Source organism: Lissotriton vulgaris, chromosome 1_1 (genome assembly GCF_964263255.1).
Source record: "Lissotriton vulgaris chromosome 1_1, aLisVul1.2, whole genome shotgun sequence".
Lineage (NCBI taxonomy): Eukaryota > Metazoa > Chordata > Amphibia > Caudata > Salamandridae > Lissotriton > Lissotriton vulgaris.
The window spans coordinates 1663842655-1664131012 of NC_141685.1; the positions used below are offsets into that span (position 1 = coordinate 1663842655).

Below are 288358 nucleotides of genomic sequence, written 5' to 3' on the forward strand. Positions count from 1 at the left end.
TCACAAACAAATGCTTAACATGTGTTCCATTACTCATCTTCAAGATATTTGGCGTCTTCATAATCCCACTGGTAGTGATTTTTCTTTCTTCTCTTCGCCTCACTCTTCCTTCTCTTGTATTGACTATCTCCTGGTTCATTCTTCTCTTGTTTCATCTTCTTCTTCTCCGCTTATACATCCTAATTTGATTTCTGATCACGCTGCGGTCACTTTTACGCTGTCATCCTTTGCCCCTAAGTCACGTGCTCGTTCATGGAGATTGAATACCGAAGTTTTGCATGACCCTTCTCAGGTTGATGAATTTTCTAAAGCTATAGATACTTTTTTCCATGAAAACGAAGGCTCTGTCTCTTCCCCAATCGTTCTATGGGACTCCTTTAAATGCACTTTCCGTGGTCAAGTCATTAAATGTATGTCCAAACGAAATTCCGAAATTAAAAAGGAACTTACAGATTTGTCATCTGAAATAAAAACTCTGGAAGCTTCCTTTAGGCACTCTAAGGACCCAACTTGTTTACAACAAATAAAACTACTAAAATACAAATATAATACTATTGTTACTAAAAGAGCTCATATTGGTGTACAAGCACAGAAATCCAAGAAGTTGTCGCTAAAAAATAGAGCTGGGAAGATTTTAGCTGCTACATTAAAATTTCAAGATTTCTCTTTCAAGTCCTCGCAGATCTCTTCTATTACTGACCACACGGGGTCTAAAAAATTCCAAACAGGGGAAATACTTGAAGTTTTTCGTGACTTTTATAATAAATTGTATACTCCTTCTAATCAATCTTCTTTTGACCAATGTCAGGATTTTTTAAAATCTGTTCCGATCCAGTTGGTCTCTGAAGATGATCGTACTTTCTTAAATAAGCCTATTTCCCCTGAGGAAATCGTTTCTGCAATTAAAGCTACTCGTTCTGGCAAGGCTCCGGGCCCTGATGGTTATCCAATTTTATTTTATAAAACTTTTCTTCCTACGCTTGTCCCCAAATTACAATCTGTACAGCTGCTGAAGCTACCATGGTAGTGATCCCGAAAGAAGGGAAAGACCATTCGGATCCCAAAAACTTCCGTCCTATTTCTCTCCTTAACATGGAAGCTAAGATTTTTGCTAAAATCCTGGCCAAAAGATTAGAATCCTTTATCCCTCATCTTGTTCATCCTTCTCAAACTGGTTTTGTGAAGGGTCGTCTTGCGCGAGACAATATACGCACTTTCTGTCATATTCTCGGTGCTGCTAAACCGTCTCAACTTCCTGCCGCGGCCTTGGCCCTTGATGCGGAAAAAGCCTTCGACAAGGTCTCTTGGCCATTTCTTCGTGCTGTTTTATGCGCGCACAACCTTGGTGACTCCTTCATTAATATGATAATGTCCTTATATTCTCAACCTAAAGCTAACATTAGAGTTAATGGCGCTACGTCATCTTTTTTCAATCTTCGTCAGGGCACTAGACAGGGGTGTCCTTTATCCCCACTTTTGTTTTTATTATCTATTGATCCTCTTCTTCGATTGATTGAGTTACATCCTGATATTAAAGGTTTTTCTTTCGGGCCTCACTGTATTAAAACTGCTGCATACGCAGATGATGTTCTTATTTTTTCGGATGATATTGCCTCGGCAATCCCTGCTATCTCAAATACCATTTCCCTCTTCTCATCGGTTTCAGGTTATACCCTAAATAAAGATAAGACGGAAATGTTCCCTTTGAATGCCTATTGTTTTCCTTCTCATATGGGCTCAGCGGGCTTTAAGTGGCAGTCTACACACCTGAAATACTTAGGGATTTATTTTTGCTTTACTCTCTTTGCCACCACTACCTATAATGAATCCCAGACTCTCCTTAAAGTGCGTCGTCTTTTGGATACTTAGTCTCCAAAACATATTTCATGGTGGGGTCGCCTCCAGACTCTCAAAATGATGATCACGCCGATTATTAATTTTGTTTCATCTATGCTTCCGGTAAAATTATCGGACTCCTTTTTTCGCGAAATCGATGTTCTGACATCAAAATTTTTATGGAATGACAAACTTGCTAGACTTGCATACAAATTTTTGCGTCGTCCTTGCGATATGGGAGGGTGTAATTTTCCTGATTGGGAAAAATACCAAACTGCCTTTTTGGCCTCTCAAGGTGCTTTATGGTTCTCTCCTCCATCTCTTCATGTTCCCTCTTGGTTGCTCATAGAACAAGAATTAGCATCCCCCTTGCCTACTGCCTCTTTTTGCACTGCCTCTACTTTACATATCCTGTTCTCTCGGTCTATCATTATTGATACTATTGATGCGGTCAGGAAGATAGACAGGAAGGTGGCAATCCCTTTACATAAAACTAGGTGGTCATCTATCTGGCGGAATTCCAAAATTAAACTCAACATTACTCCTAGCCTCATGTCCTATTGGGCAGATAAAGGGGTCTCTCTTGTTAAACATTTATATGGTGCTTCTGATGAGCCATTACCTTTTTCCACCTTGGCTCACAAACATTCTTTAACAAATCTTGATTTCTATACTTTTCTTAAAATTAAAGTAGCCCTTTCTAAAGTTCGTCTTCATCCTACCTCTTCTACTATCTCACTTTTTCATATCACTACCTGCACAAACGGTTGCTCAACAAAAATGGTTACATCATTTTGATCATGCCATTACAGATCATATTTCCTCGGACACTTGGCAATTAATTGGTAAATTTTCTCTTCGTAATAAAATTGCACCATCTTTAATGCAGTCTAAGTTTTTCTCTATCAATCTCCTCCATTGGACGCCTGTGCGTCTTCATTCGCTTAATCTTAAAGATGACAACTTATGCTGGAGTTGTGGTTTGTTGACCGGCGATTTTCAGCATATGTTTTTTGGTTGCTCCTTGCTTCAACCTTTTTGGAACCTCGTCCATGAACATCTCTCTCTTATTTTTGATATTGAGTTCCAACTTTCTTTCCCTTTAATTTTATTGGGTCCACTGGCAGCCCCCACTCCTCTCCCATTAGATCCATTGGAATTACAATTGTTGGATCTTCTCCTAACTGTTGCGGTGAAATTATTCTTATGGAGTGGAAATCCTTCTCTTCGGTCTCCTATCACACATGGTGGGCTTGGGTCTCCTTTTTACGCAGTGCTCACACTTCGGTGGATCAAGCTCACCTCTCTCCATCTATTTCTAGTGGGGTTTGGAAAGCTTTGGATGATTATATGGAGTTATCCTCAAAAGGGTTGGTTCCTCAGTTTCCTTTTGATCTGTCTGTCTAATTGTTGTCTTATAATTTCTAGGTTGGGTTAGTCCTGTGGGAATCCTCCTTCTTTTTCTCCTTTTTTTCTTCTTCTCTTTTCTCTTTCCTGTCCTCTACTCTTTTTCATCTTCTCTATTGCTTTCCCTCTTCTTTCCTTTTTCCTTTTCTTTTATTCTTTTTCCTCCCCTGCCCCCATCTCCAGATTTGATAGTGATACGTTTGTTTTAGTGCTTTGATAGTAGCTTTCACCTAATCGAATTATATACTCTATAACAGGCTACTTTTTACTTTTATATGCATTTATTTTGCTTAATACTCAAGTTAGGTCCCTGATTGTATATTTTCTCTTGATTAAATTGTATCACTTGTATTGTATTTTGATCCATCTATTCTTTATCACTTCTTTATCAATAAAATTTTCTTGAAATCAAAAAAAGAATATGATACAGTGACTTCAAGATTAGATGAGAGTATTTCTTTAACATTTCGAAGCATTTCACCTTAGTATATTGGCTTATATCTCTGCATTGAGATGTATTTATTAAAAGTGACAGTTTTTAAACTTACACTGAGAACCATTCCTGCCCCTGCCCAGATGACAATGCACTTAGTAAACTAAGAGGCATCATTTGTTATGTTTCCAGTATATGTGGCTTACATTCTCATTATAGATAGAGTGACTTTATAGGCTATCAACACAAACACAAGATAGGTTTTTGTAGTACAGCACTCATCCTGAACTCATTTTAAAGGTGCTAATTTTCGGCAGTTTTACATATTGCGAACCTTGCCCAAGGTCATAAGACCGCTTCACAACATACACAGGCTATGTTACATATATTTTTTTTGGTATGTGGTGTTTTGCCAGGATGGGCACCGCACTGACGTGAAGCCGAGATTTGAACCTGGTTCTCCATGTCAAATGCATGACAGCTGTAGCCATTAGGCCACTTTGCTTCCAGTGAAAACTTGACTCTTTTTTAACTCAAGGTTCCAGGAGCCAGGCATCTGGCTCGAGCCTGTCCTGATCTTTTTGAGGCTTGCCCATCTCTACTATTAAGAGAGGGGCTTTAGCTCTGCTCACAAGTTAATGCTACTCCCTACAGAACATAATCGGACAGACGTTTTGTGTGCTTCGCTGAGAAAGAGTGCTTGCATTGGCCAGATTACGCTCAGTAAGATAGGCCTCATGCGGAGCCTTTTAAAAGCATCTAATTGAAGTGGCATCCATTCAGGATGAATTAGTGGACTTTTGAACCCTGAAGGCGACATGCAATAATGAATGAGCAGCCCACTTGGGCAAATGATAACGCCGAACTACGGAACACAAAAGACCACAATGCACCTTCTTGACTTGACAAGCCCATGAAGAAGTTAATAAACAAAATGTGTCGGTACGAGTCACGTTTTTATAATTGTCTCTGACTGCGCATGCCTGTACCATTAAATGCCAATAGGCTACTTGCTCTAGAGTGCTACTCATGTTCTGGACACTTCCCCACGGAGCTTGATATGTATGTGTGTGTGTGTGTATATAGATAGATATATATATATATATATATATATATATATATATATATATATATATATATATACACTTGGGAACAAACATTTTTTAATAATTACGAACAATTTCCCAGCACCCGATGTGGTACGAGGAACCTCAAGGACCAGGAGGCATTGCGACTGCGGTCCTAGTATTGAAATATGGTTCCCCCACAGTTGTTGGGACTTATGCTCAAACCAGCGAACAAGGGCAGAGAGCTGCCCGAAACGCGTTTGACCGTTAATGATGACTGAAGGAGTGCACATGAATCTGCTGCTGTTCCACAATAAAGTATGGTGTAAACCCTCCGACGGGCTGGCGTTTCCTTCAAGGGCAACCTTCTTACGATTGGATATATATTATATATTATATATATATATATATATATATATATATATATATATATATATATATATATATATATATATATATATATATATATATATATATATATATAGTTTCCAATCCTGGATCTCCTCATTCGAAATCAGGCGCTGACACCGTGGGATCAGTTTATCAAGAAAAATGTAATACGGCCTGCCAGGTCGGGGATAGCACCTTTGTGCAGTTATACTATGCAAATCCAGTGACATTCTGTGTGAGTGCCGCCTTGGAGCTACAAGTGGCGCTTTGAGTTTGGGACAATCTTTTGATGTTTGTGCAAGCAATGCTAACAAAAGGAAAATATGTACTTTATATTTTACAGGTTCTGTGTCCGGACCCACTTCGGATTTAAACTTGACTCCAACTCCCGTGATTCTTTGCTTCAGGCCCAGCTGGGCAGGAGATTAATTAGAGGGAATTTGTTAGTTGGAGTTTTCACGGAACGAACTTTGTTTTACATGCTGCCTCTGAAGAAAGTGTGTTTACTCTGAAACGCGTCAGGCAAGGCGTGTGTTGATTAAATAACTTGTGCTGCACGAAGACTGTCCCAGTGCATTTGAAAACCTTGTGGGGAGTGCTTTCCAAATTGGCAACTTGTAGAACTCAATATATATATATATATATATATATATATATATATATATATATATATATATATATATATATATATATATATATATATATATATATATATATATATATATATATATATATATATATATATATATATATATATATATATATATATATATATATATATATATATATATATATGGATATCCTCATTCGAAATCAGGCGCTGACACCGTGGGATCAGTTTATCAAGAAAAATGTTCTTTATTCCATAAGGATGGCTTGACGCGTTTCGGAGTCGCCAGTAGGTAGTTATAGTTAGGACCCATTATCCATAGGGAAATCGCAACATTCTATTTCCAATAACTTTGTGCCGGTTGATGAATCTTCGCGAAATTTTCAAAACCTGTGGGGCGCTTCGGTCCGCTCCTATCTTGAAAGTTTCAGGGTGATGCGGCAAGCAGGGGCCGAGAAAAAAGGGGTCCCAAAATGTGTTTTCCCCATGCAATTTCCCATAGGAAACTTTAGCCGCGGCTACAGCATGAACTGTTGAACGGAATTACACCACATTCGGCAAATATATATATATATATATATTCCTCATAAACTGATCTCTACATCACACCGCTCTCACAGCCAGTGCAGGCACTTGGGGCGGAATAATGCCCCTATAATTATTAGCCATCCACAAAGCATTGTGCTGCACTCCAGGAGTTTCTTCTTTAACGCTTTTTAATCACACCACAAAGCACCTGTGGTGTGATTAAAAAGCTTTGAAGAGAAACTCCTGGAGTGCTGCACAATTCTTTGTTGATGGTTAATATATATATACATACATATATATATATAGATAGATATATATATATATTTCAAACAAACTCCTGGTGGTTTCAGAGCTAATAAATCAGCATGACACCAGAGCCGGGGCCCAAATGTTCGTTCTTAGTGCAAATATTTATTGGCACACGGAAAACCCAACGCGTTTCAAAGCTTTCGCCTCTTGCTCACGGGTAATGTGTAGTAGTCTACTGTGAGCAAGAGGCGAAAGCTTTGAAACGCGTTGGGTTTTCCGTGTGCCAATAAATATTTGCACTAAGAACGAACATTTGGGCCCCGGCTCTGGTGTCATGCTGATTTATTAGCTCTGAAACCACCAGGAGTTTGTTTGAACTATTTCGGGAAGTGGCGATCCCGCCGGGAGCCTGCTGTGGAGAGAGGTGGGAGTCAAACGCTAAAAACGAGTGTGTCAGATATATATATATATATATATATATATATATATATATATATATATATATATATATATATATATATATATATATATATATATCTTGCACAACGCTGAAACCCCCAGATCACGGGTTTACAAATGAGAGCACTCCAAGCCAATACGGCGTAGGTTCGCCAAGTCTTTTATTAATCAATACCTCCTCAGCAATCAGTCTACAAACGCGTTTCGGCGTTGCCGCCTTCGTCAGTGTAAACTGACACTGTTTTCAAAATACATTTAAAACAGAAGCCGTGATTGTCATCAGTCACGTGTTCTCAACCAAAATGAACGTAAACATAGAAAACGGTACTCAAGATAATTAATTCATTACTTTTGCGGCGGCCATCTTTTAACGGATAGTCTACTCATTCTAATATGTACATTTATAAGCAAAATAGGAGAACCAATTTATAATTCAACACAATTCATACATGAAATCACATTTCATCAAATTTTTTGTCCCCTATACTTATTTTCACATGCATAGTTGGCATCTATGCCGCAAGTACCTAGGTGTGTGATTTTCATACCCAACTCTTGGTGAAAATCACATTAAGTTCACAGAATTGTGGGTCACCAAAGAACATGACACAGTTAATGAAATATTTACAATCTGGCCCTGAATGGGCATAGAGATGTGCTTATGAACATATAAACAATTATTGTTTTCAATTTGTCACTGTGCTTCATCAAAAAGAATAACATGATAATAAATGATACAAGTTGCAATTCGGGTGACGGGTCACACTACTCTGTATATTAAGGGAGCTATATACATGTCTATTTTCCAGATTTTTAAGAAAGAAGATAAGGAAACACGAAGGGATTATTTAGATGTGAGTCCACATCTCTTCTTCATTATTCATCCCTCCCGGGGTTTTGGTCTGTAGCTGGATAATGAATCTTGACTCTAGTGTTCTTAGTTTTTTTATCCAGTTTCCCCCTCTTTCTGTTCTGACTAGTTGGTCCAAGATGAAATAAGTCAGTAAATTGCTATTGCTGTCATGTACCTGCTCGAAATGGCGGGCTACTGGGTAGTTTGGATCCTTTGATGAGATAGCCCTCATATGTTCTAGGACCCTGAGTTTAGTGGGTTTCACTGTACTCCCTATGTACCTCTTCCCACAGGGACATGTCAGACAATAGACCGTGTAGTCAGAGTTGCAATCAACCAATTTGGTTATTTTGCCTTTCTTCTTCCTTCCTGGAATGTAGTATTCCTTGAGCTTTTGGGAATTTTTACAGGCCTTGCACTTCATACAAGGAAAGAAGCCTGAAACAGTTATTTTTCTCTTTCTTCTTTTTTCATAGTGGCTATTTACAAGATGGTCTTTGAAAGAGTTCCCCTTTCTGTAAGTGATCAGAGGATAATCAGATAGTGACTTTCCGATTACGGAATCTGATTTCAGAATCTTCCAGTTCTTACGCATTATATTGAAGACTTCTGGAGATTTTTCCGAAAAATCGTTGATTAGTCTAATCTTAGTATCTGAGGGCCTAGGTTTAAAAAAATATATATATATTACCTACTGGCGGTCGCCAGTAGGTATATATAGTTAGGACCTAGTTACCATAGGAAATGCCGAACATTCTATTGGGAATAACTTTGGCGCCGATTGAGGGATCTGCCTGTAATTTTCCTCAAATTTGCCTCGCTGCGCCCCGCTCCTTCCCTGAAAGTTTTGGGGGGGATTCGTCAAGCGGGGGCCGAGAAAAAAGGGGGGTCCCAAAACATGTTTTTCCCATGTTAATTTCTATAGGGACATTCTGACAAGGCTACAGCTCGAAACGCTGAAGGAATTACACCAGATTTGGCAAAATGGTAGGGACTGGTATGGAGCAGTGCCTTTTGTATGTTTGGTGTAAATCCCTCCAGTAGTTTATGAGAAAATTGAATGTGAAATTGAGTCCAATGCAATTTTCCATTGGACCTTTAGACACAGCTACAGCCCGAACGTCTGAATGGAATTACTGCAGATTTGGCAAAATTGTAGAGCTTGGTATGCAGAAGTGCCTTTTGTACAGTTGGTGAAAATCCCTCCAGTAATTGTTGAGAAAATCGACCTTTTTCAAATTATATATCTATGGGCGGGACACGGTGCGCGCACGGGCATGCTCCGCCCTTGCACTGTCCTTGCACGTGCGCGGACCTTTGCGTGCGGAATTCTGATTGGCTGTTGGACGTCTGTCAACATTCCAGTCAGTCGAAATGAGGAAGTGTTGTCCGCCATCTTGTTTTTGTGGCAGATGAGAGTGGTTGTAAACAGAAGTGTAATAGTTGACAAGGAGGCAGGGTAGAGATTCCTGAGCCCCCAAGGTTTTGTCATGGGGTCTGTAAAGGACCCCGAAGGTTGGAAAAAAAAAAAATTTAAAAATCGCGGGGTCCGAGCACCGTGCGCGGACCGCGGCTCAAAAAGACAAAAAAGAAATACATTAAAATAACAAGTTTCAGTGTTTAGATGTTGGTTGAGTGCAACATTGAGTGATGACTCTTTCACCTTTGGGTTTTGGTAGGTGTTTTGTGGAGAATTAGTATGGTAATTGGTAGAGAGCATTGGGGGTAGGTTGAAGATTATGTGAGTTTGAATGTGTTGATAATTTGAACCAATTAAAATTTTACTTTGGTTTTGATTTTGTGTGTGATGATTTGTGATTGGCTGGGTATTTGAATATGTATGAAAAATGAGAGGGAAACACAGCCATTTTGAGATTTTAGTGCTTGAGGTATACTTCTGAGGTGTGAAATTGAGACAGATTTTACTGTACAACAGTTTTCTAGAAGGTGAGTTGTTAATTTGTAAGGAGAACTCTGTTGTTCACTTTAAGTTGATAGGAAAATGTTTTCTGTTAGTTATTTAATGTTTTTCTGTTATACTTATGGATTGAGTAGGGCAACATTCAGATGCAGTGCTTTATATTTCTAATTCTTGCTTGATACTATACACTGTCCAGGGAAATACGGCCATTTTGTGACTATAGTTTCTGAGGTACTTTTGTGTGGAATTTTTGGTGTTCAATTTCTGGTGTGTGTTTTACACAGTAGTAACTCTTCTTATAGAATTTAATAGTTTTTCTCTGCCCTATGTCACTCTTACCCTGCAACATCTCACTGTCTTTCTCTTTCTTTTAATAGTACACTAACTTCAATAATGGCTGAAAATGAAGTGTCATTTGACATCGAAATCACAGCAACGTTTATTGATTGTATATGAACCAAATCATGAAGAACATGAAGGAGAATTTTTGGATGAAACACTGGACATGGAATTAATGGAGTGTGTAGACATTGTTGAGTTGGATGAATCATTTCAAGACACTTTGATGGATGAAATTTCTGATGAAGAAATGCTCCAAGTTCTTTTAGATTTTGAAAATTCAGAAAAATAATTTTTAATTTATTAATGAAACATTTGTTTTAATTTTTATACTTATTTAAATGTAATTTATGAGGTAGTAGTAAAGTGATACAATTTTGTGTTCTTCATGTCCTGCATCCTTTCTTTTACTGACTGTCTCTGATTCACTATTTTACAACGTGAGTAAGTACATAGAATAGCAAGTGTGTTTCACCAGAGTAGGAACTCATGACCTCCTACGCCAATTCTGACCACACATTGAGAAAGGAAGGAATCATGTGAACAAATCTGTTTCTGCTTTCCTGAAAGACTACAGTATAGATTCAATATACCATAATAAATTGCACCACAACCTTCAAGGTATCTACAGAGGAGACGATGTCCATTTTTAATTTGTTTTTGTTTTTTTAAAATAAATTCCAATATGTCCGCGCACCGTGAGTGCTCGGTGCATGTACGGTGCGCGAACCCTTTCGCCGCCATTTTGTGGTTTCAGAAGAGAGTGAAAAATATAACTTAAAAACGTGGGAAGGGGGTAGGGTAGACTGTCCCTGACCCCTTTGGTCTTCTCAGGGGGTTCTTCAAGGACTCCTAAGGTTAAAAATAATGTTTATTTTTTTAAAAATACCAGAAAACACGATAGGTCCGCGCATGGGGAGTGCTCAGTGGGTGCTTGTGCGCGGACCTCAGTAAAAATTAATTAAAAAAATTACTTTAAAAATCATATTTGAGTGTTTACATGTTAGTTGACTCTAAAAAGAGCCGTTGTGTTCATTGTGTTTTTTTTGGTACCTACAAGTAAGTACCAATGCAGAGTCTGATGTTACAGTGAAAGACTTTGTTTCCTTCATCGGTGAAATGTACACCATCTGTCCTTTAGATGCCTTGCATGTTGTAACGCAAGTTGTTGTGGTATATACAACCCATTCCATAGTCTCTCATGTATGCAGAAACAGATTTATTTAGATGTTTCTTGCTTTCTCAATCTGCGGACAAAATTGATTGGACCAATTCCATTTTGGCCTTTGGCATATATTGGAATCGACAAAGGCAGTTTGAGGAAAAAGTGACATCAGTTGTCCAAAGATGTCCTTCAATAGCATTTCCAGACCAACCCCAGTCAAAGTGCATAAGTCATTTCCACCACAGTGCACAATTATGAGGTCAGGATGTGGGAGATGCATGAAGGATTTCACCAATGGTATCAATTGGTGACATCTCAATCCTCTCTGGCCAATCCATAAAATATCCACATTTGGTAAATCAAGGTTTAAAATTCCTCGGTTTATTGCATACCTTTTAGACCAGAATACAAAGCTGTGTCCTACAAACCATACTGAAAGCATGTTCAAGGCAGGTCTTGTTGTACTCAGATGAGGGCTGTAAATGAAATGGCAGTTGGAAAGCTTGCAGTTTAGAAAAAAAGAGGATATTCACTGCACTTGAAGCTTAAGAAATGATTGGTGCTTTCTGAAAATGCAAAAGAGCATATTAGGGTGCATAGTTTTGTTTTTTAAAAGAAGCAATTCTAATGGTTCAGAAAAGGTCATTGAAAGAAACATTGCACATGATTAGCTGTTATATTGAAAGCTCTAACAACCTTGATGGATTCATTTGCAACATAGTATGATGAACTTTTAAACTCTGTTCTTCCTTAGGTGGGAGTTACCATGGTAACTGGTTGAATGAACAGTAGGGGGATGGATGAATATTATGTGAGTTTGAAAGTGCGGAAATGTAGAACCAATTGAAATGTTAGTTTAGTTTTGAAACAGTGTGGGAAGACATGTAATTGGTTATGAGCAGAAATAAGTGAGAAGAATGAGCGGGAAACTGCCATTTCTGTTTCCAGTGTCTGATCTGCAGTTCAGGGATTGTGCTTCAGAAAATTTGGTGTGTGTTTCACACTGTTCTACATTTTCAAAAGCGATTTTAAAGGTGAGTAATATAGAGAGAGTGCTGTTTGCAGTATTTGGAAGCATAACAAGCATATTGGGCTTCATTACTGTTGCATTTTAAAAATGAGTCAGGTTTCTGCATTGTAGTGAAGTGCTCATTTAAATGGGTTGTGTTCTGTGTGTAAAATGATTTTCCATGCTAAATGTTTTTTGATAAAATGTGTGGCTTAAAGATTTTTGACAAGGATCACACTGTGTGTGTATGTGAATTAAGGAATTATATTTTCATCTTTTTCCATAATGTTAGCTGTGTGTGCTAACAATTAGTATCTTTTAGTTTACAGGGTAGACTTCTTTTTAAAGTGTTTATCATGCTTGGATTCAATGCTGGTATAGAGATAGTGTAATGGTTTCATTGGACTTGTAAATATGCTCTTTTTTTACTAGCGCGTTGTGCAACCTTTAATATGGGTGAAAGCAGTGAATGTATGGAGAGGGATAGGAATAGCAGATAGAAAACCTTATGAAATGGTGTGGGAGATGCATAAAGGATTTCATTAATGGCATCATTTGAGATGGAATATAAGATAAAGAGGGGCATATTTACAAGCCCCTTGCGCAATGTTTGGCATGGGTGCAAGTAGAAAATGCATGCAGAGTAATAAAATTGCCACACAGACAAGAATATGAAATGTCTTGAGAGATGCTTAAAGGGTTTTTCTAATGGCATAAATTGAGATAGAATATAAAAAAAGAGAGGCATATTTACAAGGCCCTTGCGCAATGTTTGACATTAATGCTGGTATAGAGATAGTGTAATAGTTTCATTGGTATTTTTACAAGCCATTTGCGCAGTGTTTGACATTAATGCTGGTATACAGATAGTTTAATGGTTTCATTGGCATTTTTACAAGCCCCTTGTGCAATGTTTGACATTCATGCTGGTATACAGATAGTGTAATGGTTTCATTGGCATATTTACAAGCCCCTTGCGCAATGTTTTCCGTTAATGCTGGTATAGAGATAGTGTAATGGTTTCATTGGCATATTTACAAGCCCCTTGTGCAATGTTTGACATTAATGCTGGTATAGAGATAGTGTAAAGGTTTCATTGGCATATTTACAAGCCCCTTGCGCAATGTTTGACATTAATGCTGGTATAGAGATAGTGTAATGGTTTCATTGGCATATTTACAAGCCCCTTGCACAATGTTTGACATTAATGCTGGTATAGAGATAGTGTAAAGGTTTAATTGGCATATTTACAAGCCCCTTGCGCAATGTTTGACATTAATGCTGGTGTAGAGTAAGTGTAATTATTTCATTGGCATATTTACAAACCCCTTGCGTAATGTGTATTCTTGTCTGTGTGCCTGTTTTATTACTCTGCATGCATTTTCTGCTTGCATCCATGTTAAACACTGCGCAAGAGGCTTGAAAATATGCCTCTCTTTTTTGTATATTGTATCTCAATTGATGCCATTAGTAAAATCCTTTACACATCTCTCACACCATTTCATATGGGTTTCTATCTGCCTTTCCTATCCCTCTCCATACATTCACTGCTTCCACCCATGTAAAAAATTGCACAAGGCACTTTTAAAAAAGGAGCATATTTACAAGCCAAATTAAACTATTAGCACTTCTCTGTACCAGCATTGAATTTAAGTATGCTAAACACTTGAAAAAGAAGTCTACCCTGTAAGCTAAAAGATACAAATTGTTAGCACACATAGCTAACATTATGGAAAAAGATGAACATATAATTCCTTAATTCACATACACACTCAGTGTGTTCCTTGTCAAAAAACTTAAAGCCAGACATTTCAACAAAAAACATTTAGTATGGTAAATCGTTTGAGACACAGAAAGTGAGATGAGGCACACACACAAACAGACAGATGGTGTAGGCAGAGATTGAGATAACACACACATACAAACAGAGAGATGGTGGAAGGAGAGAGTGAGATGAAGCATGGACATACGGAGATGGTGCAGGCAGAGAGTGATATGAGACACACAAAGAGAGATGTGAACTAGTGTTTATATTGTATAGTTAATGTAATTGCTATGTGCTATGTTGGTAGTGGTCTATAATATGTCATATTTTTCTTTTCAACAGATTGTAAATATCTACAGAGTCATAATAGATTATGCCTGCCAAGAACCGCAAACAAAGACTTTATAAGCAAGTTTTATCAATCAAGAGGACTCAATTAGAAGATTCATCCAGAAGACAATCTTCAGAGAAAAGAAAAAATGTTCCTGGTAATGCACCTGTGCTTCCTGTTTTTTTGCAGGATAACTTGAATGGACTCTTGTGCAAAGGTTATTAGTTTCTGGCAACAAATGCATTACATCATCAAATTTTTAAGTTCAGGTGGGATATTTGCAACCATTGATGCTTGCATTGGTGGTGCTGTTGCTTCAGAAGAAGTGCTGGGAGTAGAGCCTGCTCCTCTGATGATCTTTTTATTACAGCTTTACTCCAATTGTTTGGGTGTATATTCTGGACATGGCATTCCATGCTATAAGTTCCAAAGCTGTACTGTTTCTGTGGATTCCCTCTTGAAAGAACTGTCTGATAGATTTTACATGTGACAAAAGGCGCATTTACCTTTTTCTCTCTTTCTGTTTTTATTTTAAATTTCCGTACTATGGAATCTCTCTGTGTTCTAGGGGTTTCAGGAAGAAACTCTTCTGAAGAAGAAGTAGAAGAATGAACTTTTTACACAAAATAATTGTTGCATCTGTGGTTCCTGTTCTTCTGCAAAATTACATTGGACTGTTGTCCGAAGACTACCAATTTATTGCAATGTATGCATTGCATCATTACATTTTTCAGTTCTGGCTGAATGTTCGCCACCATTGAAGATGGCATTGGTGGTACTCCGGTTGTTGCTGAAGATGTACTAGGAGAAGAGTCCTCCTCCTGAGATCTTGCCACCACAGCTCTACTCCAATTGTTGGGGTGTATATTTTTTACATGGTGTTCCATGCTGTGGGTTCCAAATGAATATTTCTTATTTGAATTTCCTCTTGATAACACTGTGTCACAGATCTTGCTGGTGACCAGTGGTGCATTTACCTTCTTTTGATGTTATGGTATGCTGAAAAATGTCCAGACTATGGACTCCTTCTTCTTACTTGGGTGAGGGTCCTCTTCAACAAAATCATCATTAGAAGAATGGTCAGACTCTGGATGTTCAGCCATTTGGAAGTATTTTTCTGTAGCTAGGAGCTGTAGAAAAAAGGTTTTGCTTCTCTGAAAGCCAAAGAAGAATGATGAACATGGGAGGGGTCTTTAACATTTGGAGTAGGAAGTATTATAAACCAATTAAATCTTTTCTTTTGAGGTCACATGGTTGGACGTAAGCTTACGGAGCGCTTAAATTGCGTTCACGGAGCGCTTACGTAAGCTTACTGTGCGTTTACGCTCTATTTACGGAGCAATGACGTCATCTTACGATGCGTTTATGTATTACGCACCCTCGCGAGATTTATAATTGCCTAAAGTTATATATGGTCTTTAAAATTTTAAACTAACATGTTCTTTATTATCCCAGATAATGTGTACCTTTATATTGTGCAATGAATACGTAAATATAACGATTTAAAGTTTATAAAACTTTTGTGGGTAAGAGCTCGAAGCTTTCACGGTGCGCGGACGGAGCTCTTACGTTGCGTGCACGTGTGACCTACCCTTGCGAGATTTGTTACTACTTTAAAAAGTAATATACTGTTGTTAAAAGTTTTAAAAAACCATTTTCTACATTAAAGCAGATATTGTCTACCTTTAAAATCTACGTTAAAAACGTAGATATTATGTTTTAGAAACTTAAAAAATTTGTCAGGGTAAGAGCTCAGAGCGTTTACGGTGCGCGGACCCTGTAATCATATTAAAAAAAAACTTGAAAATAAAAATGATATATATATTATATTAAATATATATATTCACTGAATAAACCATAGGTTTCAAGCCTTACATAGTTAGGCATTAGCATTAAAAAAACTTGCAAATTCACTAAAAAAAACATAGGTTTCAGGTCATATATAGTTAGGAATTAGCATTTAAAAAACCTTGCAAATTCATTGAAAAAAAACATAGGTTTCAGGTCATATATAGTTAGGTATTAGCATTTAAAAAACCTTGCAAATCCACTGAAAAAAAACATAGGTTTCGGGTCATAAACAGTTAGGAATTAGCATTTAAAAAACCTTGCAAATTCATTGGAAAAACCATAAGTTTCAGGTCATATATAGTTAGGAATTAGCATATAAAAAACCTTTGAAATTCATTGAAAAAACCATAGGTTTCAGACCTTATATAGTTAGGAATTAGCATTTAAAAAAACCATTGAAATTGCTCCTATATCATTCATGACATGGTCAGTGACATCACTGATGCCATCACTGATGATATCTCAAATGACATCACTGATGACATCACTGATCACATCACTGATGATATCATTCATGTGATAATACGATGCACCTCTTCACACTCTAATATAACCTTTGAAACACCCAGTGTTAAACACAGACTACCATTCTTGAAACCATTGACACACCAATACCAGTTACTACATACACACACACTGATTGCTAGGTCTATACACACATCCAATCATTTACCCATAGAATCACTCATACATACAGTCACTCATCAATACAACATTATCATCTGCACTCAAACACCACTGCAGACACTCACACTCTGCCACTCATCCATGGAGTTACTCACACATCTAGTCAGTCATGCAAAGAATCAATCACACTTTCATTTCTTCAACTATACAATTATACACACATCACCTTACTTATTGAAACATATACTAACACATATTTACTCTTATGTATAGTCATTTATATATGCCAGCCACCCACACACACACTCAGTCTCCCATACAAATACTCGGGCAACCAATCAATAACACATATAGCCACTCATATAGCTACTGATCAACACATGCAGTAGCTTACACAACAACAGACATACTGATGCACACATTCAGACAGTTTAGTCACTAACCTATGCATTCAGTAAGACACATTTAATCACTCACTCATACATTCAGTCATGTACCTACTAAATCTTTCATCCAGACACTTATACATCCACTCATTCTTCAATATGTAAAACATAATCAAACTTTACAGAAACACACAGTCACTGGATGATGTCATTTCAATGGTGATGTCATCAGTGATGTCACTGACCATGTCATGAATGATGTAATATGTGACATCATCAGCAGTGGATTGCGGGTGCGCGAAATATAGTTAGTACAACTAACTATATAGGAGCAATTTCAATGGTTTGGGGTTTCTAAATGCTAATTCCTAACTATATAAGGCCTGAAACCTATGGTTTTTTCAGTGAATATATATATATATATATATATATATATATATATATATATATATATATATATATATATATATATATAGACACACACACACAATTATATATATATGTATATATATATATATATATATATATATATATAAATATATATATATATATATATATATATATATATATATATATATATTACCTACTGGCGGTCGCCAGTAGGTAGTTATAGTTAGGATTATTTTCAATAGAAAATCTCAACATTCTATTTTGAATAACTTTGGCGCTGGTTGAGGAATCTGCCTGAAAATTTTCTCAAATTTGCCTCGCGGCGCTCTGGTCCTTCCCTGAAAATTTGGGGGGGATTCGTCAAGCGGGGGCCGAGAAAAATGGGGGTCCCAAAACGTGTTTTCCCCATGTTAATTTCCATAGGGCGGTCGACCTCACTTTTAGCCCGAACGGCTGAATGGATTTCCAACAAACTTGCTAAATTGTAGGGACTGGTAGCCCGATGTGCCTTTGCTATGTCTCATGATATGTGCTCCAGTGGATTTTGAGTAATTTAGGTTAAAAAAAATATATATATCTATAAGCGCGCCCCGGTACGAGAGTTCGCGCGCGGAAAGCTGATTGGCTCTCGGGTGTCTGTAAACATTCCAAACAGTCCGGAGCGGCCGCCATCTTGTGTCTCGGTAGGATCGAGACACAAGAGGTGGCAAAAACAAAGAGGGGAATGACCAAAAGGGGGAAGGATGTACCCCCCCGACACCCTAGGTTTGAAATAGATTTTCGCGGGGGGAGCGCCCGGTATGCGCACCGGGGAGCGTACCATGGGGAAAAAGAATGACAGTTTTAAAAAAAAGTAGCTCTTTTTAAAAAATGTTCTTTTTGTTGTTTTTTTTTTTATTTAAGTACCTACATGTAGGTACCAATGTAGAGACTAAAATGTAATGTACACCGTCTTCTCTGTAGATATCTTGCATGTTGTTACAGAAGTTATTGTGGTATATGGAATCCATACCATAGTCTGTCAGGAAAGCAGAAACAGATACTTTAAGCACTCCCTGAGAAGTCCTAGGGGATCATGGGTAGTCTATCCTGCTCCCTTATGATGAAAAAGAGATGTAAAACACACATTGGAGATAATATTGTGGGAGAAAAGTAGTAACTGTGAGCAAACTTACTATGTAACACAAAAAAGTTGCACAGTATACTATAAGTCTCAGTTTATATTATAATCATTTTGGTACTATTTCATGAATTACATATAATAATGAATAATGTCTCAAATAATTTTTAATAATTAAATATAAATTTATTTTTGTGATTTTTCAAAATTTAAAAGAACTTCTAACCTTAGATCATCTGGAATGTCCTCATTTTGATTCAATGATTCTATTGTTTCAACAATGTCAAGTAATTGTTGGTCCAGAGACTGATCCATAAAGTCCAAGTCATCCATATCTTCCTCAGGATTGTTCTCAACAACAACTTCGAAAGAAATATTCATTTTGTCTTGTTTTCCTTCCATTTTCTTGCTGTAAATTGCATAAAAAATAACTATATGAGTAGAGTTAGGGTACAGTTGGGTTTAAGTTCAGACAGGTACTTCTGAGTTTTTAACAGTGAAGTAATTTTTGGGCAGTGTATGGTTTCAGGCAGGAAGTAGAACTATTAAAAAGTGCATGTGATGAAGCCTAAGAAAATTCATAATTATACCATAGAAGCCTAACTCAATCCATAATTATAACAGAGAAGTCTATCTGAATCTCTAACTCTTACAGAGGGACAGTATATAACTATCAGAAAACGTTTTCCCAAATTAACTTAAAGTGCACAACATAGTTCCCCTTCCAAATTAACAACTTACCTTTTTCAAAGTAGTTGAAGTTTTCTGTGAAAATTCTTTCAAAATGTACCTCAGGTAGTATAAGTCAAAATGGCTATGTTTCCCTCTCATTTTTCATATATATTCATGTACTTAACCAATCAAATGTCAGCACATAAAAGTACAAAATGTAAGTAACATTTTAATTGGTTGTAAATTCCAACACTTTCATATGTGTTTTTGTCATCTAATTTACCTCAGGATATTTAGACAGGTCTACAGCCTAAATGGCTTAATGGAATACCACCAAATTTGGAAAAATGGTAGGGACTGCTATGTAGTAGGGCCTATTCTATATTTGGTGAAAGTGTCTCCAGTGGTTTTTTAGGTCTCGCCTGTCGATGCGCATGCGCATCGAGCTTGCGAGACTATGGGGGCTTAAACACTCTTTAACCAACTTGCAAGGAATCGTGGCGATTCTTTGCAGTGCCCGTGAAATTTAAGCTCAATGCGCATACGCATTGAGCTTAAAAGCGCGTGCACATGCCCCCAGCCGCCTGCCTTGCCCACTCTCTCTCTCACAGCCTCCCCTACTCTCCTCCCCCTCCTCCTCCTACTCTCCTCCCCCCTCCTCCTCCTACTCTCCTCCCCTGCCTGTAGTGTCGCACCTCTCCCCGCTCCGCCCCCTCCCCTGCCCGCCGCAAAGGCCTAGGTGCTGTTATGGTCACGTGGGCAGGGAGTAAACTTTTTTTTACCCCTTTAAGCTTTTTTGACAACATAGCGTTTTTTCTATCAACATGAAGTAAGGCTGCAAAATTTACAAATACAGCCTCAAACATTTTCAAAAGAATGCACCTAGAAAGCGTTAACACACAGACACGTACGGTGAGTCTATAACGACAACATCCACGAAATTCGGTGTTTAACGATCCCTGAAGGTTTAAGAAGCAGTTTCCGTGCCGGATTTTTTACTGGTGAGAAGGAGCTTCTGGAGAGACCAGATCCTCCCCGGGAACTGTTTGTTAACTCTTTTATTAGCGCGGGGAAAAGAACGGCACCCTAACTGGCGCTTGAGTGACATTGAATATAATCTCTCCCCCCTCCTCCTCCTACTCTCCTCCCCCCTCCTCCTCCTACTCTCCTCCCCTGCCTGCCGTGTCGCACCTCTCCCCGCTCCGCCCCCTCCCCTGCCCGCCGCAAAGGCCTAGGTGCTGTTATGGTCACGTGGGCAGGGCGCAAACTTTTTTTTCCCCCTTTAAGCTTTTTTGACAACATAGCGTTTTTTCTATCAACATGAAGTAAGGCTGCAAAATTTACAAATACAGCCTCAAACATTTTCAAAAGAATGCACCTAGAAAGCGGTAACACACAGACACGTACGGTGAGTCTATAACGACAACATCCACGAAATTCGGTGTTTAACGATCCCTGAAGGTTTAAGAAGCAGTTTCCGTGCCGGATTTTTTACTGGTGAGAAGGAGCTTCTGCAGAGACCAGATCCTCCCCGGGAACTGTTTGTTAACTCTTTTATTAGCGCGGGGAAAAGAACGGCACCCTAACTGGCGCTTGAGTGACATTGAATATAATCTCACGGCGGCGCTGTTATCAGTCGTGTAAACAAACACCTTTTTTTCACGAGTTTTCCCTTGCTTTGACGGGCACGTGCAGCGTCCACTAGGGGGCGCGCGTGCGCTCCCCTACTGGAGCCAGTCTGGCGGGCGGGAAACTTTCTTAATGAGACCAAATAAGGGCTGGAATAAAACCGGCCCCTTTGAAAATAATCCAGTCCCGGCCCATGTGCACTGGGGGAGGAAAACAAAAACAGAGGTCGCATGTCTCGTGCATCCCGTAGATTCTTTACTTCTGCTTGCTTTTTTTTTGTGAAATCTGGTTTATCCAGGGAGTTACTGGGTATTTTAAAAGTTCTGCTTTCATCTCTGCGCTTTTGCTACTCGGAATCTCATGGATGTTCCAATTTAAGAGGCACTGAGGCACATCAGAGAGTCTCCTTCAAATACCGTGAATTTGACCAGGCTGGCCCACCGCATCCACCACCACCACATCCACCACCACCACTACATCCACCACCACATCCACTACAACCACCACCCCATCCACCACATCCACCACCACCGCATCCACCACCACATCCACCATCAACACCACATCCACCATCACATCCACCACCACCACATCCACCAACACATCCACCATCAACACCACATCCCCCATCACATCCACCACCACCACCACCACATCCACCAACACATCCACCATCACCTCCACATCCACCATGACATCCACCGCCACAGCCACCACCACATCCACCACCAACACATCCACCACCACATCCACTACAACCACCACCCCATCCACCACATCCACCACCACCGCATCCACCACCACATCCACCATCAACACCACATCCACCATCACATCCACCACCACCACATCCACCAACACATCCACCATCAACACCACATCCACCATCACATCCACCACCACCACCACATCCACCAACACATCCACCATCACCTCCACATCCACCATGACATCCACCGCCACAGCCACCACCACATCCACCACCAACACATCCACCACCACCGCATCCACCACCACCGCATCCACCACCACCACCACCACACCCACCACCACCACACCCACCACCACCACACCCACCACCACACCCACCACCACCACACCCACCACCACATCCACTACAACCACCGCCGCATCCACCACATCCACCACCACCACATCCACCACCACATCCACCATCACCACCACATCCACCATCACATCCACCATCAAATCCACCACCACCACCGCATCCACCATCACATCCACCGCCACATCCACCACCACCACATCCACCAGCACTTCACCACCGCATCCACCACCACCACATCCACCACCACCACCACCACATCCACCACCACATCCACCACCGCATCCACCACCACCGCATCCACCACCACCACATCCACCACCTCATCCACCACCTCATCCACCACCTCATCCACCACCTCATCCACCACCTCATCCACCAACGCATCCACCACAACCACCACATCCACAACAACCACATCCACCACCACCACATCCACCACAACACCACCATATCCACCATCACCACCACATCCACCATCACATCCACCACCACATCCACCACATCCACCATCACCTTCACATCCACCATGACATCCACCACCACATACACCACTTTCACCGCATCCACCACCACCGCATCCACCACCACCACCACATCCACCACCACCACCACCACATCCACCACCACCACCACATCCACCACCACCACATCCACCACCACCACCACATCCATCACCGCATCCACCAACACCACATCCACCACCTCATCCACCACAGCATCCACCACCACCACATCCACCACCGCATCCACCACCGCATCCACCACACCCACCACCATCACTTCCACCACCACATCCACCACCACTTTCACCACATCCACAACCACCACATCCACCACCACCACATCCACCACATCAACACCACATCGACCACCTCTACCACCACCACCACATCCACCACCACCACCACCTCCACCACCACCACCACCACCTCCACCACATCCACCACCACCCCCACATCCACCACCACATCCACCCCCACATCCACCACCATCACCACCACATCCACCACCACCACCACCACATCCACCACCACATCCACCACCACCACATCCACCACCACATCCACCACCACCATATCCCCCAGATCCACCACCACCACATCTACATGTGTGTGGCTCTGTGTGTGTGTGTGTAGGTGCAAATGCAATGTTCTTGGATTGTCGTCACAATAAAATACACTGAACATAATCTTCACAAAAGTTATTTACAAACGTTTAAGCTATTGCCATTATAAATTACAATAACTTTTATTTAAGTATTAATTATTTACAAAATTAAAAGCCATTGTTATTTGTAATATCAATACATCTAAGTCACGTAAATACGACATACATTGCATTACAAATTCTATAGGTGTCACATTTGCAAAAGTTAAAACTATTGACATTGTAACTGACAAAGCTATTAATTTTGCTACTTTCAAAACCAACACATAAATAAAAAAAGTGTCATTTACAATACCAATAGCTCAAACTTTCCTAATGCGAGACCTATTGCATTTCCAATGCTTGTATTTAAATGAACTTCCCACATTTTTTAGGGAGCGCTTACCGGTGCGCACTCCGGTACGCGCACCGGGAGCGCAACGGGAGTCCGCCATCTTGTGTTTCGGCACAATTGAGACACAAGATGGAGGACAAACAACGTTGGCAATGGGTAAAAGGGGGCACGGTAGACCACAGGTGATGGACAGAATGCAGAACAATGTCATACCTTCACCCCAGTACAGAGATCTGGGCCCAAATCCATCGTTTTTTTTGCAGTCCACACCACCCCAGTTCAGACATGGCCATATGCAAATCAGTCTGACCCTGTGCCTCATGGGAACAGTCCAGCCCGAACTGCCAAGCCATGCCTTCCCTGGACTGGAAACAAGCTTCCGAGGACCGGTTTCTGGCATTCCAGCCGTCTTCAGCCCGGCTTGCTTGAATCCAGTGGTGTGGAGTGCATGGGACTCACGTCTGAGCATACCCATCCCACTCGGGGTGACAAATGCAAAAACCACAGGTGATGGACAGAATGCAGAACAATGTCATACATTCACCCCAGTACAGAGATCTGGGCTCAAATCCCTCTAGCTCTCTTTCTCTTAACACCACTCTCTCTGTCCCTTTTCTTCATGCTCACTCCTTCATTATTATTTTTTTTTTTTGGGTGCGCTAACGGAACGCGCCCCGGTACGCGCACTGGGGCGCGCCGGAATACTGCGCTTACTGGTGAGCGCCCCGGTACGCGCACCGGGAGCGCTCCAGGGCAAAAAAATAAAACAAAAACAAAAAATAAGAATATACATAAAAAAATAGTATTACATAAATATAGAATATAGGATTCATTTTATAAAATATTACATTTCATAGCTATAGAAATTTGCTATTAAAAAACCTTTGAAATTCACTGAAAAAATCATAGGTTTCACTCCAGTTATAGTTAGGAATTAGCATTTAAAAAACCTATGAAATTCACTGAAAAAACCATAGGTTTCACACCAGTTATAGTTAGGAATTAGCATTTAAAAAACCTATGAAATTCACTGAAAAAAACCATAGGTTTCACACCAGTTATAGTTAGCTGGAAATTTTACTGACATAAAACCATTGAAATTCCACGTCATAGTTAGTTGGACTCACTATAACTTGCGCGCCTGCAATGCACTGCTGATGACGTCACATATTACATCACTCATGACATGGTCAGTGACATCACTCATGACATCACTGATGACACCATCCAGTGAATGTGTGTCTTTCTGTAAAATAAATATGTTTTATATATGTATTTGTAAAGGTCGATGGAAGAATACATTTTAAATAAGTGTCTAAATGGATGTTTTTTAAAAAAAATTGATTGGTTAACTGGCTTATTAAGTGTATCTTAGTGAATACATATATTAGCGAGTAATGTTTAAATATTTAAATATATGTATCAGTGTTTCACTTTGTGTATAAGTGGCTGCATGGGTTGGTGATTAGCTACATGTGTGTGTGTATGGGTTATTAGATTTTTTTAGTATCAGTATGAGTGTCTGTAGGGTTTGGTGGGGGTATTACTTAGCACATAGATGCATCAATGATTGACTCACTGTTTGTATGTGTTTTGAAGACAGCATATGTGCAGGACTGTATGGGTGGATGAGTAAGAAGTATTGTACACTTTGTGGAGTTCTTTAACATATTTAACCCATTTGGTTGCTTCAATTCATTCGTTTGGCATTATTTTTCTTAACTACACTTTTGCTCCCCATGCTGCAATATGTAGGTGGGTGGAGGGCCAGGCATAGCAACTGGCATATAAGCTCTGCAGAAAGCTGCAGTGTTTCTGGGCCCAGAAACCCCAGAAAGACATGGGGACACCACTCCTGGCAACTCCTAATGGAATCCACTACATGGTGCTTTCTTGATTCACACTCCCAAAAACTACTCTCCCACACGGTGGCTCAAACACAACGAAGCAATGAATATTACATAACACTCCCTGGAAAGGGAATTCACTTTATAAAATTAGGCACATCAAAGACTCTCTTTTCAGAATAAGGCTTGGGGTTTTATTTATGCAATGGTTTCTAACAGAAAGGCTTTCCCAGGTGTGGAATGAACAACATTCAAATATGTATATATAGTAGGGTGTCCATCACACACAGTAGGGCCCATTCTATGAGGGATGCATTGGTTAACACTAGTCCGGAAATAATTGACAAGACAAATTGGTTACAGACTAACAAAGGGTTTTTTAAATGTAAAACCTGTAAGGCTTGCATCCATGGGGTCAACACTAAAATGTACAAAACCCCCTTCAGTGACGAAGAATATAAGATCCCAAAACTCCTAACGTGCAAAACGGAATACGCAATATACGTACTGAAGTAGCCATGTGATCTTCAGTACAAAGTTATCCGTACTTAAACGTATTTTGCAACATCTTTGAGCTATATCCAATCAAGACAATACATATCTGGTTGCACAACACTTTAGAGGGGTAGACAACAGCAACAATGCAGGTCTTAAATACTTTGTGGTAGATTCAATTCCACCCAGCAGGAGGGGGGGGGGGGAGACAGGGAATCTAAACTGTGCAGATTAGAGACAAGATACATTTTACTGTTTGATTCCAAAAGCCCAGGAGGATTGAATGCAACAGAAGATTTACACACATGCTTAGGCTGAAAGATTACGCCAGTCTTTTAATATATACCAGGGTTCCTTTTAATCCTCTATCTCTAACCTCTTGACCATCTTTTTGATTGTGTATAAGAAGTTATCAAAACATAGTGGTAAGATACCATATACCTGGTTTTTATTCATGTGTATATTTATATATGTATTAATATATTTATACATATTTATGTAGTTATGTTTTTATATATTTATGTAGATGTATTGTAATACCTGTATATATATTTATGTATTTGTATGCCAAGAACACACATTCCATTAGGAAGGAAAATATAGGCATTAGTTAGTAGGTATGAGGGGCTAAATATGTTGTACATTAGTAGCATGGTTATAAGTCAACCTCATATACATTGGTGAGTGTTAGATAAAACATTTCATCTCTCCATGTAAACTCGTTTTATGGTCAATATTCAAAGCAACTGCCACGAGTCGCTGTGTCACTGCAATAGGATTAATTGCTTATGAAACTATTATTGAGCAAACATTACATTTTTTTTAACAGATTCACTCATTAGGTCAAGTACATCACAGTTGAACGTTTTCACACTCACATGTAGTAGCACTACAGACATTTAAGAAGGATATAATATATATGTAGTATAGGATAGGGGATTTAACCCTGACATTGCAACACTTTATTTCAAAAAGTGCTATCTCACATACATGCAAGATCTAGGAAACAGGAAAGATTACACGTGAGTCAAACGGGGTTCAATGTCTGTAACATTCAGATTCAATAATCGGTGAACAGGCAAATACATGTGCTTAAGAAAGTGGTTTGGTACACAAGTATTGAGCAATCTTAGCAAAAACCATAACATTCAATGCCAGCATTAGGCACATAAGTTTTTACAAAATTTGAACCTCTGTTTTTACTTTTTTGTTAACCTGTATTTATATGTGGAATTTAATGCAAGTATGAACTATCATTATTTATTAGTTTTACAATATTTTATATTATGTGGATGAACTACAAACTCTAGTATGTCCATATGTGCAACACTCACGTGATCTAATGATATCAGCACTTGCCACTTTAAATTCTGAAGTTCAACACAAGTACTATGTCATGTGAACAAGGCTCGGACGAGCCGAAAAATGTTATGGCGACATTGCGAAATAAATAATTAATTGCACTAACTTCATGGTCCGTGTCAATTGTTGGAGGAGAGATTCTCGCTGGATAACCGGAAAGAAGTGATATATATATGTATATATATATATATATATATATATATATATATATATATATATATATATATATATATATATATATATATATATATATATATATATATATATATAACCATGTCATGAATGATGTAAGATGTCACATATTACATCATTCATGACATGGTCAGTGACATCACTGGTTTTTGAATGGTTTTGTACGAGTGAAATGTCCAGCTAACTATAACACCCTTGAAACCTATGGTTTTTTCAGTGAATTTCTAAGGTTTTTTAAATGCTAATTCCTAACCATAACCTGCTTGAAACCTCTGTTTTTTTCAGTGAATTTCGAAGGTTTTTTAAATGCTAATTCCTAACTATAACCTGCTTGAAACCTATCTTTTTTTCATTGAATTTCAAAGGTTTTTTAAATGACAATTCCTACTTATAATGTTGACCACTTTCCCATATTTTCAACAAGTAACCAAATCTGCAATGCTACCTAAAAATCTGGCAATAGTTCCACTTACCACTAACAAATTAACATCAACATTTAAGTACTGTAAGACCGTCGAATATGTACTGCATGAATTACATTTAACTCACACCCATGTTTAAAGACCAATATGTGATAGAGTTTCTAACTATACACTTCCCTCACCCAACAAAATCAAAATATCCAGTGCCCTGATCACCACAACAATACCCAAGGACCCTCCCCCCCCTACTACCTCAGAGGAAGCGCAAAACAGTACTAAGGACCTTTCCAAAATAATATATCTCCTCAACAGTATACTAGCTCAATCTACAGAGATGTGGCAACCAAGTATGCATAAGGGAAAGAACTCGAACATCAACAATAATGTACACAACGCTAAGACTACGGGTGAAATACTTAACACAATTCACTATAGAAATCAAAACTTTTCAGTGTGTACATATACCATTGATACGTGTAGTGTACTGAATAGTGGACGCAACCATATTATCTCAGACACTGGGGAATATTACGGTCATGTACCTGTGTTCACCCCCCTCCTTTTAAACAGAAGCGGAGTGGGCTAGTCCAAAGTAAACAACGTCAATGTAAGACTATAAATAATTAGGCTACGCATTGAGCGTGGTTCACTTCTGCAAAGAGACTGTGCCGCAGCGAAGGTCCCCACCCTGCCACGTGGCTGCCGCCATGACCGAGTGCTTCCTCGATACAGGCCGTTTGCGAACTCAGCTCCACACCACCGCAGACTTATGTCTGCATCGACTAGTGGTTTCCATCGACACTGCGGACAGCAGGGTTCACAACTTGAATTCAACTTCGGATCTAATTTTGTCTTTAGTATCTGTGCTGAGAACTGCCTTTAATCTATTCTGCGGTCAGTAGAGTTGACGACTTGATACCAGTTGCGCATCAGCACTACAGAAAACATTGAATTCAGTCTTGAATTATTTAACACCTTAGATGCGGCGCAAATATCCCTCCCCAGTGCTGCGCTGTCCATTGGAACTAGTGCTGAATGGACGTCCAATGGACGTGCGCAGCACTGGGGAGGTAGTGCTGCGTCGGCCAACGCCCCGACGCAGCACTTAAGAGGTTAAAACAGAGACAATTGCACTATGTCCTCAGATTTTGTTAAAGTTTGAACAGTAGGAAATCCAGCCTTCATTGATTTAATACAGAGACAATTACGGACAGCATGCAAGTTAGCCTTGATTTATGACAGGAAGAGTCAATTTTATTAATGGATGCCACAAGAAACGTTCATCTATGTCTGTACTAAGTACTACCTTCAAGTGTACACTGCGATCAACAGAGTTCACCACTTGATACCAGAAGCGGTGAAGCACTACAATCAACATTGAATTCATTCTCAATTAATTGAAGACAGAGACAATTCTACTGTGTCGTCAGATTTTGTTAACGTATGTGTCAAAAAAGCATTCGTCGATGTTTCTGTGGACTCTTGCCAAAATTTACTCTGCCGACAGCAGGGTTCACAACTTGAATTCAGCTTTCCACCAGAAATCATCGCCACGTGACCGTATTGAATGAGATGACTTATTTAGAAGAAAATAAATCATAGTTTTTGGAGATATACTTCAACTTACTTCTGCGAATGGACAACCAATATTTATTATAAAACTTGATTTTAAAGACTTTGCTACCAGTACGTCCTGCTTGAACCACGCATCATCGCAGACTCCACAGAACTTTGTTGCTTCAGGTGCCACTAACTCTTTCCACCACTTATCATCGCTGCGTGCACACACACTAAATTACCAATACTGTCCATCTCTAATCAATGTCACGTAGTCGTGGGCTCTTGCTAACTGCTGCCTCCTGCCTACACTGCGGTCATCAGAGCTTACAATTAATTACACTGTTGATTTATTATTTGCAGACTACAATACCGAACTAAGTATAACATTTATCAAAACCTATACAATATCCCTTTATTATGCTTCCTTTAAGAACTTTTTTTATATCACATATAGATTTTCTTGAATAATAAATTTCACGCTGCAAGTGCAAAGGTACACTTAACGATAGTCTACACTGTGGATAGCATAGGTCACAATTTGAACCTCACTTTTTCTTCATTGAAAACCTGAATTTCTTTTTGGGAGACAAAAATGGCTACACCACTGGAAGAATCATCTGATTCTGATAATTTTGTTGCTGAAGAATTCATAACCATTGATAGCACTTTTTTTCCCCCCCTCAAAATACATACAATCCAGTATGCAACATTCTATTCTTTGAGTGCAGCCCGTTCAGACCACGCATCATCGCAGGATGAGCACACGCTAAACACCAGACATACCACTAACTCAGTACACCATAAATAAACACCACAAGCCTTTCTTAACGCACAATTCTGTAGTAAAAAAAAATTATCCCCAGTGCGGCCTATCCGGACCACACATCATCGCAGGATACGTATACGCTCAGTCCCAAAGGTACTACTAACTCAGTGCACCATAATTCAACACCACATGGCCATATTCAGGCAGAATTTAACTGATTCTTCATTCATTATGTATAAAGGGCAGTACCAAATAAAGTAACCTCCCTCAAACCTACAAAAAATCGCCACTTGCCCATAATAAGCCAGAGTTCACAAGACAAACAACATTACTATCAGTTCATCCTGCCCAGTTCACACATCATCACAGGCTCCACAGAACCTTGTTATTTCAGGTACCACTAACTCTGTGGAAACCAAAATAAGTATAACACCTATCAAAACCGAGACAATATCCCTTTAGTATGCTTCCTTCAATTTTTTTAAAATCACATAGATTTAGTTGAATAATCAAATGCACGCTGCATACATGTTCGATCTTCCACTTCCACTATGATTGCTGATGATGCACTCCACCCTAAGATGTACACTGCGGACAGCAGGGTTTACAACTTCAATTCACCTTTGCATCTACACTATAGACAGTACGAAATTCAACCTTGATTTATTTAATGCAGAGACAATTATACTGTATGTATTCAGATTTTGTGAAAACAAGTGAAAAAAAGCATTGTTCTATAACTGTTCTGACTACTAGCTTCCATATACACTGTACAAAGTAGGGTTCACAACTTGAATTTACCTTTTCATCTACACTACAGACAGAATTAAATTCAGCCTCGAATAATTTAAAGCAGAGAAAGAAATAGTGCTGTTGCACTGCTAGTATGTGCAAGCTCCTTCAATCATTGCATTCTGTGAACTATGATTACAAAGAATGTAGAAAATTGTGGCAAAATGTACCTCCACCACTGGCAAAACCAAGTACCTCTGGGACATCACCTTCAACATTGCCACCAGACATATGTCCAAATTTTGAGAAAGTTAGAATGCACTACCTGAAATACAATCGTTTAATTTGTTATGGGGGGCAATCAGTATACCTAGTTTACAGAGCAATTAATAACCATCAATGCTAGTTCCCCCCCCTCAAAGTTCATAAAGTCCAGTATGCAACAGTGAATGGTTTGAGTGCAACCCGCTCAGACCACGCATCATCGCAGGGTGAGCACACGATAAACACCACACGTACCACTAACTCAGTACACCGTAAATAATCGCCACTTGACCTTGTTAAGGCAAAATTCAATAGTCAAAATACATTTTTACCAGTACGGTCTGCCTGAACCATGCATCATCGCAGGTTCCACACAAAACGCACCTACTTCAGTGCGCCACAACTCATGAACCCTTTACGATAGAATGTTCTGTACATTATTTCACATACAATATTCCTACCTTTGTACAACAGAAGTCATAAACCGTTATGATTAAATATCTGTATGTGATATCATGATTACTATTCTACTTGTTACCAACAACAACATAATAAAATGGAGTCGAGCACACGTGCCTGTACCCACTTTATCTATTTGTCTCTGTGTATTCATTGTGTTTGTAAAATGCTGCTCCTCCGCCCTACCACTTTATATTGTGCTATAAATAGCGTATGCAACCAACTTACCTGTGACAGTCAGTGTGGGCTATTCCTCTTTTTTTTTAAATATATATATTTATATAGCGCAAAATCAACCCAAAACTATACCAGCTATTTACATGAGCACCATATTTACAATACATTTTCAGGCACGCGTACATTACGTCATTACTCTCCAATAGCAGGATGTGCATGCAACTCCGAGACTCGAACACTGATTTTCAGCATCAAGTTGTACAGTGTACCAGAATGACCACATACATATATAAATTAGCTGCCCTTCATGTGCCAAAAACTACAACTTAAACCTTTCACTGCCCTGTATTACTACAGCTACAACACTCCACTGAATGTACAACAAACATTCATAATCACAGAAATGCGTCATGTCCACCATCTTTTATGTATGCAACTATGAACAAATATAGAGTCAGTGATACCTTCCATGTTGGCCAAGTTGTGGAACTTTACAGATATAATGACACATTTGTTTTTAAGACCCGGGTGAAGTCAGCACTACAAAACGGACACACGAATAACTTAATTTCTCATATAGCTCATGACGGGACCAAGCCCATAGCTCCGGAGTCATGGTTCAGAGCCTCATGCAGCACTGGCATATATCAGGCCAGCCCACTGCACTTACGCTTCCCTTCCAGGAAAACACAACAACGCTACATGGCCCAGATTTCCATTTTAGTGATTTCTTAGTTCCAGGTCTAGTTGTCAGAACAGCACACACACTCCCTAAAGGCTGGTATACACCCACACCACACCCATCCAACACATCCGTCACTACACATGTGACCCTACCTATAAAATAGACGGGGCGCACGTGCTCTACGCCATTTTAGAGTTGCTCCCATCGCAAGCGCTGTGATGGCCCGTCCTGGTGGTTCGGACGACTCATGAAGGCCCGAACCACCAAACAGTGGGCCCACCACTACGTGCGTGGCCTTTTTGGTCACTGACTTAGTGGTACCGAAAGGACTGAGCGGGTAAAGAACCTGCAATGATGATGATGGGAGCACGAATATGTCATTAGCCATACCGATATCAAGAATCTGCACCATATGTGAGACTTCTTTGTGACAGATCGGGACTATATGATGTAAAAGGTGTCCTATCCACAAAAAGGTGAGCAATGAAGCCTGGGTGCGCATCGGAGGGAGTCGATGGGGTGCAGAAGGCTAGATACTAAAAAGCGACGCAGCGATTTAGACAAACGCAGTCCTATATAGTGTATCAAATTACATTTATATATTTTTTTTCCAATAGCAGGAATGTTTTTATAATCGCTCAAACGTCCGAAATATAAACTATACAAATAGTTCTTTTAAATATGAGAGGGATCGTGTGTGAAAGGGCGATGTTATTCAACTCCACATTAAGATACTAACAATTACCAACCATAACATCTTTCTTTTACTATCTTTTAGATGTAGAGCTTCAGGGTGCATTATGTCCCAGCACGTGGTGAAAAACACACTGGTGACAGAAAGTTGAGCTGTGAATATTATTTGCAGTCACTCTCTCACTTCCTCTCTCCTTTGATAAAAAAATTACACACAATGTTTATCTTACAGGTTGTGTTTCACAAATTGGGGTCCCCCCAACACCTCTAAAACCCAACGTACGAGGATTCTGAGATGATGCGTGGCCATCATAACAACTTCTGAGAAAGCTGCTTTGACATGTAGTGCACCCTCTTTGAATCAGGCCAATGGCACAAGGTGAGCAAAAAAGCTTGTTTCCGAAACAACCACAAGTCATCATTAAAAGGAGAAAGTGGGTAGAGTGCAGCAGCTTCACTGTGTAGCAATGTACAATTACCTCCGATTAGTGAGAATAGATAGGTTACAACAGTCTGAGGGACAGATTTACAAGCCCCTTGCGTCACTTTTGTGTCACTTTTAACATGGGAAAAGTGGCGCAAGGAGCTTCTAAATCTGCCTCTGACTTCCCAAGAAAAACACTCACCTCCGGACTCTGCGAGTCAATGGAGTGCAAAAGTCTAGATATCCAATATTGAGAACTCACCGCTATGCAGTGGGAGTGGATGGGATATAGTACTTTGGCAAAAAACAGCTCACAGACACCTCCTTACAGTGGAACTTGTTGTAATATAATATCCTGAGTGTACAAACAAATAAACCAAAAATATACATGTGCATTTGCATGTACTATGCTAGTGCTAACTCTATATACTATCTTTCAGATCACTAAACTGGAGGGTGCACTATGAAGCAGCATGTCCTTGGACACACAACGGAGGCAAAAGGTGAGCTATGAGTATTTTCTCCAGTATTAACTGCTCCATCTATAACTTTCTCTCTCTCACACTTTTAATGTCGTTTTTTCTCTCTTTCTCTCGCTCACTTTCTCTCAGATTGTTTCTCTCTCTATGGATGCTTCTGTCCACTCTGACGTGTAGAACCAAAGCTGAGTCCAAGTTGTGAACTTTGTTGGTCACAGTGTTTATACAAGAGAAGCAGAGCGGCCTACATATACAATCCCTCCGATTAAATGCATTAGAATCAAAAGACCTTATTTACAAGCCCCTTGCTCTACTTTTGCGTCTCTTTCAACATGAGAAAAGTAACACAAAAGTGGCGCAACAGTATTGTAAATCAGCCCTAAAGAATTTTATCCTGCATAATGACTTGATCTCTCACCTAATTCTGTCTCATCTCTGAATCATTTTAAAAACCTGTTGATCTGTAATGTAAATCTGACGCAGTAGGCACTTCCATACAAACACCCCTTGAACGCGGGCCTATAAGACAAGTGAAATGTATCAGGCACACTGCACACGTAAAAATAAGGAAATATCGTCATGTGTTACTTTGACTTGTAATGTTTGACCTCATTTAGTCACATCGATGTAATTTTAAACACTAATTTTCTTTTTTGTTTTGCCGATTACCTACCGTACTTCTATTGGAGTCCATATCACATTTTGTTTATTATATTGTTTTGTTAAAGTTATGTTTCTAGTTATGTATTATATTGTTATCTTTAAGTTACATTTCCAATTATTTATTGTTTTAATAAAAGTTAATTTTAAAAAAGTATATACGTCTTTTTTTGGGTGGGGGTAGAGGTCCCCAATCGAAATTATATTTATAATTTGAAGTAACGGTTCCTATGGAAAAGTTTTAAAACTCCAACATAGTAACTTTTTCCATTAGCAACATAGCGTGGTGAACTTCTAACCTCTGTGCTCATGTAAGTGTTCCATGAACTGTTACTATGGTAACAGGCAGAAAGCCGTTTAGGGGTAGCGTTCATAGGTACTGGCTGTACAAAAACCGTTATATTAACCCTGGATCCTCTACAAGACAAACAAAAACCGGTATATTAACCCTGGATCCTCTACAAGACCAAAAAGAAAGCAAAGTAAAACAAAACACTGTGTACCAGATTTACAACCCCCTTGCACCACTTTCGCGTCCAAGACCCCCCCTAAAAAATTTGAAGTGTGTGGGCCTCAACGACGCCCCTCAAGCCCTGGGAACAACCACCCCCCAGGGATTTGTGTATTGTGGGAGGCAGGCTACGTGGCACTTCGCCTGGTGCCCTCAAGGGCCCTGGGGACCGCCACGCCCGAGGGCCGGCTCCTGCAGTGTCCTTGGGTGCCTACCCCATGGACACTGCTGTTTGCTTTGACAGGACGAGACTCTCATGGCTCCCGCCCTCCCATAGCAAACTTAGTTTACATTTTGAAAGACAGAGCAGTGAAATCTGTTCTCACTTTCAAAATCCAAACCAGATTGCTTTTCCACATGCAAGTTAGCATATCCCCTTGCGGAAAAGTAATGCCGGCTCCCGAAGAACGTGAGAAGCCGGCGGGACCGTGGGGGCATAGTGGCTCCCCTCACGGTCCCCAACATTTTTTATAAGACGCGGGGGATACGATCCACATGAATATTAGATAGTACCGATGGGGCTATTTTTTAACTAAAAAAATAAAAGCTGCGCACCCAGCGCAGCGCTCAGTGCGGCCCCCTGGTGTGCACGCCCTGGATGCACAACTCATAATCTGTAGGGTGCGCAACTCCAACGCCTTTGATGCACAGCTTCTACACGTTTGGGAACCGGCATTACTTTTCCACATCACGCGTACTAACATGCAGCTCCCCATGTGGAAAAGCAATTTGATTTAGATTTTGAAACAGAGAACAGATTTCCTTGCTATGAGAGGGCGGGATGGGCACCCCGGGACACTGCAAAAGCCAGCCCTCCCACAATACATAAATCCATGGGTAGTGGTGGTCACCGGGGCTTTGGAGACCTTACAGCCCCCCTCCCCAGCGATGATTTTTTTTGTAGCCCCTGGAGGTAACGGGACCCTTGAGTGCTCCAGGAGAGGAGCCACGTAGTACCCCTACCACAATACATAAACCCCTGAGGGGTGATGGTCCCTGTGGCTTTGAGGACCTTCGACCCCTTCCTACACCATTTTTTTCTTTTTAGCCCAGGGGCTGACGACCCCCGAGGCTGGGGGGCCCCTCTGGGCCCCACATAAAATTTAATAATTTTGCCCCCGGTATTTAACCCCCCAGAGACAAATTATTTGAAAAAATCAGTTTTATTTTATTTATTTTACGGCACAGTGCACGCAACCTACACGCACCTGCCGGTTTTAAAAAATAGATAAAAATGTGAGCCCTGAGGGTCCTTCTGGGACCCCCTAAGCAGGTCTAGAGAGTAAAATAATTTCTACCCTGCCCCCTTTCTCCGTTTTGAACACATATATTCCTCAGCCTCGCTTCAACCGATACAAAAGGGAATGATGGACGGAGTGTTTGAGCAAATCAAACACTCACCCCCAGTCAACTGATCTGGGTTTAATCCATCACCATTCTTTAGCTCACTCCGCCACCCCAGTTCAGACATGGCCATATGCAAATCAGTCTGACCCTGTGCCTCATGGGAACAGTCCAGCCCGAACTGCCAAGCCGTGTTTTTCCTGGACCGGAAACAAGCATCCTGGGACCGGTTTCGGATTCATAATCCTCATCAGCCAGGCTATCTTGAATCCAGTGGCAAAGTGAGCAAGAGACTCACGTCAGAGCATGCCCTGCCAATTTAGGGCGAACAAAGCGATACAAAAGGGGATGATGGACGGAGCGTTTGAGCAAATCAAACACTCACCCCAGTCAACTGATCTGGGTTTAATCCATCACCATTCTTTAGCTCACTCCGCCACCCCAGTTCAGACATGGCCATATGCAAATCAGTCTGACCCTGTGCCGCATGGGAACAGTCCAGCCCGAACTGCCAAGCCATGTCTTCCCTGGACCAGAAACAAGCATCCTGGGACCGGTTTCAGATTCATAATCCTCATCAGCCGAAAGCTATCTTGAATCCAGTGGCAAAGTGAGCAAGGGACTCACGTCTGAGCATACCCTGCCAACTTAGGGCGAACAAAGCGATACAATAGGGGATGATGGACGGAGCGTTTGAGCAAATCAAACACTCACCCCCAGTCAACTGATCTGGGTTTAATCCATCATCATTCTTTAGCTCACTCCTCCACCCCAGTTCAGACATGGCCATATGCAAATCAGTCTTTATAAAAAAAAAACCTTTTTGTGTTGCATGTCTTTGTTCTTTTAGCTAGTGTGGTAGCTATATACATGGACTTTTAATTACTGAATATCTTGAAACCTATACGGCTACCGATGGTCACAGTGTGAATCTTGAATTTTAAGTATAGATTTCACATGCTGTACAAATAATCTCCAAACAAAACCCTTGCTGGCAACTTTTATTTTGCATACAAATCTGCCCAAGCCCGCAAGGGTATATTGGGTTACTCACCCCCTTTTTAGGTCTTGTAGAGAGAGACCTAATGCCGTCCATCCACAAAGCTGACTTTTACGATCCGGATTTGGCCTCAGGCATTCACCCCAGCAGCATTTCTCCTCCCCTTACCATTTGCTCCTGCCTCCGAGAGCTTCAAAGGGATCTGCTTCACACTTCATGGCCGCCGTGACTCACATTTCTCCTTCCTTCGTGCCCAGCCCCCCTCCCAGCGCTGCCTTGTTTTCCATAAAGAAGGAAGGGACAAGGGAGAGACGTGAGTAGGAGAAAAGATGACAGAAATTAAGACTTAGTTCAAGCATCCGACTAGCTACTAAAATTCCATTGTTGTAACAGCCATGTACAGAAATTATTTAAAAACCATTTAAACGGGAATATTTATCCCGGAGAAGGCGCATATCTGGTATTTGATCACATCGTGATTTCTTGTGAGAATAACCGAAAACCATTCTACTTTGAATTGTCGGCCTTAGTTAAGATAACAAAATAAATAAATAACTAACAAAAAAAAACGTGCGACTCGCCAACACTGTGACTGTGTCCATGTTGACATGACACCATTCCACTTCCAGGGGCCTCGCCTGTATTACCCCATCTAATTGTATTCTTTTTCTTTGGTTTGTTCTGACATTAAGTGAGCGGCAGTGCCTTATACATTTCTTCAAAAACAGAACGTCCAAAATGGACGTGTACACCGCGAGCGATCTGCGGGAAAGCAATGCCCGGCTCCATAGCAGTGAGTGCTGCATTTACTACCGCATTTCTGCAATAGCTGAAGGTCTGGCTACTCCTCGCAGGGAGGGGCTATCAGCCCATCAGTCACTCCCTCCACCCTACAATATGTCCTGCTTTTTGTACCAAGAAAAGCAATTTCGTGAAAAGCGGCAGGCCAGCGTGTAGGTGCAAACGTGATGTGCGCTTCAGTGGCCATTTGTAAATCAAATGTCTGCAGTTAATACTAAAGCTGGTTCGGGTGGTGTGGTTATTTTTTATGTGTGGGAGAGCAACCTTTATCTAAACTGTTATTTAGAAATGGTACGTTTTGTAGGTATTTGCTGTTTCTTTGCAGACTCACCATCACACCCCCTCATACACCCTCTCACCTCACACACCCTTTCACCCTCACACACCCTCACTCACCCTCACACCCTCACTCACCCTCACACCCTCACTCACCTTCACCCCTCACACACCTTCACCCTCACACACCCTCACTCACCCTCACCCATCCTCACTCACCCTCACACACCCTCACTCACCCTCACTCACCCTCTCACCCTCACACATCCTCACACCCTCTCACCCTCACACACCCTCACCCACCCTAACACACCCTCACTCCCCTCACTCACCCTCACACCTCCTCACCATCACACACCCTCACACCCTCACTCACACCCTCACACACCCTCACTCAACCTCACACCCTCACCCTCACACCCCCTCTCACACCCTCACACACCCTTACCCTCACACCCTCACCCCCCTCACCCTCACACACCCTCACCCTCACACACCCTTACCCTCACACTCTCACCCCCCTCACCCTCACACACCCTCACCCGCACACACCCTCACCCTCACACACCCCTCACTCACCCTCGCCCCCCCTCACCTGCACACACCCTCACCCTCACACACCCTCACTCACCCTCACACCCTCACCCTCACACCCCCTCACCCTCCCAACCCTCTCACCCTCACACACATCACACCCTCGCCCTCACCCTCACACCCCCTCGCACACCCTCACTCACCCTTACTCACTGACCCTCATACACCCTCATCAGCATAGTATAACAAAACATAGCATGGCATAACAAAAAAAGCATAGGTTACACAACTTCACAACCCTCTCACCCTCTCACCCTCACCCTCGCTCTAACACACTCACCCACCCACCCTCACTCACCCACCCACCCTCACTCACTCACTCACCCACCCTCACTCACTCACCCACCCTCACCCACTCACCCACCCTCACCCACCCACGCTCACTCATCCTCACCAGCATAGCATAACAAAACATAGCATAGCATAACAAAACAAAGCATAGGATAGGAAAACATAGCATAGCATAACAAAGCATAGCATAACAAAACACAACAAAACATACCATAGTATAACAAAACATAGCATAACAAAACAAAGAATAGCAAAACAAAACATAGAACAGTATAACAAAGCATAGCATTGCAAAACAAAACATAGCAAAACACAACAAAGCATAGCATAACAAAGCATAGCATAACAAAGCATAGCATAACAAAACATAGCAAAACAAAACATAGCAAAACACAACAAACCATAGCATACATAACAAAACATAGCATAGCATAGCAAAACAAAACACAACAAAGCATAGCATAGCATAACAAAACACAACATAGCATAGCATAACAAAACAAAGCTTAGCATAGCATAACAAAACATAGCATAACAAAGCATAGCATTACAAAGCATAGCATAACAAAACATCTCATAACAAAGCATAGCCTAGCAAAACACAACAAAACATAGCATAGCATAACAAAACACAACAAAACATAGCATGGCCTAACAAAACATAACAAAACATATAATAGCATAGCAAAACACAGCATAGCATACCAAACACAGCGAAACATAGCATAGCATAACAAATCATAGCATAGCAAAACAAAGCATAGCATAATAAAACACAACAAAACATAGCATAGCATAACAAAGCATAGCAGAGCAAAACATAGCATAGCATAACAAAGCATAGCATAGCATAACAAAACATAGCATAGCATAACATAGCATAGCATAGCAAAACATAGCATAGCATAGCATAACAAAACATAGCATAGCATAACAAAACAGTATAGCATAGCATAACAAAACAAAACATAGGATAGCAAAACAAAACATAGCATAGCATACAGCATCACTCAGCACCACCACAGCATCACTCTGTGGCACCACAACATCACTGTGCTCCACCACAGCATCAATCTGTGCAACCATTCAACAACAACTGGTTCAAATATGTTATCTCAATGTTTCAAGCTTTATTACAAATGTAAGAAAAAGATGTTAATATTTGACATATGTTCTTGGATTTTCGTCACAATAAAATACACTGAACATAATCTTAACAAATGTTATTTACAAAAGTTTAAGCTATTGCCATTATAAATTACAATAACTTTTATTTACGTATTAATTATTTAAAAAAATTATAAACCATTGTTATTTGTAATATCAATACATGTAAGTCACGTAAATACAACACATATTGCATTACAAATGCTATAGGTGTCACATTTGCGAAAGTTATAACTATTGGCATGGTAAATGACAAAGCTATTAATTTCGCTATTTTCAAAAACAAAACCTAAATAAAAAATGTGTCATTTATAATACCAATAGCTCAAACTTTCCTAATACGAGATCTATTGCATTGCAAATGCTTGTTTTTCATTGTGTGTATGTGCGACACTGTGTGTGTGAGACACTGTGTGTAAGACACTGTCACTCTCTACTATTCTCTACTACTCTACTCACTCTCTACTACTCTCTACTCACACTCTACTAATCTCTACTACTCACTCTCTATTGCACACTCTCTACTACACTCTCTACTCACTACTCACTCTCTACTACTCTCTACTACACTCTACTATACCCTACTCATTCTACTACTCTCTACTACTCACTCTCTACTACTCTCTACTACTCACTCTCTACTACTCTCTACTACTCGCTACTACTCACAACTACTTTCTACTACTTACTCTCTACTCACTCTAGTCACTACTACTCACGCTCTACTACTCTCAAATACTCACTCTCTAATCATTCTCTACTAGTCTCTACTACTCACTCTCTACTACTCTCTACTACTCATGATTCTACTCTCTACTACTCTACTCTCTACTCATTCTCTACTACTCGCTCTCTACTACTCTCTGCTACTCACTCTCTACTACTCATTCTCTATTACTCTCTACTACTCACTCTACTACTCTACTCTCTACTCATTCTCTACTACTCTCTACTACTCACTCTCTACTACTCACTCTCTACTACTGTACTCTTGGCTCATTCTCTACTGCTCTACTACTCACTCTCTACTACTCACTCTCTACTACTCACTCTACTACTCACTTTCTACTACTCTACTCACTCTCTACTACTCACACTCTTTACTACTCACTCTCTGCTACTTTCTACTCACTCTCTACTACTCACTCCTACTCACTCTCTACTACTCACTCACTCCTACTCACTCTCTACTACTCACTCTCTACTACTCACTCTCTACTACTCACTCTACTCTACTCACTCTCTACTACTCACTCTATACTACTCACTCTCTACTACTCTCTACTACTCACTCTCTATCTACTACTCAATCTACTCTCTACTACTCACTCTCTACTCTCTACTGCTCACTCTCTACTCTCTACTACTCACTCTCTACTCCCTACCTCTTGCTTCTCTACCTCTCGCGCTACCTCTCGCTCTACCTCTCTCTCTGCCTCTCTCACTACTACTCTCTTCTCTCTGCCTCTTTACCTCTACCTCTACCTCTCTACGTGCACACATATGCACATATATATGTACATATTTATGCATATGCATTTATATATATGTATGTGTATGCATACATACATATATATAAATATATATATACATCTGCATATCTATATGAATACAAATATAAATGTATACATATACATATACATATATGCATACATATGCATGTTATGAACATGAAATTTGAAAGACACTAATAAAAGCAAAGCTAAAAAGCCACCTATTACAAACAGAATTGCTTTAACTTAAACGAGGGCAAGAACTATTGCATTTTCAATGCTTGTTACATGTTCCAGCCTTTGTCTTAAAGAAGCTTATGAAAGTCTCCAGCTGTGCATTCAACAATCTCCTCTACAAAAACAAAGCAACCTTGAACTTGAATAACCCAAACAACTTGATGTAAGCTGGGGGCCTGCCTGTGTGTGTAAAAAGCTCAAGCAAGACAGAGTAAGAATTCAAGATGACATGAAGGCATGTCAAAGCCAATAGTAAGAACATCATAACCCTTCCCAATGTACAACACAATGCACATTTGTGCACCACTGTCTATAGCACTACTTACTTCATTTCTCAACTGCACTTCGGAACTAAAAAGTACATTCCACATATCTCTCTCTCTCGTTCTGTTCTTGGCAAGCTGTTTTACTCTGTGACAGCTCTCACTTAAAACTATGAGAGATATGAAAGAAATATTCAAGGGAAAAAAGGCATATTCTGGATGTATATTCAGGCTAGGGTAAAGTCAAAGCAACAAAATGCAATTGAAATGATGGTAGTCAAAGGTTATCAAGTGGTTTCAAACCATAAGAGTGCCTCTAGCACTACAGGTGCACAAGGAAATTGCTGGCACTTGTCCTGGGTATGTCAACTCTTAGTTTCAGCGCTATGTGCTGCTGTTCTATCACACCAGAGCAGGCAGACATTCTTTATTATGCCTCCTATTCCCATTCCTCTGGTGGTAAAAAAACCCTATAATTACAGGCATCAACTTTCTTGTTTTATTGAAGCCTTTTTAAATGTGTGACCCTTCTATATGGTGAGGGTGAGTGAGGGTGTGTGAGGGTGAGAGCGTGTCTGAGGGTGGGTGAGCGTGAGAGGGTGTGTGAGGGTGGTTGAGGGTGAGAGGGTGAGTGAGGGTGTGAGAGGGTGTGTGCGGATGAGTGAGGGTGTGTAAGGCTGAGAGGGTGTATGAGGGTGAGAGGGTGAGTGAGGGTAAGTGAGGGTGTGTGAGGGTAAGTGAGGGTGTGTGAGGGTGTGAGGGTGAGAGGGTGTGTGAGGGGAAACAACCTTTACAACGCAACTTTTACAACGCACTACCATTACAACAAATCTTTTACAACGCAACATTCATTACATCGCATGCCATTGCAATGCAACCATTACAACGCATGACACTACAACGCATACCACTACAACGCATGTCATTACAACGCAGTCATTACAACGCATACCATTGCAATGCATACCATCACAACGCATAGTACCCTTACACTATCCAACACTTATCCTACTGTTGCACCCCCTGGAGTTAGAATAGTAATTTTTACCCCTACACTATCCAACACTTACCCTACTGTTGCACCCCCTGGAGTTAAAATAGTAATTTTTACCCCTACACTATCCAACACTTACCCTACTGTTGCACCCCCCTGGAGTTAGAATAGTAATTTTTACCCCTACACTATCCAATACTTACCAAACATGCAATGTAATGGTATGCGTTGTAATGGTATGCTTTGTAAAGTTAGTATGCGTTGTAATGGAATGCGTTGTAAAGGTAGTTTTTAAAAATTTGTTGTAATGGCATGCGCTGTAATGGAATGAGTTGTAATGGATGTTGCGTTGTAAAAAATGTGTTGTAAAGGTATGCGTTCTAAAAGTATGCGTTGTAACGTCATACATTCATGTGTGAGGGTGAGAGGGTGTGTGAGGGTGAGGGTCTGAGGGTGAGGGGTGTGAAGGTGTGTGAGGTTGACGGTGAGGTGTTGAGAGGGTGTGTGAGGGTGAGGGTGTGTGGGGGTGTGAAGGTGAGAGGGTGTGCGAGGGTTAGGGTGAGGGGGTGTGAGGGTGAGGGGGTGTGAGGGGGTCTGAGGGTGAGGGAGTGTGAGGGTGAGAGGGTGGGTGAGGGTTAGGGTGAGGGGGTGTGAGGGTGAGGGTGAGGGGGTGTGAGGGTGAGGGAGGGTGAGGGGTGTGAAGGTGAGGGAGGGTGTGGGGGTGTGAGGGTGAGGGGGTGTGAGGGTGAGGGGGTGTCAGGCTGAGGGGATGTGGGGTTGAGGGTGTGAGAGTGTGTGAGGGTGAGGGGGTGTGAGGGTGAGGGGGTGTAAGTGTGAGGGAGTGTGGGGGTGAGAGGGTGGGGGTTGAGGGTGAGGGAGTGTGAGGTGGGAGGGTGAGAGGGTGTGAGGGTGAGTGAGTGAGGGTGTGAGTTTTAGGGGGTGTGCGGTTGAGGGTATGTGGGGGTAATGGGGGGTGAGGGTGAGGGGGTGTGAGGGTAAGGGGGTGTGAGGGTAAGGGGGTGTAAGGGTGAGGGGTGTGAGGGCGAGGGGATGTGAGGGTGTGTGGGTGAGAGGGTGGGTGAAGGCGAGGGGTGAGAGGGTGTGTGAGGGTGAGGGGGTGAGGGGGTGTGAGGGGGTTTGAGTGTGAGAGGGTGTGAGGGTGAGGGAGTGTGAGGGTGAAGGGGTGTGAGGGTGAAGGTGAGGAGGTGTGAGGGGGTGTGAGGGTGAGGGTGAGTGAGCATGAGTGAGGTTGTGTGAGGGTGAGTGAGGGTGTGCGAGGGTGTGTGAGGGTGAGTGAATGTGTGTGAGGGTGAGTGAGGGTGAGTGAGGGTGTGTGAGGGTGTGTGAGGCTGAGGGTGAGAGGGTGTGTGAGGGTGAGGGGGTGAGTGGGTGAGAGGCAGGGTTGGATTGGGATCAAAAATCGGCCCAGGCACGCAAAAAAGTGGCCCACTTTGCATATTTCTTTTCCGCAAAACTCTGCTTCGGCGAAATGTTATTTTTAAAAAAGGGAGGGGGTAAAAAAATGCACAGTTTCTTTTACACTGGTGACAATTGAGGTCACTTCTGCTCAGGCCCCCTGTCCCCGCTCAATATGCATACATTAATGGGCCGGCCCAGAGAGAGAAAGGGAGTGACACCTCTGCCCGTTGATAAAAGGGAGGTAATGGACGCCCATCTGCCTCCAGAGAGGCCACTAAGGCACCCACTGGGCCGCTGGTGGCATCGATCAATGCAGAAACCACCAAAATCGGCCCCCCAAGCTGCTCAAAAAAGCAGCCCACAGCTTGAAATCGGATCCTGGCCCTCGGGCATTGCCCGAGTGCCTGCGTTACCAATCCGATGCTGGTGTGAGGGTGAGTAAGAGTGAGAGGGTTTTGATGGTGAGGGGGTGTGAGGGTAAGGGGTCGAGGGTGTTTGAGGTTGAGGGGGGAGAGGGGGGTGAGGGTTGGTGAGGGGGTGTGAGGGTGTGTGAGGGTGAGGGGTGTGAGGGTGTGTGAGGGGGTGTGAGGGGGTGTGGATGTGTGAGGGTGTGTGAGGGTGAGGGGGAGTGAGGGTGTGTGAGGGTGAGGGTGTGTGAGGGTGAGGGGGTGTTAGGGTGAGGGGGTGTTAGGGTGAGGGTGAGTATGTGAGGGTGAGGGGGTGTGAGTGTGAGGGGATGTAAGAGGGTGAGGGTGAGGAGGTGTGAGGGTGACAGGGTGAGGGTGAGGGGGTGTGAGGGTGAGTGGGTGAGGGTGTGAGGTTAAGGGGGTGTGAGGGTGAGGGGGTGTGAGGGTGAGGGGATGTGAGGATGTGTGGGTGAGAGGGTGTGTGAGGGTGAGGGGTGTGAGGGTGAGAGGGTGAGGGGGTGCGGGTGAGGGGGTGAGGGTGAGTGGGTGTGAGGGTGAGGGGGTGAGGGTGTGTGAGGGTGAGAGGGTGTGTGATGGTGAGGGGGTGTGAGGGGGTGTGAGGGTGAGGTGTGTGTGAGGGTGTGTGACGGTGAGGGTGTGTGAGGGTGAGGGGGTGTGAAGGTGAGGGACTGTGAGGATGTGTGAGGGTGTGTGAGGGTGAGGGGGTGGGAGGGTTTGAGAGGGTGAGGGGTGAGGGTGTGTGAGGGTGAGGGGATGTGAGGGTGAGAGGATGAGGGGAGGGAAGGGTGGCGGGGTGAGGGTGAGGGGTGTGAAGGTGAGGATGTTAGGGTGTGTGTGAGGGTGAGGGGGTGTGAGGGTAAGGGGTGTGAGGGTGAGGGGATGTGAGGGTGTATGAGTGAGAGGGTGTGTGAGTGGGAGGGGGTGTGGGGGTGAGGGTGTGGGGGGGTGTGAGGGGGAAGGTGAGTGAGGGTGAGAGGGTGAGTGAGGGTGAGTGGGTGTGAGGGTGATGGGGTGTGTGGGGGTGAAGGGGTGTGAGGGTGATGGTGAGAGGGTGAGAGAGGGTGAGGGTTTGTGAGGGTGAGGGTGTGTGAGGGTTAGTGTGAGAGGGTGTGTGAGGGTGTGTGTGGGTGAGGGAGTGTGAGGGTGAGGGTGTGTGAGGCTCCCTTGGGAAGGCCTCGTGTTTCTTTCCCCAGTTTACAGTAAAGTCCGCGCTGGGGGGTATCCAGTGGTTTTAAATTAATTGTTCATTCCGATTTTTCATAGGTACAGGAGCGTAGGGTTGTAGGGCTCGTGTGCGCTAAGCTGCCGCCTGCCTTCCGTGATGTCCGAGCAGAAACAGGCCCAAAGGAAACACACCGGGTGTGTTTGATGCGAAGGGGCAGAGATAAGGACACATCTAGGTGCAGAAAGACAAGAGAGGCAGCACTCTGTGTGAGTAGAGCCAGCACCCACAGGAAAGGGGAAACTGGACTGCAGAAACTGTGCAACGATGGAAGGGGGGGAAGGCGAGAAGACGGAGGGGGAGAGGGAAGAGGATGGCGGAGAGAGGGAAAGCGCTGCCTTTAATCTTTTAGCCCCGTCCCTTTCAAACTGGACGCCCGACTTCCTGCTGGCATAAAAGGTTCTTTATCTTCTTTATGGGGCCATCTGGACCCATAAAGAAGATAAGAAACCTTTTACGCCAGCAGTAAGTCGAGGAAGTCAATCTGAAAAAGACGGGGCTTAAAGAGAAGGGAGAACGTCACTAGGACCTCTTCTCTAATGGCTGGCCACCGTTTAGGAGGCCAGCCAATGGGGAAGAAGGGCGGTGCTTAACCTCGCTCCTGATGTTCTCTCTATCTCATTAAGTCTCACCAGCGAGACTGCGCAAACGCAGCCATCTCAGGCTGAGACCTAAAAAGGCTAAAACAGAAAGACATACATTGGGAAGCTGGAGCTGAAGGTTTACACCTGCCATTATAATCCCTCAACCACTTCATTGTTTTCAACGGAACTCACTACATTCCAGTCCATCTTTTTAATACTGATCACACAGTTCCATGCCTCAAATTGATACTGATGTGTACCAACCTCACCCAGTATTCCGACCACATATACAGTCCTTAATTACCATGTAAAAAAATATAGCATCAATTTCCTTACCTTAAACACTGGGTTTGTTATATTATGGGGGTGCAAGAGCAGCAAAGTAGGTTGGGTTCTGTACAGGACCCTTTTGTTGTTTGCCCAAAAATTATATAGAGTGCGTCGCCCTTTACCAGGATGGTGAAAAGAAAAATATAACATAATTAATAGTGGCAACGAAACACATAAATTATAAACACTTATTTGTTATCATTTTCACAATCCCTATGGTTTCAGTCAGTCATGCAACATTGACACCAGCACCTCCACTCTTAAAATTGTTCCAGCAGCACTCCAGCCTTCAAACATGGCAGACCGCACCAAAGACCTTCATTCAATGGCTGCGCACTCACTTTCACATTGCAGAACCTGGCCTAGGGTACTGATGGTAAGTGCCAGTTTAAGCAACTTAACTGCTCAGACCCAGAATAGAAGCTGTTCATAGAATGTTTATTGTTGTAACTGTGATGTGACCACCGTCTTTACCCCGCCGTTACCAGTACCCGAAGATGTAGTAGTGGAACACCTGTGGTATATGTAGGGCGGGAAGGTTAATTGGTTTATTGGGGGTTGGGTTTTGCACTGAATAAAAAGATCCTGGTGTGGACAGGATAACGAACAGTCTTACCTGCGTGTGGTGTGTTTACTTCAGATGCGACATAACATAGTTGGCGACGAAGGTGAGATCCCGTGGCTGTTCTCTCCTGCTCTTATCCTGATTCTTCGTGGAGACGTGCAGTGTTCTTTTGGCAGTGTCTTTGTGCCGGTAGGGCCCCTGGACGCTTTGCTGTATCCCGGGAGTGCTCGGCTGTGATCTTGGAGGCGTTGCTGTGTCCCGAGAGTCGTGTTCCCGGTATTTCCATTTGCCCCTATCTGGCTGTGTTTGAGGGCGTGCTGCTGTGGACCAGATGGTTTGCGGCGGTGAAAGCGCTCAGCTGTGCTGCCCAAGTGAGGCCAGAGCACAGAGGAAAGCGCTGTCAGTGCAGTGCCGCAGGACAGCCGTGAGAGCGGTTTGTGAGCGTCTTGTGGCAGGAGAGCTCTGTGAGCCATTTTTTGATCATTGTGTTCTACCCAGTATAGCTGGCATTGGCAAGGAGGCACTATGATTACTGGGATTGCTGCCAGTTGGCTATTAAAGTGACTAGTGATTGCAGCATCTAATTTGAGTCTAACGTACTGGCGCCTTGACCTGTCTTCAAGGGAGTTATCATGTCATCCATTCCCCCAGTAGAGCCTTTTCTGATGGATGGTCCACCGTCTGCACAGGCGGCCCGGTGGAAAGAGTGGGTGGACCGCTTGGAAACTTATTTTGATGCTATTGACTTGGTGGAGGAGAGGAAGTGCCCAATGTTGCTAACTCTGGGAGGGGCGGCAAGTCATCGTTTGGGACAGTCAGTGGTGGAAGGTACACCACATACTTATGACACCTTGAAACAAGCTCTTACTGCCCATTTTGAGCCCTTGGCAAATCCTGATTAGGAACGGTTCTTGTTACGTCAGGCTAGGCAGTTGCTAGATGAATCTGTGGACATTTTTTATGCCCATTTGCGTACTTTGGCCAGCACCTGTCGATTGCCTGATGTCACGGATATAATTAAGGCCCACTTCATACAAGGTTGTTTTTCTAGTAAGCTATGTGAAGCAATCTTGCAGGTGCCAGACATGCCTATGGCTGACATGTTGACTCGTGGCAGATCCAAAGAACTTTCAAAGGTCAGAGCGGCTCATATGCATGCTGCCCTTCAACATGCAGTAAAGGTGGAGCCTGTGAATGCTATTTCAGCCAGAGTCCCTGATAGACAAAGGATGCCGAACCGGGGTAAGGTGGAACGACCCCGAACTTGTTATGGCTGTGGGGGCTCCTTTCCTCATAAGGGGATATGTCCTGCGGTTGGCAAGCGGTGCTCTAATTGCAATAAAGTGAATCATTATGCGAAGGTGTGCCGTTCTGCCACTGCACGAAGTTCCGTTCCCATGTCATCTGCCCAGGTGTATACGGCTGCTCCGTTGTTAGCAGAGGGGGATATGGATGATGATGAAGAGACTGTACACGTTCTACATGCTTGCAACCTGGAGGTGCTGTACGGAGAGGTCTTCCCAAATGTTGTGTGCTGGTGGATGGTCATCCGGTGCCTGCTTTGATACAGGGGCTTCAATAAATGTGATGGCCGAATCAATGATGAGGACACTGCCAACTGTCCCTGTTTTGAGTGCAACTTCTACTAAAGTTTTTGCTTATGGAGCTCGTGAACCCCTTCCGTTGGCTGGTGTTTTCACTGCTGAGGTTGCACATGATTCTCATGCTGTGAAGACGTGGATATACGTCACAAAGGGTTGGTCAAGGAATGTTGCTGAGTTGCCGGACAGCAGAAGGACTGCAGTTGGTTGTTTTTGCTTTGGCCGTGCACCAACGGACTGTGGATGATTTGCTGGTCCAGTTTTCCCTGTTATTTGACGGCATTGGCTGTTTGAAAAAATCGTATGATTAAACTCCATATTGATGACACTGTTCAGCCTGTGCATTACGCCATAGGAGGGTGGCATTTCATCTTCGGCCGAAAGTGGAAGTGTAACTAGTGAAATTGGAAGAGGCAGATATCATTGAACGGGTGGATGGTCCGGCTCCCTGGGTATTTCCCATTGTAGTTGCCCGTAAGCCTAAACAACCTGGTGAGTTCCGTATTTGCTTGGATATGCGTTTGCCTAACTTAGCGATCAAGCGTGAACGGCACCTCACCCCTACTGTGGATGATATTGTGGTGGAGGTGAGCGGGTCTCGATGGTTTTCCAAAATGGACCTTCGTGCTGGTTACCACCAGTTAATGCTTGACCCTGCTTCCCGTGCGATAACCACGTTCTCCACACGTGGGTTTACGGAGATATAAAAACTTGAGTTTTGGCCTTTCCAGTGCTGCGGAGGTTTTCCAGGATACGATCCACGGGGTTCTGTCTGGATTGGATGGTGTAATTAATGTCAGTGATGACATTTTGGTGCATGCCCCTACTTTGGATGGACATTTCAGCCGTCTTAAGGGTGTGTTTCAGAGGCTGTTGGATCATGGACTTACCCTACATAAGGAGAAATGTGAATTCTTAAAAACTGACATCTCGTTTTTTGGATATCGTTTTTCACAGGATGGTGTGTCCCCTGACCCTTTGAAGGTGTGTGACATTCAGACCGCTCCTGCTCCTGTCAATGTGTCTGGTGTACGGAGCTTCATGGGAATGGTCAATTATTGTGGCCGTTTTATCCGTAACCTGTCGGACTTAACTGCTCCATTGCGAGAACTCACCAAATCCAAGGTTACCTGGGATTGGGGTCCGAAGCAGGAATCTGCTTTTCAAGCCACCAAGCGGGCCCTCTCTTCTGATACCACTCTGGTGTATTTTAATCCGTTGCTGGACTCTGAATTATCTGTAGATGCCAGCCCCGGCGGCCTGGGGGCTGTACTTTCTCAGCGGCAGAGTAATGATGAACTGGCTCCGGTGGCGTATGCTAGTCTTGCATTGACAGCAACTGAACAACGATATTCTCATATTGAGAAGGAGGCTATTGCTATACACTGGGGATGTCGTCATTTTCATTTGCATTTATATGGACAGCCTTTTGTTGTGCACACTGACCATCAGCCGCTTTTTCCCTTGTTTATGGGATCATTCTCTAATCCTCCTCCTCGCATTGAGAAATGGATCCTGCAGTTGCAGGATTATTGTTTTACGGTGGTGTTTCGTCCTGGAGCTTTGAATCCTGCTGAATATCTTTCTCGGTCACTTCCGTCCTGCTACTCTTGCTGAGGAAACTGATGCTGAGGACACTGAAGAGTATGTGCGTCTGGTGGTGGAGCGTTCCAGGTCTCTCCCTATTTCTATGGATGGGATTGTGTTGTCCACGAGTCAGGATGGGTGTCTTCAACTTTGTCTTTCTGCTGTGGGTATCGGGAAGTGGAATGGTCTCCTGGATTCTGCCAAATGTCGTACTGAGGGTGCAAGATCAACCTTGGCATCTCTCTTTCATGTACGGGAAGAACTGGCACGCTCCCCGGAGGGGTGTCTAAAGAGAGGTCCACGGTTGGTTATTCCTGCTTGTCTCCAGCAGAGAGCAGTGGATTTGGCTCCACCAAGGAGTTGTGAAAAACAAGTCCAGGTTGAAATCTAAAGTATGGTTTCCCGGATTGGATGCTCTAGTGGAGAGTACTGTGTTGGGTTGTGCGCTGTGTCAGGCTGCTGGGGGTGGGGATGCTACGGCTCCCATCCTTACTGAAGACATCCCCTTGTTCCCTTGGCAGAGGGCAAGTGCTGACTTTGGGTGTTTACATGATGGGCGACATATGCTGGTAGTAATCAATGACTTTTCTACATATCCTGAAGTTGAGCTTATGGATACTACAACAGCATGTCGCACTATTCCGCTGTTTGATAAGATCATGGTGACACATGGTTTGATTTCGGAGTTACGCACTGATAACGGTCCCCCTTTCTCCAGCCATGATTTTGCGATCTATCTGCAATCCAGGGGTATTTGCCATCGTAGAGTCACCCCTTTATGGCCGCAGGCCAATGGAGAGGCTGAACGTTAAGGCTATTAGGATTGCCGTTACTGACCGTCAAGATCTGGACTGTGCCATATTCATGTTTTTGAAGGAATATCGGATGACTCCTCATTCGACTACAAAAGTCAATCCAATGTCTTTGTGCATGAATCGTCCTATGGGTGACTTTGTTCCTCAGATGGAGGCAGTTCCTGCAAAGTATGCTGTTGTGGATGGGGAACTGCGGAATCGAAAAGCGAAAAATTATAAAGTTGCATTCAGACGTGGTGCTAAGCCCAGAACTTTTAATGTTGGTGATGCTGTAATGGTGAAGAATCGGCACCTTAGAGGGAAGTTTAGTCTACCTTTTGAGCCTGAGTCATGGATTGTGCAGTCCGTTCATGGGACAAAAGTCACTGCCGTAAGGGGTGGGTTGAGTATCTCCCAGAACATGTCTTTCTTTAAATCATACCGGGCTCCTATTGATGTTCAGGGGTATGAGCATATGATGCTATCCGATGTTGAATCTATGGGTTCAGATGATGAGTTCACGGATGTGGATCCGTTGCCTGCTCCTGTTCCACTGACGGAGTCTGTGGTGCCCGGACAAAGTGGCGTGTCTCCATCTGTTATATCTTCAGGAGTGGTTTCTGAGCCTGCCCTTTTGTTTCCCTCTGGTGGATGTCAGGTACCTGAGTCTGACTCCCAGTGACGGGGTGCGGGGAGATATCAATTGCGGCCATGTCCTGCTAGATCACAGCTTTCCAAACTGTGTGGCGCGACACGTTACTGTGTCGCGCCCCGTACATAGGTGTGTGTCGCGCCAGTCAGGCCCCCCAGTCAGGCCCCCTCGAGGCGTGCGTTGGGGCGCGTCTCGCGGATCCGTGACTAATCTCTGGTGCTGCAGTCCACTTGCGGCGATTTCCAAAGGGGAGGCAATGGAGCTCGTCACCAGGACCCAGCGTGAGCTGCTTTGTAAATCAGAGCAGGGGTCTGTCTGCTGAGTCATTTGCTTATCCAAAGATCTTTCACAGTGGGCGCTAAGAAGGGGCTGTAAAATCTAATGGGTGGCGGTGGAAGGCACTATTCAGGACAAAACAAAAGAACGTATGGGAAGGCTTTTACAGTCGCCACGCATCTGAATTGCTTTCTTGCACACTTCCACTTCTACACTCGATGATTCCTATTTCATCGACCTTGGACAGACCTTAAGACCAATCAAAAATGTGGAGATTGGCACCTGGTTCCCCAGTACAGACGTTGTCAGCTCTGGCCCTAACTCCGGTTCACAAATGTTCCAGGAGAGACTTGTTTATTTATTTTATGCGTTTTTATATAGCGCAGACTTTACCCGAAGGCGTCGGAGCGCTTCACAATAGGAACAGTAATGATACATGAGGAGAAAATGACAAGTGAACAAATTACAAAAGCACACGTTAAGATACATGAGGCAATAGTGACAATTGTGAGCAAAATACAAGAGGTAGCAAACGATACACCAAAGGAGGAAAAAGTGACATCTGTGCAGGTTACAAAAGCGTACAAATTACAAGTAGAGGTATAATACTGCAATAAATGGAGGGCATCAAACACAAGAACAAACGTTACATGAGGCAATGGTGGCACTTGCGCAAGTATCGAGAGCAAACAAAATGTAAGAGGTAGCAAACAGTATGTTACAAGAGAAAAGTGATGTGTGCATGTTACAAAAGAGTACCAGTACTGGACAGATGCGTCAGTGGGCTGTAGGCCACCGGTTCGATTTAAGGCAGGTTGAAGCACAATGTAATCCTTAGGCGGGTGATAAAATGCATGCAGATTTCGTGCATACAACCTTGGCACGGTCATGTCCCTTGTGCCGCCAGTGCATCAATTTAACCATGCAAAACCAACCCCTTTAGGTGGTTTGGGCTCGCTCGCGTTACTGTGTCCCTGAATTTTTTTCGCAAAAAGGTGTGTAACCAACATGCAAAGTTTGGAAAGCTGTGTGCTAGATCCACATGTTTAAAGAACTATGTAACATATTGATTTGGATTTGTGTTTTGTTTTTCATTTTTTTGATTTTGTGGAGGAGTGTGATGTGGCCACCGTCTTTACCTCGCCGTTACCAGTACCCGAAGGGGTAGTAGTGGAACACCTGTGGTATATGTAGGGCAGGAAGGTTAATTGGTTTATTGGGGGTGGGGTTTTGCACTGAATAAAAAGATCCTGGTGTGGACAGGATAACAAACAGTCTTACCTACGTGTGGTGTGTTTACTTCTGATGCGACATAACAGTAACCAGCAAAGGAATGAGCAGCAGTTGTCAGTGGCACCATGTGTTGCTGCAATATTTAAAGCCTAAGGCTTCAGATAGTGCTGCAACTATTATTTAAGTGGAACACATAAAACGCAATCACTGCAGACCTATTGGCTTTGCCTATGCTTGTTTTCTGTTGCTCATTTAAGGAATAGCGACAACTGGGCTGCGAAGACAAACATAAAAATATTAACATTAACTTTTTTGTATGGCTTAATTCGTATTGCTCTTATTTTTTCGCCATTGGCATTGGTTCGCGGTAAATACCATATTTAAGAACGCCGAGTACCCTTCAGTACAAGTAATGACCACTGCTCGTGATAATTATACGCAGTCGGGAGCGAGGGAGGCCAATATGGCCGCACCGTTCTCGATTCTGTTTTAGCACGTTCCCACCGACTGTTTAAAGAATCACAGCTTGACAGGGGGTGGCTATGCCGTACGCCGTCTCCATGGTAACGGACACACATAGTTGTCAGCATTGTCCTGTTCTGTTGGCAGGGAAGTCGCTGGCGCGTACAGCCCGAAGACTCTGCTCGCATGCCAGGAGACGACGCTCACAGCTGGGGCACAGCAGGTACCTGCTAGGACGTCTGAAGGGGATAAGAGCGGTGGAGTGTGACTTTAAAGTGCAGGTGAATGTACATACAAGATATGACAGGCACTTAGGAGAAGGGCAGGATGGGACTATTTTACGCAATGAACCTCAGTAGTTTGAAGACCATTTTATGGTGGATTGTCGCATCGTTTTGGAAACGGTGACTAGTAACGTTACATATCCCCCAGGTTTTGTCACTCAAACCAAGTTCGGATCCCGTTCAGCAGAAAGTTTCACGTCTTTTCTTTCAAATCTCTTGGTAACAAACGGTTGTTTGTTAGGTTTGTTGTACCTCGATCCTAGCTGACAGTTTCCATGGAAGGCTGTGTACTGTCTGAACGCTCTGGTGAGGTAATAATGTTAATTGATAGTAGCCCCATCCTTTGAACTTTCATCTCCTTCACGTTGAATTTATTGGGATTGCTTATTAAAGTGTCACTTTTTTAGGGACATGACATTGTTCTGAGTTTAGAATACAAAATCATGACGTGGGTGCACCGTAGCTAAATAAATGTCCATGTTTTGGTTCTGAGGATGGATCCATTAGCGGCTGCGAATTTTTGAGCGTGGTTGGGGGAGGTACTTAGCCTGAATTGCGCATACTTCCCAAGCTTATTGAGAAAATGGGGCTAAATGGCGCGTTTACCAGCTTTAATTTTTTTTTTTTTTTTTAAGAATTCACTATTAGGTCGTTGGTTTTCTAGACATGCAGTTTCCAACTGTTCAACTGTGAGTCCTTGTTTTTAGGGCTAGCTCAAACATCCCTGGGGATATTTTGGGGGAGGGCATTGGGGTGTCCTCTGCCCAGAACAATTAGAAATTGTTGGACCAAGCCATGCTTTTGATAGCAAAGTTCCCCAAAGAAATTGGTGCTAGAGAAGTAGGTTTTAAAGGCAGCTCAAATACCCCGGAAATGGAGTTTGATACAGTCTTTTGTTATTTTTCAAAAAAGATAAAAGTATGTTCTTACAGGTCCACGTTCCATTTCAGAACTGTGCAGTGAGAATAAGACATGCTGTTAAAAAGGATTAGAAATCTCTCCCGCCCATTGCAGTCATGAAGTACCCAGTAAAGCAAGGTAATGCCATATGCACTAAAGAAAATCACTAATAAGTGCCAAGAAATTTGCATTCATTAGAACTAAAAAAGTAGTTTTAAATATTTTGTAAAGGCACTGAATATGTCCCAGAATGTCAGCTTGTTAGCATCCAGAAATAACTTAATTTCATCGGCCAAAACATCATCTCATTTTTTAAAAACACATGCAAAGTCCTCAAATAGCTTTTTTAATTTTTAGTTACAAAATTAATGTTAAGCCATTTAAAGAAATGCACACATGATGTCTTCAAATACCACTTTTTAGGTCTCGCCTAGGCAGTGCGCATGCACTGCTCTAGGGGGGCCTTTAGCCATCGGTCTTCACATTTCAAGCACTGCACTCTTGCTTGTGGCGGTATCCACCTTGCGGGAGCGACCATCGGCGCCCCACAAGCACAAGTGCAGTGCTTAAAAAGTGAAGACTGCTCTGCCAAGCACGAGCGCTCTGCTCTCCAAAGCGTGTGCGCGCTGCTCTCCCAAGCACGCGCACGCACCACTCGCGGGCTCACATCCTGCTCCCCCTCTCTCTCACAAGTCCAGTCCCACCACAGTTTCCATTAACTCAGCCTGTGTCAGGCACCACAAAGGGACTACTAACCCAGGATGGCTGGTCCCTGCCTCCTCACAGCTCTAAGAGGCCGATGTCTAGGCACTATTCCATCACAGCTTTTGCATGGTGGGTCATCGGTCATCACTCCTAAAGACACCCTTGTGTATATATGTAATATATTCATTAAACATAGGGTCTCTTTACTCCTCAAATACACACATCATGTGTCAACTTTCAAAAGGCTTTTAAGTGCTTTAATCCTCAGCAATTGACAATGTATCTACAACGTTTTTAAAGGCTGCACTTCTCCGATATATGCACACTGTATTTTTTTGTCAAATCTGTTTATTAACATTTTTTATTTTCCAAAGTACAGTATAAAGATCGGTCAGAGTAACATTACAATCCGGTCACGCCGGTTCAACATTCAAGTATCACAATTCAGGACAGAGTATAATCGTGAAGCCGCGCTGACAATGTCTCATAAGTAAAAAGCATGTGCTCAGATCTGGCTAGTACGTGGAGGGCCTAGTCTGGCGCCCTCTAGATCAGTTCATGACTGTCTGTTAGTTCAGTCTTGCAAAGTAGCATGCTTGTGGGGTGGATCTCTTTGCTATGGATTTGCACATAGAAATGACATTTATCCAACAGTTATACAAAAACGTAAACAATAGCGGCAAAAACAGACACATGTGCGAGCTGATCCCCCTCCCCCTTCGGCTCCCCACGCACGCGCATCTTCATCTCTGAGCGGGCATGCACCGCAGGCCTACGTGCCCAGAGGCTGGAAGACTGCATGACAGACTATCCGGACAGGAAAACAGTACACTCCAACCCCTCAGACCATCCATCTAGGTTGCTTCAGTATCCGAATCGCTAGTCCCCCCTGGCAGTTGTAGGGCGTTGAGCATGTGTTCCCACTGTTCCGCCATAGGCTCTTTTCGGAGCCCCATTGTTTCCTCCCTCCGTATGGCTATCCATTCTGCCCTGGCCCACGCCTGAAGGGAAGAGACCCACGTCTGCGCAGTGGGTGGTTCGCGCTGAAGAGATTGCCCAGTGTCTGGATATCGGCCTCTCTCCACTGCTCCAGCATGGGGTGCGTAATAGCCCCCCGCCCCCTGGAGAGCCCTCCAAGGGTATAGCAGGTACGTACGGGAGCACCTTTTGTGTGAGGAACGGGGCTCTGCGAAAGCATTTGTATGCCACCGCCAGCAGCGGCGAGGCGGGCTTCTCAGGCGCCTTCAACGGGTGGAAGAGCTAGGTGACACGGGACAAAGAGTACGGTGGCTCGACCGTAGCAGTGTCTTCCCTACCCGCCAACCATCGGGCAATCCATTATATGCACACTGTATTCACAAATCTTCCAGCTACTATACTCTGCTCCCTATGTGTACAGCTTGTATATGCAAGGCTTCCAAGCACTATACTCTTCAAATATATCTATAATATATTAACGAGACTTTCAAGCGATATATTCCTTGGCTGTGCGTTTACTGTGTTGCCTTGCTTCTAGGCACTATTCTCGTCTTTATTCTCATAACGTATTCACCAGTCAAAATATCCAGGATTTATACTCCAAAGGTGTGAATATTCTGTATTCATACGGTTTCGAAGCGCTCAATGTCTTGAGTACAGTGTTCACAAGACTCCTAAGCGCCACACTTCTCTGTTATGCACAAAAAATGTTATCAACATGTTTTCAAGTGTTGTATACTTTTAGGATTTAAACACATATGTTTCTAGGACCTTTAAACTAGGTTCCAGAGAAAAGTTATTCTCAAGGCTTTTAAGCGCTACACTTCCTGGTATGTACAAAAATGTAATCAATATGTTTTCAAGTGTTTTATACTTTAGGATTTAAACACATATGTTTCTAGGACCTTTAAACTAGGCTCTAGAGAATAATTATTCACAAGGCTTCTAAGTGCTACACTTCCCGGTATACACAAAAATGTATTCAACATGTTTTCAAGTGTTGTATACTTTTAGGATTTAAACATTTGTGTAGGACCTTTAAACTAGGTTCTAGAGAATAATTATTCGCAAGGCTTCTAAGCGCTATGTGACCCTTTCACAGACATATTACAATCATACCTTTCTAAATGCCACATGAACATGGAATAGATATAATGTATTTATAAGATTCAAAGGACTACTCATCTTGGGGTTTTCTCAATTTAGGAGTAGTAAAGTTAGGACTCCTAACTTTAGGACTCCCAAACTCAGAAAAATCCAAACTTTAAGATTTTCGGTATTCACAGAAGGAATTTAGGAGTCCTAAAGTTAGGACTCCTTAGTTTACTACTCCTAAACTGAGAAAAATACTAACTTTAAGACTTTCGGTATTCACAGAAGGCATTTAGGAGTCCTAAAGTTGGGACTCCTAACTTCTGTGAATACCGAAATGAGTAAGTGCCTTCTGTGAATACCAAAATGGTAGTAAGTTTAGGATTTTGTCTTAAGTTAGTTCTGTGAATCGGGCCCATAGAGAGGAACAAGGCCCAAGGTAGAGTTCCTTTGTAAGTCCATGGAACTCCGAGGTGATTTGCAGTATCCTTTTTTTGTAAATAAAGGATATATTATTTCATACAATACGATGGTCACACCAATGGCCTTCCAAAAACAATTAAATCCATGATGTCATGCTCTTTTATGTTCATTGCAGATCAGAAGACCAAAAGCTGAGTCTGAACGGTGGAATTAAACACACCCAAAAACACTAAGTAATTTTTGCAAAAACAATTAGAATCAGTTTAATGTATGCAGGTTAAAAGCAGCATTGGCAAAGCCAATAGGTCTCGCCTATGTGATAGCTACTGGCTTTGGCAATGTGTTTAGCCAAGTTGCACACCAGTGTGGCTGCTGTTCAGCATGGCTAAAAGTTAGTGGGATGGGATTGAGCAGGGTAGATTTGAGTTGGGTATATTGGAATGGGTAGATTGGGGTAGAGCAGGGTCAGATTGGTAAGGCGGGCACTCTGGAAATGGCTGAATGACTGGTAGCCAAGTTCCAGCTGTGGGCTGCTTTTTTGGGCAGCCTGGGGGCTGTCTTTCCTGTTTGATTTTCTAGAGCCAGATGGGCGGAGGTATCACTCCCTTTTTCTCGCTGGGCCGGCCCATTAATGTATGCTGATTGAGCTCGGGTAGGGGGCTTGAGCAGAAGTGGTCTTACTTGCATTCATGTGGTGCTCAGCAGTGTGAACTAATCTGTGCATATTTTTTATCTAAGCGAAGTTAATAAAACATGTCCCCCACCCCCTTTCTTTTCATGAAACTTCACTGAAGCAGTGTTTCAATACGCACATGTGGGCCACTTTTTTTTGGTATGTCCGGGCCCGATTTTAGATCCCAATCCAACCCTGGGGGAGAGTGGAGTGGGAAGAAAGAAGTAGAGTGAAGTAGAGTATATTGGGGTAGATGGAGAGAAAAGGGACACTTTTGCCCGGTGGTAGTCAGGAAATCCAAGGAGGAGGTCACGGGGTGTCAAAACTGATTGGTGCACTTGCCGCCACCAGTGCTTAAGCCAGCCCTGCGAGGAGTAGAGTACTGTATCTTAGAGTGGAGGGTCGAAGAATGGAGTGTCGTAGAGTGCAATGGCTTGTTGTAGAGTAGAGTGGAGTGGAGTGGAGTGTCGTAGAATGGAGTTATGGAGAGTGGAGGGGAAAAGAGTGGAGTAGAGTGGAGTTGTGAGTATGGAGTATGCATGGTGTGGTAGTACACTGCCATTCCAGACAACACATTTTCATTTGAAATGACCAGTGCATATACACAGACATTTATTTTATTTATTTATGAAAAACAGTTACAGATAGATGGTATGCACCTGTTACAACGCATTCGTTACTCCGCACTACCATTACAACGCGACTTTTACAACGCATACCATTACAACGCATTGCGCTGGGGGGCGCTATAGGATAGGTAATAAGTATAATTTACTATCCAACACCTTCCCTAGGGTCCACGGGGACTGGAGTTAGAATAGTAAATTATACTTACCACTATCCAGCACCCCAAAGCGCTATGCGTTGTAATGGTATGCGTTGTAATGGTCGCGTTGTAATGGTAGGTAGTTGTAACGGTATGCGTTGTAACATGGTACATCCCAGATAGATACATCTGCCGTGTGGATTCCTCACCTTGTGAATATCCCCTTGCGTCAGCAACATTCGGAAATTCTTTTTTGAAGCTTCGCGCCGACGTGGATCCGGACGTCACAGAGGCACGGCACCGCTCGCGACTCCGCTGACGTCACCGACGCCTATAACAGGCCCACGCCGGCGTGATGACATCAGTTCCCTTTTTTCCGCGTCGTCGACGCTAACGGTTTTCAGGGATCGTACTGTAGCTTTCTTTACAATAACTTTGTTACTATTATCCTTTTATTGTGTCTATCTTTATATTCTTCGAAATGTCGTCGAAGAAAACTGGATTTAAGGCTTGCGGCAAATGTGGCAAGACTATGTCTATCACCGATCCTCATGAATGCTGTGTTTGGTGTTTAAGTTCCGACCATGACGTCGAGGACTGTCCTTGCTGCAAGAAGATGACTCCGAAGGCGTTAAGAGAAAGAGAGACGAAACTCCTTGTGGCAAAACTTAAAAATAAGAAAGTTAAAAAGTCTTCGAAGTCTCAAACTCGTCGGTCGAGGTCGAGATCGAGGTCTAGGTCTCGTTCGAGGTCACGCTCGGAGTCGTCTTCAGCTCACGCTTCGAAGTCTTCGAGGAAGAAACATAAGAAGAGGAGCCATGAGTCACGTCATCACTCCGGAAAGGACTCTAGTTCAAGACCGAAGTCCCAGGTCAAACTTCTGAGTAAGGAAGTGGAGGTTTCGGAGTCGGAACATAACTCTGTTGGTGAGGCTTCACATCCGGATTCACCCGAATCTCAGAAGCAGGTCCATTCTCCGGTTCATCCAATCCTTCTGGTCAGGAGGATGAAGGTGAGGAGCAGGGGGCTGGTGAAGTCGAAGTTCCGATGCCTGCGGGTTTGTCGACCCCGGTTCCTGGACTAGGTGAAGAGGTCGACGTCGTTTCGACTCCACCTCCTCAGGAACGACCTAGAGATCCATATCCTGAATTTCCAACTCCAGGTCAGGATCCTTCTCAGTTCCTGAACGCCATGTTTGGTGTCTATTCCAGGGCAATGTTCCCATCTGGTGCACCTGTTGGTCCCACGGGTCCAATGGCCTTTAACTTGGGTATTACCCAGGCTTACGCCCCTGCGCCCTTCATGCCTTTTATGCCGGCTATACCACCGCATTGGCATTTTCCGACACCACCGGTGTCGTCGACGCCGAAGCGCACGACGCCGACTCCGTCGACGCCAGTCTCATCGACGCCGATGCCTACGACTCCGAGGCAGGATTCTGCCCGACCTCGTTTTGAAAAACCTCATCCGACTTCGGGTTCGACGCCGGCACCGACCCCGTCGGAGTCGATTTCCGAATCCGTTGACTTCTGCTGTGAAGGAAAGATCTCGGAGAAAGACCCAGAGACTTCTGGAAGAGGAAAGATATCAATATTCAGATACTGAAGAAGGGGAGTTACAGGATTCTGAGGATCCTTTTGAAGACTTGTGTGAGGCCAGTGGGCTTGAACTGTCGCCTGAGTGGGAATTGGCTTCAGTGTCAAATGTACCATCGAAGGATGTGGTGCCTTATCACACCGTTATAAAAAAAGCAGCGAGTTTATTGAATATTACTCTGCCCACTGCTGATTATAAACCTAATATTTTAACTGAGGTTCTTCATTCACCCTCGTCAGTTATTGAACCTATGTTACCCTTCAACGAGGCCTTATCTGAGCCCATCTATGAGGTTTGGAAGAAACCTTTATCTGCTCCTGCAGTTTCTAGAAGAGTGGCGAGGAGATACAGAGTTGCACCTGAGGACCCTGCGTTTTTATCAACTCATCCCTTGCCTGAGAGTTTGGTGGTGCAAGCTGCCTGCTCAAAGAAATCTGCTGGTGCTTTTCCACAGGTTCCTGGGGATAAAGAATCCAGAAAGCAAGATCAGAGTGCCAAGAAGGTTTTCTCATCAGCCAGTATGGCGTTAAAGTCAACCAACGCAATGTGTCTGATGGGAAGGTATATCCATGCCTTGATGGATTCTGTCAAGCAGCTGATTCCGAAAATTCCTGAGGATGACAGGAAGGATTTTCAGGAAGTGATATCAGACACTCAAGCAGCTGCGAGACAGGTGATTCAGAGTGGTCTGGACACTGCTGATTCGGTGGCAAGGGTCATGGGCTCCTCCATGGCCACTAGGAGGGCTGCCTGGCTTAAATCATCGGAGTTCTCTGCAGACGTCCAGTCTGTTTTGATGGACTTGCCTTTTGATGGCTCAGGATTGTTTGGCAAGAAGGCTGATGCTGCTTTGGAACGTTTTAAGGACAGTAGGGCCACTGCAAAATCTTTGGGTCTTCAGTCCAGAGGTACTACTGGTAGACGCCTCAGGGGGTTTGGAAGATCTTCGTTTCGTTCTTACAGACCATCCCAGCAGCAGCCTCAACAGCAGCAGAATACGCTGTACAAGTCATACAGGGGCAGGCAAAGATCCCGCCCTAGAGGTCGTCAAACTTCCTCCTCCTCCTCCTCCTCTCCTTCCCAACCCCCGGCCAACGCAGCAAAGCAGCCCTAGATCCGCCATTCCGGATCATGTGGGCCCAGTGGGGGGTCGGCTTACTCATTTTCTACAAGATTGGGAATTAATAACATCGGATCTTTGGGTTCTCAATCTTGTAGAGAATGGGTATGCACTTCCTTTCCAGGAATTCCCTCCCAATTACCCTCCTTGCCAGGGTTATTGTTCGGAGGACCACCTGCTTCTCCTGCAGGAAGAAGTCCTGGCTCTGTTCTGAAAAGGTGCGATAGAGGTGGTTCCAGAGCAGGAAAGGGGTCAGGGGTGCTACTCTCGGTATTTCCTGATCCCCAAGAAAGATGGCAGGCTTCGGCCAATCCTGGATCTCAGGATCTTGAACCTTTACCTGAAACAGGAAAAGTTCAAGATGCTCACTCTTGCGCAGGTTCTTCAAGCGCTGCTGGAAGAAGACTGGATGGTGTCGATCAACTTGCAGGTTGCGTATTTTCATATTCCCATCTTGAAGTCGCACAGAAAGTATCTCCGTTTTACGGTTGGGTCACAACACTACCAGTTTGTGGTCCTTCCGTTTGGTCTTACTACTGCGCCTTGAGTCTTCACCAAGGTGATGGCAGTGGTGGCGGCTCATCTCAGGAGAACGGGGATACATGTGTTTCCGTATATAGACGACTGGCTGATCAAAGCAGAGTCGCCGGAGAAGGTGCTCCATCATCTGCAAGAGACAACTCAGTTGTTGCACAGGTTGGGTTTTTCGATAAATGTACCCAAGTCTCACCTGGTGCCCTCACAGCGCAACCTGTTCATAGGTGCGGTACTGGACACTACTGTATGTCGTGCATTCCCTCCTCCTCAAAGGATTCGCGACATACAGGAGATGATTCCTTTGTTTTACAATGGAGCGGTCGTTCCAGTCCTGAAGGACCTTCGCCTGCTCGGTCTGATGGCTTCATGCATTCTGTTGGTCAACCATGCACGCTGGCATATGAGGGCGCTCCAGTGGTGCCTCCGCAGGCAGTGGTATCAGCACAGTGGGGATCTCAGGGAGTCGGTGAAGATCTCCGGAGAAACTGCAGCGGATCTGTCTTGGTGGAGCGTGGAAGGCAATCTGTCTCAAGGGAAGCCTTTTCAGATTCCTCCATCGGTTGCCACAGTAATATCGGATGCGTCCACTCTCGGGTGGGGTGCTCATCTGGGGGACCTGGAGGTCAAAGGTCTTTGGTCTCCAGAGGAAAGGTTGCTTCATATCAACCTTCTAGAGTTGCGGGCGATACGTCTGGCGCTCAAGGCCTTCCTCCCTTCCCTTCGCGGTCAGTCTGTTCAGGTCCTGACGGACAACACAACCGCGATGTGGTACATCAACAAGCAGGGAGGAGTAGGGTCGCAGTGTCTCTGCAGAGAGGCTCTGCGTCTCTGGTCCTGGGTTCAGGACCATCAGATTTTTCTGATGGCAAATCATCTGGTTGTGGTCGCGGTGAGTGTGTTGGCTCCTAAGGCAAGCGGCGGACTCTTGGTACCCCCCCCCTGTGGGCAGTAGACGGCTCGGTGGTCACCTTCGATGTCCAGCAGAGTAGCCATGGGAAAGAACGACAGGACACAGGCGAAACTCTCCTTTGACCAGTGTCGGACCAAGGGGACAGAGGCGCCGGCGGCAGATGCGTCCCCGAAGGGGGCCACCCTGGATGGATCGGCGGGCACTGAACTCCGAGACCTGCTGGTTTCCATGGAAAAGGGAATACAGGCCAGTATAGCGTCCATTGGAACCAAAATCGACGCCTTGTCATACCGCATGGACCGCATGTCGGAACGCGTTGACAAGCATGCTGAACGTCTCGACATGGCGGAAAGACGGCTCACAGAGGCGGAGGAGGCGCAGACAGAATGGGACAAAGACAGAAAGCAGTTTGGCAGACTCCTGCAGGTGATACAAGATAAGTCAGAAGATTTGGAGGCGAGGTCACGAAGATCTAACATTCGTATCACAGGGGTGGCGGAGACCACTCAGACCGGCAAAATGGAGCTCTTCGTAGAGAAACTCCTGAAGGTGCTGCTGGGAGAGGAAGCTTTTTCGCCCATGTTCATTGTGGAGAGGGCCCATCGTACCCTGGGTCCTAAGCCAAAGCCCGGTGCGCCCCCCCGCCCCATAATAGCGAAGCTGTTGAACTATCGAGATAGGGACACGGCGCTGCGGTTGGCCAGGGAAAAAGGCACGCTGCAGTACGAGGGCATGGACGTCTCTCTTTACCCAGATTTCACCGCCAAGGTACAGGAGGAAAGGAGACAGTTTGCCCCCTACAAAAAGCAGTTGCGTGATCTGGGCTTAGACTATGCCATGTTGTATCCCGCAAAGCTCCGGATCAACAAGCAGGGTCATTCTCACTTCTTCACGGACCCCAGGGAGCTCCAGAAATCCCTAAAGGAGTGGTCCAGAGAGCACAGAGACGCTCAGAGAAACCGCCGTGACGACACTACTGTTGCCTCGCAAATGGACGAGCAGGACTGAGCAAGCAGTGACTTTGCCCCACGGGCGGATCTCAGTTCGGACTGAATCATTCCCGCCCTGGGGCCCTGTGCGGAGCGGGGGGATGTGAGGGGCAGCTTTGACCTGTTTTGGCGACACCCACTGGACCACGAGCTGAAGAAGCCCAGCGAGCACACTGGTGGGTGAAACTCCGCTTTTTTCTCACTGTGATGGGTTAGATAGGAGGACTCCTGGCCCTGGGCAGACACTTCGTGTCGGGGTCCGCACTACCAGTGAGGGTGGATGGATTGATGGAGGACCCCGGGGAGCCCTGTGACACTGGAGGGCGAGATGGTCAACGACCCCAGTCTTGTCTCACTGGGCCTTGCTGATGGCGCTGGACTACCGGCTGGGGCTAGGCAAAGGGGTGCGCTAGCTTTGTGGTGTTGTACAGTTGGGGAACTGATACTGACTGGCAACTTCTGCCCCTGCGCTTTTGGCTGATAGGCTTCACTGTGAGCCAGTTAAAGGGCTGATTAGAGACTGTTTCTTTTGGGATGAAGGGGGGAGGTTTTGGGCTCTGTCTGACCTGGTTGGGGGTGGTCGGCTGTGGGTGGGTTGAGGAGTGGTTGGCCGGGTTGGGGGAGGCCTTCCGTGTACAGGGAGGGTACTGTGCCGGGGAACGTACTTACTGTTCAGTTTGTGGGGTTCTGAAATTACAGCCATGCAATGTGTTGCCTGAAGGAATGATGAGATTGAGAATATGCAATGACAGATTTGCTACCCGCTGCCTATGGTGTTCACTGTTGGGATGGCTAGCGCTAATGTAGGGAGAACTGCACACACCCCGCAGGAATTAAGGATGTTGACATGGAATGTGCGGGGCCTTAATGATCACCGTAAACTACGTAAGGTCCTCAGCTATTTGCACAGACACCATGTAGACCTGGCTCTCCTCCAGGAGACTCACCTCCCGCTCACTAGCAGGATGCTGCAGGCCTGGGGACTTGTGGGACATAATACGGCGGCGGGGTTCACGACACACTCCAGGGGGGTACTTACCTGGGTTAGTCCTACCTCCCAGCTACAGCTATTTCCACTGGTTTCTGACCCTGAGGGCAGGTTTGTAATTGCTAGATGTGTGGGTAGAGGGCTGGACTTGTTGGTGGTTAATGTCTACGGTCCAAATTACGACAACCCTGACTTTTACACAAAACTGTCAGCACTGTGTAGGACACACGCTACCACTAGTGTTATATGGGGGGGTGACTTCAACTTTGTTTTTGATCCCGCCCTGGATAGATCTGCGGGCCCTGTTCGAAGGCCAGTCGCCTCGGCCGCACACATGAAGGCGGAATTAATCAAAATGGACCTGGTGGATGTGTGGAGGAGTAAGCACCCCACGAAAGGTGGTTTCACTCACTATTCTGCCTTTCACAATATTCATACCAGAATTGATTACTGGCTGGTATCCCGGGCTATGATAGACAGCGTTCGGGGATGCGAGGTGCTCCCCCGCACCCTCTCGGACCACTCCCCCATACTGCTGCACCTGGCTTCCCCAAAGAGAACTATCCCCCCCTTTACCTGGAGGTTCCCCCCTTACTCCCTGCTGGATGACGCCTTTCGGGGCGAACTGGCGGGCGACATCGACACATTCTTCTAAACTAACCTAGGTACGGTTGACAGCTTCCAGACTATATGGGACGCGTTTAAGGCCTACATTCGGGGCATGGCGATGTCCAAACACTCAAGTGTGCTCCGGTCTATTAGACGTGATTTGACCACACTTGAATCCCAACTGTCGGACTTAGAGAGGCAGCAGCTAGGTGACTCGGAGCCCAGCACTGACTCCCGACTTAAACACCTACTGGCGGAATTTCAGGAACTAGCCGACAGGGAGGTTCTACACATGGGCAAATATGCGACAGCCCTCACCTACGGGGAAGGGGAAAGGCCTGGGGCGCTACTGGCCAGAATGGTACGTGGTACCAGAAGGCCTCTTGTGGTTGATGAACTTCACACACCAGAGGGAGAGGTAATCTCGGACGAGGAGGAGATCCTCCTAACCTTTCGGCGGTATTACGCCGAGCTATACAAGTCCAGATCGCTGCGTGTAGAGGAAGAGATAGATGAGTACCTCGATCATATCGCCATGCCATTTCTACCGAATTCAGACAGAGAATTCTTGATGTCTCCCATACAGGAGGACGAGATACTGGAGGCACTGTCGAGCATGCGCTCGGGTAGTGCACCGGGCTCTGATGGTTTGACAGTGGGCTTTTATAAGTCGTTCAAAGACAAGCTGGTCCCACACCTGATTACCCTCTTTGATGACATCTGCGAGGAGGGCGCTATGCCCCTCACTATGAGGGAGGCCTTGCTCGTCACCATACTAAAGCCAGGGAAACCCCCGGAGTACTGCAGCTCATACAGACCCCTCAGCCTATTAAATGTTGACGCAAAGCTCTTTGCTAAAGTGCTGGCCAACCGCTTGGCACTCTTGGTGCCGGACCTGGTCGCTCCCGAGCAGTCAGGCTTTGTTCCCAATCGAAACCTGACATATAATATTTGCACAGTACTAGAGACGATGCAGCACGTGCGTCAGGAAAACACCGCCCTAACTGTCTTCCTCGATGTTAGACGGGACCTGGAGGGTCGGCCGAGGACAAGGGGAGAGGTCTCCGGGGAGAGCCGTCTCCAGCGATCGTACAGACAAGTAACTTCCCCCCCCACAGATGGACACCACACAAGGATAAGATTTAACGTTCTCTATAAGCAATCTTGAGGTACGGTAGAATGGTACAAGGAGGTCTGGACTCAGGGTCCCCTCGATTCTAGTCTCTTGGATGGGAAAGGGGGTAGCGGGACAGTCTTATTACCAATGTGGTAGTTGCGATGAGATGATGGATAGCTCACAATCCTCGAGCTCGGCGTTCTTGGAGGACGGGCCGCGGCAGCGCCAGCAGGTCCCGGGTAGATCGAAGGTGGTAACGGTCCGCGGCTGCGCCAGCAGGTCCCGACGAAGATGGTAGTTACAACGGGCCGCGGCAGCGCCAGCAGGTCCCGACGAGGATGAAGGTTGCAGAGGGCCGCGGCAGCGCCAGCGGGCAGGACGATAGTTCACAAGGCAGGGCTGCGGCAGCGCCAGCAGTCCGTCAAGGATGAGTTCTTCTCGGTGTCTCTCGACTCCAGGATACAACTGCCTTCCTGCTCTGGAGCTGCCCCAGTTATAGGTCTGGCGGCCTTTGATGTCCGGACCCTCGCACTTGGAGGTCGGGAGGTCCGGGATGAGGGAGTCCAGACACCCAGCTGGGGGGTGGAGCCAGCGCCCGGGGAGGCTGGGGGCGATCGGCACCTGGCGGGGGAGAGCCATCGATACTTCTTCTCTCCCATTGACCTGCCAAGTGGGCCGTTCACCTCCTGGGTGGATGGTGGTGCCGGGATGTCGGGGCCTGGCCAGGCCCAGGGTTGGGGTCGAGCTGGGGCCACGCGGCCTCGTGGTGCAGTATCCAAGATGGCGGCCGGGCAATGGTGCTGATGGTGGCCCGGGCCCGGGACACAGAGATGTCCGGGGGTAGGAGTCCCGTAGGGGACGGAGTGTGGATTGCTTCTGTGGGTAGCACCTGGGGAGCCAGGTCCTGGCTCTGTCATGCGGGGAGGGAGCGAGCCCTTCATGTGGCCTGTCCAACATGCGTCCCCCCCAGCTGAAGGCGGGGAGAGTCACCCATCCTCTTGGGGACTCTCTTCGTCGAGGCGGAAAAAGCGTGACAGGCCATCCGCGTTGGCGTGATCCTGGCCAGGGCGGTGCTCCACAGTGAAGTCCATCCCCTGCAGGGAGATGGACCATCGCAAGAGCTTGGGATTTTCCCCCCGCATCTGCATTAGCCATTGCAGGGGGCGATGATCTGTTTGCACCCGAAAGTGGGTACCGAAGAGGTAGGGCCGGAGCTTCTTGAGGGCCCACACTACTGCGAAGGCCTCCCTCTCGATGGTGCTCCAGCGCTGTTCCCGGGCCAGTAGGCGTCTGCTGATGAAGGCCACTGGTTGGTCGACTCCCTCGGGGTTCAGCTGGGAGAGGACGGCCCCAATGCCGTGGTCGGAGGCATCAGTCTGGACGATGAACTCCCGGCTGTAGTCGGGAGCCTGGAGCACAGGGGCGGTGCACATGGCGGCCTTCAACTTCTCGAAGGCCGCTTGACAGTCGGGAGTCCAGTCGACTCTTTTTGGCTGGTTCTTGGATGTAAGTGCCGTGAGGGGCCCCACAATGCTGCCATAGTCCTTCACAAACCGTCGGTAGTATCCGGTGAGCCCCAAGAAGGCCCGGACCTCGGTTTGTGTTACGGGTGGCTGCCAGGACTGGATAGCAGCGATCTTGAGTTGGAGGGGGGCCACCAGACCGCTCCCCACTTGGTGTCCGAGGTAGGTCACGGACCCCTGGCCAATTTGGCATTTGCTGGCCTTGATTGTGAGGCCGGCCTGTTGGAGGGCCTGCAGGACCTTTCGGAGGTGGCGGAGGTGGTCTGACCAGTGGCGGCTGTATAACGCGATATCGTCCAGGTAGGCGGCGCTGAACTCTTCGAGGCCCGCCAATACCTGGTTCACAAGGCGTTGAAAGGTTGCTGGAGCGTTTTTCATGCCGAATGGCATCACTTTGAAATGGTAGTGACCATCCGGGGTGGAGAAAGCTGACCGTTCTTGCGCCCTGGGGGTGAGGCCGATCTGCCAGTAGCCCGCCGTCAGGTCGAAGATGCTGAGGTAGCGGGCAGCCCCCATGCGGTCGACCAGCTCATCGGCTCGGGGAATGGGGTGAGCGTCGGTCTGGGTGACAGCGTTCAGACCCCGATAGTCAACGCAGAATCGGAGCTCAGGGGTGGTGCCGGGGGCAGCAGCTTTGGGGACCAGCACGACTGGGCTGGCCCAGGGGCTGTCCGAGGGTTCGATGACTCCGAGTGTGAGCATTTTTGATACTTCTTCTTGGATGCAGGCACGTACCCGATCTGGCACACGGTACGCCCGATGTCTGATGGGGGGACTGTCCCCAGTGTCCACATCGTGCAAGCACCAGGGGGTGACCCCTGGGGTGAGGGAAAATAGGGCTGCGAATTGCAGCAGGAGAGCCCGACAGTCTTGGCGCTGCTCCGAGGTTAGTGCATCTGACAGTCGGACCCCGTCTACTGAACCATCTTTTTCCCGGGTCCTCAGTAGGTCAGGGAGGGGCTCGGAGTCTTCTTCCGCTCCACTGTCTGTAGCCATCAGTAGGCTGAGCTCCGAGCGCACAAAGTGGGGTTTGAGTCTGTTGGCGTGGAGGACCCGGAGGGGGTTCCGGGGAGATTCCATGTCGATGCGATAGGTGACGGGGCTCTTGCGCTCGATCACCTTGAAGGGCCCCGTCCACTTATCCTGCAAGGCACAAGGTTCGGTGGGGGACATCACCCATACTTGCTGGCCAGGTACGAACTCTATGGAGGAGGCGTTCTGATCGTACCATTTCTTCATGTCCTCCTGACTGGCTTCAAGATTGGCTTTGGCGATTTCTCGGAATCGTCTGGTCTGATTGCGGAGGGTCAGGAGATACTTGTAGACGTCCGGAGGTGTTTTCAGGGGGGCCATCTCCCAACCTTCCTTCACTAGGCTGAGGGGCCCTCGAACAGGGTGTCCGTACAAGAGTTCAAAGGGGCTGAAGCCGAGGGACTTCTGAGGGACTTCTCGGTAGGCGAAGAGGAGGCACGGGAGTAGCACATCCCACTGGCGGCGGAGGGGCTCTTCCAACCCCATAATCATTCCCTTGAGTGTGCGGTTGAACTGCTCAACCAGTCCGTTTCCTTGCGGGTGATAGGGGGTTGTGAATCGGTAGGTGACCCCGCACTGCTGCCAGAGGGATTTCATGTATTTTGAAATAAAGTTTGTGCCTCGGTCGCTGACGACTTCCCGGGGGAAGCCCACCCGGGAGAAGATCCCCATTAAGGCTCGGCCGACCACCGGTGCTGTTACAGTTCGAAGGGGGATGGCCTCGGGATAGCGGGTGGCGTGGTCCACCAGTACCAGGATCAATCGATGCCCTTGCGCTGTTCGGGGGTCCAGGGGCCCCACAATGTCTATTCCCACCTTTTCGAACGGGGTGGTAACCACCGGGAAGGGCTGCAGGGGTGCCTTGAGTTTGCGGCCGCTCTTCCCGCTGGCCTGACAAGTGGGGCAGGACCGGCAGTGGTTGAGTACGTCATTTCTCATTTTGGGCCATTAAAAGTGGGTCACTAGGCGGTTGTAGGTTTTGTCCTGACCCAAGTGTCCGGCCAGGGGGACGTCGTGGGCCAAGTTCAACAGGAAGTCTCTAAAACGGAGGGGCACCACCAACACTCGACTGGCCCCCAACTCGGCGATTCTTTGTTCGCTGTACAATAGATCATTGTCCCAATAGATCCAGTGGGCCCCGGTGGTATCTCCCGCGCTCTGGGCGAGTGCTTGCTGTCGTAGTCCCTCGAGGGAGGGACATGTCTTTTGCTCCTGACGGAATTGTTCTGGGGTGGGTCCCCCTTCTTGACGCCACTGAGCCAGGTCTGGGAGGTCCTGGGGCTGAGCGAGTTCTTCTTGGGTTTGTTCCGGGGGGTCAGCGGGGTCGGCGTCTCCCACTGGAGCGATCGGGGGAGGAGGTGCTGGCCATTCTGGTTCTTCTGGTCGGGGGATGGCGCAGGCCGCCATGGACCGGGTGGTTACGCACGCCCAGTCCGGGAGGCCCAACATCCCCAGGTGCTTTTTTCTTTCCACGGCGGCCCACGGGGAACTCTCGAGATCGTTCCCCAGGAGACAGTCCACGGGGGCATCATCGCGGACCGTCACCCTCAGCATGCCGGATACTCCTCCCCACTCGAAGGGGACGCAGGCCATCCGACACATGCTCTCCGAATTGTCGGCTGAACGGACGGGGCAGAGAACGTTCGGTATTATTTGATCTGGGGTCACCAGGTGACAGCGGACAGCCGTCACACTGGCCCCCGTGTCAAGTAGGGCTTCAGCTTTGCGCCCATTTATGTTCACCCACTGACTGTATTTTCTGGTGTTGGCGGGTAGGTGAGCCCGCGGGATCATGTCTCTTCCCCCTAGGCACGCCAGGACCATGGCGGCCGGTTCCCACTCTTGTTGCTCTTGTTCGTATTCCTCCTGTTCTTCGGAGACTTGCTCTTCTCCTAGGGCGGCGGCAGCTACTTGGCGGGGCCTTGGAGTCTGGTTCTGTGGGCAGTTCGGGTCATTGGCGTAGTGACCGACTCGCTGGCACCGATGACACGTGACGTTGGCTCTGAACCCCGGGCGCATCGGGGGGTTGCCCCGGCCGGCCGGGGGCGGGGTGCTGGTAGCGGGAGCGGCCGGGACGGTGTCTTTCCCCCGGCCCTGGCCTCCTCCTCCTCCTCGGGGACGGTGATGGCCTTGGTTGTTCCTGTTCTGCTCGTTCGGGCCACCCCGGCCCACTCGGGTGCTTTCCCATCGGTCAGCCTCGGCGGCGAGCTGCTGTGGATCAGTCAATTTACTGTCGAGGAGGTGCTGCCTGAGCTCGACGAAGCAGTTGTTGGAGAGGTGCTCCCACACAACGAGGTTAAAAAGCTGCTCGTAGGTCGTTACGTTGCTCCCCTTGATCCATCCCTCAAGGGCTCTGCTGAAATAGTTCACATATTCCACCCAAGTTGTACCCGGGATTCGGGTGCAGTCGCGGAACCTCTGGTGGTACATTTCGGGTGTTAGCCCATATCGAGTGAGGAGGGCGGCCTTCATGTGATCATAGGACGTCATTTGATGATCCGGGAGCTGTAACAGGGCATCACGGCCTTCATTGACGAACCTCCCCCATAGACCGGCTCCCCAGTCACTTCGATCGATCCGGTGAGAGGACATGTCGATCTCGTAGGCCTTGAACCACTGCTGTATGTCGTCGTTTCGGTAGTACTCTCGGACGACATCTTTGGGAATGTGGACCTTTGGTTCTGTAGCTCCTGGGGTGCGCGGTTGCTCGGGCACCCCCAGGTCCTTGCCTTGCTTACGTAGTTCTATTTCTGCTAGTTTGCGCTCGTGTTCGTATGCCAGTCTTTTTTCTTCGAGCTCTCTTTGTCTTTGTTTTTCTTCCCGCTCTTCTCGGAGCCGTAAGTGTTCTAGGTTCAATTTTTGTTCCGCTAGTTTTAGTTCTCCATCCATTTTGAGCCGTGCCAACTCTAATTCATGCAGTCTGCTTTTTTCTCGCTCTTGGATCTCTTCCCGGGAGAGACCCGTTCTCCTTTCTTCGGAAGGAGCGGTGCTAGTCTCTGGTGCTTCGATGCGTTGGTCCCGGGGACCAGCGGTATTTGCTTCTGCCCACGATTCTAGGGCGTGTTTAAAGTCATCTTTTGTGCTCAGACCGGTGGTAGCAATGCCCAGTTCCATACAAAATTGTTTTAATTCTCGATGGTTGTACTCCTCCAGTTTGTCCATTTGGAATTTCTCCGTAGACCCGCTCTCTTGGGTCGACATTGTGGTTTAGTCGTGGGGTGAGTTGCTTTCTGTACGATTACGCGTTGGTTCGGATCGCGCCGCTGGCCACTAATGTTAGACGGGACCTGGAGGGTCGGCCGAGGACAAGGGGAGAGGTCTCCGGGGAGAGCCGTCTCCAGCGATCGTACAGACAAGTAACTTCCCCCCCACAGATGGACACCACACAAGGATAAGATTTAACGTTCTCTATAAGCAATCTTGAGGTACGGTAGAATGGTACAAGGAGGTCTGGACTCAGGGGTCCCCTTGATTCTAGTCTCTTGGATGGGAAAGGGGGTAGCGGGACAGTCTTATTACCAATGTGGTAGTTGCGATGAGATGATGGATAGCTCACAATCCTCGAGCTTGGCGTTCTTGGAGGACGGGCCGCGGCAGCGCCAGCAGGTCCCGGGTAGATCGAAGGTGGTAACGGTCCGCGGCAGCGCCAGCAGGTCCCGACGAAGATGGTAGTTACAACGGGCCGCGGCAGCGCCAGCAGGTCCCGACGAGGATGAAGGTTGCAGAGGGTTTGCGGCAGCGCCAGCGGGCAGGACGATAGTTCACAAGGCAGGGCTGCGGCAGCGCCAGCAGTCCGTCAAGGATGAGTTCTTCTCGGTGTCTCTCGACTCCAGGATACAACTGCCTTCCTGCTCTGGAGCTGCCCCAGTTATAGGTCTGGCGGCCTTTGATGTCCGGACCCTCGCACTTGGAGGTCGGGAGGTCCAGGATGAGGGAGTCCAGACACCCAGCAGGGGGGTGGAGCCAGCGCCCGGGGAGGCTGGGGGCGATCGGCACCTGGCGGGGGAGAGCCATCGATACTTCTTCTCTCCCATTGACCTGCCAAGTGGGCCATTCACCTCCTGGGTGGATGGTGGTGCCGGGATGTCGGGGCCTGGCCAGGCCCAGGGTTGGGGTCGAGCTGAGGCCATGCGGCCTCGTGGTGCAGTATCCAAGATGGCGGCCGGGCTGGGCAATGGTGCTGACGGTGGCCCGGGCCCGGGACACAGAGATGTCCGGGGGTAGGAGTCCCGTAGGGGACGGAGTGTGGGTTGCTTCTGTGGGTAGCACCTGGGGAGCCGGGTCCTGGCTCTGTCATGCGGGGAGGGAGCGAGCCCTTCATGTGGCCTGTCCAACACTCGATATGGAGTGGCCTTTCATGATCAGAGTTCTTAGAAAACTGGGCCTGGGAGAGCCGTTCTTGAAGATGCTAGGAGCCCTGTACTACCAACCCACGGCGAGGCTGAAGATAGGGAACAGAGTGGCCGACCCGTTTGATATCAGCAGGGGCACTAGGCAGGGATGCCCCCTCTCGCCCCTGCTGTACGCCCTTGTTGAGGAGCCGCTGGCCTGTGCTATTAGGGAGTATCACAGCCTGGAGGGTATCAGCTTTCCTACGTATAAAATAGGCATCTCAACGTATGCTGATGATACCCTTCTGTATGTCCGCGACCCTGAGTCCAACCTCTCGGCCGTTTTTCGTGAGGTCGTCCGCTTTGGCGCTCTCTCCGGACTGCAGGTGCACTGGGACAAATCGATTGCCTTCCCGCTGACCCCTGCGACGCGGCCATTTGACATGGAGTACCCCCTGAAATGGACCTCCGACTCAGTCCGATACCTAGGCATACAACTGCACACGGACCCGGATGTCTTAGTTAGAGACAATTATGGCGTAGCATACACTAAACTTGTGGAGGACGTTGATGCATGGTGTAAACTTCCTCTATCCCTAATGGGTGGAATAGCTGTCATGAAAATGATAGTGCTGCCTAGGTTTCTGTTCCTATTTAACAATATCCCGGTGGTTCTGTCGAAGGCATTCTTCAAACAACTTACCCAAGTGCTTATCAGATTGGCGTGGGGGGGCAAACAGCCCAGAGTCAAGTGGTCGACCCTAATGCTCCCCTGTGAAATGGGGGGACTGGGGGCTCCTGATCTGGAGAGGTACTACCGCATTGCGCAGGCGTCGCATTTGCACTCGTGGATCCATGGGGACCCACGCATCCCCCATGTGATCCTGGAGCGCCTGTTTGCGCACCCTCTTCCCCTCCCGGCCACTGTCTGTCTTCCGGAAGATCGCACCATTGGCCAACTGGACTCCCTTAAGTCTACCAATCATGCATGGCACGCTTTAACTTGCGCGCACGACTGTCAATTCTTGTATTCACCGCAAATGCAGACTGACTGGGTGTTGTGGTTGGACCCACTAGGGGAGAGGGGTCTCCTACGTACTTAAAAACAAGTCCTCTAGCAAATTGATCTCTAACCTAAATAAGCTGGGTGTTGCTCACCAGCAGCTCCAGTTCTCCAAGGCCAGAGAGGCGTGGCAGAGTGATTTGCAGTCCCCAATAGACAATGATATGTAGAAGTATTGCTGCTCCAGCACGCGCAGACTTTCCCTCAACGGAAGACACAGGCTGGTGCACTTTAAGTTTCTCCAGCGGGTATACTACACCCCGGAAAGACTCCACCGGTACGGGCTGAGACAGTCAGCGGAGTGTGAACGATGCCACTCCCCGGTCGCAGACTTTATTCACATGGCATGGTACTGTCCAGGTATCCAGAAATTCTGGGCGGAGATCTTCTCGGAGATCCCTGAGATCCTGGGCTCGGAGTTGACTAGCAGCCCAGAGCTGGCCCTGCTGGGATACTCTAAACCGCTCCCTGCGTCCCAGCATCGATTAGTTGATATGGCCTTGCTGACTGCTAGGAGGGTGGTGGCCCAGTGCTGGATGAGGGGGCCTCTCCCCACCAAGAAGAGATGGTCGTGTGACCTACTCCACTTCTGCACTCAATCCGAACTTTATAGTGAACTACTCCCCCCTAGAAGTAGGCCTAAAACTTTTGGAGTCTCTACCAGGAATACGTGCAGCGGGGCGCGGGGGAGGACTCGGAGGATGCCGAGGTGGTGGACCTTCCGGATACCACGGAGGACTAGGTGGATCAGCGGATATAGTGGACCTCAGGGGAGGCACACGAGGGAGGGGTGGCGGGGATTAACATTAGTACGAGTAGGGCACAGCCCAGGGAGATTGGTGCAGGGGAGGGAGCCCCAGGGGTGTAGACGGTAGGTAGAGTAATATTAGTACACTGACACATCTGATTGGAGGTAGCCATCAGGGGCACTATTGCAGGCACACAGGGAGGGGTGGGGGGCTGTTGGGTTAGTTAGTCTGTTTCTGTTTTTTCTTTGTTTCCCCAAGACCTTAGACACGAGCGAACTTCAGTTGCTTGCCAGCGCTTATGGTCCTATTTACTCTGCTGACGGGTTGTGCCTGAACTATGTTAGCATTGACGTATTGTTGCTTTGTACGCCGCCGGGCCCCCGGGATGCCGGCTAAATGGCTGTGTTCAACATTATTGAGTTCAGCAATCTAGACGTACTATTAAGTCTGTACAGGTTAACATAAGTGTGGTGCAACGCACTCTGTGATGCATGAGAATAAAGGTCTTTCAATAAAAAAATTAAAAAAAGACATGACCCTCTTGATGATGTATGACATTTTTTTTCATGTCACCATTACCTCTATGTTCGCGCTGTACAAAGAACAATATATACCAATACATTGATACAAGTTCAGTTAAATATAGCAAGTCACACACCCGTGGGTCTGTTCTCCTATTTTCCACCCTTCTTTCTCCTTTCCTTCTCGAACCCATAGCCTGTTGATGCATATTCTGTTCACAGCGTGCAAACCAGTCCATGCTCTCTGCATCTCATCTGCGTGCAGTTGGCCTGGTGAGCTTCTGCTCTGTTTCTTCTTCGGTTCACCAAGCAATGGTTACTAAATGCAAGGGAGTTTGGATAGGTATAACTTTACTATTCACCTTCTAATTCCCACATTCCTGCCGGAGGTGATTGGAATTGTCAAATCCAAACCAGAGACCCCCTTGATAAGTACAACATTCTTGGAAAACTGATGGGCACTTGGGTGCTAGCCATACAGACCTTTCATGAAACCCGGACCTGAACATTTTTATCCTTTGCTGCAAAACATCCAGCCTCAAGTCACCTCTTTCAGATTGGGATGTTGACCAGTGGTTCCTTCTTATCAGTCACTTTTATAAATGCAGTATTTAGTACCCTTAGTTGCAATTACCAAGACATGGTCTTTTGTGCATTGAATTTTGGTGCAGAGATGATCAAGTGAATAAGGGTCTTGTGTACAGATCCAATGACCAGAGTCTGAACAATGACGATGATCTCGAGGCAGTGGCACATTGAACAAGGTACCAGGCAGAGCGTCCCAATGTTGTCTCTGCTGTTTGCCCTAACAGTGGATCCACTGGGCTGCTATGTGAAACGACAAGGCATCTGTTAGGTTTGTAGCTCAATGAGTGATCAGAGACATATCCCTAAAAGGTATCATCTAGAAAATGGCACCAAACCCAGAACCCATTTAACAGCACTGTTTGGTGATGGCGATCCCAACTGCCCTCTCTCCAAATTGATGGAAGTGCTGCCACTGTTGGCAGAAGAGTTTGATAGGGGACAAAGCTACGTTTACCTCCTCTTCAGTGATCCAGTTGTTGAGCACACCTTACTTTGCCACTGATCTAAGATGGCATGCAGGACGAATTTGGGAGATTTACATATGGTGCTGACATCTTTGGCTCAGGTAGGTTGATCTGGCTAAACCGAGGTCGGACTTTCTCAACCACTCAGTTACTGGAGAATGCCATGTGGAGCTTTCTGATTGGATGTCAGTGCACAGCAAGCAGCCACTCTTGGTTTAGTGGAGACCGTGCATGACTTGGGTAATGGGAACATTACACTCAAACACCTATAACAATCTCTTTAAGCATTACTTGGCCTCAAACTGGATCATGTGTGAAATAAGTGGTTGAGGATATGTATAGGGACCTCATAACCGAGGAACAGGGGAAAATGTTCCGTAATGCAGCCCTTCCAGGCACAGGTTGTGAATAAGGTGACCACTGACAATTAGAACTCCCTGCTAGTCATATGTCGGGGCACTCTTCCCTTGACTAGTATTTATATTTTATATTCAAGTCTTTTTTATTTCACCCCCGAAACAGGGAGTACGCAGGAGAGTGACTGGTACACAGCGTTAAGCCTACAACCCATTCAGGGCCGGCCGCGTCAAGGCAATATGCAATAAATAACATTGACAGTTCTCAAATATAACAACATTGTACACAGCGTTCCGCCTACAACCCAGCAGAGCCGGCCGCGTCACATGTTTCCCAGTGTATACCGTGCAGTCACTGCCTAAGATAGCCCGGTCCCTAGCACCAGATGTAACCAGTAACCCAGAACGGTTATAACTATGAGACCAAAGAGGTCTGAACTTCAACAGAACATCAGAAGGGATGATAGCAGATCATAGAAGACAGTAGGAATAAGTAAAGGGATAAGACTAGGAAAGAGGAAGGGCCCAGGGTGCATCAAAGAAGGCGGGGGAAAAGAGCGCCGCATCGGACAGCTGCACCGTCCATAGCATCTACAGCGTTCTAGGCCTTGCGCACTGGGGTGTCTATGATAGCAGCCTGTCCGGACAGGAGGGGCCAGGGCGTCCTCCATGAGGCGCAGCGCCCGGAGTTTAGGGGGCATGTGTCGCGCATGTTCTACTGTGCATAAATATTTCACTAGGGGTTGCCATACCGCCCTAAAGCGTGTGTCGTGTGCCTGCAGTCTAGCTGTGAGGAGTTCCATTGATATGCCGTGCCAGAGTCGCACAAACCACGCAGCAATGGGCGGCGCTTCCGTTTTTTTCCAATATAGAGCAATGAGCTGCCTAGCTGCTCCCAGCATTTGAAGCGCCAATGCCCAGTCGCTCCGGGTCAGTGCCTTCAGGCCTGCAGGTTTGATACCCAGCAGTATCGTGCTAGTGGCTTCAGGCAGAGGAAATCCCAGAACCCCCCTGATGTGGCTCAAGACCTCCTTTCAGAAGAGGGTGAGCGAAGAGCAGGTCCACCATATATGCAGAAAATCTCTGGTCACCGACAAACACCTCCAGCACTCAGAGGAAGTGGCCGGAAACATATTATGCAGTAGCTGTGGCGTGTAGTACCACTGGGTCATCATTTTATAGGCATTCTCTTGTTGAGGTATGCTATGATATACTTTGGGTATGTCGCGCCACAGACGGAGCCACTGTGCCGGAGCGTTGTCTGTGCCCGGGATAGAGTGCCAGCGTTGCTGGTACGGATGAGAGGGCGGCGTGTGAGGATGCTGCAGAATCTGATACATTTTTGAGATCAGGCCCCTCGACTCAGTAAAGGAGCGAGCCAGCCGCTCAAAAGGAGTGAAAGCGCGTGTAGCCGCCTGGTACGTTTCATCTGTCATTACCTAGTGCCTCAGTTGAGTATATTGCATCCTAGCCTGGTAGTTGGAATTGCTCCCTGTAGTGAGCGAAGGTCTTAAGAGAGCCCCCATCAAACAGATCTGTAAGGACTCTACGACTGCCTTGAGGCCACTTATCGAAAGCTCTGGTGCGATGGGCCGGGGAAAGCTCGGGTTCCCCTCAAGTGGGGTGTGTGGCGAGGGAAAGGTCGTGAGGCCCCTGCGTACCGCAATCCTGTCCCAGATCTCCAGCACCGTTTTCATGGGCACTGCCAGGAATGCACTCGGGGACCGCCCCGCCTTGGGTTGCTATGCTACATCCTAGATGGTGCGCCCAGTCACGGCTCTGTCCATGTGTAGCCACCCCTTTTCGCTCTCAGTCACGCCCCATTCTATTATAAAACGAAGGTGCGCAGCCCAATAGTACTCCACCAGATTAGGGCAGGCCAGTCCCCCCTGATCTCGCGGTGCCAAGAGAAGCGCTTGTGAGAAGCGAGGCCTCTTCCCCCCCCCCCCCCCCCCCCCCCCCCCCCCCAGATGAAGTTGGTCAGGTCTCTCTGCAAATTTCTTATGTTATGCAGAGGTATGGGAGTGGGGAGACACTGAAATAAATATAGGATTTTAGGTAAAATGGACATCTTAATCGCATTGAGTCTGCCCAGCCATGACGGCACAAGCAGCTTCCACCGCTGCAAGTCTTCGAGGACCGATCGTCGGCACTCCCGCCAGTTGACTTGCGTCCAACCATCCTGCGAGGGGGTCAACTGTAAGCCAAGATAGCGGATATGCTGTGCCATCCATCAATAGAGGGCTAACTGTTCCAGATGGGGGATTTCTGCCTGCGGGATGGTAAGGTTGAGCGCCCAGGACTTGCTGTGGTTGATTTTCAGGCCAGAGACACTTTCAAAGAGGCACAGCGCTGAGTGCACTGCCGGCAAGGACTCTCGGGGTTTAGTAAGTGTAAGGATGAGGTTGCCCGCTGATTTAACAGAGTCACTCATAAGAGACCAGTTGGTGAGGTGTACCAACAATAAGAAAATTCAGGAGAAGCTGTTGGTAGGCAATCCAGATTTTAGAAAAGCTATAGATATAGCCAAGAGTGTGGAGCACACAGCGGAATGTGTGAAGGAAATGAATATAAATGAGGGGAGCAAGGTGAATTAAATTGGTGACAGTAGGGAGAATTACAGAGAAGTGTACGCTGTAAAGAATGTAAAAGGAAAAGAATTAGATAAGGAACAAATGGAAGAGAGATACAAGGAGGAAAATAGACTTAAATGTCTTAGATGCGGCAGTACAAAACATTTAGCGAACAGTATAAAATGCTTGGCAAGAACAGCTACTTGCAGAAATTGTAACAGGAAAGGGCATTTTGAAAGAGCATGCAAAGATAATCCTAAAAAATCTGTGAATCTATTAAGCAGTGGTGATGAATGTGATGGAGGGTATGTGTTATGCATAAACAGCAAAGATGCAGACACTGTCAAGAAAATAGAATTACCTAAATGCATGATTGATCTAAATGGCGATGCAATAGAAGTGTATACAGATTCTTGTTCACAATTCACTTTCATCAATGTTATGACATACAAGGAGAAATCGAAGAAAAGAGGTATAAGGTTGGAGAAACCAGATGCATGCCCGATTGGTTACAGTAATAAAAGAATACCGTTAGAGGGTATGTTCACAGGGAGAATATCTTTTAAGGGAAGAAGTACCTTGGGAAAAGTATATGTGGCAACGGACAGTTTAAACATACTTGGATGGGCTCAATAAAAAGACTTATGGATGATATTAGACCCTACAGCGGAAGAGCCAGTTTTATCAGTAGGTAGAAGGGTGAGTGATGAAGAGGTGGAAGATGAGCAAAGAAGTATTGGCAAGGAGGAATTATTTGGGGAAAGGAAAACCACAAATGACGTTCAAAAAAAGTATGTAAAGCAGGAGGGGATAGAACCTGCAGAGATTTCTAAAGGAGTTGCACCCATAGTAATACAAATGGAAGGGAGCACTAACAAAAAGGGACAAGATTGTGAGGGAAGCGAGTGTAAGCTAATGAATGTTCCTTTTCTGGGCCAGTTAGACACAGGAAGGGACACGGAAATAATTATAGATATAAACACTAAGGGAATAGGGGTCATCCTTAGCCAAGGTGTAGAAGAGGAAGAAGAGAAAATTCTTGATCTAGAAGAGCAGGAGAAGGAATTGAAGGAGGACAGAAACAAGCTAATCTTCAAAGGAAAGAATGTGTACAAGGAGAAGGGAATAGCACCACAGGAGGTCATGAGAGGAGGCATTGTAATGGTGACCCACGGTGGACATTTAAGATGCAACTTGAAGGCAAACAAAGTCGGAGCACATGACTGGTGGCTCGCAGTGGAAACCAAGGTAGGGGGATATTCCGGACAGTGCAGGAGTTGTTTCGGTAGTGATAAGACTACAGTGAGTAGGAAAGACTGCATATGAGCACTTGAGGTACCAACCACCCTAGGGGAGGAATCAGCAGTGGGACCCGGGAGGCAAAGGAAAGGGAGGCTATAAACACAAAATCCCTGCTTGACCACCGCTCCAGCGGAGTGGGAATAAAGATTGTAGAAAATGTGACTGTTAGTTCAATATTGGTGTGTTGCCCAGAAATGTTAAGGATGGAAGGAGCGTCTCAAACATTGGGGTTGGGAAATGAGGCCCAGATTGTTCGACCTCAGATGAGTGAGGAATTAATTAGTTTGGCCACATCTCATCAAAATACAACACTGTACCGTCCTAGAGGGGATGTAATGTTCAAGAGAGGAAATCCGATGATCCAAGAGATTATACAATGGTATAGCAAGAGTAGGGCTAATGTGAGAAAAGCTCTTGAGGAAATGATTTGGTCGTACCTAGTCATGCCATCCGGCATGACGAGGTCATCTCCAAGTGAATCAGAAAAAGTAAGAGAACCAGGCACCCTTATGGGTCCATTAAGGCTTGAGGGGAAGGAGGAGGAGATGGAGGTCAATGGATAGAAGCAGGAAGGAACAGGAAATATCAGGATTGGTATTCTAGATGTACTCACAGACCTAAGTGAACTGGAAAGGGACCTGTAAGGGTGCAGACGAGGTAAAGCCTTAGTTCCTCAGATCAGTCCACTCGGGATGTTTTAGATTTCTGGGAGACTGAAAATCTACATCTCGTGCAGATACCCTGGTTTATGTACTGCTATGGGGTAGGAGATGTGTTGTAATTACCTAAAATGTAAGTTGGTATATTCTGCCCCCCCCCCCCTCTGTCCTGCCCTGGTTGGGCTGACCCTTGTCCTGTCAACATTCCAAGACGCACTCCCTGTCAGTACCTGACTGGCAGGCTATGGTTGTTGTCCTGTTTTCAATACTTGAATAAAGTGTTCTACCTACAGTGGTGTGTGTGGTCACTTTCTACAGAGCCCTCACTCTGATCCATCTCAGGGCCCCAGACCAGGTTACGGTCCCCCCCTAGAATGAGCGAGGGCCCGCCCTGCGGCACATGTTCCCTCAAAAGGTCTCGAAGGTAGCGGTCCTGCGCCTGGTTAGGGGCATATATATTACACAGTGTTAAGCAGCGGCGCCCCACCTCCACCCCCACTCTAAGGAAGCGCCCATCACCACCTCGAAAGGGCCTGTCGCCTCCCCGCCTGATACCAGCCCTGCACAGTATCGCCACTCCTGCTGTCTTCGTGTCTGCTGCAGCCCAGAACTGAAGAGGGTACCTAGGGTGTGCCATGCGCGCGGTATCAGCTTGCAAAAGGTGTGTCTCCTGCAGGAATATGATGTCTGGGTTCTGACGAGTGAGATAGTGCCAAACCTGCTTACGCTTGTTGGGCGAATTAAGGCCCTTTACGTTGAGTGTCAGGACCTTTAAAGGACTAGGTGTATTCACAGCCATGCTAGGTTGCATCATAAGCCATCCACGCCGCTACAGCAGTCAACCTGCCCACTCCACACACACTAGAGACCTGCACCCTCAGACTCCCATACCGAACCATTGCCCAGCGGCCCCTCCCCGCACCCCTCTGAGAAGAGAAGGAAGAGGGAAAGAAGAAAGGCAAGAGGCAAGAGAAGGAAGAGAATAGAGAGATAATGAGCGGCCAGAAGGGCCACCCAGTTTTACTTAACAATCGCGGCCAACAGGGCCGAATTACACTGCCCCCGTTACAGGGCATCCTGCACCCGTAGGTTTGGACGCACTCTGGGATGTCACTCCCTCAGGGGCAGACCGATGGGGGTTGTGGCGGTCTGAAAGGTCTGACAGTCGAGGAGCTCCCTCCGTCCCCCAAACCCTCACACCGGGAGTCGGGGTAGCGAGTGAGGAGCCGCAATGCGTCTCCACCCACCAGTTCGTGCGGGCTTAGGTGTGAAACCTCCCCACTAGGAGGGAAGAAGTAAACGTCTTGCCATTCATGGCGTCGGGGGCACCCGTCCGGCTCTTCTTTATCCCCCTCAAGGGACCGGATGTGAGCTATGATGTCCTGTTTGAGCTGGGAGGGTAAGCGCTTAGCATTGGGGGAGACACAATCGTGTCGGTGCACTCTGGTCCAGGATGGCCCAGCCGGTGTTCTTTTCTGTCTACGGGGATGAGATGGGCTCGCCGGCGGTGACGTTGGCAAGCGGATGAGTTGCGCCGCTTCCGTGTAGGATTGTATGATTCTGCGCTTGGATTCCCACTGGAATATGAGTGCAAATGGATGGCCCCATTGGTAGGCAATGCCCATACTGCGCAGTTTTTCTGTCACAGGTCGAAACGCACGCCTCCTCTTCAGAGTGTTGGGTGCCAAATCTTGGAAGATCTGGATCCTGTGTCCTTTGTATCGCAGGTCTGGATTATCTCGCGCAATTTTCCAGATATCCTCCTTTTCGGTGAAGAAATGGACCCTAGTCTGAATGTCCGGTAAGAGCCCCGGCCTACCCGCAGGGTCAGTCACACGGTGCGCCCGATCCAAAGCCGGAGGGGAAGCATTATCGTCCCCCCAGATCTCATGTAGAAGCTGCGCCACGTATCCCATGATGTCCTCCCCTTCTTCTCCAAGCAGAATCCCCCGGATAAGGAGGTTGTTGCGACGGCTCCTGTTCTCCAAGTCCTCCTGCTTTACTTGGAGCTCAATGTTCTGCTCTTCGTGGGCCGCCAGGCGCTGCCAAAGGTGTTCCTGATCTTCCATGCTCGTGTCCATCGTCCTTTCCAGTCCGTCCACTCGGTCCCCAAGGTCCGTCACCTCCTTCCGTAGTTCCTTCACACAAGTGTGCATCTCAGACCGCAGGGACCCTATCTCCATTTTCAACTCTGACATAAAGGTGGACATAAACGCCTGAGTAACCAGCGGGGAGTCTCTAGCAGTCTGAGATGAGCCTTCACCATCAGCAGGCGCCCCCGCTTTCCCCCACATGGCTACGACAGTGTTGTCCTTGGGAGCCGCAGTCGGGTCGGCTTTGTTTCCTTTGTTGGAGCGCGTCATTGTCCAAGTTACACCCTCCCAGCCAGAAGGTACAGATGAACCCCTCAGATCTTGGGGAGTGAACCAGTCAGAGAACAAAGCAAGGGCGTAGAAACACTCCTAAACTCTTCTACTGTACAGTGCCCAGACAGCCCCCCCCCCCCACCGGCGAAGTATAAGTCAATGCACAGAGAAATCAACACAATGGGGGCAGGGGCAGATGAGGGGCCCAGCCGATCGCCACACAGCCTAGGGCTTCACAAAAAAAGGCCTCCTGCATGGGCACCCAGGCGGCAGTTTTGCACTCCAACGTCCAGGCTGCGGTCCCTGCCTCTATCTCCCCAGGTCACCGCACCAAGCACCACTAGTGACTCGCAAAGTGACAATGGCGGGAGTGGCGGATTCGTTCTACTCAGCTGTCCAGCCCCCCACAACAAGCCCCTATGGCACGCCAAGCACCACACTGTACAGAGCGCAGGGGAACCAAATTGAGGGCGGAAAGCTGCCTATACCTCCCCCCCCACCCAAAGGACCGTTGCTCACAGCACCAGGCCTCCCAAGGCGACCCCACAGTCAAGCAGATAATGGCGGGCTGTGTCTTCCACCACTGCCCCGCTCGCCGGACCAGTGCCGCTCACCTTGGTGTCCGAAGCTGTCTAAAGATTACGCCCACCTTCAGCGACTCGCCAATGAGCTGGTCCTTGCCCACAGCAAGTGTCCGCCGCTTCAGATCTCAGGTCCAGGCAGGCCCAGGCCGCGTCATCGTTTCTGCCGTCCGGATGCAGCCCGCAGCTCGTCGATGGCCGTCAATATTCCAGGGCCAGGCCAGTCCCTTTCCGCCCAAGAAGAGCTCCGGTAGGCCGCACCCGCAGTCCCTCCAGGGCCTGCCGCGTCCACCGCTGTCCGCCGAGGAGGGGGAGACAAAAGGTCGCCTACCAAGACGTCGCCAACCGCAGGCCTCAGATGCCACACTGTGCTGTCTCCAGGGGGAAGCGCCAGTCAGACCGCCTAGTTCATCCAGCTGGGGTCCTCCAACACCGGGGCCTCCACCGCTCCAAGCCTCAGGTGCACCGCCTTCACGGGGCTCGACTCCTCCGGGCCTGGGCAAGGTTCAGGCAGGTGAAAATGGCAGCACCCGACCAAGGCCCCACAACAGCCCCGGCCGATCGTCCTCTGGGCAACAGGGGGGGAGGGCAAGGCCCTCCACCCCCCACAACAAAGCCTCCGCGGCGGGCAAGCACCCTCTGGACCTCAAGCAGGCCTCCAGCGGCTCCTTTCCTCCGGAGTAGCCTCAGCACACAGGGCCCAAAATGGCGGCCGCAGTCTCCGGCCCACCGCACCATCCCCGACCGCTTCCTGCTGCTGCACCCCGGCGGCTGGGACACCTCTCCGCTCGCATCCCCGGCACCAACAGGGCACAGGCACCCAGTCCACGAATCGGCGCCCAGCAACTCCTCTCTTCGGTCCCCGCTCGCCTGCGCAGACCGCGGACTGCAGGGCTCAAAATGGCGGACGCAGCCTCAAGGCTCCAGTACCGTCCTCGTCTGCCGACCTCTGCTGCACCCCGGGAGCTGGACCTCCGTGTCGCCTGCGTCCCGGATGGCCACATGACTCAGGCACCCCCCGGATGGCAGGTAGGGTCCCCGGAACTCCGCAATAACAGCTTATAATAGTGGCAGGCAGCGGGAGCTCCTCCAGAGCACGTCTCACTGCATCGCTGGTCAAGCCACGCCCCTGGTATTTATATTTTAATTACATATGGGATGTTGTATATGACGAAATACAAGCCCCATTCAGAGATTTTGACAGTCAGATGACTACCAGGGATTTTCTATAGAGCCTTTTGTCAATGTTAACATAGTTTATATATTTTGACTTGAGCACTGCGTCGTCTGCACTATCACTATTTTGTATATCCTGTGTAAGGATCCATGTTCAAGTGTAAAGAAGGACTAGAGAAGGATCTAACCAAGAGAAAGTATTATGTCTTTAATTGTATTTATACATGTGCATCATGATATGAGGAACTGACACTTGCAAGTATACCTCTGAATGATAGAAGAGGGGTTGCAGATAAGAGAGTCAGCCCCACGTGACTATTGTTGTAATCGAATACATTCACCCTGGCCCCGTGGGTTCACAGGTCGTCTTTGTGATACATGCAAAGGATGACAAGCATTTGCAATGCAATAGGTCTCGCTTTGCGAGTGTCTGAGCTATTAGCATTGTAAATGACAATGCCTTTTATTTATGTATTTTGAAAGCCCGCAAGCGGTGCGTAAACACGCACTTTGTACTTACAGTTGTTGGTTATGAGAAGCATTTCTAGCAGTAACTACACCTCTTTTCCTGCCAGCCTTGATTTTCGTCAGCAAAAAATATAAGCATAGCTGCCAAGGTTTCAGCTTGCTTATCGGTGACATTTTCATTTTTTCAGTGTACTTATGAGTGACATTCAACAACTATGAGTGACACTTTCTTGCGAGAAAAATAAAGCAATGAAGACCAGGGAAACATATAAATATCAGAAATTACACCCAGTCGGTGGAAAATTAGAAAAAGAAAATCACAAAACGCCGGTATTTTCTCCATCATTAGTTCATACTACAAGCAGCAGGTATAATATAGAAATCACTTTAAACGTGATTTAGAGATGCACGTAATGATCCCTGACTGATACGTAAAATAAACAAAAACAGAAAAGTCATGTTAAAAGTGAATACAAATGGCTTAATGTGTACATGAACAAATGTTAATATCCGGTATATTTTTCCAATGCTCGCAATCCTAACTACCTTGAAAAGTGAGGACCGGACTAACCTGAGAGGCACCAGCGGCTGCATTCTGGCACCGTAGATAGAAAAGCACTGTGTGAGCTAGACAACGGCTGGTGAAGTAAGGGCTGTTCTAAAGACTTTCCTTTCTGCCTAGGCTGGGAGACCTGCCCACACAGAACTGGATGGGCACTGGGCACTGTGGAAGGGCCTAATCAGTGCATCCATTACTACTAAGAAAGTCAAACAGTGAACACAGCTGAACAGGCTCAGCTCAGTGACGGTGACGCTTTAAAACAAGCTTTTAAATAATTGTAAGCACATACATTGCCCTTTTAATATTAGGATGAATTTGGCTGTTAAGCAAGGTAAAATGTAACCTCATTTAGCAATGTAATACCAAACTGGACGTGGTAGACTCTCGGCGAACGGTGCAGCCACGCAATCTTATATTCAGAGGTCTTCAATCTGTGGGGCGCGACCCCCAGGGGGGTCGTGGAGTCCTTGGAAGGGGGTCGCAGATTGTGTCAGAGTGCAGTTCCTGGCATGGGCTGATCGAGGGTGCTCACGGCGGAGGCCTAATTCACACCGAGGTGTGAAAAACATCAAAGCCTCATTAACAAGTAAAAGGTCTTTTAAAGACCTGTCAAGTACTCGGGTGTGGCTGTGTGTGTGTGTCCCTGAAGCCGTTTCGAGCTGGGGAGGAGGGGAAGGGGGGGGGCGGAGGGGGGCTGGGGGAGCAGGCTGTAGTGTAGCCCTTTGAGGTCAATGGATATTGCGCGCCTGGAGCTGTGGGTCCCGTGACACGTCCCCTGCCCCCAGCAGGGAGGCACAGAGATGCCCTCCCATGATCGGGAAAGAAGGAAGAAGACGCAGAGAGATATTTATACCCCCCCCCCCCATGAGAGAGGCACAGATAAGGTGGGTGGATGAATGATGGGTGGATGGATGGATGTGTGAAAAGGTGGGTGGATGAATGATGAATGGATGAAAGGGTGGATGGATGGAAAAATGAAAGGGTAGATGGATGAAGGATGTATGGATGGATAAAACGCTGCATGGATGGATGGATGAATGGATGTGTGAAAAGATGGGTGGATGAATGATGGGTGAATGGATGGATGAAAGGGTGGATGGATGAAGGATGGATGTATGGATGTAAGGATGAAAGGGTGGGTGGGTGAAGGATAGATGGATGAAGGATAGATGTATGGATGTAAGGATGAAAGGGTGGACGGATGAAGGATGAATGGATGGATGAATGGATGGATGAATGGATGAAAGGGTGGATGGATGGAAGGATGAAAGGGTGGACTGATGAAGGATGGATGGATGGAAGGGTGGATGGATGTATGGATGGATAAAAGGTTGCATGGATGAATGATGGATGTGTGAAAAGGTGGGGGGATGAATGATGGGTGGATGGATAGATGGATTAAAGGGTGGACGGATAAAGGATGGATGGAAGGATGAAAGGGTGGATGGATGAAGGATGAAGGATGGATGTATGGATGGATAAAAGGTTGCATAGATGAATGATGCATGGATGGATGTGTGAAAAGGTGGGGGGATGAATGATGGGTGGATGGATGAATGAAAGGGTGGGTGGATGGATGTATAGATGAAAAGGTGGATGGATGAAGGATGGATGTATGGATAGGAGGATGGGATGAAGAAAGGGTGGATGGATGTATGGATGGATAAAAGGTTGCATGGATGAATGATGGAAAGATTTGTGAAAAGGTAGGTGGATGAATGATGGGTGGATGGATGGAGAGGTGGATGGGTAAAGGATGGATGTATGGATGGAAAGATGAAAGGGTGGATGGATGAAGGATGGATCGATGGATGGAAGGATGGATTGATGGATGTGTGAAAGGGTGGGTGGATGGATGTATAGATGAAAAGGTGGATGGATGAAGGATGGATTTATGGATAGGAGGATGGGAGGAAGAAAGGGTGGATGGATGTATGGATGGATAAAAGGTTGCATGGATGAATGATGGAAAGATGTGTGAAAAGGTAGGTGGATGAATGATGGGTGGATGGATGGAGAGGTGGATGGGTAAAGGATGGATGTATGGATGGAAAGATGAAAGGGTGGATGAATGATGGATGGATGTGATGAGGTCTAACAGGCGCATTTATGGTTGTCAAAATATGATGATGATGAGTACCAGTTTCTAGAAACTTTTGTTGGAAGGGGGTCCTTACCCCTAAAAAGGTTTTACAAGGGGGTCTCAGCATCAAAAAGTTTGAAGACCTCTGTGTTCATAAAAACAAACCCCAAACGCTATTTTGTAACGGTGAATGTAGATCACACCTCTACACCTAACACGGACACTGACAGCAGAGCACCATTCTGTGAAGTGTGCATTCTACCACCTGTGAAGTTGAACTCACAGTTTCGAGGCTTCCACCAGTGCTGTTCCCCTTAGCAAGCAATGAATAACTTCCAATCTGGCATCTGCCTGCGTAGTGAGTTATTACAGTGTAGCTGGTAATGCACTGGTAACAGGACGTCATCGCGTAACCGGAAACATCACACAGTTTCTTCCTGCCACGTGATCTAGTGTCAGCCAAGGCTGAGTGGAGATGTTAGGAATCGCGCTGTAGCAGAGTGAAAATGCGGTCCTTGGTATCAGGACATTCTCTGCAGCCTGTCACGTCCTCATTCCCAGGGCCCCAGTTAAGTGCAGGTAAAGATCTTTGACCTACCGGAAATGCGTGACTTTGCATTTCTGTGCGGTGATGCGGACCACCACACTGACATGCGACATGCGTTAGAGTCACGCCTGATGTCTGACACTTGGCAGGACTGTGTAAGTACAAAGTGCGTGTTTACGCATAGCTTACAACTTTAAAAAAAAAATAAAGGCACTGTCATTTACAATACCAATAGCTCAAACACTTACAAGTGTGAGACCTATCGCATTGTCTGTTTACTTTATGCTCACAATATGCTTACTGATCTGGCACTTGGAGTAACCAGAATAAACTGATTGGACGAGTGCAAGCTGCACTTTGGGAAGTATCATTAACATGTAGAAGCAACAAGTTTGGACATAAAATGTCTTGAACTGAATTGGTACGTCAATGCAGAGATTTCAACGGCAGGCAAATACGGTCATTCCTAGCTAATCTGGAGCAAAGCTGAGTTGCCATGTTTTTCCCTGTTGAATGTTCTTAATTGGTGACACTCAATATATTTAATTTGGGTAGTCTAATGTTGACTGCATCAATGCATTGATCAAATGAATGCGAGCTGAGACTTGTTAACTTTTTTTTTCTTTCTTAATTTTCACCTGGCTGAAACAGGTTTAAGCCCCTTTCAGCCAGCTGAAAAGTATCTTCTTCACTAATGATCTTCAACTATTGAAAAGAAGGAGCAGACCCCCTGGAAGATGATGGTTCACATCAAACTAATGCGTGGACCAAATTGAGGAATAGAGCCCCTATCCGAAATATATATACATTTGCACGCATGAGACCTATAAGGCCCGTTCTCAAGCTTGGATCATGTATACCATTAGCTCCTTCAAAGAACTGTTTTAAAAATACAATGATCAAGAGCCCTATTAACAAGAACAGGCTATGCAAAGAACTTCGAGAACTGAACCTCTTTGGACTAACATTAAAGCATCTGCAAAAACACAAACCTTCTGGACAACTAGACTGCACCAATCAGCTAATACTCATCAAAAGCTCCAAAACCTCTGAGGAAATCGCCAAGAAAATTTGATCTTTAAACAAAAAAAAACATATCACACATTTGTATGTAATGAAAAGGAAATTTACTTGGGTGTAACTGCAACACCCAAAGATTGGTATGACAAAATGATCACCCTGTTGAAATGTAAATGTAAATGTATTGCGATTTATATAGCGCACGTATCACCCGAAGGCATCAAGGCGCTTGCCTTGGGAACCCGTCCTGGTATTCCCCTGTGAGATAACCCCAGCAGGGTATCCACAAGGTGAAAGCCAGGCATCCCGCCGCGAGGGGCCGTAGTGGAGATTAAGCAAGCTATTGCCCAGAGTCGCAGAGTGTGAACCAGTGAGTCGAGTAGGCACCGGAACGAGAATTATCGAGTCCGTGGAATTTTTGAGCCCATGACCCGCCGAGGCGGGGAATTGAACCCTGGTCCAAGACCGATCTCAGCTTCCGGGTCTGCCGCCTCTAACCCCTGAGCCACACTTCTCCACCAAACGCGCATTAAGGTTTGTCAGTAATCCCAGATTTTAAGTACAGACTCAGGGTCGGCGTTCAGCAGGCGCCATCCGAGCCCACGTTCAGGACACTTACATCCAGAAGGCAGTTCTTTAAACAGTTTTTCTTGAACGCTACTGGTACCCTTGTCTGCTTTTTGTTTGTTTATTTCACAGCGTTAATGTTGCCCCATCACCTCCCTGTTGCTCCTCCCAAATTTGCGACACATAGAAAAGTAAGAAGAATAGGTGGAGGGGGAGGGCCATTTTTGTTTCGCTCAGGGCGCCCTTGATCTCCCAATCCCCTCTCCTGGGATACGACTTACACACATGAAAAACTATGCATGCATTTTTTGGCAGTGTTACCCCCATACTGTAAATAGCAAAAGTCGCTTTACGCCTGTAATAAAGGATATTTGCAGGTGTAAGTTGATCGTACGGGTGCAATGCAAAGAGTTTTTGTCATTCAAGCCAAGAGAGTGTGTCAGATGGACAGAGTGAGACAAAATGGGTTCCGCAATCCTACCGAGCTTCGCAACGCAAAGTACAAACTCCATGGCTGCCATTCTGAGCTGCACGCTTCCCCCAGCTGCAGGCGGCTTCATTTGTCTTACGCCTCAGGTTTGCTACTCAGATTGCAGCAGACTACGAGTTTTAGGTTCTTTTAATTAAAAAAAAAATCTGTCTGCAAACTGTGCAAGGAGACACCCTTTGAACATCAAGGTATGTGTGTAAGGATGTATATTGTCTTTCTGTTGCGCAAACATAGTCAAAAGGCTGAGGAGCGGTTGAGGGCTGAGGTCAGGGTGTGAAGGAAGCGAAAGCTAGAGAGAATGAGGCTAGTCGCTCATCTTCATCAGCACGAGCAAAGAAGGCTGCCATTTATAAGCGGGTCAAGCCGACCCAGGCTTTGAGGAAGTTGGTGAAAGAGTACACTCCAGCGGTCCACAGTCTTTGAGAGTCAAGAAGAAACTGTAACTGAAGACACACAGCCAGCTCCAGGTCAGAGAAAGAAAAAAACTGGCGATTCAGACTGCCCACACATCTCCACACTTCTAAAATGACCCGTCCTGCATCAAAAGACAAACGAGGAGAGGTCGCCATCGTTCCACTCGGGCTCCTGCTTTACGGCGGCCCGGGCCTACGGTGCCGCGCAGCAGCTCGTCAGCCGAGTGGAGAACGTGCTCATGTACAAGTCCGGATAGGCGGGGCCTAAAGGAGATCGGGTGGGAACAAAAAAGCCTCACTTTCAATAGAAAGCGACCCTTTAGCATAAAGTGTGACGTGCGACAATGAAAAGCATGGGCGGAGCTTCCACCCCACTTCCGAAGTCGACTTAAAGATCTCCCAGAGCGAGCAGGGCATGCGCTGCGACGCTAGGCGAGACCTAAAAAACTGGAGCAGGAGGATTTCTGTCTACCTGTGAACACAATCCATGGAAGTCACAGGAAAGTCACTGGCATCCATGTCCAGGTCCCAAAGAATGCAGAGCTCATTTCTGCTTGGTGGATGGACAACCAAAGCACTGGGGCACCATGGGCCTTATGCACCAGATCAAGAGTTCACTGCTCCTTTAGGCAGGATATTAGTGAAAGTGTTCCCGTCAGTGAAACAAGTGCGTTTTAAGCAAAAATGCAATGCTGGGCGGGCTGCCGCGGCATCTTGGTGGCTCAGTGTTGTTTTTGTTTTTCAGATGGTTTGTTCTTGAAATATTATTAAGAAATATTCCTGACATGTAGAGCCGTTCGTACGTGCACATTGGGGGTTGTTTTTCCATATGTTCCTGCTCTGGACAGCCATGCTATGCCAGACAGCTTATAAAAAATTAAAATCAACATTGAAGGCCTGGGCTAAGTACAGTGGATCTGTTGCACATTGGGCACCAGAGAAGGGGTTTCCTACCGGAGCTGGCTGAGAGTCCAACTGTAAAGGCTGTGGCGAACTGTGGGTGTAGCAGAGTGAGACATCCATCATTTTGCAGCAAAGTCCATATACATCACACTCTTAATAACTCCCTATTTGTCACAAACACAACCCCAAAAAATATTTGCTTTGTCACTGATGGTTTTCTTTCTATCCAAACATCATAATGAAGGAAAATAAATATGCATTCTAATTGGTTCTTTTTGGGAATAACTTACTGTGATGCAAATGTTGTTCTGAATATGGTGTTAATCTCTGTTTGTTTTTATTTTAAAAATTTGATTTCATTGTGCTCTTTTAGAATAAAACATTAAATATAAACTTACATGTGGTAATTAATCAAATAGTCAAACCCCTCCCACTGAGCCCGCACATATATCACTCACTGTTTCCATCAGTTCATAGTCGTTTATAAAGGTGTGGATGTGAAGAGCTGCAGAACGTTAGTTCCACTCTGTGTCATTACTACGTTGTGAAAACTCCAGTGGATTTATTCTTTAAATTGGAAAGCAGGAATTGCAGTACCTTAACATTTTATTGATGAGATTGAGGACAAAACTTTTGCACCGTGGTGCAGTGATCTGCAAGGTAATGTGAAGTTAGCTGAATTATCAGAGTTAAGACTTGAAAAAATACCATGGGTATTACTCCTTATTAGAACATTGGAATGTTGGGAGCTCCATTGTAGACAATGGAGTTCTCCCTGCCCCTACGGTCCGGTAAAGGCCCATAGAGCAACATTCCAATGTCACAAAGGCCTTTCAGAGCTCGAGGGGATTTAAATCCCCTCGAGCTTCGAGAAGACTTTGTTTTATTTGTTAGAACATTCTGCCCTCTAGTGGCAGAATGTTCTAATAGCCTTATAGCCCTATTAAAGTTCTGTTCCCTTGTTAAAGTCCCTCGCCTTTGGCTCGGGCCTTTAACACAGTAGCAGGCCTTTAATAGCCGGTATAGCCTGCTACGACGGGCTATAAGGCTATAATACAATAATTGGTCCTGATGTATACTCTTAACCCTCTCCATGCTAAACACTTAGTTGAGATAATAAGACACTAGAATCTTCAAGAACGAGAAGTAATGTAAGAATTTTGATTTGTATCTTTCTGTCAAACCAGGAACATTCCACTCTCATCTTCTGTATTTTAGGGCCTGAGCTAAGAACGCTTATGAAAATAACAAAAAAGTGAAGATGGTAATGTATTTTTCACCTATACTCTGTCCTGGAAAAAGCTTTTTTTATTAATGCCTTTAGTAATAATTTCACCTGTACTCAAATTCTCTGAGAAGGGAATTGGAATAACATTTAGTAAGAGATAATGATGCTAATGTAGTTTATGTTTGAAAGGGAACGGGTAATTAAAATGAAACTGGTGTAGTAATACCTTGTACAGCAGAATGTTTGGCCATTATTTGCCATTCTCAGACACAAAGTACGCTGCACGATATGGTGATAGTAAACATTTGATGCTTAACTATTAGTTCTGACCATACTGTTTTTAGCAACAAGGTGCAAATAAATGCCTGTGCAAAAAAGAACAAAAGCTATCTAACCTAGTTTTGCAGCATGGTGCCTGAGGCAGAAGAGACCTGCAGACAACAACCTTTACAAAAAATAACAATGTACTCCGTCCTTGAAGCTGAGCATATTCAAAGCCACCCTGTCAAAATTATTAGAAGGCAGTAGATCAGGGGTCTCCAACTTTTTCTGTAGTGAGAGCTACATCTGATCAGTGAAATTCATTGTGAGCTACTGAAGGTTAAGCAACTCGCATATTGTTACCATACACCCCCGTTCCCAGCTTCATTGGCTTTAAGCCTAGAGTCCATAGAACAGGATACTATTGTTTGTAAAAACACTTTAACTAAGGACACTATAACAGAACTGTAATGTGTGTCAGTGAGAACATGGTCTATAGGGATGTATTAATGTGTGCATATGAATGGGATATATGTGTATGGGTGACTGACAGCCTGTGTTGTAAGTACTTGGGGCACAGGACATACCTTTCACCATATGGGGCACATTTACATGTATAACCCAAACATACAACCATTTTTTTTTTTAATGGGAGAAATTTAAAGTGCAGAATAATGTTCTGCAAAAATGTTCATAAATGGCAAATTATTCTATAATGTATGTATATTTCAGTTATTAATATGGCACCCTGTCAACCAGTCGCTAGGAGCAAGATGCCTTGATTCCTCAAGTTCTAAGAAAGATTTGCCAAGACGGGGCCCACGTCATTTTAGTAGCTCAGGATTGGCTCCAAAGGGTGTGGTACATGTACCATCTTTACCCCTCATTGTACCCTCAACTCCGTCTCCCGCTCAGGACAGACCTCATCTTGCAATCGCAGGGGCAGGATCTACATCTCCACCTCCACCTTCACGCCTGGAGATTGAACGGGCAACCTGAGCTCTTTTTCTCTCCCACCTGATGTAGTGGACGTTATTTTATCGGCCAGAAGACACTCTACCAAGTCTGTCTATGCTGGTAGGTGGGTGAAATGTTTGAAATTGTGTGGAGAGAAGTCAATTGACCCCTTGAAAGCCCATTTATCTGATGTTTTAAGTGTTGTGCTTTTCCTGGCACATCAGAGTTGTGTTGTGGCTATTGTTAAAGGTTACCTATCTGCTTTGTCGGCTTTTCTTTGTTTGCCTGATTAGCCTTCACTGTTTAAATCCCATATAGTGATAACATTTTTAAGGGTCTAATTAATAGGTTTTCTCCCACCCCGCTTATTATGTCTCAGTGGGATCTTATCTTGTTCTTACCTTTCTGATGGGTTCCCCTTTTGAACCCTTACATAGTTTCCCATTAAGATTTCTTGCATTCAAAACTATATTTTTAGTTGCAATTACATGCGGATAAGGTGGTTCTTTGGACCAGAGCTGTTTTCCAGCCTAAGGTGATCACTCCGTTCGACTTGGGGCAGTCCATTACCTTGCCGACTTTTTACCCTACCCCATCCACCTAAGGAGGAGGAGGGACTTCATTGTTTGGACCCCGAGAGGGCAGTGAGCTTCTACTTGGATAGAACCAGAGAAATCAGACTCTATGACCAGCTTTTTATCAGATATGTGGGCAAGATGAAGGGCAAGGCTCTCCACAAAAGAACTTTGTCCAGGTGGATAATCCTGTGCATCAATATTTGCTACGCCATGGCCAAGAAGAAGCCTCCTGAAGGTATTCTTGCTCATTCAACCAGAGATAAATCTTTTTCATCAGCTTTGGCTAGAAGTGTCGCTGTGATTGGCATCTACAAGGTGACAACTTGGGCTTTCCTCCACACTTTTGCAAAGCATTATTGCTTAGATTCGGAAGTGAGGAGGGACGGCCATTTTGCTTGTTCTGTGTTACAGGATTTTTTGGTTAAGGAAGGCAGGCGCCCTTCTCCGCATGCGGGACTGCTCGAGGATTCTATTCAAAAGGTGAGGATTCCACAGGCAGATGTATCCATATGAAGAACAAGTTAGTTACCTTTGGTATTGCTTTTTCTGGTTGATACAGTATCTGCCTGTGGGTTCCTCACTGACCCATCGGCCTCCCCGTTGCCTGTCTTTTTATACCAAAAACACATTTGTCTATATCTTTCATATAAATGGTTTCTATGAGATTTTCTGCTCAAATCATAAAGATATTTTGTTGTTATTGATATTGTGTTGTTGTTTCCTTATTATGTTGTGTATTGTATACTTGTGGAAATGTTGTTGGTACACCCTTTTGCCTCGTAGGCACGGAAAAAGCGTTACTGAAGGAAAGTAACTTGTTCATCTGCATGACAACCTTGAAATGTCCGCAGTGAAACTCCACCCCCGACCAGGGCAGAGAATGCCTACCAAAGAATGAACCAGTTCCTCCAAATACAGTTTCTGAAGTATTTAGTGGTCCACACTCCAGCCAGATGTTATTTCTCAATAACAGCCCATCAGTGCTCAGAGCTCTTGAGAGTTCCCGGTTTGATTGAAAGTTAACCACAAATTTGCTGTATTACTCACCCATACCCTTATTGTCAGGAACTGGAGCATTTTTATGACATTCACCAAACATTTAAAAAACGCTCTACTTCTCAACAACAACTTTGCAGAGAAGATGGAACAGCTGAGAAACTCAGTCTGAAAAGATGCTGCATTTAAGTGGATGGAAGCTCAACAGGATGCATTTGATTCGACAAAATCACTCAGATCTTGTCAATGCCCCTTCTGTACAGGAAACAGTTTGTCCTAACTGTGGATGCCAGAATGTACGAAGTGGGAGCAGGGTTTTGGAAAACACAAGTGGAATTGTGCTTTTGCCTCAAGAACTCTCAACAGCTCAGTGTTCACAGGAGCATGTAAACTGCACATTCTTTCTAAGTGACAGAACTGAGAGTGTTGTGAAGTTAGCACACCAGTAGTTGGGAGTGGGAGGAGCTAGGGGGCCAGAGGAAGAGGAGGAGTGGACACAGGAAAGGGTTAGTTAGAGTAGGGACAGGGAACAGATAAGAAGTGTTAAATAAAGCTCTAGTTGAAGACCATTACAAGTGTATGTGTTTATTGTAGCTGGATGCTACAACTGGCGACGAGGGTGGGATGTCGTTAACTGCAGCCCACAAGACCACCTAGAGACACCCTGTCCCCTGCACCGTCGAGAGACGAGCTCCGCTGCTAGAAGAAGCTGAGGCCGGCCGAAGAGGGTCAAGAGCAAGTGACCGCGGCCCCAAAGACGCTGGAAAGCCTAAATATATCGTGACCTGGGAGCGCTGAAACGCTCGGTTGAAGAACCGCCTGAGAGCTATTCCCGCCGGGGGTGTGTCACCCAGCCGTTGTAAAACAGGAGTCGGGAGCCCACTTCGACCCTGTCCAGTGCCCCACAGCAAGTCAAGAGATGCCCTGGTGAAAGGGGCGCTGCCCCGAGAAATCGCCGTCCAGCGCGATCAAGCGCGCCAGAACCGGAGCCTGCGCCGGTGAAAGTGCCGACCTCACGCCTGATGCGTGGGTTTTGGCACGCGATCGGCCGAGAAGAGCGGGAAAGTGCTGAGCAAGGCGGGAGTCCACCCCAACCTCACCTGGTCGCTGTGGTGGCCAAAGAAGAGTGATTTCTGGAGCGCGCTGCCCTGCAACTGCCGGCCGGTGAGTCTGGAGTGCCTGAATCCAGAGAGAGTGAAAACCTCGTGTGATTGCAGTGACGGCGGCCATCTTAGAGTCAGGCGCTCGTCAGGACAGGCCCCTTGATTATCATAGAGCGGCCATTTTAGAGTCAGGCACTGGGAAAGAACAAGCATTGGTCAAGTAAACAAGCATTGGCGACTGAAAGAAACAAGCATTGGCAAATAAACAAGCATTGGCGACTGAAAATAAAACAAGCATTGGTCAAGTAAACAAGCATTGGTCAAATAAACAAGCCTTGGCAACTGGAAGAAACAAGCATTGGCAAATAAAACAAGCATTGGCGATTGAAAATAAAACAAACATTGGTCAAGTAAACAAGCATTGGTAAAATAAACAAGCATTGGCGACAGTAGTAAACAAGTGCTAGCAAAGAAACAAGCATTGGCGAAGCCAAGTGAGATTGCTGCACAATGTCCGACAAAGAGAACGCTCAGCCCCCACCAAGTGGGTCGCTCCTGAGGGCACCCGCACCTATCAAGGTGACAACAGGAGGGAGCATGGGTCCCAAATGGCAAGAGAGGTTGGAAGAGTTTGAAGATTACACTGAAGGGTCGGATATTGTAGACGAAAAAAAGAAGTTGATTGCTCTGCGCAATCTGGCAGGGCGAGAGGTAGTCAAAATACTCAAAGACCTTCCTGCTACCGACGTGGATACTTATGCTAAAGCATGTGAGGTCTTGAATAAAAAGTTTCTTCACAAGCGTAATGTAGACTACGAGCGCCACACATTCCACTCCGCTCGGCAAGGGAAGGATGAGCCCATGAGTACCTTCATGATGCGTCTGCGGAGACTAGCCAAATACTGTGAATTTGATAATTTCTCTACGGATGACGCCATCAAATCTCAAATAATAGACGGATGTCATTCGGATCAACTCAGGAGGCGCCTGCTGAGAAAGGCACATGGACTAGATGAAATAGAAGAAATTACACGAGCTTACGATCAGGCGGAGAAGTACGCAGCCGTCATGGAAACGGAACACAAAGGGAGTCATGAACTGGTGCGGCGTGTGCACGCCAAAAGTGACAGTCGGAGAAGCTCCAGAGACAAACAATGGAGGTCGCACACGTCTTCCCGTCAAGAGCAATCAAGATATCAACGACGAGAACCATGGAAGAAGGAGAAAAGATCGGAACGAGTGAGAAAATGCTACCGATGTGGGTATGATTACCCTCATGTAGACAGCTGCCCGGCCATGGGCCAAAGATGTCGGAAGTGTGGTCGAACCAACCACTTCGAAGTAATGTGTGGGGACTACAATAAAGAAAAACGAAGTGGTCCCACAGGGACAACCCGATCTGACACACGAAGCAGAGCCCCAAGAATGTCTCGGTCTGACACTCGAAGACACCACGCGCGAGCTGTCCAAGATCAGACGGAACAGTCCTCTGGATCGTCACATTCTAGCAGAGAGTCACGTCGGTCCAGGTGGGAACGGAGGTCACCTTCCAGAGAATCCAGACCGTCGTCCCGAGACTCGGCATACACCATTGAATATCTGAACTTGGCAGCAGATTCAGACCAGCTTAAGAGATACCCTCGGCTGGATATCAAAGTTGGAAATCACGACACAAAGTTTGTGCTAGACTCTGGTGCATCCTTAAACTACATTCCAGTTACCGAATACGAAAGGATGAGTCCACGACCTCCTCTGACATTCGCACCGGTGAGGGTTTTCACGTGGATGGCCAAGAAGCCACTCCCCTGCCTGGGGAAGTTCTCAACGACCCTGACACATGACAACACAACTATATCAGCGGTCATCCATGTTATCAAGGGCCCTGAAGCAGACTGTCTTTTGAGCCTACCAACCGCTGAACGGCTTCACCTGGTTGAAATCCTTTTCAAGGTCAGCGACAACCAAGATGTGACTCGCCAGTTTCCCGGATTGTTTCAGGGATTGGGCAAATTGAGAGACTGTCAGGTGCGATTGCATATCAATGAACAAGTCAGGCCTGTCGCCCAACACCCTCGACGGGTACCATTTCATCTACAGACTGCTGTTGAGGAAGAACTCCAAGACTTGTTAGCTGCGGACATCATCGAGCGCACTGACGGCCCGACTCCATGGGTATCACCAGTCGTTATAGTCCCAAAGAAGGGCACGGCCGACAAAGTCAGACTCTGTGTGGACATGCACCTGCCCAACACTGCAATAGAAAGAGAACGACACCCGGGGCCACATTTGAGCGACATGATCGCAGCGCTTAATGGAGCCACTGTGTTTTCAAAATTAGATTTGAATAAAGGGTACCATCAATTGGAACTAGAAGTGGGGTCCAGATATATCACCACCTTTGCAACCCACCTGGGGTTGTTTAGATATAAAAGACTGAGCTTCGGAGTCTCCTCAGCAGATTAAATATTTCAAGAAACAATTCGGCAAGTCATTCAAAACATTCCTAACACGCTCAACTATAGCGATGACATCCTTGTCTATGGTTCTGACGTTCGAGAACACGACATCGCACTCAATCGTGTCTGCCATGCCCTACTGGCGGCAAACCTGACTCTGAACAAAGAAAAATGTGAGTTTCACCAGGCCACGCTGAAGTTCTTTGGTCATATCTTTTCTGGAGCCAGCATGAAACCTGACCCTGACAAAATTGTGACCTTAAACAACACCAAGAGTCCCCAAGATGTCAGCGAACTCAGGTCGTTCCTTGGAATGGCCAGCTATTGTGCTCGTTACATTAGGGACTACGCAACGATCAGCCATCCCCTCCGCATGCTGACCAAACAGGGTCAGTCATTTGAATGGACTCCCCAGTGTGAGCAGGCATTCAAAGAAATCAAGAAAGCGGTGGAATCAGCGGACCATTTGTCATATTTCAACCCAAAGCGAAAGACTGAAATAACTGTGGATGCCAGCCCCGTGGGGCTTGGAGCGATCCTGGCCCAGTATGAGAATGATTCGGATCAACGCCGCATCATTGCCTACGCAAGTCGTAGTCTGACTGACCCAGAACGGGCCTACTCCCAGCCCGAAAAGGAGAGCCTAGCCGTAGTATGGGCATGTGAACATTTTCATGTTTTCATTTATGGCAAACATTTCACTTTAATTACAGACCATCAAGCTCTCATCACCATTTATGGAAACCCAAGATCCAAGATGCCCCCGAGGATTGAAAGGTGGGGCCTACGATTACAGGAATATACTTCACCATAATTCACAAACCAGGGAAGTCTGAAAATCCAGCGGACTACATGTCCCGGCACCCCCTTCCATCGTCAGCTTCCAAGTCCTCCATCGCAGAAGAGTACATTCATTTTGTAACAGATCAAGCTCTACCGCCAGCTATCCCTATGGAGACCATTCGAGAAAGTACAGCACAGGACGTCATCCTGCAGAAAGTCCTTCACGGAGTCCGCAACAATCGATGGAGACACGATCCTCAGGATGATACTGCCGACCCCTCGACCCAACGTGAAATGCAAGCCTTCCGTACGTGTGTGGTGAGCTGCGGGTCACAACTGATGGCATACTGTTGCGAGATCAGAGGATTGTAATTCCCACTAAACTGAGACAAGGAGTGGTTGCTCTGGCACATGAAGGGCATCGGGGAATCGTGTCAACCAAAAGAGCACTAAGGGAACGAGTGTGGTTTCCATTCCTCGATCACCTGGTGGAAGCCACCCTAAAGGATTGTCATCTCTGTCAACTCACTAGCAAGAGCGATCCTCCGGCACCATTACATATGACCACCCTGCCCAGTGGTGCGTGGCAAGAAATCGCCATAGATTTTTATGGACCCCTGTCATCGGGCAAATATGTACTGGCCATCATTGATGAGTATTCCAGATACCCCATTGCCTGCTTTGTGCCGTCCACAAACACTGCCAGTACTCTTAAAGTACTCGATGAGGTCTTTGCAACGTGAGGGGTTCCCAAGATAGTTAAATCAGACAATGGGCCCCCTTTCAACGGAAATGGCTTTGCAGCTTTTGCGAAACACCTAGACTTTCACCATCGCAGGATTACACCCCTCTGGCCACAGGCAAATGGGACAATTGAGAGATTCATGGCCACACTCAAAAAGACCTTCCAACATGCTACCGCGGAAGGGAGGGACCTGCAAACAGCACTCAATGAAGTCCTTCGAGCTTATCGTACAACTCCTCACGCAACTACTGGCCAATGCCCGGCGACTCTTATGCTGGGACGTCCCATGAGGAATCGCATTCCAACGTGGGATGGAGCCCTGGAAGCATCATCATCTGTGAAAGACCCGCGTGAAATAAGAGCCACTGATGAACGCAACAAAGGAAAAATGAAGGCCTACGCAGACCACCGGAGAAGAGCGAGGTCATTATCATTACATGAAGGGGATCATGTTATCGTCAAGCAAGAGACGCAGAAAAAGACTGACTGTCCCTTCAAAGACGAACCATTGGTGGTCACAAGAAGGAAAGGAACCATGGTAACCGCGGAGTCCGAGCAGCGGCGAGTCACGAGGAATATCTCGCACTTCAAGAAACTGCCACAAGATACCTCAAGAACCATGATGAGTGAAATGGACAATCCCAGGGTGGAAGAACTGCATTCAAATGATCATGAGAACACTGCTCCGATCATTGAGACACTGAGTATTAATAGTCCGAGAGTTAGGTCGCCACGACCTCATCGTGACGTACGTCCACCCAAGAGACTGATCGAGGAGATGGACTGAGAAGTCAGTATGTTTTGTTGTTTTGTCACAAAGGGGGGAGATGTTGTGAAGTTAGCACACCAGTAGTTGGGAGTGGGAGGAGCTAGGGGGCCAGAGGAAGAGGAGGAGTGGACACAGGAAAGGGTTAGTTAGAGTAGGGACAGGGAACAGATAAGAAGTGTTAAATAAAGCTCTAGTTGAAGACCATTACAAGTGTATGTGTTTATTGTAGCTGGATGCTACAGAGAGGTAGGCGCTGGATCCTGTGACACTAAAACTTTGTGAGAATGTCACAGTAGCCCAGCAGACTGCAGCCTTAACATGTACATAATCCCTCAAGCATGTGCAACCCAGCCTTGACACAAGGGCCAGATAGCAAGGAAGAAGGGCTGGATACCCGAAGAACAATCTAGAAGATGAAGCAAGACATGCGTGCTCCCTACCAAAGCTGCTGTTTTGGTGCAAAGTAACCTAGAACGCAGGACAGTGACTGTGTGCTAAACGTCAGCTGCTTGATTTCTTTGTATACAGCAGCAGTGAGGAAAAGCTGCATCCGCCAATAGCCCTCCTACTAAGGTTAATCACCAGTTAAGTGGTGCACAGCAACAGGACACTGTGCACATTTCACTAGGACATATGACACGCGTAGGTTGCAAAGGTGTTGCAGTGCAGTGTGCCAGATCATACAAGCTATGCATTAGCATAGAAATCCTTATTGTTCTTACAGTGCCTATAAGCAAGAACTAAATATGTTATGGTCAGCCCTAAAAATTACTGCTGCACTACAGTGTGGTCAGATAGTGTTCCTTTAAATAAAGTGCACTGTGGTGGGTTACTATCCCGAGGATGCAGTGAGTTTGGTCTATAGAAAATAATGTAGTGGTGTAGATAGGGTCCAAATCATGTAGGTCACTGGAATGGGGTAGTATCCACTGCTGTGGGCAGTCTTTTTACAGTTCAGTAATTTGCATTATTTTGAGTTAGTGTCCATTGCGTGTCATATGTTAGCATCCATAGGATGGAGTTGGTGAGTTAGACTACCTAGCATGGAGTGTGCTATGAGGAACTGTTTGCCTGTGATCAGGAGTTGTGTGAGGAAGTACCGTCCACAAGAGAAAGTGCTTCGTGATGGGTCACTTTCCACACTATATAGTGTCTTGGCGATGCAGTGGTTCTGGAATATTGTGCATCACATTGGATTTGTGTCCCTAGGATGTAGGGCAACATCAAATGGCAACTGGACAGCATCGAAGAAACACGAATGTTCCAACCAAGCACAACGCCTTAATTCCACTACCAATGCCATGGCGCAACCTATAGAGTCAGTAGTGTCCATACCACACCTTATGGTAAACGTAGCAGCCTGCTGACCATCTCTAATCATATCATAAATCACCGAGCTGAGGTTATGCGAAGAGATGGCAACATGTTCTGTAGAGAATCCCATAAAGCATGGGAATATCACCCCAGCACACAAGCTGTGATTGTGGATCTCAAGGCTGAGCTTGCAGAAGCAAAGATGTGTTTACTACATACATCATGACTCCTAGACACCTTACCCACTGGAGTCTTAGGTATAGAATCTACATCCTGTGAAGAAGTCACAACCTGAGTCACTAAGCTACGTGGAAGTATGTCTATGAAGACAAACCGGGTCCCCAGGCGCAGGAAGGTGTCTACCTGCAATATCCCGGTCCACTGATGCCCCTGACTTAGGCTTGGCCCAAGTACCTAATAAAATATCAAATATCTGTTCCACCAACAACAAAGTATTGAAGCAGGTCAAATAATTGACCCAAGGAACCGCTTCTCTGGATCCGTGTTAGAGCGCAGAAAAGAATAACATTACGTCCGTGTGCTGGAGGGGCCTTATATGGTTCCACAGATGTCCTGACCGGAGTCAACATCATCGGGAAGCCGTACGACGCCGTCCCACGGCATGCTGAGGTACTGCTGAAAAAATTCCAGATCCAGACTGACGCCTTGGCAGAATTCAAAAGTTAAGGAATCTGCGGTTAGATTTCTCTCTCAGATACTACATTCCTTCAGAATGTAATGCCCCTGACGAGATGCCAACGCACAATAGCACAATGGTAGCATGCTACACCATGCGGTTGAAAAAAAGTGTTGCACTGCAGCGTGCCAAACCATAACACCAGAACAACTCTGCTCCAAATATGAGCTATGAATTAGCATGGAAAATCTTGTTGTAAATGGATTGCTCACCAGCAAGAGCCAAAGTTGTCAGTCAGGCCTACAAATGAATGCTGCGCTGCAGTGTGGTGAGTTAAGGTACCTTGAATTATATGAAGTGAGGCGCCTTACTGTCCTGAGAGAATAGTTTAATGTCATATAGTGATATGCATCAAGACTATATGATGCAGATGTCTGTGCTGGTTTAGTATTCCTATGGTGCAGTGCTCTGTAGTGGATAGTTTGTTTACAACTCAGTGCCTTGTGGTAAAATAATGTCTTTGAGGCAAGTGTTTTGTATTCATGTCCAGAGGATGCAGCTCAGTATGGTATGTTAGCATCTATAGGATGAACTGTGGTCAATTAGTGCCCTTAGGATGCAGTGTGCTGTGGTTCGTCGCTTGTCTGGGGTTGAGCATTGGATGGCAAGGTACTGTCCCTAGGACAAGGTGCATTGTGTTGGGTCACTTTCCCCAGAATGCAGTGGAGAGGATGTAGCCTTACAGCTAGAGCTGACGACTTTGGAGCTGGGGAACCAGGTTCGAGGACGGAGCATCTGAATCAATCAAACACTCCCACCCAGTCAAAAGATCTGGGTTTAATCCATCACCGTTCTTTAGCCCACTCTGCCACCCCGGTTCAGACATGGCTATATGCAAATCAGTCTGGCCCTGTGCCTCATGGGAACAGTCCAGCCCGAACTGCCAAGCCATGTCTTCCCTGGACCGGAAACAAGCTTCCGAGGACCGGTTTCTGGCATTCCAGCCGTCTTCAGCCCGGCTTGCTTGAATACAGTTGCAAAGTGAGCAAGGGACTCACGTCTGAGCATTCCCTGCCACACTTATGGCGGCCAAAAAGCGGTACAAAAGGGGGTGGTGATGGACGGAGCATCTGAATCAATCAAACATTCACACCCAGTCAAAAGATCTGGGTATAATCCATCACCGTTCTTTAGCCCACTCTGCCACCCCAGTTCAGACATGGCTATATGCAAATCAGTCTGACCCTGTGCCTCATGGGAACAGTCCATCCCTAACTGCCAAGCCATGTCTTCCCTGGACCGGAAACCAGCTTCCGAGGACCGGTTTCTGGCATTCCAGCCGTCTTCAGCCCGGCTTGCTTGAATCCAGTGGCAGTGAATCCACACTTATGGCGGCCAAAAAGCGGTACAAAAGGGGGTGGTGATGGACAGAACATCTGAATCAATCAAACACTCACACCCAGTCAAAACATCTGGGTTTAATCCATAAATGCCATGGAATGCCAGAAACCGGTCCTCGGAAGCTTGTTTCGGGTCTAGGGAAGACATGGCTTGGCAGTTCGGGCTGGACTGTTCCCTTGAGGCACAGGGTCAGACTGATTTGCATATAGCCATGTCTGAACTGGGGTGGCAGAGTGGGCTAAAGAACGGTGATGGTTTAAACCCAGATCTTTTGACTGGGTGTGAGTGTTTGATTGATTCAGATGCTCCGTCCATCACCACCCCCTTTTGTACCACTTTGTGTCAGCTCAGCATTCTGTGATTCTGGGCAAATCACTTAATCTCCCCACGCCTACCAAATAATGAATGTGTTCTTGTGTAACGTAACTGGTGTTCATGTAAGGCGCTCCAATACCTTCGGGTCGAGTTCACGCTATATAAATGTGCAAAAAAAATTAAAATACTGCTGGGTTGATGCTCCTAGGATTTAGTGCAATGCATTGGATTCATGTCTCTAGGATGCAGTGCAGTATTGTACATAATGGATCCATGACGCAGCACAGTTATGTATATTGTTGTTCCCGAGATGCATTGTATTGTATTGTAACTGCATTTTAATACCACTCCATATCCCCGACGAGATGCCAAAGCATGTTAGCGGATTGGTAGCAAGCTCCATGTGTGGAAGTGCTTGGTCTGAAGAGCACTGCATTGCAGTGGTGTAGCCTGTGTGAGAAGCATTTTAGTGATGTGCCTGAGTGATCAGAAGGGCCGGCTTTAGGGGCTGTGCAACCAGTGCAACAGCCGATGAGAGGGGGGCACTTTGTTTTTAAATATTTTATTTGTGTATAGTTCCTTGAATGTCCAGCAATTTTAAGACAACAATAACATTGTCAAAATAATTCTGGTGATATTGTACCTGCTGGAGAGATGGAAGTTGTCTTGTGGCAGTTTTGGCTCATCATAAAGTAGCACAGAGGGTTAATATGCCTGCTGCAAAGAAAGTGTACCATGCAGACCACGGAATTGTTTTTTATGTGGATAGCTCAGTGGGTTACTGCTTTTGTCGCGGAGATCATTTGTTACTTGCAGTTCCCAAGTTACAATCCTAATATAGCAAAGTGAACTATGAACTTTCATCAAAGAGCTGCATGCAAATTGCAAGGTTGAGACCTAGGATTTCCCCCCAGTTTTTAATTATCCTAATATTGCGAAGGAGGGATCGTTTGAGTAGAAATGCATTCTAATTAACAAAGCCAACCCCCAACCACAGTGATACGTTCGAAATCCGGAGTTTGTGTTTCTCCAGACCAAGCACACTTAAAATATACTCCAAACTAGCATGGGAAGGCGTAATTGCTACCCCTTGTAATCCTCATTGTGTTGTGTAACATTTCCTACACACTGATTTACACACGTATGATTCATTGTCTCTGGAGAATGCTTGTGTGGCGTAAAGTGCTCTAATACCCTACAATGGTATGTGTAGCGCTAGAAAACACATGAAATTCATGTGTGAGTGGTGCTATGGATAAATGAGGGGCACTGTCGGAGGAAGGCGGTGAGGTAATCCATGTAGGAGCTCATTTGGGAGGGGGTAACGAAGATTCTAAATGCTAAAGCCGGCCCTGGCGAACAGAGCACTGCCCTGCATACTTTTGACATTACTTTATTTCTGTACCTGATACAGCAAGTCTTTATAGAATCCAGCCAGGAGATAAGGAGGAGCATGTGGTGCTTTGTACCCCTGCTATGAAATGCAGCGAGTTAAGTGCAACGAGATGGCGTACAGTTTGGCGATGGGTCAAAATACCTGGCATGCCATGTGCAAGGTTAGTATCCCTAGAGGTAAACATTCTCAAAAGAGGAAATGGTAATCACTGCAGCACCAGTGAAAACCAAAACTGCATATTTTAGTAGGGGGACAACCTCACTCTAGGTCATTACTGGGCACTGTGTCCTGCCCTGAACTTTCTTTAGTTTCAGGTGTGTTCATCTAATTATTTCTAACGAAAAAACAAGACTACTACACCCGCAATGCATTTGTTTATCACAAGAAAGTTCGGAACTGAAAAGTGTGCGAAGCTACGTGACGGTCGGTGGAAGCCCTCGGTGTTAGCTATGGTGTTTGCAATTCAAGAGTGAACAGGAATGGCAACAGAACCGCTCTCTGGAGCAGAAATGATGTTAATAATTTGCATAAATTCCCTTCGGTTATACACGCAAACGCAAGATCTAAAGCTCTCTTCAACCATTTCCTGACAGCAAGTGCCAACGCTCTCTTGAGTCAGACCTATCATCAATGAAAAACAAATGTACACTCCTGGCCCCCTTCGGTGCCGTCTGGCTGCACATACATGAACTTGCAGAGCATTTATTTTATAGTAAGTCTTGTGCATATGTATGTCTTTCCTGCAGAGCTGTACTGGAATAAAATTAGAAACAAATCTCAACTTTTCAATTTTTCTGTAATTTAGTAGCGACACGCAGTTTACTTTGCACTTTTAAAACAATGGTGCCCCCTTCCGGAATGTTTCTGTAAGTGCAGGATGTAATTGCTATCTGGAAATACAATCTAATATTATGGTTGGAATTACCTGACCCCACGGGTAGCCATTGTGTTTTTTATGTAAAGTTTTATGTCCTTCTCTATTGTGGCTGGGCTTATGAAAACGTGAAATGAAGTCACATAGGTAATCGAATTTTCTTCGGAATACCTGCTTGAACTGTTAAGTAGTAGAAAGCAAGGTGAGAACGTGCACATTACCTGTCTTATTGCCACCTTATCCTAGAAGACCACAACTGACAGACGCTTATTTGGCGCGAACACGTACAAACATGTTTGTCCAGGGGTTGGTTGTAACTTTCAGCTTGCTGCTGGGGGAGATTGTCCTTCTAGACAGCCTGGTGCCTTCCTATGGGGGCACGCCTCCTGCTGGGAGGGACATTTCAGGCCAGGTTAATCATTACACCCAGGTGAGATCCGCCATGACTGGTGTCCAATGAAGCCTGTTATAGATGATCAGCTGTTAAAAAGTCAGTGGCCCAGTTACTAGGGCTACAGCTCAGTTTACGATAAGCCTTCGGATTGCATTTGAAACGGAATGCTTCCAAAAGTCTCAGCCATTGGCAGTAATCCAGGATCACCATTCCATCGTTTTTTTGCCCGCTTTTCAACTCTAAACAGGCATCAACTTTAAGCAAAGCAAGCACATAACTTTTAGCGTTCTTGATCCTCGCCCGTGAGTCCGTGAGAAACAAATCTCAACTTTTCAATTTTTCTGTAATTTAGTAGCGACACGCATGTTACTTTGCACTTTTAAAACAATGGTGCCCCCTTCCGGAATGTTTCTTTAAATGCAGGATGTAATTGCTATCTGGAAATACAATCTAATATTATGGTTGGAATTACCTGACCCCACTGGTAGCCATTGTGTTTTTTTTATGTAAAGGTTTTTGTCCTTCTCTATTGTGGCTGGGCTTATGAAAACGTGAAATGAAGTCACATAGGTAATCGAATTTTCTTCGGAATACCAGCCCATCATTGTTTGGTCATCAGGGGTGAAACCGGTCGGGGTGACTTGTGTGCCCATTCAGTGAATTTATAAACCTTCTGACGATTGCACGGAGGACTTCTTTGGCCCTCTATGAAGGAATGTGGTTGTTCTTTTATGAAGGAGTTATGTTATTGTTATTATTGACGAATCTGTCTAGTGCACAACCTGTCACAAGTAAGTTATCGCAGTGTCGTAAAAGTCCACCATCCGCTCCTTCCTAGGTGCTGAATTTGAGCCAGTGGGGGACACCCGCACTTATTTTAGGGGTCTAGTACTTATGTTTTTGCAAAAGAGAGCAAGAAACGGAAAAACAAAGCGGAGAGGGAGGAGGAGAAAGACGGAAAGCCGCCCTAAAGCGAGAAAGCAGGACCTCCAAGAGTGAAATAATGGGTCAGCGAGTGTTGGGTAGTGGAGTAGAGGCCCGAGGTGCATACAAGACTACGCAGCCTTGGTATTTGGTACACGCACATTTAATTGCACTATCCGCGAGTTCCAGAGCAGAGCTTTGGGGGCCGGCACTCATTCCGTTACAAATTAAGCACAGTCAGTTACTATTATTTACATACATATATACTTATGTTTCTCCAGCGGTACCAATGACTGTTGAGGAAGGCCATCTAATAAGGTGCTGCTCGAATCTACATTGCACAGTGATGACAGAGACAGTTGCTTTAGCTGTGTGAAAAGGGAAGGTAGCAACAGATTTTGTGAATATTCAGTACTTAATTTATGAAAGCAGTACATACACGTGAATGTGACGAAGAAGGCCCAACTTGTGGCCAGGTTGAATAGTGAACTGAGGTTTCTGAGTGAAGGCCTAACGGGGGACGACATAGGGGCACTAGAATAGGAACTGGAGGTTGCGTGGGCGGTGACGTGGCAAGAAAGTAGAGGATTTTAGTCTTGGAAGAGTTAAGCATAAGAGTGGATTTCTACACGCTGCCAATTCAAGCTGGGAACGAGACCAATATTTGCATGTTTTACTGGTGTTGAGAGGCTAAGGGAAGCCAAAAGGGATGCCTATTTTTTTGTTGCAGATTTATATAGCGTGAGCTCGACCCGAAGGTATTGGAGCGCTTTACATGAGCACTGGTTACTTTTGGCCGCTCGAGAGTGAGACGCTGTCCTTTTGGTGTCTGTCCGTGCTCGCTACAGGAGTAGCTGGGAGCCAACTTCTACATTGCTGGGGATTCTGTAGCTGCCAACGGAGGACTCGGCCGCAGTGGAGGTGAGAGGCGCGGCGAGCGGGACTGCGAGGACCAGCATTCCTGCTTGACACCGCCAGCTGGTTCCTCTTCCCGCCGCGCCGCGCCCCCTCCCAGTGCCACGCCCCCCCGCCTGAGAGCTCATTACCTCTCGCGGCCCCCGCTTCGCGGGAGCTGCTCGAGAGTGAGACGCTGTCCTTTTGGTGTCTGTCCGCGCTCGCTACAGGAGTAGCTGGGAGCCAACTTCTACATTGCTGGGGATTCTGTAGCTGCCAACGGAGGACTCGGCCGCAGTGGAGGTGAGAGGCGCGGCGAGCGGGACTGCGAGGACCAGCATTCCTGCTTGACACCGCCAGCTGGTTCCTCTTCCCGCCGCGCCGCGCCCCCTCCCAGTGCCACGCCCCCCTGTCATACATAGGAGCACCTGGGCACGCGCATCGCGGGACGCGCGCGGGGCGGTCACCGGGGCGAAGACCGGGCAAAGAGCGGGTCGTTCTAGGCCGTTAGAGGCCGGCAGAGACCGGACCGGGCCACCCCTCTGACGCCTCCTGCCCCACAGCCCCTCTCCGCCTAACCCCATAATGGCGACCAGGGTTTCAAGGAGCAAATCTGCTCAACAGTCCTCAAGTACACTGGAAAATTTTTTCCCAAAGGCGAGTGCTCTAGCCAACAAATGTCAGTCAGTCACGGAATCGCACCTGGAGCTGGGTCCTGAAAGCGTGACATTGGACCCCGGGGATACTTTCTCTACTGACGTTAGTACGCCTATACTACTGGATGCCACCCATATGTCACTAATGGACAGTATCGATCAGACCATTGAGTCGGTTCTCCAGCAGCTAAGAACTCCATCATTCCCACAGAGGGATAGTGACTCCCCTCGGCCACCTGGGAACTCTGACCACTCCTCTATTCCGGTCAACACGGGAATAGAGTTGCAGGAAGCGAGACAGGTTGTCCTGCTTACAGAGCCAGCAACTAGTGGAGGGGAACAACCGCCAAAAAGGAAAAGGACGAGGAAACCAAAGAAGGCAAAAAGGGCTAAAGTTGATTCAATTGAGTTAAATCTGGATATCAGCACAGACATCTCGGCCTCCCCTGAACTCAACTCACCAGGGGCCAGGTCGGACCATATAGGCTCCCCAGTAGCCACGGCCTTACCATCGCACACTGGTCCATTTATTTTTGGTGGGGTAACTTCCAGTGGCACTGACATAATAATCAACTCACTCTCAAAGACCTTTAAGAACTTGCTGAGTCCTATCTCGGACAAATTGGATGCTATAGAGGCTAGACTCAAGGCTTTGGAAAATATTCACAAAAGGAACAGTCATGGGTCAGCTACAAATGCTCCTTTAGTCCCCCGGGACTCATCTGGGAACAGACCGTCGTCTGCCGCACTGACCCAGGACCTAAACCTGGTCCCTTGCAGCACAAATGGTGCGCTTGCCCCTCAAACGCACCCTTTGCCATCCCCAACGCCTAGGCCCCCTGTTCCGGCCCCTAGAAGATCTAAGCCACTTCCTGCTCCTCAGTCGAGGGGAGTTGAGAATTCTACTAATGGTCCCACTGGCAACACTAATACCCCCCTTGATAGGCGGAGGGTGGTTAATCTGCCCCCAGAAGCAGTACCATACACGGCAATCATGGTGGGAGTACCGGAGCTAACTGGCGACACAAGGGAGCCCCAGGACTCTCTACGCAACAAGGTCATAAGTTGGCTCAGTATTAACAGGCCTCTGCCCCCAAATCTGAAAGGTGAGGTTCTAATGGTCAGGAGGATCCCATGGATTGGCCATACCCCTAAGAACAGGGCGGGGGATTGCATTATTGTCAGTTTCAAAAGCCCACATGTCGCAAATTACATCTGCAACTGGCTCGTAAGGCCTGATAAGTCCAATATTGAACTAGTACCCCTCTCACACTTCTACCCAAATGTTTGCAATACGGAGGTGGGGAGGGACAAGGGGTGGACTAGAGTAGGCTTTGCCGTAGACGGCTCACGTTATAGACCAAAGCATTACCTACCACCTGTACCGGTCAATATCACACACTACAATAGATTTTCATGCCTAGACCAAGTTGACTGACGACAAACTGGGGAGACTTTCCTCAGCTCTGGAAAGCTGGTGGGTGAGGCGCAAAGTTGGGTGGGATTGAGTGCTGCCCCTGTAACTGAGTGTGGCCCACAGGATACCGTCAAAGAACAAATGGCCACCCAGGATGATACTCTGGGCCAGCAGGGGCCATCACCCAACACTGGGTCTGATCACAGTGTGCAGACCATGGAGGTGGAGGTGGATGGTCCACCCATCACCATGGTCTGTAATACTACTCCGTCAGACTCATATCCCCCCACAGTTACTGCACCACCTCCTACTGGAGGCCAAGGTGCACTACCGCAAGATCCAGGGTTGAGAATTCTCTCCTGGAATGTGGCAGGAATCTCAAACAAGGTAGGCACACCGGAGTGGGATCACTTATTAGGTTCCAGCGATATCCTCCTTCTTCAGGAAACATGGGCGAGGGAACCCCAAATCAGGAGAGGGTTCTAAATATTTGAAATCCCCGCTAAATGGAGTGGGAGGGGGAGGCCGTCAGGAGGCTTGGCAATCTGGATAGCGAGTCACACTGGGTGCCAGGCGGAACAGGTGCACACGTCCTCGCAGGACATCCAGTGTGTATTGCTCACATGGCCTGCCAAACCATTGTGGGCCATTGTCAATGTCTACTCGCGACCAGTTGCTGCGCCAAATGAGTCACCCACTTTAAATGATTTGTCCTCCTTCCTGGGTCAACTGCCGGGAGACTTTAAGGTAGTGCTGGGAGGAGATTTTAACTGCCACTTTAAACCCTTGGAAGGCCTACTGGAGGGTTCCCTCACTGCTGAGAATGACTATTGGGGGGTACCACCCTCGTCCTCACCCCACCCTAAAGCCTGGTCCCCTCTAGCAATACAACTCATGTCCCTCACCTTGAACTTCGCACTGAGGGCTTGTAATGGCCGTACCCCTTCCGACACCCCCTCGGTGTGTACTTTCAATAGAAGGGGCCATGAGTCGAGGCTAGATTACATCATGGTAGATATTACAATTTGGTCAAAAGTCCTCGACTTTAGGGTAATAAATAGGTCAGATAGTGACCATAATGCCCTCTGCTTAAACATTCAGCAGCCCCTGCCCCCAGTGGGCCTTCCCGTAGAAGATGGTGGAGTAGACATGGGAGAGTTGCTCCTTACAACAAATAGGCATCGGGTCAAGTGGGGAAAACTCCTGAGCTCAGAAGATGCTATCAATAAGTTATATGGGTTGGCACTCCCAAGGTTCATGGAGGTGGATGTGCTTTTAAATGAACCACGAACCCCAGAATATAACGAGAAACTGGGTAGCATACACCAGGAATTAGTGAGGGATCTGGCGGAGGTATTTCACCCGGTGGTGCCAATCCGAAAGAAAAAGACCCATGTTCCCACCTGGTACACCTCCTCCTGTAGGGCAGCCAAATCTGAGCTTATTGCCGCAATTAAGGAGGGGTCAAATAAGGCCAAGGTACGTGACCTCAGGAAGGAGTATAAATTAGTGATGGCAAACGCCAGGATCGAGTGGGACTGGAACCACTAGCAGGACCTTCATGATGCCCTAAAAGCCAGGGACTCCAGGAAATTCTGGGCCCTGGTAAACAATGGGATGGGGGAACTCAAGAAAGCAATTGAACCCAACATTGCCCCCGGGGTTTGGGAGGCTCACTTTGGGGCATTATATCAAGACACTAATACTTGCCCAGATAGAGCCCTGTCAGTGTCTATAGGCTCTCTGGACTCAGCCCTGGAACTATCCCTAGGGGAGGTAGAGGCTGCACTGGAGCACTTATCGTTGGGGAAGGCGCCGGGCCTGGATAAGCTACCCGGGGATCTCTTTAGGCATCATCCGGACATATGGGGTCCGTACCTCCTTATTCTTTTTAATGCCATCCTAGGAGGTATGGCGATCCCCTGGTCTTGGCTGGGGGCAGAGATCGTACCGATTCACAAGAAGGGGTCCACTCTGCTCCTGGCCAACTACAGGCCCATTAGCCTAATAGATGTACCCCAAAAGCTCTTTGCGCGCCTCATTCTAAACCATCTGCTGGATTGGGTGGAGGACAATGACATCATGAGCCCCCTCCAGGCTGGCTTCAGAAAGAACACGTCGACCATGGACCAGATCTTCCGCCTCCTCCTCCTCTATTGGAAGACGGTGACGATAGAGGGGGGAAGACTGTACATGGTCTTCGTGGATCTGAGGTCAGCCTTCGATCTAGTCCCTCGAAGGAAATTATGGGAGGTTTTGGAAAAGCTAGGAGTACCCCCTCAGCTACTCAGCATTATCATCAGGTTGCATGAGAACAACTATGCACAAGTGAGGTGCGGGAGGGATGGCAAGCTTTCGCCCAGATTTCCAGTCCTTAGAGGAGTCAGACAGGGCTGTGTCCTGGCGCCGACCCTGTTCTGTCTTTTCATCAATAGCGTTATATCACATCTTGATAACGTTAAGGACAATGATGCCCCGCTCCTGGCAGGCAGGAGGGTCCCGGCAATAATGTTTGCTGATGATACCCTCCTGCTTTCCAAATCCCCCATGGGGATTCAGAGGATCGTGAACGGTTTTGGTCTTTTCTGTCGCCAACACGGGCTGGAGGTGAACACAGAGAAGACCAAGTTCATGATCTTCAATCCCCCCTCTAAAACCAGACCCAATCCCACACTGGGGGAAGTTAGTCTTGAGAGGGTCTCGACCTTCATATATCTGGGGGTAACACTCCAGGAAAACCTCTCTTGGGACAGCCAGATAGCTAGATCCAGGGTAAAACTGTCTCAGCCATCGGGTGCAATGCTGAAGGTGGCTAATAAGTCCACCTTTAAGCCTGTAAGCCCGGCCCTGGAAACATATAGGTCCCAAGCCAAGGCAGCAGCCATGTATGGTAGCGAGTTATGGGGACACAAAGCAGGGAAGGCTTTGGCAGGAGTGGAAAACTGTTTCTTAAGACGCTTACTTGGTCTCCCGAAAGGCACGCCACTCCTTCCCCTAAGACTAGATTTGGGTCTTCCCTCCATTGCTGACGATCTTCTGTCCAAACCCGTGAAGTTCTGGCATCGGATATGGACTACTGATGAACTGCACCATTACAGACAGGACCTTATTCATGTATTGAGCCTGAATAGTAACAACAAAATTCCCTGGCTGGCTTTTATTAAGACGGAATTGCTCAGTTTGAACTTGCCAGATTTATGGGATGATCCAGCCCAAGGCTGTCAAAGGATTACCCGCAAAAACCTGGCCCAGATGTATAAGAATAAGAACTTGTCTCATATGGAAAATGCTTTTAATAGTGGCACCCTGAGGTTCGGTTCACTCCCCACTAAAACATTTACCTCCAAATGGTCAAAAGGGGGTGACAAACTCTGCCCTTGCTGCAATGCCCATGATGAAGATGACCTACATATAATGTTTGTATTCCATGCTTACCATAGACCCAGGAAGCACTGGATAGCACCGCTTTGCCGGAACCTGGGCTTCAGGAAGTACCTACAGGCTTACAGGGTCATGAAAACCAGTACGCTGGGCCACATTGTGTTTGCTGTTTCAAAATTCTTAATGGCAGCGTGGATAATTAGGAAGAAAATGTCCCCCGGAACTGGTACTGCCTTGCACCTTCTATCCCTCGCTGGTCCAGTATAGAGCTTTTATATGTATTTAATACTGTATTTTAAATGTATGTATTGTATTTTACTGCATCTTTTATGGCCTATATGGCCGAAATAAAGAATTTTTGGAATTGGTTACTTTACACAAGGACGCATTCATTATTTGGTAGGCACGGGGAGATTAAGTGATTTGCCCAGAATCACAGGATTTTGAGCCAATGCCGGGGCTCAAACCTGGTTCAAACCTGGTTCCCCAGCTTCACAGTCGGAAGCTCTAGCCTTAAGGCCATATCCTCTCCTCTAAGAGAGAGAGAGAAAACCAAAGCCCTGAGGAACCCCAACGGATACAGAAGTAGAATTTGTGAGTGAAGAGCACGATGAGATGGGGGAGGAGTGATTACACATAGGAAGAAAACTGCGTGAGTGTTCGGTTTTTGATGGCTAGAGTAGTTAGTGTACAAAGGATGGTAGCACGATATGTGGTAATAAATGAAGCAGAGAGACCAAAGCGTATCAGTATAGAAGATATTTGACTGTGATGCGCAGATGTGATGAACTTGGAAATGTGATGTGGTGCAGTTTCAAGGGAGTATAGAGTACGAAAACAAGATTGGAATCAGTTCATTAAAACCTAGGTGGTGAGCAATGATGTAAGATGATGAAAGACAAGACTAGCCAAGATATAAAAAAAGAAGTGAAGTTGTGAGACTGGGAGATAGTTTCAACGGATAAGTAGGCCACCTGTGGGTTTATTGACTAGAGGTAGGATAATAAATCTGAAACATTGAGAGAAAGCGCCAGTCAGTGCAGCAAGAGTAGTTACAAAGTGATGTCAGACAAGACATGAGATGAGAGGGCAAGAGGTTTGAAGATTTATGGACTGCAAGAGTCTGATGTTGAAGGGGGGGTTAACATTCTTAAGTATAGGGATACTTTCTACAGGGTATGAAGAACAGAGGAAACATAGTTTATTTTTATTAGGAAGAATAGAGGGGTTGGATTCTGATGATAATAGGGAGTCTATCATGGTTTTAATATTTGTGATCTTGCCGGAGAAGTACTCTTCAAAATTCAAAGACGAGAGATGAGTTAATGAGTGAGAGGCAAGGTGGGGAAGAGACTATTGTAGATGGTTCAAGCAAAACATGAGTGGGGCAAAGAGAGGCAATCAGATACGGCAAGGATAAAGTGAGCTGAAGGCAGTTCTCTGTATGTTGTAAAGTGCATTAAGGGAAGTTAATTGGAAGAAGAGCTTGAAGATTGTTATGAAGCTGGTCTAAGTATGAGGATAAGATTTTAGAGCTTGTTTTATGTTGGCTATAGTTTGTTTTCCACTGCGCTTCGAGGGAGTGTGGGTGTCAACAGTCAAATGTAGAAGGATGTGCTGAGACGGATGAGTTCATGCAAGGTGGTGTGTGTGTGAGTGAGTGAGCGAGTTAGAGAGGAGGATATTAACAAGTAGCGTTCAATGTGTAGGTATGAAGTGAGAGGGCGTTTGGAAATGAAGGGTTAGAAAGAAATTGACTAAAAAAGGCTTAAGCATGTTAAGATTTTTAAGAGGAAGGTTGGAGTTACCCAGAATTATTTTGCTGGTTTTGAGAGATTGAATTTCTAGAATGGTGTCTAGCTCAACCTAAAAAAGATTCAGTGGCTACACATGAATGGTAGACAGCATGATGTGGGCATCAAAGGGAGTAGTCGTAGTAACTGAGAGGATTTCTGGAGGGCATGGTGAGGAATCTGTTATAAGAGTACGGATGATTGTTGCACATTTGTTCAGGAGGAGTCCTACCCACCACCATTGTTGTTAATGCATGGTATATGATATAAGTGGCAAAGAAACATAGAGGGCAGCTTTAGATTCAATTCTTGTTTCTATATTAGCTCTGTGCTGTAAAGGACGGGTGGAGCTATCAAAATATTCATGGGGTGGTGGTTTGTTTCGTACAGAAGAAGCGCTCCATGAGCAAAAAGGTATAATGGGAGGTAGTGAAGTAGTTCGTCTTGCACCTGCGCATTTGTGGACCACATAAACTTTGGATCAGGTGCCTAGACTGATTCCATGCATCCCTTTAGTATATGTTGGCCTAGAGACCAGCTAGCTCTCAGTGCCACCGTAAGCTCCCCTAACACAAACAGGGAGCAAATGGTGTAGGAGGCTGGCTTAGTATATGGTGCACACTTATTTAAGTGAAGAACCTTGCAATAATCCAGGCAACCCTTATGGTGATTTTAGTGGTCTTAGACAACCATAGAAAACTCTCTAGGTGGTAGAAGTAGAGAGCAGCCTTCAGGCTTATCCTGAAGGAGTGTTAAGCAGTTTGTTTTACCAGATCTAATCATGTAGTGTAGGTTAAACAAAAAAGAACCACACAGTATATATAAAAAATATATTTAAAAATAGTTCTATTTATTACACAACACTAACACATTGATATATCTCCTACTTGGCGATATCAACTCAAATACACAATAATACTTCAATTGGCATAGGTGAGTAAGCACAAACTACAGTTGTCTCCATGGGTAGAAACCATATATTAAGAAAGTGGAATGTGAACTGCGACAAAGTCAGGACTTGAACCAGAAGACCCCGAGGAGCTGGGGACACCAAGAACCAGTTTTTAAGGAGAATGACCTTTCCCAGAGAGTCACCCCACCCATGGATACCCCAGTACAGGATACCTACACCAGGGAAGCCGAATGCATAGGTGCGAAGTGACATTGGAAACCACCGTAGACCACAATGGAGGACTTCAGGAAAGATGCATTTTGAGAAGACTGTGCAGGAGTCGGGTGGAATTTAAGGGTGGATTCTGGAAGTGAAGAACCTGTAAGCAGAGGGGACAGTGTCTATTCCACTCGGAGGTGAACCAGGAAGCACGGAAGAGCAATGCCAACAGATGACGGATGGTTCAAGTGATGTGACAGTGACCATATTGTTGCAGCTGTGAGGACCAGGCGACGCTGAGGAAGACAAGGAGCATGCACGAGATGTCCCACGTTGAAAGTCGAGAACTAGGGGGTCCGTGTCTGACAGAAGCACCAACAAGCCTTGGCACCGGCAAAGGCGTGGAAAGCAAAGAAAGTGCGATGTTTGGACCGGCAAGTTCCAAGGGACTCACCACAAGCAGGCAAGTCAGAGCGGGCCCAAGCAAGCAGGGAAGCCCACTGGAGCAGGAGTAGACCCTCAAGAGGACCTACAGACAGAAGGCACAGGAGTCACAAGAGGACCTCAATCAGGTCACCAAGAAAGAAGGCCCACAGTGCAGAAGATGCAGTGAAGATGCTGTACTTTGGCAGGAAGAGATGCTGGAGGCTGGAGCTTATTGTAGCCCGAAGATCTCTGGAGTGCAGAGCCAACAAGTCTTGGCTACGGCAATTCGAAGCAGTGCACAGGAGTTTGGTACCAGCAGTGTTGATGAGGGATACTGGCCTCAAAATTGCAGAGAAGACAGGCCAGGCCTTGTGGGAGTTGCAGAACCACCACCTGTGTTGCTGAGCCTTTCAAAGTCTGTGGGACGTCAGGAGCAGTAGACTGGTCAGTTTTGTGGCAGTGCCTGCAGATGGAGGGGAGTGACTCCTTCTCTCCAAGGGAGATTACTTTGGGTGTCCTTGATGCCCATATATATGTTGAAGATCCTGGAAGAAGTACAGACCCAGACGACGAAGAAGACTTGCAGAAAAGCAAGACCAGGAGCAGCAGGAGTCTTCCTTGATGCCGTCTCGTTTCCAGGCGATGTGCAGCAAAGTCAAAGTGTCAAGACGGTCGAAGAGTGAAATGGTTTCAGGCTTGAGTCTTGTCCCACGACAAATTTGAGGACCCACCCACAGGTAAGCTCTTAAATACCCTATGAGAGGAGTTAGGGCGATTCACAGGTCCCTCCCAGAGGAGGGGCTGCACAGAGGGGAGTATACTCCCATGTCCTTTGTCCAGTTTCACGCTAGAGCAGGAGACAAGGTCTCCCTGAACTGGCTCAAACTGGAGTATGGAAGGAGGGCACCAAATGTGCCCTTCAAAGCAGTCTGGTGGTTTAATGGATTGATTTGAACAAAGAGCACAAGCCAGTGGCTCTATAAATAGCGCAAACAAAATGGGTAACATCGGGAATCCCTGACGAGTGCCACAACTAATATTTGTGTCTCCCTCAGATATATTAAATATTCACTATGGTTGACTTGGCCCCTGAGTATAACATTCGGAACATTGATAGAAAACTAACTGGAAAGGCAAATTTAGGAGGAATTGCAAAAAGTACTTCCCACTCCACTAAATCAAATGCTTTCCCTCCATCAGGCATAATGGCAGTGGCATTAATATAATATTCTCAATTGTAAAATAATCTATAACTTGTATCAAAAATGTGTATTTGAAGTTCTAAATCTCCCAGGGAGAAAGCCATTTTGATCTCGATGAATAATATTTTGCGCTGCAGCTGTAACGTTTTTTGCCATAATTTTGGTAAACAGCTTATAATCACTATTAAGGAGACTAATGGGACAATATCAATTTGGACCAAGTTCCGATTTCTCCTTCTTTAAAAAATGAATTACTATGAACTCTGTGAACGAACTGGGAACAGTGTGCCCTTGCAAAATCCAATTAAATAAATGAACCAAAAAAGGTGCTAATTGTTGAAAAAAAGCTTTATAAAATTCAGCCAGCAATCTGTCCTTACCACAAGCTTTGCCATTGGGAAGGGATTTAATTGTTTGTTGTACCTCCAATAAACTTATGGCCTATTTGATTGAGTCAGTTTGGACCAAGTTCCGATTTCTCCTTCTTTAAAAAACGAATTACTATGAACTCTGTGAACGAACTGGGAACAGTGTGCCCTTGCAAAATCCAATTAAATATATGAACCAAAAAAGGTGCTAATTGTTGAAAAAAAGCTTTATTAAATTCAGCCAGCAATCTGTCCTTACCACAAGCTTTGCCATTGGGAAGGGATTTAATTGTTTGTTGTACCTCCAATAAAGTGTGGCCTATTTGATTGAGTCAGCTTGGGCTTCTGTTAAGATTGGGACTTCAATGCTCCCCAGCCATCCTTCTATTATCTTCTGGGAACTACCTATCCCCTGGTATACATTTTGACATAATGTTGATAAAAGATCTTGGTTCGTGGGAGTCTCAGTTCCTCTAAGAGAAAAGAAGAGTAGGAGGTGGGAGGATGGAGTCGTTCTCCAATTATAGTGTCTGGGGACAGTGGGGCCTTGTCTTGGTGCTCTCGCACACCCCGAAGGATGTCATGCTTCATCATTGGGCAATGTTCCTCGTCGGGCCGGTGCTGCAATCCCCTACAGGTCCCCAGAAGGGTCACTTTATTGGAGATCTTTTAAGTGATAAAGCTGTAAGGGCGTGTGCAGCTCTGAGTGGCAGTGGTGTCCTAGTGTGAAGTTAAAAAAGGGCTGGAGGGGTGACTAGTAAATTTCATAGGTAATAGCCCCTCTGTCATCAGTAAAAAAACAGAAGGTTGTGCTGCTTGAGGGTGGTAATGGCCCTCGGTAGCTAGACAAGTGTCATACCCATATTGGGCATGTTGAAGGTCGACATGTTTTGCGCAGTTCTTGGACTCAGGAGGAGATCCCTTGCGCTTCTTCAGGACCAATATGTGAGAAGTTAGCCTGGCATATGATGTACACTATTCTAGTGGGAACCTTGTGCCAGTCCAAACGACCCTTATTGATGGTGTTTGTAAAGTCAACCTTATAGACAAGCTATCCTAGTGGTAGCATGGACCAGCAGTCTTAGGCTAAACTCCAAAGAGCATGTGAAGCTGTTTGATTTACCAATTATAATCCCTTGAATACCAAATGAAAGGACAACACACAAGGTATATATCAAATATATATGTATTTATTTCTAACACAACCCCTCTGACTTCTTTATGAGGTCAGAGATCGAATTACATCACAAGTTACTCAATTAGCATGGATAAGTTGCACAAATACAGTTTTGCCCTAAGGGCCTCACAAACCATATACCAAGTAAGTGGTATAAGAACCACTTCAAGAATAGGAAATAGGCCTATGGCCTAGGGAATCGCTGGGGATACTCTAGTGTTAGACGGGAAACCTGAGGGTTGGCCGAGCAAGGGGGAAGATGCCTCCTGGCGAGGGCCCTCTCCTCTGATCGTACGGACGAGCAACCACCCCCCTACAGATAGACGCCACACAAGGATAGGTTCTCAACACTTTTATCGGTATTCTTAGGCAGGTTATTGCAGCAATACAGAAGGACGGGATACTGGGATCCCTCTTAGGCTTAGTCTCTGTGGGAAGGGGGTAGCGGGACAGTCTTAGTACCGGTCTGGCACAGGGACGCCTGACGTACAGCTCTCAATCCTCGAGCTGGAGAGTTCTCTGGTATGGGCGCGGCAGCGCCAGCAGGGCTCCAAGAATGGTTCACGAAGACGAGCCGCGGCAGCGCCAGCAGGACTCCAAGGATGGTTCACGAAGATGAGCCGCGGCAGCGCCAGCAGGACTCCAAGGGTGGTTCACGAAGATGAGCCGCGGCAGCGCCAGCAAGACTCCAAGGATGGTTCACGAAGATGAGCCGCGGCAGCGCCAGCAGGACTCCAGGGATGGTTCACGAAGATGAGCCGCGGCAGCGCCAGCAGGCCTTCAAGGATGGTTCACGAAGAGGAGCCGCGGCAGCGCCAGCAGGCCTCCAAGGATGAGTTCGTCTCGGTGTCTCTCGACTCCAGGATACAACTGCCTTCCTGCTCTGGAGCTGCCCCAGTTATAGGGCTGGTGCCCTTTGATGTCCGGACCCTCGCACTTGGGGGTCGGAGGGTCTGGGATGTGCGAGTCCAGACACCCAGCAGGGGGGTGGAGCCAGCGCCCAGGGAGGCTGGGGGCGATCGAAACCAGGCGGATGGGGGTCCATCGAAACCTCTTCCCCCCATTGACTTGTCAAGTGGTCTCCTTACCCCCTGGTTGGCTTGTGGTGCCTCAATGTCGGGGCTTTGCTGGGCCTGAGGCTGGGGTCAGGCCGAGGCCACGAGGCCTGGTCGTGGAGGGTCCAAGATGGCGGCTGGGCCGGAGACGAGGATCCGGGGCAGGGTCCGGACCAGCCGAGAGGGTTGAGGAGAGGAAGTCGAGTTCCATCGGGGGAGAGCTGGGGGCGGCCCGGAGGGGCGGCCCTCGTGGCAGGTGGAAGGTGTCGCTCTTGGCCGGGGAACAGGGGACGGGGTAGTCCGGGATCCGCCATGCGGGAAGAGTGGGACCACGCCACGAGGCCAGGTCCAACACGCGTCCCCCCCAGCTGAAGGCAGGGAGAGTCACCCATCTTCTTGGGTATTCTCCTGCACGAGGCGGAAGAAGCGGGACAGGCCGTCTGCGTTGGCGTGGTCGTTGCCGGGGCGATGCTCCACAGTGAAGTCCATCCCTTGCAGGGAGAAGGACCAACGCAACAGCTTCGGATTCTCTCCTCGCATCTGCATCAGCCATTGCAGAGGTCGGTGGTCAGTTTGTACCCGGAAGTGGGTGCCGAAGAGGTAGGGTCGGAGCTTCTTGTGGGCCCACACCACGGCGAAGGCCTTTCGCTCAATGGTGCTCCAGCGTTGTTCTCGGGCCAGCAGACGTCGGCTAATGAAGGCCACTGGCTGGTCAACTCCCTCTGCATTGATTTGGGAGAGAACTGCTCCGACGCCGTGATCGGAGGCATCGGTCTGTACTATGAATTCCCTGCTGTAGTCGGGGGCTTGGAGCACGGGGGCTGTGCACATTGCTGTTTTGAGGGTCTCAAAGCCGGCCTGACACTCCGGTGTCCAGTGTACCTTCGGTGGGTGTTTCTTCGACGTGAGTTCTGTGAGGGGGCCCACAATGCTGCCGTAGTCTTTCACGAAGCGCCGGTAATATCCGGTGAGCCCCAGGAAGGCTCGGACCTCTGTTTGGGTGACCGGGGGTTCCCAGGCCCGGATGGCGGCGATCTTGGGTTGGAAGGGGGCCACCTGGCCACTTCCCACCTGGTGCCCTAGGTAGGTCACGGACCCTTGGCCGATTTGGCACTTGCTGGCTTTTATTGTTAGTCCTGCCCGACGGAGGGCGGCCAGGACCTCATGGAGGTGTTGGAGGTGTTCGGCCCAGTGGAGACTGTACACCGCAATATCGTCTAGGTAGGCAGCGCTGAACTCCTCGAGCCCCGCCAGCACCTTATTCACTAGTCTCTGGAACGTGGTGGGGGCGTTTTTCATCCCGAAGGGCATCACCTTGAAGTGGTAGTGGCCGTCCGGGGTGGAGAAGGCAGATCGCTCCTGGGCGCCCGGGGTGAGGCCGATCTGCCAGTAGCCCGCAGTTAGGTCGAAGGTGCTCAGGTAGCGAGGGGCCCCCAGGCGGTCGATCAGCTCATCAGCCCGAGGGATGGGGTGAGCGTCTGTTCGGGTGACGGCGTTCAAGCCCCGGTAGTCCACACAAAATCTGAGTTCGGGGGCGACGCCAGGGGCAGAGGCCTTGGGGACCAGCACGACCGGGCTGGCCCAGGGGCTGTCGGAGGGCTCGATCACTCCCAGAGCCAGCATCTTGGATACTTCCGACTGGATGCAGGCGCGCACCCGATCGGGAACTCGGTAGGCCCGGTGCCGGATAGGGGGGCTATCTCCGGTGTCGACATCGTGGAGGCACCATGGGGTGACCCCGGGGGTGAGAGAGAATAGATCGGCAAATTGCTGTAACAAGTCTTGGCAGCCTTGGCGTTGTGCTGGGGTCAGGGTGGAAGAGAGGTTGACTCCTTCCACGGAGCCGTCTCTTTCGAGGGTCTTCAGGAGGTCGGGGAGGGGCTCGGAGTCCTCTTCAGCCCCACTGTCGGTAGCCATCAGGAGACTAAGTTCTGAGCGAACAAAGTGGGGCTTGAGTCGATTGGCATGGAGGACCCGAAGGGGGTTCCTGGGGGACTCCATGTCCACCAGGTAGGTGACAGGGCCCTTGCGTTCCACCACTTTAAAGGGCCCCGTCCATTTGTCTTGGAGGGCGCATGGTTCGACCGGGGACATGACCCAGACCTGTTGTCCCGGCTCGAACTCGATGGACGAGGCGTTTTGATCATACCACCGTTTCATGTCTTCTTGGCTGGCTTCGAGGTTGGCTTTGGCAAGTTCCCTGAACCGCTGAGACTGGTTCCGGAGGGTCAGGAGGTACCGGTACACATCAGGAGGAGCATTCTGGGGGGTCACCTCCCATTCTTCTTTGACCAGACTTAGGGGACCCCGGACGGGGTGCCCATACAATAGTTCGAAGGGGCTGAATCACAGGGACTTCTGTGGGACTTCCCGGTAGGCAAATAGGAGGCAGGGTAGCAACACGTCCCATTGGCGTCGTAAGGGCTCTTCCAGGCCCATGATCATACCCTTGAGGGTGCGATTGAAGCGTTCCACCAGTCCGTTCCCTTGCGGGTGGTAGGGGGTCGTGAACTTGTATGTGACCCCGCACTGTTGCCAGAGGGACTTCATGTATCGGGAGATGAAGTTGGTGCCCCGATCACTGACGACTTCTCGGGGGAAGCCCACCCACGAGAAGATCCCCATCAGGGCTCGGCCCACCACGGGCGCTGTCACGGTCCGGAGAGGGATGGCTTCGGGATAGCGGGTGGCATGGTCCACCAGGACGAGTATGAACCGGTGACCTTGTGATGTCCGGGGCTCCAGGGGCCCCACAATGTCAATCCCTACCCGCTCAAAGGGAGTGTTGACGACCGGGAAGGGTTGCAGGGGGACTTTCAGTTTTCTGCCGCTCTTCCCGCTGGCCTGGCAGGTGGGACAGGCTCGGCAGTGGTTGATCACATCGTTCCTCATCTTGTTCCAGTAGAAGTGGGTCACCAGGCAGCTGTAAGTTTTGTCCTGCCCCAGGTGCCCGGCTAGAGGCACATCATGAGCCAGGTTCAGGAGGAAGTCTCTGAATCGAAGGGGGACCACTAGTACCCGGCTGTCCCCTAGCTCGGCAATCTTCTGCTCACTGTAGAGGAGCTCATTGTCCCAATAGATCCAGTGAGCCCCCGAGGCGTCCCCTGCGCTCTGGGCTGCGGCTTGCTGCCGGATCCCCTCGAGGGAGGGACACGTTTTTTGCTCTTGGCGAAACTGTTCTTGAGTGGGGCCACCTTCTTGGCGCCACTGGGCCAGCTCCGGGAGGTCGCGGAGTGGGTCAGGTTCTTCGTCATTGGGCCCCTGTGGACCGGGTTCGGGGGTGGTGTCTTCAGTGACTACGGGCGGTGGAGGTTCGGGCCACTCGCGTTCTTCAATGGAGGGGATGGCGCGGACGGCCATGGATCGGGTCGTCGCACAGACCCATTCAGGGAGGCCAAGCATTCCCAGGTGCTCCCTCCGCTCAACGGCAGCCCAAGGGGAGCTCTCGAGGTCGTTCTGACCGGGTACGGGGGTGGTGTCTTCAGTGACTACGGGCGGTGGAGGTTCGGGCCACTCGCGTTCTTCAATGGAGGGGATGGCGCAGGCGGCCATGGATCGGGTCGTCGCACAGACCCATTCAGGGAGGCCAAGCATTCCCAGGTGCTCCCTCCGCTCAACGGCAGCCCAAGGGGAGCTCTCGAGGTCGTTCTCGAGGAGGCAGTCTACGGGGGCATCGTCTCGGACGGTCACCTTCAGCATGCCCGACACTCCCCCCCCCATTCAAAGGGGATGCTGGCCATCTGGCACAGGCTTTCGGAGTTATCCGCAGATCGTACTGGGCATAGCTCATTGGGCAAGATTTGATCCGGGGTCACCAGATGGCAACAGACGGCCGTTACGCTGGCTCCCGTATCGCAGAGGGCTTCGGCCCGGTGTCCATTAATGGTGACCCACTGGCTGTACTTCTGCGTATTGGCCGGGATGGGGGCCCGTGGGATCATGTCTCTCTCGCCCAGACATACCAGGGACATGGCTGCGGGTTCCCACTCGGGCTGGTACTGTTCACAGTCTTCGACTTCGTCTTCGCCTTGTTCCTCCCCTAGGGAGACGGCGTTGATCTGGCGGTTTTGCGGACCCGGGGAGTTGGATGGCTGGTTTCTCGGACAGTTGGGGTCATTGGCGTAATGACCGGGCCGCTGGCATTTGTGGCAGGTAACGTTGGAGCGGAATCCCGGCCGTGCTGGGGGGCTTCCTCTCCCGGCCGGGGATGGGGGAGTGCTGGTGAGAGGCACCGTGGCGGTGTCCCGACCCCTGCCCTGGCCTCCTCCTCCTCCTCGTGGACGGTGGGACCCCTGGGAGCCTCGGCCTTGATCTCCCGCCCCGTTCCGGGGAACCCGGGTGCTCTCCCAGCGATCTGCTTCAATGGCGAGTTTCCGGGGCTCGGTCAGCCTACTGTCGAGGAGATGCTGCCTTAGTTCGACGAAACAGTTATTGGAGAGGTGTTCCCATACGATGAGATCGAACAATTGTTCGTAGGTGGTGACTTGGCTGCCTTTGATCCATCCTTCTAGTGCTCTGCTAAAAAAGTTCACGTACTCTACCCAGGTGGTACTGGGGATCCTTTTACAGTCTCTGAATCGCTGCCGGTACATCTCGGGGGTGAGCCCAAAGCGAGTGAGGAGGGCGGCTTTCATATGCTCGTATGAGGTCATCTCAGGATCGGGGAGCTGTAGCAGGGCATCTCTCCCTTCGTTGACGAATCTCCCCCACAACCCGGCCCCCCAGTCTTTTCGTGGAACCCGGTGGGAGGTCATAGCTACTTTGTAGGCCTTAAACCATTGCTGGATGTCGTCGTTCTTGTAGTACTCTCGGACGACATCTTTGGGGATGTGGACCTTGGTGTCCGCAGAGGGAGTGGAGCTTGGGTTCTCGGAGACGCCGAGGTCCCTGTTTTGTTTCCTAATTTCTAGTTCCTTCAAACCGCGCTCGTGTTCGTACGCGAGTTTCTTCTCCTCCAGCTCCCTCTGGCTTTTTTTCTCTTCCCGTTCTCCCTGTAATCGTAGGTGTTCAAGGGCTATCTTTTTTTCTGCTAGTTTCAGTTCCCCATCTAAGCGGAGTCTAGCCAGTTCCAACTCGTGGAGCCGGCTCCTCTCTCGTTCTCGGGCATCCTCGTGAGAGAGGCCCGTGCTTCTCTCCTCCTCAGGGGTTGCAAGGTTCTCCGTGATTGCACTGTTTTCGTTTTGGGGCGGCGACGCTCCCGTCTCCACCCAAGTCTGCAGGGCCTGCTTGAGGTCGTCCTTGGTGCTTAGTCCTGTGGTAGCGATACCCAAGTCTATGCAGAATTGCTTCAATTCCTTGTGACTGTAATCTTCCAGCCGTTCCATCTGGAATTTCGCGGTTGTTCCGGTTTCATTCGTCGTCATGGTCGCTGTGTGTTTTTCGTTTGTAGTGGGGCGAGCTACTCTCCGTACGATTTGCGTCGGCTCGAATCCCGCCGCTGGCCACCAATGTTAGACGGGAAACCTGAGGGTTGGCCGAGCAAGGGGGAGATGCCTCCTGGCGAGGGCCCTCTCCTCTGATCGTACGGACGAGCAACCACCCCCCTACAGATAGACGCCACACAAGGATAGGTTCTCAACACTTTTATCGGTATTCTTAGGCAGGTTATTGCAGCAATACAGAAGGACGGGATACTGGGATCTCTCTTAGGCTTAGTCTCTGTGGGAAGGGGGTAGCGGGACAGTCTTAGTACCGGTCTGGTACAGGGATGCCTGACGTACAGCTCTCAATCCTCGAGCTGGAGGGTTCTCTGGTATGGGCCGCGGCAGCACCAGCAGGGCTCCAAGAATGGTTCACGAAGACGAGCCGCGGCAGCGCCAGCAGGACTCCAAGGATGGTTCACGAAGATAAGCCGCGGCAGCACCAGCAGGACTCCAAGAGTGGTTCACGAAGATGAGCTGCGGCAGCGCCAGCAGGACTCCAAGGATGGTTCACGAAGATGAGCCGCGGCAGCGCCAGCAGGACTCCAAGGATGGTTCACGAAGATGAGCCGCGGCAGCGCCAGCAGGACTCCAAGGATGGTTCACGAAGATGAGCCGCGGCAGCGCCAGCAGGACTCCAGGGATGGTTCACGAAGATGAGCCGCGGCAGCGCCAGCAGGCCTTCAAGGATGGTTCACGAAGAGAAGCTGCGGCAGCGCCAGCAGGCCTCCAAGGATGAGTTTGTCTCGGTGTCTCTCGACTCCAGGATACAACTGCCTTCCTGCTCTGGAGCTGCCCCAGTTGTAGGGCTGGTGCCCTTTGATGTCCGGACCCTCGCACTTGGGGGTCGGAGGGTCCGGGATGTGCGAGTACAGACACCCAACAGGGGGGTGGAGCCAGCGCCCAGTGAGGCTGGGGGCGATCGAAACCAGGCGGATGGGGGTCCATCGAAACCTCTTCCCCCCATTGACTTGTCAAGTGGTCTCCTTACCCCCTGGTTGGCTTGTGGTGCCTCAATATTGGGGCTTTGCTGGGCCTGAGGCTGGGGTCGGGCCGAGGCCACGAGGCCTGGTCGTGGAGGGTCCAAGATGGCGGCTGGGCCGGAGACGAGGATCCGGGGCAGGGTCCGGACCAGCCGAGAGGGTTGAGGAGAGGAAGTCGAGTTCCATCGGGGGAGAGCTGGGGGCGGCCCTCGTGGCAGGTGGAAGGTGTCGCTCTGGCCGGGCAACAGGGGTCGGGGTAGTCCGGGATCCGCCATGTGGGAGGAGTGGGACCACGCCACGAGGCCAGGTCCAACATTTAGACAACCAAAGTTAGGAAGTAGGAGACCCACGGGAGACGCGTGCAGTGTCTAAACACAGTCGCAAGTTACTATTGACTTATAATGGAGAACAAAGAAGTTACAAAGTTACTGATTAAGGACACTTCCGGGAGGACTACGGTGAAACCCCTTTTAACTAGGACACTTGAAAAGTCAATACCCACGGGAGCTCCAGAGTACTCGAGTTACCTCACCCAGGGAAGCCGGGTGCATAGGTGTCTTTTCGTGTTGGGTTTCGTCTATGCTTTCAATGGAGATCTGCAAAAGAAGTGCTGCAGGCGGCCAGTGGAAGAGTGTCCGGGTGGATCCAAGAGTGGATTGAAGAAGTGAAGAACCTGAAAGCAGAGGGGACAGAGTCTGGGTCACTAGCCAGTGACCAGGAAGAAACCAGGCGATGTTGCGATGATCTCCGGTGAGGAGGTGAAGCTTGTCTCTGCAGCCACGAGGACCAGGAGGCGTCGATGACAACCAGGAGCTGGATTCGAGCTGTACCACAAAGGATCTAGTTGACTGCAGTGTCGGTATCCGGATTGGACCCAACAAGCCTTGGCCAACGCAATCCACGAAGGAAGTGAAGATTGGCTTCAGTTCAAACCAGCAAGGTCTGGGGAGCTTCTCCTTTGCAGGGAAGCTGGAGCACGCCTGGAGCAACCAGCCTAGCAGTGTAAATTCAAAAGGAAGTCTTCGGAAGGCTAACTAGCCAGCGGGTTAGCAACCGGGAAGACGCGTCAAGCTGAAATGCAGGAGCAGGCCCCACGCGGCACTCGTGGAGTGTGGAGGGCTAAGCTTTGGTGCAAATGGCGCTCGGGTCTGGGGCTTCTCATACCCCAATGCACAACTGCAAGGGTACCTCGGGAGTTGAGTAGTTAGCAAAATGCAGGAAGTACAGGGTGTCCGGTCCCACGTCTCTTGTGTCCCCCACGGGTCTCAGCTTTGCTGTGGATGTGGATCTGAGTCAGAGAAGTCTGGAAGTCCAGTTCCTGAGTCGCTGAGTCTTCGGGTTCCGGCAGGAGCTTCAACAAAGCAAACCGGCAAGTTACTGATGGTGCCTGTTTGCACAGGGTGGTCACTCCTTGACCACAAGGTAGATGTCTTCAGTCTTCTAGTCGACATAGAACGTTGAAGGTCCAAGAGTTTTGTTTCAGAATTTCAGTCCAGGATAATCTAAAGTCTCTAGACACAGCTCCTATCTTTATACTGATTTTGGGGGATGGATTACCTGCTAGGTCCCTCCTACGGGTGGACCTGGGAAGGGGGTGGTTGCACCCCTTTCCCTTTGTCCAGTTTTGTGCCAGAGCGGGGCTGGAGTGCCCCAGCAACTGGTTTGAACCGGGCTATGCATGGAGCACCTTGTGTGCCCCAGGCAGTGTCTGGAAAAGCATCTTTCCATTCAACCCACCCTGCCCCAATACACTACGGGCTGTCTGGGGAGGTGCTAGCACCTCCCCTGACAGGAAACCTATTGTCCTGGCCTCCTTTGCCTGAGTTTCGTCCAGCAGCAGGAGGTCAGACTTGTGTCTGTGGCAGCAGCATCCATTTTGGGATGCTGAGGCTCTGTTTAACTTTAACCGGGTAAAGCAGTAACTACATGTCTTCTCTCTCTAGAAGGGTGGAATGCTTCCCCCGCCGACAGAACTGGCGGGGCGGGGGTAGTATTCCAAAGTGTTTGACACCTTACACGACATGTTTTGATAAGGCCAAACCAAAGATAGCATTAACTGTGAGGATTATAATGCACTTAAGAGTATATGGTATGGCTATATCATAGAACAGCTATAAGGAGATGGTTCCGAAAGCTGCAGAGGGGCTCAGCTCATGCTAGGGCACCCTCTCACATAAAACCAAGCACTCTGCCTCCAGGATTGTTAAGGCCTGCCATAGGAGTGACTTATAGGTTACTATGTGTCTATAAACAAGGTAGATATAGATCTACTATATCTAAGTAAGGGGTGATTACATCACCTTACCCAAGCTGAGTGATCAGCCAGTGGTGTCAGTTTGGATGGCCAGCCAGGGGTGGCATAATACATGCTGCAGCCCCTGGTAGGCCTTGGATGCACCTATGCCCTGGGTACCTATGACACACTATACAGGGGCTCACAAAGGTGACCCAATATCCAATCAGGTATGTAACTAAAGTACATGGTATCAATTTAGAGAGAGAACAGCTGGGCTGGGAGTCTGATTAGCAGGCCCACAGCCACACTAAAATCGAAAAACCAGAGAATCACAGCAAAAAGTGGGGGTGACCATAGGACGCAGACCCTACTCTCCTACACAACCTCCCCCCCCCCCCACACCAAAAATAGGGACATTAAACTAACCATAACCAGTTGAGTCTTCATGTTATAAGTGGAAATATCTGGAGAGTCCATCTGCATTGGCATGGTCAGTCCCAGGTCTATGGTCCACCGTCAAGTCCATCCCCTTTAGGGAAATGGACCACCTAAGCAGCTTGGGATTTTCACCCTTCATCTGATTTAGCCACAAGAGGGGCTTATGGTCTGTATGAATCTTGAAGTGAGTACCAAACAAGTATGGCCTCAGCTTCTTCTGGTCCCAAACCACAGCAAAGGCCTCCCTCTCAATAGCTGACCAACGTTTCTCTCTAGGAGTCAGCCTTCTGCTACTAAAAGCTATTGGCTGGTCTTGACCATCTTTATTCAGTTGTGAAAGAACAGCACCCACGCCCAATTCAGAAGCATCTGTTTGAACAATGAATTCCTTGGAGTAGTCTGGACTTGGCAGAATAGGTGCAGGGCACATGGCCTGCTTCAGGTCATCAAATGCCTTTTGACAGCTTACTGTCCACTGAACTTTCTTTGGCATTTTCTTTGAGGTTAAGTCATTAAGAGGAGTCACAATGGACCCATAGTTCTTAACAAACTTTCTGTAGTAACCAGACAGGCCCAAGAAAGCTCTGACCTGTGTCTGGGTGGTGAGAGAAGTCCAGTCCTTTATGGTCTGGATCTTGCTCTCCAATGCTTGAACCTGACCTCCACCTACCAGGTGGCCCAGGTACACAACCTTGCTCTGCCCTATCTGGCACTTGGTAGCCTTGATAGTTAGGCCTGCCTTTTTCAGGGCCTCCAAAACATTCTTCAGGTGGATCAGGTGTTCTTCCCAAGTGGAGCTAAAGACAGCAATATCATCAAGATAAGCTGCACAGTAGTCATCCAGACCTGAGAGGACTTGTTTCACCAACCTTTGGAATGTGGCAGGTGCATTCTTCAGACCAAAGGGCATTACCACAAATTGAAAATGACCTCCTGGGGTTGAAAATGCTGTTTTGGCTTTTGCATCATCAGCTAGTCTGATCTGCCAGTAGCGAGCTGTCAAGTCAAATGTACTCAAAAACTTGTCAGAAGCCAATCTGTCAATGAGCTCATCTGCTCTAGGTATTGGGTGGGCATCTGTCCTAGTGATAGCATTAAGGCCTCTGTAATCCACGCAAAACCTCACCTCTCTCTTACCATCTTGGGTGTGAGGTTTAGGCACTAGGACTACATGACTGGCCCAAGGGCTCTCTGAGGGCTCAATGACTCCCAACTCCAACATCTTTTGGACGTCTGTCCTGATACAGGCCCTGACATGATCAGGTTGCCTGTAGATTTTACTCTTCACATGCAGACTGTCACCAGTGTCCACCTCATGGGTGCACCAGCTAGTCTGACTTGGAGTCAGAGAAAACATATGTCTGTAGGACTGTAGAACTTGTCTGCAATCATTCTGCTGCTGCTCAGTGAGGCTGCCTGCCAAGGCTACACCATCAACTGAACCATCATCAGGGTTCTGAGAAAGCAGGTCTGGGAGAGGGTCCCTCTCTTCCTCCTGTCCCTCATCTGTAGCCATGAGCAAGCCCATGTCTGCCCTGTCAACATATGGTTTCAATCTGTTGACATGAAGCACCATGTAGGGGCTCCTGGGAGTTCCAAGGTCAAATAGGTTACCTCTCCCTTCTGCTCAACAATAGTGTGGGGTCCAGACCATTTGTCTTGGAGTGCTGCTGGGGCCACTGGCTCTAACACCCACACTTTCTGCCCTGGCTGGTAAACAGTCAGCAAAGCCTTTTGGTCATGCCAGGCTTTTTGAAGTTCCTGGGTAACCTCAAGGTTTTTGGATGCCTTTTTCATATACTCAGCCATTCTGGAGCGGAGACCAAGTACATAATCCACTGTCTTGCTTTGGAGCTTTGAGAGGTAACTCCCATCCTTCCTTCACCAGAAAAAAGGGGTCCTCTTACAGGGTGCCCAAACAGAAGTTCAAAAGGGCTGTAGCCATCCCCCTTCTGTGGGACCTCTCTGTAAGCAAACAAAAGGCAGGGCAGTAGGATGTCCCATCTTCGCCTAAGCTTTTCGGGTAAACCCTTAATCATGCCATTTAAGGTCTTGTTGAATCTTTCAACTAGACCATTGCACTGTGGATGGTAGGGTGTGGTGAACTTGTAGTTCACTCCACACTCTTTCCACATAGCAGTCAAATATCCAGACATAAAGTTTGCACCTCTGTCTGAGACAACCTCCTTCGGAAAACCCACTCTTGAGAAAACTCCCAGGAGGGCTCTTGCCACAACAGGTGCTGTTGTGGTCCTTAGGGGAATAGCTTCTGGGTATCTGGTGGCATGATCCACTACCACCAGAATAAACCTGTGCCAAGATGCTGTTTGGGGATCCATTGGACCAACAATGTCAATCCCAACTCTCTCAAAGGGAACCCCCACCACAGGTAGTGGTATTAGGGGGGTCTTTGTGGTGCCACCTGATTTGCCACTGGCTTGGCAGGTGACACAGGAGCAACAAAAATCCTTGGTTTCTTCTGACATGTGAGGTCAGTGAAAGTGAGGGACAAGCCTGTCCCAAGTCTTGTTCTAGCCAAGATGTCCTGCTAGGGGATTATCATGGGCTAAGGTGAGAAGGAAGCCCCTGAATGCCAAAGGTATGACCAACCTCCTGGAAGCACCAGGCTTGGGGTCTCTAGCCTCTGAATACAGGAGCCCTTCATCCCAATATACTCTATGGGTACCTGTAGCATTCCCAGCAGTCTCAGCAGCAGCTTGCTGTCTGAGAGGTTCAAGAGAAGGGCAGTCCAACTGCGCCTGCCTCAGATCTTCCCTTGAAGGTCCCCCTGTCCCAAGAAACTCAACCTGATCAGGCTCAAGCTCTTCTGGGACAGTTCCTTCTTGGGTCTCAGAATCAGCTTCCTTGGAAGGCTGATCCTCAGCCTGAGGCAAGGGGGAAGGCACTGCCTTAACCCTACTGCTTCTCCTCCTGGTAGGCAACTGGTCCATATTTGCAGGATCCAGTGCCTGTTCGGTGTTGCACTTTTTGGCCTGTGACCTGGTCATAGCAAGGACATGTGCTGATATACCTAACATTTCTGCATGAGTCCTATACTCCACTTCAGACCAGGCTGACGATTCCAGATAATTGCCAAGCAAACATTCTACAGGGAGGTCTGAACTAACAACAACTCTTTTGAGGCCAGTTACCCCTCCCCAGGAGAAATTAACAATTGCCATACTGTGGGTGGTAGTGACATTGCTTGAATTGTTCACTAGGTAATGGTCACCTAGTATTATCTGTCCAGGGTCCACAATGTTGGGTGTCATCATTGTGACACTTGCACATGTGTCCCCGTAGGCCTGAGCCATTTTGTTATTAATCAAAGGAGTCTGTCTGTACTTGCCCAAGTTACTGGGGCTCACAGTAGAGGACATAGCCATGTCCACATCACAGACAAGAACAGCTTGAGTTGGTATTCTGACTAGGCCAGAATCCACCTCAGTTCCCAGGGTCAACCCTACTACACCCTTCTGTTGAGAACCACCACTATTAGCTGTACTTGGGGGGAACAGTTGCCTTATGGGCAATGGTGGCTGGAGCTACCTCTTTCTTGGTGCATTCACTGATCCATTGAGTATTAACCTTACAAAAGTTACACCATGGTTTCTTTGGACCTTCTTTCTTTTTAGACTTTTGGAGACCCCCACCATTAGAAGCTTTTTGGGGACATGGCGAAGACTTCTGGTCTTTTGCTTTCTCCTCACCCTTTTGGTCTTGCTTCTTCTGATCACCACCTTGGTTCTGTACCTTCTGCTTCACCCTGGTTTGACCCACAAAAACCAAAACGAGCACCACTATTGCCAATTATTTATGTAGGGGTCTAGGATGACCTACTGAACTAAACAGTAACTCTCAGGACACTTTTTTGTCCAGAATCAATCAAATGACTTTAATCAAATTATTTTGTTAACACATTTTTAGAAAAGATTCACATTAGTTAGAAAAACATATTTCATTCCACGTAAAACTTACAACAACAATTCTCTCATTCTCAATCTCTCATTCACGCACTCATACAAACTATACTACACAACAGAAAACCACTTTACATCAGTTAATACAGGGTCATTATTTACATCAGTTAACACAACAAACCAGCATCGGAAATTATTTTTTCAATGTTAAGCAACAATTAAAATGTTTGCAACACAATCCTAATGCTGTATGAGGAAGGTCTACGCGTTTCGATAACCCCTAATTTAGGGGAAATCTCATCAGGACCACGTAGCTGTGAATAAAAAAACACAGGCATGAGTCAATCTGATAGAAGACCCACCCTATATCACTCTTGAGTCGAAAACGGGATGGAAACTAGTCCTACCTCAAAGGTGCTCGTTTTTCTTTGAGACTGAGAACTGTAACAAAAAACAGGCTGCACTTAATGTCAATTCCATAGCCAAACTCTCTAAAGACAACAAACAAAACCACTATACTTACAGGCTTCGCTCTCAAGGTAGTCTATAATTCAAGGGGAGTGAAATTCTGTAGTGGAAAAGGGTCCACAATGTTGGGTGTCATCATTGTGACACTTGCACATGTGTCCCCGTAGGCCTGAGCCATGTTGCTATTAATCAAAGGAGTCTGTCTGTACTTGCCCAAGTTACTGGGGCTCACACTAGAGGACATAGCCATGTCCACATCACAGACAAGAACAGCTTGAGTTGGTATTCTGACTAGGCCAGAATCCACCTCAGTTCCCAGGGTCAACCCTACTACACCCTTCTGTTGAGAACCACCACTATTAGCTGTACTTGGGGAAACAGTTGCCTTATGGGCAATGGTGGCTGGAGCTGCCTCTTTCTTGGTGCATTCACTGATCCATTGAGTATTAACCTTACAAAAGTTACACCATGGTTTCTTTGGACCTTCTTTCTTTTTAGACTTTTGGAGACCCCCACCATTAGAAGCTTTTTGGGGACATGGCGAAGACTTCTGGTCTTTTGCTTTCTCCTCACCCTTTTGGTCTTGCTTCTTCTGATCACCACCTTGGTTCTGTACCTTCTGCTTCACCCTGGTTTGACCCATGTGTCTGCCTTCTTTCCCAATTATTGGGGAGAGGTCAGATCAGAGTCAATCAGGTGTTGATGCAATAACTGGTTCTGACAGTTGCTAAGTATTTGTTTTCTCATGATCAAATTATACAATCCCGTATAGTCATTAACTTTACTGCCCAGCAACCAGCCCTCCAGAGCCTTAGTAGCACAATCTACAAAGTCAGTCCAGTCCTGAGTCTGTGCCTTCTGGGTGTCTCTGAACAGCAACCTATACTGCTCAGTGGTTAAGCCAAACCAATCTAGCAGAGCACTATTTGGGACAGTGTAGTTGTTAGCATCCTCATCACTAACTGTGAGGAGCTTGTCTCTTCCTTTATCTGAAAAGGAGAGCCATAAGATTGCAGGCCCTCTCCAAAGCAGTTATGCACTTGTGGATGTCATCCCCACTCTTGTAGGGAGGGACAATCTTATTTAGGTTTTTATGGCCATAAGGCCTTTCCCTATCTCTAGGAATGTTGCTGCCATCAGTGGGTTCTAACCCACTCAACTTTTCCTCTCTTGCAAGAGCCAGGGTCTCTTTGGCAAGGGCAATTTCTTGCCTCTTGATCCTAAGATTTACTTCCTTCATCCTAGCTTTGTGCTCTCTCCTCTGAGGGGAAGTCATCCTCCTTAGAGCAGAGGCATCAGACCCTATTTAGTCATCAGAATGCTCTGAGCCACTGGACAGAGACCTGTGCCTTCTGTGTATCCTGTTAGGCCTACCAAAGCCCTCTCTACCCCCAGATAGTCCTGTGTTGCCCAGGATAGGTTCAGCAACCTCGTCCTGTTCAGCATCCACCTCCTCGTCAGATAGTGCTGAGTCTTCCCCAACATTCTCTTCTGTGGATGGATGGCCCCCCTCTCTGCTACCTTGGTTATCTGTGTCTGATACATTCTCTGTATCATGGGCCACTAAGATATCTACCAGGTGGTTAAAGGTTGGACTCTGTCCTTGTCTCAACTTTCTGACTGCACTCAGGCTTCTAAGTTCATTAAAAGTGAACGAGTCATACTTAGAAGGTACCCTTGGAGGGTCTTCTGTGGGGAGAAACACAATAGGCTCTCCTCCTAAGGACATTTTCTAGTGAGGTGTGGTGTGTGCACCTACCTACACTAAATGTTATCTACTAGAACCTCTCTCGGAGTTGCAGTCAGGGTGTGCTAAGCCCTTTGCTCTACAACAACTAAGTTCAGTAGAACTTAAAGTATTATAAGACTTGATTTATATGTACCTACTGGTACCTTAATGTGATCTTTCAAATGATATTACAAGATTATATGGTAAAACAAATTCAAGCTCCTATCCCATCCGCTGCACACCAATGTGAGAAGTTAGCCTGGCATATGATGTCCACTATTCTAGTGGGCACCTTGCACCAGTCTAAACGACCCTTATAGATGGTGGTTGTAAAGTCAACCTTATAGACAAGTTATCCTAGTTGTAGCATGGACCAGCAGTCTTAGGCTAAACTCCAAAGAGCATGTGAAGCGGTTTGTTTTACCAATTATAATCCCTTGAATACCAAGTGAAAGGACACCACGCAAGGTATATATCAAATATATATGTATTTATTTCTAACACAACCCCTCTGACTTCTTTATGAGGTCAGAGATTGAAGTACATCACAAGTTACTCAATTAGCATACGATAAGTTGCACAAATACAGTTTTGCCCTAGGGGCCTCACAAACCATATACTAAGTAAGTGGTATAAGAACCACTTCAGGAATAGGGAATAGGCCTAGGGCCTAGGGAATCACTGGGGCTACTCTAGACAACCAAAGGTTAGGAAATAGGAGACCCTCTGGAGACGCTTGCAGTGTCTAAACACAGTCGCGAGTTACCACTTCCGGGTGGACTATGGTGAAACCCCTTTTAACTAGACACTTAAAGAGTCAATACCCATGGGAGCACCGGAGTACTCGAGTTACCTCACCCAGGGAAGCCGGGTGCATAGGTGTCTTTTCGTGTCGGGTTTCGTCGATGCTTTCAATGGAGATCTGCAAAAGAAGTGCTGCAGGCGGCCAGTGGAAGAGTGTCCGGGTGGATCCAAGAGTGGATTGAAGAAGTGAAGAACCTGAAAGCAGAGGGGACAGAGTATGGGTCACTAGCCAGTGACCAGGAAGGAACCAGGCGATGTCGCGATGATCTCAGGTGAGGAGGTGAAGCTTGTCTCTGCAGCCACGAGGACCAGGAGGCGTCGACGATGACCAGGAGCTGGATTCGAGCTGTCCCACAAAGGATCTAGTTGACAGCGGTGTCGGTATTCGGATTGGACCCAACAAGCCTTGGCAAACGCAATCCACGCAGGAAGTGAAGATTCGGCTTCAGTTCAGACCAGCAAGGTCTGGGGAGCTTCTCCTTTGCAGGGAAGCTGGAGCAAGCCTGGATCAACCAGGCCAGTGGTGTAAATTCAAAAGGAAGTCTTTGGAGGGCTAACTAGCCAGCGGGCTAGCAATTGGGAAGATGCATCAAGCTGAAATGCAGGAGCAGGCCCCACGCGGCACCCGTGGAGTGTGGAGGGCTAAGCTTTGGTGCAAATGGCTCTCAGGTCTGGGGCTTCTCATACCCCAATGCACCACTGCGAGGGTACCTCGGGAGTTGAGCAGTTAGCAAAATGCAGGAAGTCCAGGGTGTCCGGTCCCACGTCTCTCGTGTCTGCCACGGGTCTCAGATTTGCTGTGGATGTGGATCGGAGTTGGAGAAGTCTGGAAGTCCAGTTCCTGAGTCGCTGAGTCTTCAGGTTCTGGCAGGAGCGTCGACAAAGCAAGCCGGCACTCCTTGACAAAAAGGGAGATGTCTTCAGTCTTCTAGTCGATATAGAACGTCGAAGGTCCAAGAGTTTTGTTTCAGAGTTCCAGTTCAGGATAATCTAAAGTCTCCAGACACAGGTCCTATCTTTATACTGATTTTAGGGGCTGGATTACCTACTAGGTCCCTCCTATGGGTGGACCTGGGAAGGGGGTGGTTACACCCCTTTCCCTTTGTCCAGTTTCGCGCCAGGCCGGGGCTGGAGTGCCCCAGCAACTGGTTTGAACCGGGCTATGCATGGAGCACCTTGTGTGCCCCAGGTAGTCTGGAAAAGCATCTTTCCATTCCACCCACCCTGCCCCAATACACTACAGGCTGTCTGGGAAGGTGCTAGCACCTCTCCTGACAAGAAACCTATTGTCCAGGCCTCCCTTGCCGGAGTTTCGTCCAGCAGCAGAAGGTCAGACTCGTGTCTGTGGCAGCAGCATCCATTTTGTGATGCTGAGGCTCTGTTTAACTTTAACCGGGTAAAGTAGTAACTACATGTCTTCTTCCTCGAGAAGGGTGAAATGCTACCCCTGCCACCAGAACTTGCGGGGGGTAGAATTCCAAAGTATTTGACACCTTATACGACATGTTTTGATAAAGCCAAACCAAAGTTACTATTAACCGCAAGGATTATGGAGAAGTGTGGCTCACTGGTTAGAAGCGGCAGACCCTGAAGCAGAGGTCAGGCCCGGGACCAGGGTTCAATTCCCGACGCGGCAGGATCTTGGGCTCAATGTCCGCGGACTCGATAATTCTCACCTCAGTGCCTACTCTAATCATGGGTCCCACTCTGCAACTCTAAGCAATAGCTTGCTTAATCTCCACAACGGCCCCAACAGCGCTGGATGCCTGGCTTCACCTTGGGGGTGCCCAGGAGTGGGCACTTCACAGGGAAAGCCATGACGGGTTCCACAGTGGTATGCATACAAGCGCTTTGAGACCGCCCTGGGGATGATATGTGCGCTATACAAATACAAAATTATTATTATTATTAATATTATTATAATGCACTTAAGAGTATATAGTATGGCTATATCATAGAACAGCTATAAGGAGATGGTTCCGAAAGCTGCAGAGGGGCTCAGCTCATGCTGGGGCACCCTCTCACATAAAACCAAGCACTCTGCCTCCAGGATTGTTAAGGCCTGCCATAGGAGTGATTTAGGTTACTATGTCTCTATATATAAGGTAGATATAGATATACTATATCTAAGTAAGGGCTGATTACACCACCTTACCCAAGCTGAGTGATCAGCCTGTGGTGTCAGTTTGGATGGCCAGCCAGGGGTAGAATAATACATGCTGCAGCCCCTGGTAGGCCTTGGATGCAGCTACGCCCTGGGTACCTATGGTACACTATACAGGGGCTCACAAATGTGACCCAATACCCAATCAGGTATGTACCTAAAGTACATGGTATCAATTTAGAGAGAGAACAGCTGGGCTGTGGGTCTGATTAGCAGGCCCACAGCCACACTAAAGTCGAAAAACCAGAGAATCACAACAAAAAGTGGGGGTGACCATAGGAAGCAGACCCTACTCTCCTACACATTAAAAAAGGTACAGTGAGTGCTAGTGTACTGTAGCGGCCTCTCAGTTAGACGTAGTGCCACTTATTAATGAAGAATACTCTATACAAAGCGGGATGCGAGGCAGCGAGAGGTCGGGTAAGTTAACAGACCTGCAGATCTTTTGATAACTATTTCGAGGATGCCCTCAGCTGTACCTCATGGGACACAAAGCGTGATCTGAAAATACGTTATTAATAACAATACTTGCCCCCTCGCATGCTAACATATATGATGTCAGAAAATAATCTAAATGGGACGCAGAACAGTAGCGTTTGGAATAACCGTTGCATTCTCACAAAGCATTGTTCTTTGTATGCCAGGGCGAATTCTTGAATTAAAACTAGCAGGGTCTTTATAGTTTTTGTTTTGTTTTGTAGCTTCCTAGAATGTGTTGTATCCATTGCTTAGTTTTGAATTAAATTTAAATCCCCACCCATTATATTATAGCCTGTTTCATTTTGCAAGGGAGAATGTAGTTCTTCTTCAATAGAGCCATAATAACTTATCAAATTATACATTTCCCTTTTAATTTGCACTTTAACAAAGATCCACCTAGCCATTGGATCCCGAACTACTTTCAATATTTCTGATGGAACTGACCTCATTATCACTGTAAGCTACCCCCCCTGATCGAGGCCTACAATGAAGCGAAAAATGCATATTGAATCTGCGAGGGAATCCGAGGTTGTACACCCTGATGTTTTTAAATGTGTCTCCTGCAGCAATATTATATCTGACTGTAAAGATGTAAACCAAGCTAATATTCCCTGGGTCTTTAATCCATTAACATTACATAAAATATTTTTCAATCTATTGCGTTACATTACGCTGTCTACTTCTCATTATTTTAGTTTTTTTTCCATTTTTACCCTCCTGCCTACCCCACACCCATATGCCCTCCCATCCCCTCCTCCGCCCGCTTGACCCTTCCCCCTACCCTCCCCCAATTCCTGGAGCTTAACCTGTTACAAGCACCCACCTAGCCCACCACCCACCTCCCCCCATGCCCCTAACCCCATCCCACCCTTGCCCCTAGAGTGGTGCCTTGACATTGTACTTATAAATCGACTGAGCAAATCTAGGCATCCAGTAATAGAGAATAATCCAAAGCTGCAGTTTTGCTACGTCATTTTTTTCCTAACCAAATTCTCTCTTTTTATTTTTTTTAATTTTCCCATGATCTACCAATTCTCTTGCAGAATTAAAACCACTACTGCCCTCTGTAGGAGAGTAGGGTCTGCAATCCTATGATCACCCAGATTTTTTGCTTTTGTTTCACTGGTTTACGACTTTCTCTGGCTGTGGGCCTGCCAAATCAGACCCACAGCCTGGCTGTTCTCTCTCTAAATTACGACATGTACCCTAGGTGCATTTACCAATTGGTACTGGGCCACCTTATCAGACCCTGTAACTCAGGGCATAGGTGTACCCAGGGCCTACCAGGGGCTGAAGCATGTATTATGCCACCCCTGGCTGGCCTCCTAAATCTGACACAACTGGCTGCATGACAGCTGGGGCAAAGTCGTGTAATCACCCTTTGCTGTAGATATAGTATACCTATATCTAACCCTAAGAATGGACAGACAGATTCCTATCAGTCACTCCTATGGCAGGCCTTAGCAATCCTGAAGGCAGAGTGCATGGAATCGTGTGAAATGGTGCTCTGGCATGAGCTGAGCCCGTTTGCAGCTTGCGGAACCAAGTCCTAATAGCTGTTCCATGATAACGCATACCATATACTCTTAAGTGCATTATAATCCTCGCGGTTATATGCTAACTCTGGTATTGCTTTATCAAAACATGTCGAGTAAGGTGTCATACGAATTGGAATACTAACCCCTCGCCAATTCTGGCGACGGGGTTAGCATTCCACCCTTCTAGAGGGACACGACATGTATGTAACTGTGAACCCCGGTTAAAGTTAACTGAAGCCTCAGCTCCACAAAATGGATGCTGCCACCACAGACACAAGTCTGACCTCCTGCTGCTGGGAGTCCTTCCAGCGAGGAGAGCCTGGACAAAGGGTTTCCTGTCCGGGGCGGTGCTAGCACCATCCCAGACAGGGTTTTGTGTATCCTGGGTAGGCAGGGCTTTACAGGAAGGTGACTGCTGAGTGGCACCCCGGTGCTCACTACGCATAGGCCGGCCAGAACCAGTTCCAGGGGCACACCAGCCCCTGGCCTGGGGAAAGTCCGGCATGGGAGAGGGGTGTAACCACCCCCCTCCTAGTCCCACCCATAGGCAGGACCTAGTCACCGGGTCAGCCCCTTTTCCTAGTATAAAGTTAGGAGCGGGCCCCCTTCCAAATTGGATCATCTTTGGAATCAAGACACGACTTTCTACGAAAGGACTTCAAGATTTCTTCTTCAAGATTCTCCCTTGTGACTAAGGAGTAGTCACCCTGCATCCGCAGGCACCATCTTAAGAACACTGCGGTCTGCTGCAAGTCCTTCCTCCGGAATCCGACTGCCCAGCTCGACGAGAACCGGCTTCCCTGGCACCTCTGACCTCTACTCACCTCTACAGCAAAGCTGAGAACCGTGAGTGCGACGAGACCTCGAGGGACCGGCCATCTTCAAGACTGCATGACTTCTTTCCAGCACGACCGCCGAGGGATCCTCTGGTGAGTGCTTTGGGGTCCGAGAAGCCCCGACCCTGAGCAGCTCCAGCACCGAAGTACAGCCTCCCAGCATCTCCACGATCTGCGTGGGGCCCTTCTGGTTTTTGTTGCTCACCGCGTTGTTTGGCTACTAGCCCGCTGGCTTGTGGCCTTCTTAACGACGCCCGACGACATCACTGCTGCTGGTCTGGTTGCTCCAGACTGGCCCTTGCTCCCTTCCAAAAGAGGAGCACCCCGGACCCTCCTGGTCCACTCAAGACGCCATTTTAGGTCCACCGCGTGGGCTTGAATTAGCCAAGGCTTTGTTGCCCAATCCTGGGTCCAGCGACGCCGACAGCTTCATCCATCGTGGGACAGCTCGCTCCTCCATCCTGGTCGCCGACAACGCCTCCTGGTCCGTGAGATCTGCAGAGCCCAGCGTCGCCCACTCACCTAGTCGAGGTGACTACCATCCGGTGCCCTCCTGGTGCCACCTGACTACTGGCTAGTAGTCACGAACTTGGTCCCCTCTGCTTTCAGGTATCGTCCATCTTCAAGATCCAGGCTTGGATCACTTCGAACTCTCTTCCCTGGTCGCCTGCCAGCATCTTTCTTCCAGGCTCCTGGTCCGTCTACGAGGATTCCCGACGTCTTTTGAGACCTATGCAGCTGCAGCCCCTGGGCTAGGTAACTTCGGCATTTCGGTGCCCCAGCATAGCCTCACTATCCAAGGGTCAGAATCCACTTTCGTTTTCCTCCTACCAGGTCGGGTTCGCCCGAGAACACTAACTTTGCTTTTACTAGCTACCATAGACTTTGTCCCGCATCACGCTTGAGAGTGCACACTCTGCACCCGAGTCCCCTGGGCCTCCTAGAAGTAATCTAAAGATTCTATAGTCAAGTCCTAGCGATTCCAAAGCCTATTAGTACTGTACATACCTGCTAGTAATTTCGCATTCTACTTTCAGAGTATGTGGTTTTCCGTGCCCCTCGGGCATTTGTATATACTGTGCTAACTTAAGTATTTTCGTAAGAGTTTTGTTTTGTGCTTAGTACCCTGTCCTCATAAAGAGTACAGGGCTGTTGTGATTCTAATAAATACACTGTTTATTTTCATAACACTTGTGTGGTGTCCTTTCACTTGGTGTTCAAGGGGTATATGTGATGGTATAACAGCTTGCTTAACACGCCCTCTCGAGTCTTTAGCCTTAGACTGCTCGTATCCACGCTACTAGGATAGCTGGTCTATAAGGTTGACTTACAACCAATCATCAATAAGGGTTGTCTGGACTGATACATAGTGTTCACTAGAATAGTGAGCACTGCATATCAGGCCAACTTCTCACATTGGTGAGCAGCGGTTGGGATTTGAGCTTGCTGTTGTTTTACCACACGTATCCTAAGAATATCTTGTGAAAGATCACATAAGTACTTCAGGTACATATAACTTAGCTTAGAATACTCTGAGTTCTACTGAACCAGCTGTTGTAGCTCTCCAAGGCTTAGCACACCTTGGCTACAACTCTTAGCAAGGGATCAGTAGGCAAACATATAGTGTAGGTAGGTGCATCACTTACACCACACTAGAATCAGCATGTCAGACAAAGGAGGAAACTCTGAGTCTCCCCTTGTGTCAGTGGACCCTCCACAGGTCACTTCCAGATATGCTGCTCTTAGCTTCCAGGAGATGAGACAAGTGTGTACCTCCAGGAAACTAAAACAGGGGTCTAACCCCACAATTCCCTTTCTGATTGGTCTCTTAGAGACTTATGATGCCAGGAGGGCTGGTAACCCAGACCCTTCTAATCCAGATGGGAACATGCCTCCCCTAGAGGGAACCTCAGGTGACCCAGACCTTATCCATCTCTCTGCAGAAGGTGAAGAGGAGGATGAGGATCTGGAGCCATCTGATGATGAGGCAGACAAAGGTCCAGAAGTAGTTAGCCAGCTAACTAGGGACAACTTAAGCAGGCATGAGAATGGCACTAGGAGACCCCTGGGACCCCTCTCAGGCCAGCTTAACATTGGGAGTGGACGAGTTAGGTCTCTATCAAGAGGCTCTAACAGATCCATTCAAACCAATGGCTCTCAGGCCTCTGCTCTGAGGAGGATGACCTCCCCTCAGAGGAGAGTATATGAAGCCAAGGAAAGGGAAGTCAATCTGAGGATTGAAAGGGAAGAACTTGCCCTGGCCAAAGAAAGACTTGCCTTTGCTAGAGAGCAAGAATTGAGTGGGTCAAAACCCACTGGTGGCAGCATTATACCTAGCAATAGGGACAGGAGTTTTGATACAAGACACCTGAGTAAGATAGTGCCCCCCTTTAAACAAGGGGATGACATCCACAAATGGATTACTGCTTTGGAGAGGGCCTGCACTGTGCAGGGTGTTCCCCAAAGTCAGTGGGCAGCTATCTTGTGGCTCTCCTTTGAAGGTAAAGGTAGAGATAAGCTCCTCACCACAAGGGCTGAGGATGCTAACAATTACCAAGTCCTGAAGAACACACTGATTGATGGGTTTGGCCTAACCACTGAGCAGTACAGGGTGCTGTTCAGGGATACCCAGAAAACTCAGTCTCAGGATTGGTCTGATTTTGTAGATTGTGCCACTAAGGCTTTGGAGGGCTGGTTGCTGGGCAGTAAGGTTACTGATTATACAGGATTGTACAATTTGATCATGAGAGAACAAATTTTAAACAATTGTCAGAACCAGTTGTTGCATCAGCATCTTGTTGACTCAGATCTGACCTCTCCCCAAGAATTGGGAAAGAAGGCAGACAGATGGGTCAGAACAAGAGTTAAGCAAAACCAGGGCCAGAACCAGGGTGGTCAGAAGAAAGCAGACCAGAAGGGTAAAGATTCTAAAGGTGAAAATGACCAGAAGTCTTCAACAGGTCCCCAACAACCCAAAGAGGGTGGGGGTCAGGCTTCCCAGAAAAAGAAGAATCAAGAAGGCCAATCTAAAAGGTGGTGCCAATACTGTAAAAGTAAAACTCACTGGTTTAGTGAGTGCACCAAGAAAGGAGGAGGGCAGACTCCTGCCACTGCAGCCCCTAAGGCACCTGTGCCCCCTAGTACAGTCAGCAGTGGTAGTGCACCTCCCAAGGGTTTAGTTGGGTTAACCTTGGGTTCTGAGGGGTATGACAACTTAGTTGGCACACTCACTCAGGCTGTCCTTGTCTGTACAGGGGATGTGGATGTATCCCCTGATGTCAGTCCCAATACTTTGGGCAAATACAGACAGACACCTTTTATCAATGGACAAATGGCTCAGGCCTATAGGGACACTTGTGCCAGTGTCACCATGGTGACACCTAACTTTGTGGACCCTGGACAAATCATGCCAGGTACAGATTTCCTGGTGACCAATGCAAGCAATGTCACTACCAGTCATAGTATGGCAATTGTAGCTTTCTCCTGGGGAGGGGTAACTGGCCAAAAGAAGGTTGTAGTTAGTTCAGACCTCCCAGTGGATTGTTTGTTGGGCAATGATTTGGAGTCATCACAATGGTCAGAAGTGGAGCATAGGACTCACATGGAGATGTTAGGTTTGCCAGCACATGTGCTTGCTGTGACTAGGTCACAGGCCAGAAGATGTCCCACTGAACAGGTGCTGCATCCTGGAACAATGGACCAGCCACCTTCCAAGAAGAAGAGCAGTAGGGTTAAGGCATCGCCTTCCCCCTTGCCCCAGGTTGTGGATCAAGTCTCAGAGGCGGCTGACCTACAGGAATTGAGGGAAACTGAGCCTAAAGAGTTTGAACTTGATCAAGTTGAATTCCTGAGCTCAGGGGGACCCTCAAGGGAGGACCTGGGGAAGGAACAATTAGACTGCCCTTCCCTTGAACCCCTCAGACACCAGGCTGCTGCTGAGGCTGCTGGGAACGCCACAGGTACCCACAAGGTATACTGGGAAGATGGACTCCTGTACACTGAGGCAAGAGACCCCAAGCCTGGCATGGCCAGGAGGCTGGTTATCCCCTTGTTTCAGAGAGGTTTCCTCCTTACCTTGGCCCATGAGATTCCCTTAGCAGGTCACTTAGGCCAGACAAAGACTTGGGACAGGCTTGTCTCACACTTTCACTGGCCTCACATGAATGAGGATACCAAGGAGTTTTGTCGCTCCTGTGTCACTTGCCAAGCCAGTGGTAAGTCAGGTGGCACAACAAAGGCCCCCCTTATACCAATGCCTGTGGTGGGGGTGCCCTTTGAAAGAGTGGGGATTGACATTGTTGGTCCAATGGAACCCCAGACAGCATCAGGGCACAAGTTTATACTGGTGGTAGTGGATCATGCCACCAGGTATCCTGAAGCTATTCCACTTAGGACCACTACAGCACCTGTAGTGGCAAGGGCCCTAGTTGAAGTGTTCTCCAGAGTGGGCTTCCCTAAGGAGGTTGTCTCTGACAGAGGTGCAAACTTCATGTCTAGCTACTTAACTGCTATGTGGAAGGAATGTGATGTCAACTAAAAGTTCACCACACCCTATCACCCACAGTGCAATGGGCTTGTTGAAAGGTTCAACAGGACCCTAAAAGGGATGATTCATGGACTACCTGAAAAGCTCAGGCGTAGATGGGATGTCCTGATTCCCTGCCTTCTGTTTGCTTACAGAGAGGTCCCACAGAAGGGGGTTGGCTTCAGCCCTTTTGAACTTTTGTATGGGCATCCTGTAAGAGGACCCCTGTGCTTGGTGAAGGAAGGATGGGAGAGACCTCTCAAAAAGCCTGCAACCAGCATAGTGGACTATGTACTTGGTCTCCGCTCCAGGATGGCTGAGTATATGGAGAAGGCATCTGAAAACCTTAAGGCCAGTCAAGAACTCCAAAAAGCTTGGCATGACCAAAATGCTGTCCTGACTGTTTATCAGCCTGGACAGAAGGTGTGGGTGTTGGAGCCAGTGGCCCCAGCAGTACTCAAAGACAAATGGTCTGGGCCCCACACAATTCTTGAGCAAAAGGGAGAGGTCACCTACCTGGTGGACCTTGGAACTCCCAGGAGCCCCCACAGGGTGCTCCATGTCAACAGGCTCAAAGCATATGTCGACAGGAAGGACATGAGCTTGCTCATGGCCATAGATGAGGGACAGGAGGAAGAGAGTGACCCTCTCCCAGACCTGCTCACTCAGAATCCTGATGATGGGTCAGTAGATGGTGTTGTCTTTTGTGGCAGCCTCTCTGAGCATCAACAGAAAGACTGTAAACAGGTTCTTCAGTCTTTCAGACATATGTTCTCTCTGACACCCAGTCAGACCAATTGGTGTACCCATGAGGTTGACACTGGTGACAGCTTGCCAGTCAAGAGTAAAATCTACAGGCAGCCTGATCATGTTAGAAACTGCATCAAAACTGAAGTGCAGAAAATGTTGGAATTGGGAGTCATTGAACCCTCAGATAGCCCTTGGGCTAGTCCAGTAGTTCTAGTGCCAAAACCTCACACCCAGGGTGGTAAGAAAGAGATGAGGACTACAGGGGTCTCAATGCAGTCACTAAGACTGATGCCCACCCAATACCAAGGGCAGATGAACTTATAGATAGATTGGCTTCTGCCAACTACTTAAGTACATTTGACCTGACAGCTGGGTATTGGCAAATCAGGTTAGCTGAGGATGCCAAGCCCAAGACAGCATTTTCAACCCCTGGTGGGCATTATCAGTTTGTGGTAATGCCCTTTGGTCTGAAAAATGCACCTGCCACCTTCCAAAGGTTGGTGAATCATGTTCTCACTGGGCTGGATGACTTCTGTGCAGCATATCTTGATGATATTGCTGTCTTTAGCTCCAACTGGGAGGATCACCTGGTCCACCTGAGGAAAGTGTTAGAGGCTCTGCAAGCAGCAGGCCTCACTATCAAGGCCACCAAGTGCCAGATAGGGCAGACACAGGTTGTGTACCTGGGTCACCTTGTAGGTGGAGGCCAGGTTCAGCCACTGGAGAGCAAAATACAGTCAATCAGGGACTGGGCTCCTCCAACCACCCAGACTCAGGTTCGAGCTTTCTTGGGCCTGACTGGTTACTACAGAAAGTTTGTCAGGAACTATGGATCAATTGTGACTCCATTAAATGAACTGACAAGTAAGAAAATGCCAAATAAGGTTCAGTGGACAGCAGGCTGTCAAAAAGCATTCGATGACCTAAAGCAGGCCATGTGCACAGCACCTATCCTCAAGAGTCCAGACTACTCCAAACCATTCATTGTCCAAACAGATGCTTCTGAGTTGGGTGTGGGAGCTGTTCTATCTCAACTGAATTTTGATGGTCAATACCAGCCCATTGCTTTTATAAGCAGAAGGCTGACCCCCAGAGAGAAGAATTGGTCAGCTATTGAGAGGGAGGCCTTTGCTGTGGTTTGTGCCCTGAAGAAGCTGAGGCCATACTTGTTTGGCACTCACTTCAAGATTCAGACCGACCATAAGCCCCTCTTGTGGCTAAATCAGATGAAGGGTGAAAACCCCAAACTGCTTAGGTGGTCCATTTCCCTACAGGGGATGGACTTTACAGTGGAACATAGACCTGGTACTGATCATGGCAATGCCGATGGGCTTTCCAGATATTTCCACTTAGAACAAGAAGACTCACCTGGTCAAGGTTAGCTTATTGTCCCAAAGTTTGGGGGGGGGGGGGGGGGGTCATGTAGGAGAGTAGGGTCTGCAATCCTATGATCACCCAGATTTTTTGCTTTTGTTTCACTGGTTTACGACTTTCTCTGGCTGTGGGCCTGCCAAATCAGACCCACAGCCTGGCTGTTCTCTCTCTAAATTACGACATGTACCCTAGGTGCATTTACCAATTGGTACTGGGCCACCTTATCAGGCCCTGTAACTCAGGGCATAGGTGTACCCAGGGCCTACCAGGGGCTGAAGCATGTATTATGCCACCCCTGGCTGGCCTCCTAAATCTGACACAACTGGCTGCATGACAGCTGGGGCAAAGTCGTGTAATCACCCTTTGCTGTAGATATAGTATACCTATATCTAACCCTAAGAATGGACACACAGATTCCTATCAGTCACTCCTATGGCAGGCCTTAACAATCCTGAAGGCAGAGTGCATGGAATCGTGTGAAATGGTGCTCTGGCATGAGCTGAGCCCGTTTGCAGCTTGCGGAACCAAGTCCTAATAGCTGTTCCATGATAACGCATACCATATACTCTTAAGTGCATTATAATCCTCGCAGTTATATGCTAACTCTGGTATTGCTTTATCAAAACATGTCGAGTAAGGTGTCATACGAATTGGAATACTAACCCCTCGCCAATTCTGGCAACGGGGTTAGCATTCCACCCTTCTAGAGGGACACGACATGTATGTAACTGTGAACCCCGGTTAAAGTTAACTGAAGCCTCAGCTCCACAAAATGGATGCTGCCACCACAGACACGAGTCTGACCTCCTGCTGCTGGGAGTCCTTCCAGCGAGGAGAGCCTGGACAAAGGGTTTCCTGTCCGGGGCGGTGCTAGCACCATCCCAGACAGGGTTTTGTGTATCCTGGGTAGGCAGGGCTTTAAAGGAAGGTGACTGCTGAGTGGCACCCCGGTGCTCACTATGCATAGGCCGGCCAGAACCAGTTCCAGGGGCACACCAGCCCCTGGCCTGGGGAAAGTCAGGCATGGGAGAGGGGTGTAACCACCCCCCTCCTAGTCCCACCCATAGGCAGGACCTAGTCACCGGGTCAGCCCCTTTTCCTAGTATAAAGTTAGGAGCGGACCCCCTTCCAAATTAGATCATCTTTGGAATCAAGACACGACTTTCTACGAAAGGACTTCAAGATTTCTTCTTCAAGATTCTCCCTTGTGACTAAGGAGTAGTCACCCTGCATCCGCAGGCACCATCTTAAGAACACTGCGGTCTGCTGCAAGCCCTTCCTCCGGAATCCGACTGCCCAGCTCGACGAGAACCGGCTTCCCTGGCACCTCTGACCTCTACTCACCTCTACAGCAAAGCTGAGAACCGTGAGTGCGACGAGACCTCGAGGGACCGGCCATCTTCAAGACTGCACGACTTCTTTCCAGCACGACCGCCGAGGGATCCTCTGGTGAGTGCTTTGGGGTCCGAGAAGCCCCGACCCTGAGCAGCTCCAGCACCGAAGTACAGCCTCCCAGCATCTCCACGATCTGCGTGGGGCCCTACTGCTTTTTGCTGCTCACCGCGTTGTTTGGCTACTAGCCCGCTGGCTTGTGGCCTTCTTAACGACGCCCGACGACATCACTGCTGCTGGTCTGGTTGCTCCAGACTGGCCCTTGCTCCCTTCCAAAAGAGGAGCACCCCGGACCCTCCTGGTCCACTCAAGACGCCATTTTAGGTCCACCGCGTGGGCTTGAATTAGCCAAGGCTTTGTTGCCCAATCCTGGGTCCAGCGACGCCGACAGCTTCATCCATCGTGGGACAGCTCGCTCCTCCATCCTGGTCGCCGACAACGCCTCCTGGTCCGTGAGATCTGCAGAGCCCAGCGTCGCCCACTCACCTAGTCGAGGTGACTACCATCCGGTGCCCTCCGGGTGCCACCTGACTACTGGCTAGTAGTCACGAACTTGGTCCCCTCTGCTTTCAGGTATCGTCCATCTTCAAGATCCAGGCTTGGATCACTTCGAACTCTCTTCCCTGGTCGCCTGCCAGCATCTTTCTTCCAGGCTCCTGGTCCGTCTACGAGGATTCCCGACGTCTTTTGAGACCTATGCAGCTGCAGCCCCTGGGCTAGGTAACTTCGGCATTTCGGTGCCCCAGCATAGCCTCACTATCCAAGGGTCAGAATCCACTTTCGTTTTCCTCCTACCAGGTCGGGTTCGCCCGAGAACACTAACTTTGCTTTTACTAGCTACCATAGACTTTGTCCCGCATCACGCGTGAGAGTGCACACTCTGCACCCAAGTCCCCTGGGCCTCCTAGAAGTAATCTAAAGATTCTATAGTCAAGTCCTAGCGATTCCAAAGCCTATTAGTACTGTACTTACCTGCTAGTAATTTCGCATTCCACTTTCAGAGTATATGGTTTTCCGTGCCCCTCGGGCATTTGTATATACTGTGCTAACTTAAGTATTTTCGTAAGAGTTTTGTTTTGTGCTTAGTACCCTGTCCTCATAAAGAGTACAGGGCTGTTGTGATTCTAATAAATACACTGTTTATTTTCATAACACTTGTGTGGTGTCCTTTCACTTGGTGTTCAAGGGGTATATGTGATGGTATAACAGCTGGCTTAACACGCCCTCTCGAGTCTTTAGCCTTAGACTGCTCGTATCCACGCTACTAGGATAGCTGGTCTATAAGGTTGACTTACAACCAATCATCGATAAGGGTTGTCTGGACTGATACATAGTGTTCACTAGAATAGTGAGCACTGCATATCAGGCCAACTTCTCACACCCTCCCCCCAACTTTATGTCGTGACTAGAGAATTAACTGCAAAAAGTTGTGTGCCCATTCCACTGAATGAAACATTTGAGCCTGGCCCTTAAAAAGAACATGGGTTTTGATTGCTGAATAATGCCCGCAGGGGCCCCCGCCTGCTGGAAGCTACTAATTAAGCTCTAAAATTATTTTGTGCGGCGGGCCGACATAGCGGACATAGCAGAAAAAATCCTAAAGGTGAAATCCCCAGGGATCTGAAAAGCTTTATTCCTGATGGCATTTGTAAGTATCTGCTTCTTATTCCGATAGTCTCCAAAATTCACAATTACTGTCCGAGGATACTTGGCACCCGAAGATTGGACGGTCAGTACACAATGAGCTCCTGTAATGGTTAAATCTGATCACGAGACTCTGCTTCAGGGTACACATATTTTCTTCCAAGTTCAGAGATTAAGCTGACCATAGTTTGGCCATTTTCCCGTCCTTCAGGAATCCCAGTGAACCTCAGGTTTGTACGATGTGACCTGTTTTCAGTCTCATCGATTTTTATTTGTAAATCCACCAACTCAGGTTGAAGTTTGGAAATGGAGAAATCCTGTTCTGGTCTTGCGTCTTCTATATCGGAAACCCACTGTTCAACCTCAGAAAGGCCTGTTGTTAAATTCCTACGGTTTCTAGTGAAGTATATTCTTTTCATCACATTTTTAACTTTTTACTCATTTAAATAAAGTGAATAGTCAAAGTGTTTTCATTCATGATTATTTAGTGTAACTTTAACACAAATCTTTTTGTATAATCATTATACAAATTGTCTGATAAATATCACATTGTGTACTTTCATAATCAATGGAAAATAGATGAAATCATATATAACCAAAATTATTTTCACACTAGATAAAAGAAAAAGCCCTATGCATTTCGGGTTCAACAGAACCCTTTGTCAGGGGTTCAAAAAATCTAATCTAGTTATTCTGGTTCTCGTCAGTTCCGTTCTCGGGCACTGCAAAGTAAATTGCTTTGTGTTACGCATAAATCCATTATGTGTGTACATGAGTCTTAATAGGATTATCACACAGAAAAAAGTTGTGAGAGGAAGAATTAATGAAAGTTAATAGGTGGAAGTGTAACAAAGAAGGAAAGGGATGTAAAATTAAATATGTTGTGCTAATAAACCTTGTGATCTTCTCTCACCGCAAGTTAGTTACACGTGAGCCCGTAACCATGGGAGTCCCACACCCCTTAACTCAAAGCGTAAATGATGATCTTATCTTACCCTAGTGGTATGAATAGAAGTTTTATACTCCTGTCTATTCTTCCCTTTCTCGCTGCCGATTCCAAATCTGGGAGAGACAAAGACAACCCATCTGAAACCTGTGTTCTTTAAATGCACGCCATGTGTGTTTTACTGTATCACAACGTCATTGCTTACCCCAACCAGAAAACTTTTGACTTGACCGGACCGATGTTCAATAGACCGTGTTAGCTTAATTGCAGAACTCTGTACCAATAGCTGTAACAAACAGACAAATTGTGTTAAAGTTACACTAAATAATCATGAATGAAAACACTTTGACTATTCACTTTATTTAAATGAGAAAAAAGTTAAAAATGTGATGAAAAGAATATACTTCACTAGAAACCTTAGGGACTTATAGGGTGAGCGCCCTCAGACTTAGTTGCGTCTAGGTCTCAACAGGGCAGTCAGTAGATTTGGTTGTGGGCACAACCACCAGCAGGGCAGCTCCTTAAAGGGATTACTATTAGTTGAATAAACAGTCTAAGATTCATAGACTGAAGGTGTGCAGGTCTAACACTTACAAAGGTGTTGGTAAATTCAACATATTCTGATTCATCAGATTCAGCTGTGATTCTATCTTTCTATTAGCTTCTGCCTGGGAGACCTTAATTGATTTGACTTCATCTAAAATTCTGTGTAGCAGTCAGTTGGTGTAAGAGAGTATCTCGTCTCCATTGCCCACACTATCAGAATATACAGTTGCCTAAAAACCATCTGGCTCATACTGCGGTATTGTCTTCCTTATTAACCCTTGCTGGTGCTCTCCTGCTTTAAAGGTCGGTGTGGGTGATGCATGATTTGTAGATATTGAGTTTGTAGTAATATCCAGATACAAGAGGTGTAGAGTTAGTTTTACCCTGATCCAGACCTTGGGTAGCCATGTGAGAAGTTATGTCTTTATGGGGCTCCTTCAGTCCAGATACTGCAAACAAAGGATAGGTCTGGGATTTCATGGCCCCCTGCATTTTGTCAGTGGCTTTCTTCACCCCTGCCTCTGCCGATGCACCAACATCTGCAGCTTTAACTGCAGAATCCAAAATTGAGCTAAACAGCTTTGAAGCTGACGTGGGGTGCCGTGTCTTTCTTATTTATTTTTCCCTGAGGTGTACCTGCTCTCTCCCCTACAGCCTGTTCTGCTCCCATAAGCAAAAGAGGATCTGATAATGGAGAAGACAGGGCGGCTGCTAACATGGTCTCCTGATTGATGCGCTGCTTGCGAGTTGTTTTTGCAGAGACTTTAGAAAAGCACGGCTTACTTATGGAATCTCTAAAAAGCGTTCCATTATCCACTTTCACATACCATTCAGTCTCTGAGGGTTGATTTAGTGGCACAGGTCGCACCCATAGCCACATGGGTTGCTTCTGCAGCTCCCAATAATCATCTCTCCCCCTGAAGATGCCTAGTGCGTCTCACAGGATTTATAACTGGCAAAAAACTCTTACTGTGCTACTCAAGCAGTTCAGATAATTTTAATTATCACCTCTTCCTTTGTTTATGAAAACTGTTCCTATGGAACTCTCAATATGCTGCTCACTCACCGATATGAAGTGACAAAGGAAAGAGACGGGGTAGGTTTCTGCTAGTAAAGAGAAGTTCACAAAACCCCCAGCCAGCTCAGCCGATTAGTCCGATGCTCACCCTGTCACTGCTGAGCCAGCTGCAGGGAATTGCTCCTTAAAAAGTCATACAGAATTCAACTGTCGCCTTAAAAACAGACTCATTTACTGCACCGACACGGCAGCACCGTTCACTGCCGACCTCTCAGGTAGACTCCAAGCACCGAAAAACTGCCACGGTCCATTTCGAATGCCGTCAAGCTCCGTCAGCTGTATGAGCCACAGAGCATGACGGGAGCTCTGTATGCAGCCCTCTTCAAGTCGACAGGAAACATATTGTTCTCCCTTCCCCTGCTCAGGCTTGACTCAGCAGCAGCAGGAGGGCAGAATAGTGTCTGTGGTCGTCAGCAGCACTAGCTTGCTGTCAGACCCTAAAAGGCTGTCACCAAGAGTACAGGAGGGTACCCCAAGGAAGCCCCCCAGTCCATGGGATCATACTTCCAACACTGGAATCGGTATGGCGGTATGATTCAAACATGTTTAATACCAAACATGACCGAGTTCGGTGCAGCCACTATATAGTTAGACATCTCGTAATGACTGATGTCTACTATATGTATTAAAATGGCTGACTCCACTTAGAAAAACCTGGAGAATCAACTCCAGTGTTTGTAGGGGTGTTCTACTCATGCAGGGGCACCCTCAAAATTATTACCAAGCACCCTGCCTTCAGGACTGAAAGGCCTGCCAGAGGGGTGACTTATAGTTTTTAAGTGTAGTGACCGCAGATGTAAGGAAACTTATATCTGTGTGAGAGATGCAGGCACCAACTCACACAGGCTGTAGTCACAGTTTGAGTGGTCACTCCTCGGTGGCACAATACAAGATGCAGCCCAATGGAGACCCCTGGTGTATTTATGCCCTGGGTCCCTTAGTACCATATACTAGGGACTTACAAGGGTACACCACTTGCCAATTGTGGAGGTACAGAAGTACTTACCATAGGCAAATTAGGGAGGAAGCATAGTGAGTGGGATCATAATTAGTAGAATCTCAGTCAGACTAGTAAAACAAAAACAGACTGATTCTAGCAAAAAGTGGTGGAAACCATGAAAGCAGAAAAACCTTGCTACCCCCTCCCCTCCCCCCCAAACTAAAGGAGATGAGACTAACCATGCCCCGTTGAGTCTTCATTTTCTAAAAGGAAATATTTGGAAAGTACATATGCGTTGGCATGGTTACTCCCAGGTCTATGTTCCATAAAAAAACTCCATCCCCTGTAGGGAAATAGACCATCTCAAAAGTTTGGGGTTTTCACCCTTCATCTGTTTAAGCCATAAGAGGGGCTTATGGTCTGTCTGAACAATGAAGTGAGTGCCAAACAGGTGTAGGCTCAATTTCTTCAGGGCCCAGACCACAGCAAAGGCCTCCCTTTCAATAGCTGACCAATGCTTCTCCCTGGGAATCAACCTTCTGCTAATAAAAGCTTCTGGTTGTTCCTGGCCATCTGCATTAGGTTGTAATAGAACTGCACATACCCCTATCTCAGAAGCATGTTCTTGGACTATGAAGGTTTTGGAGTAATCAGGACTTTACAGAATGGGAGCTGTGCACATGGCCTGCTTCAGGTCATCAGTGACGTCTGACAGCTAACTATTCACTGAACTTTCTTAGGCATTCTTTTGGAGGTGAGATCATTAAGGGTAGTCACTATGCACCCATACCCTTTAACCCCTTCGCTGCTGGGCTACTTCCCCCACAGTGCTGGGGAGGGGGGCTGTGCACTGCCCCGGGGTGCTCATGACAAGCACAGCTCATCACGCTGCACGGTGGCGCTGTGCTCATAACGAGCTGAGCTAGTCATGACCACGCCCATTTGTTTAGAATGCTCAGCATAGAGGGGGAATTATCCCCGCGTGGGAGCGCCGCGGCAGTCATGACGAACTGAGCTCGTCATGAGCACACAAGGTGTTAAAAAACCTCATTTTTTACCCAATGAGGCCCAAGAAAGCTCTGACCTGAGTCTGTGTAGTGGGAGCAATCCAGTCCATCATGATCTGGATTTTGCTCTCTAGTGGTTGAACCTGGCCTCCACCTACAAGTTGGCTTAAGTACACAACCTTGCTCTGCCCTATCTGGCACTGTGTGGCCTTGAAAGTGAGACCTTCCTTTTGCAGGGCCTCCAGAACATTCCTGAAGTAGACCAGGTGATGCTCCCAGGTGGAGCTAAAGACATAGAAATGTTATCTAGATATACTGCACTCTAGGCTTCCAGACCTGTGAGAACTTTGTTCACCAACCTCTGAAATGTGCCAAGTGCATTCTTCAGACCAAAAGGCATAACAATAAATTGATAATTCCCACTAGGGGTTGAAAATGCTGGCTTTGGCTGTGGCTTGGCATCCTCAGAGAGTCTGATTTGCCAGTAGCCAGCAGTTCAGGTCAAATGTACTGAGATACTTGGCTGAGGCCAAAGTATCAATCAGCTCATCTGACCTGGGATTTGAATGAGCATCAGTCCTAGTCACTGCCCTGAATCCCCCATAGTTTCCACAAATCCTCATCTCTGTCTTACCATCTTGGGCGTGAGGTTTTGGCACTAGGACTACAGGACTAGCCCATTGACTATCCAAAGGTTAAATGACGCCCTACTCCAGTATCTTTTGGACATCAGTCCTGCTGAAGTCTCTGACATGGTCAGGCTGTCTGTAGATTTTAGTCTTGATTGACTGTCACCTGTGTCCACTTCGTGGGTACATCTGGTGGTTTGACTGGGAGTCAGAGAGAACAAGTTGGGAAACAGATTGAGGACTTGCCTACAATTAGCTTGCTGTTGGTCAGTGATGCTGCCTGCCAAGGCTACTCTATCAACTGACCCATCAACAGGGTCCTGAGAGAGGAGATCAGGGAGAGGGTCACTCACTTCCTCCTGTCCCTCATCAGTTGCCATGAGCAAGCTCATGACAACCCTGTCAATAAAAGGTGTTAGCATGAAGAACTCTGTCAGGAGTTCTTAGAGTACCTAGATCAACCAAGTAGATGACCTCACCTTTTTTCTCAAGGATAGTGTGGGGGCCACTCCACTTGTCTTGGAGACCAGCTGGAGCCAGAGGCTCCAACATTCACACGTTCTGTCCTGGCTAGTAAACAGTCAGTGCAGCCTTCTTGTCATGTCAAGCTTCCAGAAGCTCCTGGATGGCCTCAAGGTTTTTGCTGGCCTTCTTCGTGTACTCAGCCATACATGTAAATGTAAATGTAAATGTACAGGAATTTATATAGCGCAAATCCCCAACCGGTTTCTAAGCGCTTGCTTAGGGAACCCGTCCTGGTATTCCCCTGTGAGATAACCCCGGCAGGGTATCCGCAAGGTGAAAGCCAGGCCTCCCGCCGCGAGGGGCCGTTGTGGAGATTAAGCAAGCTATTGCCAGGAGTCGCAGAATGTGAACCTGTGAATCGAGTAGGCACCGGAGCGAGAATTGTCGAGTCCATGGACATTTTAGGACTCAAGACCCCGCCGAGCCGGAAATTGAACCCTGGTCCCTGGCTGACCTCTGCTTCCAGGTCTGCCTCCTCTAACCAGTGAGCCACACTTCTCCTACATAAATGCAGGCCAAGGGCATAGTCGACACTGCCCTGTTAAGGAGGCTTGAGAGACTGCTCCCAGCCCTCCTTACCCAGACACATTGGACCTGTAACTGGATGGTCAAACAGAAGTTCAAACCGGCTGTAGCCCACCTCCTTCCGAGGAATCACTCTGTAAGCAAAGAGAAGGCAGGGTAGTAAGACACCCTATTCTTGTCTGAGCTTTTCTGGTAGTGCCATGATCTTTCAACAAGCCCATTGCATTGTGGATGGTAGGATATGGTAAAATATTAGTTTACACCACACTTTTTGCACATTGAAGTTTTGTAATTAGACATGAAGTTTGTACCTCTGTCTGACAAGACCTCCTTAGGCAACCCCACTCTGGAAAAGACTCCCAGAAGGGCCCTACCCACCACAGAAGCTGTTGTTGTCCTAAGTGGAATAGTGTTGTGGAGGAAAGCACTCACAATACACCATAACTGTATATTTCCAATTAGGTTTTATTGTAGACACAACCTGGTGTCGGTCCTCACCAAGGTGTCAGCAGCAACTGACCTCAATGGAATTCCCTCCGCCTTACAATCTAAGAAAGATCCATGCAAACAGAACACACACAAATATCTGAATGTGCTGCTTGTAGACAGCACAGGAAAATCCTCTGTTACATGTGTGCCGAAGAGTCCTCCGTGTCAGCTTCCCCATCAGCCTTTCCATCAGAACGTTCCAGCTGAGACGCAGTGCCGTATGAGTTGCAGTCTAGTTTCCTTTATGATGCATATGAAAAGAGCTTGTGGCGTGCCTGTGTGGTGTATGTCACTGCTGAAGGTGCACAGCATGAAGCAGGATTGCTCACGCAGGAACTCCAAGTTGCGGCCTTTGAAATCTCGATTGCACAGCACTCACCAGGATCCCTTGCGCAGGAATTCCAAGTTGCGACCGTTGAAATTTCAGTTTTACCGTGTCGCGCAATCCCCAACCGCGAGAGACGGTAAGGAGGGGTTCAAAAACAAAGAATACACAGTACTTTGAACCATGAAGTTATTTACACCTTGCAAGCATCGTCCAGATCCAATGGTCAAGGTCCGACCATCTCACCCGTGCCAATTTCACTGATGTGCCTTCTTCACAGGTTGTGCCTAATCCAATTCAGCTGCAATCCTCCTCCACCACAGAGTCCAATTTGTCACCAAAATGTTGTGGAGGAAAGCACTCACGATACACCATAACTGTGTATTTCCAATTAGACTTTATTATAGACATAACCGGGCGTCAGTCCTCGCCATGGTGTTAGGAGCATCTGATCTCTATGGAATTCCCTCTGCCTTACAATCTTTGGCAGAATTATACAAACTGAACACATTCAAATATCAGAATGTGACTGCATCATAACCAATAGCCTCTCGATACATAGTGGTATGGTCCACCACCACAAGAATGTAACTGTGTCCAGATGCTGTTGGAGGGTTTAAGGGACCAACAATGTCTATCCCACCCTCTCAAAGGGAACCCCAACCACTGAAAGTGGAATTAAGGGGGCCTTAGTAGTACCACCAGATTTACAGGTTTGTCAGCTGCAATAAAACTCCTTGGTGTCTTCAGATATGTGGGGCCAAAGAAAGTCAGGGACAAGCATGTGAAATGTCATGTGCTACGGATAAAAGAAAACCTCGGAATTTTTAAGGTTTAACCAACCTCCTAGTGGCACCAGGCTTGGGGCCTCTACACCTAGAAAACAGAAGCCCATCTACCCAATAGATCCCATGGGACCCACTGACATTTGCTGCCTCCCCAGCAGCAGCTTGATATCTGAGCTATTGAAGAGAGGGGCCGGAGTTCTGCTCCAGACTCAAGTCTGCCCTGGAAGGTCCCCCTGCCCACAAGAACTCTGCGTGTCAGGCCCAAGTTCCTCTGAGACAGGTCCTTCACAGGGACTAAGGTCATCTCCCTCAGGAGACTGATCCTCACTCAGAGTCTGGGAGGAGTTAATTCCTTACTCTTCCTGCTCCTTCTCTTAGGAGCTAACTAGTCCATTTCTCTAGGATCCAGTGCTCCCTCATTGCCTAACTGTTTGGCCTGATCCCTAGTACCAGCAAATACACTGGCAGAGATTTCCACCATCTCTGCATGTGTCCTGAACTCCACTTCTGACTAGGCTGAAGTTTCTAAGTCATTGCAGAGCAGACAGTTCACAGGTAGGTCTGGGGAAAAAACAACTCTTTTAGGGCCAGTTACCCCTCCCCAGCTGAGATTCACAACTGCCAAGGAATAATCAGTCTTGACATTGCTTGCATTGGTCACTTGGTAAAGTTGACCAAGTATGCTCTGGTCAGGAGACGCACGTTTCTCTGTCACCATAGTAACACTTCCCCTGCGTCCCTGTATGCCACAGCTTCCTGACCATTAATCAGAGGTTGCTGCCTGTACTTGCCCAAGTTAGTGGGACTTACAAGTAAAGTGGCAAGTTCCATGCAACTGTCACAGACAAGGACAGCCTGAGTGAGTGTTCTGACTAGACCAGGACCCACTTCAGCACCCAAGGTTAACCCTACAAATCCCTTGGGGGTACTACTATTACTTCTACTGGTACTAGTGGCGCTAGTTGCCTTATGGGGAGTAGTAGTAGTTTCTTTGGTGCTAGCTTTAGAGCAATTGGCATCCCTTGCTTTGTGGTTATTCTCCTTGCACAGTTAATACCAAGATTTCATGCCAGAGGAAGAGGAGTTTGGGGAACCATCCCCAGAGGAAGATTTTTGTGGACCTTGTGAAGACTCTCCAGATGAGACGTGTTCCCCCTTCTCCCAAGGGGAACTCTCCAGATCATTACAAAGCAGACAGTCAACAGACATGGCTGGTCTCACAACTACTTTCAATGTACCTGAGAGCCCCCCACACTAAAAGAGGACCTATTCCACTTTGCAGAGGCACTCTGAGTTGTCAGCTGTGAAATACAGGCAGTGGGTGACCATTAATGGCCCTAGGATGCAGGCTCTAAGAGACACTGGAGCCAGTGTGACAGTTGTCAGTTGTCAGGTAGTGTATGAAGAGCAGGTGGTCCCCAACGTACTTTACCCAGTAGTTACAGCTGACAACTCAGAGTGCCTCTGGGAGAATGGTCTCCTGTATAGTGTGCCTAAGGTTTCTGTGCCCGGGTCAGCCTGTGTACTGGTGGTACCCCAGTGCTTCAGAGCCTTCCTACTGGGTCTAGCTCCTGATGTGCCTTTGGCAGGGCATTTGTGGCAGAACAAGATCTTTGAAAGGCTTGTCACCCACTTCTACTGGCCTCAAATGCGCAAGAACTCTGACATGAATTATATGGCTTGCCAAACTTGCCAGGCAAGTGGTAAGAGTGGGAGGAAGTGCAAGTCTCTTCTCCAGCCTTTATCTGTAGTCAGCACCCCCTTTGAGAGGGTGGGTATTGACATAGTGGGGCCACTGAACCCCAAGACAGCCATGGGCAACAGGTTCATCCTGGTCTTGGTGAACCATGCCACCCGGTACCCCTAGTCTATCCCTCTCTGGACCACAATTGCCCCTGTGGTGGGCCGCACATTGATGGGGATCTTTTCACATGTTGGGTTCCCCAGAGTAGTGGAATCCGACCAGGGTACAAACTTCATATCCAAGTATATGAAATGATTGTGGCAGGAGTGTGGTGTTACCTATAAGTTCACCACTCCTTACCACCCCCAAGGTAATGGGCTGGTTGAGAGATTAAACCGAACCCTAAAAGGCATGATTATGGGTCCTGCGGAACCCATGAGGCATAAACGGGACGTCTTCTTAACCTGCTTGCTGTTTGCTTGCAGAGAGGTACCGCAGAAGTCCTTAGGGTGCGGTCCCTTTGAACTCCTGTATGGCCAACCTGTAAGAGGACCCCTGAGTCTGGTCAAAGAAGGCTGGGAGAAAACTCCCAGTAAATCTCCCCAAGATGTATATAGCTACATGCAGGCCTTCAGGAACCAGAATAAGCACTCCAGGCAACTCGGTCAGGCACATCTGGAAGCCAGCCAGGAGTAGATTAAACGCAGGGATGATCAGACTGCCACTCTGATCGAGTTTCAGCCTGGCCAAAAAGTGGGGGTAATGGCTCCAATGGAGCCTTGTGTGCTCAAGGACAAGTGGACTGGGTTCTTTGAGGTCGTGGAGCGCAAGAGTAAAGTCACCTATCTGGTGGACTATCAGTCTCCTAGGAACCCTTTGCGGGGGCTTCACGTGAACCGCCTCAAGCCTCACTTGAAGAGGTCCGAAGTGGACATGCTCCTAGCGACAGATGATGGAATGGAGGAGACCTCCTGTCTGCTAAGAAACATGATGGGTCAGTGGACGGTATAAACCTCTCTCATGCACTAACCCTGGACAGCAGAGGTACTGCTGCCAGCTGCTGAGGCAGTTTGCCGCTCTGTTCTCCCTAACCACAGTTGTCACTCAGTAGTGTGTTCATGATGTGGACACTAGGGGCAGTCCTCCTGTTAAACACAAAATGTACAGGTTGACTGGCAGGTTTAAAGCTAACATCAAGGAGTAAGTCTCCAAGATGTTGGCACTAGGGCTGCCCTTGGGCCAGCCCCGTGGTCTTGGTCACAGAGCCTGCCGCACCCGGTGCCATGCCAGAACTCCGGTTCTGTGTGGACTACTGAGGGCTAAATTTCATCACCAGGACTGACGGACAACCCATCCCCAGAGCTGATGAGCTAATCGATCGGTTGGGAGCTGCAAGGAGTACCTTTGTATGTTTGATTTAATGTCTGGGTACTGGCAGATTGCCTTAACCGATGGGGCCAAGGAAAGGTCTGCATTTTCAACCCCAGAGGGGCACTACCAGTTTCAGGTGCTGCCCTTTGGGTTGAAGAATGCCCCTGCCACCTTTAAAAGGTTGGCCAACCAGGTGGTGGCTGGACTGGAGGATTTCAGTGCCGCCTAACCGGATAACATTGCAGTATTCAGTGTCACTTGAGAGGAACATCTGCAGCACCTCTGGGAAAGCGTTGAAGGCTCTGCAGAGGGCAGGCCTCTCGATCAAGGCCAGCAAGTGCCAGATCGGGCAGGGATCGGTGGTGTACTTAGGGAAACAGGTAGGAAGCAGCCAGGTGGCAATCCTACAGCCTAAGATTGACACCATCCTGGCCTTCAGAGCACCCCAAGACCCAGACAGAGGTGAGAGCCTTTTTAGGTCTCACTGGGTGGTTTGTCAAGGTATTTGGCACCATTGTTGCCCCCTTGACTGACTTCCAGGAAGCAGCCCAGGAAGGTGAACTGGACTGACACCTGTCAGAAAACTTTTGATTCCATGAAATCTCCCATGCGCATGGCGCCTGTGCTCAAGGCACCCAACTTCTCAAAAGAATTTGTGGTGCAGGCAGATGCTTCAGAGCATGGTGTGGGAGCTGTTCTCTCACAACTAAATGATGAGAACCTAGACCATCCCTTAGCCTTCATTAGAAGGAGGTTACTTTCTCAGGAACAGAGGTGGAGTGTGATCGATTGTGAGGCTTTTGCTGTGGTCTGGGCACTGAAGGAGCTGAGGCCCTACTTGTTTGGGACCCATTTCTGGGTTAAGACTAACCACAGGCCCCTCAGATGGTTGATGCAGATGAGGGATGGGAACCCGAAACTGTTGAGGTGGTCCATTTCCCTACAGGGTAGTGACTTTACGATGGAACACCACCCTGGTACAGAGCATGCCAATGCTGATGGTCTGTCCAGATTTTCCCACCTTAGTGAAGAGAACTCCCAGGAGGGTGGGTTGTTCTCCCCACTTTTCAGCTGGATGGGGACACGTGTTAATTCTGCCATCCTTGGTGTGGCTTTCCCCTGTGTTTTTGCCTGTATCTCCTGTATTTTTGCTTGTGCTGGATTTTGTTTTTGCTGGTCTAGATGCTTTGGGTACTTTGCCACTGCTGAGCAGTGAAAAAATGCAAGTGCTCCCTTTGTACATTGTAAATATGGATTAGTGTTACCATGATTGGCGTGTTTGATTTACTACTGTGCCCAGTCAGATGCTGCTAGTGGGCCTGCAGCACTGATTGTGCCACCCACACCAGCAGCCTTTCTAAGGGGTCGTAGACCTACGCGCCGTCTCTACTGCCATTTCAAACTGGCACATGCACCCACTTGCCTGGCCCTAACCTTCCTTTTTATTACATGCGAGTCACCCCTAAGGTAGGCCCAAGGTAACCCTGTGGGCAGGGTGCAGTGTATGTGAAAGGTAGGAACGGTAAGACATGTATTGATGTTAGTGACATGTCCTGATAGTGAAATACGGTGTATTTCGTTTTTCACTATTGAAAGGCCATCTGTCTCATAGGATAGAATGGGAAGTACTGCCCCTTTGCTGTGTGCTGTCTGGGTTTGGCATGCACTGGCAGTTTCTACCAAGGAGAGGACAAAGACTGCTGTGTGCTGTGTATCCTGCTTGAAGAAGATCTCCAAGGGCTTGAAGTAGAGCTTGCTCCCTGTTCTGAAGTCTCAGGGACATTTGGGGGGACATTTACTAAGATTTTGTGTTGTGTTTCATCACAAAAGTGACGCAAAATGGCGCAAAATATTTTTGCCTAATTTATTTTCCAGCGCTAAACTTTTATAGCGCTGGAAATAACGTAAAAGTAATGCGCAGCAGCACACAGCGCTGCTGCGCATTACTTTGCGCCATGGGGGCATGCCAAGGGTGGTGCATGGGAGTTCCCATACAACCATCCAATGTTTCTCACGCTAAACCCAATTTACTAAATAAGACTGGGTTTTGAGTGAGAAAACGGAGCCCTTTTATACTGGGCACAAGGATGGGGAAATGCTTTAATTTCTTTAGTTCTCTGCTATCTGTTTCACAGCACAGGAGCCCCGTGACATAGCAGTCCTACTATGAAAAAGAACATGGGGTAAATTTTTCTTGCTAGCATTAGGGCCCAGGTCACAGTTGTTGTGCATGGAACAGGGCAAAGGAACGGGGCGTGGGGGCCTAAATGTGCATTTTTGCTGTTGTTTTTTACACAAAGTGGTAGAAAGCCTGCATTGGGCAACTGGCCTATAAGTAATGGCCCTGTTGAGTGGGCATAGTAGACAGCCTACTTTGCAGAGCTGTAAGTATCATTGGTGCCTCAGTTGCATTAGAGGCCTCTGGCATACTTGCCGTGACAGAGTTTCTTTGAGCCTTAAGGCAATGGCCCAAGAGAGGAGGAAAAATTAAGCAAAGGAGACACCTTGATTTAGGCATCAGAGAGATGAGGGAGAGGGACAGTGAGAAATGGGAGGGAGAGGGATAATGAGAGATGGGAGGGAGAGAGATGATGTGAGTTGGGAGCCCTTGTTGTTAAGAAACATCAGAGGCAACAGCAAACAGTACCTATCATTAGTAAAACAGGTGTTGTAACACTTTTGCCCAGGATCCCACTGAATCACAATTATGATTTTGTTTTACAATAAAAAGTGGACATAGGGACTCATATTCCTTGTCAGCATTAGGGCGGATGGCACTCTTGGTACAAAAAAGAGGTTCGACATGTAGTAGCTCATTTTCTTTCAGAAAGACACTGGGCTTCTTTCGAGATTGAAATGATGGTCAAGACATGGTGGGGAAGGAGTGAAAGAAGAAGAGATAATCTGCTTCTTAGGGCTACATCCACCATTAGTATAGAAGGTGGAGTGTTTTGGGGTCCACAGCACCTCAATTATGGGCAGTAGTGTTTTTGGTCAGTTCTGTTCTTATTTGATGCTGTAGCATTTTCATATTTAGTGTGGATAACGGGTACAGAAAAACACACCTGAACTGATCTCATGATCCTCAGTCCCCTGTTATCATCCCCCCTTCCACTCACCACATCTTTGCCATATAGTTTTGTTAGGGGAACCAACTTCAAAACTTTGTCTAAGGGGGAGGAGCTACGACAGCAAGCAAGATGGCCGCATAGCTTCCCGGCTCCGCTGACCCCCGTCTTTCGCTCAAAGATCCTGTCGTATATCCTGATTTCTCGCCCCATATCCGGGTGCATGAACTACTCTGCGGACTGATGGTGCAATCCCGAGATTTTTCCGACATGGTGGAGTGGAGTTATGCCGAGGTTTAATTTGAGGCCTAGCCCAGTCTGGAAGCCGGGGTCTCAAGTGTTGGTCTAGCGGGGTCCTAGTTGAACAACAGCGGACCGGAGAGAGCGGCAGGGTCCGGTCCATGGAACTTTTGACATCTTTATGATTGCTTTGCTGCCAAACTGCTGCCTGGAACTGTACCGGAGGTGAGGAGACGAGTGACGCCCGAGGTGGTGTGTGTGAGGGTCCGGGACCCGGGGGCCTGGCGTTCGTAGCGCCGGTGCTGTTGGGTCGGAGACTTGGTGCGCACTAACGCCTATTGATGATCGGTCCCTCACGGTCCATTCCTGCTCCGCCTAATCTTACCCCGGGGAAGGCGCCTCTCCGTGGGGGTTAATATGCTTGATGCTATGCGGAACCCGGCGGAGCGGGTTCAGTGCGGCCCGTCATTGCGGTCAGTGATGGCGGCCCTTGAGGCACTCCAGGCGACTATGAAGACCCAGGCCTGGAATCTGATGTTGGCGGCGGACGGAATTAGAGGATCGGGACCGGACTCTGATTTGCCGCCTGAGACCCGGTGGCCAGTTGCTTTCCCTATTGCTACCCCAGCGGTGCAATTTGACCCGTTGCTTGGAGCTTTCCATGCCCCTACAGAAGTGGAACGGTTCGAACATGTGGAGATTGGCGATGCACCTACAAAGTCGGAATCTTTGGAACTGCGATTGGCGGAACATTTCACTGCTTTTCCCGATTTGGAGACGTTTGCTCGTAATTGTGATCTGTGTGGGACTGTGTCGCACCCCCTTCCCAGCTGGTCCATCAAGATGGCGAATGGTATAGTGCCTGGTCTTAGAGTCCAGAAGGGGCATCGTTGGACTCGAGCGTCTACTTTGGGACTTGCCATCTTTTCTTCGTCTTATAGACTATGTTTCGACAACTTCTGTTTGACTTTTGACAACTTTATGGTGGGGCTCTACTTCTCGGAGGGGATCAGCAAATTTGATAGACGGGGCCAAGGCTGAGACTGTTGTTTGAGGTTTCACAATATTGATTTATCGGTAACGGGACTGCTTTATTTGGTTAACGGAGTCCGGGGCGGGATTTCTAGTTTCCCCTGATGTACTGTTTTATTGTGGTCAGCTTGATCGTGTCAGCCTTGTGGAGGATTCTTCGTTAAGACGGGGGGGAGAGTCCGGGAATGCGTATGACATAGTCCTCCTCCATTTCTCCTTTTTGGGCAGGGTTTTAGTCCCTTCTTTCTTTCCCTTTCTTTTCCCTTTTTACTTCTATATTTCGGGTTCATTTACGGGGCGACAGGCACGCTGCTAGGGGGGTAGGCCGTAGTCATCTGCAGGGGTGCAGGGTGGGGGGTTGGGGGGGGAATTTTGTTTTTACCATTTGTTTCTATGGCCTTTTTTTTTCTTCTTTTCTTTCTTTGCCTTTTCTTTTGTTTCTTCTTCTTCGCGTCAGCGTAGTGGGTCTATTCTTTTGTCAACTGTCGACTTTTTATCTGTGCCTATACTTTCACGGTACTTCAGTACCATCGGGCGGGCGCTCCACTGGTGCGAATATTAATTGTATGCTTGTTTATCCTGTATCGTATGACTCAGCGCCACTGTTTTGAATGATATCGAACAAACTGTGGACCTCCTATTGTTTTGCCCGCCCTTTATGCACCTTTGGGGTATTGTATGGCACCTGATTCTTCTATCTTTATATCATAAAATGGAACCTTTATTATCCTGCTATTCGTATAGTATGTTATGCTGCCAGGTTTAATTGAAGTCGTGCTGTATTTGCCTCCCGGGAGGCCGAGACTGGTTCTAATTGCTTTGTTGCGATGATATTGATTAGCGGCCAGCCCTGATGGTTGTAGGCCCATACTTGTAAGTGGTTGAAGTATTAATAAAGGTTTTCCCAAAAAAAAAAAACTTTGTCTTAGGGGGGGCTTAGAGGAAAAAGGTTTGAAGGCCTCTGCTCTAAGACGTGCAGAAAAGGTGTCATTAAATTGACAACTATAGAATGCTCAACAGATCTCTCACCAGTTCTTCTACTTACAGTGATATAAAGACACCTAATTGCAAATCATTGGGAGCAGAGATCTCCTTATGGTAAAGTACAGGGAGCATAGTTTTTTTAATTAAACTTAAAAAAATTACAAAAAATATTTTATGGTAAATGTTATTGTAAATTTATTTTATATATTTTAAATGAAGAAAATAAAAAATGCTATAACACTTTTAACAGTATTTTAATGTATAACATTCATTTTAAATAATTAATTTGTATAAAGTTTAATTTTAATTAAATATTTTATTTACTTAGTCACATTTACTTTTAAATTAAAAAAGCATGTTAAAATATTTGATGAGAAATTTATATATTTTAATTATATTAATTTTTCTAACATTCAATTCATTTTATATAAAAACCGTTGAAGTAATTTACTCTAGTTTAACATTATTTCCTATGGGATTCTATTTTAAGTCGCTGGAGGTGACATTTAATGAGTACAACGTAATTACTTTGGTCTCATTAAGCTAATAGCAATGTTGCTAATAGAACAGCGCCTGGGAGGTCAACCAATAGGTGATATACAGGACTAAGGAGATCCCAAGAGCACAACTGCAATACTAATGACACAGAAATCACTGGTTGTGTCACTTTGATGTGAATTTTTACAAGCCCCATCAGCCTAATTGTAAAATTGCTTGATAAGTCAACCCGGAAGTGAGATTGCGAATAAGAGGGCCTTTTTCTGGACACCACTTTTTATTGGCTTGTTAGTCTACTCTTTTGACAGGGCTGTGTAGTTTCAAGACTAAACATTGTTACAATTACATTTCAGCCATTGTGCATTGACATACTGTAGGAACTTTGTTAATCTTATACATTATCATTAATATGTACTTTATTATGACACCAACCCCTTTGCATGAGGAATGGGTAGAGCCAAAACACTTCGCAGTTACCAACTTGTCACCCCCTTATTCAGCTTGAATATTCTGTTGGACGAAGTGCTGGAAACCTGTGTGGCGCCAGGGGATGTATCGCAGGAGGTGTCTACACCTTTAAGAAGCAGCTGCCTCCCACTAAGTTGCAGGGAATAACAAACTGAGCTCTAAATATGAAAGCTCAGTTCAAGAGTGCCGGTATTAACCAGCAGAAATCGTTCCTATTTAATTTCTGTTTCCATTTATGCCATATATTTAAAAGGGTCCTGTTTTTTTGTGTCACAGCAAAAACATCAAAGTATGCTGTGTGCAACATGGTTTGATTGATATTTATTTTCCTCTTAGATAAAGCCTCTGTTCCTACACAATTACATCAGATGGGAACTCATGAGATCTACTTTATTTGCAAGCCTACAGACTCCTACATGTCTTATGTTGTAACTTTCAGGACTTTAAATGGTTTTGTCTTCAAGTTCCTGACTTTATTTCTGTCACTTTGTTTTGCAGCCAGTGAAAGGTCCCAAAGGATCGAGCAAATCCCGCAGCAGCAGTAAGGGGAAAGGGAAAGGAAAAGGAAAAGGCAAAGGCAAAGGCAAGAAGTCCAAGAAGACCAAAGCCCCTGCAGCAGAAGTGGATATCCTCAGTCCAGCTGCCATGCTAAACGCCTATTATATTTCGCATAATGCAGCAGACTGCTTAACATTTCGAGGCTTCGGCTGGGCAGGGGCACCCAAAAAGAAAGGAAAGGGAAAGAAGGGAAAGAAGAAATAGTGTGGATTGGTCATGACACAGTGGGCCCAAGGATTGAACCAAAAATCAAAGACGGTGGTGCCAATGTTGGAAGTGCCTTGCTTTGCCTATTGTAGGGCATTTTACAGATCAGTGTTTGTCTAATAATGAAATGATTGACTTGGAGACAACAGAGACCGATAGTGCCAAGTGAAATAGCCATGTCCAGTACAGTAAAATGTTTGTTCATTGAGTCCTAGCATTTAATTAATTGAGGCTGCAGCAATACAGTTTTCTTTGGAGTATTAAATTCTATTGAACTGACTGTTCTCAGCAAAAGATGCTGCCTTTTGCTTCTCTGCACTCGGTGCTTTGCCTACACCCTGCCACACTCTACGAAGTTAGATATTGTTAGACCTCTGATGTCTTTACGTATTCTCCAATTTATGTCTGCTAGGACACAATAAAAGGCCCGCCTACCCATTTCAAAAAGTGTTTTATTTTTTCTTTATGAGTTGTACTATGTGGCTGGGGGTATATTCCTGCAATTTTGACTTGATTGTCATGTACCCTCTTTTCTTGCCCCAAGAGAGTGAGTACTGTCAATTAAAGCTTTCTATTGGCTGCCAGTTTTTATTGTTCAGATTTCCTCTGTCACTGCTGTTACTCAGAACCTACACTTCGTCGCACACATCTGCGTGAACACTCATCAGCACCCAAGTGATTAGATGAAGGCTTGGTAACCTACAGTATTATACCTCAGAAAGGCATGTGGCCATCCATCAGTGGTGAATGACACCGGTCAATATTTTAATGTTCCTACATTTGCTGAAGAACAGATGTTGGAAAATTAAAAGACTGGAATTTTAGAAAGTCCAACGTCTTTGAATCTATGTCACTGCAACTTTTAATTAGCTCAGAGTGCACATGTGTGATGCAGAACGTTTGTTGTTCCTCTGGTCAGTGGGGGACACTTCTCAGTATTTTAATGATGGAACATCTCTTCTCAGCTAAGAACAGGTCATTAAAAGAGTGACAGGTTTCATCCGTGGCTGCGCAGTCAGACAAAAACTTGACATTGGCCCGCGGAGGCAACCTTACTACTCAACACGTGTTGGCTGAGGAATTTGTATTGGATGAGCTATGATATTTAGGATAAGAAAACCACATCATTAAAACTTTTTATATTTAGATGATCATCGATGTTCCACAATCACATCTGAGAAAATCATATTAGATGAATCTCTTTAGTTTGGTTTTGCAACTGAAAAAAGTATTACAGGCTAACAAGACATCTGGTTATTATTTGATAAATTAAATCAAATAGATTATTTTTAGATATTCATGTTGATGCCTCCTCAGGGTTTGAACTTTCGCACCCTGCTGACACTGCTGGGAGAGCACTCTATAGTGAGGGGACACATCTCCTTTTCCCTTAGCCCAGTGTTTATTTATGTAGCATGTGGTGCTTCCAATTTCCAGCTGAACCACCAATTCAACGGATGTAGTAATTTAACTGAGATTGCACAGATCAGTCCCAGGCGACCATTGTCTTAGTTTGGCGTAAACCGTATTTATTTTATTAGGAAATGTCATAGGCTGTAATCCCAAAGAGGTGTCAGGACATTGTTACGAAGAATATGCAGAGAAAGCCTGTTCTTTCTTCTTGAGTCGTGTAGTGTCACAAAATGGCCTGGGTCTTCTTGTCATTTTAGATTCTTGGCCTCGGGAGAATACAAAGAGACAAAACAGTCCTATAGCCATGGCTCTGGGGACGAACTGTGGCTGGGAGGACCTCAGGGCTCTTCTCCTCATAGCTTCCTTCTCGCTGGCAGCTTCCGGCCTCCCTTTCTCAAATCATGCCACGCCTCTCTAATCCTCTTGCACTCTTTCCGGTGGCTAGTCGTATTGAACTACGGGCACATTGCCTTCGTCCTGTTATGGCCCGTTATCATTAGCCATATTGAAATTCTCCTTGCCAGAACTTGGATCCTGGTACAGTATACCCTATCTAAGAGTGTGATTCCACTCGGAGGCCGCATCCCGGGAAAGAATATCCACATGGGGTAGCAATTACCACGCTTAGTGTTGCATCTGAAACAAAAACGGGTTGGAGAGCTAAACACCATTTCAGCACTCTAGGGTTTGAGTCTTTGTGCCTGGCCAATCAAACCAAAGGGGCATGATCAGTGAACAAGAGAAATTTGCGTCCCAACAAATAGTATTGCAGAGCCTCCATGGCCCTACTGTACTGCCAAGCACTCTCTCGAGATTGTGGCATAGTGGAGTTCTTTGGAAAGAAGCTTCCTACTTATAAACACGACACTATGCAAATGGTCATGGGCAGGGTACAATTCCTAAAAAAAAGAAGTGGGGGGACTAACCTAGTCAACCAGTATGCAAGTGACATCATGGCGCATGACATAACGGCGCATGACATAACGGCGCATGACATCACGGCGCATGACAACACGGCGCATGACATGACAGTGCGTGCTATCGCACTTGGTATCACAGGAATTGACGTTACAGGAAGTGGCATTACAAGAAGGGACATCAGAGCTTAAGCCCTCACATATATGTTTAAAAGATCTATCATGAGTACATATGAGCACATTTCAAGTATACATGCAAGCCCATCTGATTTAGCCAGAAGATCCACACTTTTGTAATCTACACATAAAACAATGTTGCCTTTTCTCAGCGTAAAGCTTTCTCTTCCCAAGGATTGAACAAACTAACTCTAACGCCAGCCTACTCGCCCAGGTATAATATTCCATACATGCACATTTGCATGTAGATGTGATTGCTTTAGCTGCCTGCGCTCTCCAGACGTGAGACCACTCTCCTATGTGAAGTATTCTTACTCAGCCTTACCCACCTGCACTAATTTTAGGAGATTGGGGCTCATTTTCATCTACAAACCATGACCTAAAGCAAGAGAGAAAGACAGAAAGGGAAGAAAGAAGAGAGATAATAAAATAATGATGAAGTCAGAAAAGGGAATGAAAAATCAACCTGCAAGAATAAGCAATTTTAGGGTCGTGAAAGAAGAAAGTTATGGCAACCTTGGCATTCAGCAATAGGACCCTAAGAAAAAGTTTGGAACTCTGCGTTTATATTTTTTACAAATTACACACTGACCCCTAAAATGTTACCTCCACATTTAGCAGCAGACATCTCTCATGTACTTATTGTTGGCATTACTATATCTGAACCACCCTCACATTTACTAGCGCAACCTGACAGCTCACCCTGGAATCAGTATCACCAGAATGTCCACACAAAGAATGGATCATACATTTCAAAGAGGTATCAGCCCCACATCAACATAAAGTGTAAGCTGCACAGTATCCAAAGATGACATGGAAATGATGACAAAGGTAACTCACAAGAAAAAGGCACATGCAATTCCAGTCGCAACTAGCACTTTCAAGAAAATATTGGCCTTCCAGAGGAAATATTACTGGTTTACATAGAAAAACTACCCAAGTGGGGAGATATAGGAACAGAGAGCAATACCACAAACTATTGCCAGTAATCAAAATTTACACTAGACTTTCTTCACTAATAAGACCAATGCATATTCTAGACATCTTACACTGCCAACATGGTGCACCAGACACAGCCTGCTTGACCTACCCGTTTCAGTAACAATGACCTGTGGGCTTACCTGTTCACTGTAATTCATCCTGAAAGAGCGAGCCCAAGGTAAGCACACATGATCTTTCATTTCATAGATAGCATTACTCTGAATTACATCAGTTTCCCAGACTTAAGAGCATCAAAACAACATAGTTAACCTGTGTTATTGTGTGTTAATACAGTACAGTTCAGACTTTGCAACATAGCTGCAGTAAGTGGTTGTGAGAAGGGCAAAAAAACAAAGCCACCCATACCTCGGAAATGGTAACCACTTATTTCAATTTAACATAGCCATATCCAGTACTATTGAATTTCTAGAGTTACAAAAATGCCACTTGCCTTCCTTACAAGAAAGCAGCTCTTCAACAATTGGCGATTGGAACTGGTAAATAAAGTACAAAATTTAAAATGTTTGGAAACCATTTTCTGTTGTGGTGTGACAGATTAAGATACTTCTGCATACATCTGAAATATTTGGGTCACAGAGGAGCAAGCAGGATTATGCAAAGCAGTCCTTATTTGAAGTGAAAAGTGCACAGTTGCAGCATTTGCCCGCCACCCACGCTTCAACCTAATTTGCCAAGAATTAAAGACAAAGCATTAACCTTTAATGTAAAACAGCAGAAATAAAGATATTTCCATTTGATGGCAGAAAATCTGAGATCAACCCCGGCTTCACAAAATTCTGTGATCCAAGGCAAATCTCTCATATGTTTGATTTAATAGGCTGTAATGTTGTACCATATATAATAAGAGTCTAGGGGCCGGATGTAGGTCGGTCGGTAACGGCCGAAAATCGGTATTTTCGGCCGTTACAGACCGAGATTCACAAAATGGTATGTAGGGCCACATATTTTACAGATTCGGTAAATTTACTGATCGGTAAATTTACCGAATCTGTAAAATACCGAATCTGTATTTTTTCCGATTCGGTAACAATGAGATGTAGGTGGGACTCTTCTGAGTCCCACAAGCCTTACAGAATCGGTATTTTACCATGAAATCCAACTTCATGGTAAAATACCGATTCCGGTGTGCATGCACATGTGTGCATGCACACCTGTGCCATATGACAGGCAGACCTGCCCTTAGGGCAGGTATGCCTGCCACATGGCCCCCGAATCTTTTTTGGGGGTGCTAGAGGGTGTCAAAGTGACACCCCCTGCACCCTTGTCAAAATCGGTATTTACCGATTCGGTAAATACAGATATTTACCAATTCGGTAAAAGGAACATCTGGATGTTCCTACATATCCACCCCTTAGATTTACCGATTTTTAATTACCGAATCGGTAGAATTCGGTAATTAAAAATCGGTAAATCTATTTTACCTACATCTGGGCCCAAGATGCGGGGAAAGGAGGAACCAAATAAGTTCACAGCCAGGAAGAGATGTTGGATCAAAGTTTGACTTCATGGGTCGGTGTGTGTGGCATGTATGGGTATGGTGAATGGAAGTTTCACAATGAAATGCAAACAAATAGGATACTAACGGGATCCTTGTGAGGTCCTGATGAAAGCCAACTAGCCCTGTGAAGTATTGATGTGATGGCTGAAAAATGTTGACCCAGGGTTACAGAGGATACTAATTTCCTTAGTGCATTCCCACCTATTTTTAACTCCACCAGGGTGCCCTTTTAAAATAAAACTAACCCTCAGGACATCTTAGACTATTTTAAATCTAGAATCCCATCCATTAACCAAAGAGCTTCCTTGGCAACCAAGGTTGAGCCCATCCAGACACATTAGGTATTTGGACGAGGACTCTAAGATGAAGCATGCCACTTATAATTGCAGTAGGTCTGTGCCCTTTTAATACCATAGGGTGATCCCCTTGGGCTGGCATGGAGAGATAGGCTAAGCATGGTATGGGGTTCATTCCTGTTGTTTTTCAATGGTTAAGTGTTTGGTAAGGTGAGCGAACCCTCTATCACTTCTCACTCACTCCTTGGAATATAATACGCCACATTCTCTCCAGAGACTGCAGAGGCCTTGGACCGCCCCTTCACCCTGGAGGAAGTCCAGGAAGCCGTCTCGCTCTTACACCCCGGTACAACGCCGGGTTCTGATGGGTACCCCCCGGAATACTATGCGGCTTTTCGGGATATTTTGGCCCCCCACATGGTGGCTCTTTTTCGTCATGTTGCGTAGACGGGATCCTTCCCGCCCGAGTCGGATGTCACCACAATCGTGGTTATTCCGAAGACACAGCCGCCCTCCCTGAGCTGTGCGGGGTGTCATTCGATCACTCTGATTAATACGGAAATCAAGGTCTTCGCCATGGTCTTGGCCCAGAGACTTCGTCCCCTTTTACAGGATCTTGTCCACCCTGACCAAGGCAGATTCATGCCTGCTAGAGGCACTCATCACTGTATTCGTCGACTCCACCTGGCCCTGGCCCACCGAGAGCGCCTGACCCCATATTTGATTCAGAAAAGGGGGTGGTGATGAACAGAGTGTCTGAATTAAGCAGACCACTCTTACCCAGTCCAAAGATCAGGGCTTGATCCATCACCGTTTTTTAGCTCACTGCACCATCCCAGCTCAGAACTTGGCTATATGCAAATTAGTCTGACCCTGGCCCAGTGCATCATGGGAACAGGGCAGACCAAACTACCAAGCCAATTCTTATACTGGGAAGGAAACAAGCTTCCGGGGACCAGTTTCTGGCATTTCAGCCGTCTTCGGCCCGGCTTGCTTGAATCCTGATGGTGCAATGAGCAAGGGACTCACATCTGAGTATACCCTTCCATGCTTATGGTGGACAAAAATGATTCAGAAAAGGGGGTGGTGATGAACAGAGTGTCTGAATTAAGCAGACCACTCTTACCCAGTCCAAATATCAGGGCTTGATCCATCACCGTTTTTTAGCTCACTGCACCATCCCAGCTCAGAACTTGGCTATATGCAAATTAGTCTGACCCTGGCCCAGTGCATCATGGGAACAGGGCAGACCAAACTACCAAGCCAATTCTTATACTGGGAAGGAAACAAGCTTCCGGGGACGGTTTCTGGCATTTCAGCCTTCTTCGGCCCGGCTTGCTTGAATCCTGATGGTGCAATGAGCAAGGGACTCACATCAGAGTATACCCTTCCACGCTTATGGTGGACAAAAATGATTCAGAAAAGGGGGCGGTGATGAACAGAGTGTCTGAATTAAACAGACCACTCTTACCCAGTCCAAAGATCAGGTCTTGATCCATCACCGTTTTAGCTCACTGCACCATCCCAGCTCAGAACTTGGCTATATGCAAATTAGTCTGACCCTGGCCCAGTGCATCATGGGAACAGGGCAGACCAAACTACCAAGCCAATACTTATACTGGGAAGGAAACAAGCTTCCGGGGACCGGTTTCTGGCATTTCAGCCGTCTTCGGCCCGGCTTGCTTGAATCCTGATGGTGCAATGAGCAAGGGACTCACATCTGAGTATACCCTTCCATGCTTATGGAAGGGTATTTGGTATTTGGCACTGCTCTTCTTAGACTTTGAGAAGGCCTTCGACACGGTGAATTGGGGCTATCTGAAAGATGTGCTGGACAGGATGGGTTTCGGTCCCTTGTTCCGCCATCTGGTCGGGGTCTTATATACCAATCCCATAGCCGGAGTGCTCATTAACTGGGAGCTCTCTGAGATATTCCCGATCCGACGGGGTACACGTCAGGGGTGTCCACTCTCGCCACTCTTATTTGTACTGGCGATGAAGCCCCTGGCAGCCCTTATTCGCCAAGATCTGCTTATTCGAGGATGGGCCTGGGACTCAAGCCAGGTGGATAAGATAGCTTTATATGCGGACGATGTTCTGCTCTACCTGGTGGACCCCGACAGCTCGGGCCCAAGATGTCTGGCGGTTTTAGATGCCTTTGAGTGGGTTTCCGGACTCCGTCTGAACCCGGCGAAGTCCACTTTGGTTCCCCTGCACCACTCCAGGAATTGCTTTGACTGGCAGTCGGACATCCCCCTTAGAAGGCACTCAGTCAAATATCTTGGTGTTTGGCTAACTCTCCTGCCAGAGCTTGAATGGGCATTAAATGTTAAGCCTTTGGTAGTCCGGATGAAGGCGGATCTTAAAGGTGGCAGAACCTTTCCCTTAACACCCTGGGCAGGAGTGCCCTCTTCAAAATGATGATTCTGCCCCGTTTTCTTTATATATTGCAAAACACTACTATTCATCTACCTGGCAGTTGGTTCCGAGAGCTGGACGGCGTTCTCACCCGGTTCCTCTGGGGTGAGGCAAGATCAAGTTTATCTTTTTCGCACTGTCGTATTCCCCCCTTTGATGGAGGTATGGGGGTCACCAATCTCCACCTCTACTACCTGGCCACAAAACTTATTGTCATCCATGATTGGTATGCGGGCGGCTGGTCCGACCCTGCATACTGTGTAGAACTCAGCACGTTGGACTTCCCGAGAATCCAGGCGTTTCTGTATGGTAGCCCGGTGCCGCAGGCCCTACCGTCAGTTACCAGGACGGTGTTCCTGGCCTGGTGTATGGCTCTCCGCCACATGCGATGGGATCGGAAGCTGACTTGACAGACGCCACTTTGTCACGTGTCCTGGATGCAGGAGGTTCCGTCCCTACAGGGATTCCGACGCTGGGACCTTATTGGAATTTCCTTGCTCGGCGACGTCTGGGTGGGGGATCACATTCGCTCCTTTACGGATTTGCGGATTTTCAACAGTGCCACGCCCTCCCACACTCCCAACACTATAAATACCTACAACTTAGACATGCCCTTTATACATATGTCTCGCCACTTGTCTCCCTTCCAGAGTTCAGCCTGCTGGAAGCTCAAGTAAAGATGGGGAATCTGGGGAGGGGGGGGGTGTCCCGTATTTACTGGTCCCTGGTGAACAATGGTCCCACTTCCCTTGATTGGCTCAGGGCTCGGTGGGAGGGATGGCTGGGCCCCCTGGACAAGGCAGACTGGAAGGATGCCCTTATGGCACCCAAAACCCTGATCACATCCTCCAAGTTTCGCCTAGTCCAACTTTATTACCTCCATGCGGCATATCCCACCCCGACACATCTATTCCAGGCCCGGCTGAGAGCCTCCCCGGAATGCACACGCTGCGCTTATGCCCCAGCCGATTTTTATCACATGGTATGGTGCTGTCCAGTGCTGGCGCCCTTTTGGGGGGCGGGGGGGGCGGTGGAGCGAGAGCTCACGCAAGCCCTGGGGTGGGAGGTTCCCATGATCCGCGGCGCATGCTGCTGGGGGTGTTTGATGGTCTGGATGGCCCCAGGATGTTACAAGTGCCTGCTGGGGACGGCTGTTGCGGTCGCCAAGAGGGATATAGCGGCACACTGTTCCCAGGCTAAGGCGCCCTCTGTAAAGGGCTGGAGGAGAGGGGTGGATTGGTGCGGGATCCAGGAGGAGGCCCTATTCGAAGCCCGAGGTTGCTCCTACCTGTTTCAGAAAGTGAGGGGCAAATGGTTCAATATGTTTCCACCTTGATGGTCTGCCTTTACATCCTTTACTCTGTGTACAACAATATCTACCGTATGCACTGCCGGGCTATGCCCTTTTTCCTCTCTGTCACCTGTGTGTAAAGTCAAGTTCTTTCCTGGTAACTAATGAACTGCAACCAATGAATTTATATGTTGTGAATTTTTTTTTCAATAAAATTGATTATCAAAAAAAAGAATGTACGCCGCCACATATATAATGCATTTGGCACTACTTTCATGTGGCTACTACCTGCTAGCCACACTCTAACCTGATGCACCAAGAATGAAAGACAAAACATTGACCTCTGATGTGAAATAGGAGAAATAAAAAGATGTCTATTTAGTGGCTGAATTGCACAAAGTAAATGCAGAAAACCTGTGTGCTGCCCATGACCCCTGTATGCCTGGTGGAGGCCGCAGTGATGACCGAGGGCTGTCGTCCTGGTGCATTGCTCTGTCGAGAAGAGGGCCGTTGCACTGTGCAATGCTTTGACCTGTAGAGGACGTATTCCTGTTTGCATTGTCACAAACCCAGTATGCCAGGAGCGCCCTGGTGAAGTGAGAGGGCTGTCGCCCTGGAGCAGCATGCAGCTTTAAGGAGAAGCAAGCCTTTACTTGTGGAGGAAGTTCAATGATTCAACTACCCAACAATTGAAAGAGGACCCAAGATCTGCCACTCAATTTAGGGAGGCTTATCACATTGACAGAGAAATGTGTGAACGCCTGCCTCCTCTACCATAGCATCCAGTAGTTTTCTGCTCACCACCAGGACACAGATGTGTGACAGGGCATTCCGACCCTCCACTCCAGCGAGTAAGACTGAATACTGGGCCACCAATACTGGGCTTGCTCTGACTGGCAGACTACAGTGCGGAAGTCTCTTTGACTTTCTCAAAGCTATCGTGGAACTTCTAAGACTTGAACTCACTAGCGGGGTCTAGAAGGAATGCCCCTCCACATAAATAGGGAATAACTGGATTCTTATACAGGGAAGTGGAACTCAAGAGCTGACCCAAGGAAGGCTCGTGTGCCTGCCTTTAGAAAACTGCGTATATTATTTGCACACGAAATACATGGGTGGATGTACGGGAACGCCAATACACCACCCATGTAATACCTACCAGATGCACAGTAACACAAGGCAGCGCAATGGCCTGCCTTGCGTATTTATTTTGTTTTCCCCCAAAGCCATACAAAAACTATCCTATGAGGCTTTTCCCTCATTGTATGTGTGATGCAGAATGCAGCATACATGCAAAGAGGAAGTCACGAGGAAAAATGATTATGTTTTTCCTAGTTATGCCAGCCTCAGGTAGACCCACTAGTGTCATGCAAACCTTTCTTTACAAATCTTTGTAAATATGGGTTTGTATCAAAATAAATCAATGGATGCATAGGAAACCTTAGTATCACCCATGTAATGCCTACCTGACGTAAGGTAACATAACGCAGGGCAATCTGCTGCCTTGAGTTCGTTTTTGTTGTTGCTTTTGTTTAACAAACCTATACAAATGAGATTTGTGTGGCACTGTAAATCTCATAATATATATTACATCAGGGTTGTGCCAGAAAAGTGACTCAACCCTGATGCAAAATGTAGGCCTCAACTTATTCATTTATGGGGTTTTTTCAACTCTGCCACAAAGAAAGTGGCAACAAGGATAACACTGACAGTAAATCTGTTCTGCTTAATTGGTTGGAAAAACTATTTTAAAATATCTGCAGAGATCTGTGTGTTCCCAGTAAGTCTGAGTGAATAATAATGATAAGGTAACTCGGAGGTGAATGCACTTGCTGGAAAGATCTGTGTTTTGTCTAGCCTCAGTTTTTTTTAAACTGTTTTTATATCTATCCTCAGTTTTGACTCAAAGTAGCATAGAGGGTTAATGTGTCTCCTGCAAAGCACATCATGTAACATAATGTAAGATGCAAATGACAGGTTTTATTGTATTTGGCTAGGTAAGTGGGTTACTGCTTTCAACACAGAAATTCCTATATTACTTGCAGTTGCATTGTAATCTTTTTAATATAACACAGTGAGCTATGAAAGATGATAGGTGATATGCACTTTGTAACACCCTCACCCCATAGTTTTATGTAACACATCCTGTACATTGATTTATAAACATCTATGATTTATTGTAAATGTAATATGTTCATATGATGTAAAGCGCTCTGACATCCTACATTGGGATGAATAGCACTATGTAAGAAAAAAATAGTGATATTTAAATTATTTCAACTCCTCAGGGGTAGTAAGCAATATATAAATGCTATTTATTTTGTATAAATACTGGGAAAGTATGTGTAAGGAAGAAGGGGTATCCCCGACTAGAGTTCCTATTTCGGGATGGGTATGGTATTTGAAAAGAAATAATTAGGAACTAATATTTAAACAGAGGACATAAGCGGACTAGTGACAGCACAAACTGTGATTAAACAAAATGCATGGTACAAAATTATTTTATTAAATATTCATTATGGTAAAAAACATTGTTGTTTGAATATACATGATTATTGTGTGCATGCCTCCATTATATATGTGACTTTATCTACATATACAGACATATATTGTTAAATCTTATACATATTTCATGATTGATAAAGCGGAGGTATGTTTTGGCACATATGTACATTAAAACATGGCTAAATATGTCTTCTACGCGCGTTTCGGCTGAGGGCCTTCATCAGGGAGCCATGTAGATATCCAAGTGGACCTATGCATATAGAGAGATATAAACAGTAACAGTGCTTGTCAATGTCCTTAAGGTGTCCTAAATATATGCATGTTAAAAAAGCACAGAGCTTTGTGATGATACATTTATACAGTGGTGCAACATAAGACAGTGGTGTCATGAAAAAATACTTGAACCTGACTTAATATTTACAGTTATATACAGTTTGCTAGCTATTTCAGATCAATACAATTGATGAGTTACAATACAACCCAACTATACATGCAACTATCACTATGCAGTATGTTGGAGGATAAAGGCAGTGGGAAGGAGACTGGAGTGGTAACCTAGTTAACATTCTGAATTATGAGTGTTAGATGGAAACAAAAGATACTGATTTCGTGCTGATACAAGATGGGAGGGGAAGGGCCCGTGAAAAGTTAAGAAAGTCTGAAGCATGATATACAAGAGAGGTTGGGATGGAAGTAGAAGGGAAAATAAAGATGAACAGGAACGTATGGAAAGATGAAGTATAAGGAAAGAATAGAAGAATGGGGTAGAGGTTGGGGTATAGACCACAGTGATGGGTGGGCATATACAGGCATAAGATAATACCTGAACGTGTGATTGGTGTTGGTTCTCACACGGTTGTAGTCAGAAATGGATAGTCTGTGTTGAGGACTTGAGCGCTGATTAATAACAAAATATAGAAAAAAATGGCATAATTATGGGTGGCCCACAGAATAAAGGCCCAGAGAATACATAGACAGGTTATAAAACGTATAGGTACCTTTAATGTGTTTTATCTATCTGTTTCCGGTTTTCTATTTTCACTTCACTTCAGGTTGGTCTATACCCCAACCTCTACCCCATTCTTCAACAGCTTCTCAGTCTCCCAACGGGGCGAAGGTAATGTCCAGGGGTTGTGAATTTGTGACTAGGAGAGCAGGCATATCTGGAAGACTCTAGGATATTGGTGTTTCCCACCGTTTGAAGGGGTTTCTGAGGTAGATTTGTCCCTTTTGTCCTTTATGGGGCACTGCTGTTTTGTAGGTGACAAGGGTTATCTGTTCTAGAACCACAAAAGGCGCTTCCCAGAGGGTCAGCAGTTTATTGTCAGATTTTCACAATAATGCCAGTACTTTATCCACTGGCAACAGTTCTCATACCTTACCCTGCTTGTCATATTGTCTCTTTTGTTTCCCATGAGCCTTTTCTAGATTTAAACGTACCTCTTCGTAGAACGAATGAACACTATCTCTGAGACTGGCGGCATTCTATAGCATTTCACAACTATCACTCTCCTCCCAGTGTTCAGCAGCCATATCCAATAAAGTTCTGTGTTGCCTACCAATAACGAGTTAAAATGGAGAAAATCCGGTAGAACTCTGTGTATGTCTGCGAATGGCAAACAGAACGAGGGGCCGCTTTTTGTCCCAATCCCTACATGTGTCTGAAATGAGTTTCCTCAACATGGTCTTAATAGTTCAATTGCAATTGTACCTCCATTAAACCATCTGTTTGTGGAAGATAAACGAATGTTCAGACTTGGCGTACATTCAAGATTGTATACACATGGGACATTAGTCTAGACATAAAAGAGTGCTCTGGTCTGTCAAAAGTTCTTTGGGGAACCCCTACCCTTGAAAAGCACTAAATCATAGCCTGACCAATTACTGGAGTAAACATGCTGATTAAAGGAGCAGCCTTGGGATCTCTGGTTGCATAGTCAACACAAACCATTATGTACTGGTATCCTTTTGACAAAAGAAGTAGAGGGCCCAACAGAAGCACATGCTGGTCCGATGAATGAAGGAGAGGCAGACGCTGGTACGGCCTGCGCGCGGCCATTCAATGGTTCTTTGTTGAGCCAAACCTACCACCGGGATCGACCAACAGTAATGAAGAGCTCGGTCAGAGCATGGGGAGGCCCCTGCACTGCTGCACCTAAGGCCCAGCTCATACCAGATATAAGTATGAACAGACAGCCCATGAACTACGAATCAATTATTGAACACGTCATCAAAGCGGTAAGGTCCTAATTATTAGTGGCCTGTTAAATTCCAGGAATGTGTGGTAATTCCTGCTTTTGCAGCAGGCACTGCACCTTTCACAATTTTCTCCAGTTACATTTTGGCAGGTCAAACCTTCCAAACTTTAGCAGGTGGTGGAGAGTATCGTCAGTAAAGCCTGGGACATGAGGATTTTGGTGTAGTAAGCACCAAAACCTAATTGTTATGCCCCATTTTGAAGGCAAAACGTATAACAGGTAATAATTATCGCACATGATTAACCCTAGACAACTTGGGGGCATATGTATGAAGCCCATTTTCAATCAATCAATTAATCAATCATATCAATTATAAAGCGCACTACTTACCCGTGAGGGTCTCAAGGTGCTGGGGGGTGAGGGGTGCTGCTACTGCTCGAAGAGCCAAGTCTTGAGGAGTCTTCTGAAGGGCAGCAGGTCTTGGGTCTGCCATAGGTGAGTGTGTTCGAGGTCTTAGCAGCGAGGTGGGAGAACGATCTGCCGCCGGAGGTCGCTCTTCGGATGCGGGGGACTAGGGCAAGGGCAAGGTCGGCGAAGCGGAGCTGGCGGGTGGGGGTGTAAAGCTGAGTCGTCTGTTGAGGTACGTTGATCCGGTGTTGTGGAGTGCCTTGTGTGTGTGGGCGAGGAGCTTGAAGGTTATCCTCTTGTTGACGGGGAGCCAGTGCAGGTCTCTCAGGTGGGGTGTGATGTGGCTTCGGCGAGGTATGTTGAGGATCAGGCGTGCCGAGGCATTCTGGATGTGTTGAAGCCGTCTCAGGAGTTTGGCTGAGGCTCCTGCATAGAGGGCGTTTCCGTAGTCCAACCTGCTGCTGACGAGGGCCTGGGTGACCGTTCTTCTCGTTTCGGTGGGGATCCACTTGAAGATCCTGCGGAGCATGCGGAGGGTGTTGACCCAGGAGGAAGAGACGGCGTTGACCTGCTTAGTCATGGAGAGGGTGGAGTCGGGGATGACCACCAGGTTGCGTGCGTGGTCGGTGGGTGATGGCGCTGTTCCCAGTGCGGTCGGCCACCAGGAGTCGTCCCAGGCCGACGGGGTGGATCCGAGGATGAGGACCCCCGTCTTGTCCGAGTTCAGCTTCAGTCAGCTGTTCCTCATCCATTCGGCGACGGCCTTCATTCCTTCGTGTAGGTTGGTTTTGGCGGAGTGGGGGTCCTTGGCGAGGGAGAGGATCAGCTGGGTGTCATCGGCGTAGGAGATGATCCTGAGGTCGTGCAGTCGGGCGCCGTGGGCTAGTGGTGCCATGTAGATCTTAAACAGCGTAGGGCTGAGGTATGAGCCCTGGGGTATGCCACAGATGATCTTGGTGGCTTCGGAGCGGAAGGGGGGAAGGCGGACGTTCTGTGTTCTGCCTGAGAGGAAGGAGGAGGTCTACGCTAGGGCCTTCTCTAGGATCCCGGCGTCTTGGAGGTGTGTTCGTAGTGTGCGGTGGCAGACCGTGTCGAAGGCGGCTGACAGGTCCAGGAGGATTAGGGCCGCTGTTTCTCCGTTGTCTAGTAGAGTCCTGATGTCATTGGTGGCGGTGATGAGGGTAGTTTTGGTGCTGTGGTTGCTGCGGAACCCAGACTGGGAAGGGTCCTGTATGCAGTTCTCCTCGAGGTAGCAGGTCAGTTGTTTGTTGACGGTCTTCTCGATGACATTCACCGGGAACGGGAGCAGGGAGATGGGCGGGAAGTTCTTGAGGTCCTTGGGGTCCGCCGTGGGTTTCTTGACTAAGGCATTGATCTCGGCGTGCTTCCAGCTCTCCGGGAAGGTTGCTGTCTCGAAGGAGATGTTGATGACTTTTCCCGAGATGGGATGTGATGGCTGTGCTGGCTTTCTTGAAGATGTGGTGTGGGCATGGGTCTGACGGAGATCCGGAGTGGATGGTGTTCATGATCGTGATGGTGTCGTCGTCGTTGATGTTGGTCCAGGAGAGTATGCGGTTGGTGCTGGTGGTGGTCGTGGGGGCAGAGGTCTCAGTGTTTGTTGGGGCGGTCGTGGCATTGAAGCTGTTGTGGATGTCTGCGATCTTGCGGGCATTCTTTTGCTTTTAGAGGGAAACAAGGTGTCTACATTGTAAATAAACCAAATATACATAGCTTCATGTTGTTAAATAACTAAAAAAACGAAGATATCTGTGTTTGTTGTAGGAAAAATGGGCAAATAAAATGCCGCAAAATTGCTGCAAAATTTCCATATTTGTGCCGCTAAATTTCCATTTTTTGTGCCGCTAAATTTGCTAATCCATGCCGCTATATCCTGGGGGGTCTGAATAAATACGTTCACTCAACAGCCGAAGTGAGCAATGCCAACTGTGATAGAAAATATTGGCAAATAAAAAAAAACACATCACCGGTCGAAATTGTCTCGGTTTCACTTTTTTGTAAAAGTTCGAAGTAAAGTCCTTCCTGGCAAAGTTGGAATTAACACACAGGGGGAACTTAGTGGGGGAGGGTGGATTGCACCATTAGCTTAGTGTTAAAGGCCCGGGACAGACTCTGACTCTACAGAGAGAATGGGGGCTGAACACTGAAGGTGGAAAGAAATACGATAACAATGCAGAAATACAAGTTTGGTTGCAGACTGTTTACATTTCCAAAGGGACACTGCAAGCCATTCTACAAGATGCATTTCCGGCCCGGGAGAACCTCACTTTCTATAATGATATTTTTTTAAATCACCTAACATTTTATTTGCACGTCGGCTGCATTTGTCTTGGGGGGAAAGTGAAAGCATGACTTTCCTCTGTAAAAATGACTTGTGACCAGCATTACCGTACGGGACGATTCTTTGCTGGTGGTTCACTAAATGGGCACAGGAAATCTTTGTATGACATTGTCTTCTTACAAGAGGATCGACGCCCACACTGTTGCGTGCAGAAATATGATTACTTCAGTTTCTTAAGTGCGACCATGGGGCTTGCGGCCAGAAGCAGCTCGCGCTCAAATAGTTGCCCGGGGGGGGGGAGGGATTTATTACTTATTAAGCAAACTGAACACTTACCGGGTCCATGCCAGGGTCCGACTCCCGCGTTGGCGCCTACGCAAATACCGCCTGCGTTGGTCTCAGCCAATCCAGACGCTGCTCCAGCAGCAGCGCCAGGATTGGCTTGAGCAGTAGTGCGCATGTGCTGTTTAGGGCTTAAACATTTTTGCAACCAGCCCGGACATTCGCAACTAGGCTGCTCATTAGGAGAGCGGCATGGAACAACCATCGCTCTTCTAATGAGCACCGCCTAGTGCGCATGTTCGGGCTGGTCGCACATTTTTTAAGCCATAAAGAGAGCATGCGCACCCTCGGTGTTGTGCGCTCTGCCTCCGACCTCCTGATATATGTGTGGATGACGTCAGTCATTCAGACTGACACTTGCAGCAGCTGAACTCTGTAGTGCTGCCCTGTCCTCTTCTGAGCCGACTGCCTCCGGCTGCCTGCTGGGATAATGATTGCATTGTATGAGACAAGAGTCACAGAGAGTGACTGACGGCAACACTCAGTGGGGGGGCAACGCCCAAGCGCCCTAATGGACGCACCGCCCCTTGAAAATGCAGGAATGCAAGCCAGTCCTGTGCCGGATCAGCTAGGCAGTCGGCCGGCAATGTTGAAATACACTGGCCACTTGCCGAACGCTCTGAAAGATGGAGGGGGTGTGGTTGCGCTACCACAGGTGAAAGCTGAGTGAATAGCACGGGAGAATACAAGAAAGTGGTAGGGATCCTCTATAAGGGAGAGACCCAAAGGCCCAGAAAGGGAATACAGAAAAATCACGAGTGCTACCTAAATGCAAGCTAAACAAGGAGGAAGGAGTAGAAGGGAGGGGGGAGTGCAACAGACCATTATCTGATGAGATGCAAATGCCGTGTGCGCCCTCAGAAGCCTCTGATTAGTTAGGGGGCGGGAGCGGGGAGTGTGTAACTGTGCCTGCAGTCTAACAAACAAAGCTGCTGACTTTACCCTGGGGAACCAGGTTGTAGTCTCGGCGTGGACTGCTTTAAAAACAACATGTGAATGTTAAAAAATAAATGTAAACTTCGACACGGGGCACTACCAGACTGCATCGACATCGGGCAGAAGGCGGAGGGTGGGCCAGCGGGGAGAAGGCAGTGTGAACTCATGAAATGAGAAAAGCATGCGCAGCGCCGGCCGGGGAGCACACACGGAGACAGAGCGAGTCATCTACGGGGATACATTGAGGACGCAGTCGCCATGCACACAGGAGTCGAGAGTGATGCAGATAATTAGCAAAGAGTTCGCCAAAGAACAATTACGCTGTATAAGCGTGCTGCTTCCGGAATAAACGGAAGTTAGTATTGCATCAACAGCCAATCAAAAGGCAGTTAAAAAGAGCAATGCCAGAGATAAACCAATAGCATGGGGCAGCACAATTTACCTGACATGGGCAGAGTTTCACACAACTTAGTAATTACTAGAGGTCTCGGAGAGACAGCTTGCGCTGTCTATGCGAGACCTAAAAACCGATAGTGACTGGCAGAGCAGCACATGGATATTCCTGAAAAGAAAGATTTACGGGTGTGTTTTCAAGCTGGTTTGCGCTCTGTCAGTTTTGTTTTTGATTGGAATCCGAGACCAAACATGAAGAACATGTCCACATGAAGAAGGCGCTGTGTTGATACACAACCAGAGTCAAGCAATTAAAAAAAGTAGTACCAGACATGCCAACCCTCCCGATTCAGGCAGGAGACTATCGATTTGAAGGCTAGTCTCCCGCCTCCCGATTCAAGCATCCACAAACCTGATTCCACATGATGCAGCAGGAATTACAAAATTACTCACTAAGGCCCCGGTCCAGCCACGGAGGGGGCGACCGAACCAAGGGGTATAACAACTTCTATGGAGCATTTCGCTGCGGAGAGTCACCCAGCTAATAAGTCGCATGTAAGTATTCTTCTGTTTAGTCCTCGTCGCCCCTCCTTCCAAGAATTCTAGGTGGAAAGATCCCCAATGCCTTACTCTCTAGTTTTGTTTTACCTTTCAGGCGATGTTCAGTACTGCACCATTTGAAGCCTGTCAAAGTGGGAGAGGGCACGTATACCAGCACTATTTTTAGTTTTCCTTGTGTAACAATTCCGAACTTTTGGCTTTTGTACATGTGACATCTTTGGTTAATGCCTCTCCTCGAGTTGGAAGAATATTTAGTATGTGTTTAACATTGTCAAGTTGACATTTGTGAAACTTAATGGTGTTAAAAGCTCCATAACAGTTGTGAACGCATGCGTACTGCATTCTTCAGTTACTTCAAGGACAACCAGTTATGTAGTGCACCTGCTTCGGGTGCTTAGAATAACTTAAAGTTGAGCTAAACATGTTTGTTTTCCTCCCCACTTCCCGTAGTTGTGAATATATTATTGCCTTAGCAAGCCCAAAAGCTATTGGTTTACAAGGGAGCTTGGGCAGGGCCAGGGTTCAGGACTCCGGAAACAAATGTATTTTCCTGCCTCCGAGTCCTACGCCCTACGTAATCGTATTTGTGGGCAGGCTTCAGCACTGCAGGCATCTCTCCTGAGGCTGAGAATGAGACTCGAAGTACTGCACTGTTGGTAACCTGTTCCTGCAGGACAGTGCACAATATTGTCAAGTTTCCTCTGCCTGTTATGGCGTGCTCCTGACACAGGTTAAAGAAAGGTAAGGGGGAAAAAAACATTTAGTGAAAGTGAAAAATAGTCCAAGGAGAAAAATGTGTTTTAAACTCTGTTTTTGCTTGAACGCTTGTAAAGCCATCAACATTAAAATCTTGATGCCATTCTTCATTCACACACGCTTTAATCTCCATCTCCAAGAATTACCTCCGAAACCAAAGCTAAATGCTTTGGCCTTAATTCTTGGCTCGAGAGATAAGAGCATGTGACAGGAATAGACATTTTTGGCAGTTTTACATATTATTAGTGCACCTAAAAACAGAGTCTAAAACTCTGTTTTTGTTAGAGCCAAAAATTAAATACAAATTTTCACTATACCCATGATGTGGTGTTAGGGCCAGAGTTGCAGACTTAGAACTGGGAAACCAGTTTCAAGTCTTGGAGATGGCTCATCATCCTGATTCTGGGTAAATAACTTAATCTCCATATACAAAATTTGTGGTGACATTGTGTAATGTAATTGGGGCTCATGTAAAGCACTCCAATACCTTCAGGTCAGTTCTGTTATATGAAAAATTAACAACAAGGTAAAAACAAAGCGATAATATAAGTAAAGACTGTTTAGTGCCTGATGTGTAAAGGACTTTTCAGCTTAAATTGTGATCTTGGACAAATACTTTATTTCACCCTACTTCTTGTGAGAGGCTGGCCTTGTATATGATGTCCACTTATGTAAGTGGGCACCTTGCACCAGTCCAGACAACCCCATACAGTGGTTTTAGAGGTCTTAAACAACCTTAGAAAGCTCTGTAAGTGGTAGCTGTGGAGAGCAGCCTTAAGGCTTAGGGCCAGATGTACGACCTGTTTTTGCATACGCAAACGGGTTTGCGAACCCGTTTGCACATGCAAAAACATATTGGGCCATGTACATAGCATATTTAGCGCGTCGCAATTATTACCCACTTGTATTTGTCACGGTATCTTCTTCCAGGTGTATTTGGTTATACAGTTTCTCTCATTATGTTGACTTGTCATGCAATGATGAAAATAATACATATGACTCTCTTCCTGGAAGTGAGCATGTTACTTTCTTCTTACAGGTGTATGTATGACATATTTTTATAAATCAGAAGTTATTTCTTGAAGATGGTGAAGAAACATCTCTCCCAGTTACTCCTGCGATCCATTTCATGTTACGCCTGACCCGTTTCATGTTACTCGTTATTCAGGTCTTTGCACCGACGCATATTTCTCCCTCCTATCGAAGTCAAAATGTTGGCCTGTATGTAGTACGCACAAAGGAAAGTACATTTTAAAAAACTACGACCACTGTAGTAGTTCAATATTCCAACACAGGGGGGTCTTCTTAGGATTACGGTAAGTATTTATTTCATAAGCCTCACCCACAGCATGGAGTGCCTTCAACTCAAAGCTCGATCGGCAACTGACTCAGCATATCGAACCTCAAGCCGGCGAACACTCCATGTTCACATTCAAAGTAAAACATTCCAGTAAAACATTTCAATTGCATCATAGAATTTTAATTAACAAAGTGAAACAACCCACTACATCACCTCCCCCTTTATCACAAAACTAAATCAATATGTAACAAAATCATTATACCCAACAGGAGCTTTTCTCAGTCTGTCATTGTGACTAACAGATGGAGTATCAATAGTTGTTAACATTGAAGTTGACGCTCCAACGGAATCATTAAAAGACACATCTTTCGTTCCCGGTAACGGGAACGGCCTTGACATCTGATTGCAACCAATGTGTCCACCCTTTCTTTCCTCCCTCTAAATTGTCTTTTCTATCACCAATAAATTTGGCTTGTACTTGTGACACTTTCACTAATTGCCTCTTGTTCCACCATCCTTTCCCATTCAGGAAAGCTGCCCCTTTACCAACCTTGACAACCTGAACAGGGTTTGAAAATATTAAATCTCCTTTAGATACTTTAAATGTTTTTTAATCATCACCCAGTCACCTACAGAAATTTCCAAATTTCTCAAGCCGTTCTTTTTTTCTAAATTTTCTTTCATAAGACACTGTTTTTCTTTAACTTCATTTCAGAATCAACACGTTCCTTTGTAACATTTAAACTTTTCTTATCTAACCAGGAAGTAAATAAAGCAGAGTGTGCTTTTCTGTCCCTTAGAAGTTCAAAAGAAGTGACTTATGTGGTACAATGAGGAGAAGTATTATAATTCCACACTTTCTCCTCCAACATCCAAACCAGAAGCGATAGCCGTCCGAAACCCTTCTTTCATATTTGTATTGCCACGTTCTACAAGCCCATTAGACGAAGGTGAATAAAGAGCAACCTTAAAGTGTTTTATGTCTTGCAAATCCTAAAATGTAAACATTTGGTCAGACACAAAATGTGTCCCATTGTCTGTGACTTGAACACGAGGAGCCCCTACTAGCAAAATTACTTTCTTTAAAAACGTGATGGTATTGTCTGAATCTGGTGAATCCACAAATTTATAGTACATCCATTTTGAAAAATAATCTATTGTTAAAATGAGGTACCTCATCTCACTTGGTAAAACATTATAAGGGCCTGAGAAGTCCAGCCCCACTTTTTCCCACGCTGACTCAGGAAACTGAGTTGGATGAAGGGGAGAGGATAGTTTTCTAATGCTTGTCCGGCAGCAAGCACTCCTCACAATTGTTTACCACAGCCCTGACTTGAGAATCTATACCGGGCCACCAATAATGTTGTTTGATTCGCATACCTGTTTTAGTAACACCCATGTGACCCTTGTGAGCCATTTTTATTATTGAATTTCTCAAATCCGAAGGGAGAACAAATGTATCACCATTTAAGACAATATTGTCCTTTACTGAATCTGCCACTTGGGCAAAATGTATCAATTCCCCAGACAAATTCCTTGCCTCGGGCCAGGTTTTAGATGAAAATTCAATCACTTTAGATAGGATTGCATCTTTCGAACTAGATTCCTTCCTTCCACTCTCAGAAATTGCCAAACTCCATTCATCAATTGCATCTACCACTGCCACACATTCTACATCCTCTTAAATCAAATTATCCTCATCATCCTTTTCCATCAGCATTCTGGATAAACAATCTGCGTGAAAATTCCTACCTCCGGAAATATGTTTCATCTCAAAATGATACTCTTGGAGTTTTGACACTAGTGTGGTTAATCTTGCTGACATATAATTATTGCCCGCAACCTTGCTAAAGATAAAAGAAAGAGGCTTGTGATCAGAATAAATTACAAATTTGCATCCCCAAATATACATTTTAAATTTCTGGGCTGCCCAAACGCAGGCCAACTACTCACATTCAATAGTACTATAGTGGTGCTCAAATTTCTTAAGAGACCTGGAGGCAAAGGCAACAGTTTGTTCCTTGCCGTTAACCTCCTGACTTAAGACCACCCCTAAACCATCCAAACTCGTGTCCACAGTTATGATCGAACTACAATCATCTCAGAAAGCATGAAGAGCTTGAGCTGAAATAATAAGGTCCTTTACCTTAGAAAAGACTCTATCCAGCTCTTCTGACTACAAAACTTTCTGCCCCTTCTTCAGTAAAGCACAAAGAGGTTCCACTACTTGATCGTAATTGACCACAAACCTTGTGTAATACTCTGCTAGCGCCAAAAAGGAGCGCAGAGAGTCTTTATCACAGGGTGCTCTTGCTTCCTTCAAAGCCCTGACCACCAAAAATGTTGGTTTGATACCGGCCTCAGGCACCGTGCGACCCAAGTACTCCAACTCATTCACCCCAAACTTGCACTTATCTTCTCTCACTGTCATGCCACATTCTCCCAAAATGGGTAGAACTTTTTTAACTAATTGATTATGTTCTTCTATGTTTTCCGCAAATGTCAAAATATCATCCAAGTATGCCTGCACCCCTTTTATATTCTGAAACATAGTATCCATAAGTCTTTGAAAGACGCTGGCCGCCAATGCTAAACCAAATGGGAGTCTCGAAAACGTGTATGCCCCAAACGGAGTAACAAAGGTTGTAGTGTAGTTCCTATTTTCCCAAGAGGCCCTGCGCATTGGAATAACATAAACAGTAGTATCGACGTAGAAGTGGGGATCTTCCAGGCCTCTACTGACTATGCTAAACTTAATTGGGTTTGTTACCAACTAGCTCAGAGGTCACTGGAAACTTTCTTGACTGAATAGGAAGTGATCAGCTTCCCTGGCACAGACAAGAAGGGATTCAGTTTTCCAACAACCGTGCAAACATGACAACTTTGCTCCTCAGATAAGAGTCAATCTCTAGAGTCGTGTGAAACAATAGACAGTTATTTTACTCAGTCAGTTGTTGTGCAGATTACTTTCACAATATGTAGAGAATAGAGAGACGGGTGTCTTCAATAAAAGGTATTATTTATTGAACAGTCTTTCTTCTCGTACAAGAGAAATGAATTGCCACAATTGCAAGACTTGTTATTATAAAAAGTACGTACAGTAAGATGAGTATTGCGAAATAATACTGTAAAAGCATTGATATGGTTTCTTAGCCATACAATGGTTTAAAATGAATAAAACATATATACATTCATATATACATTAGGCTAAAATACTCAACTGGTGCTTCTAACTACGCCTACCCCAGTGTACCTGACCTAAGCCTAATACTTGGGAGGGGAGTAAGTAAGTAGCTTTAAGTTAAGTTGGTTTTGCCAAGGTTTGCTTCAAGAATTCTCTCTAAGGGTTTAGTCAACACCATACCTCTGGAATAGAATGCTGGAGATCTGGTATCTCCTTCAGGGAACTCGATATCCCAGTCACTCGCAAGAGTGGGCTGGAAACGCCGGAGCTGGATTTTCTCGGCAAGAGAAAAGACAGCGTCTCTCTCAGCGCGTCGAGGAGGAGGAGGAGGGGCAGCGTCCGCGGGCAGCTTGCATCTGCTGGGCTCTTGCAGGGGACGGCTGTTCAGCTCCTGTGTTCACCACACCATCGTTCGCTCGTTCACAGCGATAGCATCAGCAGCGATAACGGCAGCGATGTCTATGAGGCAGCTAGCCAGCATTTGCTTAAGGCAACGTTGGTGATATTTATACCTGAAAGGTGCCTTGTTTGACGTAAGTTTTTTGGACATAAGACGTCAATAAAGATGTCACTAGGAAGTGATAGTCTATCAGTGCTCATTAGAGTTCTATTACTAATCAAAACATAGCAAGCGGGGCTTTCACAGGTTGCTGAGTTTTTATCTTGTTGAAGAACTCGGAGTGTTAATCTAGGAATCTTAGATAGTAACTTCTGCTATGTCATTGCACTAATGAGCTGCAAAGGAAGTTGCAGAGGAAGCGATTCTGAAATGTGACTCTGTTCGTGTGAGGCCAGAGACGAGTTTCTGAATATTGCATTTGATCGGTTATGCCAATATAGGGAATAAATGGATTTATAGCCGTATAGGGGCATAAGGTCACAGTATCGATCAGGGTCCTAGATTAGAACGCGACAAGGTTGTCAGCTCCTGAGACTCTTTGGATAACGGGACCTGATGATCGGTGGACTTTAAATCAATCAAAGAAAACCATTTAGCTCCCCCCAAATTCACCAAAAGTTCATGAATCCTAGGAAGGGGGTGATAGTCCACCTTAATGTTTTTATTCAGACCCCTGAGGTTAGCACACAACCTGATCTTGCCTGTTTTTTTTTCGTGCAACTACAATTGGGGCGACCCATTGAGATGACTCTGTGGGTTGAATTATGCTTTGAGCACATAAATCATCGAGCATAGTTTTTAACTCACCTCTCACACTCAAAGGCACAGGGCAAACTTTGTGTGCCACAGGACAGGCTCCAGGTAATAATCAAATGTTATGTTCTACACCTTTCACCAAACCTACCTTATCAGTAAATACATAAATTTTGCCGACAGATTCATGTGATCAATTTTAGATTCATATACATTACATACAGACATTTCTCTTGCTTTTATAGAATTCTCATCACCAGGTACCCAGTATAGACCCATTCTTGCCAGGTCTTTCCACTATACTAAGTTCTTTTCTTTAACTGCTACATATACTTTAGTACATATTTTTCTATTCAAAACTTGTAAATTACCCATGAAAAATTCCACCATATCGATATCCTTTTCGGCGAAAGCTCTGGGGTTCACATCTGACTTAGACAAAATTATTTCTTTACCCCACATTTCATAAAAGGTTGAATCTCGGAGAATTTTTTTTTTTTATTTTTTTTTTATTGCGTCTTGGTTTTCCCTGGCTTATAGATGACAACTATATTAGCAACTCGTTGGTCATAGGGGAGTTCACCCTCTTTCCTACTCTCCAGAAACATCGCACGCATGTTAGTCGCGAGCCTCTGGGCATGTAGTTTGGACAATTCAATCTGTATCCCGTTAGGGCCAGTGGCTTTCCCGGACTTTGTGCCTCTTATTGCCTGCGCAATTTCGTCGTCAGTGAAGGGGGAGTCTAAATACTTCCTGTCTTCGTCAGACAGAGTCGGCATCGCTATATCTTTAATCATGGCACTATTTTCTTCCTCGATGTAAGAGGCCGCCGAAGTGTACACCCCCCTGTAATATGAGGAAAACTCTTCCGCCACCCCCTGCGGATCAGTAACACTGCACGCTTCCCTAACAATTAATTCAGGCACCAGTCTGGAGGCTCTCTCCGCCCGCTCAAGCCATGCAATTAATTTCCCCGCCTTATCACCATGCTCATAGATTCTTCTCTGAATATCATTGTATTGAGCAACAGCCTTCTCTCTGGCCATGCCCCTATACTCGTCCTGACAGAGTTTCAAACGATGGAGAACATTCTCATTGGGCGACTCCGATATTTCTTTCTCTGAGGTCATCACCTCTGTCTCCACTCTAACAATATCTTTCTGATGCTTCCTTTTATTCCTCGCTACCAGGGACAGAACCTCACCTCGGATAACCGTTTTGTAGGCTTCCCAGAGTATCAGTGCCGAACGTACACTGTCAACGTTTTCATTAAAATACTGGTCTGAGAGGCGTACAGTCTCCTTCTTCACGCACGGGTCTCAGAGATAACACGCGTTAATGGGGGCACCTCTACCCGCCGACAGACCACCCTTGTCTAATCGCAACCACAGGGGGGAATGATCAGATATACCTCTGCTCATAAACCCGGTTCCCCTGATGGTCACTGCTTCCACGGCTGGTATAAGAATATAGTCTAACCTTGACATGCTATTATGTGCGGCAGAGACGTGAGTGAACTGCTTCTGCGTGGGGTTCCGTGTCCTCCAGCTATCTACCAGACCCAATGTTTCTAAAAATTCTGGGAGCCACCGCTGGGACTGAAGAAGAACCCTCCCTGGGTGTCTATCAAGCTCTCCATCCAACACTGCATTGAAGTCACCCCCCACGACGAGAGGGCCCAGGGGCAGCGTGAGAAAGACAGCGCCCATGTCTCGGAAGGTGTCAGATTGTAGGCCAGGCGGAACATACGCTGACAAGAATGTAACTGTCTTACTCTCCAACTGACCGGAAACACCCACATACCTGCCTCTCTGGTCCACCCACGTTGATCGAATCTCAAAGGGAAAGGAGTTTTTTAACAATATTCCAACCCCCCTTGAACCTGTGGTGAACCCCGCGTGGGCCACTAACTTATATCCTCCTTTATGCAGTGCCATACATCTATTGCCAATCAGGTGTGTTTCTTGCAACAATACCACGTCCGGGGAGTGTCTTCGTATGAACTGATTCACCATCCCCCGTTTGATCCTGTCGCCTAACCCATTAACATTCCAGCTCAGTATCTTCATCCCCAATCCTTTCCCTTATCGCAACATTTACCCAATTCCCATGATCGCATGCACCCGACGTGAACATACACAGTTATTCAATGATTTCAAAAAAGTTGAAAAAACCCAAAAACAATCTCCCCCGACCCCCCACCCCACCCACCACCCTGCACCCCTGCATCAGGCCTGAGCCCTACCCCTACTCGCAGTGTGCCTGTCGCCCCTCCACTAATCTAAGGTAACTAAAAGTAGTAACGGGGAGGAACCCAATGCCCAGCCCCTCCCTCCCCCTCCACAGTATTATTCCCGAATTATACGTATCTGCAAAGTCCCCCTGAGTGCAACATTAGTCCACTACCCAAGTCCACAGAGTAAAACACCATTGCCGTCGACACCTTCCTCCTCCCTGTCCATCTTCCTCAGCCAAGCGATGGTGCTCTTCGGGATGTTCCGACGCTCTGCTGTCCGCCCAGTCTGACGCTACCTCCGGATTATCGAAGAACCAGGCCTTACCATCCGCTTCCACCCTAAGTTTCGCTGGAAAGAGCATCGAGTATCTCAGTCCCTTGTCCCTTAGTTTCCTCTTTAACTGAAGAAAACTCTGTCTCATTTTCTGCACGGCCTGCGTAAAGTCTTGAAAGAAGGAAAGCGTAGTATTTTCATAATGCAGCGGGCCCGAGGAGCGTGACGATTGTAGAATCACATCTCTGTCACGGAAGTTCAGCACCCTGGCTATCATCGGGCGGGGTGGTGCTCCTGGTTTTGCCTTACCTCCTGGCACCCTATGTGCTCGTTCGATTGTGAAAAAGTTGCTGAGGCCCCTTGGCTTCAGGTGGTTAAGTACAATGTCTTCCACAAATAGATCGGGTGTTTGGCCTTCTGCTTTCTCCGGTACACCAAGGATGCGTACGTTGTTTCGCCGATTGCGCCCTTCGTAGTCGTCCAACTTTCGGCGGGTATCCTCCCGTGCCGCCTGCAGGTCCTGTACTTCCCGTTGCAACTCCGCCATATCATCCACCAGGCTGGAAGTCTTTAGGTCAAGGGACTTAACCTTTTCGCTTGTTTTGGCGTGATCGGCCCGCAAAAGGTTGACTTTCAACTTTACAGTGTCCAATTTAGCGTCTAGTGCGTCCATTTTCCCGACCATGGCGGACTGGACGTTGTTTATCGCCGCCATGAGATCTGTCATTGTTGGCTCAATGATTCACTTGGTGGGTCTCCTCCGTCCGTCAGAGTCTTTCTCTGTTCCGAGGGCCACCCCTTGGGCTGAACGTATCGATCTATCTTGTGAGTCTGCACATTTTCCGGCCCACGCCCCAACCTCGGTGGAGGCTTCTCGGTTTCTGGCTTTGACGCCATCCTAGTTTTCACACCTACCCGAAATAGCCCCTTCAGCACCCCAGGGCACCACTGCGGCTCCACCACCGACACTCAAGCCCAAATCGGAAGGCAGCTCCGAACTATCTTCGCCAAATGTTCACCCGAGTTCATCGCATCTTCAGCGGATGAGTTTTGGTTTCGGATGTGGGCTTTAACTTCCGGTTAAAAGACCCGCTGTAGTTCAACTAGAGTCCGGGTGTATGACGCACCATGGTCCCCGGATGAAATGGGGTGTAGGCCTCCAAACACCAGACGATGTTCCGATGGGTAGGGATGCTCGATTCACACCCAAATTTCACCAGGGGGACCAGCTTCCTTTCCCCTACCAATTGCAGGGTTCGGGCATCCGGATTAATTCAGGATAGGCTCGACGGAGGGACGGAGTCTCCGGAGCTAAGCCTTCCCGCGGCCATCTTGGTCATGCGCGTGGCTCCTCCTCGGAGAATTGTTATAGGTGAACCAGAGCCTGCCATGGCTTTCAGTTCCAATCCATTGATAGTAGTCACACACAATGGGCCCTTTATTTCCATCGGATCATCTGAATAATAGAGAGTCAATAATAAATTGTCAAGGGACTCTGAACAAACTTCAACATCCATGCTGCCTACTTTCACAGGCTTTTTTTGATTCCTGCAGACTTTTTGAAAATGCCAGACTTTTTACAAATGGAGCAGCGTTTACCTAAATCTGGACAGCCTTTAAAATTGCCAATGTGAAAATTAGAACCGCATCTGTAGCAAAGGTTTTGCCCTTTTGTTTGAAGGGGTTTTTGAATTATTAACTATCCTAACTCAACTCCTCTGACACCAAATTTACTTTTGGAATTGAGTCGGACAGCATTGCTTTAGTTGAAATAACAGATCTTTCAATACTTAATGCACGTCAATTACTTCAGAAAGTGGAGGTTTTTTACAAATAAGTATTCTCCCTTTAATCTTTTGAGAAGAACAATTAAACATGAATTGATCTCTGATGTAATCTTCTAGCAAAGGACCAAAACCACAGGAAGTAGCCAACACCCTCAGGGCAGAAATATACTCCTCTACTTTTTCATCATCTCTTTGTTTACGTTTATATAAATGATGCCTCTCTAGCATAATATTCGGAGATTCCTCAACTGTTTCTTTAACCTGCTAATTGCTTCCAAATAGACATTCCAATTTCTGCCCCCCAGTTGGCCATGAGGAGGAGGTATTGGAGTCAAACTATTAAAAATACGTTGAGCAGCAAGACCCAGACTTCCAAACAGCAAAGCAAATTTTAGAGGAGGAGAATAGTCTGTTGCATTGATGGCCACAAGGTTGTTTTCCAATAAACCAAACCACTGTACCCATAGCATAATTGGTTTACCCAGTTTTTCAAAAAATTGGGGAGGTTGCATAATTTCACGTGGTGTAGACATGTTACTTCACACTAAATAAAATATTAAGATTAAACTTAAAGAGTTGAGGGTATCACCGAAACACTTAATATTTTGCTGCTAATAATGTGGTGTGCATATCACCAAGACACGCTTGTTGCCTTTTTACAATTAGAAATGAACCTGGTACAGAACTAGCCAAGTGGCAAATGAACAAACAACCTTGAAATTATTTCAAATAGAACGAGGTGTGCGTGTCCCCATGACACGCTGGCTAATAATTTAAAATTATAAACACAAAGAGAACATAAATTTAGATGCGCAGAGTTAATGGTGTGCGCATCACTGTGAAATATAAATTTGGATGCGCAGAATTAAAGGTGGGCACATCAATGTGACCCCCGTAGCGCACCTCAAAATTGACCAAAATACAAGTGCCCAACGTTGCCTTGTAAACAGAGACACACTATTCAGCGTCAATCGTTGTCTAGAAAACTTGAGGGCTTCACTGTGTTCACTAACGCTGCCTTGAAAACAGAGACGCACTGTACAGCGTCAAACTTTGTATAGGAGACTTGATCCTGATGCCATACGCCACGCATTACCATGGAAACGGAGCATGCTCTCACTCGAGCATAGACTCCATTAAACAAATGCATGAGCGTATGCACGAGCCAGCATGGGTCGAGATGATCCTGTTTAAAACGCTTCTCGTCTCGCGAAAATGCTAACAAAGTGCCAAGGACATGCAGATCAGTAACAAAGACTTCTGTCCGTCTTGAATCAGAGTCACATGCTGGCTCGAAGCAGTCACAAATGAGTTAAGCGATGTGAAACGATCGCTGAAGATAAGAGGGCCACAAGAAAATATTTGCAGTCATGAGCATGTAAATCCTACCGTAACCTCAGGGAACAGCCCTGGTTAAGAATTAAACTGGAACCGGCCTTTCAATCCAGGAAAGAAGCGAGGTTTACATTTTGTAGGCCCTTACAGCGTGGGTCAGTGGGTGAAGCGAGTAAACTCCCAATCGTTGTCAATATGTAGTAGTTCAATATTCCAATACAGGAGGCGTCTTCTTAAGATTAAGGTAAGTAGTTATTTCATAAGCTTCACCCACAGCATGGGGCGCCTCCAACTTGAAGCTCGATCGGCAACTGACTCAGCCTATTGAACCTCGAGCCGGCGAACACTCCATGTTCACATTCAAAGTAAAACATTCCAGTAAAACATTTCAATTGCATCATAGAATTCTAATTAACAAAGTGAAACAGTCCACTACAACCACATATAGCAGGAGCAGTTGCCTGGCAGGGCCTGAAACACTGAAAGTCTGGACAAATTAAGCATACTAACCAAAGGTAAGCAGGCATTTATGAAGAGCAGGAACACAAACCAATGAAAAACATGGGAGGTCCTTACACTCCTGCCTCGTAGAGCAGCACATGCACTGCCGAAGCTCGACCTAAAAAGGGCGCTGTCACAGCAAATCTGGGGCCTCTGGTCACTCTAAAGCTGCGCATGTACAGAAGTTTTGCAGCTGTTGTAAATGCCTAAGACAGTAAAATGTTAAAACATATGCAGGCTGCAAATATGGAAATTGCGATGCTCGGCGCACCGCAGATCAAAGGCCCCTCTCTGGCCTTAGGGCATGCAGACACAGGCAGAAAAGATGACACAACACTCCTAGTGCTGGTGTCGGAAGTACCGCCCGAGCGAGTGCTTCCCCTTTATTTTACCCCGCAGGCCACGCCTGGCCTCCGGATGACGTGCAGGTATGTTTCCGGCTCAGCCCCTGAAACACAGGAAAGCTGACCATTACATCCCTTCTCAACTCAGTCTTTGAAAACAAAACATAACAGTCCTGAAGACATGCATACAGTTCGGGGTACCTGCACAGACGGTTTAGCCATAGAGTTAGAATAGTTTGGGAGGGGGCAAGATGGTGGCCGTGTAGTCGCGGCCGATATGCAGTAAGCAGTGAGGGCATGAATTCGGACGTTTAGCCTCGGAAAAGACCGACACTCAGCAACCGTGCAGGAGCCACTGTTATCCGATGTATGCAGCACTTACCTGTCGGTTAATACTGCGGGGGTCGCAGTGTCGGCTTCATGAGGTGGTGGCTCTGATCGGAGCGATCCTGTCTCCTGCCTGCAGGCTCTCTGGCGGCGTTCGCGGAGGTGATGGGTGGAGTAACGCCGTAGTGCTGGAGGTAGAGCTCAGGGCGGAGCTCGGGAGCGGCGCAAAATACAGCAAACGGAGGACGCGGAGGATATGGAGTTCCGAGAGTGGCTCAAGGGAACGGCAGCAGTTTCTGAGGGAAATGGCCCCCAAAGCAAATACAGTCGGAAATCAACCCTGAAAAAGAAGGCTGGCAATGAACACACAAACCCCCCTGAAGTAAAAATGGAAATGCCAGCGCAGGATCAGGAGTGGTGTCTGAGACCACGGGGAAGGCGAAAGTACAAACACCCTCTCAGTACCTTCAGAAGAAAAACAAATCGCATGCGGTTAGGACCCGACAAGCGACTGCAAACACCCGTGGCGGTAAGGAGAAGGGGGTCAAAGCAACAGAGACTGAGGCGGAGGCTGTGGAAACGAGTGAGTGTGAGGGTGTCTATCAAATGGAAACTATTGGGAGTAATCTTGCTGCCGGGGGCATAGAAGCCAGTACAGAATATCAATCCTCCCAGCACGATGAAGGCACCCCTAGCCTTATTTCTGGGTCTAATGATACTCCTCAAGGAGTGGTCGGCAATATCTTAAACGCAAACTTGGTTATGGTATCCCAAATCGCTGGCTCCGGGGGTATGGGCGATAAGGAGGAGAGTGCTAACCTAGCAAACGCCACCCCTGTGCTTATAACAAAGCAGACCAAGGATCCTAAGATACAGGACCTGGACATTCCTCTCGAGGGGATCAACGGGAATTCTAATCCCCCAGAGAGCATGGCCCCTGAAATAGAAAGGGAGAAAGCTCCCAGTGAATGCTTTTTTTCAGTGACAGAGGAGGCTAAATGGTCGGAAGAAGATGAGGAACATAGTTCCGATATAGATGAAAGCAATCCCGAATCGGAAAGTGACCCACCTGCTAACTGCAGTAAAATCTGCTGCTCCTCCGAAAGGCCACGAACAATCCCAAAGAGGTCTAAGCTGGGATCACTCGTCCACAACTCTGTTATTAGGGAGCCCCAATCACGAATCTAATCAAGAATCTACCCAGATGTCAATGCTGGAAGCAATCCATCAGGAAATCATTGCGCATCGTGAAAAGACCAGGCAGGACAATCGTAAGGCCCAAGCGGCTATGAGGAAGATGAAGGGCGTTGTAAGAAAACTATCAAAGGCATGCGTCAATGTGGGGGATAGAGTGTCAAACCCGGAGGAAAGGGTGGTTTCAGCAGAGGCTGCCGCTGCCACCAGCAAGGTTGAGTGTTACGGAGCCCAAGCCTCTGACAGCCAATGGAAACTAGAGGACTTGGAAAATAGGCTCAGGAGGAATAACTTGAGGGTTTTGGGGATACCTGAGGGCTCAGAGGGGCCAGATGTAAGAGCTTATGTCATCAAACTTTTCGAACTAGCTTTCCCTCAACTGACCGGCTGGTGATGGGCCACCGAAATCCAGAGGGCGCACAGAACCCCCTTTAAGATACGCCGGAACGCGAAGGAAGGCGACAAACCCAGGGTAATTTTAATTTTTCTGGGGAACTTTGTCTTGAGACAATCTACTGCTGAAAAGGCAAGACCTGAAGCCAAAAGAACAATCGAGGGGGTCTCATTTTTTGTCCGACCAGATTTTTGTCACACTACGGTCGAAAGGCGCTTGAGACTTTGACAACTTATTAAGCCCTTTCAGGACAAAAAAATGGAGGCATACCTCATAAACCCCGCTCAGCTTAAAATAATTCATGAGGGGAGGACACAATACTTCGCGTCTGAAATCAAGGCGCAGGAGTATTTGGACACTCTATAAACAATATGGCTCTGCATAAACTCTCCCCTTCTGTTTATTCTAGGGTGGTCTTTGGTCTTTAGTTTATAAGTAAAAGCATAAGTATAAAAATAAGTATTGTGCACGAGGTACGAAGTCTCAAAGGCTCTGTAAGGGGTTGCTGATTATTCTTTTTTTTTTTTCTTCGCATAAGGTTTATGAGGCCTGGGAATCGAGTGGTAAATTACAGAGTCCTCACTGCTAAACTGCACCCATCACATGCACAGACTTTGTCTGAGCCGTTCACAAGGGAGGGTGTATGGTTCAGAGGGGGCAAGGGGGGGTCAGGGGGCTAAGGTTAAGGGGCAGGGGTAGGGGGGTGGGGGTTGGGCGGTGGTGGGGTGGGGTAAATGCAAAAAAAATTAGAGTTTGTGACACTAATGTAATGGTAGAAATGAAACAAGATCAGCATTTCAAATATGTATCCAGTATGTTTATTGGACGGTTGAAGAGGAGACGATATTTAAGACTGAAGTATGCCTAAGCTCAGGATTTGCTCTCTGAACATAGGTGGATTAAACGACTGGAAAAAAAGGGGCAGACTGGAAGAGTTTGTAAAATCAATAGAGGTCGATATATTATGTATACAAGAGACCCACCTGCCCTGGAAGAAAAAGCATTGGTTAAATTTAAAAGGGTTTAAGATTCTTTCCTGTTCTTCTCCAACGTCTACTATTAGGGCGTGGCTATTATAAGTAAGCTCGGTCTGGGGGAGCAAAACGATTTAAGGCAGTTAGTATGGGCAGGTGTGCATTATGTGAGCTGAATATGGGAATCACCCTCTGCTGCATCTATGGTGCCAATAATGACAACACTGAAATCTTTGATCATATGGAGAAGGAACTAACATGCTGGCCGGTCCCTCTAGTAGTTTGCGGGGACTTTAATATCTCAGCAAACTTCGGGGAGGGGGGCCCATATATACTGGATGTAAACCTCGGGTATATCGGGCAGTATGTTCAATGATGCAATCACACGGGTTGAGGGATGTATGGGGGAGCAATGAACCAGGGGACCCTGGTTTCACATACTTCTCACATCCTTTCCAGAAATACTCCAGGCTTGATTACTTTATGATATCCACCACCGAATTGAGTATGATTAAAATCTGTAAACTGCCCATGATAGTATCAGATCACAATCCTTTGATATTAACAATGGATATTAATGGGCCAGTAAAAAAAGTAAGACCTTGGACTTTTGACAGGAAACTTCTAATAGATAGCACTTACGTGGCACATATCAAGAATTGGTCTCAGGCATTCTTCGATGCAAACAGATACAGAGCATCGCGAAATATAGTCTGGGACAGCTATAAAGCTGCTTTAAGAGGGGAACCACCAGCTATACCACTCGGAAGTGGAAAATGGCTAATGAAGAAACAGAACAACTAATGCGCAACCTGTCTGATGCTGAGGGGCAGCATAGAAAGGACATATCCCAGGGGAGTCAGGGTAAAGAAAGCCTTGAGAGAGTGAGTTCCCTCAAAGCTGACATACAGAAACAACTTGCTCAAAAAGCAGCCGCGGAATATCAGACACAGAGAACAAGGCTGTATGAAACAGGGGAACAAGCGGGGAGGGCACTTGCACTCCGTATCAGAGAGGTCGCTTCTAATAACATTATTACAAATATAGAAGAGCATGGTCGAATATATAAGGAGCCGGGGGAAATTCTAAATGTGTTTAGAAGGTATTATCAAGATCTATATCAGGAGGAGTCAGTCACAGAGTGTCTAAAGACAGAGTTGACAGGTATGGGAACTAAGGTGGCTCAGGGAGACAGGGAAATCCTCGAACAGGCCATCACCCTAGATGAACTGTCGGATGCTTTGCAAGATCTCGCAATAGGGAAGGCTGCGGGCCCCGACGGTTTACCCCTCAAGCTATATAAATATGTATCTGATGAAACATCCCCACTCCTTTTGGATCTGTTTAACGGGATCATAAACACAGGTGTAATACCAGAGTCATGGATGAGTACTAACATCGTGGTATTCCATAACAAAGGCAAACTGAAGGAAAACCCAGGTTCTTACAGGCCCATATCCTTGATAAATGCGGATAACAAATTATACGCTAAGATCTTGGCTACCCGGTTGGGGCGGATCATCGGGACCTTGGTCTCTCCCTGGCAGCATGGATTCATCCCTGGTAGGGGTACCACGGACCATATCAGAAGGGCAATCACGCTGTTCGACATCCATGCTGCCGGAGAGGGGGTGGGGGTCGCAATGGTCCTCCTCGATGCGGAGAAAGCTTTTGACCGCGTCAGGTGGGGGTTCCTTTGGAATGTGCTCGAGGAGAGGGGGTTTGGCCCAAAATTTCGGAAGGCTATCCAGGCAATGTATTCCACTCCGACTGCTAAAATTCAAATGATGGGTGAGAGTTCAGGGAAGATCTGTATAACAAGGGGGACGAGGCAGGGGTGCCCCTGCTCACCTATTTTATTCGCGTTATACATAGACCCTTTAATAAATCAGATAATGAACAGCACCGCAATAAAACCGGTAGTCACGAACGGATTTCAAACAAAAATCCTCGCATACGCCGATGATTTGGCTGTCATCACTATCGATCCCCAGGTGGCCATGCGGGAAGTGGTGGAGATCACGGGCCTATTTGGGAGACATTCAGGTTACCGTCTAAACGAGGCAAAGACCCAGGTGCTCTGCTCTAAGAACATAATCAAATCAGATCCTAGATTCGTTGACTCTGTGGTGTATCTGGGAGTAACAATCAATGCACAGCCGGAGCACATAATTAGAGATAACTTTACTCCCCTTATGAAATCTATGGAGGTGGACTTAAAAAGAATGGATACATTGCATCTTTCAATAATAGGGAGGTACAATGTCATCAAAATGACCATGTTTCCCAAGATTCTATACAAATTCCGGGCGATTCCTTTTAAAATAGAAGAAAAACTTATTAAGGAATTTGAAGCTATCTTCATGAATTTCATGTGGCAATATGGAAAGATCAGAAGATCCAGCAAATACATGTCCTTGCCACAGGAAAGGGGAGGTCTGGGGCTGCCGAACCTTGGCTATTACCACTGGTCCTGTCTCCTAACGCAGATGGCTATATTATTTGATATGGGGGGTACCTCAAACAGACAAGACGCTATCCCCTCTATCTTTCAGCTGGCACTTGGAAGGGAGGCAACCGGGGTACTATTAAGGAGAACAGAAAGAAGGTACTACAAAAAATCAAGATACAAACTATTGGAAGGTATATGGGGGATCTGGGTGACAGTTCAGAAAGTTCTGAGCATCGCCAGATACAATCACCACACTCCATTATGGAATTCAGGTCTGTTCTCTAATCTTAGCAATGATGGGCTCTGGAGACATTGGGAGCGACAAGGTATTGTGACATTGGGGCAGATAATTGTAAAGGATGAGTGTAGACCTCTGGAAGAGTTGAAGCAGCGATATTCTCTGCAGGGAAACCAAGATTACAAGTATGTTCAGTTGGTTAACACAATTAAATCAAGGAAGCCCCGCATTATTCTGGATAAGAGGTGTGCCCTTTTGGATTATTTGATGAAGGGAGGTTGTAGAATCAAGGGAGTATACAGGCTATTCATGGGGATCTCTTGATGATATGGTTAAAACCGAGGGACTCTGGGCCTCTAAATTGGATGATCCGGATATTGACCTGGATAGAGCCCTATTAATGGATAAAAGATTTCTAAGCTCTTCTAATTTAAAAGCGCAGCACTTTAAAACATTATTCCATTTATATTACACTCCCTCCAAGCTATATGACTGGGGCAAGAGGGCGGATAATAATTGTCCAAGATGTTCTAAAGGGCCAGCTGATATTATCCACATGTTCTATCAGTGTGAGAAACTTAAATCAATTAAAACGGAGATAGAGTTATTCTTGCTGGGGCTGCTAGATGTTAAAATAAACCTATCCCCAACACTGATGATTGCAGGATGTGATAGCAAGCTGAATTTAAATATTGAGATCGAAGCTTTAGTTTTTATCTCAACAGCAGTACTCCGTATATTAATCTCAGCTGCTTGGAAAGATATTGAGGCTCCAACTTTCCAAATGTGGTTAAGTAGGCTGTTAGGAATGCATAATGTTGAAGCGGCACTCTATGAACACAAGGGTAAAAAAACAAGAGAAATGGGGTTGAATATCTGGGCACCTGTGGCCGCCTGGAAGGCCACTAGACTATAGCGGGTTTTATGGTGGCTAGTAATGTCTTAGGATAAATGATAATACTCACGACCCTTGTCTTATCTTTTGTCTTTTATCTGTATGCACAGACATATTTTATCGTATTATTTATCCCGATATCCTATGTACCATGTTTTTATCATACATACCTTCGGTTTAATGTATATGGTTTATTAAGCAACTGTTCAATGGTACCCAACTCTATTTGATCAGATTTTAATTAATGGGAGCTGATTAATTGATTATACACGTCTTTATCGTTTTTATAATGAATTTGTATTATTGAATGATCTGTATATTGTCTTTTACACTGTTTTTTCATGAACTCTCAATAAAAAAAAACAAAAAAAAAACATAACAGCCCTGAAGATATGCATACAGTTCGGGGTACCTGCACACAGGGTGATTGCATGGGCTGCAGTGGCATTAGCAGGCGAAGTCTCGTAGCTGTTGGTTCGGGCGAGGGTTGGGCCGCAGGTTATACCTCCGAGGATGGCTTCTTTGGTGTGTACCGTCGGGGCAGACAAGGGAATGGTGAGGTGTTGACTTCCGGCTCTACTGTGTTGCTTCCACTCCCTGATTCTCAGCCTGAGGCCTCTTGAGTTGGGCTTGCTGAGCTACTTGGGTGATCTTCGATTGGTTCCGTCAGGGACTCCGTGGGGACCTCTTTGAACCACGAGATGTTGCTGGATATCTCCTCGCCTCCTTTCTTCGTGGTTACCATGGTCCCATTGCTGGCGACAACCGTCCAGGTGCCAGGTTCAAAGTTTGTCCTGAATTTTCCCCCTGGCCGGCGATCCCTAAGAATGATGGTCGCACCCGGTTGGAGTGTCCGTGGTACCGCACGGCGTTGAGCGCTGGCTCGCCTATTCTGTTGTTCTCGCCGGCTCAGAGCTGCTTGGGCCTCCAGAGGTGAGGACGTCCACTGCGTGCACACACCTCAGCTGAGCGGAGGATGGGGGGAATGACAGCGACAGTGAGGCACACTTTGGCAATGTACTGGGCCCCAGGGAAGCCCCGGTGTCACAGCGGGTTCCCCTCGCCCCCGAGATCCAGCCTCCAGGCAAAACCGAGTCTTAAAATGGCTGCCAGCCTGCTGCGCCGCTCACTCCAGCCGCCTCTTACCTCCGTGGCCCGAGCTGGCCACCGAGTCGCACCGCAACACTGCCGATCCTCGTCCCGTCAGGGGACCCCAGGCATCCACATGTGGGCTACACTCCACTGGCTATCGACCAGATTCACAGGGGGACCAACAACCAGCCTACCGTACGCACCGCTGCTAAGTCAACACCTCAGCTCCCCGGCCTCTCACTGGGCACTTTCTCCACAGGCCACAGCTCCTCTCGGAGGACGCAGCACCGCCTCCGAGCCTCCCGCGTAATTGAGACTGGCCCGGGTGTATGCCGCCATGCTCCGACTGCGTAGAGCTGTTCAGAGACGGACACCAAGTCGGACAGACAGGATAATTGTGCAGGATATTTCAGGGCTGGACGGAGCGCGCTCAGAGCACGACCGCCATCATAGGTTGCCAAGCCACGCCCCGAGTAGTGACCTTTTTACTGCTTCGTCCGTCTCACGGGTCGCGACAAAATACTTGTTGAGGCGTTCGATCCAGATCTTCCACCTGGGGGACGCCGTCGCTGGGTCCTCCTGCTCACTGAAAGGCGGCAACACTCCTGAGGGAAATGGGTCAGTGCTGGGGGTTGGTCATTGTCTCCCATTTCACTTGCAGGCAGGTGTGGAGTAGCTACTAGGCCGCAGGTCTTTGCTGGCAAATGTCTAGTAAGGGGCACTGAGCTTGTACTTCCCTTTCACTTTTTAGTCTCTGCTGAGTGGCTTTTGGGGGCATGGCTTACGCGCGTCGATGTTTGTGGCAGGCCTGTTGGTGCGTGGCAGCACGATGTCCCCCCTGAAATGCGGCACCTTGCAGCCAGTGGGGCTCACTCACCGGTGTGATGGAGGATGAGCACAAGCGTGGCGGCATGCGACTCGCGGTTCCTTACGATAATTGCAGTGCTCAGCTGCGGCAGGCGGAGTGGGCGGCAAGTGAGAGCGAGTGTCACAGCCCTCCTTGTCGCCAGTGTGGTGCTCAGCGTACCGCAGATCAAAGGCCCATTTTGGGCCTGGGGGCACGCAGACACAGGCAGAAAAGATGACACAACACTCTTAGGGGCAGATTTACAATAACTGGCGCTTCCCCAGGGAGGCGCCAGTTATTGTGCGCCGCAGCTCCGCCACCCATGATGCGCCGCATTTACAATGCGGCGCACCATGGGGCAAAAACGGCACAGATGCGTGACGCATCTGTCATCTGTGCCGTAAAGGTGGCGCATTGCTGGAGTTGCGTTGCAAGCGCGACACAGCTCCATCAAGGCTCGGGGGTGCCCTATCTGTCCAATGCTCCGTGAAGCCTTACGCCTGCTTCAAGCAGGCGAAGCATTGGCCTAAAAGTGACTGAGTGAAATCTTGTAGATTTCACTCAGCCACTTTTGCGAGGCGCACCTGCCCCGGAACGCCCACCCTGCGCCGGAACGCCCACATGTGGCGCAGGGCTTTACAACGTGACGCATCTGCCTAGATGCGTCACGTTGTAAATGGGTCACAGGGATGCGCCACGTTTACGCCGTCGTTGCGTGACGCAAACGAGGTGCAAGTCCAACATAAATCTGCCCCAAAGTGCTGGAGTCGGAAGTACCGCCCCTGAGTGAGTGCTTCCCCTTTATTTTACCACACCTGGCCTGCGGATGACCTGCAGGTATGTTTCCAGCTCAGCCCCTGAAACACAGGAGCGCTGACCATTACTGAAATGACGCGGACAACTTGGCTTATCTAAAAACAAAAATTCTTTGCTTGTATTATATGCACATTTGTAATTTGATAACTTGAAAACATTTCTGAATATCAGTCTTTGTCTATAAACCTTAAAGGTACACTGAATACGGTGTCACGTTTTGAACACTTTATCAATCACGTCACATATTGAAAAACACGTCATTTGGTGAAGTCAGCGACACAGGACAAGAAAGATCGAAGGCTGCTGCGACCCCTATAATGAAGAGCGCGCATGCGGCTATGCCGCTTTCGTGTGCGGCCATGCTGGAAACAGTCAATCTACACTGTGTGGACGGTAGGTTCCCGTCATTTGCCTAGCCTTAATATGGAGATACAAAAAGACTGGCCTTTGTCGGTTTGCATAGGTTAGTTAAGAGTCGCAGCCCGTTTCAAGATGGTCCCAATAGTGCGGCGTATGGTGATGATGACGTCAGTGCGTCTTTGACGGTTGTGCGCAGGCGCCTTTGCTTGCGTCGGTGCTCGTCCCCCGGCTGGCTCGCCATTGCTCGCGCAGGTCCCTCACGGCGCAGGCCCGCTGCAGCGCAGCCGCTCTGAGGTGAGTGCCCTACCGCGCAAGCTCACACTCCAGAGCCGGCGCAGCCGCAGCACTGGCCTGATGAGCGGCAGGACACGGATGTCTCCTTCCCCGGGAGCAGTTGCTATAAAACACAGCATCCGTGACCCGGGCTTAGTGTCCTACACTAGGCCGCCGTTCAGCAAGGAGGAGGGCGGGCCGCAGAGCCCGAGATGGGAGGGGTAGCAAGGCGCCATAACCGGAGAGGACCTAGTAGTGGGAGGGCATAATGTGCCTGGCGGGGATCGTGGAATGAGACATGGACGCCTTCGTGCGTGATGGGGGGGTAGGGTCGTGGGTAGTTACCAACACACACTGAGAAGGGGGTATGGAACTGGAACCCAGAGTGGTGGGTTAATGGTAAACGGGATGAGTAGGCAAAGAAACAGCGGCGAGGGCAGAATCAACTGTGTACGTTGTGTATATGAAACTTGTAAGACAATGGAGATGGATAGTGGCAAAGCTAAATAACAAAGGAATGTAGGTAGTTGGAGCAAAGTTACATTGAAAAGGCCGGGTGAAGAAACCAAAACACTAAAGAAATAGCCGTGGAAAAGGGAGGGAAATTGAGAGTAGCATGTGCGTTAGGGGAATCGTTAACTTGAACTTAAGTAAACGATAATATGTACGATGTGAAACTGAGAGTGCACTAAAACCTCAGATGCAAACAGAGCTGTAGCTTAAATGGAGAAACTTGGCGCGAACTAAAACACTCGAGATGTATTGTAGCGCAACAATGGCACAGCAATGAAAGGGGGCAGAACAATGAAAGGGCACTAATCATTTTGTATTTCATCATTCTGATAGTTGTCTCCACCCCTTCCTTAGCCTTAAATGAGCACAACTCCTGTGTATGTTTATTTACATGAATTTAACTCGCCAATAAATGTGAGGTAGAAGAAACAAAATGATCTTCAACTCTACTGGTGGCGAATCCGGGCGAGCTTTTGTTTACATTAAAGTGTGTATTTTAAACCTAAACACATTAAAGCAACCACGATTCATAGCATTCGTATAACGGTGTCAACATTTTAAATGGATTTCGGACAAAAAGGCCATCCCAGTGTGCTCATTTTCAGGTTTTCCCTTGTCAAAAGCACATCATACACGCACTCCACCGTTACTTTGTGGGTTTTCCATATTTGTGTGCTGTCTGGGCCTTTTTTTTTTTAATTGATTGTTGTTTTTGACTTTGGCAGTAACTTTGCGGGACCATCAATTACCTCGTGAAGAAAAACTGGGGTCTTGTGTTGTAACTTCTGGTACTAGGTTTGTGAGTAATATTTGGAAGCTTTGTGTATTGACTTCTTGTGACTAGAGTAATGTACTCTTTCATCTAGTATGTGAGGCAGCGTAAAACATTTTTATATTAATTTTGAAACATCTCAATCCTTTCTCACAGCACCGAACTCCCTTCTGCCGGCATGTCTTTCCAATTTCCTACATTAAACACTGAGATAAAGTACTGCTTCAATACTCACATATTTATTTTTTTGTTAATTTCCAGTCTTGGCAACCATTTTTTCCTTACCTGTGACAGAAAGGTTTACATAACATTTCCATGTTGATTTGAAGCACGTGATAGCTCTGACTAGTGCTTGCAAAATGACATATTCGTTCATGTTTGTGTTATATAGCACTTGTACTGTATTTTGAACCAGTTGTTACTAGGTTTTTTTTCATATTCCACACGGATGCTGGGTTTTGAGCTTCAAATGTATTGCGAAGCAACAGCCTAGAAGCCTAATGGAAAACAAGCATTGGCGAATCCCATATGTCACATGTTCATGTGGCATGTCTTTCCAATTCCCTACATTAAACACTGAGATAAAGTACTGCTTCAGTACACACATTTATTTTTTTGTTAATTTCCAGTCTTGGCAACCATTTTTTCCTTACCTGTGACAGAAAGGTTTACATAACATTTCCATGTTGATTTGAAGCACGTGATAGCTCTGACTAGTGCTTGCAAAATGACATATTCGTTCATGTTTGTGTTATATAGTACTTGTACTGTATTTTGAACCAGTTGTTACTAGTTTTTTTTTCATATTCCACACGGATGCTGGGTTTTGAGCTTCAAATGTATTGCGAAGCAACAGCCTAGAAGCCTAATGGAAAACAAGCATTTGCGAATCCCATATGTCACATGTTCATGTGGCAAAGGTTACAAATCTAGTTGTGCAGAAAAGTGATGGTGAAAGTGGCTGTAATGAAGCTGGTGGTAATGCTGGATGATGGTTGCTGAGGTGATTGCTCACACTCAAGTCTTGACTAAACCAAGCCTAATGAAGTAAACCTCTGATTGTCAACTCACATTTCTTTCAAGCAAATCTCTCCTTTCTTTCCATCCTCTGTATGAGCCCTCTCTCTGAACAGTGCCTACTCTAAGCCACATGCTTGTTTTGTCTTGAGCTCTATTATTGGCTACATAATAATTCCCTTTTACTTCTTGACACTTACATTCACATAAGGCAGAAGTGCTAAGAGGTATGTTATTCAGCCAGTACTGTACCAGTTCACAGCAAATGTGCCACCCATCACTAATTGAACAGGCACTGAAGAAATAGGCTACATGCTGATGGCCAATGGAGGGTTTTAATTTAGTCCCAACTAACTACATTCTATGCCTGCTTCTTGACATCTTACAATGTCAGTCATATATGGGATGATATTCACTAAGTCTATCCCAGCAGATTTCTCCCTTTAACCCATGGCTGCTTAAGATCATACACTTTGAGCAAACGATCTCAGAATAGACAAACTAGTGCATTAATTAGTTAAATGAACTATGAACGGTACAAATACAATAAAAGGACTAGCAATCCTGCTCGAATACCATAAAGGGACTCGCAATCCTGCTCAAATTTGTCAGCTTACTGAAAACCATAAACTGTGCGCCTGTGTATCACACTCTTTGTATCACACTTATTCCATCCATCACTCTACCCCAATTCTCGGGAAGCACCCCCATGGTGGGCCCCATGAATGAAACTGAAACACTTCCACACATGAGCAATACAAAGATAGCGTACCTTCAATCTTACACGGTGTATCCTGCTACCTATGTTGACAAGCGCTTCAACACCCCCATAGTGGTAGTACATGAAATCTATGTATTGCAATACAATGCTGTCCGAGCTACTGAAGAGCACGATGTAACCAGAACATATGTTGCAGTTCTGAGTTATGCCGAAACTAGATGGCCATAATTTTTCCTGATAATTCTCAACTAGTTCTCTGTTAATTTTAAGCTGGATCATATACAATAAGCTGAGTGGAATTTGAAAAATCAAGCCATTAATAAAAATAAAAAACTTTATAAGCAGGTATTGGTGAGGCAAATAGCCTAACTTTTTCGTATTATAAATCCAAATCTTTTTGTTTTGCCAGTGCATGTTTTTTGGCTGTTTTGGATGTGTTCTCCAGCCTCCAATATAATGTGTAATGGACTGTTTTAACCCAGAGCGGTGCTGCATGCCTGGGAAATGAGCAATGTCAATAGCATCTGAAAAATGGACACTAGAAAAAAAGCAGCCCCCCCCCTTTGTTGCATCAATTTTTCAGATGCTTTTGTATGTATGTATGTATTGGCATTTATATAGCGCACTACTTACCCGTAGGGTCCCAAGGCGCTTCGACCGCTGCGAAACCCTTCCTGGCTTCCCTGAGAGATGGTCCCTTAATGGGTATCTCCAGGGTGAGACCAGGCATCCCCGGCGGTCTGGTGGGGCCGTTAGTGAAGATGAGGCAAGCTAATGCCCAGAGTTGCCGAGTGTGATCGCTGATCAGAGTGGGCACCGAGGCGAGAGAATTATCGAGTCCGCTGACCCTGGTCCAGAAACCTGCCGCACCGGGAATCGAACCCTGGTCCCGGGCCGTCCTCTGCTCTCGGGTCTGCCGCCTCTAACCAGTGAGCCACACTACTTCAGCCCTTGCTTCCCAGTGCACAAGCAAGCATTGAGAAAGCTGATGGCATGCTACACAAATGTCTAACCTGTTGGCTTTTGTAATTTTGTTTTAGCATTTAGTGGTTCAACTGCTAGATGTACAGAATTTTGCAGCACACAAATCTGTAAGAGGATATACCCCGCTGCTATTCAGTATAGCCCAGTGGTTCTTAACCTGTGGTCTGGGACCCCTGGGGGTCAGTGAAGCCTACTCATGGGGGGTCCGCGACTGCTTAGAAAATGAAATCGAATTGACAGATTGAAAAACAATATTAATAAAGAAGCAAAATGTGCAATTGTACATTTTAAAACTTTCTGTAAATGTGAAGGTACTTGAAATTGAAGACTAAAAATTACATTAGTATCCCTAGATTGATTCGTGGGAGCAGTGGAAGAGCATCAAACAGAATACAGTATAGGCGATGAGTGGACTCAATTGAATTCATTAAAACTCATCTATTTATTGTGCACTGTTTTTTCGATTCAAATAAAAAATGCTTGTGCTATGACCCCATCTTAGACTAAAGACTAATTGAGGGTCCCTGGAAGCCAAACATCATTCAGTGGGGGTCCCTGGGTTCCAGTCCTGATTTAAGTGGGGGTCCATACAAGTCAAAAGGTTAAGAACCATGTATCTGTCTTCAAACAGGCTGGCTTCTATTCAGTATGATTCTCCAACAGTGTGAAGCAACCAAATGCCATATTAACTGACCATTTTGGCTCGGTCTACTGGAAATGCATTGCTTAGATTAATTATTTTATCCTTTTTTCCCATTAACCCTCCTGCAAGAGTGCTGCCACTGTCTGATAACCTTCATGCCTGCAATTAAGCTAATTCCCATGTTTGGAGCGTAATACTTTCCATTTCCTGTATTCATCCTAGTTGGTGAATGGCATTCCATAGTCTAATAACCGTGTTAAAATCGCCACATAGGTGTCCTAATTTGTTGCCCCTGAAGGGTTTGTCTCAAGGTTCCAGGGAAATAAACTGGAAAGGGCTATGTTGGCAATATATAGGATTACTGAGGTGGAAAACCATACCTTTTTAAACAAAGGTGCCAATTTGTATGGCGTCTGAGCATCCCAAGCCTCAGCCGTAATTTAGGACCAGGTCTAAAAGCTGGAAACTTGTCAGAAAAATTGTGAAATTCAGATATCATCTTTTGCTTTGAACCTTTTAACAAAGGACGTGTGTTCTAGGAGACTGAAGAGGGAGTATGGCAGACTGGTAGATCTGAAACAAGAAAGTATGGTGGCTGTTGTGCAAGCACAGTCCCATGTTCCTAAGGGTTTCCTGGGCTTTAAGTATGCAATTCTTGAATGGTAACAGTTTGTAGCTGCAGTTCACATTGTTATTGTAGTAATGTTACTGACCACTTTCCATCATGCCTCAGAGCTGCTTTATTTGCTCTCTGGACTTCACTCCCCCCACCCATTACACCCACCAGATCTACCAAACTGGAACATAATCATTGAATTTCATCATGATTGTATACATTTGTGTGTCCATAACTTCTATGATCACATGAAAATATTTTCCGAACTGTAGGTTGAATTGCGCCGGTCATTTTTTTTGATTGTGGGTAGATTACTCAGTGCCTCACAAGATGAGAACTGTATGATTCAAAATAACTTCAGTAACAGTCATTGTGGCTGATAGAAGAAAAGTAAGGCTTCACTGTGGGGGTCAATGCTCCACTAGCAGCTGTAGCATTCAGATCCTCATCAGCTGAGCAAGCTGCAGGAAATTATCATTTTTGTTAGTGAGTTATGACCTCATGTAGGGTAAATGTTAGGGATTATTCATAAAATTAGTTAATGGATTCTCTTTTGTTGGAAGAGGGGAGCCCTCAGATTATTGGATCTGGAGTCAATTATAGCACGCATTTCTTATTCCTTGCATACTATGTGTTTTATTTCTTTCTAGGTTGAGCCTGAGCTAGCGCGCATGCGCTGTTCTGCAAGGCTTCTTGTAAGCACTTTAAACCACGTTGTGTGGGTCTGACCTCCCCACGCATTGGGTTGGTTATTGCATGTCATTTTGTTATCATAGCCTACAAATGGCTAAAGGTGGGTGCATGTCCCACCTCTTTTGCAAAGGTTCACTCCCACAGCGTTTTGCTTGCGGAAGCGAGCAACGGCGCTTAGGGCAGCAGCTGCAGTGCCTCCTAGTCTCCCCTGCTCCACTCCCTCTTGTCTCTTTGTGCCCACCCCGCTACTCCTATTGAGCTGCTTGTATTTCTGTACAGCTGCGAACGCTCACTTCCTCCCCTCGGACTGCAGCTGTACTTTTAATTCAAGTATTAAGTCTGATTTTTGCCAACAACCTGGAGAAAGTTACAATTGCAGTAGGATTTTCGTTTCTAAATTACAGTACATTCTTAATTTTACCCCGTTAAAGTCCCTTCAAACATGCCGGCCTTCCGTATACAATAGTAGCAGGTAGTTTTGTCTGGGTTCTTGCTCTGTGCCGGCAACTGGCCACATGTGAGGGCATGTTCACATCATGGCAACAGGCCCCCACCCCTCATAGCATGCATCCCGCAAATAACACACACCACACAAGTGTTAACTTGGGAAAAGCAGCTGCAGGTTTATTACATACAATTTTATGTAATCATAGTGGATTAGCTTACGGGCGATCCAAGGGCAGGCCGCATTCTAGCCACCTGCCCGCCTGAGGAGCCAGGCCGCACCGTGGCGAGCCACCTCTGTGCTGCCTCTTCTAGTAATCCTTCAAGGATCACCTGACCATTGGTCCTTATGCCTCACACGCACCCCTTTCGAGGCGGAGCGGAGCTAGGCAAGCCCCCGGTTGCTCAGGCCCACAACCGCCTGAAGGACTATTGGGGCACCAACGTAGGGTCCAGGAACCTCCCATGAGGCCCCTGGTGTTAGGCTCTGGCACCCCTATGTGCCGTGCTGAGGTAACCTTCTGTACCCATCTGCTTCCAGATCGCCCTGTAACTCCGCCTGCAACGATAAAGACAATATTAAAAGGTTCTAGCCATCCCCATGGCCCACACGCCGGGTAAGCGGTAGGGAGGGAAATTGCGTGTCCCTTCGCGAGGCGAACAGGGCACGTCCGGTGCAACAAAGAGGCCGAGGGGAGGCGCTGGGGACTTAAGTACCCTAGCCCTGCCTACCTGGTGCACCGGACGTGACGTCCCGCCCACGGCCCCTCACTTGGCTCCTCCTCTTATCCCCACCCTGTTGGGGACAGAGATGGGGTGGGGTAACTGGGCGATGGAAGCCCAATGTTACTAGAGGGCTGCCCTCCTGAGTGGCCACCTACAGTGGCCTCGGGCGGCCGCATTCGCTTTGAAAGGTCGCAGACTGGCTCAAGACCGCTTCGAGACTGAAATGCTAATGTAGGGCGGGACTACCCGTCCTCTCCAGCACAGTGAGTGGCTGAATTTCTAAACATCACATGTTGCCTGTGGGCCATCTTCACTGTTTTCTAGGTTTCGTTGAGGATACTTGTTGGGGAGAAGCGGGTCATTAATTACGCCGTAAAAGTTGAGGCAATGCAGGAACGTTTGGGACCCACAAGGTGGGATGAGCGAATTTGCCCAGCATTATTCTACCTGTGCGTTTCACACTGCTCCCCACATAACAACTTGACCTTCATCTATGTTAAAAAAAAAAAACGTAGAAACACGTGAGCAGTATACCCTGTCAAGATAGCATGGGCTTGGAATAAACCGCACAAAAAAATTAAAATGCGGCAGGAAGATTTTGACAACAGAGATCTGATTTGGGATCAAAAGTTAATGGTTTTACGAAAAAGTGTTGTCTGACAGGCGTAAGACTCTAAGTTAATGGGCTGGAAAAGTGACAGTTACATGAATGAGTCGTACAATAATTTGTGAGGTACGTGTTGAACACTCCACTACATGTTTAAACCCTACCTTGCCAGCACGTATTGTAGCTCTTTACATGAGCACCAGTCAAGCTGTTGTCTAAGTGCTGGTTTTTCAATTTAACATTGTACATTTCAATAAAGAAATTGCAGTCTTGCATGCCAAAAACTTGTGCCGGCAGCTATTTACATGAGCATCAGTTACGGTACATTGCAGAATTCTGCCCTCATGGTTTTTTTTTTTTTTTTAAGCACACGCAGATGCAGTGATTTGCCAGGAATCACATGGTGTGCCGATACTTGAACCTGATTCCCAAGCCAGCAGCGCTGTCAACAATGCCACATCCTCTCCCATTATATACAGCTGTTCGACACCTCTCTATTCCTTGAACATTAATTAATGAATGGGTCCTGGTGATGGGTGTTCCCAGTAATAAATGCAAATTAGGCAGCTAATTTAGCCCCCCCAATTTTGCATTGCCGTCTCCAATTTCCAATGCTCCTTGGAGCGGAGGAGTAAGGGCAGAGGGAGGGAAGACACCACAGGCTGCAATGCTCCAAGCTCCAGCATTAACAAGCATTGGAAATGCAATAGGTCTCGCATTAGAAAAGTTGGAGCTATTGGTCTTGTAAATGAAAAATATTTTATTTATTTTTTGTTTTTTAAAATAGCTAAATTGATAGCTTTGTCATTTACAATGCCAATAGTTATAACTTTCGCGAATGTGACACCTATAGCATTTGGAATGCAACATGTTTTGTATTTACGTGACTTAGATGGCAGCTCTGGTCGTTAGGCCACATCTCTAGAGAGCAGGAGATTGCAGCAGGGGAGAGAAGCACAGCAATGCAATAGGTCTCGCATTAGGAAAGTTTGAGCTATTGGTATTGTAAAGGACACATTTTTTATTTATGTGCTTGTTTTGAAAATAGCGAAATTAACCCCTTCCATGCTGATGACGAACCCCAGCCGTCATGCACTACGGTGCTCGTGTGCTGATGACGGCTGGGGTTCGTCACGGCCCGCCCCTTTTTGTGTTGTTTACAGCACACCAGGGGAATCGCGGCCGCATGGAAAGGGTTAATAGCTTTGTTATTTACAATGCCAATAGTTTTATCTTTCGCAAATGTGACCCCTATTGTAACACAATATGTGTTGTAGCACTGAGTGGTGTGTGAGGGGATGAAGGTAAGGGTGTGTGAGGGGATGAAGGTAAGGGTGTGTGAGGGGGTGATGGTGAGAGGGTGCGAGGGTGAGGGGGGTGATGGTGAGAGGGTGCGAGGGTGAGGGGGGGTGATGATGGTGAGAGGGTGCGAGGGTGAGGGGGGGTGATGGTGAGAGGGTGCGAGGGTGAGGGGGGTGATGGTGAGAGGGTGCGAGGGTGAAGGGGGTGTGAGCTGTATAGATGTTTTGCAAAGTATGGTAGACTGCATGCATTTGTGCTTGCTGCAGACAGCACAGAAATTAACAGTAAACAGTCCACCAAACCATGAAACAGGCAAGCATCCCAAAAACATGCCCACACTATACACTTTGACCGGTCAAGCCAGCCCCATTGGGCACTGCCAGACTGCCCTATAGGCAGGGCTACTGGAATTATGAGGCAAGGGAGGACCAAAGTATGAGGCAATGTTGACTAAATTGTGTGATAAGAAAGCGTAAATAATTCTACGTGATGCGGCATGTTTTGTTTTGAAGCGACTGAGCTACAAACTATTTTTTGGGGTTCCAATCTGCAGATTATACAGTGATTATGGATTAAGTGGAAACTGGGGCAAATCTGTAACTGTGCGGAAAACACAGCGACGGCAGAATTGCATAATTCTGGTGTCCTTCCCTGCTTACAGCCAGAGCAGTCTGAACCTAACCATCACTGCTCAACCAGGACCATTCGATGTTCCCTTCCATCCTGCATTCCTCTCCAATTATTTAAATGAAGCCCCATTTACTCACTGTTGCACGTGGGTGTGTGCCTGCCTCTGTGCGAGCCCGGGATAGCCTATGTGGGCTTCCCTCACGTCAGCACGACAAACGGAGGCAGGAGAGCGGCAGCAGCTACCAGCGGAGGCAGAGCAGAGGAATCCCGAAGACTGCAGTGGGGGAAAGGGCGGGCGGGAAAACAACGGGGGTGAGGGCAGCAGAAGAGAGATGGTGGGCACAAGGCGGTATCAGAGAGCGAGAGAAAAGGCGAGGCAAGGGGAAACGAGTAGACAAGAAAGGCCGGGCGGGGGCGAGCGGCAGTGTCAATTAAAAGATGGAGAAAGGAGGTAACGAGAAACCGAAGCGAGATGATTAAACTGAAAGGGCAACAGTGGGGATATATGAGGGATGAGAAGTAGAAAGAGAGGAGAGGCACACTGTGGGAAATAGAAGAAAGAGGGCAGCTAAGATCTCTGGTGGCACTTATTTTAGTGAAAACGATCTATTTCCCGCTGCTATGACCAAGGTGTATTCGCCCAGTTAAATGCAATTCACTTGAATGGGTTTTAGAGTTTGGGTTTTAGAGTTTGGGTAGTTTATCCCAACAAGACGGAGGGCATTGCTGTGGGGAGGGGGGAGGAGAAATGCGACACGGCTGCAGCAGGGGGCGGAGCGGGGAGAGCGGCGATGAGGGAGAGACACGGCCTGGCGGCCGTGAATAGTGTGAAGCAGCAGGGGTCTTAGAAGTGAAGCTAAGCTTCACTTCAAAGGTGTGGGAGGAGTGCGGCTGAGGCAGAGCGCACGCTGGGGGAAGCTTGTGGGGCGGAGCGGGAAGAGCTGCTGGGGAACAGATGGCTAGCGATTTGATGCTGTGCACGCGCATTTTAGGTCAATGCGCTTGCGCATTGACCTAAAAGCGCACGGGCACAGCATCAAATCGCCAGTTTAGTTAAACCTCTGTTTAAGCCCCTATAGTCTCGCTCCGCTCCGCATTGAGAGGCGAGACCTAAAAAGGGTGCCTAGGGCCAAGAAGACTCACCTAAATGGCCACTAGTTTGATCCAGCTCCTAGCTAATAAAGCAAACCAAAAACAAACACATTACTGCTCTTGGTAAATATACCCTCCCCAACTTAATTAAACAAAGAATTCCGTCGTGTGGCCGTTTCAGTGATAGTATGTACGGCATGAATCATGTTAGTGATTTTGAAAAGCTCTTGTTTTATTTACTCCAAGTAATGCAGGGCACGTTAAATATGTAAAATAAACATGACAGTCCTCTAGACTGGTGTGCAAAAGCGCAATGCTATGTGTGAGAAATGCTTGCATCATGGCAACCGTGCAAACATATTACTACACACTTTCAATTTGTAAGAAATGGCCTTCTGATATTTGAATAAGTTAAACATTTTCTGTACAAAAAATAACCCTCAAAATCCTTTAAAAACCATGCACATGCATAGAGTGGCATCATACAGGACTCCGTGAAACAAAAGCTCGCAAAACATGCCATTCGTGCAAAAAAAAAATAATCCTTCAAAATTGTCGATATTGTTTGCCTTGGGGGCAGGTGCGTTTTATGCATATTACCAGCTTAAGATATTTAGAATACGGATGCCATCAGTTACACTTTCCCCACAAACATTAGCTTCGGCGATGCCAAAAAAACATCCCTGCTCATCCCGTTTTTTGCTGTGGGTAATGTAGCGCCACTTTCAAAAACAAAGAAAATATCACAACGTCGCGTTCATTGGCAATAACCACTTATGGTACTATACAGGTCTACTAGGATTTCGATGTACTGAAAGAACAAATAACGGCATTGTTAATAGTACAAAACCCCGCCAGTGTCACTGCATGTTTAATGAGGTCTACGAACAAAGAACAGCAGAGCAGCGTCGCCGGCAGATTTGAGCATTCCCTTCCGCTATCAGAACATTCCCCCAAAAAAGGGAGGAAAAAACAGCACTGCATGCGCTGCCCTGTTGGATAGGGCGGAGGGGCTTCGAAAAGGAGGCAGCCACGCCCTCTATGATCATACCTATTGCAGTGATCAAAATCAAAAAAATGCATGCATTCAATATTTGGGAATTCATAAATAAACACTTGGGGGATATTTACTTTAAAATGTGTATACACGCATTGGAGCATCGTGTGCTGCTGCTTGGATGAGAGAGCACATCACAAGCAATACAGTGAAATACAAACAGACACGACCAGCATCTACCAAACTCGGTGTGCTTCGCAATTAGAAGTGTGTGCATCGTGCAGTGAAGTGCCTGTCTGCAAAATAAGGCATCTAGGAGCATTTATTTGCAAGCTCAGCGCATTGCTCTCTCTCTTGTTTGTTTGAAAGACGGAGGGCATTGCTGTGGGGAGGAGAAATGCGACTCGGCCGCAGCAGGGGGCGGAGCGGGGAGAGCGGCGATGAGGGAGAGACATGGCCTGGCGGCCGTGAATAGTGTGAAGCAGCAGGGGCCTTTGAAGGGAAGCTAAGCTTCACTTCAAAGGTGTGGGAGTGCGGCTGAGGCAGAGCGCACGCTGGGGGAAGCTTGTGGGGCGGAGCAGGAAGAGATGCAGGGGAACAGATGGCTGGCGATTTGATGCTGTGCACGCGCATTTTAGGTCAATGCGCTTGCGCATTGGCCTAAAAGCGCACGGGCACAGCATCAAATCGCCAGTTTAGTTAAACCTCTGTTTAAGCCCCTATAGGCTTGCTCCGCTCAATGTGCATGCGCATTCAGAGGCGAGACCTAAAAACGGGCCCTGGTACTGGGTGACCTGTTATTAGAAATGAATGCAGATTAGGCAACTCATTTAGCACCCCTGATTTCCCCCTCTCTGTCTCCTATTTCCAATGCTCCGAGGAGCTGAGGAGGAGGGGGAGACAGCAGCCCACATGCTGCACTGCACCTAGACCCACCATTAAAAACAAGCATTGGGAAAGCCAATCGGCCTCGCCTATAGAGAGCAATTTGCTTTATCATTGTTTTTCTCCAAGTTTCCCAGTGGCCGCATTGCTGTGTAACACTGCAACATGGTGAAAAAATATTAACGAAGCCTATAGATCTTATATTGGCGAGACCTATTGGCTTTGCCAATGCTTGTTTATCCTTGCTCTCCTAATGTGATCATTTTTTAAAGGTGTGATTATAGGACCTTTTTCTGGTACCAGGTGGTAATCATGAAGGATCTCTGCTCAGGTTAGAGAAAAAGATATCTGGTTCTTCTGTTTGGTGGCAGCGGGCCTACTTTTGTCACTTATATGCAGTGTTTTAGATACTCTTAAGCCATAAACTTAGTCCAGCAGCTTAGACTGCTTTTGTGTTTGCACTGCACATAACTAGAGGGCAGATGAGCAGGCACCTTGTACAAGATTCAGTTTGCAGTTAAAAAAAAGCATGGGCAAAACAAATAGTTCTTGTATGTGCAAGAGCTATTGACAGTGTGTTTTAGCCATATTGTACACCAGAGTGGGTGCTGTTCAGCATAGCTAGAAGTTTGTAGACTAGGGACATGGAGTGTCGTGGAGTGGCATAGAGGTAGCTAGCATAAAGTGGAGTGGCATAGAGCGAGTTGAGTTGAGGGTTGTGAAGTATTATAGCGTGGAGTGGTGAGAAGTGGAATACAGTGCCATAGAGTGGAATGATGTAGAATGGAAGGACGTAAAGTTGCATAGCCTAGAGTGAAGTCAGGTGTCAGAGTGGAGTGCCTAAAGTAGAGTGAAGTGGGGTAGCTTGGAGTGGCGTAGTGAGGCGGTGTAAAATGGAGTGGTGCAGGGAAGAGTGTATTGGTGTATAGTGGCACTGTGTGGAGTGGCAAAGAGTTGATTCGGGTACAGTGGCGTAGAGTGTTCTAGATTATAGTGGAGTAGAATATATTAGAGTGCTGTGTCATAGGGTGAGTGGTGTAGAGTTTGGCGGCGGAGAGTGTGGTGTTTCTATGTAGTTTCATAGATTGCAGTGGTGAAGATTGACATAGATTAGAATGGTATAGAAAGCAGTGCGGTATAGTACCGTGGGGTAGAGTAGAATAGATTGGCGTAAAGTGCAGTGACATGTAGAGTGCAATGGTGTAGTGTATAGTGATATAGAGTGCATTGTTTTTGAGTAGTGGTGTGGAGTATATTGGCTTAGTATGCAGTGGTTTGGAGTAGAGTGCAGTGGGGTATCATAGAGTAGGTTGTTCAGCATTGAGGGCAGTGGCGTAGAGTACATTGTTTCAGAATAGAGTGGATTGGTATGGAGTGGTACAGAGTAGAGTGGCCTAGACTGAAGTGGTGTAAAGAGCAGTTGCGAAGAGTGCGTTGGTGCAGAGTTGAGTGCCTTGCATAGAGTACAGTGGTAGACAAGAGAGAGGTGTGGAGTGGTGTAAAGTGGAGTATGATGGGGTGGCAGTGCACGGTCTTTACAGATAAAATCTTTTTACTTGAAATTACTATTACATTTGCACAGACATACAGTTTTATGGATTAAACTGTACAGCGCACTAATAATGTGTGGAAATGTCAATTACTTAGTGTATAGATTTGTTTTGGTCTTATTAAAATGTTTCCACCACACTTCAGAATTACAAAAAAAGTGCTTCATTTATGCTTTCTTAATTGTGAAATATCTGCAGAGCTCATTTACAACTTCATTTTGTGTGCTAGAAAAAAAAAAATCCTCTCCGATCAAGAAAACCCTCTTACTATGAAGTCCGAAAAAGAAAAAGAAAAGTAAATACCAAGCTCCCTTGGAAGACAGTCTGACATTTAACCTTTGTCTTTGAGTGCACAGCAAATGTGATAAGATAAGAACAAGAAAGTTTACAGAAGTTTACAGAAAGTGAGCACTGTGAAAGAAAACATAGGCATGTTTACAGAAAGTGAGCACTGTGAAAGAAAACAGGGTATGCTTCACCTGAAGGGGAGGGATGAACTCAAGCTGGACAGCCTAAAACAAAAAATAGAAAGCAAGTAAATGTGAGTTGCAAACCTCAAAGCCAGTGGTAAGCAATTAATGGAATACATTCCCAGGGAAGCGTTCTGAATGTCCCCAAGATGCCTCGACTTAATAAATCCAGGAAATAGAAACACGCAAGTGTGAGTTACTAACCACAACGACAATGGTAAGCAGTGGGTAAAATGCATTCCCATAAAAAACTTTCTGAATGCCTCAAAGATTTCTTTATTCGCTGTCTGGTAGGCTTCGCCATAAAAAGAGTAAACCCTAACCCTCGCGCAGACAACCCATTTCCCAAATCTTGCTATTCTTTGCTTATGCACTGAGTAGTAAGGAACTCTGGTAGGGCAAACGGAAGCTGTAATTCATGACTGCTTCTATATTATGGGGGTAAAGGGTGAAGAAGACCATCTGTCTCTACACAGGTGTTTTAGTGTGTGCACACATATACGCGTACACTTATCTGAAAGTGGACGGGTGTTTTCAGTAAATTGATGTCCAGGGTATTGTATGGTTGGAGAGGGTTGCTTGCTTATTTATGGCCTTGGCTTAAGCTGCATCGATTATTATCAACCATATTAGTGACCCCTTCATAATGGTGTTATTCTTTGTATAATTGAGCATTCAGGGCAAAGCTCTGTCCCGGTAATAACAGTGACCGGGGTGTGAAATTTTATAAAATATCTACTTGTACATGGGACAGATTGTTTCATAAAACTACTTGTCTTCTAACAAAATCCACTTCTCCCTTTGGTGCCATGTAGTGCGGCAACAAATTATGGCAGAAATCTCATTATATAAACGCTCTGATAATAGCCTTTCTGATTATGCCAGAGCTCATACCATAGTAGGGTTTGAATACTAGCAATTCCTTTGTTTTGCCACCGTCCCACAGATCTACATACTGGGGCTGGATGTAGCGGTAAGCAATGCTTCTCCATGGTTGGAATGCCATTTTGACTCTGTGCAAACCTACTAACTTGCATGATTTATGGGGTTTCATCAGCTTGTCTCTAATATTTTCACATATAGAGAAAGGTTGGAAATTTACTTCTGACAAGGGCAGAAGTAAACTTCTTCCAGGGTTCGGGAAAAAGTGGTTGGTGGGAAAGTGAACTTGTTACCGTGCAACAGATTTTCACATGAGGAAATTTACGCACGACTATTTGAAAGTGCTAAAATGCAGTTCAGATATTTTCTAGGAATATGATTTTCTGACCTACTTCTGTAAATTCTTGTGTATTCATGAACGCCGTAAATCTGCACTACTGCAAGGAATATACATGATTGCAATTTTGTGACTTTCTTTAAGAATTGGCCCATTTAGATCTGGCGTTTTGTTTTTCTTAAAATTCTATCTAATGGCTTGCTTCACTCTGAGTGACCATATTCTGCTCTATCACAAGGAGCTTATTGGCACGCAAAGTAGTTTTGAGTGACAGGAACTAGCGATGTGTGGTTTTAAAACAAAATAGTTTTGCTTTTGCCAATGTTTGTTATAATAACGAGGGCCCAGAAGCTCCCACAACAATAAAGCTTACAAAACACTACCTATTACTCTCTAGCAAATATGTGAAGTGTTTTTTTTTGGTTTTCTTTTTTGCGAATGTAAGCAGACAATTAGTCTTTTTGTTGTGTTTTTCTTCAGTAGGGTGAGCATTGTGCGCCTTGAAAGTTGTGATATTTTACTAGTTCCTCTTCGGAAGCCATTGAAGTTTGTGTAAATTGTGCTGTGAAATACTACATTTTACTTGTAACCCCCAACCCTCCCCCTTGTTCTGATGGTGCATACAAATCTTGAATGAGGATGTTTTAAATGTCACATGCATCTTTATATGCCGCTGATTGTGAAGTTATGAATTGGTAGTTTTTGTGCCTGCAGTTAGGCAAGCTGTGTTTCCACTATATAATTCAAGCGTCTCTGCTAAACAAAAGCATTAATTGTTAAACCATTCCTCCCACCCACATCCCATCTCACACTTTCAAGCTGTCTCTCATACAGTAAATCAGTTTCACACTTGTGACCCATCCGACACTGATTTACCATCTCATACTCACTTTTAAACACCCATGGAACATTTCTGTTACACACATTAAAATCACTTGTGCAACACACTACTATGGTAATAGAGTTCAATCCAGACTTTTAGTTGCACCTTACAGCAGCATAAACCCTATCACACTAAAAGGTACTATTCAGACAGAATTCAAAATGCGAAATGTGCAAATAAAGATTTTTATAAAATTTCTACTGAGTTTCGTAAACCTAAATACACAGAAGGAACTCCTCCCATGGCTCAAGAATTTACTATCACACTGTCAAATTATTCCACAACCAAAGCAGACATGTTGGACTCCTATTTAAAACAAAGGAAAAGCACTAGCACCAACTCATTTCCAACAATCCCCTCCAAGGGTAGGCTTACCCAACCTCTGCATTCCTTCAAACAAATCACAAAGTGAATTTATTGATCTGGTCTAAACAAGCAGGCCAGTCGGCTGCTGTTTTGACCTTAGTCCACCACAAATCTTCAAGCACATTCTTTTAACTACCTCTGCTGGCACACCAGTAAGAAAAATCCTCAATTCTCATACTACAAGAGTCTTTGCAGAGACTTAAAAGGCATTTACATGCCCATTATTAAAGAAAACAAACCTGGACCTGCTTGACTCAAACAAATAGGGCTGTTTGTAATCAGCATCTTTCTTGGGCAAACTGATATAGCAGCATTCACCCAAGTGTCACAATTCATTGAAGATCACTCAATACTTTCAGACTTCCAAAGAGAAGTCCATCCAGTAAGAGCCACAGAATCTGCCCTCTTCTCTATCCGGGATGACCCTAAAACCACAGTAGCCCAGAATGGGGTCACTGCACAACTTCTCAGACCTTTCAGTTGCCTTCAACACATTTGACCATGACACTTTAATCCAAAGACTGGACCAAGGCGTCATAGATGGGACTGCTCTTGTCTGGATCACATCCTTCCTTCAACACTGGACAAATGTTATCCCCCTTCCTCTTCCAAACCATAGTTCATAAAGGCAGGGGTATTTTTAAGGCTCTCATCCCACCCATGCTTTTTAACATCTACATTAAGGCATTACCGGAAAAGATGAGACAATGTCAGCTTACATGCTATAACCATGCAGATGAGACACACTTGCATCTTCAACTGGAAAGCCCAAATATATTAGAAATTCAAAAACCTTCAGTTATCACAGAGCAGTTGATCATTGGATGACAAGGAGCCACCTCAAATTGGGTGCTTCCAAAACTGAAATACTCACATGTGGCGACTGAATTTTTTTTATGACCTACTCTTCAGCCGGCGTGACGATCCAGGACCACCTCCTAAAATATCCAAGGAAGTAAGAAACCTTGAAATTACCATGGATTCCAAATTATCAATAAGTGGACAAGTTAGCAAGATCAAGGTTCAATACTTTGAAAACCCTGTGACACATGTTCCCCCCACCTAGGATTGCCACACAAGATCCACGCCACTATCTCTCTTGTACTGTCTACGCCAATGATCTCTACGAACAATTATCTTTATCAGCGGTGAAAAAACTACAACAAATTCAGAAATCTGCTGCTAGACTACTCCTACATATAAAGGCGCAAACTCAAAAAAAAAATCTTCCAGAATTTTATATAGCGCAAACTTGCCCTGAATCGGGTATCAGAGTGCTTTACATAGCACCAGTTGTATTACATGAGGACACACATTTTTTTGTTTGTTTTGTTAGGCTCGGGGAGATTAAGTGAATTGCCCAGAATCACAGGATTTTCAGCGTCATTGCCGAGACTTGAACCCAGTTTCCCAGATTCGAGGTCGACCACCCTAGCCGTTAGGTCAACTCCTCTCCCCTTCTTTGAGGGACTAACATTGGTTGCCAGAAGATCTACCTTCAAGCTGCGGCGTTGTATCACCCGCAAAGCGAAACAAAAGGGAATGATGGACGGAGCGCTTGAGCAAATCAAACACTCACCCCCAGTCAACTGATCTGGGTTTAATCCATCACCATTCTTTAGCTCACTCAGCCACTCCAGTTCAGACATGGCCATATGCAAATCAGTCTGACCCTGTGCCTCATGGGAACAGTCCAGCCCGAACTGCCAAGCCATGTCTTCCCTGGACCGGAAACAAGCATCCTGGGACCGGTTTCGGATTCATAATCCTCATCAGCCAGGCTATCTTGAATCCAGTGGCCAAGTGAGCAAGGGACTCGCGTCTGAGCATACCCTGCCAACTTAGGGCGAACAAAGCGAAACAAAAGGGGATGATGGACGGAGTGCTTGAGCAAATCAAACACTCACCCCCAGTCAGCTGATCTGGATTAAACCCAGATCAGTTGACTGATTATGAATAGGGCTCCCGGTCATTAGATTCCTGCTTGGGGAGAAAGGAAGATTGCTGTTGGGTAGAACTTAACCCCCACTCTTTGTTCCTGTTTAAAAGATTTAAGCCTATTGGTTTGAATTCCCATGATACAAACATGCAGAGCTGTGTTCAGTGAATAACCACAGCGTCCGTTGAGATTGATGCAGACCCAGCGCGCGTTCATTAGCCCTGGGTCTGTGTCACTGGACGGCCGTGCTGCGCCTGGGACTACTCACTGGACTGGTGCAAGCCTAGAGGGATCCTATCACTGATACGCCTTGACAAACCCCCGAATTATGGTAGCCTGCGGTGGCTCGCGGCTGAATTCATGAGCCTGCAGCCACTGCCTTGCAGAGAGACGCTGCTTTAGTAATTAATGGAGCCGTCCTCGCCACACTCCAAGTTGGGACTCTGCTTCCGGCCCTGGCCCAAGTAAGTACCAGCTTCTGTAAGCTTCCCTTACTCCCATTGCCTCACTCCCCTTCCCGGGTACGCACACACAGCCGTCCCAAGCACTTCACAGGTCTTTAAAAGACGATTTGCATGTTAATGGGGCTTTTGTATTTCACCTCTTCTTAGGCCCCCACAGAGCAGCAGAGTCTCCCAGAATCGCGCTCCGCTCTGGTTGCAGACAGTCTTTAAAAAAAGATGTTCAGCTCCATCCTGACATTGTCAGAATCCATTAAAAACCTTTGACAGGGCAAAATGTTCTGTGTGACACCCGATCTTATTTGTTAGGTGTTAGTGTGATTATTGGAGGCGTTGTTTAGAGCTCAATGAGGTTGTGTTATCTTTGCTGCATTGTGCGGCCAGCCATGAATGTCACCTGGGTAAAATAACTAAAATGTGTAATATCGGTTCCAAGCTCTGCAATACTCATCCCTTTGCCACCGCTCTGATCCTGCATTGCTGAAAAGCAGGAAACTTCTCAAAACTAAAAAGAAAAAGCAACAAAAAAAAAGTTTTTTGTTACGGCCTGTTCAGCTGCATCGCCTTTAAGCTTCCGCACACGTGTGATTTATAAATAAAATGAACATCACATCATAATATTTTTAAAACAGAAAGGTAGACATATGGTTGTCTTATGCACAGGATGATGGTGAATTATTTTAGCTGACCGTGTATGGTTGACTAAACGTTGCAATTCATAAACTGTTTTCACAATTAGACAGTTCTTGTGGGCTCGTTATGAAACTGCGATGTCTATGTTGATCAATGGCTATGGGGACGGGTTAGAGGTCTCTGCAAAGCAATGTGGAAAATGTATTTGAAAACTTCTGTTCTAGAAATCAATGCATGGCTGTATATAGAACAATCCCTTTTAACCAATCCCAAATGCAGTTAACTCCATATTCATATGTCAGTCTTTACATTTTTTTTTTTTTTAACACGGGCGATGACTGGAAGTTCCGCGGGCCGCCAGGAAAGGCTTGCCGGGCCGTACTAGGAGTACCCGTGTTCTAGAGGAACCGGGCCATCCCGCCGACCTTAACAGTACGGTAAGGTTACAAGGGAAGTGCCCTTCAATTTCTGGTGCTCTGCTGCAGTTTTAAAATCTTCTTTTTATAGTTGCTTAAATGGATGTAAATTCTGATACTTATATCCTGTCTCCCTATTATGCGTTGAATTATTTTGCTTGTGAAAGTATCACTCATGGTAGTTGAAATGTCACTCTTATTTACATAGCAATCTGAAACCTTGGCAGCTATGAAGTCCGTCCTAATCTGACTCTGGCAGGGGCTCTAAAAGGGGTGAAATAACAAAGCAGCCTCATTAACAAATAAATGGTCTTTCAAAGACCTGTGAAGTACTTGGGTGCGGCTGGCAGCTCTCTGTGCACACGGGAAGCTGTCACCTCTTAAGCCTCTAAGGAAGGTGAGACACCAGACGGCATCACAGCAAAATATACTAGTATTTTCCCGTTTTTTATATATAAATACAGATAAAGGAAAACTTGTTTTCCGTCTGTATTTATATGTAAAAATCCGTAAAAACTGAAAACCGGGAGCCCTAATTATGAATCCGAAACCAGTCCCAGGATGCTTGTTTGCGGTCCAGGGAAGACATGGCTTGGCAGTTCGGGCTGGACTGTTCCCATGAGTCACAGGGTCAGTCTGATTTGCATATGGCCATGTCTGAACTGGGGTGGCTGAGTGAGCTAAAGAATGGTGATGGATTAAACCCAGATCAGTTAACTGGGGGTGAGTGTTTGATTTGCTCAAACGCTCCGTCCATCATCCTCTTTTGTATCGCGCTGTATCACCCACAAAGCAATACATGGAACAGGACCACTTTCATCAGGAGTGAAGTCACCAAATACATACAGCAAAGGAGCCTCGCCTCAAAGCCGCAGCACACAAGAAATAAAAACACATCTGGTACATCTTTCTCTAGTCAAGCAGCCAAACTATGGAATTCATTATCCCCAAACATAAGAGCCATGCAGAACTATCTTTATCTTCAGAAGCCTACTTGAGACTTGGCTCTTTCCTACATGACCATCACACTCCAACACAAATGTTAAGCACATTCTTGTGCATATAAACCTATAATTTGGCCATATGTATGTATTTAGAAATGTGCATTTCTTTGTACATATATATGTATACTGCTCATGGTTAAGAAAAATGTATCTATATTCTTTAGGTCTGCTTAACAAATGTGTATATATTACTTACAGTTAAAAAATGTATATATTTTATGATTGACATGTTTATAGGCGACTGCATAGTTTTTGTTATTTGATTGGTTGCTTATGCGTCTATATCACAATGTGTATGTATAATTATAGCAATTGCATCCACCTGTAAGTGCTTCACTATTGAAATGGGGGGAAGTATAATTTTTTAAAATAAAAATGCACAAATTATTTTTACATACAGCAACAACTGAAAGTCTGAATTTGTCTATCCATACATGCACATATGAAACTTTATACGATACAATTTTTTATTGCTCTTATTTTCCTTATACCATTTCTATGTATTTGTGTATCTATATATTTACTAGTTAACTCCTTCTGTAGTAAGAAAAAAATAAAGAAGCCTTCAACTCCCTCCAATGCAATACTCTTTCATCCTATACCTCCAATATGTTGCCTACCTCCCCTCCTACTCATCCCAAACCTCATTCTACTACTATGATCTTCTTAAGACCCTTTCTTGACTCTTCCTCCTCTATCCCTCCGTGACTCTCCCCAAACCTCATTCTATTATGATCTCCCTTTCTAGACTCTTCCCTTCTCTATCCCTCTTTGACTCACTTAAAAAAAGTAAATTTTTCTACTATGATCTTCAAAATAATACTTCCTGGACTTTTCTCCTCTGTATCCCTCCTTAACCCCTCCCATGCTTGTGACGGAACCGTTCCGTCACAAGCACAGCTCACCCGCGTGCCGTGACGGAGCGGTTCCGTCACGAGCACGGGACAGCCGCGCGGCCCCCCCACCCCCTTAGCACTGCGGCAGAATAGCCGCCGCAGTGAAGGGGTTAAACTAATCTTCATACTCCATTTTACTATTATGATCTCCCTAATAACCCTTTTTAGACTCAGCCCTCCTTTATCCTGTTCAGGCTAACAGACTCCCATGTCCACAGCTCAAATTAACAATTTATATTACAATATATTAATCCACCCCAATCGCTTGGGTTCCGAAGTAGCGCGCTACTTGCCGAAACGCACTTCAATGCCTCGCTTGTGGTAGTAAGCGCTATATTGCATGCTTTCTCTAGATGCGCTGCATTTTCATCTATGCTCTCTGCTCATGTTCTGTGCCTTTGCGCTCTTTCTGTATTTGGCTTGCTCTCTTTGCAATCCTTAGTCTGCCTGCTCACTCCCTGTTTTTTCGTGTAGGCTATGTTTGTACCACGGTATGGATTTGTAAATCTGTGAAAGGGGATTGTCTGCCACCAAGGCAAAGTGTGTATCTATGAATATAAATTGTTCAAATTCGTACATATGATTAATGAATACAAAAGCCTTCACTATTAGGCTGAGGAAAAGCAGTGAGCTCTGAAATCTGCTTGCATCGGAGGTTTCAGTATACATACGTCCAAACATGTTCTGAGAATGCAACAATTTGAAACTACTTATAATGCTTCCCTTTTCTCTGCAAATACACATACAAACACGATAGCAAGATTCGTGGCTGCTTTCGAAATAAAATGTGTACAAAAAACTACTGACTTGTTTGTGTAAACAAAAAATCTTAAATGAAGCTTGGCTAAACTATTGTGCAACTTTACATACCGTCTCTATGGCATCCTTTAATTACATGTGGTTGTATGGCAATTTTTCTTTTTAAACAAAAAAATAAAACCGAAAGCAGCCTAAATGCACCGTAGGTACATTTCCTTGCACTGGTGCAGATTTACGCCTTTCAGGAATTAACAATAGTTGAAAGACTTAGACCTGGAAACCGTAGCCCGTAGTAAACATGCTATTTATTTTCTCATTCTCTGTTTTGCACATTGCTATCAGGTCAGCATGACACAAATACGTTTTCATTTGGGACCACTTCTCTATTAACCCCTTGCATGCTGATGACTGCCCCCATCCGTCATGCACTACGGCGCTCGTGTGCTGATGACTGCTGGGGGCCGTCATAAACCCGCCCACTCGCGGTTTTGCCGCACAGGCGCAGAATCGCGGCAGCATGCAAGGGGTTGAAGCATTGAATCCCACTTTTGGTTTACTCGCGCATCGTATCGAAAGTGCGTGCCGATAGAAGCAGCACTTGTAAGATTATTCTGAAATATTACTATACTACTCTCTTACACCAAAATGTTATACTCATTCCTTTATTTTAGAAATTGATCGTATTGTTATATGGGCATATATATTTGGATTTCCCACAAATCTGCAGCTATTCATGGATACAACGGTGCACTGCCTTGAAGGTGCTTCATTTTCATATGATACTCATGAACAGGCACTAATTGTGTGGAAAAAGCCTGTTTGTTTAATTACAGATTGTTGAAAAATCAGGTGCTTCATGTAATATATCAATTGATACCATGCCAGGCTGTAGTGTAGTTCCTATATTCCCAATAGGCTCTTCGCATTGGAATAACATAAACAATAGCTTAGACGTAGGACTTAGGTCGACTAGGTCTCTATTGAATATGTTAGACTTAATTGTGTGTGCTAGCTAGCTCAGAGGTCACTGGAAACTTTATTGAGTAAACCAGAAGGCGTTTAGCTTTCCTGAATAGACAAGAAGGGATTAGCTTCTGACAGCCATATCACATGACCACTTTGTTCCCCCTGCAATAAGGAATATATCTCTAGAGTCGCGGAAACAATAGATAGCTATTTTACTCAGTCAATCGTGCATGCTTCGTTTCACCAGAAATGCAGAGAAATAGAGACAGGCGTTTTCAATAAAAGGGTTATTTATTGAACAGTCTTCTTTCTCATGCAAGAGAAATGAATTGCCACAATTGCAATACTTGTTATAAATTAAAGTGCGTACAGTAAAAGGAGTATTATGAAATATTACTGTAAAAGCATTTATATGGTTTCTAAGCCATATGATACTTAACCCCTTCCCTGCTCATGACGAGCTCAGCCACTGGAGCTGTGCTTATGACGAGCTGACCTTGTCATGAACAATGGAATTTCGCAATTTCCAGCACAGGAGGGGAAACGTCTTAGCAGCCAAGAGGTTAAAATGGATAAAATACATACAATGATAAAATAATGACTAAACGTACTCAACTGGTGTTTCTTGATTTCTGTAATTTTTTTTTATTGTATATAAAAAAATATATATTTACATGGAGCATACGTGTTTCTAAGATACGCCTACCTCAGTGTACCTAACCTAAGCCTAGTACAGGGAAGGAGTGAATGAGTTACAGATTTTTGCCAAGAATCTGAATGAAGAATTCTCTACGGGTCTAATCAGCTCCGTACCTTGGGTATAGAATGAAGGAGGTCTTGTGTCTCGCTCTCAGGACTCGATCTCCCAGAAACCCGCAAGGGTGACCGGAAAACACTGGAGCTGGATTTCTCGGCAAGAGAAAAGACCGCGTCTCTCTCAGTGCGTCCGCAACAAGGGTCGGCTTCCTTCGGCACTCGTATCAGCAGGGCGTCGGGCAAGTAGGTAGCCGATTCTGCTCCAAACCACCGTGTGTTGCTTAAGGCAGATGCTGGTATATTTAAACCTGGAAGGTGCTGAGTTTGACTGAAGGTTGGACATAAGACGTCACTAAGAACTGGCAGTTCTTTCAGGACTCTCAGGCGTTCTAGGACAAATCAAAACAGAAGCAGGGGAAATTCCCAGGCCGCTGGAGGCTTGGTTTGTTTAAGAACGCGTTGTACTTTCTAGGAGTCTATGGGAGTAGCCTTGCCTGTATTTGGACTGCATTGGCTATGACTTAATATGGATATGGTTATTATGCCTTTATAAGGATATGTTTTATTAAAAACCACACAAGGGCATAAATCGGGAATATCTAATTAGGGTCCTAGATACATTCACAACAAGGCTGATCCTCGGTTCTGATGATGATCCCATATTTTTACAGGATCGAAACATCGTCGACATAGTCTGACCCGATACACCATGCTTTGTAGTATTTTTGTTTTGGGTGCAGTAGTGTTTTACTTTTAATAAGAAGTGACCTAAAGGTGTTATATTAATGTTGGTCACTGTTTGCTTTTCCTTTGTCTTTTATTGTCCGTTTTTAACACCTGGTTTTCTATGCATTATTGCTTTTTTGCTCATTGTTTGCTTCAGTTCATTGTTTGTTTGCTCTCTTGATCTTTGGTTTTTGAAATTCTGGCTTGGGTAATTCACTTTTTTTTTAGGAAACAGATTTTATTGATTGCATGAAATAAATACCAAGTAATGCTCTGCACACCAGAGACAATCACCAGAAGCAAATTATAAAGCACTATTACATGCAATTAGTTTCATATGAGGTCAAACAGTTGTTAACAGAGAAACAGGATCACAGTCCCCCCCCCCCCCCAGGCCCCCACAACCCCCCACCCCGCGCGCGCCGCTGCTTGGTTCGCCCGTATTGTACTTAAGACACGAAGCTTCTGCCAAACGTGCCGCAATGTCCGCATGTAACTCATGCTGTCGGGCTGTCAGGGGAGCTGAAATAAATCTTCCTCAGGTGGCGGTTCCAATTCCAGGCCCCGATAGTCCGCCCACCTCTTCCAGATCTTGTAGTGTTTGTGAGGACAGCCCCTGGCCACATATATTGGTTGTTCCAGACCCATACAAAAGTCCATCCCATTCTTCCAAGCCATGAGTGATGGGGCTCGGGGCGCCTTCCAAGATTTCGCTATGTCCCGTTTGGCCAGGGTTAGCCCCAACAAGAGAAGGTGCCGCTTATATCGATTGCCCCCCACATCAGCCATTACATGGAGGAGGGCCAGCTTAGGATTTTTCTGAAGCACCCAAGCCAGGGCCTCATTCAAGCATCTGAATACCCCATCCCAGAACCTCCTTATGACCCTACAGTCCCACACGGTATGTAGCAGCGTACCCACTTCTGATGCACACCTGAGACAATCTGGGGAGGCTATTAAGCCCGTCCTCCACAAGCGCTGCCTAGTGTAATACGTGCCATGGAGGTATCGGAATTGTATAAGTCGCAGGCGCGTGGAAATGGCCGCTCCCCTGGGACCCTCTAGCGCCTCCACCCAGTCCTCCTCATCAAGCTCCCCAGCATCCTGCTCCCACGCTGTCTTAAGCTGCGCAAGGTCTGTGGAGCAATGTCGCACTAAGGTTTGATAAATGCGGGATATCTTCTTGTCTGGTAATTCCCCCATAAAGAGCTTGGCTTCGATGGGACTAAATTCGGGTATCTCTTCCACCCCCTGGAGATATGTAGTGAGTGCATGCCTGAATTGGAGATATTGATAGAGTTGGGTACGCAGCATCTCAAATTCCTCCCGCAGATTATCAAAGGACTTGAGGACACACCCGACATGACATCGCCTAGAGTGGAGATGCCAATTGCCTCCCACCCCCGAAAGCCCACCAGGGCAGCGAGCTGAGGCAATCTACCATTCCGCCACAGCGGGGTTTTCAACGTCAGGACATTCCACCAACCCATCCTACGCAGGGCCTCCCGCCAAACCTGAAAGACCACCTACGTAATGGACGGCAGGGACCTCCTGAGGGGTGCCGAATATAAGAGCATATGTAAAGAGGCAGTACCCATCAGGGCTCGCTCCACCATGTACGTGGGATCCCACCTATCTGCGTACCACCAGTCGTTCAGAACCAGGAGGTGGGACGCCTGGTAGTATGACATGACGTCCGATGTGGCCAGCCCACCCGTATATGTGGAGCGAAAGCAAGTCCGCAAGGCCACTCGCACAGCTCCCCCCTCCCACAGAAAGCCACTCAAAGCTGTGTTAAGGCGCCAAAACCAATTTTGTGGGATCAACACCGGGTGATTTTGCAATTGATAAAGCAGGCGAGGAAGCGCCACCATCTTAAAGATTTCTACAAAAAAGGGGGAAACCCACACTACCAGTTTTTTCAAATAGTCTTATTCTATGAAAAGATAAACAAAACCTGATATGTTTATCACAGCAATTAATTGCGCCTTTTATTCATTTGTTTTTTAGAAAAAGAATACTGTTTTTGACAAGAGAAGACAATGTTCTTCACATAGCCAAATGATCTTATTGTCCTAAGTATACAAAAATATTCATCAAACATACATACAAAGTGGAAACAATCAATTTTTGCAAAAGTGAGTGAAAAAACAAATATCAACCTATTTCAAACAACATCAAAAACACATTATTATATGTTCAAAGATATATACATTTCTTGGAATATCATAAACGAATCTGAATACTCAGTGTAAGAATCAATATGAAAAGAGTTAGTCTCCTTTGTTGAATAACACTTTCAAGGAATGGAATTTTAATTCCCTTTGCCGACGCGTTTCGAGTTTGGGGGCGTTGTCCCCAGACTCTCATCAGGGCCAAGTTAATCCTTTTCTGTTTGTCCTAATGTTGAAAGAAATTATAAAAGCTCGTTAGAGCAGCTTCCCTCATTTTTCTCAGGCTTTTTTTAACTCATGCATATTTGGAAAATAAAGTGCCATACCTCATGGGTGTAGAGGTGAAGGTCACTTTCTCAATCCTTGCATGTAACTGTGTGCACGCTTCTGTAATACAAGTTAATGCGTATTTGTGAGCTACCGGTATAACGCATTTACATTTCCAATTGTTTATTAAAACAAAGGCATTCATACCTGTAGCTGGGTCCCAGCGAGACCGAGTTTGTAAGCTTTCAATTTAAAATTGCAGGAACACTCGTTTTTTTAGTATATTTCTGAAAGACAAAGTTACCAAGTCGCCCTGTTATGGCTAAACTTGCATGGTGCGCGGTGATTGAACATTTTGCTAAAAAGAGTACACGCTACTTACTGTGGGCTTCCTCACATTATTGACAGTATGCCGCACAGTCCGCTGTCCGATCACTGTAGAAGTGAATCTGTAATGGGAATTGAACTTGTCAGGGATACTCAGCTGTTTTCTGAAATTAAAAGCGTTTTCGCTGCTAACAAGAATTCAAAGCGTTCAAAGGCTGGAGGGGTGAAGTTGAAGCTTACCGCTTTGTTTTGCTTGACCTCCTCTCACTGCATCTCTCGGTTGGTGATTCAGTTCGATCAAACAGGCAGCTGCCTTTCGGTTTCATCAAACATTTTGGGCCAATGAAATTCGAGTGTGGCTAAAGGGCCACAGTGATGTATTCTGGGAATTGTAGTGAAAAAGGCTGATTTCGACATGAGATCTCCTTATAATCTGTTCAATTCACTCATGGAATTAAGCCCTTTATTGATGCTATCGAATCTCATTATCAAATACGCTTCCTTGCGCAGAAGGGCTTGTTCCACGTTAGGTGATTTATGTTTAGGATCTATGCTGGCCAGAACCGTCCAAGTGAAATCGGTTTCCTTATGGTTCAAAGCCGCAAAATGATCCACCATTGGTGCATTGGGTACTCTTTTCTTATGTTGTGAAATTCGCATATTTACCTGCTGGCAAGTTTTGCCGATGTATAATTTATTGCATGCACACAGTACCGCATAAATTACATTTTTGCTTTTGCAATTTGTATGCATATCGTGTCTCCATTTAGTGCCATTATGGCTGAACTCATTTCCTTCCACAGCACTGCCACAGGCTACACACATACCACATTTGTGGTTTCCAGTGATTGGTTTAAGTTTCCACTGTGTTATGAGATCACTCTTTGTCTTTGGGACATAGCTGTCCGCCCGAATAATTTGCTGTCCGATGCTCGGATTTTTCTTCATAGCGAAAATAGGTTTTTGCAAGGGGTTCTCAAGTCCCTCTAACAAATGCCAATTTCGCAAGATTATCTGCCTGAACTTATTCGTGTGGGCCCCATAGGTGGTGACACAGACCAATTTATCCAACTCCATTTTCGGTTTGATTTTTAATAGTTCCTCTCTAGGGGTGTATCTCGCTCTTTTTGTAGAGTACTTCAGAAGTTTTTTTGGGTAACCCCTCTTGTCCATTTCTTTGCAAAATAAATTTGCATGTGTGTCAAAGTCGTTAAGTTCTGAACAGTTTCTTCTAATTCTCAATAACTGTCCGAAAGGAAGGTTTTGTTTAAGACCTTGGGGGTGTGCGCTTTTATAGTGCAAAATGGTATTTTTATCTGTGTCCTTTTTAAATAGGGATTAAGGACCTCAAGGCAGATACCTCAATCATAATCAATCAGGCAGATAAGGGGGGTGCAGTTGTAATCTGGCCACGACCTATGTATATATCAGAAGGTAGGTCACACGTAGATAACAAAGAGTGGTACAGACCTGTTAAGGAGGATCCGGTCTTTGAAATCCAGGATAAGATCGTCAAAATCACCAAAGAAGGACTTGAAAAAGGCTTTCTAGGTCCCAAAGAATTTGAGTTTCTCAACAAGAAATCCCCAAGAACACCAATATTATATTTTTTGCCCAAAATTCATAAAAATCACCAAACTCCACCCGGAAGACCAATCGTCTCCGGATGTGATTCAGCATTGGAACCAGTTTCCAAATATATTGATTTCTTTTTGAAACCCTTTCTGCCACAAATAAAATCGTATCTGAGAGACACGATTGAGTTCATCAATAAAATACAGGAGATGACATGGGACGGAGAAACCCAGTTGATGGCCACGTTGGATGTTAACTCACTGTATACACAGATCCCGCAGGATGAAGCCCTAGAAGTTATGGAATTTTACTTGGAGCAACGTGAGAGACCCCACAGGGTCCCCACTGCTTTCATTATATCACTGGCTGAAATTTCTTTGAGGAACAACTATTTCAAATTCGAAAATTAATTTTTTATTCAAGTCAAAGGGACAGCCATGGGCTGTCCTTATGCGCCGGAAATGGCGGTAATGTACATGGCCCAGTATGAGGAAAGGTTTATCTACAAAAATAACCCATACGGCGAGAACATAAAGCAATGGCTGCGATATATAGATGACATCTGGCTCTTGTGGCAGGGGAGCCAGGTGGAACTTACAAACTTTTTTGGCTGGTTGAATGCAAGACACCCAGATATTAAATTCTCAATTGACTCGAGTAAAAAGAGCATGACGTTCCTAGATGTGGAAATAGGCACCGAAGGAGAAAGGTTTACAACATCCCTATTTAAAAAGGACACAGATAAAAATACCATTTTGCACTATAAAAGCGCACACCCCCAAGGTCTTAAACAAAACCTTCCTTTCGGACAGTTATTGAGAATTAGAAGAAACTGTTCAGAACTTAACGACTTTGACACACATGCAAATTTATTTTGCAAAGAAATGGACAAGAGGGGTTACCCAAAAAAACTTCTGAAGCACTCTACAAAAAGAGCGAGATACACCCCTAGAGAGGAACTATTAAAAATCAACCGAAAATGGAGTTGGATAAATTGGTCTGTGTCACCACCTATGGGGCCCACACGAATAAGTTCAGGCAGATAATCTTGCGAAATTGGCATTTGTTAGAGGGACTTGAGAACCCCTTGCAAAAACCTATTTTCGCTATGAAGAAAAATCCGAGCATCGGACAGCAAATTATTCGGGCGGACAGCTATGTCCCAAAGACAAAGAGTGATCTCATAACACAGTGGAAACTTAAACCAATCACTGGACACCACAAATGTGGTATGTGTGTAGCCTGTGGCAGTGCTGTGGAAGGAAATGAGTTCAGCCATAATGGCACTAAATGGAGACACGATATGCATACAAATTGCAAAAGCAAAAATTTAATTTATGCGGTACTGTGTGCATGCAATAAATTATACATCGGCAAAACTTGCCAGCAGGTAAATATGCGAATTTCACAACATAGGTCGAGACTTAAGAAAAGAGTACCCAATGCACCAATGGTGGATCATTTTGCGGCTTTGAACCATAAGGAAACCGATTTCACTTGGACGGTTCTGGCCAGCATAGATCCTAAACATAAATCACCTAACGTGGAACAAGCCCTTCTGCGCAAGGAAGCGTATTTGATAATGAGATTCGATAGCATCAATAAAGGGCTTAATTCCATGAGTGAATTGAACAGATTATAAGGAGATCTCATGTCGAAATCAGCCTTTTTCACTACAATTCCCAGAATACATCACTGTGGCCCTTTAGCCACACTCGAATTTCATTGGCCCAAAATGTTTGATGAAACCGAAAGGCAGCTGCCTGTTTGATCGAACTGAATCACCAACCGAGAGATGCAGTGAGGGGAGGTCAAGCAAAACAAAGCGGTAAGCTTCAACTTCACCCCTCCAGCCCTCGAACGCTTTGAATTCTTGTTAGCAGCGAAAACGCTTTTAATTTCAGAAAACAGCTGAGTATCCCTGACAAGTTCAATTCCCATTACAGATTCACTTCTACAGTGATCGGACAGCGGACTGTGCGGCATACTGTCAATAATGTGAGGAAGCCCACAGTAAGTAGCGTGTACTCTTTTTAGCAAAATGTTCAATCACCGCGCACCATGCAAGTTTAGCCATAACAGGGCGACTTGGTAACTTTGTCTTTCAGAAATATACTAAAAAAACGAGTGTTCCTGCAATTTTAAATTGAAAGCTTACAAACTCGGTCTCGCTGGGACCCAGCTACAGGTATGAATGCCTTTGTTTTAATAAACAATTGGAAATGTAAATGCGTTATACCGGTAGCTCACAAATACGCATTAACTTGTATTACAGAAGCGTGCACACAGTTACATGCAAGGATTGAGAAAGTGACCTTCACCTCTACACCCATGAGGTATGGCACTTTATTTTCCAAATATGCATGAGTTAAAAAAAGCCTGAGAAAAATGAGGGAAGCTGCTCTAACGAGCTTTTATAATTTCTTTCAACATTAGGACAAACAGAAAAGGATTAACTTGGCCCTGATGAGAGTCTGGGGACAACGCGCCCAAACTCGAAACGCGTCGGCAAAGGGAATTAAAATTCCATTCCTTGAAAGTGTTATTCAACAAAGGAGACTAACTCTCTTTTCATATTGATTCTTACACTGAGTATTCAGATTCGTTTATGATATTCCAAGAAATGTATATATCTTTGAACATATAATAATGTGTTTTTGATGTTGTTTGAAATAGGTTGATATTTGTTTTTTCACTCACTTTTGCAAAAATTGATTGTTTCCACTTTGTATGTATGTTTGATGAATATTTTTGTATACTTAGGACAATAAGATCATTTGGCTATGTGAAGAACATTGTCTTCTCGTCAAAAACAGTATTCTTTTTCTAAAAAACAAATGAATAAAAGGCGCAATTAATTGCCGTGATAAACATATCAGGTTTTGTTTATCTTTTCATAGAATAAGACTATTTGAAAAAACTGGTAGTGTGGGTTTCCCCCTTTTTTGTAGAAGTATTTCTGGCCCTACCCCACTTCTGTCCATTGGGCCACCCTCCTCATTTGTTTAAAAAAAAAAAAAACATCTTAAAGATGGCAGATCTACCATGTATGGAGAGCGGCATTCTGGCCCAAGCCTTGAGGTCCTCCCGCACGCGGTCCCACACCGGAGTAATATTACGCTCCCGGGCCACGGAAGCATCCTCTGTGAGATACACTCCCAAGTACTTAACTCCATCCGTGGTCACCCGAATCTCATTGGCCCATTCTCCTACAGGCTGCGGACCCCCCCCCAAAGTCCAGAGGGTAGACTTTCCGGGGTTCATATAGAGGCCTGACGTTTCGCCAAAGATTTGTAGTATTCGCAAGATGCGGGGTTCCGAGCGCTCAAGATCAGTGAGGAAAAACAGCACGTCATCCACGTACATAGCTATCCTATCAGCCACGTCGGTCGACCACTGAAATCCCTTCAGTTGAGCGTCAATCTGTACCCACGCCGCAAGGGGTTCCATCGCCAGTGCGAATAAGTACGGGGAAAGAGGGCAACCCTGTCTCGTCCCCCGGCGGATACTAAAGGAGCGGGAGATCCCTCCGCCTACTCGCACCGCAGCCGTGAGGTCCGTGTATAAGAGCCGCATGTATGCTTGAAATCGGGGCCCGAAATTCAGACGCCCCAATAGAGCAAATAAATACGTCCAGCTCAGGGAGTCAAACGCCTTATCCATGTCAGCCAGCAGCAATGCAGCCCGTTCTCCCAACCCTCGCCAGGCCGAAATCGCAACCTGGGCTCGCCTGATATTATGTCGAGTGGCACGTTGTGGCATAAAGCCAGCTTGGTCCGGGTGTACCAAATCAGTAATGTGGGGCTTGAGTCTATTGGCGAGGGCCTTCGCTAAAACCTTGGCCTCGGTGTTAAGCAATGAAATCGGACGGTAGGACTCGTGTCTCTCCGGTGGCCGCCCCGGCTTCAGGAAAACAACAACCTCCGCGTGCCTCCCATCCGGGGGAGTGCACCACTCTCACATGCCTCCTCAATGACCGGCCGGAGGTGGGGGGTCAGCTGCGTCGCGTATTGTTTAAAGAATTCGCTCTGGAACCCATTTGGACCTGGTGCCTTACCTGGGTTCAGTTCGCCCAGAGCCGTGGCCAGCTCTTCATCCGACAATGGCCGGTCCAACACCTCACGGACGTCATCCGTGACTGCCCTTTGAGGGAGGTCATCAATGAACCGCTGCACCATCTCCGCCTCCAAGCACTCCCAGGGTGCATATAGGGTCTCATAGTACGAGGCAAAGCTACCAGCTATCTCATCAGGCTCTAAGAGCGGCTCCCCATCCGGGGCGACTATTCGGGGCAATGGTTGGGCGTGCATGATGCCCTGACATAAGCGATCTAGCATCTTGCACGATTTATCGCCCCACTGATATATGCGGCTACGGGTAGCGAGCCAGGCTTGTCGGGCTTCATCCAACAACACTGTATTGTTGTTGCGCCAGCACTAGTTGACGCCGCGCCTGTCCGCCGTCCTCCCCCCGTCCTCTGCGCTCTAGATCCCCTAATTCCGCCTCTTGCCGCACAAGGTCCTTACGCTTTTCCTTACGAGCCGCCGCGAGATATCAATTCCCCGTAGCGTGAGCTTCATGGCTTCCCATAGCACCGCCGGGGACTCCACCGTGCCCTCGTTTGCGGACAGATAGTGTGCAAGTTCACGAGTAATGTGAGCACGGTAAGGGCCCTGCAGTAAGTGCCAAGGCGACATACGCCACCTGAACGGCTGCCTAGTACGACCGGTGTCCAGCACCATATAGACCGGAGAATGTTCCGACAGCGCCCGCGGTAGAATTTCCGCTGACAGAACCTTAGTGGCCATTACCCGTAGAACAAAGATGTAATCCAGCTGCGAGAACGAGTCTCGTGCCAAGGAAAAGTACGTGAATTCTCTGCGCGCCCCGTGCTTGTATCTCCAGGAGTCAACCCAGTCCAACCCCGTGGCCATTGCCTTCAGCCGGGTTGCCTGCTCTTCCCTCTCCTTCACCCCACCAGCGCCAGCAGTGCTCCGCCATCTGTCCCACGAAACGTCCATGACGTCGTTCCAGTCCCCGCCCCCCCCCCCCCAGCACAGACAGGGCAGTGGGCATGTTGACCCAAAGGGACATCAATTTCTCCACCAGAGCCCATTGCAGGGGGGGCGGCGCATACACACTGCCAATGACTACCACCTCACCCCCAATCTCCCCTTGTACGAACACATACCCGGCGATTGCTGTAATTGTTTCAAAACAATTAAACATTCTGCCCATCTAATGTCTTCAATTCTTTCTTGGGATTGCAGGCTTAAAAATTAATCCTCAGTGTATTGTGGATATTTAACAAATTTTATTCTATCTTTACCTACAAAAGTGGCCCGTTTTTTTTTTTCTTCCTTGGTGCACATCTTGTGAATGCCCATTCTTCTCAACCAGCCCTTCAACTTATCTCATAAGTATCTACCGCCTTCAGTTCACACTTGCAATACAGGAAATAAGTTGCCAAGAAAGCATGTTACTAGGTTTCCTAATCATTTCTATTACCAGCATTATCAATAGGCCTGAGCCTAAAATTCTGCTCCTCTCGTGGAGTTTTTCCCACTCTGTATAGAGCACAGAGTTCTTGGGTTTTTTCCCTCTCTCTCTCGCCAATGTTAAGTGCACCAGTGAGGAAAATCTTACTCCAGACAACCTTCTGCCAAGATTTCTCAATGAGGGCATTCGCGGAGGGTCACTACCGCTCAGGTTGAGAAATCTTCTGTTAACATTGAGGAAACTACAGCTCAAGCAGAATATCTACACGAGCGGCATAAAGAAGCATCACTCTTGCGCTGTGCGTGGTTTCATTTGTGTAGATTTTACAGTGTGGGACAAACAGTGCTAAAAATCAGCCCAAGAGGCACAATTTAATGCACTCTGCCGCTTGCGGAACTTCGTCTGTAGAGATTTTTTGATCGCTTCGGCCAAGGCCTAATTATGAACACAGTGATGTTGTTGGTTCAGGGTCGTGGAAAGTATTTCACTGTAATTACGTTAGTGCAATCTCTGGAGTCTGCAAAGCAGTTGCTATCCACAGTGCCTGAGTGAAAGCATGGCACATTGATATCTTCAAAGGATATGACGTTTTATGTCCTGTGATGGTATGGTTTACCATAGTGAACTTATAAAACGCAGTCAAGGCAGTAAGGTAAACATTATTGGCCCTTCAAATTTGAAACGTGAATAAGTTATTTAAGGTAACATTTCTGTATTATTCTATTCATAGCTCATGTTGCAGACTGAAAGCTCTGCATAAGGCAGCGAGAGATCAAACCCTCTTCACACCTAGTTTTCTCTGACTGTCTAGGTCCTTTCTAGAAACAGTGTTTCACGCTGTGTGTATGAACTCCCATTTATACATTGTTTCCTATGAGATCCAAAATTGGCAAATGGAGTTGATATGGTGAGTTTTTTTCCTCTTTTGTTTGTGTCCTACTTAAAAGACAGATGTGCTGTGTAAGGGAAGTACTGTATTACTACCGCCTACGTTTGGTGAGAAGCTAGCTTACACTACTTACTACTACTGCTGCCATCAGCTAATATGTCATTTTGTACCTGATGTATATTTATCTACTTTTCTCCCACAGCTACCTAACCATGTCTTCCGCAATCCATATGTAAAGCGCTCTGATACCCGCTTTGGTCATGTTTGCGATGTGCAAAACTTTAAATAACTAGAATCTGGATTTAAGTCCCTTTCAGGACATCTTAGAGTATACAGAGAACTTATATGGTGCCAGTTGTTGTCTACCTATTCTCCTTAAGACTAATACAACAGAATGTTATTACCTTGCATGTTTGAATATAATATATTTGTATTGTTTTTATGAAGGAAAAAATATCTGTCTGAAACTTCTTTCTAAACATCAAGAAAGCACACATGTAGCTCCAAGACAATCTATTTAAAACATGCTGACGCTACTTTCGGTAGTATATTTGAATAAATGTGGCCTGTTCAACCAGCACACCACAACTATACTGTTTTAAAGAGAAACGGTGGACCCTAACAAGATATCATAGTTTTGTTCCTCAAGCCAGGCAATACATTTACCAATCCTTTAAATCGCACCTGCATTTACCGGTTAAGGTCTCTGGTTGCTGTAACTTAACACAAACACACCATATCAACCATAGTCTTACTCGCATGAAACTGGACCAGAGTATGAATGTACCTGAATCTTCCAACACTGCAAAGCTATGCTAATGGCAGTATAGCATTGTACAAACCTTTGTTAACCTAACTTACTTCTGTTTGCTGTTAAATGGAGGGATACTCAAGTGGCTGTATAAAATTTAAGATACTCTAGAAGTTTACATTCTTTGTGCACCATAATAGTGCAACTGTAGTCCTTCCTGAGATTTCTTAACGCAAATTTTCATTGGAAAAAAAGAAAGAGGAAGCTACTTTACATGTGGTGATTACATCTGTGAAAGGTCCCAGCATAAAAATACACCTATAGAAATGTTTCCCTGTGTTTTACAAACCAAGAAAAATATAACGCACACAAAATCAAAGCATGCATAGGCACATCAAAGACACGAGGTAGAAGTGAGATGACCGAAAAGCAATAAGACCGAAAATAACAGTACCAATAGAAATAAGAAAATGGGGGAAAGAGAAGATGTTTACTTGAGGGACATTATTGAAGAAAAGAGGAGAGGGTGTAGGAGCTTAAAGATTGGAGACGCGGGGGAAATTATCAAAAGGGTTGATGCCGACTTAAGTAAAAAAAACAATGCAGTAGGAGCACCAGATCATTTTGATATGCTGCACCCTGTGATCATATGCACAGCACTCCCATAAGCAGAGTATTTTACCTCTAGTGTACTGGGAATAGAAGCAAGAACCTAGAAAAGGAGTCTGCCTGCTCTAGTATGAAGAAACATGGTTGCAACCAAGTGTGCTTAAGAAAAGGAGTGAAGATTTTGAGGACACATGGGTGAAGAGCTACTCAGGCAGGTGCCAGCATGTGTCCTATGCACCATGCAGAGCCTTACACGAAATCCATGAATTCACTGGTAACCTGTTGAAGTCCAATTTGGGTTGAAAAGAAGCACAATGAGATGCATTAAGTAACTTACAGATGTGGTGACTTGATTTTGCACAGTATGGAGATGATGGATACAATGCTTGCAAAAGGAAAGCAAGATTGCAATAATATAATTCGAACAAGATGAAATCGCTTCTTGGGTCACTAGCCTTCTCTCTTAGATTCAGTCCTCCCTGACTGATTGCCTGCCTGTTTGTCTTCATAACCTGACTGATTGCCTGCCTGTTTGTCTTCATAACCTCTCGCGGCCCCCGCTTAGCGGGGGCGGCTCGAAGCTGATAACAGAGACTGCAACTTTGCTTTTCTTGTTTCCCTGCCTGCCGAGCCTGAGGAAAGGTGAAATCTTTTTCCAGGAGGGAGTGAGGCTGTTCTAACAGGGGCTGGGACTGCGAGACCCAGGGTTCCGCGCAGGATCACCGCAGCGCACCTGGAGTCTCTTCCCGCCCCCTACTCTTCCTACAAAACCGTATCAGTGACGCATAGCGGGACGCGTGTGCGGGACGCCGGACGAAGCCCGGACTAAGGGCGGACAGTTTTAGACAGTCCGAGACAGGCTGTGACTGGACTGGGCGCGTTATACTGCCCCTGTGGAACTCATTTGGATTTGCCCGGCAGTTGTAAGACTTTTTGATCCTATTTATAATTTCTTCTTGGATTTGTTTGTAGAGAAGAATCTGAGCTCTCCTGACTATACTCTGATATACAAGTTATTTTTGGTCGCTTTATCAATATAACCGAGAATGCCAAAAAAGATTCCTGTTGTTGGGGGAAATACCATGGACAATTACATGGTACATGTGGTATCAAAGAATAATGATAGGAGGCAATCACTTGGCCTAAGCCAATCTCCTAATCTCTCTCCTTTGAGCCCACCGCCAAATTCCCCATGGGTAGATATACCATCGCAGGGCGTGGGAAATGAAATTCCAGATACAGATATACACGATAGTGGGACACCAAACCAAAGTGTTCTTATAGAATCTGACCACGACCTACCCCAGGAAAATGATACTGAATCCCAGACAGACGATATAGAAAAAGACCTCCCTGTGCAGGAGGGTGCACAGGAAAATATCGTAGACTTAGACCCCCCTGTCCAAGCTCCAGTTACACGGGCATTTAGAAAGTGCCGAAAAGTACAAATGCATCGGGGTGGTTCTCACTCCGGGAGGAAGAGGGCTGTGTCGCCACCAAAAACTAAGGATAAAAATAGAGGGAAAGGAGATGATGCTGAGAAGCAAATTATGGATGACTATTTTTAATCTAGGATTGCCGATATGATTGACACTAAATTTAAAGCATTCTTAAAACCAGTTGTGGCTAAATTAGATAAATTGTCTGCAGATATAAAAAAATTGGGCATCGATCAGAAAAAGTTAGCGGATGAGGTGACACATATATCTACTACAGTCACAAATTTAGCTGCTTCTACAAATGATCTAATTACGATAGGCACGGAGGGGGTCATAAATAATATACTCGACAACCCTACTGAACAGATTCCAATAACTGTGCCTAATCCATCATCGATAAGAGAGGGCCAGCCCCCAAACCCCCCAGTATTGATTCTACCAGGCACAGAAGTAGATACATTGCAATTTCTAGAAGACGCATCACCCCTAGTGCTGGTATTGGCAAATGCCCCCCCACTAGCAACAGACCAACCAGAATCCCCCACAGCACTGACAAGTAAGGCCCTGCATTGGCTGTCTGGCAACATGCAGTTGGCCCCATGGGGGAAACAAAAGCTAGCAGGAGACATCAGATCAGCCAGAAGAGTGCCATGGATAGGGCAAAACCCCCAAAAATTTAAGGGTGACTGTATAGTTTTAAACCTTACAAACTCCGCTGCATTACCAAATATTCTATAAAACATTCTACTGCCACAGCGCAGGAGAGGTAGCATTGTGCCGCTTACCTTAGAATTTTTTGGTAAAAAACAGCGAAGCATGACTTACCCTAAGTTAACCCATACTTACACTAGGCCAGTATGGCCAGGATTAACAAATGGCCGGGGCCATGGTGCCCTATTAAATAATTGGGGGTATAGTAATTTAGACACTCTGGAACGCCCACAACAGACATATCAACAACAACATCAATACCCTAATCATTTTAATAACTGGTTTAATATCCCTACCTCCAATAGGTTTGATGTCTTCCATGATCAGGGAGGTATGGAAGGGGTTGAATGACTACTTGATACATCATTTAATCTTACTCACAACGTCCGGCTGCAACGAGATGTAGGACTAGTAAAAGATGTTCAAGTGTCGCAAGGCCCCACTGGGACTTTGTCGGGCTCCTTGGCTCAGCTAAATGGACCAACAAGTCTATATGTAGTAACAAACTCTGTCCTCACCCCAGTCCCAAATAGATATAACTCTGAAGAAGCAAGAGCATGTAGCAGTATGGATATCATCCCCCCATATTAGGTGAACATGAAAATGTTGATACAACCCAATGCCCTCCACAACTATGTAATGGAAGTATAATATCTTGGAACATAGCCGGGCTCCTTGATAAATTTAATGATACTGGCTGTCTATCCCTTGTTAAGGAACATGCTATAATATGTCTCCAAGAAATATGGTTGGTGGAAAAAAACGTACACATTGAGGGTTATCAAAGTTTCTTTATTCCAGCAGTTCCCTCAATTAGTGGTAGAGCAAAAGGGGGCTTGGCAATTTACGTCAATCTGACTCTTATATGTCATAAAATTGAACATTACTCCGGTAACAGAAATATCCAGGATCTAGAGTTAAAGAGGGGCAAAACAAAGCTTATGTAGATCGACTTTTATAATGCAGTGAACCGATCTGGTGAGTGTCACATTCAGCCTTTATGTGAATTTTTAAGGGAAAATGCCGGCTCTTTGCCTCGCCAAAAAATAATAGTAGGTGATTTTAATACCCACCCATGTGGGAAACCTGGTGAGACTACTGCTGGTGATCTGGGATGTAACAGACTGGAGGAGTTTCATTTTGACCATTCACGGCGCGGAACAGAACTAAATGCGCTAATGAATGAAAATAATCTTATTTCAGCAATGTCCACAGTTCCGGATCAAACTGTCTTTCCTATTCCTACATTTAAAGGCCATGCAACAAGTTCATACATAGATCATATTTTACTATCAGTAGACCTTGCCAACGTTGTTCAGGACTATTTCATTCAACTGAGCATTTATAGCGACCATAACCCTATATGTATTAAAATGGGTGGAAAAACATTTGAAAAACGAAATTCACGGGTGGATCGTGGCTTCACTAAATGTATAAATGGAAAGCGTCGCTTAAAATGGTCAATGGTGGATTGTGAAAATCTGTACACCTCCTATTAATAATGTGTAGCCCTGAATTATTAGCATGCATATCTTCAGTGTCAGCTCCACAACAAATTGTAGTATCTTTCAAGGAGGTTGCGGAAAAAGTAGAGTCATTGCTAACGGTACCAGTCAGAGGGAAAGCAAACTTAAATAATAACCCAAAATGGTTTGATAAAGATTGCTCCAAGGCCAGTCGCGAGCTTAAGAAAGCATTAAAAACTAAACCCAGAGATCCGAACCTCATTAGGGATACGCGATCCAGGTATAAGAAGTCTCTTACCAATCGCAAGAGCTGTTAAAAAAAGTGTTTGGGAGACTCTGTTAGACCCTGAAACACTGAAAAATAGCTCGAAGTTTTGGGATATAATAAATAAACCTTTATTCGACCAACCATGTAATGCCGTTATAGGTACTAACATCCCAGAGGAAGAATGGGTTAACTACTTTACTTCTATTTTTAAAAACAATGAGTTGCAGGCAGAACACATTCTAGCTGATTTTAAAGAAAATTTGTAAATTTTTTCAATTGACGAGGTTGTGAAGGGAATTGAAGGGCTGACAAACAACAAGGCCCCTGGTCCGGATGGACTTCCTCCTGATCTTTTTAAATCCCGAATAACACTTTGGGCACCAGTTCTCACAGCTGTACTTAATGCGGCTGTGACTTGCGGATGCCCAAAATCATGGGGGGTATCAACCATTGTGCCCGTGTTCAAAAAAGGTGACCGTAATAGCCCCCCTCTGCTACAGGCCTATATCACTAATTAATTCTGTTGCCAAAGTAGTGGGGGGAGTAATTTTGAACAGACTGGTCACATGGGCAGAGGAAAACAATATAATATCCCCAATCCAATATGGATTTAGGCCTGGCCACTCTACGATTTCGCAATGCTTAAATTTATATCTAATCATAGGGAAGTACACTAAGGCCAGACAAGGAACAATTCACATGGCGTTTATGGATCTTTCCTCTGCTTTCGATTGTGTCAGTCGAGGGAAGCTCTGGGACGCCATGGTGAAAATGGGTGTGGATCAGAACTTAATTAATTTGTTAGAAGATATGCACTCTGACACTAAAGCGAATGTTAGATACACACATGATCTAAAAGTGACAAAAGATTTTGGGGTGTACCGAGGAGTTCGCCAAGGGTGCATCCTGGCCCCGTTCCTTTTTAACTTATATGTGAATGATTTGGAGGAGTCTCTTTTAAGCACTAACACAGATTATCCGTACATTGGCCGTAAGGGTCTGCCGGTTCTGCTTTATGCGGACGACGCAGTCCTTTTATCTAGACCCGCCAATGGACTCCAAGTTTTATTAGATTCCTTCTATTCTTTCATGAAATCTAGAGATCTAAGCATAAATAACTCTAAATCCTTCGTAATGAAGGTAGGCCAGGGAAATAAAAAGCCAAATCGCCTAAATGTCAACGGAGTACAAATCCCTGTAACAAATACATTCTCCTATCTCGGAGTCCTGTTCGATAGTCAACTGAACTGGGGACCCGTGATAGAAAAAAAGAAGGGAGAAGTAATTAGGACAAATGCTGCTATATTTGACTTTTCAAGAAAAATGGGATATAGCCCAGTAGCCGCATTACTCCAACTTTACCAGGCCAAGAGTGTTACAAAGGCTTGCTATGGTAGTGAGATATGGGGATATGTCCCTCTGGGAGCACTGGAGATTGTTGAAAACAACTTTTTAAAGCAACTCTTAAGGGTTCCTAGGGGAATAGCAAATTTTTCCGTGCATGAAGAATTGGGTATTCCCTTTTTAAGCGACAAAATGGCAGTAAATCCTTTATTATGTTGGTTAAACTGCTGGCTAAATGATAATATACCACTTACACAGCTTGTATTGAGAGAAGCTGTCACTTGGGAAAACAGGTTGAAGGTTCCCTGGTTAAAGTATTTGAGCAATTGTTTTCTTGAAGTAGGTCGACCTGAACTCTTTTCACATCCTGAATCTATCACTAAACTAGATGTCATTATGGTTAAGAAGGCCTTTATTTCCTCTAGATATCAAGAAAGGGAAATAAGTGAATTAAGAAAAGACAGCGTGCGAAATCACGCACTAATAAAAAGTACCCTGCTCATAGAACCGTATTTAACATGGCCAATGTCTACTTACGATCGTTTTTTACTGACAAGGTTCAGGTTCAACCTATTCCACCTACTTCTTGCTTGTCCTAAAAGGATCTCATCGTGGGCAAGTGTTGCCGGCTTGCGGCTGCGACGATAAGTCTCCGCAAGACCTGGCACACTTTGTTTTTTTGCCCTTTTTATGATATACCGAGGAAGATATATCTAAAACCCTGTTTAATGAAACTGAACTTCTCCCAATATAGACCAGCACTTTACTACCTTCAGCTGCTAAGAAGTGATTGTACTTTGTATATATGTAGTTTTTTAAAATATGCGATGAAATTTAGAAATAGCATGGAAGGCTAATAGCACTGTCAATTGAAATGTTACCCTCCTTATGATATTTGAATGCTCTTAAATAATAACTAGATTGTGTACTGTGCTTGCTACTTTTGTGCATATAATTGTTTCGATTAAGTCACCTATTTAATTGGCTTTTTATTCTTTTTAATGACAAAATGTGCAAATTTATGTAGAATGTACACTGCTTTTATGGTTGTTAACAGAAACAACCGAATAAAGTTTCTTTGACTTGACACTAGCCTTCTCTCTTAGATTCAGAGGTACAGAAGAATTTTTCTTAAGCTCTTCAAAATGGAAGGTAAGCATTGAGAGTAACGCCAGCGTTTTTTAAACTCATAATAGCAAAGGCTTAGAGGGAGCCAAGAGCTAGTGACTCTCAAGCAGAGGTCCAGATGTAAATAGGATTGCACAGAACCAGAACTTCGGTTTTATTTATTACATTTTAAAAAGTTATTAGTTCTCAAATAAACTACTTAAGTAGGACATTGCTGAAGTATAAGACTTAAGTCAAACTTGCAACTTCTTTGTTGTATAATGAATTGAATGAACACAGCAAAATAATGGAATAAAGCAAGTAAAGGGCTTAAATAACAATTTACAAACTCCACAAAGTACTCACTTATTCTTAATAAATTATTGTCCAATGCTTTTACTTTTATTTTATGTACTTAAATTCACAAACATCTAAATACTAAACATTAAAATTATAGACACTGAAAAAGACTTTATTTATAGCACCTCCTGAAGCGGAGATCTGTGTCAGAAGATCTCGTATTGTTAAAAAAAAAAAAAAGTATACCCCCTTCCAGTGGTGTTCATCAAAGAGTTCACAAATGTCACTCATTGTTCTCAATGTAGGATCCTTTAATAGTGTATTTATTAAAGAGTTGACAATATAATATCTCATAGGGGTATGGGATTAAAAAAATATCTACTTGTCCATGGGGCAGGTTGCTTCTTAAATCGACTTGTCCTGTAACAAAATCCACTTGCCCCTTTGGTGCCATGTAGTGCAGTGACAAATTATGGCAGCAATCTCATTCTAAAAGAGCTCTGATATAGCCTCTCTGATTATGCCAGGTCTTATAGCATAGTAGTGTTTGAATATTTGCAATCCCCATACGTTGCCACGTTTCTGCAGATGTTCATACTGGGGCTGAAGGTAGTGTTAGGCAATAGTTTCAGGGTTGGAATGCCCTTTTGAGTCTCTGCAAATCTACTAACTTTCATGTTTTAAGGGTTTTCAACAACTCTTCTTTAATCTTATCCCATACTGAGAAATGTTGGAAATGTACTCCTGACAATGGCAGACGTAAACCTTCTTCCAGAGTTGGGGAAAAAAGTGGTTGAAGGGAAAGCGAACTTACAAATACTCAGATTTTCGCAGGATCAAATCTACAGATGCATATTTGCTCATGCAAAAATGCAGTTCACAGATATTTTCTATGAGTACCATTTCTTGTCCTGCATTAACATATGGGCACAAATATTACCTTAAATACAGACCGTGCCCTTCCCTGATCAATAATGTGGTACTGCAAACTGACAGCCCAAGTGTTTGTGCTGCAGGGGGTTGGGCCTACTTGTCCAAGGACATAATGCTCATGAAAACTTGTTGCCCTTGACCCCAAAAAACATGTCCTGGGCATCAGGTTATAGGAATTCCAAACTTGGGAAATGTTGTGGGCTAGAACCTTGTACATGAGCAATCCAAAAAATAAATCCATCTCCAACCATATCTTTTTCCGTAAAATTCAAAAGTACTTTAATGGACACACAACTAATTATTGCTCTCCAAGTGTCACATATTTACAAGAGTTCAGGTCCAATTACAAATTGAAACCCCTTCGTTAAGGCCTTACTGATTAACCAGGGTGTAAATGACATACCCTAAAGAAATATAACAGGGCAACTAACCCTGTAAATGGTGTCTGGAACCATTATCTGGGAGGTGCCATGCAGCAATTTGTGCATTAACAGGCTTTAATCCTGAAAACCAGCGATGCTCCTATATTGGAACAGGAAAGCATGCGGTTTTTCACAACTAAAAAGGTTAAGTCAACATGCTTTGACAAGTTGTTCACTAATCTGAAAGGGCCACTGCTTTTGTCACCACATTCAATAAAGCAGGCCCGTGGACTTTAATTTGATAATAAACATGACCATTTGGGTTTGCCTAAAAAAATCCCATCATTGTAGGGAGACTGATAGCACACCTTGACATGAACCTTGACCCCTCCGTGGAGAAAACAGACACTTTCTGCCTCCAGACTAAGAAAAGGAACTTATCACAGAGTTTACAATGTGCATTCTTTTGCTATTTTATTTGCCAGTTAGTTGACCATGTAACGCCAATTTCTTTTGCATTTTTCATGGTTCTCAATTTGTTAACCTACTCCAATCGTATTTGTTAGAGTTCACATTCTAAAGCTGCTTCCTGTGGCGTTTTTCGCAGAATTCGCAACGTGAAAGTCCTTGCTGTTGTATTTGAATATATGATTTTTCAACTAATACAAGTTCCACGCATGGCTTTACCACGCGAATTTTACATCGCAAGTGGCTTTACCACGCTGGAATTGACAACGAAGGATTGTACCACGGTAGAAACGTCTTACCTGCACGTCTTTCTCCTGCAGCCCCTTACTTCCATCTACCATGGAAACAAGCGTCAAAACACGTCTTCTAAAATAAAAAAAGGACTGTTTTTTTTTACGTACACTGCACGTCTTTGGGGGAGGGTCATTCCTTTTTCTTCATCAATTCCACAGAGCGTTTTTTTTTTAATCTAACTCGCTCGCTCGCTTGTTATTTTTTGGGGGGGAGACCCCCCCAGCCCCCATCCCAACCCTCCCCCAGCCCCCCCAGCACGACTGGACGGAATACCACGTCTCCCCCCAACCCACGCTGAACGTTTTTTCGTGGTCAAGACGGTCGTTGAAGGCTCCCTCGTTGAAGAGACGTTTGCGGGGTAAGTGGATCGTTTAAAACGTCAAGCGTGGAAAAGACATCGTTGTAAATGATGTTTCCCGTTGTATTTATCAGAGTTGTCCGCTCTACTCCCTGCTCCTCTTAATGCGACAATCACGGAGGCCATGATTAAAAAAAAAAACTCCTTCCGAAGGAGTTTTGGGAGAAGTTCGAAATTCTATTTATCAGACAGTTCACAATTCAACCCCTGTTTCTATTGTATTTGAAAAATCTGCTTGGGGTTTCCCAGGACAGTTGGTAGTCACTGGGCTTTAATTGCATCAGTTGTGGTCTTTCTCCTTTGGTGTTTTACAGTGTCCAGGTACCCTGACAATGAGGAACAAGTACCGCTTTTAAACTCAGATTAATGAGTGGAAGAGTCGGAGGCTGTTGAAGATATGGGATACAAAGTAAAATGTTAAATTGGTCGTTTGTGGCTTGATGTGTAGTAATTTTACATTCTGAATATAGTAATATTTTTTAAGGTCCGTGTAGGGAAAAATATTTAGACTAGCTTCCGTTTTTGTTCTGGTGAGGTGTAAAGTCCTCCGTGAACGCCTTCTATGAATTAATAATAAAGGATGGTTAAAGTAACCTATGTAATCATTTTATGTTGTCTGATGCCGTTTGTGCCACAGCCACCACCATACTGTGCCTGACAGCTGCATGTGCATCTGTTATTTCTGTGTCAGGGTAGCTTCATTCAATGTCTTGAGGTGTACTCTTAATATTCTGTGAACATGTTAGATTTTAACTGATGCATTTTGCTACACCTTTTCTCGCGGCGGCCTTTGGGCGTTTGCTGTGCTCCTTCCTACCTGTTATGCTTGTCTTGGTAAAGCGTAATGACCTTCTCACCATGCAAAAGCCAGCAATATTGGATTTGAAGAGCGACCACTGAGTAGAACTTAATGGCCATGCTGCAGGAAGTGTATGACAATCAGGCATGCATTAGTGAGTAAAGGTTACCGGAAGTGTGGTCATTCTGTTTAGGGACCCAGGGAATGTCATGGAAGTGAAAGACCTCGCAGCTTAGGTTAATCACTTGAACAGGGTGGTGAAGTGATGGGCCAACAGTTAAAGAATTAGTGCACTAGCTTGCCTGTGAACATTAACTGAATGAGTCTGGTAGCGCGTTTACCACCTTAAATACTGAGCACAAGGTGAAAGGACTCAAACGCTTGTAAGTGAAACCAAATAAGATACCTGCGCCCTTTACTCTTTAGTAAGCAGCTTAGTCTCAAATGCTCGTTTCAAATGAACAACAGTATTTTTGTTGCCACCACTATGACTCTGGCTTGATACTTTGAAAAACAATGGCGTGCAAGCGCCAACTGCAGACATTTTGTGCTCGTACTCTAACTGAACTGTAATAGCTGATGGACAGCCAGAGCGGGTTTGTGAAAACTCCATGTGCAGTTGAGAGCCTCATGCGCCCCCCCCCACCTCGCCGGGAACAGGCCAGATTAACAAATTAGGCCTTTATTGTCATGCCACTCACATACATATTCTTCAAAGGTGTCTACATATTAAGGTGCTGTATTAAGCTCCCTGCAGGAGATGAAAACAGCGTTGGGATGGAGGGGCTCAACAGGGATATGGAAAGCTGTGTTTTCTGGCCCTTGAGTGCCTGGGTTGTTTTAAACTTCAGAACTTCTATGAGAAGCGAGTCCTTACCTCTATGTACTCTCTGATCTCTGGAAATGGTCAGCGTATCCATTGAAGAATGTGGGTTCTTAAGATGAAAAACATTGTACTTCAGGCAGCCAACTTTAAATGCAGTTTTGGCTTCAATGGGCAGGCAGCACAAGTCTCAGTGTAGAAGAAACTTGATGTAATTTCGTGGTGGAAGTTAAAAGTTAGGCTGTGAAGTGTAAAGCATAGGTCAGTGTAGTGATAAAGGAACATCTGTTAATATGACGTTGCCAAAGTCAAGCCTAGCAAAGATAAGTATGTGTGTGCTGCTGTTCTTAGGTGGGTTGAGGATAGTATGTACTTTGTTTATAATTGACCGCAGATGACAAGTGTGAGTTTTGGCAATGTTGCTGACTTGACAGAGAGGATGGGGTAAAACATGGTGATTTAACTGAGGAGGAACTGGAAGCAGAGAAAACGTCAACTGTTAGCTCACCAATGAGTGCAAGATCAAATGTGTTTTTGTGTCTGGGAATGATGAGCAGAGTGATGTAGACTGAATATTATGAAGTTGTTGGTCATTGTAGGGGCCAGTTAAAATTATTGACAGGAGTGGGCCACATTATGCGACACGGTTGAGTAATACAGCAAGAAAAGGCAAGTTATGCGGCATAAATGCGAAACATTTTGTAATAGTATTACTTAATTTTTTAAATCATTTTTAAACTTGGTAACACTGTCTGGGCATTGGTTATGAACGCCACTGGTACCAATTTAACACACCGATTTAGCAATAAGCAGCAAGTTCACCATTTCAGCTTTTGAAAGAGCCTTCCAACACAAGGCAACAGGTGTCGGTGCATTTTTAGTAACTTTGGAACTGTTAGAGCTCGAAACAAAAAAAATTGTTTTATGTTAAAATCTGCAGATGATGGATTGTGTGGCAAATGTGTAACTATGCGAAAATGGCAGCTTACGCACAATTGCATAATTCCAGTGGCCATTGAAAATGATGGGGAACATTCCTTAACTGGTCCGTGGCCTCCAGTCAATCCTGGCCCTTGTGCATAACTCAACACCAGTGACTGATCACTATGTTACCAAGATGCGACTACCAAGATTACCAGAGACTTTTTTCTTGGTGGGACACTAGTTTGAGTCTGGAGGTTTAGGCATAAACTATCTAGAGGGTGACTAATTTTTATTCCAATCCCCCTGTCTAGGAGTATGGGTAGACAACAAACTGTCTTTTGATAGCCACATCAGGAAAACGGTAGGCAAATGTTTTGGAGTGATGAAAACGCTCAATCGCACCCTTGATCTGTTGCCTCTAAATTCCAGACGTACCATGACGCAAGCACTAATAACTTCCCGTATGGACTACGGGAATGTGCTGCTCCTAGGAACATCTGCCAAAAACGTCAAACTACAGGTTCTTCAAAACGCTGCTGCACGTCTAGTGCTAAGGCTCCCCCGTAGAGCCCCCTCGAGACCCTCTCTAGTCCCTCTCTAGTATCCCTTCACTGGCTACCTATTAGCAAGAGGATTGTTTTTAGAGCCCTGTTATGGTGCCATAGGATAATCCACCATAGAGCGCCAGCTTATTTGGCGGATCTCGCATCCCTGTATGAACCTAATAGATCCCTCAGATCAAAAGGCATGAGTTTGCTCAGAACTTATTGCCCCAAGAAAGCCAGAATGGGAGGCAGATCCTTCCGATCATTAGCGGCCAGGCACTGGAATCTCCTGCCCACGGACACCAGGCTAGAGACCAATGAGGACTCTTTTAGGAAGAGGCTGAAAATGTTTCTATTTACTTCATAATGGCTCCTCTCTCTCTCCTCATAAATGCTCTCTCCACAGCACGGGGACACGCCTGGAGGCGTCACCAGGCGCTTTATAAACCCCCTTAAACTAAACTAAACCTGTCTTAGCTGGAACAAGGTCACCAAAGAACATCTCGCCATCCTTCTCAGCGCTACCACTCTGCCGACCTCAGCAGATTCCAACGCCTCAGCTCGCTACCTCCACCAATGGATCTCCAACTGCACCAACACCCTGGCTGCCGTCAAGGAGGCTCACAGCAAGCAACACTCCAAGAAAGACAGCTGGTTCACTCACGCCCTTCACGAGTCCTGACGCACCTGCAGACGACTCGAGAATAGATGGAGAAACGACAAAACCCCAGAAACCCACGTAACCTTCAAAACCGCCGTCACCAAACACCGCCACCTCTTCAAAACCACAAAGAAAACAGCGCTCCAAGACAGAATCTACACCAACGCACACAACATCAAAGAACTGTTCATACTAATCAAGGAGTTCACCCAGGCCCAACAGTGAGACCAGATGTCCCACCCTCCCATATCGTCCGCAACAAACTGGGCACCTTCTTCTACCACAAGATCAGGCAGATCTATGACTGTTTAAACACCCAAGACCCTCCCACCATGCCTGACACCTCTGCATCTATCCACACCCCACCTTAAAATATCATGCCCAACTGGACTCCGCTCACCACAGACGCACTCAAGACCATGAAGAACGTCCACTCCGGAGCCCCCTCGGACCCTTGCCTGCTTACACATCTTCCATAAAGCAGTACCTTCAGCACCCCGAGCTTCAGTGCACCATCAACTGCTCCATCGAGACCGCCACCTTCCCCGACGACTTGAAACACACCGAGATTAATCCGCTGCTGAAGAAGCCGTCTGCCGACCCGACAAACCTCAAGAACTTCAGATCCATCTCCCTGCTCTCTTTTCCAGCCAAGGTAATCGAGAAAGCTATCAACGCATAGCTCTGAGTACATCAAAGTGAACCACGTCTTGGGCATCTCCCAATCCAGCTCCTGAAGCAATTGCAGCACTGAGACTGCACGCCTCGCCGCCCCAGACGACATCCGTACCCTCCTTGACCAGGGCAAAAACGCAGCCCTTATCCTGCTGGACCTCTCATCTGCCTTTGATACAGTCTCACACTGCATCCTAATCACGAGATGCTACGACACCGGCATTCGCGACAAGGCCCTGGACTGGATCCACTCCTTCCTCCCTGGCCGAACACAGTGAATGAGACTACCTTCATTCCTCTCAGAACCCACAGAGATCAGCTGCAGAGTATCCCAAGGCTCCTCCCTGAGCTCCACCCTCTTCAACGTCTACATGGCTCCACTCGCTGCCATCACCAGGAACCACAGACTCCACATCGCTGAAGGAGACAAACTACACCCAGCTTGTCCACTCCCTTACCAACGAACCCACAACTGCCTGAAACAACTTTCTCATGTGATGAAAGCCGTTGCCTCTTGGATGAAAAACACCTGCCTCAAACTCAACTCGGAAAAGACTGAAGTACTCAGCCTTGGACCCACCTCCTCAGCCTGGGATGATTGCTGGTGGCCCACCGACTGGGAACCCCTTTCCTCCACGCCCGCAACATCTGCATCATACTGGACTCCACTCACAATGAAGCGTCAGATCAGCGCTGTATCCTCCTCATGCTTTCACACACTCCGTCTGCTTCAAAAGACTTTCAGATGGTTTCCCCCCCAAAGCCAGAACGACTGTTACCCATACACTCATCACCAGCACATCTCCCTGCAGCGCCACAAGACCCTCACAGGTGAGAGTTGCGCTTTACAAACCTCCTGATTGATTGGTTCCAGAGTGATCAGTCCATTCCAACCATCACTTATGTGCTGTCTGTTTGAACCAGCACATCAGCTGTGTCTTTTTCTAACAAGAATATACTTGAGACACCTACATACTCTTCGAGGTAAGCACTTTCTTTCCACACTCTGCTTCTCTACTTTTTTAAGTTTTGTTAGGACCTTGCTTTGTTTTGGTTTTACATAGCAGACTTGTCTATTCTTTCACTTATCTCCGATTTAAGATTGTGACATGGTTGTACCAGTCTTATTATTTTCACTTTTCTTTTAAAAATATAAATGGCATACAGACAAATGTTATTTGCTGGTAACACGGCATGTATGCTCTCACTTTGGATTTGGACATTTTATAGATCTGTTAATTACCTCCTTCGTGCTCTGGAGGTGACTAGGTATTGTGTTTTGTCTTTGGTTTGGCTAATCTCTAACCAAAGTGAGTTAAGACACCTCTGTCCTACCTGAAGGAGCTCCATCTGGTCGCACTCCCTGCCAGGATATAGTGTAAAATTTGCTTTGCGATATTCAAATAACTTCACTAGAAAGAAAAAAAAACGTTGAAAACGTTGACCACTTGCCTATTAAACTGAGCAGACCTGGTGGCACATGCACTAGAAGGATCACATCTCTTGTAGAATGTATGTGCCAATACGTTTTTTTGGAGTACATAGTCCATAGACCTCCCTTAACACCGCCTTGCTTTCTTCCACAGTGGTGCAATTCAGGAAAAACCTCAAAATCACCTTTTGACTTTCTTCATTCCTTCCTAAATTTCTTTATCACCCTCACTTCTGTCTGCTGTATAGTGCTTTTATCTGTATGTTTCACTTATAAAGGCGAAGCTTTGCATTTTAAAAATGCCTGCTTGGCTTTCTTCTGTCCAGTTTGGAACATGTAGCCTTTCTTACTATGCGGAGTTAAGTTTGGACCATATAGGCACCCCTATAGGATGAATAAATATTGCTGTATAAAGATGAGGATAATTTATGTAGGTATTATAGTGCCGCTGTCGGAGTTTTATCAGACGCCGTCTTTGGTAGACATGTTAGCCTTTTGTGAAAAAAGTGAGAGTAGGTTCTATTTTATGTGATGGGCCAAGCTTCATCAAAGTTTCAACTTTGCCTGCAAAAGATGAGGCTGTGTAAATGTTTGCTGAGTGACCTTTGGTGAGCGAGGTGCAGATTTTGTTTTTTTAATTTGTATTTATTTATTTATTTATTATTTTGTTGTCAGCTCAGTTGTATTTCTTGAAGATTGGATTGGGGATCTTGACATAATATGGGAAAGGTGTAATTGATTGTGGAGTTTAGCCTCTGAGCCTGCCACTAATGGAATTGTGCTCTTGGTTTATTTTAGTATTCTGCTCTATCAATCTCATGGATTCCCAACAAAATGTCTCCTGCTGTGTCTATAAAGTATAGGCAATCACTCATTCCATCAGTGAGTGATGGCAGTAGATGACTCCTTATCGGAGGTGAGGGGAGAGGAAATACCCTGCAAGTCCTTATCCCCATACTAGTACTGTGTTGATGTGGGCAAGTAGAGTGTACCTGTATTGATTATACCCGTTACATGCAGGAGTGTTACATTCACGTCTTTAAACACCATGGTTTGTTGATTTGGGACTATTTATACTTTATAAATAGTTTACTGCGAAGCCAGCGCTTGGTACCGGATTAGTTCTCCTAGATCACTTTTCTGTATAGACAGGAGCAAAATCTATCATTCCCGCAAGAAAGAGGGCGCCCATTGTCGGTTGTTCACTTTACCAGATAGTGCAGCAGTCTGGCAATGCTAAAGCCATCTTGGGGACTTTAAGAAAGTTGAACTGGGAATGCATTCCGCCCGAGGCTTGCTATTGGCTTTGTAGTTTGTAACTCACATTTTCTGTCTTTCCATTTGCTGTCTTTGTTTGCTTTGGGCTGCGCAGCTCGAGTTAATACCTCCCTTTACTAAAGCTGGGTTTATAGTATTCTTCCACAAACTAGTTTTCTGTAATAAACAGGCTTTTAAATCTTGTTCTTATCTTGTCACATTTGCTGGGCAATCAAAGGCTACGGTCAAATGTCAAGCTGTGTTTTCGTCGGAGCCTGGTGTTTATTTTGCTTTTGGCGGACTTCAGATTGAGATCATTTATAGGAAAGAGGAATCCAGCATACTTTCTCGATGGAGCCTCCTTGTGCCCTTACTCATTTTTTTTAATTTTAGACTGAGACATTTCAAAGGGTATCTCGTTCTTTAGCTGCACAAAACATTTGCAAGTTTTGTTTTACAAAATTCCTCTTCTTCGGTGAGACAATTTAATTAGGGAAACTGCCTTTTAGGAACAAAGTACAAAACGACATTTCAGTCTTGGCATTAGCCTAACAAATGGTTTACACTGTTTATAGCACATTCACCGCCTATCACAAGGTATATTTTCACAGGAAAAAAACCAGCAGCATTGTAACACAATTTAACAATGCTTGGTTTTCACTTAGATGTGTAAACCATATGCTTTATTTATGACATTTGTGGCAACTCGATTTACAGTGTTGGATAAGTTTGAAAGCGCTTTTTATGAAAGCTTTTGTGTTAAGCTACACAATTATGTATTCAGTCTGCCACTGTGCCTTTTTTAGAACACTTAAATTACTGGATATAAACTATTCATTAGGGTCATGATTTCAATGGAGCAGAAGGTGCAGTGGCACAGTGGCCAAAAGCTCAAGTAAACGCACTGAACACCTATTATTGACATATTTTACTACTAAACAAGCAGCCAGACGTGCTTTTTTCACTCTTTTGCAACTGTTGCACCCATAGTAATACATAGCCTAAAGCATCACTGTAATAAAAGCTGTAACCTCTTTAGACTTTTTTGTGTACCTGAAGCTTGTTACAATCAGTGCATTTATATGGCACATTTCAGTTTTTGTATGCTTCTAAAATGCTTCTGATTCTGGACACACTAACACCTTGGCATGGGCATTGTCCATTCTATAACATTAGCACTTCAGCCGTTGTAAACACTATATAAATATAACTTACCATAGGGCATTAAATACCAAGCATTGGCAAATCAAATAGGGCTCGCCTATGCGATATCTATTGGATTTGTCAATGTTTTTTGTAGACATATTATACAGCAGCTATAGCTTCGGTGCAGCATAACTGAAAATAAAAATGTTTAAAGCGCACCAATGCAGACAGCACTGGGTGTGTCATACAGCTTTTTGCAACATAGCTAAAAAGCATTAAAAAAGCCAATATATCGCATAGGCAAAATCTATTGGCTTAGCCAATGCATTTTTGGGGCAGTCCAGCGAGAAGAGACTGGTGCTTACATTGTGACTATTCCAGAATAGAACTCGGAATTTCACGATGATACGAATTCGGTAAATTTTCAGAATAACCACTGATTGTCTTGCATACATTATATGTACATTTATTATAATTGGGGCTTGGATCCGACCCTTTGCTTGAGACCCGTTAAGATTGGCATGTGTAGTGTTTACTCTTGTTACACTCTGCCCGTTTCTCATCTTTGCAACCTTGTGGCCCGTACCAAAATGAATACTAAAGCTACTCGTAGGGCCTTCGCATCTGGTCCTGCCACACCCTTTGTCAATCTGTTTATTGGCATTTGATATTTATTCTGCAAATTTGAATTGCATAGCTTTTTTTAAATTACTTTGTGTGTGGTTGGACGTTGCTGTGGGTCCTTACAAGCCTGTTAAGTTTCTGAGATTTTCTCATGCACTATGATTTGAGCAGAGGAGGATGATAGTGTGCTGTTCCCTCCATATGTAGTAATTCGTGGTTTTAACCCTAAGTCCCTGGCTCTGCTCTAATCGAGAATCCCGAGAGTCATTATTGGAAGCTGGCGACCTGGTCTGAGCTTCCCACACACAGGTTGGGACATCTATTGGATCCCATTTTTAGTAACTGGGAAGCTTTTGAAACTGATCCTCCAGTACCCGTTATTTGGACGGACCACTTCCTGATCCCTTTTCAAGTCACCTGTACTGTTGAGAAAACACCAGTGACCTTGGGAGCTAAGAGGAGTCAGAGGAAATGGACTAATTTCTCTTCTGAGAGGTTTTGCACTGCCCTTGCGCAGGGTGGACCTCCTGTGGAGCTAGGGCGGGAGATAGATTTAGCCTGTGAGGCCTTGGACCAGCGCATTTTGAATGCTCTGGGCAGTACTGCGCCTTGGTCTAGTACAGGGTCCGTGAGACGGACCAACACCGCCCATTGGTTCAATGGTGAGCTGAGGGAGGCAAAGTCAGCATGCAAGCGTGTTGAGAGACGCTGGAGACTCAACTACTTGCCTATTCACAGGACTGGATATAAGCCCAGTCTAAAAAACTACCACGCCCTAATTAGGAAAACTCGTTCTTCGTACTATGCAGACCGGATTGATAAAGCGGATTGCTCAGCTAAGGAGTTGTTCCGAGTATATAAAGAGATATTCTCACTCTCCACCATAGAGGCACCCGAGGTTGGATCTGTTGCATCTTGTAATCAGATAGCAGAGTTCTTTGCCACTAAGGTGAAGGATATTTACTCTACCTTCCCCGCGGAAGCCAGGGACGGGTCTAGCAGTGAGGAGGCGGCTAGTGGTGGGATAACAGAGACTGAATGCCTGAAGGTTTAAGGTTCCAGATGGTGATATGCTAAGTAAGTTAGCTAGTAGTGTGGAATCTGGCTCACCTAAGGACCCTGCACCGGCTAAAATATGGAGAGGAAATAGTGAGACTTTAGAGCCTTATATTAGATCTCTATTAGAGCCCTCTTTTAGCCTAGACGCAGTACCAAAACCCTGGAAGGAAGCTGTGGCCCTTCCTCTGAAAAAAAAGCCACAGATTAGTATGGCACAGTTAAGCAACCTGCGTCCCATCTCACTCCTCCCTTATTTTGCTAAAATTGCTGAAAAGATGGTTAATCAACAACGAACAGCCTACATTGAAACCCATAAGCTGCTAAACCCTTCGCAATCTGGCTTCCGTGCTCTCCGCTCTCCGGAGTCAGCCTTGCTTTTCTCCACGGAGACTCTTCGGAGGCACGTGGATGAGGGTCACATTGCGGCAATGATCCTTTTGGATCTCAGTGCCGCGTTTGACACTGTGGCTCATCACACCTTGCTGCAGTGTCTTAGGAAGGATGGAGTAACAGGGAAGGCGTGGGACTGGTTGGAATCATTCCTTCAAGAGCGTAGCTTTCAGGTCGCTCAAGGGCCCTTTAGGTCAAAGGCTATTAGCTTGGACCAAGGGGTCCCCCAGGGCTCTTGCCTGAGCCCGACTCTTTTTAATACGTGGCGCCTGTGGCTGCAATCACTGAGCAATATGGGGTGGAAGTGGTGACTTGTTATGTTATGTTATGTTAAAATAAGTTTATATAGCGCACGGCTACTCTAAAAGAGTGTCCCGGCGCTTTCCACAGGCGGCTCAGTGTGTAATAACATAACAAGAAAAACAAATACAGGAAAGAAAAAAAGACCCACCAAAAAGCAACTAGAAATTAAAAAGCCAAGTCTTCAGGCTCTTCCCAAATTGAAACAGATTAGGGGTACTGCGTAACGCCAGTGGTAGAGAATTCCACAACTGGGGTGCCTTGAAGCTGAAGGAACGGCCCCCAGTGCGGGCCTTCCGCAAACGTGGAACCACGGCAGTAAAAAGAGATTCGGACCGCAGTGAGTGGGCTGGGCGGTAAAAGGCCAACCTACGCCATAGATACCCGGCCCCTGAGCCAAACAAGGCTTTGTGCATCAACGTAAGGGATTTAAACATGATCCGCTTACGGATAGGCAGCCAATGGAGCTTCTGTAGCAACCCAGAAGCTCGTGATCGCCTATGCAGGCCAAAGATGGCACGGGCAGCAGAGTTTTGTGCTACCTGTAGGCGCTGGACCAGGTAATCAGGGAGGCCAAGAAAGAGGGCATTGGCGTAATCAAGCCTGGACCCAATAAGCGCCTGCACGGTAATCCGCCTGTGCTCCGCAGAAAGCAATGGAAGAAACTTGCAGAGCATCTTCAAAATGCCGAAGCAGGTTCCGGCCAGACCAAGGACATGAGCTCTCAGTGAAAGCTTATTGTCGAGTCTGACACCGAGATTTTTGGCAACCAAGGATGACTGTGCGGGAGGACTCATTTCAGACGGCCACCATTGCCGCCACTCAAGGTCGGTGACACAGCCGAAGAATATGACCTCCGACTTACTAGAGTTGGCCTTCAGGTTGTTGTGCTGGAACCAGTCGAATACCATGCCCAAACAGCCCCGAATACTCTCTCCGTCAAACGGCTGATCTTTGCCGCATGTGAAGAGGAGTTGCGTGTCATCAGCGTAGGACACGATCTGGGCCCCGTAAGCCTCCACCGCCGCCGCCAGAAAGGACATAAAGATGTTAAACAACGATGGGCTCAACACAGAGCCCTGTGGAACCCCGACCCCCAATGGCGGCATCTCGGCGGAGCTCTGGGAGACCCAGATCGTCTGGCGGCGGCCTTCCAGAAAGGATGTGAACCATTTGAACACCGTCCCCCTAATGCCGATGTCATGGAGCCTGGCGAGGAGCGCCGCATGGGGGACGGTGTCAAAGGCCGCCGACAGGTTCAACATGACTAACATGGCCTTGCCACCAACATCCAAGGTCTCCCTGATGATCTCCGAGACCTCCAACAACGCCGTTTCCGTGCTAAAGTTGGGACGGAATCCGGATTGGGAAGGATGGAGCAGATGGTTGGTTTCTAGAAAGCTCGACAAGACGCCATGGACATGTTTCTCGGTGATCTGGGCCAGAGAGAAGTGAAATTGGCCTATAATTGGCCAAGACCTCGGCATCAAGACCCGGCTTTTTCAGGAGGGGGATAACCATCGCCCTCTTCCAGGTGTTAGGCACCCTCCCCTCCCTCAGGGAGGCATTGAGGATGGGATTAACCAGAGGATTCACCACCGCCCCCATCCCAGCCAAAAATTTGGCAGGGCAGGGGTCAAGTGGCGAACCTGATTTGAGGCTGGCAAGCAGCACCCGCGACGCTTCGCTAGTAACAGCAGGAAAATCTGTCAACACTGCGGCAGGCGTGGGCGATAGCTCATGTCCCGCCCCGGGGCCGCAGCCACCCTCCTCAACGCTCTCCGAGAAGGAGGCCTGAATCGCCTTGATCTTGTTGGTGAAAAAACTGGCGAGATCACACGCCCACGCATCCGATGATACTGGCGGGGGTGAGTGGGAACTGGGGGTCGTGAACTCCTTCACCACAGTGAAGATCTCCTTACAGGAGTTCGCCGCCGCCTCAATCCTCCTAGCAAGGTATTCTTTCTTGGCCCCTACTTACCCTGATGACACTCAGCTGGTTGTGGCCTTAGTGCAACCAGCTGAGAATGCTGCCAGGAATTTTGCATCCCGTCTCCAAGATCTTGCTGCCTGGATGGCTAGCAACTGCCTCAGATTAACCCCTTTGATGCTCATGACGGAACGGTTCCGTCATGAGCATCGGTCGCGCTGTGCTCATGACTTAACCGTTCCGTCATGACCACACCCGCGATTGGAATCTTCAGCACCGGGGGAAAATCGGGGCCGCATGCAAGGTGTTACACGGCGATAAAACTGAGGTGCTGATTGTGGGTAAAGCACCTTCAGTCTGGACCTCAGCATGGTGGCCCCAGAGGCTGGGCCCACTCCCTGTACCTAATGATCAAGTAAAAAATCTGGGGATTTGGATTATTTCCAAAATTTCATTCGACTACCACACAAGGCGTGTTGCTGGCATGTGGCTTGGTATTCTACGTGGCCTCAGTAGAGGGAGCATCGCCTGGCTCCCGGAGTGTCAACATGGCGCCCGGAGGAGCTTCACGCAGACTGGACTGGAGTCCCGAAGCGAGTTACCCAAGTTTAACCCACGCAGATTTCAGTGCTTTGACTTCTTTGTATTGCCTGCCGTTCTTAGGTGCTCACGGATTACCGAAGCTTGGCCTCTGAACTTTGTTCACTTTGGTCCTGAGGGATTAACCACGTTTGGAACGTGAAGATTTCTAAAGTTGGCCTCTTGACAGCTGCCTTCCTTTGGCCCATAAACAACTGGGGATTAATTATTCGACGGACGCCGTTCTAACGCTGCCGAGAGGTGGAAAGGCCAACATTGCCACCACTGTCATCATCTTGCCGTGAGGGGAACCGCCATCCTTGCCTTTACAGACTCCAGCCTGCCGTTAGGGGAATGGCTGGCGCTTGACTACAATTCCCAGTAACCACGTAGGCGGCGCCTCCTCTGATGCTGTCTTCCGTGCTCCAGTGGCGCGATAAGTGCTTCACCAGCCCCTCAGAGGCTGGGCTGAGCCACACCACTGAAATTTATCAACTCCTGGTTCTGGAGCTTCCTGGTCCTGGCTATTTAAGGATAAGGTACTGAAACACTGTCATATTTGATAAATGATATTGACACTAACATTAGCTGTAGAGTGTTGAAAATGAGCAGGCCAAGACGTGGAAATGGGCAAGGGGTCTTGGGGACTTTGGAAGCTTTTTTACTCAGTCCGCACTCATTCATGAAATAGAGCTCACTGAGCACAGACTGTCCCTGGAACTCCAATAACCTCGCAATCGACTCACTTCCACTACCCCCGAGCCACAACCTTAATGCAGAATTGAATTCATTGCATACTAGCTCGCTGCATGCAACAGTTTCGGATTTAGAATTTATCAATGCTTCAAATGTCTTTAATGTATCATATGCCTCTGATATTGTTGATGTAATTGACAATCCTGTAAAATCCAGTGTGCCATTTGTGCCAAAGGTGGTGACACTGGGTCAGACGCGGGGTCAGAAAACCAAATCCACACAGGGAAGTAGCCAGGTACCTCCGGCTAAGAAAAGGAAAGGCAGGCCTCTAATAAACAAAACTACCTCTTGCCTAATCCTTTGGGGCGTAAAAGCAAACCAGCTGATGAGTGCAACTCGGGGCCTACCCTAAACCTAAAAGAAATGACATCTAAAGGGGTTCTTCAAGAGAGGGAATACTTTTGGAAAAAACTGGAGCTATCAATGTCAGTTTTATTAGAACCAATATTGCACAAGCTAATTGGAATTGAAGAGAGATTAAGTAAACTGGAAAAGACCGAGACAAATAGCACCTATCCACCCTTGCATGTTCATTCCCAAAAAAGAGCAGATGCCATTCCCCCTATTGCTGCTTCTAAGAGCACTGCAGCGAGAGAAGCTGTGTACCCCCCCTGATTCACAAAGCCCCAGGGTAACCTGCACCTTGCACAATGGCATTGATATTACACAACAGACAAAAGGTCTGACTACCATGCGGAATCTGAATACGCTTGCACCTGCTACCGCCTGCACTGATAAGCATAGCCGTACCCAGGGTGGGAGATCTCAGCTCACAAGCATAATAGAAGGTTGGATCCCTGATCAAAGATGCATTCGTGGCCCCCATACTAATCTACACCTACCCCCAGAAGCAACTCCATATACCCTGGTATTGGCCAACGTCGCCCCCCATTATCGCCCGATGAGTCAGAACACTGGTCATCGTTGAAGAATAAATCGTTGCACTTTTTAAATAAGAGGACCGGGATAACCAATAACGTGCTATTTTCTGAATATAAGATGGTCCGTCAAAGTGGGTGGGTGGGCAAATTTACTAAGAACCTCCCGGGAGATTGTATAGTTTTATCATTCAGATCCCCAGTTCTGGTTAAGATGATACTAGACAAAAATGACAACTGGTCTGTACATACAAGGGGAATATCCCTATTACCCCATGGGGTTATTTTAGCAACCGCCCAGACTTCCGTGGCAAGTTGTAGAGGAAGAGAGGCTTATTCAGGCAAACAAGCATCCTCTGCAACTTGTCTGGCATCACCCAAATCGCTTTGAGAGACAGAGTGGGCTTGCAGATATAGATTGACAAACCCCCACTCAGAGTAATGTAGGGTAATCGGATATTGCCTTAATGATGTAGATAAAGCCCAACATTCAGCAGAAAGTGTTGTTGTCTCCACTTTTATATGATTATGACCCTGCTAATAGCTCATGCCCTTTACCAGCGCCAGTAATTACTGATATTATTGGGGAAGTTAAAGTAGAGTATGATGTTAATACCTACCCTCTTAGACTTATCTCTTGGAATATTGCAGGTATTTCCTCAAAATTAACTGATGAGACGTGGCTTCAATATATTAAGACATTTGACATAATTTGTGTCCAAAAAACTTGGAGTATGAATGACATTGATATAGATGGATACTGTTCATTTAATGTCCAGGCAACACCTTCAATTGCAGGGAGAGCAAAGGGAGGACTGTACCATGGATTTCTGTTAAATATGGGTCCAAAACGGCAGAGAATAGAATTGTCTCCCATGGTACCAGCTCATCTTGATCTCAAATTTGATTGATGCTACAGTATTTTTGGTGCACTGGTACTATAATATTTTTGATCCAAATAACTGTGAGGTCATTAACACCCTCAAAGAGGAAATCGATAAGGTTGCCAGGAAATATCATCCTTTATCTATAATTTGGGCAGGTGTTTTTAATTGCACATTATGTGGCTATAGTTCAACCGATGTTTGTGGGCTCACTGATACTGAGAATCAGCCCTTGCCGCATTTTAAACACACACGCAGGGTGAAGCGTTAAACTCTATTATTCTGGTTAATGATTTATGTCTAGCTGATAGTTTGGATAGTACCCAGTCAATACAATATCCAACTTACCAGGGTGGGGGGTAATACTAGTACAATTGATTTTCTGGTAATATCTAGAAAATTTGCCAGCCTCGTAGTGAGGTTTGTGGTTGAACCAAACCCATCTAGTGACCACAATCCCCTCACTATTTCTGTGTATGTAACGGCACAGGAGGGCAATGGCGATAAGTGTCCACTTAAGTATAATTGTAACCAGGGCTTAAGACTAAAATGGAGTAAAGTAAATCCCTCTCAGTTTGAGGAGAACATTGTTAAAGCCAATTTAAGTCAAATGATGTCATGTTTAACTCCTGATTCCCAGACGTAGTCATACGGGATTTTGAATTTATCTGTAATAATGTTTCTAAAGACTTGACCAAGGTCGTGGAAAGGAGGGCCCCCTCAAGAAACAAGATGGTTTCATGCAGAGTGCACCGGGGTGCATAAAGATCTTAAGAATGCCTTGCATGCAATCCCTTGTGACCGAATTTAATCAAGAAAGAAAGGCAAACTAATAAACGAGTAATTCAGCAGAGAAAGGATGATCTGAGAAGACCAGTATGGGAAGATCTTGAAAGAGCTAGTGCTTTCAGGGATTCTAAAGGTTTCTGGGAGGTTATCAATTGCCCCATTTTCACTAACGAGGTGAAGAGCATGGCGTCAACAATACGGGGAACTTCATTTTACAAATTTGTTTTAACCCAAACTGCGTCTCTCCTGATGAACAAAGGGATGGACTAGTAATTAATTTAGATGCAGCATATCACCTTAGCTCCTCCTTGATTGTTGGTGAGGTTAAAGACGCTCTAACAAAGAGTACTTTGTCGAAAGCATCAGGCCCGGACGGGTGCCCCTGGTCTTATTTAAAAGCAACCACGAACTATGGGCTCCATTATTGGTTGATGATTTTAAAGCTGTAATAGTGGGACAGGTCCCCTCATCGTGGAAAGAGGCTGTAGTGGTGCCGATCTACAAAAAAGGTAATAGAAACGATCCAGCATGCTACAGGCCCATATCCCTAATCGATGCCTCGTGTAAAGTCTTGGGGAGAGTAGTTCTAGCACGTTCGGAAACTTGGATATGAGACCAGAGTCATTAGCCCAACACTCAATATGGCTTCAGAAGGGGCATGGGAACAAATGAACAGTCCCTCAAACTGTCCATGATCATGGGCAAGTACATGAAGGCGAGGAGGGGGGGGGGGGTCAATCCACCTTGCCTTCATGGACTTATCCAGCGCATTTGATACAGTGAACAGGGGAAGTTATGGAATTTAATGGAAAAAATGGGCTGCGAGGAGCCCCTTATAACCCTGTTGCGGAGGTCGCATGCCTCTACTACTGTTTCTATCTGTTATGTTCCCTGGAGTGAGAGAACCAGGTCAATTGTTACAACGGGGGGGGGGGGACGGACGGGGGTTCGTCAAGGGTGCATCTTGGCCCCTTTTTTTACTCCTCCTATATACAAATGGTCTGGAGGCTTTTCTTTTGGAGCAACAACTAGACTTTCCCAGCACAGGAGGTAAATGGCTCCCCCTGCTGTCATATGCAAACGACACTGTCCTGATGGCCTTGACGGCCAATAGCCTTCAAGAAGCCTTTAATGCCTTTACTGACTTTTATGTTGGCATTAGACTTGAAAGTACATTTTTGTAAATCTTTTATTATGGTGTGTGGCCCTAAACAAACGAAAACAAGGACATTTGTGGTGAAGGACAAGATAATAGACAAGGTGCCCAATTTTACTTATTTAGGGAATGTGTTTAAGAAATTAAATTGGGAGCAACTGATTGTCGCCAGAGTCCAACACACTAGAAGAACAGTAGAGGGAATGTTCCGCTTTGCTTGTAAGGTAGGACATAAGCCTGTAGCGGAGATATAACGCTATACAAATCTAAATGTTTATCAGTAGCCACTTTCGGGGCAGGAGTATGGGGACATCACAAAAGCAACCCTTTACAATTCCTTGAAAATACATTTTTAAAAATATTTTTAATGATCCCTGTTAGCTCCTCCAATGTTTTTAGTCACCTAGAAGTGGGATTGGATTTTGTAAGGGATAGAATAAATATTGCACCGTTGATCCTCTGGGGAAAAGTGTGGACATCAGAGAACTTATCATTTACAAGGAGTGTTCTTAGAGACTGCATGTCCCTCAAAGGCTCTTGCCATTCCCTGGCTCCGATATGTCAAAGAAAATCTTTACAAGATCGGGTTAGGGCATTATGATGATCACTACTGTATTCAACCTAATATGAAATTGATGATAAAAAATGCCTATTATGCTGAATTAAGTAGGTCTAGTCTGGATTGCGACATGCAACTGTGTAGATGGATACCCAAACCATCCGCAATTTTATCTGTCTTTCACTCTCCAAGTTCATTCCCGTTTGCTTATGACCAGATTTCGACTCTGCACATTGCACTTTCTTGTGGCTTTCCCCAAACAGGTGAGTTGGTGTGAGAGACTAACTCCCTGTCCATGCTACAATTTAACCCAACAAAGCACTTTGTATTGTTGTGCAATCTCTACAAAGATCCAATGACACATTTTATCAAACCTGTTTTGCGTGATATTAGACCCTGTTCCTTTCAGGAGGGTTTTAATTTCTTACGTTCTTTATCTACTGCTGCTATCTGTATTGCCATGCTTAACTTTACTCAAACTGCCTTATCAATTAGGAAACGGTATGATTCGTAATATGAAATTAAGCTTTTAAATGATTTTATAGCATTATCTATTGAATATTCATGTGTGGAACACTAATACGATGAATTAATTTGAATAATTATGACATTTTTGCAGGGGGAGTTAGAATGATGCTGGAGGAGGATATATGTATTGAAATCTTAAATTTTAAAGCTTGATCATATATTTTGTGACAGTCTTTTTGTATATGTTATCTTTTAAGAACTATACTATGTCTATATGTAAACTTTTATGATTCTTAAGAATCGAATAAAGTTATTTTGGCTGACTGACTATATGATGTACTTGTGTTGCTCCCGCGAGTCAGGCTGAGGATACCATCTTACTTTTTATCCTCCAGTTTCAAGTATAATCACATTCACAGAATATTTTTTATTTTTACATTTTCTGGTCTTGTCTTGTCATTAAATGAGTTGAACTTGCCCCGGGAGTGCGGTATTTCTTTCCAGTGCCTGGAGTACTTTGAAGGAGTGGAGATATAGCGTTGCCTGGGGCAGAAAGGGGCTGGGGGCAGTACACCCGCTCCCGCACCGACTCACTCCCGCCCGACTCACTTGCGCCCCCCTCCCGCCCGACTCGCATGCGCCCCCCTCCCGGACTCACTCGCGCCCCCCTCCCGCCCGACTCACTCGCGCTCCGACATTTTCCTTTACTGCTGCCTCCTTCTTGCCTCCCCCTGCATCACACAGTCTCGCACTGAACTTTCCCTTTACTTACCTGTGCCGCCGCTCCTCACTGCACAGCCGCTCGTCAGTGCACCGCCGCTCCTCCTTCGTCGTCATCACGCACGTCGCGTCGCGGTCATCACGCACATCGCGGCCAGCGCTAGGTCCCGGCTGGCGCTACTTTCAGGGGACTACTTTGTTTACAAACGTAATTTTTTTTATTTACTTTTTAAAAAAAATTTATATAGCCTGTGTCCATCCACACACCCTGACATTTTCATAGATGTATCGGGTGAAATAGATTGGTGTTGTGGTTCCCGAGTTTACCTGGCCAAAAGGTGCAAGTTCTCTCTTTATAATAGTAGTATGAATATATATCACGTATCATGTGATCAAGCCTCCGGCTGGAGGCGAAACGCGTCATGCGGGCTTGCTGGGTTACTATTTTTTTAAATGAATTAAATCACGGCACTGGAAATTTTTCTGGGTCTGCCTTATTCGTTTTTTCCTAACGGTCTGGATTTGACTGTTGATGCTGTGTGAGCGGTATCGAGCGAAGTAAGAGGATATATATATATATATATATATATATATATATATATATATATATATATATATATATATTTCTTGATTACCATAATGTTTAAGTTGCCATACAGTGTTATCATATTACTTTCTGTATCCACTGTATCTTGGCACATTTTTTTTTTTTTTTTTAAATCTTTTTATTCACAGAATTTTGTAAATTTTTCACCCTCTGGAGCACAGAGGGGGCATGGAGCAAATGATAAAGAAAAAACAATAATGCCTAATCATATGAAATTTACACCATATGTTTCATCTGCAGTAAACCAAAAACTTCTTCTACCAAAATATTACATCACTCCTTATTGGGATAGGATCACTCTCCTTATACATACATATTGATATCAATTATGCATTCTATATACATTATACGTTATTATACCTTATATACACATTATATACACATTATATACAAATTATATACATTTCCTATACAAATCATGCTTCTTCCTTCCATTTCGTTATTATCTCCCATATTTCCAAGCCTAATTTCCTCGAGCTTTTCCCTCTTCTGGAGTAGATCGCCTTTTCTAAATTATATATACTCAACAACCTAGCTAACCATTGTTGGAATGATGGCGCCATTTGATCTAACCATGCAGTGGCAACACACAGTCTGTACACTGCCATGGCAACAAAAATAAAATAATTTCCTGTCTCAACATCATTATTTCCATCTACACCTAACAGAATGATCGCAGGTGTTAAATTAGCAGGTAGTTTTAGTGCCCTTTGTAAAAACATTTTTAAGTACTGTAACTAAACTCGGACATGATGCAAACATATGAATGGCATCTGCATCTACACTCATGCACCTAGGGCAGTTTATACCGGTTGTCGCTCCCCATTGTGCTAATTTAGCCGGGGTGTAATATAGCCAATACATGGTCTTGTAATGCTGTGCTTGTAGTGACGCAGAGCATAGAATATTCATCCCTAATTCTAATGATATATTAAAACATTCTTGTTCTATGCCTGTAGTGTAGTTCCTAGTTTCCCACTAGGCCCTGCGCATTGGAATAACATAAACAGTAGTATCGACGTGGAACTGGCTATTCCAGGCCTCCACTGACTATGCTAAACTTAATTGGGTTGTGTTACCAACTAGCTCAGAGGTCACTGGAAACTTTCTTCTCTGCATAGGAAGTGATCAGCTTCCCTGGCACAGACAAGAAGGGATTCAGTTTTCCAACAACCGTGCAACATGACAACTTTGCTCCTCAGATCAAGAGTCGATCTCTAGGGTCGTGTGAAACAATAGACATAGATTTCACTCAGTCAGTCTAGTGCAGTTTACTTTCACAATATGTAGAGAATAGAGAGACGGGCGTTTATCAATAAAGGGTTAACATTTATTGAACAGTCTTTCTTCTCGTACAAGAGAAATGTATTGCCACAATTGCAATAACTGTTATTATAAAAAGTACGTACAGTAAGATAAGAATTGCGAAATAGAACTGTAAAAGCATTGATATGGTTTCTTAGCCATACAATGGTTTAAAAGTAATAAAACATATATACAGTCATATATACCTTAGGCTAACATACTCAACTGGTGCTTCTAACTAAGCCTACCCCGGTGTGCCTGACCTAAGCCTAACACGTGAGAAGGGGGAGTAAGTAAGTAGCTTAAGTTAAGTTGGTTTTGCCAAGGTTTGTTTCAAGAATTCTCTTCTAAGGGTTTAGTCAACACCATACCTCTGAATAGAATGATGGAGGATTGGTATCTCCTTCAGGGGTCTCTCTCGATATCCCAGTCACCTGCGAGGGTAAACCGGAAGCGCCGGGACTGGATTTCTCTGCACGAGAAAGGCAGCGGCTTCTCTCAGCGCGTCGGGAGGAAGGAGGGGTGACAGCGTCCGCGGGCAGCTGGGCTGGATGTCTTCGCAGAGGACGGCTGCACGGCTCCTCAAGCGTACTGAACCACAGTTCGCGCTGTAGCGGCGATAATGGTAATCAGTAGCTTCACCACCACAGGATAGCAGGCTGCAGCGACAGAGTGCTAGTTTTTACCAACACTGGTCATGCAGGCAGCTGGCATCAGCAACAGTAGCTCTCGCTCAACAGCAGCTAGCTTCGCTCTCACATTGCTTAAGGCAACGTTGGTAATATTTATACCTGACAGGTGCCGGGTTTGACGCAAGTTTGCTGGACATAAGACGTCAATTAAAGATGTCACTAGGAAGTGGCAGCTATCAGTTGCTCATTAGAGTTCTATTACTAATCAAAACATAGCAAGCGGGGATTTCCAGGTTTGCTAAGTTTTTATCTTGTTGAAGAACTCGGAGTGTTATCTAGGAATATCAGATAGTGACTGCTGCTCTGTCATTGCACTAATTGGTCGCAAAGGAAGTAGCAGAGAGTCATGCTGGAATGTGGCTCTGTGGCTTTGCTCGTGTGAGGCCAGAGATGACTTTTCAGAAAATCGTACTTGAACGGTTATGCCAATATAGGGAATAAATGGATTTATAGCCGAATAGGGGCATAAGGTCACAGTATCGATCAGGAACCTAGATAAGCACATGACACCCACTCCACGAATTCATGTCCATCAAAATTACTAAAACTAAGCAATTAGATGCATGTGTAACATTGTGTAACATAGCCCACCCCAAAATACATAAATGCATTCGAAATAGGCGTACTTGTAATACATGGAATTTAGGTACTGTACGTTTTTTAAAACATAGTAATCATTCAAAAGGTATTGCATATAAAATTAATGAACGATTATGCAAAAAGGAATTACACATGAAGTATCTCTGATAGAAGAAATGCGAGATAAATCATCACATAAAAATGCATTGTAATAACATGTGTGCTAGAGGCTGGTGTAATGTTGTTATGTCTCTAGATGTGTTTAGAAATAGAAGTGTGAAGCTTCTGTTCTCTAAGAATAGTTTTTACGTTAAGCAAAGAATTGTTCGTGCCAAAAAGGGAAAGGGTCAATATTTGAAAAATTGTCCAATTCAAAGAAAAATCAGTTTACCAAAGCTCCTGGCAGTTTTTTGTTGATCAAAACTGAAGGCCGAATCCAGAGTTCATAGGAACGCTGTGTGTCGGAAAGCTTTTCAAAAGTTTACAAAGTTATTGTTTCTCTATGGGAGAGAACATCGTATCAGACAGGCTCGCAAAGAATTGGTCTACAAAATCAGGTGATAGTTCAACCAAATTAGATAGCGTTGTAACTTGGCAGGTGTGAGAATGATTGCCGTCATCGAAGTCAGGACCAGCAATGCTCACAGCACGTCGTACCTGGATGATGATGCTTTTGTCACTCGCTCCACTGTTACCACTTGGCTGTAGTACAGGAGTCTCCACGAATGCCGTCATCAGGATTGGTAGCCGCTGGGGACAACACAATGCGTGAGCCGTTATTGGACTTAGCAAAGTATCGACGTCCATTGGTACTGCTGATGGAAGTGAAAGACAGATGTCCAACACGCATTCCTCGCCGCAAAGCATACACCGTAGCACAGGTAAAATGCAATTTTGCCATATCGGTCTGAATGAAAGGAACCAGGTCATGTTTAGATCTCTCAGCCTGGCCAATCCGAGGACGTTAGTTATCCTGTCCCTGTAGCGCATTGCTAGGATTGTCTCTTCCATTCCCATGGGAGCTATGTCTGAGCCGAGGCTTGCCATATCGAAGCAGGAGGGTCAAAAATAGAATCCCTGCGATGAGTCCAAAAAATAGTGGAATACCACCAAAAATGGAGTGCACAAAATTAGGAAATATTCCCAAAATTGCCTGGAAGGGTGTTAGCAGTCCCGTAAAGACTGTCTTAAATATGCCTGGGATGCTCGTGGCACTAGACATGTTAAGGAGTTGCTCGAGCATTTGTACGAAATGCACGGGGCAATTTGTTGATAAAAGGTCATGGACCTCAGTAGCCGTCCTTGCGACTAGAAGATCATACGTCTCTTTAGATGACGTTATAGGCACTGTTGTCTGTAAAAGCACAGATTTCATTTTGCTTAATGTATCAATTCGTATAGAATAGAGATTCAGACGAGGCCAGATGGGAGTCACTATGTCTGGAGGCCCGCTCGGGAACAATGCTTGCATACAGCATTTGACCATGGACGTAACTTCTACTAGATAACTTAGTCCGGGCGCGAGGCCACAGCACCTGTGATCCGTTCTTAGAATGTAACTCCCGTTTGCGAGTTGCATAAAGAAGGGCTCTATCTGAGTTGCAGGTGTGACTAGCTGGTGGCATGAAAGGTTGTTTGAATTTCCATCACATGCTCCGTGTAAATTAATACCCTGACACAAAAGTATACCGCTTAGTGAGTGTTTACAGTTGTCACCACTAAGAAATACATTTTTGTCGCTGTCACTGTAGCAAGAATGAGTGTATGGTAATTTCCATTCGGATTTTAAGTATCCTTTACCCAATTGTTCATATTGGCCAGCAGGTATGTATTCAAGGCACTTATGAAATCGGAAAGTTGTTATCGGAATTGTGATAATCCCGTGTATTATCCATTCAATGACAGGACTCTCTGACATTGTCAATGGTAATCGCTCGAGTTTCTCGATGCTCAAGATTGTATAGTCTGCTCCTTTCTGTGCCAAACTGATCTGTTTATCAGTAAGGTTAAAAATGGAAAACAATGACGTTGTGTTGATTAAACGCCAAGGCACATAGCCTGAACGAAGGTTTTGCAGCGTCCAGCCTAGTTCTATAATAGAGCGTAATTGAGACTGGCCATGTTGTAACATTAGCAAATCTCTGTCTATCACATCAAAGGCAGATGATACAATATTGTCCAAAGAATATATTCTGGAAGACAGAGTCATTAACCCATTGTCTACTACAGAAAGTGTTTTCTCCAAATTAATACGATCAATTTCTCGTATCTTTTCAGCAGTTTCAATTTGCTTTACTTTCCAAGCCTCGTTGTAAGCAGCATAGATGCTGGTCGCTATGAAACGCTTTTGACGCTGTTTGCGTGGTCCAAGAATGAAATCGCGCAAATCAGCACCATCTTTTAATAAAGACAAGTGTTGCTTAATTTCAGCCAGTGTGGATGTAGCTAGCCATTCTAGGCAGAGTTTACCTACACTGTATGTTGTTATTATTCCTGGATGTTGTCTCTGGGAATATCTAGAGTCTAATCTGGTCATTTTTAAACCCTGTGTTTTATTCAGGAACCTATCTTGACAGCTATTTGTGTCTGTAGGCCAGATTAACCACTTTTTCCAATCAGGATGTGTTCTGTTGAAATGTAAAATGTGTGACACGTCTAACTCATTATCTGCAGTTGCATTCTCAGCTATTGGCTTTGGAATAGACGGTGTTTTCATTTCTTTGTTCTTAGCTAGGCCAAGACAGGATGTTTGGTGTACAGTGTCATTTAAAAATAACATTTGTTCTGGTATCATGCAGGTTCTAAATAGTGCTTCTATGCCTTGCACCTGCCAATCTTTTGTACCCCAAATTGTTTTCGTTTCAATATTATTTTTCCAATAATCAAAACCAAATGTCATCATTTTATCATAAAATGCTTCTGAATATATCAATTTAGAATTTGTCAGCATTGTTTTCATTCCTGTTTTATCTAACAGTTTATAATAAAACGTTTCTGCATCACTTGTGTTAAACCCTGAGAAGTATTTGAATTTCTCAAAAAATGCTTTAGAACTGCTTTTAGGTGGTGTAGAACAATGTTCCCATTGATTATACATAAAAACATTTCTAGGCTGTGCAGATTTATGCAAGTAATGATCCCCATAGTGGGTGTAACAGAATAACTGCTCATAACTAGATGAACCTTGTAAATAATCATGATCTGTGAATCTAGCTGACATTACTAAATCAGACATCATGTCATTGATACTGTTAAAGTCCCAATCATCAGAGAATGTACTAGGTGTAACAAAGTCACTCAAGGAAACCTTTAGTTGATGAGGATACTTCAGGATTTCGACCGGACCATAGATCTCATAGTCTGTTTTCTCCCATACTACCCCACCAGGTATTGGAATTGCTGTGACATTTACTGTT

The 288358-nt window shown here is 46.1% G+C and overlaps 2 protein-coding genes across 5 annotated transcripts in view; both read left to right on the forward strand.

Moving 5' to 3' along the window:
- The first annotated feature begins 55047 nt into the window (after nt 1–55047).
- SMKR1 (small lysine rich protein 1) lies at nt 55048–174628 on the forward strand. 4 transcript variants are annotated; one of them, XM_086937540.1, is made up of 4 exons: nt 55098–55171; nt 56183–56270; nt 96191–96236; nt 173926–174628. In XM_086937540.1, the coding sequence occupies exons 3-4, from the start codon at nt 96234–96236 to the stop codon at nt 174187–174189; spliced, it is 267 nt and encodes an 88-aa protein (XP_086793666.1). In that variant the 5' UTR covers nt 55098–55171; nt 56183–56270; nt 96191–96233; the 3' UTR covers nt 174190–174628. The 4 variants fall into 4 exon arrangements, with proteins under 4 accessions (XP_086793673.1, XP_086793652.1, XP_086793666.1 ...); XM_086937534.1 differs by having other exon boundaries at nt 55113–55229; XM_086937547.1 differs by lacking the exon at nt 56183–56270 and having other exon boundaries at nt 55048–55171.
- A 40881-nt stretch (nt 174629–215509) lies between these two features.
- NRF1 (nuclear respiratory factor 1) overlaps nt 215510–288358 on the forward strand; it is a 525835-nt gene continuing 452986 nt past the window's right edge. The window contains exon 1 of the mRNA XM_086918900.1: nt 215510–215599. The gene's annotated coding sequence lies outside the window, so the exon portion shown is untranslated. The remainder of the gene's footprint in view (nt 215600–288358) is intronic.